Source organism: Myxocyprinus asiaticus, chromosome 24, assembly GCF_019703515.2.
Source record: "Myxocyprinus asiaticus isolate MX2 ecotype Aquarium Trade chromosome 24, UBuf_Myxa_2, whole genome shotgun sequence".
In the NCBI taxonomy this organism is placed as follows: domain Eukaryota; kingdom Metazoa; phylum Chordata; class Actinopteri; order Cypriniformes; family Catostomidae; genus Myxocyprinus; species Myxocyprinus asiaticus.
This window is the reverse complement of record NC_059367.1, coordinates 5,531,999-5,805,228: the sequence shown is the minus strand read 5'-3', so window position 1 is coordinate 5,805,228 and position 273,230 is coordinate 5,531,999. Positions and strand designations below refer to the sequence as shown.

At 37.1% G+C, this 273,230-nt stretch overlaps 10 protein-coding genes and 1 long non-coding RNA gene across 11 annotated transcripts; 4 read left to right on the top strand and 7 right to left on the bottom strand.

Moving 5' to 3' along the window:
* Window positions 1-5,697: 5,697 nt before the first annotated feature.
* LOC127415166 (ankyrin repeat and BTB/POZ domain-containing protein 1-like) lies at window positions 5,698-21,467 on the bottom strand. Its single transcript, XM_051653783.1, has 12 exons — window positions 21,195-21,467; window positions 20,106-20,168; window positions 19,963-20,018; window positions 19,634-19,778; window positions 16,390-16,549; window positions 15,849-15,894; window positions 15,645-15,761; window positions 14,604-14,716; window positions 14,419-14,517; window positions 14,049-14,216; window positions 9,770-9,970; window positions 5,698-7,460 (listed from the first exon to the last, which is right to left on the bottom strand). Exons 1-12 carry the CDS (start codon window positions 21,248-21,250, stop codon window positions 7,254-7,256), a joined length of 1,431 nt encoding a protein of 476 aa, XP_051509743.1. The 5' UTR covers window positions 21,251-21,467; the 3' UTR covers window positions 5,698-7,253.
* A 2,054-nt stretch (window positions 21,468-23,521) lies between these two features.
* Window positions 23,522-29,100, top strand: si:dkey-222n6.2 (keratin, type II cytoskeletal 8). The gene is made up of 8 exons (XM_051652802.1): window positions 23,522-23,859; window positions 24,954-25,162; window positions 26,753-26,813; window positions 26,982-27,077; window positions 27,162-27,326; window positions 27,957-28,082; window positions 28,291-28,511; window positions 28,847-29,100. The coding sequence occupies exons 1-8, from the start codon at window positions 23,596-23,598 to the stop codon at window positions 28,896-28,898; spliced, it is 1,194 nt and encodes a 397-aa protein (XP_051508762.1). The 5' UTR covers window positions 23,522-23,595; the 3' UTR covers window positions 28,899-29,100.
* Window positions 29,101-37,818: 8,718 nt separating this feature from the next.
* gpd1a (glycerol-3-phosphate dehydrogenase 1a) lies at window positions 37,819-53,431 on the bottom strand. Its single transcript, XM_051652803.1, has 8 exons — window positions 53,285-53,431; window positions 51,731-51,908; window positions 49,783-49,923; window positions 48,572-48,710; window positions 48,294-48,406; window positions 46,140-46,376; window positions 39,704-39,810; window positions 37,819-39,600 (listed from the first exon to the last, which is right to left on the bottom strand). The coding sequence occupies exons 1-8, from the start codon at window positions 53,326-53,328 to the stop codon at window positions 39,504-39,506; spliced, it is 1,056 nt and encodes a 351-aa protein (XP_051508763.1). The 5' UTR covers window positions 53,329-53,431; the 3' UTR covers window positions 37,819-39,503.
* A 359-nt stretch (window positions 53,432-53,790) lies between these two features.
* Window positions 53,791-87,908, bottom strand: asic1a (acid-sensing (proton-gated) ion channel 1a). The gene is made up of 11 exons (XM_051652800.1): window positions 87,692-87,908; window positions 84,979-85,413; window positions 79,050-79,245; window positions 66,067-66,214; window positions 62,903-63,030; window positions 62,675-62,825; window positions 59,489-59,545; window positions 59,156-59,309; window positions 57,478-57,569; window positions 57,317-57,396; window positions 53,791-55,481 (listed from the first exon to the last, which is right to left on the bottom strand). The coding sequence occupies exons 2-11, from the start codon at window positions 85,338-85,340 to the stop codon at window positions 55,362-55,364; spliced, it is 1,488 nt and encodes a 495-aa protein (XP_051508760.1). The 5' UTR covers window positions 85,341-85,413; window positions 87,692-87,908; the 3' UTR covers window positions 53,791-55,361.
* A 4,075-nt stretch (window positions 87,909-91,983) lies between these two features.
* LOC127414629 (uncharacterized) lies at window positions 91,984-95,036 on the bottom strand. Its single transcript, XR_007892823.1, has 4 exons — window positions 94,915-95,036; window positions 94,435-94,466; window positions 94,167-94,236; window positions 91,984-92,380 (listed from the first exon to the last, which is right to left on the bottom strand). It is a non-coding gene; the product is annotated as an uncharacterized LOC127414629 (long non-coding RNA).
* A 4,705-nt stretch (window positions 95,037-99,741) lies between these two features.
* On the top strand, window positions 99,742-107,219 carry LOC127414626 (WD repeat-containing protein 13-like). Its single transcript, XM_051652801.1, has 10 exons — window positions 99,742-99,825; window positions 100,358-100,437; window positions 101,254-101,485; window positions 101,847-101,956; window positions 102,144-102,271; window positions 103,116-103,423; window positions 104,570-104,750; window positions 106,137-106,278; window positions 106,384-106,502; window positions 106,575-107,219. The coding sequence occupies exons 2-10, from the start codon at window positions 100,397-100,399 to the stop codon at window positions 106,757-106,759; spliced, it is 1,446 nt and encodes a 481-aa protein (XP_051508761.1). The 5' UTR covers window positions 99,742-99,825; window positions 100,358-100,396; the 3' UTR covers window positions 106,760-107,219.
* Window positions 107,220-135,967: 28,748 nt separating this feature from the next.
* On the top strand, window positions 135,968-140,103 carry LOC127414624 (neurofilament light polypeptide-like). The gene is made up of 4 exons (XM_051652799.1): window positions 135,968-137,149; window positions 137,240-137,364; window positions 138,374-138,696; window positions 138,853-140,103. The coding sequence occupies exons 1-4, from the start codon at window positions 136,124-136,126 to the stop codon at window positions 139,074-139,076; spliced, it is 1,698 nt and encodes a 565-aa protein (XP_051508759.1). The 5' UTR covers window positions 135,968-136,123; the 3' UTR covers window positions 139,077-140,103.
* Window positions 140,104-143,351: 3,248 nt separating this feature from the next.
* Window positions 143,352-146,457, bottom strand: LOC127414623 (neurofilament medium polypeptide-like). Its single transcript, XM_051652797.1, has 3 exons — window positions 145,427-146,457; window positions 144,692-144,816; window positions 143,352-144,586 (listed from the first exon to the last, which is right to left on the bottom strand). The coding sequence occupies exons 1-3, from the start codon at window positions 146,441-146,443 to the stop codon at window positions 143,578-143,580; spliced, it is 2,151 nt and encodes a 716-aa protein (XP_051508757.1). The 5' UTR covers window positions 146,444-146,457; the 3' UTR covers window positions 143,352-143,577.
* A 3,083-nt stretch (window positions 146,458-149,540) lies between these two features.
* Window positions 149,541-153,018, bottom strand: LOC127414622 (neurofilament medium polypeptide-like). The gene is made up of 3 exons (XM_051652796.1): window positions 151,972-153,018; window positions 151,237-151,361; window positions 149,541-151,133 (listed from the first exon to the last, which is right to left on the bottom strand). Exons 1-3 carry the CDS (start codon window positions 152,986-152,988, stop codon window positions 150,098-150,100), a joined length of 2,178 nt encoding a protein of 725 aa, XP_051508756.1. The 5' UTR covers window positions 152,989-153,018; the 3' UTR covers window positions 149,541-150,097.
* Window positions 153,019-156,075: 3,057 nt separating this feature from the next.
* Window positions 156,076-159,565, bottom strand: LOC127414621 (neurofilament medium polypeptide-like). Its single transcript, XM_051652795.1, has 3 exons — window positions 158,508-159,565; window positions 157,776-157,900; window positions 156,076-157,672 (listed from the first exon to the last, which is right to left on the bottom strand). Exons 1-3 carry the CDS (start codon window positions 159,522-159,524, stop codon window positions 156,637-156,639), a joined length of 2,178 nt encoding a protein of 725 aa, XP_051508755.1. The 5' UTR covers window positions 159,525-159,565; the 3' UTR covers window positions 156,076-156,636.
* A 26,094-nt stretch (window positions 159,566-185,659) lies between these two features.
* LOC127415412 (dedicator of cytokinesis protein 5-like) lies at window positions 185,660-273,019 on the top strand. The gene is made up of 51 exons (XM_051654114.1): window positions 185,660-185,797; window positions 199,622-199,705; window positions 203,063-203,103; window positions 203,218-203,273; window positions 203,655-203,751; window positions 203,910-204,058; window positions 205,615-205,750; window positions 206,814-206,971; window positions 208,919-209,000; window positions 209,182-209,311; window positions 213,667-213,739; window positions 213,925-214,067; window positions 215,649-215,774; window positions 215,956-216,080; window positions 217,478-217,576; window positions 217,959-218,031; window positions 219,222-219,325; window positions 224,891-225,071; window positions 225,609-225,706; window positions 225,788-225,877; window positions 226,208-226,308; window positions 226,548-226,682; window positions 229,070-229,181; window positions 229,769-229,839; window positions 230,110-230,216; window positions 230,350-230,486; window positions 233,158-233,253; window positions 233,977-234,075; window positions 236,468-236,638; window positions 241,285-241,385; window positions 241,473-241,531; window positions 241,762-241,916; window positions 242,776-242,861; window positions 243,458-243,614; window positions 244,073-244,113; window positions 244,205-244,295; window positions 245,095-245,214; window positions 245,888-245,977; window positions 247,959-248,063; window positions 249,035-249,176; window positions 250,608-250,689; window positions 251,582-251,666; window positions 252,747-252,833; window positions 253,124-253,300; window positions 253,530-253,613; window positions 257,306-257,443; window positions 258,339-258,505; window positions 262,168-262,312; window positions 262,543-262,693; window positions 271,895-272,016; window positions 272,153-273,019. The coding sequence occupies exons 1-51, from the start codon at window positions 185,755-185,757 to the stop codon at window positions 272,249-272,251; spliced, it is 5,601 nt and encodes a 1,866-aa protein (XP_051510074.1). The 5' UTR covers window positions 185,660-185,754; the 3' UTR covers window positions 272,252-273,019.
* Window positions 273,020-273,230: the final 211 nt, after the last annotated feature.

The window sequence follows — 273,230 nt, the reverse complement described above, 5'->3', positions numbered from 1 at the left end:
GCAGACTTTATCTCTGTTTTTGGAGCTTTTGGAGTTCTGGTCACCATTCACTTGTATTGTGTGGACCTACAGAGCTGAGATATTCTTCTTAAAATCTTTATTTGTGTTCAGGAGAAGAAAGTCATAAACATCTGGGATGACATGAGGGTGAGTAAATTATGAGATAATTTCATTTTCGAGTGAATTATCCCTTTAAAATTGTTTAACTATAATTTTTCTCTGTGTATAGTTAACTCACAGTTAAGCAATTACCAGAATTTTCTGGAGCATTTTTACATTCTTTTTCAAGTATAATTACTAAAAAAAAATGTACCATGTAATTTATGAAAATAAAAACCGTAGTAGAGAATCTGCACGACAGTCATTTTTAATTCAGACATCCATTGTGCCAAGGTCCATCGAAATATGAGCACAGCAAAATGCAGAAGACATTATTTTGATATCAATATTGTTTGGACAATTTCTTTTATTACAAATTGCAAGGGTTTCCACAAAATATCACTTCTAAGTTGATGTCAGCAAGAGTATGGTATATTAATGGTTTCTATGGGCGAGCATGTCTGTATACTTTGTTTCCAGGTTTCCTCTCTGGTCTCTGGAGCCACAGGTTACCCAGGAGGAGATTAAAGAGTCGAGGCAATGGAACAGAATGTTTTGATCCATGGCAAAATAATACCTGTAAATCAGCTCAGCTCTGGCCTGCTGAGTTGCACTATATTTCATGATCTAATGGGTTGTGTAAGACTGAATTTTGATGCAATGAGATCAGTTATACAGAGTTGTAGTAGACGTTTTTGTTAGTTTGCTAACTGAATGTGCGATGAGCTTGTTTTTCATTTGTTTGTTTGTGTCATTCGTTTTGCATTATGCTTTCAGTTTTGTGAGCTTGGATTTGCTTCATTAAGTTTGCTAAAAAGGATTGGTGTAAAGTGTTTTGACAGAAATGTGAAGCAGGTGGGCTATGTGAAGGGCCATGTGCTGCCACAGAAAACCTCTTTCAAAACTTCACATGCACTCTCTTTTTGTGTGTGTACCGTATATTCCAAAGGGTCACAGGGCTCCTACAGGGAATACTGAAATATTTCATTCACAAGCATACACACAAAAATACATGCACGGTGAAAAATGCTGCACTTGATTTAAACCATTAAAACAATGTAGAATGACTTAAATAAGCAAATAAAACAAAAGCACAAAAGAATCCTCTGGTCGCAGCAGAACAGGAAATATATTCTTGTAAATGCTCTATTCTTAGCCTCTGTAGATAAGATATCAGTACTTTAAATTTTTTTTATGATTTGTGAACTGTAAACTTCATATCATATTCTTTAACCCTGGAGATAAGTTATAGGGATGACCGGGGGATTGATGTAAAACCAGTTAGAAATTTGAAACTTTAAAAATTCTTCTTTATACCCCTACTTTCACTGGTTTACTGATACTATGTTCATAATATATTGCATTTGGTAGTTTCAGTAGTTAAAAAAAAGATGAAACAAGCAGGAAGATTCAGACCAAAATAAAGCACACTGTGTACGTAAGCTTACTCTGCAGCTTGTTGGAGAATAAATATACAATAATACAAGGGGCAGTGGTGGCTCAGCGGTTAAGGCTCTGGGTTACTGATCAGAAAGTCAGAGGTTCAAGCCCCAGTACTGCCAAGATGCCACTGTTAGGCCCTTGAGCAAGGCCCTTGACCCTATCTGCTCCAGGGGTGCCATATCATGGCTGACCCTGCACTCTGACCCCAGTTTAGCTGGGATATGTGAAAAAAAGAATTTCACTGTATATGTGTGATAAATAAATACAATTATAAATGATAATTACTTGGGGATTCTGCAATTCTTTCTTATTTGAATAGTATTTGGGAGTTTAGGATATTTGCCTTTGGCCTGTCAGACATCTACCTGCAATTTTCCTTTCTAATGAGCTGATTTAGAGCGACAATAATTCTGTTGTTTTAAATCCTTGGTATAGGCTATTTGTATACTGATCCTTAAGACTTGACTTGACATCTAGTTATGAGAAGCTGTCAAAAAGACAGGCGTAGGTTAACATACACTGTTAAATATTTTCCCATCAAAAAACAGTAAAGAACTGGCAGCAGGGTTGCCAGCAATTTACTGTAAAATTAATGGTGTCTTGCTGTTGCTGAAATTTACAGTTTGCTTCTGTTTTTGCAAATACAGCATAAAGCTGTAGTCGCCAGCATCATACTGTAAAAATACTGTGTTTTACTGTTGATCAAATGAACAGCTAGATACTGTTTTTACAGCTACAGTATACAACTGTAATTTAGCAGCATATAGCTGTCAAATTACATACTATCTACTGTTATTGAAATTAACCAGCATGCACTGCGGCATGAAGAAATTACTTAGATATTTTAATATTTACTGGTTTATTTTGACATTGTTTTTGTTGCAGTCTAAGTTACTTGTATTTTAATGTTCAGCTTTTACTTTTTTACGTAAACGTATGTTTGTTAATTGTCACCATTTTTGCATTTTGTATGCCGAGAGTTCATATCTGTGTGTCTTGTTAACAACTTGTATTATGCAGTAAGTTAATCAAAATCATCAAACATTCAATTTGCTAATATAATTTTGCTGAAATATCTTTTACTGTTTTTGCTTTTATGTGTAATGCATCACTATTGCCACATGTAGTGCCATTTGCAAAGTAGAATCAGATATTCAGTCTGACCTTAGGTTTGTCTTCCAAGTAGCACAGTGCAACAACTTGTTTTTACTTAAACATAAATTGACTGGCTGGAAGAACATAATATAATAATAAAGAAGGTCCAAGGTGCCAGCTCAAGAGAACACTAATCACCATAATGGTGACTCCAAACAAAACAGGACTATTGATAACAAAACAACAACACTAATTAAACTAATACTTCTATTAAGTCTGAATAAAAACTTTTGTACGTGTTTTTTTTGTTTTTTGCATTGCCAAAGCATACGTACTTATGCAAGCACAAAGGCTTATGGGTATTTCACCATTACAACGCACACTGCAGTGCTATACGTTTATTTTACTAAGTACAGGTTTTTTTTTTCTTCATAAAAAATATACTGTTTATACTGTTATAATGTATATTATACTTATTTTCATAAATATAATACACTGATCATGGCAACAATTTACATTTAATATGTAGATTGCTTAAAAGGTTGATTTATACTTTTTTTTTTTTATTTGACTTCTCATTAGACAGACAAGTGAAGGCTGATGTGAGATGATAAGAAAAGATGAGGTGGTCAGAAACATAATTAACACTAACCATGTGCCATAAACTTGAATTTTCATGTGGGGTTTTTAAATATATTTTTCAAAATGTCACTAGCTTTCACCAAGTTGATTTCATAATTTGGAATTTTCATTTTCCCCTAATGCCTTACAAACAACAGATATTTACCGTAAAACTAGTCACTTCACAGTGAGCCTGGTCTTGATCTCCCAGAATGCAACATTTTTAACAGCAAATCAGAAATGTAAAAATCACAGTAGATTGCTGTAAATATACAGCATTATTTCTACAGTGTACATAAAGGTTTGAAAACAGTTATTTCCCTTTATAGCAATGTCAATAACATGATTATTAGAAAGACGGACGGACGGACGGATGGATGGATGGAAAGAGAGAAAGAAACAAAAATGGAAGTAAGGAAAGAAGGGAAAGAAAGAATGGATGATGGATGAAAAGAAAGAAAGAAAGAAGGAAAGAAGGGAACGAAATAAAGAAAGAAGGAAAGAGGGGGGCCTGGGTAGCTCAGCGAGTAAAGATGCTGACTTCCACCCCTGGAGTTGTGAGTTCGAATCCAGGGCGTGCTGAGTGAATCCAGCCAGGTCTCCTAAGCAACCAAATTGCCCCGGTTGCTAGGGAGGGTAGAGTCATGTTGGGGTAACCTCCTCGTGGCCGATATAATGTGGTACTCACTCTCGGTGGGGCGCATGGATGCCACAGAGTATAGGGTGAAGCCCCCACACACGCTATGTCTCCGTGGTAATGTGCTCAACAAGCCACGTGATGAGCGGATTGATGGTCTCAGACGCAGAGGCAACTGAGATTCGTCCTCCACCACCCGGATTGAGGTGCGTCACTATGCCACCACGAGAACTTAGAGCGCACTGGGAATTGGGCATTCCAAATTGGGGAGAAAATCAAAAAAGAAAGAAGGAAAGTGGGGAAAGAAAGATGAATGGATAAATGGATGGATGGAATGGAAGGAAGGGTAGAAAGGACAATAAAAGGAAGGAAAAGAAAGATGGATGGTTGGAAGGAAGGAAGGAAGGAAAGATAAGAGAAAACAAGACAGAGGGAAGGAAAAGATGGACAGAAGGTAAATAAAGGAAGATGGATGGATGAAAAGAAAGAATGAAAGAAAAAAGAAACTAACATTCTTAGAGCCATATCATATTAATTCATTTCGTGTTTACAGTAGTAAAGTTTAACCCTAAACTAGCATGTCATTTTGTCAGAAAAACTGATGACCATATGATGAAATATGATGTTCATTTTCATAAGAAAACTTCACTTTACAAACCACAGATTTCTCTGACTCTACATCTGTGAATCTACTCATAAGTCTAAATGCCATATCAGAACCATTTTTTGTTCCCCAAAGAACCTTTCAGTGAAAGAAGCATTCAAGAAACCTTTCTGAAGAACTTCTTTTCCATACAAACAACCTTTGTGTTAAAGGTTCTTAATGGCACAACATATGCCAATAAAAAAGAACCTTTCCTTTTAAGAGTGGACACCGGTGCTGTAACTGTCTCTCTGTTGAGGGAATGTGTTATTAGATGGTGAGGAACTAACTAATATTCAGCATCTGATAAATGAGTAACGACTATCTTCTTTAACTCCGTTTTAACATAGTGTTTTGCAGACTTAATATTCCTACTTGAGATGACATCATCAGAGCTGGCAATGAGTGAGTGTTGTGAAGTGGGCGTTGTTGGTGTAGTGGTGCTGATGCTGAGGGGTTTGTAGTGTGTAGAGTTGTTTAAACTAGAGAGTAGCATCCTCACATGAGAAAGATCTTCTGCTGCTGTTCCTGGTTCGTTATAGATTCATGGTGTGTCTGTAGCAGTTTGTGACTCAGGGACCTTATTCACACAAAAACGCACAGCTCTGGTGATAGATGTCTGGGGAAACGAAAAGCTGCTCTGACAGGCCCTCATCTCACTCTCTCTCTCTCTCTTTGAGCCAGTTGTCATGGTAATCCTCACTCCTGTTGCCTGGAGAAACAGGAAAACCCAGACAGATCCCCCTTGTCATCCTTCGACAGGTCACCAAAACTCTAGCAAACGTAAGTTCATTTTATAGCAGGGACATTGTTTTTCAGGGGCCTATTAACCATTATAACTGCAATTTTTTGTATACTTAAAATTTCTCAGTTCATCTCCCCCACATTTTGGCAGTGGAAATCCTGGCACACGCAATTACTGGTGGACATTTAGTTATGTCACATATACAGCTGATATGATGTTTTAGTTACTGATATAAAAAAAAATAAAAATAAAAAAACAGTAAACAAAGCTGGAGAGTTTCAGGCTAATACAGAGTGGCCCCCTCAGGCCAATACGAATCAAGCATTTTATAGACATTGATCAAACAGGTCAGATATATAGAAATATCCAAATATAACTGCAAAGGCAAATCAGACACATCCACAACTTTTAGGTTACTAAATATTATTTATTTTTTTCTTCTCTCTCTCTCTTTTTGCTCACTTTTGCACATCCCACATTAATTCATTAGAAATAAAATTACAATGCCAATGCATCTGACAGTAAACAAAGACATTTTATGACTTTATGACATTCATGATGTTCTTACACAAGTCTCATTCGTGGGAATTCTCTTTAGAACAACAGTTCAATAACACAAACATGCGCAAACACAAAGTGCCACTGAGGACATGAGCATAATATAATGTTGTAGATTTAATAAAACAGAATAAATAAAAGGCTATGAATTAAAATAAAACCATTGCTAAATGTTTTGGTGGAACAAGAGAGCAAGATAAGGGACAAACAATTTTAGGCACAATCATGTTAATCAAAAATGAGATGCAATTTAACAGTCTTTGTTAAATTTATGTGGATGCACTGCTGAAAACACAACAGTGCTGGAAGACACATCAGTAAGTGCAAGCTCATTTGTTGGCATAAATAATAAACTGTTCTTTTAGTGAATGTCACCTATGACACCAACACCAGAGAGAACTAATAAATTCTCTTTGGTCAAAATGACTGAGCAAGTCCTATCGTACAACACATATAATTGTAATAAGATTTTGAACAGACAAGTTCAGAATTTATAAATCAAAATACGTAAGCTTTCAAAACATCTTTAAATTCTCCAGACATCACGTATAATATATTTCTGTTCATAAGTGCATGCATCTTTTCGCAAAATAAATCACCTCATCCTAGATTAATTGTTTTAGAAATCACTGACTGCGTCTAAAATGTTATTGTAGATGTTACAGCAGCCTATTTATTTGTGCCCAGTGTTCGCAACGCTTCACAACAAAACAGTTTCTGTAAAGCTCATTAAATAATCTGCTACATTTGTTTACGTGATGCATTTATAAGAACGAATGGTGCAGACCCAAACATCATTATTACAAAGGATGCTGAAACACAACACTCACTACTGGTGATAATCAACATGGATTAAGCACACTGGAGTAAAGAGAAAAAAAAAAAGTACGGGAACGGCAAAAGGCTGGAGAAAGTTTCACACTGAATCACACTGGCACGACTTATAATCGTTTTCTTAAATCAGTATTTTTGTCTGGTTTTCCAGTAAAAATATCTAAACATCTTTAAAACTTTTAAAGCAAAATTGTGTAAGATATTAAGACTTGTGTTTTTTTTAATCCCACTGGCAAATAGTTTTTTTCTTGTTTTAAGCATACATCTAATAAAATTTAATGAGGTTTAAAAGAAAAATAAACTTAATTCATAAGATATATTCTCTTGAATATACTTGTTTCTTACACAATTTTGCTTCTCTAGTAAATCCATATAAACATACGATGTTCAGATACTTTTTATTGGAAAACAAGACAAAGATACCGATTAAAAAAATTCATTTTTTGCAGTTTGATCATATTAGTGCGTTACTGTTAATGTGATGCGAGTTTGCTACAGATTATTTGTTTTATGTGCAAGTAAAGCATTTCATAAATCCCTCACTGTCCCCATCTAATTTCCTCATCTCTTTTTTTTTTTTAGCACTCGAGGCCAATGCTGGCGAGCAGGAGCTCAAGGGCGCCAAGTTTCTGGTCGGCCTCCTCAATGGCACTGTACGTCTGAACATTACTGGCGATGTGAAAACGAATCTCGTCCACCAGTGGGATGGAGTCAGTTTCCTGCCTGGCAGCCACATTGCCAGCATCATCTCTGATCATATCCGCAAACTCTGGTCTCTCCACCAACTGAAACATACATCCAATAATCCCTTAACATCCAACTTCACACCCAAATTCGGAATGATACTATTGGTAAAACAATCCAAGCTAGAAACAGTTTTCAAATCTTGTAAAAAGAGTTGAACAAAGAGAAAGAGAGCTAGAAAAGAGCACTATGCAGACATATTATTACATTCACAAAGTTCCTAGTCCACCCAGAGCTCGTTAACATATGACTGCCCATATCAGTGCCTGTTCTGTATTTCAGTAATTTTGCGGGGGCATGGTTACTCTTTTCTCAAACAAAAAAGTTAGCCAATCTCAATAGAAGTAATTTATATATAGAAGTAATTTATATATAGAAGTCTTGAAGGTACAGTAGTAAAAAAACAGAAATTTTAAGTGTCAGAGATAGGGTGAAAAATGGTCATGTAAAACTAAAAAGTGACTTTTTTTACATAATTTATACATAATTGATGTCGGCCGTAGTAGTAGCGGTAGAAGCGTTTTAAAGTAGCTTATTCAGAGTATTTTGCCTTTACAAAAGACTTTATTCAACCAGTTTAAATATTCTGTCCCATTCCAACATTATTGTTCTAACAAACTCTAGAACACTGACAAACGCAACTCTTCACATGTCCACAAAATGGCGTTTCTATCACACTCGTAGTAAAAACATTCAGTCAGTGAACTGGAAAATTAATGCAGAGCAAACAGGGTTGCAAACATCAGAAATATCCACAGATAGACAGTCGCTACAGTTAATAAATTAATAGAATACAACAGGCATTTTGTTTTACTCACAGACTAAAAGGTGTTCATTTGTATACAGCATAGTGTTACATATGTTATATAAACAGATATGGCTTACATGTCGCGTTTGTTTTCGGTCGGCCGATATTAGCCTTTCGGTATATATCGGTATCGGTGTATATTTTACCGATATGCGCTGAAATGAAAACTTTTTTTTCAGAACATATAATGCCGAAAACAATGCTTTATAATTGGTGTCATAGCATAGTTTGTCCATCAGAGCACGCTCCGACTCCACTGTTTACAGAGCTGAACTGACGGTGGCTCTGCAGACAGGGCGGAGTTCAGCGGTGTCATCACGGTAAGTTGTTAACTATTTTGTTAAATACATACTGGAAACTTAAACAATGACCACATAATATTCACTTTTCAATATAACTAATATAACGTTAACCTTGTCCCTGACAACCATGTCACTAATGTCTGTTTGCTGTTAGCCAGCTATAGTTTGCCAGTGCAGTCAGTAATGTAGCAGATTGAAAGGTAAACATCAGAGCATCTTTTTGCAGCTCAGCAGACAACGGTGGGGTGGTGGATTGTGTCTGTTGAGTGTTAATTTCATGCTATGTTATTACCTAGTTGGTGAGACACAATGCTGGAAAGTAAAATAAACAATGTCCGTCTTTTACTCTCCGTGACAACGAGCTTATAGCTAAATAGCTAATCACGTAGCTACTTTCATTGTTGTCAGCTGAGTGGAAGCTAATGTGTAAACATGTATTCACCAAACTGTTTTTTTCAGGATTCACAGTTTGGTACTCCCTTCAACGGAACAATTCCAGTTGTTGCATTTACAAAATGTAATATTTAAAAGTCTGGTTTTCCACCGCTGAAAGTTTCCCCTGAACTTGTATAACAGAATACGGTGTAACACCACTGCCGCTGTTTATCTTGACTCGGCAGTATTAATATAGTCAGCATTTGACTAATACTAAACAGTAATACTGATGTTTATTTAGCTATTTATTTTATTTTTATTTATTCTTTATTTTAATTTTCAGCATTTGACTGATACTAAACAGTACTGATGTTTATTTAGCTATTTATTTTATTTTTATTTATTCTTTATTTTAATTTTCAGCATTTGACTGATACTAAACAGTACTGATGTTTATTTAGCTATTTATTTTATTTTTATTTATTCTTTATTTTAATGGTCAGCATTTGACTGATACTAAACAGTACTGATGTTTATTTAGCTATTTATTGTATTTTTATTTATTTATTTTCTCAGTGTTCATTTCTAGAATTTGTTGACAATGTATAATAATAATGTCAAATATTCTTTGATAAAAATATTTAAGAAAGAACACTTCTGAGTACCTTTGCATAGTCATATCGGTGCAAAATCGGTGAACAATCCACATAGAAAAGGTCTGTTTTCATTCCACCTCAAAAATTAAATATATCGGCCACCATATCGGTAATCGGTGAAATTTCCCTCTCTAAAATCGGTATCAGTCTCAAAAATCCCATATCGGTCGGGCTCTACTTATAAGCAAGCTACTCTATGTGTGACATACCCGCTCAATGATCTTGGCCATGTACTCTGTGCACTGATCCTCCAAACGCGAGAGACGGAAGAGTTTGGCCGTCTTCCACATGTACAGGACGTTCTCCTCATTTAGCAGCATGGCCAAAGTTCTGCCACACAGACGCTTCAAGCCCGGTAACAGGTACATATCAGCTACACACAGAATCTCATACGCGTTCTCATGTGACAGCTAGAACACAATGAAAGAAACATCATTAAGACACCTGACAGATCAGTGCCTGTTCTGTAGCATTAATGAAGGTGACTGTGAGGGTGTGTTTTAAAGGGGACAAATCATAGCAAACAATATTTTTCTTGCTCTTTTAAAATAAAGATGTTTGATGTACTATTTAGCAGGCACGGCTGGTCTATATGGGCAGGTAGGGCAGAGCCCTATTCATCCACTTGGATAAAAGATCCATCCTATAAACTACCAATAATGTTATTTGTTTACCCATAAATGTGTTCAAGATGCTGGCATATGTATTCAAAAGCAGGCCTAGATTTTATCCTATTTTTAAGTCGTAAAGTAGCTGAAAGCTCCGTTATACAGTGTTTGATATAGATATTCAAGCATGTGGGGCAGAAAGTCTGCTGCCATCCTGAGCTCCACAGCGCCCCTTAGTTTTTCCAATGGAAATCTGTGGTCAAATATGGTACTGCAACGAGCCCTCATTGAGACCCATTTGGGCAGAAATCAATCTGCCCATACGCAGCAGCAAATCAAAGATCATTTTAGTATTAGTGCACGCCAGCAGTGTGTCAGATTACGAACATGGCGAGCACTATCAGTGAATGTGTGTAACAGCGTGTCGTTTCTATTGCAAATTCAAGACAAACTGACCAAACAGTTTGGTCCTGAAGAGCCAGACATAAAAAATAGTTTGCAATCAAAAAATAAGTGTAGTAATAAGACATTGTATGTTTTGTATGATGACAAATTGTATGTCAAAAAGCCTTGGCTCTTGAAACTTTCTGTTTTAAATTTTACTGTGATTTAAAACATTATTATCATTATAAAGCATTTCGTTTTTTAGTACTGTGGAAACGTGTAAATGGCATGTAAATATTTATGTTTCTCTCTGTCTCCTCCCTGGGGTTATTCAACAACATTTAACATTATAAATAACTACAACAACAAGTCAACATTTTAGGATAAAGCGTTCTTATTTAGAATATTAGAAACAACATTATGTAAGGGTGACGCCTTGTGGTGGAATAATGCAACGATACCACATATTGTGTCAGTGTGTTTGTGTTTGACACGAGTTGAACAAGTTGAATAATGTAAAAAAAAATAATTAAAAAAAAAGATCTGCCTCACCCCACCCTATCTGTGGTCACAAGCTGCTACTGCTATGTAGACATTTTAGAAACAAAATTGAAGAAACTGGCCATTTAGAAATCGTTATGGTGATTAAGTGATAACCATGAATTAAATACCATAAAACTGCCCACATTTACATAACAACACCTATTCAGTATTGAAGGAATATTTCACCCAAAAATTTAAATTCTCATCATTTACTCACCCTCATGCCATCCCAGATGTGTATGACTTTCTTTATCAGCAGAACACAAACAAAGATTTTTAGAATATCTCAGCTCTGTAGGTTCGTACAATGCAAGTCAACTTTGAAGCTCAATATTTAAGTCCTTTTTTACTATAAATTATCCACCCTGCCCATGAAGAATGTGAATAGCCAAAAAAATGGAAAAAGACCTCCTCTTAGGAGTGTTTCTCACTCAAAAATGATTTGAATCACTTCAGTATCGCTTCAGAAGACAGAGTTGAAGTCAGAAGTTTACGTACACCTTAGCCAAATACATTTAAACTCAGTTTTTCACAATTCCTGACATTTAATCATAATGTAATAGAAAATGTTCCCTGTCTTAGGTCAGTTAGGATCACTACTTTATTTAAAGAATGTGAAATGTCAGGGCCTGGGTAGCTCAGCGAGTACTGACGCTGACTACCACCCCTGGAATCGCAAGTTCGAATCCAGGGCGTGCTGAGTGACTCCAGTCAGGTCTCCTAAGCAACAAAATTGGCCCGGTTGCTAGGGAGGGTAGAGTCACATGGGGCAACCTCCTCGTGGTTGCTATAATGCGTGGTTCTCGCTCTCGGTGGGGCACGTGGTGAGTTGCACGTGGATGCCGTGGAGAATAGCGTGAAGCCTCCACACGCTCTACGTCTCTGCGGTAATGCGCTTAACAAGTGACATGATTGACGGTCTCAGACGCGGAGGCAACTGAGATTTGTCCTCTGAAATCCATATTGAGGCGAGTCACTACACCACCACGAGGACTTACAGCACATGGGGAATTGGGCATTCCAAATTGGGGAGAAAAGAAAAAAAAAAGAAAAAAAGAATGTGAAATGTCAGAATAATAGTAGAGAGAATGATTTATTTCAGCTTTTATTTCTTTCATCACATTCCCAGTGGGCCAGAAGTTTACATACAATTTGTTCGTATTTGGTGGCATTGCTTTTAAATTGTTTATCTTGGGTCAAACGTTTTGGGTAGCCTTCCACAAGCTTCTCACAATAAGATGCTGGAATTTTGACCCATTCCTCCAGACAGAACTGGTGTCACTGAGTCAGGTTTGTAGGCCTCCTTGCTCGTACATGCTTTTTCAGTTCTGCCCACACATTTTCTTTCAGATTGAGGTCAGGGCTTTGTGATGGCCACCCCAATACCTTGACTTTGTTGTCCTTAAGCCATTTTGCCACAACTTTGGAGGTATGCTTGGGGTCACTGTCCATTTGCGACCAAGGGGGTTTTGGTTTTGGAGCATTGGCTTCTTCCTTGCTGAGCAGCCTTTCAGGTTATGTCGATATAGGACTTGTTTTACTGTGGATATAGATACTTGTCTACCTGTTTCCTCCAGCATCTTCACAAGGTCCTTTGCTGTTGTTCTGGGATTGATTTGCACTTTTCGCACAAAACTACATTCATCTCATGGAGACAGAATGCGTCTCCTTCCTGAGCGGTATGATGGCTGCGTGGTTCCATGGTGTTTATACTTGCGTACTATTGTTTGTACAGATAAACGTGGTACCTTCAGGCATTTGGAAATTGCTCCCAAGGATGAACCAGACTTGTGGAGGTCCACAATTTTTTTTTCTGAGGTCTTGGCTGATTTCATTTGATTTTCCCATGATGTCAAGCAAAGAGACACTGAGTTTGAAGGTAGGCCTTAAAATACATCCACAGGTACACCTCCAACTGACTCCAATTAGCCTATCAGAAGCTAATTGGCTAATTGCCTAAAGGCTTGACATCATTATCTGGAATTTTCCAAGCTGCTTAAAGTCAAAGCTAACTTAGTGAATGTAAATTTCTGACCCACTGGAATTGTGATATAGTCAATTAAAAGTGAAACAATCTGTCTGTAAACAATTGTTGGAAGAATTACTCATGTCATGCACAAAGCAGATTTGCTAAAACTACAGTTTGCTAAAATGAAATCTGTGGAGTGGTTAAAAAATGACTTTTAATGACTTCAACTTAAATGTATGTAAACTTCTGACTTCAACTGCATATTTAACCTCTGGAGTTGTATGGATAATTTTATGCTGCCTTTATGTGTTTTTTGGAGCTTCAAATTTCTGGCCACCATTCACTTGCATTGTATGGACATACAGAGCTGAAATATTCTTCTAAAAATCTTCATTTGTACTCAGCAGAAGAAAGAAACTCATACACATCTGGGATGGCATGAGGGTGAGTAAATGATGAGAGAATTTCCATTTTTGGGTGAACTATCCCTTTAAGCTGCTTGGCCCAACATATTGAATGGCAATGTGAACTACACCAGTACACAGAAGTTTGCCAGTCACAATATTTCCAATGACCTATATGTAAGCAGGCCATTAACATATAGAAGTTTTAAAGATACAGCAGCAAAAACAGCATGATTAATTCTAATGTTCAAAGAGAGGATGGGGAATGTTCATGTAAAGCTAAATTACAACTGTTTCTGTTGCAAGAAATCAGACTTCAGGGGTGAAAAAAAAAAATCAACTACTGGCCCAAGTGTGTTCCAGTCATATTCAATATTGAGTTTTCTGGAAACATAGCAATTTTAGTAAATGTTGGTTTGTTATAAACTATAGCTAAACAAAAACTTGCATTCAGTTTATGGTTGCCACATTTCTTGCCTTTCATTCTCTATTGTTAGAATGTATCTTAATCGGAGAGCTTGAATATAGAGTTTACGTGTCAGTGGATGTGTGAATTACAGCTATATGTGTTGGCGTGTACCTGAGTGTCATCACTGTAGATGTAGTAGAGGATTCTAGTAAACAGCTCATGAGACACATCATGAAGGGTGATCACTGGAATACTGGGATGAGTCTGCAGAGTTTCACCCTCACTGAAATGATCCTCCAATAATGCTTTGAAATAATCACTACGGCCACAGAAAAACGCCTGCACATAAGCACACACACATTTAATCAGCATAAAACACTCTCTCTAATCAAACCTTAAACGACCACAAAAGCATACAGCTGTCACTCTAATAATTGATTCTAAGTAATTAAAAATAAAGTCCAACAGAGGGATATTGTATTTATTCTTGGGCTGCCACTAACTCTGGATTATGCCTTTCACATGAATGACAAATACTGACCTTATGACACAGGAAGTCATAGCCCTCCACCCGGAAGCAGATGTCTGGATAGCTCGGAAAGCTGTCAGTTAGATCGAAAGGAAGCTGGCCATATCCAACCTACAGTAATAAACAGAGTGACAGTTTTCAAGGAATTGTGAAGCACATCACATCATCAAGCAAATAAATGTGTGTGAGTGTCTCACCCTGAGCTCAGCTGGCAGCGCACTGTCTGCGAGGAGAGCCATTTCATCCTGCAGCTGAAAGTCATGAGGATCCAGAGTCAACACCTTCACACATGTCCCGGGCTTACTGGAGACTGAAAGAAAGAGAACGATAATGACAAACAGCAGCAATTAAACTGCTTAAAGCTATTTTTTGGAATACCGCACATAAAATGTGCCAACTACCTGAAAGATATAATTGAAATAGTTAACCTCAGAAATCACACGTCTCTGTGACAGCCCTACCCTCTATACACTGCGGTAAGAGTTGGGGGAACTTTTTTAGCCAGTTAGAAGAATATCTCAGCTCTGTTGGTCCTTACAATGCAAGTCAACAGGGTCCAAAACTTTGAAGCTTTAAAAAGCACATAAAGGCAGCATAAAAGTAATCTATAAGACTCCGGAGGTTTAATCCTTGTCTTCTAAAGCGGTCTAATTGGGTTTGGGTGAGAACAGACCAAAATGTAACACATTTTTTACTATAAATCTTCACATCTGCAGTCTCTATGCATGATTATTTCATTACATTATTCCAAGCTCGATTATAGCGCCATCTAGCACTTTGTGTATGCGGCAAGCACTAGGAAGTGTAATTGAGTTTGAAATCATGATCGAACCAAGAGACTGCAATGGCAAGATGTACAGTGAAAAAGGAGATACATTTTGGTCTGTTCTCACCCAAAACCGATTAGATTACTTCAGAAGACATGGATCAAACCACTGGAGTCATATGGATTACTTTTATGCTGCCTTTATATGGTTTTTGGAGCTTCAAAATTTTGGACCCCATTCACTTGCATTGTATGGACCTGCAGAGATTAAATATTCTTTTAAAAATCTTCATTTGTGTTCTGCAGAAGAAAGAAAGTCTGGGATGGCATGACGGCGAGTAAACGATGAGAGAATCTTAATTTTTGGGTGAACTATCACTTTAAATTGAGCAGCTTGCATTTTGGCAAACTACAGTTTCAAAGTGGCTTCCTCAAGACTGATGTGTATTTGCAGGGTTGACTGTTTCCTCACCAAACTCATAAACCTGTTTGCACTTCACTTCCAGCTCCTCTATCAGCTCACTGATCTTGCACTGTTTGGCCAAACGCTTGCAGTCCTCCACATAATTCACATCTATGTCCAAACGACCTAAGGATAAACCAGCACAAGGTACAGAGTGATGAACAACTGTGTTTGGCTCTGGATGATTAACTCTGGGTCTGGTCTGATGCTCACCGGTGTAGAAATACTGCATGATTGCACCAAATGCTGCAGGGTTGACCTGAAAAGAGAAATTAACAGATTGACAGATTAGAGTCATGAAATTTTGATACATACTGGTGGAGAGAATGGTTAGAAGACAGGAGAGTCTGTTCTTAATTTAACACAGCCCTGGGGACATGATAATTAATCCTGCAGTAGCTAAAAACAGCTTAAGAAATGTGAACACCAAACTAAACACTTTTTGATGACAATATATTATTTGCAAACATACAAATTATATACATAATTCCTACAAACAGTAATATATCTGGTTTGACAAACTGTTTTCACACGTTTTGACAAATAAATGGTCATAAATGTTCATGCATCATCATGAAAACAATGAAGGATTCATAATACATGAGACATTGTAATATATGTCAGTATAAATCACAATTTCTGTCAAACATTTCACAACACTCATTTATGAGAAAGTAGAATGCCACTACAAACAAGGGGTGTGGTTTTGGCTTTGGAAGTGGTGTCATGCTTTGTGTGGTACAACAGTGCCTACCAGTGGATGTTTGAGGGCAATTGCACTCTTGCCCTTCCACTTGGTCTCCAGCATGTGGGCAAAGTATTCTGACCGTGCACTCAGGACACACCGGTGGGCCTTAAACATCTCCCCGTGCACTGCAAACGTAACATCACTGTAATTACCCTGCTCCAGAAGTCTACAACGGGGAAAAGAATCAAAGTGCAAGATTGAGTCTGACTGTGGTTTGTTTATGTGTGAGTGTGTATGTGTAGTTTTGATCTAATAGACGAAATTTCTGATGAAAATGTTTGTTAATTTAGTTAACATTTTTTTTCCCTCGTAAAAATTTGCTACACATAATGCATTATCCTAAACGGTCTAAAACATGATATAGCCTCTAAAGCGTGGAGTATTCACAACACAGTAGCTTCTTAAAGGTAGCTAATACTTCAGTATACCTTTTTTTTTTTACCAGTAATATGATTGATACAACTTTCATACATTTTTCAAAATGTTAGAATTTTTAATTGAAGTTTTCTCTGTTACAGTTTGACACACAATTTTATCATTTTGCACATTATCCTCCACTAAAATATATTATTTTTAAAGCAGTCGATTTAACACGTTAGTTCAGTGCAATTAATTATTTAAGAAATAATGTATTAAAAAATGTATGCAAATAATTGTGTCGCCACCTGGACCGTTATAAGGACTATTCCTATCAACTGAGCAACTCAAGCTTGAAGTACAACCTGTTTTCAACAGGGGGCAGTAAGCGAAACCCCAGCTGTATAGGCAATGCGCAGATGTACAGACTATTGATGGGAAGTCCGATTCTTTTCCACAAACCAGTTCTTTCAGACGGGTCGTTTCAATGAATCAGTTAAAAAAAAAAAAATCAGCATTTCTTCTATGTAATCACGCAATGACGTCACAAGAAATTCTAAAATCCCGGCATCGTGGTATACACACTCAAACACATTCAAATAAAGGCATATGAAAGCATATATTGCGGATTATTACATTTGATTCAATTAAGATATAATAAGGGGGGCCTAGGTAGCTCAGCCAGGGCGTGCTGAGTGACTCCAGTCAGGCTTCCTAAGCAACCAATTGGTCCAGTTGCTAGGGAGGGCAGAGTCACATTGGGTTAACCTCCTCATGGTCGCTATAATGTGGTTCTCGCTCTCAGTGGGGTGCGTGGTGAGTTGTGCATGAATGCCGCAGAGAATAACGTGAAGTCTCCACGCACGGTAGGTCTCCGTGGTAACGTGCTCAACAAGCCACGTGATAAGATGCGTGGATTGACGGTCTCAGAAGCGGAGGCAACTGAGATTCGTCCTCCGCCACCCGGATTGAGGTCCGGGTGGCAGACTATTTGAGTTGCTACGCCATCTATTTGAGTCACTACGCCACCACGAGGACTTAGAGTACATTGGGAATTGGGCATGTCAAATTGAGGAGAAAAGTGGAGGAAAAATAAATATATATTATAAAAACTTAAGGGTGTTTATTTTCATCAGCTTTTTTTTCAGTGATTCTGCATGTCAAATATGACTGACAGTTACTGATAACTTGGATAAGTTATTACATTAAAGTTTGGCACCTAAAGCACCCAATACAGACACTGATGTGCAAACGTGGATGTTCTATGAGTATAAAGCATATAAAGTGAATAAACTAGTCCTAATCAACTCAAACTTTTTACAGAAACCATGATCCAGCTCTTAACAACTTAAAATATAATCTACATGCACAATACTCAATAGTAAAATTCATTTACATCTCTCGACTGAAAGGTTTTTGTAGGTTATAATACAAATTTTATTTAATAAAACTAGTTGTATGAATATTTCCAGCAAGTTTTATTTGTTATTAGAAAAACTTACATTTCACCCCCTCATTCAAGTCCTCATGCATGATCCTAGTATCAGCAGAAAAGAACGATTTGTTCACAAACCAGACATCACTAGTTCAGACAACAAACCACACTCTGGTTTGCTTGACACTAGTGAGAGCACAAGACGAGAACACTTTCTTGTGTTCAAACATAGCTGGACGGAGAGCAATTCTGAATGCAGGGATCTCAAGACAAGTTTCAAACTATGTTTAACTTGACACAGTGACCTTAAAACGCTGTGTTTATAACGTGACACAACCAAAGTGAGACGCTCCAAGCGTTCCGCCTGATGCAGGTGTACATTGAGAAAAGCCCATATAATGAATCTATCTCGGACAGATTGATGAATTAAATTGCAAAATGGATCACAGTGGACTGTAGTGCAATGATAGGCCTATGTTCAATAATATGGAAGTAAGGGGGCCTGGGTAGCTCAGTGGTCAAATACGCTGGCTACCACCCCTGGAGTTCGCTAGTTCGAATCCAAGGGCGTGCTGAGTGACTCCAGCCAGGTCTCCTAAGCAACCAAATTGGCCCGGTTGCTAGGGTGGGTAGAGTCACATGGGGTAACCTCCTCGTGGTTGCTATAATGTGGTTCGTTCGCGGTGGGGCGCGTGGTGAGTCGAGCGTGGTTGCCATGGTGGATAGCGTGAAGCCTCCACAGGCGCTATGTCTCCGTGGCAACGCGCTCAACAAGCCACGTGATAAGATGCGCGGGTTGACGGTCTCAGACGCGGAGGCAACTAGGATTCGACCTCCGCCACCCGGACTGAGGCGAATCACTACGCGACCACGAGGACTTAAAAAAAGCACGTTGGGAATTGGCCATTCCAAATTGGGAGAAAAAGGGAAAAAAAAAAAAAAAAAAAAAAAAATAATAATAATATGGAAATAAACAATATATTGGATTCTGAAGCCAATTATTTATTTATTTTTTGGGGCTTATCAATGCTTTTCTCGTCTGCCACAATAATGTAATGCATTTTTATTATCTCAATTTTTATTTATAATAATATCTATATTTTAATTATAATTATTTAAATATAACTATAATTATTTAATCACTTTATATTGAATCATTGTTATTTGAGGGGCTTTCTCAGTAAATATTTATGCAATCAACTGCGATTAATTCAATTAATAATCTATTAAATAATCTGCATATCATGTCATTCATTTAATTCAAAATTATAATCAATTGACAGCACTAATTACTTTCATTGGCTAAAATATATGACATTTCAGTCAGAATAAAACTGACTCAAATTAATTAATAGGACATGAGGAAATATTGACTAAATTTAAAGGAAATTTAGTCAAAAGACAAACAAAAAACTGTGTAAAAATCAACATTGTGTGCGTGTGTGTAGTGACCCTCACGTCTGCAGGAACTGGTCATAGTAGTCTCTCTGCATGCCTTTCGCCGTGATGCGCTTGTACTCCTTGAGCAGGCGACGAATCGGATCATTCAACGCTCCGTACAGACAACGCTCGCCGTCAAACGTGTTCGCCTCACACTTTGCACCTGTCAGAGGAAAGATGCACTTGTAACATGCTACAAAACACCACAACTCTCTGGACAACAGTATGTGGACACCCAAACACCACACATAATATACTGGTTGAGCGTTTAATTTCAAAACCACTAGCATAAATAATCCTTTTGCCCATATAGTGTATTGACTACGAATGATTGATACAGCACTTACCGTTGGCAAGCAGGTACTGCACCAGCTCTTCGTGTCCACACAGACATGCATAATACCTGAATTAAGACAGAAGACATCAACATCAGTGACTTTATCAGCATTATGGACATCAACAATCAAAGGAAATGACGGCACAGGCTTACAGAGGTGTACTGTCCCACTTATCTCTGATGCTCAGTTCTACATCTCTCTGTTCAACCAGGTATCTAGAAAATGTGGGGGAAATGTCAACAGATAAAGCAAGAGCCAGATACACCAAAATATGCATCAATTCAAAACAAACCGAGAAACTTAAAGGAACAGTTCACGCAAAACTGAAAACTGTGTCATCATTTACTCACCTTCATGTTGTACCAAACCTGCCTAACTTCTTTTTGTGTTCCTCAGAGGAGAACTAATGTAATGCAGGTTGGGAGCAACATTAGGGTGATTCAATGGCAGAATTTTCATTTTTGGGAGAACTATCCCTTTAATATTGAATTGCTGCATAACACACACTATTTAGCATGTTTTAAGAAATCTGCAGTATTTAGGCACTATATACTGTATTTCATGACTAGTTGCTTAGATATGCATACATAGTATCCAAAAATTATACAGGCCATGCACATAGGGTAACGTATGCATATCAGCATCTACAGACAATATAGGGCTTGCAAATTGGTTAGATATGCATTTAAAGTATCCAGAGGCTATATAGTTTGTGCACTGAATGTCAGATGTGCATATATAGTTTATATAAGAGACTATATAAGAAATGCACACTTGTTTTAGATAGTGTCTGGAGACTATATAGAAAATGTACATTTGTTTAGGTTTACATAGGCGGAATTTAGAGACTGTAAAAACGAGGCATGTTTTGCTTGGATATGCATATACAGTATATGCAGACTTCAGTGACAATGCATATTTGTATATGTATATTCTATAGAGAGAGAGAGAGAGATTAGAGGCCATGTATATTTGTTTTGATATGCGTTTACAATTTCTCCAGACTATAGTATAAAGGTCATGTACATTTGCTTCAACATGAGTATAGTACCTATAGATTGTAAGGCTGTGTTTATGTGCCTCTATTTGCATATATAGTATCTATAGACTATATAAGTCGTGTATATTTGCTTTGATATGTATATAAAGCATATAAAGACTAAACAGGCCAGCGCTGATGCAGCAGGCGAAACTTCAACCAAAACAACATCAACAACACCTCCATCAGCTGTATGACCCACCTCACTCTGGCAATGTCGCCCTTTCTGCAGCTTGAAAACAGATCAACGGCGTCCATCTGCGCGGCGGTAAAGCTCCTCTGAAATGCATTGAAACGGCCTGTCTAACAGACAGGATCGGCTGCAAGCACTCGGTTATCGAAGGTTCTGGAAAAACAAACGCTGAGCCTTTTTCCAGGAGCGATTCGTGATATCTGTTGGCTCTTTTCGCCATGAAAGTGCTCACAAAATGTAAACAAGAAGCAGTAAAGTTGTGGTTTGCGTGCGGTACATCAGTGCCCTCTTGTGGACGATTGTGGAATATATGTGTGTGTATTTTTTTTTTTTTTACAATTCAACTTGTACAGACAAAGACTACTGTTGTACTGTTCTATCAGCACCCTCTTGTGGACTATCGTGGTACTGTTCTACCAGCGCCCTCTTGTGGACTACTGTGGTACTGTTCTACCAACACCATCTTGTGGACTACTGTGGTACTGTTCTACCAGCGCCCTCTTGTGGACTACTGTGGTACTGTTCTACCAGCACCCTCTTGTGGACTACTGTTGTACTGTTCTATCAGCGCCCTCTTGTGGACTACTGTAGTACTGTTCTACCAGTGCCCTTTTGTGGACCTCATGTGGTACTGTTCTACCAGCACCCTCTTGTGGACTACTGCAGTACTGTTCTACCAGCGCCCTCTTGTGGACTACTGTTGTACTGTTCTATCAGCGCCCTCTTGTGGACTACTGTTGTACCGTTCTATCAGCGCCCTCTTGTGGACTAATGTGGTACTGTTCTATCAGCGCCCTCTTGTGGACTATTGTTGTACTGTTCAACCAGCACTCTCTTGTGGACCTCATGTGGTACTGTTCTACCAGCACCCTCTTGTGGACTACTGTAGTACTGTTCTATCAGCGCCCTCTTGTGGACTACTGTTGTACTGTTCTATCAGCGCCCTCTTGTGGACTACTGTTGTACCGTTCTATCAGCGCCCTCTTGTGGACTAATGTGGTACTGTTCTATCAGCGCCCTCTTGTGGACTATTGTTGTACTGTTCTATCAGCGCCCTCTTGTGGACTAAAGTGGTACTGTTCTATCAGCGCCCTCTTGTGGACTAAAGTGGTACTGTTCTACCAGCACCCTATTGTGGACTATTGTGGTACTGTTCTACCAGCGCCCTCTTGTGGACTATTGTGGAAATGTGTATTGTTACGCCAGCACCCTCTTATGGATCGTTGTGCAATAAATGAGCTGTTTGACCACCTCTTGTGGACTATTGTGGAATACATATACTGTTCCAGTAATAACGATGTGCTCAATAATATGAAACATACTATTTTAAATGTAAATTAAAGTATATGTTTTGATTGTAAAAATTATACAATTCAAAATGAATTGTAAAATTGTAAACATATACAAACTTAAATGTGGTTAAAGATAATTACTTATAGAATTTAGACTAAAAAATATTTATTTATAAGAATTACATTTTTAAGTCTCATATATGAGAATGGTGAAAAAAATTTTTTGTTGCAAATGTATTAAAAACACTTTAAACATTGAAACAAAAACCTTTTTAAATTAGAGAGTTTAAAAGCAGAACAGATTAAAGGTCAAATATGAGGTGTTAAGACATTATATATACATAATTCTCACAAATGCCTGCAATACTTATGAACTAATTTGCCTGAAATTAACTATACTTGCTGTTAACTGATCATTATGTGTCATTAAAGGTGTCTTAATGACTAACACAAGTGGTCTTCCATCATATACATCAGATAAAGCCATAACACTATTGCAAACGTATATATTTGTATACATGTACAATTGGCAGTAATGCAGTGAGCTGAATCAGCCACAAGAGGGCAGCACTGTGTCATACTATTCTGAACAGCAATGCTCCTCATGACTGAGATTTTGGATGGAGTCAGTGCCAAAAAGCCACTGAAGGAACAAAGCCACCAAATATCACTGAATCTGGAAATGTTTGTAAATACAACTTTACAAAGCATGGATTGCAAGTATTGCTGTCTTACTGTGCATACATCACATTATTTTATACAATCAGAAACCGAGACTTTATCAAAAACTCTCTTAATCAAAGTTGTCTTTTGAAGCATCTGTTATCTCAGAACTGAAATCTCTTCAGACTAAGAACAACAGATCCGTTTGTCATTTCTTTGTGCATGAACATACATGAATGCGGAGTATGTTTGCTCTGGACAGGTGGTGGGCAGAACAGGTTTTTCAAAGTGTGGAATGCTGGTATATCCTCATTTATACACAATGACACACCCACCTGACAGCAAATAAGTAGCCTGATTTGAAAAACAATAATCACAACCAGCCAAACCTAGAGACCATCACCTCTTTCCTCTCATCCCTGTCTCCACACCTTTCCATCTCTGTCGTTCTGACCATGAGTAATCTGGGCTCTGGCTTCAGTAGCCGCTCAATGGGGTCTTACCCTTGTGTTGGACCATCAATACCCCGTCAGGGCAACTCTTACTTCGGGTTTGGGGACATGCCAACAGTTGGGGTGCCTATCAAGGCTGTGTCTGTTAACAGAAGAATTCTAGAGCCAATTGATCTTCAACTGGATCCAAACCTACAGGCTGTGAGAACCCAGGAAAAAGAGCAAATCAAATCTCTCAACAATCGCTTTGCCTCCGTCATCAACAAGGTGAGACATTTCGCTGTCTGCTTGATATCTTCTTTCATTCAGAATACGTTGCTGAGATTCTTAAAGGTCAGCATTTACAATTAAATGTAATTGTGGACATTCAAATTCTGAAAAATTACTGGATTGTTCTAATATCCGTATATATTAATGTGTCCTCTTTGTTATGACTGTGGTTCAGGCTTTTTAAGTTCATTTCAATTGATACACACAGCATAAATCTGCAAATTAGCAAAATCTTATTTTACAGTACATAATAAAAGTTCAAAATAATGCACAAACAAATAGAAAATTTGTTTGTAAGAAAGTATGCCTGTATGCTTTCCTCACCCTGAAAAAAAAAAATCATTATTTCTATGGATGCCTTTAACATCTTCACTGACTCCACATATGACTCATGTGATAGACTTTGTGTTTTCTAAATTCATATGAAAGTTTTGTGTGGGTAACAGACCTACAGACTGAAACTGCACATGTTTTTAGCCACTGACTGTGTTTTGTGAGACACAAAGTTTTATTCCTGTAGAGAGCGCTTGACGCTTGGAAAACCGAAACCTCCATGCATCTGCATTTAAATCTCAGAACATTTTATATCCCTTTGGAGACATTTTACACTCGATAGTTACAGTATTTTTAATACAAAATGATAATTGCAATGATTCATACCTGTAAATGGAAATCCACCTCAGCATTATCTATAAAAGCATTTAAAAAAATCCTCAACTAGTAATACAAACGAATGCCCATCCCGACCAGCGCTGAGAAAAGTAACAGTTACCACGTGACATCGCCGTCTAGCTAGAGGGGGATTGTGCGACACTAGTTGGCCGATACCAACTCGTACAACAGAGCGGGGACTTAATTTTTATTTTTTAAAATTAAAAAAAAAATTGTATGATTATGACAGACTCACAGTCTTGCAATTGCAAGGTATCTGAAATTATGTTCAGCGTTGATAAAAATATATAAACAAGGACAGATGCATTATTTTGGGGGGAGACAAATCACCCCCTTCACAGCAGTATTTAGACAGTATCACAGAGTATTTAAGTATCAATTCTCTCACGTTTTCCCTCTAAAAACAAACACACATACAGGTTCGAATACTGGAGCAAGACAATAAGATGTTGGAGACTAAATGGCAGCTGCTCCAGAGCGAGTCTAAGCCTGAGTCTAAACTTGAGCCCATGCTGAAGTCTTACATCAGTTCCCTTCAGGCACAGCTGGAGCGGAAACAGAAAGACAAAGGTCACCTGGACTCTGAGCTCAAGAATGCCATCTTACAGGTTGAGGAACAAAAACAAAGGTTCATTAATCATTAATCATACACTTCATCTTTAGTCTTGAACCCAGCTCGAGACTAGACTATAATTCTATAATTCAGCTTATACTAACCACAAATTAGAGCACAGAACTTTTAACCATGATCCTTAATGTTAAATTCTGAATATAATGTTAAATTGAATTGTAATGTAAAACCATGTAAACAACAGCATCCCTTAGAATAATTTACCATGGGAACCACAGTTTTAGCCAAAATACCATTGCTACTACATTTTTTTGTACAATAAAACTGTGGTAACATGCTGTTAGCGGTCATAAAAATAGACATAATGACAGATTCAAAAAGTCTCTTACACTATTTCAATGAGATCCCATATTAATTTAGTATTATGATTTTACAGTAGGAAAGGCAAGCCCAGGCAAGTTTATTTATATACTGTAGCTCGTTTCACAAAAAATGTCATTCAAAGTGCCTTACATAGCCATGATAAAGAGAAATAAAAATAAAAGACATGTAAAAGTCCATTTAAAAATAATTCAAGAACAAAAATGAAACAAACTGATAAAAAGAAAAGAAATAAAAGTTCAATACAAAAATTGGATTAAAACAAAGAAATATAGTAAGAAAAAGTGTAAGAGTATTTTTTTTAAATGTTTTTTTTTTTTTTTTTTTTTTATTATTCAAATTTGGGTAACTTCATGAAAGTTATATCAAGTTCACATTAAAACTGACGTGGAAACTTATTACCAGGCCATTTATTTTTGATACTTTTCAAATGCCTTTTTTGTTTATATTCTATTGTTTTAGCCTTGTCCCAAACCCTGACTTTCAATATTAAACTATGAAAAATCCATTCTAAGAATACAACTATGATAATTCAAACAAAGAGTGAAATAAACATAAACCATCACAATATTTACTGTGTGACAACAGTTTCTGTCAAATTTGTAAAAATTACAACTGTTCCACAGTTGTGGCATCATTTCCACCACACCAAATAGTTTTGCCCAGAAATTAGTGTACTTGTTAACTAAGTTGACAAAAGTGTCATTGAAGAGCAAGCTTGAGATTAAATATGAGACACGTAATGTATAAAGAAAACAATCGTTACATATTACTTGTGAGCACAATATTGTTATTGGCCATCATTTCCAAGCTGTCCTTTTGACAAATTATGCAAAAAGTTTGTGAAAGTGAAAATATTATTTTATTTTGGTATTTAGGATACGTAAAATGTTGCCATTTTAATTCAAAAACATTAAAAATGTCATTTTCATTAGCGTAATTTCCAGCACAGAATTCTACTAAACACAATACAGAATTTGAGATGTGCTGGAAATGACACTGTGATGGAAATGTTCATAACTATCAAACAAATTATATAAATCTCCTGTGATGCATGTACACTCACACTGTTAAACACTGTCATTAGACAAAAAAACAAGTCTTTTTAAACAAGTCTTTATTTACTAGTCCACAGTTCTAAAAATTGCCCAAAGTTGAAGAAACCCCAATAAATAAAAGAACATATATTGAGATCAAATTACTTACAATGGTAAATTGTTGAAAGGGATGTGTACTATATGCTTACATTCAGATTCCTTCTGACAGGTATGAAGATGAAATTAACAACAGAAACAAGGCAGAAAATGAGTTTGTTCTACTAAAGAAGGTAAGACAAAATCTATTTAATTTTGAAATGTTGTCTGAGACTTTCCTTTTTACTGAAGTGCATAAATCCAGAAAATGTGTTCCTGGGTCAAAGTGACTCAAAATCACATTAAAGATGGTTAAAAAATCATCTACTAAGCTAATAAGTATAATTGTACGGTTCTGACAGGATGTTGACTCAACTTACTTGCATAAAATTGCCCTGGAAGATAAAATTGCTGGAATCCTGGAGGACCTGACTTTCCTTAAGAGCTTCAATGAACAGGTAGAAACTTACATACCAAAAATATCTCTGTCTAAGCACTGGACATTATTCAGAAGTTCTCACATCATCTGTCTCACTTTGCAGGAGCTGCGTGAACTTCAGGCCGACATGAAGAACATGTCTGTTGTGGTGCAAATGGACAATAGTAGGCAGCTGAACATGGAGCAGATTATCACTGATGTAAAGAACCAGTATGAGGACATTTCTACACACAGCCGACAGGAAGCCGAAACCTGGTATAAGAACAAGGTGAAGATCATTTGTGCAGATGTGTTCAGTCTTTAGATGTGCATACACATATATTATAACCAATAATCACAAACTGAGCACTTTATTAGGAACACCTGTTCACCTACTTATTCATGCGATTATCTAATCAGCCAATCATGTGGCAGCAGTGCAATGTATAAAATCATGCAGATATGGGTCAGGAGCTTCAGTTAATGTTCACATCAACCATCAGAATGGGGACAAAATGTGATCTCAGTGATTTGGACCGTGGCATGATTGTTGGTGCCAGGTGGGCTGGTTTGAGTATTTCTGTAACAGCTGATCTCCTGGGATTTTCATGCACAACAGTCTCTAGAATTTACTCTGAATGGTGCCAAAAACAAAAAACATCCAATGAGTGGCAGTTCTGCGGATGAAAACACCTTGTTATGAGATATATAACTCAGATAACCACTCTGTACAATTGTAGTGAGTAGAATAGCATCTCAGAATGCACAACATGTCGAACCTTGAGGTGGATGGGCTACAACAGCAGAAGACCACGACCATAGTGTTCCTAATAAAGTGCTCAGTGAGTGTATATATTTCTATGTAACGTATTTCTACATAGAAGTGCTCATACTGTATCTGTGTGTTTTGCTTCCACAGTTTGAGTTGATCTCAACACAGGCTGACCGGTACAACTCTGAGCTGAACAATAATAAAAGCACAATAGCTGATTTGAAAAGGCAGATAATGCGGCTGCAAAATGAGATAGCCACAGCTAAATCACAGGTAACAACCCACCAACATATCACTATATATCTGATCACTGTATCAACTATGTTTTTTATCATAGTTTTTATCAGCCGTGAGCATCTTTTACGAATGCACCGATAACTCTCTCTACAAGTATGGGGTTTTAAATGAAGGTAAACAGCTTGTAAATTTAGAATAACAGTGGTTCTGAACACCAGCTGTAATTCTCTGACATAATCTGCAGCGTGCGGGCGTGGAGGGGGAAATCGCAGAGGTGGAGCGTTGCAGTGAGGAGGCGGTGCTTGATGCTAAAGAACGGGTCCAGTCCCTGGAGAACACACTGCAGAAAGCCAAACAAGATATGGCCAAACAGATTCGCAACTACCAGGATCTAATGAATGTCAAACTGGCACTGGATATTGAGATAGCCACCTACAGGAAACTACTGGAAGGAGAAGAGAACAGGTGAAACTGTAAAACTGTAGTCATCTGATTAAATCAAACATTATAAATGATTATTTTTAGTATTTTAGTATTATCCTATTACATGTGACCTTTGCCAAGATGTAATCATTTAAATGTTGAGACTTTCTATTTTACTTTAGTGCAAAAAAATGTGTTTCTGGGTCAAAATAACTCATGATTATAGACCAGGTCACATATATATTATTATTATTATATATTGTATTATATCAGTACATTAATTATGAATTAAATGAAATAAGTGATCAAAAGTCTGTAAATAAAATGTAAGGCCCACAGTACAAGTAACTCCATAAAACTGTCTTGTCTCCTATCAGGCTTGGGCTGGAATCTACTGTAAACATCCATCTAGTCCATAAACGTCTGTGATCAGTAAGAATCTGACAGTCTACACATTACTTCACATAACTGGTGCTCAATACAACAAATTCCACTTATGTTCTCATTGCTGAGAGAAAAAATCATGATTGAGCCAATAACAGAGCACAAAGATGAGGATAATGGAAAAACAGTAGTGAGACCAAAGATGTATAAAAAAAAAAATCAATAAAGTTACGTTCAAGTTTTTCTTTAAAAAGTGTGCCCTTCCTTTAAACACCCACACTTGTATACATAGTGATACAGTGACAAGATTGTTTTCCAGAGTATATCACTGTTATAATCACACAACAGGTTGTGTTATTTCATCTAATGTAAAAACAAAAGTGTACATGAGACACAGTAATCATCATCTGAAGAACACTGTCATTTTACTCTAACTTTAGAGCTTCTTCTTAAAATGTATCATTACAGTTTCCTATTTCAAGAGGTCAAGCCGTGACTAGATGCCATACTGCTTTTGCTAAAGTCACAAACAGTTTCACTTTTAACTTTGAAAACTTTTTTTCTGTTCAGCTGTCTCCAGCTACTTCACTCATATAAATACAAACAGACAGATAGACAGACATACGTTTGAAACCTCTTTGTGTTATTTTCTTCTTTTCTATAAGATAGATATACAGATAGACAGACATTTACAATAGACAGACAGACAGCTAGATAGATAGATACACAGACAGACAGCTAGAATAGACAGACAGACAGCTATAAAAAGATTGATAGACTGACAGACAGCTACAACAGATAGATAGACAGACAGACAGACAGCTACAATAGATAGACAGACAGCTACAATAGACAGGCAGACAGCTACAATAGACAGACAGACAGCTATAAAAAAGATAGAGACAGACAGACAGCTACAATAGATAGATAGACAGACAGACAGCTACAATAGATAGATAGATAGACAGACAGACAGCTATAACAGATAGATAGACAGACAGACAAACAGCCACAACAGATAGGCAGACAGACAGCTACAATAGATAGACAGACAAACAGAGAGACAGCTGCAATAGATAGATAGACAGACAGACAGACAGACAGCTACAATAGTTAGGTAGACAGACAGACAGACAGCTAGAATAGACAGACAGACAGCTATAAAAAGATTGATAGACAGGCAGACAGCTACAATAGACAGACAGACAGCTATAAAAAAGATAGAGACAGACAGACAGCTACAATAGATAGACAGACAGACAGACAGACAAACAGCTACAACAGAGAGGCAGACAGACAGCTACAATAGACAGACAGACAGCTACAATAGATAGGTGGACAGACAGACAGCTATAAAAAGATTGATAGACTGACAGACAGCTACAACAGATAGATAGACAGACAGACAGCTACAATAGACAGGTAGACAGCTACAATAGACAGACAGACAACTATAAAAAAGATAGAGACAGACAGACAGCTACAATAGATAGATAGACAGACAGACAGCTACAATAGACAGGCAGACAGCTACAATAGACAGACAGACAGCTATAAAAAAGATAGAGACAGACAGACAGCTACAATAGATAGACAGACAGACAAACAGCTACAATAGATAGGTGGACAGACAAACAGACAGCTACAATAGATAGACAGACAGACAGACAGACAGCTACAATATAGATAATCACACAACAGGTTGTGTTATTTCATCTAATGTAAAAACAAAAGTGTACATGAGACACAGTAATCATCATCTGAAGAACACTGTCATTTTACTCTAACTTTAGAGCTTCTTCTTAAAATGTATCATTACAGTTTCCTATTTCAAGAGGTCAAGCCGTGACTAGATGCCATACTGCTTTTGCTAGTCATAGTCTGCAAGTAACACACAATTATGCAGCAAAGTGCATGTAATATTTTCCCTCAGGGAGTTAGACAGGCCTGATAAGATTCCAAGAAATGTAGCTAACTAATGTAGCCCCCTTAACACTTTAATATCCTAACACCTTTGCGCACAACCTCGATGAAATATAACTTCATTTTAATTTATCTTGCATCACTGAAACTGTTTCACAAGATTTGACTGACTCTACCGAACAAACAACAAACACAGGACAAAATAAAAATATATAGTTGTTAAGCAACCACCTCCAAACCCTTCCCAACGCAAAATAAATGTAACTAATAATGACTTCAAAATAAATTTAGAAAATAAATGGTACAAATAAAGGAACGAATATGTAAAGGTACCAATAAAGGTACCAATGTGCCGCTAGAGGGCGCTGTTTTGTTATTTACTTTTGTTTGGTTGAGCTTTGCCAACATTGCATTAGTGGAGTCAATAGTTTTGTTCATATAATTTGTTTACAGAGCTTTTTATTGTGTGTGTTCCTGTGAGGTATGGATGGGTTTATTTGCTCTAAGATGACCGCGACATTATGAAGAGTTGCTCTGACAAAGCAGCGCCATTTGAATAGGTAAATATGTGAGTAAAACAAGAGCATGACATTCTGTGCTATAATACTTTTTTATGGCCCAGTCTAATAAGGAGGTTCAAGTAGCCTACATTATGATTCAGTTTATTGCGCACACTGTTGTCCTCGTTCTGCTCAGACAAAAGAGTAACAGCCAGCGCGTTGTAGACATAATTAGACATCCGTCGTTGATAAAGTACCAGGATTTCTCATTTTAGAATCAAGATTTAGATGTCACATGAAGAGAATGTTAAGCCATGCAATAGAGTGCCTCTGACATAACACACGGTAAGCACAAACTTTTAACTTTGAAACAGCTTTGAAAGCTTTTTTCTGTTCAGCTGTCTACAACTACCTCACTCAAATACATAAAAACAGACAGACAGACAGACAGCTACAACAGATAGACAGACAGACAGACAGACAGCTACAATAGATAGACAGACAGACAGACAGCTACAGTAGATAGATAGACAGACAGCTACAATAGATAGACAGACAAACAGCTAAAATAGATAAATAGACAGACAGCTACAATAGACAGACAGACAGACAAACAGACAGCTACAATAGATAGATAGACAGCTATAGTAGATAGATAGACAGCTACAATAGATAGACAGACAAACAGCTAAAATAGATAAATAGACAGGCAGCTACAATAGATAGACAGACAGCTACAACAGACAGACAGACAGCTACAACAGACAGACAGACAGACAGCTACGATAGATAGACAGACAGCTACAATAGATAGATAGACAAACAGCTAAAATAGATAAAAAGACAGGCAGCTACAACAGACAGACAGACAGCTACAACAGATAGACAGACAGACAGACAGCTACGATAGATAGATAGACAGACAGCTACAATAGATAGATAGACAAACAGCTAAAATAGATAAATAGACAGACAGCTACAATAGACAGACAGACAGCTACAATAGACAGACAGACAGCTACAAAAGACAGAGACAGATAAACAGACAGCTACAATAGATAGACAGACAAACAGCTAAAATAGATAAATAGACAGGCAGCTACAATAGATAGGCAGACAGACAGACAGATAGCTACAATAGATAGGCAGACAGACAGACAGATAGCTACAATAGATAGGCAGACAGACAGACGGACAGACAGATACAATAGATAGGCAGACAGACAAACAGATAGCTACAATGGAAAGATAGACAGACAGACAGCTACAATAGATATTTAGACAGATAGACAGACAGACAGATACAATAGATAGGTAGACAGACAAACAGATTGCTACAATGGAAAGATAGACAGACAGACAGCAATAGACAGACAAACAGCTAAAATAGATAGACAGACAGACACAGCTACAACATATTTAGACAGACAAACAGACAGCTACAATAGATAGGTAGACAGACAGACAGACAGCAATAGATAGACAGACAAACAGACAGCTACAATAGATAGATAGACAGACAGCTACAATAGATAGACAGACAGACAGATAGTTACAATAGATAGACAGATAGCTACAATAGATCTGCGCTCGGATCTGTATTACACTCTTCTTGCAGGATTGTCAGACTCTGGCCAACGTAAGCCAATAGAAGACTCCGTGGGCAGCTTTGTTGAAAGCCTCTTTGTCGTTTTGTCTGATTTTCAAATATTTTTTTGTTTCAAATCAAAGTTTGTAATGTGCTAATTCACCTCGGAGCTGGTTGGTTTATATAGCTTATTTCTGAAATCCCTATGGAAAAAATACTTCCAGAACTAAGACAGCTGAACAAGTGGAGAGGCATTGTTGCACTTTATTAGGGGTAGAAGTAGTTCTCATTCTAGAGAGCATTTGATTGGACAAAAAGCTGTATATACCTCTGAATAGGAGATATTTTGGGCCTTTTTTCCAAGAAGAGAAAAAAATGACATTTTAAATGTGTATATCTGCTTAAAGCTTATTTGGTAAATTTTTAGGAGTACACTAGCAGAGAGATGACATCAGAATTATCAAACATTCTTTCTTTCTTCACAAATGAAGATTTTTAGAAAATACTATAATACCAAATACCATAAAAATACCTTTTTTTACTATACATCTTCACTTTCACTTCTACATTTTTTCTTTTTGTCGTTTCACATTCTTCATGCATATCGCCACCTACTAGGCAGGGAGGAGGAGTTATAGTAAAAAATAACATAAATATTGATCTGTTTCTCACCAACAACTATCATATCATTTCTGAGGATATGGATTTAACTACTGGAGTCTTATGGATTATTTTTATGCTGCCTTTATGTGCATTTTGAGCTTCAAAGTTCTGGCCACCATTCACTTGCATTGTATGGACCTACAGAGCTGAGATATTTTTCTTAAAACTGTCATTTGTGTTCTGTAGAAGAAGAAAGTCATACACATCTGGGATTGCATGAGGGTGAGTAAGTGATGAGAGAATTTTCATTTTTGGGTTAACTGTTCCTTTAACCAATATGCCACACCATCCCAGTATAAATAAAGATGGATAAACAGTTTACCATGCGTTATTTATCCTGTCAGTCTGATGCAAAGTCATTTCAATCTGGGCGCCATCACTCACCTGGCAACAGCGCTGGCTGAGGGGCGAGAGACCATGCTGGATTTGTCCTAGGATAGACTGGAACATGGATCAGTCAAGATCATCTGTGATGCACTCACAAACTCCACGCTGCAGTCACTAATGTAAGATCATTTTATATGTTTTGGCTTTTATCTGCCTTTATTAGACTGAACAGTGTCTGACAGGAAAATATTGGGACATTGTTAAATGTAATTTGTAATAAAAAAAATTCCCCTAGTTTTGGACCACATCATTGCATCATTCTTAGTGTGAGAGATTTTCATGTTACGATATGTTGTCACTGGACACGTAGTAGATGTACATGTTCAGGCTGCATGCTGCAATCTAAGTTTTTCTTTGTTGCATGTATTTTGCAGTCTGGATTCTTGCTCTCTGATGGCTGCATCCATGTCTGCATTATCGTAAGATCTGACTAGCAGTTATTCAGAGCTTAGATGACTAAATCTGTCAAGGACATTCAATACAACATCACTAAATTTTGAAGTTAAGGAATTTCATTAAATTCATGATGTGGTCTTTATTACAGCATGTTTGCCTACGAGTTGACTGGCTCCTGCAGCACATCTCTGGCAGCTGCCCTCCAATCAGAACACTGCCATCTGACTGAACTGGAACTGCCTGTCAGTGAGCTCGCCAATCAGGAGCAATGCTAATATGTGAAGCCCTGAAAGCTCCTAATTGTACACTGGAAAAATTGGGGTATGTATGAGTTTATTTATTTTAGCCTTAATAATAATGTATAAAAATCATTAACCATGCTAAAAGACAACAAAAAACAGCATTCACATGCATTGATTTCTATTATGTTATGTATTTGAGAGGGAAATCACACACTATATGGCCAAAAGTTTATGGACACCATATGTGCATGGTGAACTTTTGATTTCAAAACCTTAGGCACCAATTTCCCCCTTTGCTGTAATAACAGCTTCCACTCTTTTGGGAAGGCTTTCCACTATACTGTATGTAGTAACGTGGCTGCAGGGATTTGCTCTCATTCAGACACAATGCTATCAGTGAGGTCAGGAACTGATGTTGGTCGATGGGGCCTGACTTACAGTTGCTGTTCCAGTTCACCCCAAAAGCGATCAGTTCAGGTCCGCGCTTTGTGCAGGCCAGTCAATTTCTTCCACGCCAGACACAGTAAACCATTTCTTTATGGACCTCACTTTGTTCACAGGGGCATTGTCACGCAGGAACAGAAGAGGGCTGCCACAAATTTGGAAGCACACAAAGCCCGAGCCATTACATAAAGAAACATTAAGATTTTTCTTTACTGAATTTAGTGGAGTAACCAAATTCGTTAATTAGAAGGGAGTGTCCACAAACTTTTGGCCATATAGTGTATATTCAGCTGGAAATAATCCAGGGTGGGATTTGAATTTATCCAGTAGGATTTGACTGGACTGTATGGAAAGGGGGAGGGGCTTAAATATGTTAGGTAATGTTGGTATTATTGTTTTTACTATACAGTATTATATCATTTCAGAGTTGGAGAAACTTATAACATTTTCGTAATTAAATTGTCAAGATTATGAAAATAATAGAACTTTTTTCTTTACAGTGCACTGATTAATAACACACAATAAGAAAGCTATTAACGTTTTTAAAGCTAAAGAAATTTTGATTTCATGTAAAAAAAAACACATGACATAGTCATTTGAAAAAGTGATGCATTTTTTTCAGGAGGGTTGTTAATGATGTGAACATGAAGCAATGTGTGCTTTGCTGTAGAATGGCGAGTTGCGAGCTGACAGTGGAGGTGTTTTGAGAGCTGGAGAGTGTTTTGACATCTGGCGTGTCACGGCTTGTCAGTCTCACTGTAGGACTGAACAAAGTGGGTGATCCTGGAGCCAAACACATGTGGGGGGCACTGAGACACAAAAATTGCAAACTACAGCACCTGGAGTGAGTAATCCTCATACACAAACACTAGGAACAAGCAGTGCACAGAGTACACACATACTGTATATACAGCAGCTACAGCGAAAAGTGAAAATTCTGTCATTGTTTACTCATCATCATGTTGTTCTAAACGTGTGACTTTCTTTATTCCATGGAACACAAAGGGACAAATTTTGAAGATATTTGCTTAATGATCCTTTCCATTAGGGCTGAACAATTAACCGAGATAAAACCTAAATCGCGATATGACCCAGTGTGGTTTTCAAACCACGAGGGCTGCGATTTAATTAAATAAATATTCTCAACGCGCTGCCTGCTGTGCTGTGCCTATGTAAATACATGTAAATGGGATCATTGTATTACACATGTGGTTTCAGAGTGGTTCTGTGCTCCATACACTCAAACGCTTATCTTTCTGGTGCCCTGAGTGACAAATGTGCTCTGAGTTCAGTTAGGTGTGCTAACGTGCACTGAGCGCATTATTTAAAGCGCCTCAGATTTACTTTAATTGCACATTTGCGTAATTTCACATACCTCTGTTTGGCCGCTACAATTTACTATACACATTTAAAATAACCCCATGAGAGCGGTTTTTGTTGACAGCAAGGCAGGTGAAAGCATTTTACTGCATTAAAAGGCTGTTGTCAACTCAACTTGAAACAACATAAATGTCCATCCCTTCAGTTTTCAAATAAAAGCTTCCACCGAAATAAAGGCTTGAGGGTTTGCCGGGACTGCATAGTAAGTTATTACTATAATTATTATTATTTAAAATTATTAAATAAATAAATTACTATTAAATAATTATAATAAATTATTAATGAAAATTATTATTATACAGTACAATAATATATTTCTATAACAATGTCTTAACATTATTATTATTGCAATAATATAAAATTCAAGTTGACTGGGTTTCAAAAAAATAATTATGAAAAGTGATTGTGATGCTTCCCAAATACCCCCCCCTACTTGATATGAACTGTCATGAGCGTGCTAAGGAGAGCTAGAGAAGATGTCAAGATAATCAGTGAATAAAGACTTAAATATCAGACTATTTCTTACACAATCAGATAATTTGGCTTCAAAAGATTTGGAATGTAGCACTCGAGTTTTATGGTCGACTTTTATGATACATTAATGGTGCTGCTTTTGTTGTTATATGGAAAAGAGCAAACAGGATATTCTTCAGAAGTTCCCCTTTTGTGTTTCACGGAAGAAAGAATGTCATATGCAAATGGAACGACACGAAGATGAGTAAATGATTACATAACTTTCAATTTAGGTGAACTGTCCCTTTAAACTGCACCTGATGATGTGCCTTATACCTGCGTTTTCTTGTCTTTGCAGTCTGGAGATGATGTCACTGACTGACGCATGCGTTATGGAGTTATGTGAATTTGTTACTGCCAGCAGCACTTTTCTGACACTCAGCCTGAAGATCAACGGCCTGACGGACTCATCTGTACCACAGTTGGTCATATTCATGCAGGACCATCCAATCATAAGCGAGCTAAAGTAAGTTCAGTCCACTCATGTAAATACGCTCTTGTCACACTTCAGTATGATGTACTATCCATAATAACATATTATAGAGTTATTTTTCTCATATTTTTTCCAGTCTGCAGTATAATGACTCCAGTGAGGATGTTTCTGAATTGATGGAAAACTGCCAAAAAATCCATTACTAGAGAAACAAACCCAAAAAGTTGGAAATACCTGGATATTTATTCTGCTAAGTAGTACTGGAACCTTACTTTGTTAAGCATTTGTAAATGGCGTAAACTTTGATGTGTTTCATTAGCTCTGATTCATCGGATGCATTTTTTAAAATAAAACAATATACTTACCATTACCAGCTAGCTATTTCTTTGCAGCAAAGCTTCGCACTCTTGTGGCCTTTTTACAGATTTGTGTATGACCATCATGACTCTTTTGCTTTGCTTAATCATTGGACTGACATTTTTGTGGTTCTTATGCATGCTGTACAACCCTCAAAATGCATTTAATTAAAAAATTGACAAATGGAGCTTACAAATACAATGATATATTTCACAGTACATGTTGAGAACATTATTCTGAGGACTTTTCCACTCTCTGCATGGATGGTAACAGCTTAAGGGGACTGAGGAACATAGTGATGAATAATCAGTTTGATGTTAAACATTTTCAACAGAATAAAGTGTAAATAAACTGTTGCATACAACATTTAAACTGAGAACCAATGACATAACCTCACAGAATTGATCATTCTCAACAGAGCTGGCCCGTGGGTTTGTGGGACCCTAGGCGAAATCATGAAAATGGGCCCCCCGGTGTGAAAATTGTCATAATTCTAAAACATCATAGAACCACTGCAAACGTGATGAGCAGATTTTTCAAATAGAAAGCACTAAAAAAGAAGCACTATACTGTATAGCTCGGTAATAATGTGTCCAATAACATGAAGATGTTTGGATAAAATGTACATGCATGAATAAGGGAATGCGTGTATTTTAGGTGCTGTGACAAGTCACCATTTTATTGCCTTATTTTGATCACCTTTCAACTTTTTTCTAGAAGTACAAATAAACCAGTGTCTCAATTAATATAGTATGAGTCATGGAAGCTGCAAGTATGATAATTACTGGGTAACAGTATTATGTATAAATAAAATGACATATTTTAAATAAGGCCTATAAACACAACACCTCGAAATATATATTTGTTAACAAATGTAAAGAATAAACACATACCTCTTAGAGAGCAGAGATCTTTGTAGATAGGATGGTTTGGTTATTTTCCAGATTAATTGCTCATATGTTCACTCTATTTGAGTTTCTGCATCTTTATACCTGCAGTGCTTTAATTCCTTCCCCAGCAGATTATTCTTGAGAAAACGTGAAAAGCCCTAATGATTTGTCAAGTGCTGTTTCGTCTATCCTTTACACAAAATAAGCCTCAAAGACTCAAATAGCCACAAAGCAATATTTTTCATAACTTATTTCCTGCGTTTATGTCAGGCGTGCACATTATTTAGCAAGGTGCGATCTGTGTCTAATAATAATGTCGTGCTCAGTTCCCAGTAGTGCTCTGCGTTATGAATAACTTATTCAGATTAGTGTGTACTGCTTAGCTTCTTGCCGATTTTAGATACACTGCTGTTATTTTATTTGTTGTAAATTTCAGTTATTTGTCTTTTTGTGATTATTCAGAGCTCATTTTATACATAATATGTTGGTTTTTAGTTTTTACCGTCATTGTGATTTGTGTGTTAAATGATCAGGTCCACGCATGTTGCACGTTGTCCTGTGTGTGTTTGTGCGTGATAGAAACCATTAGACTGCAGAGAATTTAAAAATAAAAGTCATAAATGTTAATCTTATGACTTGTTCATTTACTTTGCATGTGTTCGTGGGACCCCCCAAGGCGGCCCGCCTGTAGGACAGGCCCAGCCCTGATTCTCATTGTAACACACACACACACACACACACACACACACACACACAAACACCCTGCTGAAAAGACATAGCCCAGCTGAATTTCCATGCTGGTTCAGGTTGGTTTAAATGCTGGTTTGGTGTTGGTCTAGCTGGTCGATCAGCATAGTTATGCTTTTCCCACATACAAATACTGCATTTTTGCAACACTCACACACACACTTGTTACTCTAACCCTGCTCTTCTTTCACTGATGTTCCGGATGGTTCTGCAAGCAGCGGATGAACCCAGCAACAGGCTGACCCTCAAAACAGATCTCGTACACTGCATTAAACAGAGGAAACCTGCAGGGAAAAACATGTTCAGATATGTCCCATTTTAAATAGCACTTTGATTTTGTGTAAATGCAGACAATAGCACGCAATTTTTTTTCTTTTTTATACTTACTTGTCAGGTAGGCCTTTGTTTTTAAGTATGGTGTGGACCTCAGCGGCTGTGGCTGGACCCTGCAGTTTCTGACCATTCAACATTTCCTTTTCAAGCTCCTCAAGAGACTGAAACAGAGAACTGAATGATAATTTACACTGAGAGAGATAATTACTGGTGTTACTGGTGCTAAGGCTTTCAGATTTTTTTTGGTTGCTCCTTCAGCATGACACATAACACAACAAAACATTCATGTACAGAGAATCAACCTTTATCCCCCGTAAACCCCATTATTATGAAATTTGTGTTCACAATACGTCACACATAAAACTCTGAACCCTCAACCAAAATTCTTAGATCTTAACACACCACCAAAATACACGGGTTGTGTCCCCATCTTCTGATTGGCATTGCCAGCAGGTGGGTGTGTATTTAAGACCAAGCCTATACAATCTAGTGGGGGTCCAATAGAATCGATGTAAATCTTACATTTCATAAGGTGCACCCTTGCATCTCTAGATGCAGACTTGATGTTTTTTAGAATCCTAGCCCACACTCCCTTATCGAATACCAAGTTTAAATCTTTCTCCCATAATCTCTTGAAAGAAGTTGAAGCTCCGTCCCCCAGACTCTGAATTAGCAGGGAGTAATACACTGATGCCTCATGACCTTTTCCAAAAGCAGTAATCACAACTCCCAGAGTATCTGCCACTTTAGGGGGTGTATGCTACTCCCAAAAATAGTACAAAGCAGGTGGCGCAGCTGTAAATACCTAAAGAATTGAGACCTGGGAATCCCAAAATATTGAACCATATTTTCAAAGGATCTCAACACTCCACTCTCATATCGGTCACCGAGCATATTAACCTCCCTCACAATCCACTCTGTCCAACAGAAAGGGGACTTATTAATACATAAATTTGGGTTCAGCCATATGCTCGAAGCAAAATTTAAATAAATGTCCGAATTAAACACTCTGGACACTTTTGTCCATACGTGTGCAAATGCAAGATAACAGGGTGTAACTTAACTTCTCCGGTTAGTTTGATTGAAAGGCTTTGCAATGGTGAAATAGGGGCAAGAACTTCCTGTTCAATACAAAACCAGGGAGGGGCTCTCTCTCAGGTGGAAGCGACCAATGAGCCAATGTCTGAGACCGAATGCATAATAATAAAACAAAATCTTGGGTAGGCCTAGCCCACCTTTGTCAATCGGCCTATGCAACTTACTGAAATGTAATCTGGGACGTTTACCATTCCAAATGAAGGACTTTGCTATGTTATCAAATTGCTTGAAATAAGAGAGGGGGACATCTACTGGGAGAGATTGTAGCAGGTAGTTGAATTTTGGAATACAATTAATTTTAATAACATTAACCTTCCCAATCATAGATGAATGTAATGAAGCCCACCTGCCCACATCGCTCGAAAAACTTTTTATTAAAGGGTCAAAATGAACACTAACTAAATCACACAAATTTGCTGGGAATAAAATGCCCAAATACTTAATGCCCTGTTTGGGCCACTGGAAGGCACCTGGCTGAAAAGCCATTACTGGGCAGTATGCTATCAGAGCCAAAGCTTCGGATTTAGAACAATTAACTCTGTATCCTGAGAGCTTAGAAAAGGAATGAATAATTCTGTGGAGGCAAGGCACAGATCTAGTAGGGTCGGAAGCAGAAGCTTATGCGCCACACCTCCCGCAACCACCCCTGGAAAATCCTCCTCCTTTCTTATAGCGGCTGCTAATGGTTCCAGGGCAAGACAGAACAATAATGGGGAAAGAGGGCAACCCTGGCGGGTGCCCCTATCCAGAGTAAAATAATCTGAAATTAATCCATTTGTTTGTACCGCCGCTACCGAGATGGCAGCGACTGGAGTCTGATCATCGGACATGATATTGATGAAACGCCTAATGTTATCAGAAGAGCTGCGGCCCCGAATAAACCCCACCTGATCTATATGTATAAGAGATGTCATAACTTAATCGTTTAGCCAAAATTTTGGACCATATTTTAACGTCTAGCTGGATCAGGGTAATTGGACAGTAACTCTTCCACACATTTGGATCTTTGTCCTTTTTAAGAATCAGACTGATCCGGGCTTGTGTCATGGTTGGCGGAAGCTTTCCGTTCTTTAATGATTCCGTATAAACTTTTTAGTATAAGATCTAAAAAATTCAGCGGCAAAGCCATCTGGCCCCAGAGCCTTGCCTGTAGGGCCTTAATTACTTCACCAAGCTCCTCCAAGTTTATCTCAGAATCAAGAGAATTGTTTTGCTTAGTTTTCAGTTTAGGAAGTTCTAATGGTTCCACAAAGTTTATAGAGGAACTATAGAGGTCAAGATAGAATTCTTTAAAAGCATTATTAATATCAATGGCCGAGGTAAATATTTCACCACCAGCAGATTCCAGCAGAGAGAATGGTAACAAAAGACTCTCTCTGTTTTATATACCTAGCCAAAAGCTTCCCTGCTTTGTCCCCCGACTCAAAGTATGACTGTCTTGGCCTGAATAGCCAAAACTCCACCTTTCACGACAAAATAGTATTATATATGTATTTCAGTCGGGTCAATTCTCTGAGGCCATTAGACAACATTCGGCGCTTACAGAATGAGGCATACTGTATAATCCGGCCCCTAAGAAACACCTTAAGTGCCTCCCAAGCCACGCCCACAGAGGATACTGAGGACCAGTTGGTCTCCATATAGACATTGATTTCAGTTTTTAGCATTTGTTGGAATTCAGGATTTTGCAAAAGGGATACATTAAAGTGTCAACTATATGATTTCTTTTTTCTTTTGATTTTCTTTTTTTGTGGCAACACCTCTAAATACACCAGGGCGTGATCTGAGATTAAAATGTTTCCAATTGAGCAATCAACATCAGATGAAATGAGGGACTAAGATATAATTAAAAAATAAATCTATTCTAGAGTAAATCTTATGGACTGACAAAAAGAAAATGTATAGTCTCTACCAAATGGGTTCAAAAGTCTCCAAATATCTGTAAGACCAAGATTTTTACACGTGTAAGCGTCACTGTTGCTCTAGGGGGCTTGCACACTTTTGCTCCACTATGATCAAGGACTGAGTGCATCAAAAGATTAAAATCTCCTCCCAATATTATATCATGAGGGGTGCCAGCAGCTTGCAACATCCCTTCGTTTCTCTCTTGTTGAGTTCGCAAAGACGGGGAACAAGAAAATGCTGTGGTTCTTCCAAGAAAGCCTTGTTTTACTCCTCGCCTCACGTAACACAAGATCTTTATCGGTTGATCTCAGAAATTTGACCAGAATTACTCGGGGCCTGTCTCCCTCAGCGGATCACCAAGCTGGAACCCTGTGAGCTCGCTCAATTTCCAGCTTATGGCCTGCTATGTCGAGCAGACTCGGAAAGAGCCCGTCCAGGAATTCCACCATATTCTGTCTCTACTCCCTCCGGGACTCCCACGATACGGACGTTATTCCGCCGGCAACGGTTTTCCATGTTCTCCAACTTCTCCCAGACATGCTCCAAATCCACTTTGGTCTCTAGCAGATTTGCAGATAACTCCCTCTCCGATGACTCTAGATAATCAATCCGTTTCTCGACATACCCCACTCTTGTGACCACATCAGTATGGCAGTGATCAATTGATGTATCACAGCAAGATCCTCCAAGTCGGCAACGACCTTCGTCAGCATTACCGACATGTTCGGCATATCCCGCCGCATTTCCCGAAACTCTCCGACCAAACTGACTTCCTGGTCCGCGGCCTTCTCAGAGGTGTCAGCCTTAGCACGTAAGTGTCTTTTAATGTCTCCAGAGCCCGGAGGCCTGGGTAGCTCAGCGAGTATTGACACTGACTACCACCCCTGGAGTCGCGAGTTCGAATCCAGGGCGTGCTGAGTGACTCCAGCCAGGTCTCCTAAGCAACCAAATTGGCCTGGTTGCTAGGGAGGGTAGAGTCACATGGGGTAACCTCCTCGTGGTCGCTATAATGTGGTTCTCACTCTCGGTGGGGCACGTGGTGAGTTGTGCGTGGATGCCGTGAAGAATAGCGTGAAGCCTCCACATGTGCTAGGTCTCCGCGCAACGAGCTCAACAAGCCACGTGATTAGGTGCATGGATTGACGGTCTCAGATGCGGAGGCAACTGAGATTCGTCCTCCGCCACCTGGATTGAGGCAAGTCACTAGGCCACCATGAGGACTTGGGAATTGGGCATACCAAATTGGGGAGAAAAAGGGAGAAAAAATAAATAAATGTCTCCAGAGCCAGAGGATTTTTAATTCTTTGACATATTGTCCTCCTAGAACAGTTATGGAACAGAGTGTATCAAATCCCACTGGTTTATATCATAAAAAGTATTAAAACTAGCAAAGTGCGCAGAGCTCACCGTTCACATGTCCGATCCTCGCATGGCGTCATGTGACTCACTGGTGCTAAGGCTTATACATTGGGGTTTGTTTAAATCCCTAAGTTTTAAACTTATGTACATAACTGTTTGTATGGTTTGTGCTACGGAGTACAGACACGTATGATGCAGCTTAAACCATGCAGCTTGTTGAGGAGAGGTGTGCTGTTACTTTCTATGCAGTCGGACTCAAAGGGATAGTTCACCCAAAAATTCTAATTCAATCAGGACCACTTCCGTCAAATGAATACCTGAATGAATACTTTATTCACTTATAGACAAGTGAAGCATCTGTTGGTGTTGGGGGGTATGGTTCTGTTCTGGGCAATTCCTCCGCCCATCCATGAAGTCATGCATGGACAGAGCAGAGTGCAGCATTCACTGCACATTTTTTTACATTCTGACAGTGCTAAATGATACAATTGTTCATTTGCATAACACTTACTAGAACTTCAAATACTGTATATCAAGTTGGCAATCAAGAACAAGGCAGAATAACACAATGAATATGGGAATTCCAAACTGGCAATCAACTGTAGTCTTGGAGCACAAAACAAGATAGTTGTAGAGAAACTAAAGGCAAGCTGCCATACAGAGGTGGAGCTGGGGTTGGAGGAGGGTGTTAAGTGCAGCTAACATCCATGAAATGGAAAGACAGCTAAGCAATGAATGAAGGAATGAATGGAGGACTTAAACAGGACCGCTCTGATAAGCGTCATAATTGTATTGGTAGAAGTCATGATCAGCTGAACGTCAGCTGATTGTGAGCTTGACTCACGTGACCTGACAGAACTAATGCTACGCTTTTTTTCTCATCATTTACTCACCCTTATGTCATCCCAGTAGTGTTTGACTTTCTTTCTTCTGCTGAACACAAATGAAGATTTTTAGAAGAATATCTCAGCTCTGTAGGTTCATACAATGCAAGTCAACAGGGTCCAAAACTTTATAGCTCAAAAATCACATAAAGGCAACATAAAAGTAATCCATAAGACTCCAGTGGTTAAATCAATGTCTTCAGAAGTGATATGACTGATGTGGGTGAGAAACAGATCAATATTTAAGTATTTTGTTTTACTATAAATCTCCAATTTCAAACAGCCCTCTTCTCTCCCAGAATATCATTGAAGCTCTTTTCACTTGGGCCAGTAAGCAAACACCAAGCAACCACCCAAAACACCCTATCGACTGCATAACAACGTGCTAAAAACACTTATAAAACCTTAGCAACTGCATGGCAACTCCCTGGTAATCTCCTCTCAACACCCTAGCACAATTGTTTCAGCTACTTTTTTTCTACTCGCTGTTTCTTCAGGAAATGTACAAATCAAGCATGTACGCTTTTCACAGTACACATCGTTTCAAAGAAGCTTTTCAGAAAATTATGCTGTTATGTCTGTAATGTCTTAAAGTCATGTCTTCATTGAGCAGTTTTTTGAAAATCATGCTCTAAAAATTATTTGTCATTAGGCCACCTACTTTGTTTACTCCATTTCCACTATTTATATTTTACTTTTTAGTACGTTACTTTATAGCACTGTTCTCATTTTACGCAACTAAGATAAAAACACTTTGGCAATACAAATGTGTAATACTTTTTTGACATCAATAAAGCACACTACATTGAAAACTGAACTGAAATTGAGATGTGGTAAGAGACAAATTGGTCCCTGTTTGCCTGTCCTTAATAAAACTACAGCAACACACAACACATTTCCAGCTGATAACATCTTATTCACAGTTTCCAATTAAAGCTGAAGTGTGAACAGAATTGCAAAAATAAACATTGTTTCAAACAGCTTTCTGAATACACTCCCGTCTACTGTTGATCAAACAAACAGATAGTCCCGCCCACAACTCATGCCGTTGGTTGAGTCAATGTTGTTATGTCAATATGGACTGGTCACTCAAAACAAACATAGGAATTTTTATAGCGCCACAAAGACAGTGATTATAGTTCAAGAGAAAATTAACCAAAGAATGTCTTATGTATATTTGTCTCTGCATATTAAGATGGGATAGGAAAAATTATTTTAACATCGAAAAACTTCTGGTGTCTCACCTTGCCAGTCTTGGCGAAGGCTTCTGCGACTTTGCGATTGCGACCTCCGTAGCATGTTGTAATGAGGTCAGCGACGCCGCAGCTCTCCAGGAAGGTTGCAGGGGAGACGGAGCCAGTGGTGCAGAACAAACGAGCAAAGCTAATCATCTCCATCAGACCCAATCTGATCACCGCAGCCTTGGTATTGTCACCAAACCCTAGTCCATCACAGAAACCTGCTCCTACTGCCACTATATTCTGTAAGAATACAAAGATTGAGGTATTGTGTGAGATGCTGTATACTCTCCGAGTATTCAGTATGTTTACCACATAATATATGGTGCTATGGTATGGCCTGCAGGTGTTTGGCTCTGCCACGTGTGCAGTTATTTTGGAAGAAAAATAAAGCTCTAGAATAATTTGTTTGCTGATGCCACTTGGTTTGATGCTCTGTACATTATTAAGTGTGGCATAAATGTCTAAATATTTTTTGGTTTGCATATCGGCCTACTGGTTTGATTTTTTTATGTTCATGATGCTTCAAACACCTTTTTTCAGCAAAACTGTACAGCTGACAACTAACCTACAATTTCATGACATACTACTATTATTGTTGTCTGTACAAATAACATTACTGTTGATAAAATAACTTCTTGAGTTATTGTAAGTGAACCCACTTTAAAGGGATAGTTCACCCAAAAATGAAAATTCTCTCATCATCTACTCACTCTCATGCCACCCAAGATGTGTATGACTTTCTTTCTTCTCCTGAACACAAACAAAGATTTTTAGAAGAATATCTCTGCTCTGTAGGTCCATACAATGCAAATGAATGGTGGACAGAACTTTGAAGCTCAAAAAAACACATAATGGCAGCATAAAAGTAATCCATACTACTCCAGTGGTTAAATTCATATCTTCAGAAGCGATATGATAGGTGTGAGTGAGAAACAGATCCATTTTAAGTCTTTTTTTTTTACTATAAATCTCCAATTTCAAACAGTCCTCCTAAGCGTTCTACTGTCCTAAGAGTTCTTCTTCTTTTGTTTTTGGTGATTCACATTCTTTGTGCATATCGCCAACTAAAGGACTTAACAATTGATCTGTTTCTCATCCAGACCAATCATATCACTTCTGAAGGCATGGATTTAACCACTGGAGTCATATGGATTACTTTTATGCTGCCTTTATATGCTTCTTTGAGCTTTAAAGTTCTGGCCACTATTCACATGCCTTGTACGGACATACAGAGCTGAGATATTCATCTAAAAATCTTTGTTTGTGTTCTGCAGAAGAAAGAAACTCATACACATCTGGGATGGCATGCAATGCCAACTTAAAAACAGTGTTAGTGGGGGCCTGGGTAGCTCAGTGAGTAAAGACGCTGACTACCACCTCTGGAGTTTGCGAGTTTGAATCCAGGGCGTGCTGAGTGACTCCAGCCAGGTCTCCTAAGCAACCAAATTGGCCGGTTGCTAGGGAGGGTAGAGTTACATGTAGTAACCTCCTCGTGGTCGCTATAATGCGGCTCTTGCTCTCAGTGGGGTGCGAGTTGTGTGTGAAGCCTCCACATGTGCTATGTCTCCGCGGTAACGCGCTCAACAAGCCATGTGATAAGATGCACGGACTGACGGTCTCAGACGCGGAGGCAACTGAGATTCATCCTCCGCCACCCAGATTGAGGCGAGTCACTACGCCACCACGAGGACTTAGAGCGCATTGGGAATTGGGCATTCCGAAAAGGGGAGAAAAGAAAACAAACAGTTTTAGCAGTCCAAGAAAAGAATTTAAAGACAACATGAAACAGCGTTCGCAAGCCATTTTAATTCTGAGTGGGGGGGGCAAGACTAGATTTCATTCACTGGGAATTGATTGGATCGTGAAAAGCGGTCTCTATATGATAGGTGGATGGAGTTGATGTCATCCTGAAACGACAGTTGTTTCAGAGGCATTTCAAGTTACAATTGGATTTTTTTCTTAGGATCGATATTGTGCATATATTGTGAAAGTATATCATTTTGATTTCATGTTGACTTAAACATTGAATATTACAAATATAACAGATCATGTATGGAATTAGCATTCTGAGCAACAATTCTCCTTGTAATGCAATTCCTTTAGCAATTTATTTCAGTCCCAAGGTATAAAATGGAGAAGTGCAGATAAGCAGCAAACCTTCAGAGCGCCACAAATCTCCACCACATCTGCTTCCTGTACAACTGTGACCCGGAATTGATTTGTCTGCATGAGTTCTTTAAGCAACGCCCCCTGAATTTGATCCCTGCAGCCTTACAAACATAAAAACAGACACACACATACATGTACACAGAAACAAAAAAAGAACTTATCGAATGGCTTATTTTGCCATTTAAAATGAAACTGTCAGCAGAAATTTAATTTGATTCATTTATTAGTTTTTGATATTTTCATTTATAAGTGTGATTTGGGCTCACCAATGGTGGTCTCACAGAATTTCTCGTCTGCCACCTCATTGGCAATATTTGCTCCCATCAGCACACTCATCTTGATGCCGAGCTTCTCATGAATAACTTCAGAGATAAGCTTCAGTCCATCAGGTCCTTCATCTACCCCCTAAACACACACACATGCTGAGTCATTGTTTCTGCCATCTGTGTCAAATGCAAGCTTCGGTCTTGTGATCTTGGAACGCAGTTTTTTATTTACGCAAGACTGCTGAGTAACTAAATAATTTGCACATACAAAAAACACTTCTGTTATTCAGTATTTTTGTCTTGTTTTCCAGCAAAATATTTAAACATCCTTAAAGGAATATTCTGGGTTCAGTACAAGTTAAGCTCAATCGAGAGCATTTGTGGCATAATGTTGATTACCTCAAAAATATATTTGGACTCATCCGTCCTTTTCTTTAAACAAATAAAAAATCATTGTTTCAGTGAGGCACTTACAATAGAAGTGAATGGGGCCAATTTTTGGAGGGTTTAAACAGAAATGTGAAGCTTATAATTTTATAAAAGCACTTAAATTAATTCTTCTCTTAAAACTCACATATTTGAGCTGTCACGCTGTTTAAATCATAATTTTTACAGTCGTTTTAGGGTTTGTTGATTACATCATTATGGCAATGAAGTTGTAAAATTGGCTATAACATTACACAGAAATGGTTTGTAAGTGATTTTATCTCACTAAAATCATGTTTACACACATTTTTTTTTTTTTTTTTTTTACACCTTGTGGTTATACCTTTGAAACAGTGAGTAATTTAATGTTTACTGATTGGCCCCATTCATTTCCATTGTAAGCAATTCACTGTAACCCATATTTTTTATTTTGTAAAGAAAAGGAGGGACGAAATAATTTTTTAAGCTTATCAACATTATGCCACAAACGCTGTTGACTGAGCTTAACTTTCAGAACCTGTAATATTCCTTTCCCAATATAAAACTAAAATGTGCAAGATAATTAGACATGTTTTCAGAGAATATACTGTATCTTTAATTACTGTAAGCTTACCCTATTGTCAAATCAACTGTTCTTGTTTTAAGCATAAACCTCTAAAAATGTTTTTGCTTTATTTAAGATATTATCTCTGAAAACAAGTCTTATTATCTTACACTTGTTTAGATATTTTTACAGGAAAACAAGATTTTGTTTTTTACTATTTGTATTCATGAGTGTACGGGACCTTGATAAGTGACATTCCAAGCGCATCCTGTTTGATTTTGCCCTTCATGGTGTCACAAACGCGACCGATAAACTGGTGTGGAATCACAAATAGCAGAATGTCGGCACTCTTGGCAGCTTCAACCAGATCTGGCACGGCCACCTTTGAGCGAGAGAGGAGGCCAAAGGGAAAAGAAGTGGACGCAAGTGGAATAGAGAGAAGGAAAAGCACAAGGAAGAGAATCTGACACTGAAAAAATAACCCCCTGTAACAATGGAAAACAGTATAGTCACCAATGCTTTAAATGGTCCTATATTATTGTGTCCAGTATAGCTATTAGCTGTGTAGCTGTTTGACTAAAATTGGCTCGTTTCTTTTTTTTTTTTTTGGGCAGGATAGAGCTCCATGTCAAGCCAAATATCACGTTGTTCATGGCAAAATCTTCCTTTGGTTTGGTTACTGTCATTGTGTCTCTATTTGACCTGCCAACAGTTTTACAGGCCTCTAGTCCAGTCATGGGATTGTGCCTTGATTGCTGAACCTAGTTCTAACCTAATCATTTGGCTGACTCTAGACCATTTGGTCTGCTGGTATAATCAGGTCATCATTATCGTGTAGTTGCCACAGACAGCTTTGTCAGCGTCTTACTATTGCTTGAGAGTGCAAATGGATGGTTTTCTTTGTAGTACACAAAGTACCTTGCAGAGGTTTATGGAGAAAAGTTTCTTGCTCAGCATTCTCTTTTCCAACTTCTGTATTAACTTCCCCTATAGTGGAGCAGTTGAATGCATAAATGTTTTTGTAAAAACGCATAATTGTGGCTGATTCTCATATTAGGACATTATGTCCATTTGGTTAAAGGCAATGTGTGTATTTTCTGCACCACTAGCAGCACCAAACAGAATTTCAAAATAATGACTAATTTCAAACAGGTTTCCTGTGCAATGCGATTGGACAGAGAGAAACAGTCCAGCCCTAAACTGATTGAACCAGTGTTGCTGTTTTGGACCATTCAAAATACAGAGCAATGTTTTGATATGGCTTACTAATAACTGTCTCTTTATATTAACACATATTAATAATAACATTATTATATTAGGGGGGCCTGGGTAGCTCAGTGGTAAAAGACGCTGGCTACCACCCCTGGAGTTCGCTAGTTCACTATCCCTTCAAATCCCAGGGAATGCTGAGTGACTCCAGCCAGGTCTCCTAAGCAACCAAATTGTCTCGGTTGCTAGGGAGGGTAGAGTCACATGGGGTAACCTCCTCGTGGTCGCCATAATGTGGTTCGTTCTCGGTGGGGCATGTGGTGAGTTGAGCACGGATGCCACGATGGATGGCGCGAAGCCTCCACACGCACTATTTCTCCGTGGCAACACGCTCAACAAGCCACGTGATAAGATGCGTGGGTTGATGGTCTCAGATGCGGAGGCAACTGGGATTCATCCTCCGCCACCCGGATTGAGGCGAATCACTATGCGACCACAAGGACTTAAAAGCACATTGGGAATTGGGCATTCCAAATTGGGTGAAAAGGGGAAACCCCCCCCCCCCCCAAAGAAAAACAACATTATTATATTATTTATGTATTTATTTTTATTCAAATTAATTTGACTGAAAAATTTAATAATTTTATTGAAATATTGTTTTCCTAATTTTTCTATTATTTTATTGATTTGTTTTTTCTTTCTATAGGTGAAACTGAAAGCTTTTGAATGGGGGATGATTGTTAAAATTATTATTTATTATTAATTCATCATTTTAATTAACTAATAATATTATATAATCTTATTAATAAACATTTTATTAATGTTTTAAATTGGTACTAATACAATTATTTGTCATACTTTCTCACAGTGGGATGGTTCAGAGCTCTACTGGTAAAAACATCACCTCTCATCTTATATTGACAATGTGAAGGATAATGATTTCAGACATTATATATCTGAAACAATACAAAGTTTCTTACGACATTCTCCGGAAGCTTGTGTCCAGGCAAGTACTTGACGTTCTCATGGTCTGTGTTAATGATCTCTGTGAGTTTGCGTCCATTTACTGTCTCTTCAAACACCCACATGTTAACCGTAGAGTCAAACTTTGGGTTATTCTTTGCATTTGAGCCAACTATCTTCGCAATAGCAGAACCCCTGGGGACATTAGAGAAAGAGAGAGAGAGAGTTAATAATGTAAAAGTTTTCATGTAATATTTAATATTGTTAGTGCACATCAATATTGTCAAGGTGTTTGGGGAAACTGATTATTCTGTGCTGGCCACATGTGTAAACACTAAGTTAAGATGAAACTAATTATGATTTTTAATAACTGGATATGTGAACTCCATAACAAACATGCACTCTTGGATTGTTATGCAAACACCTATTTTTGGAGTCTTGTTTATAAGCCACACAGCATGATCTGAATATATTGTTTATTTATAGACAGAGGACTAATAATAACTTGAGAATAAAAGGCGTTTTGTTTATTTTAGGTCACATTTTACCCCTGAAATCAACCATCAGTATTACAGCCTCTGTAAATGCAAAATAGTGTGTGACTCCATTCAGGGCCTTAGGTAGTGGGGTGAAAGGTGGTAACAATTCTAGCGGCCCAAAGATCAAAGGGGCCCCACAACAAATTCTAAACTGTATTTTTTAATAGGAAAGTGGCCCAGAGCAATATACAGTCAGGGGGCCCAGATGACCTTGCTACGGGCCTGACCCCATTAACTGGGGCTGACTAATAAAGATAATGGCTGGGCCAGACAGTTGGTGAGGTTGTTGCCAGAGTGGGCCAACCTCATGATAGGGTTGGCCTGGCCCACCCAGGCCCCACTGTGGAGCCGGGACTGTACAAAAGTATTAAATATGTGGTTTTAACAGTGGCTTTTGCAAAGGGTTTACATTTATGAAAACTTTATAAACATGGCTATGACCAAGCATATAGAATGCATTAACCATAACACAGATTAAATGCACTGTGTTGTATAATACACCATTGTAGCAGATGTCAGTATATCATCCTCATTAAAAATGTTGATGATATTGAACCTCAGATGTGACCAGAGGGCAGTAAGTTAGTTTTTTGATTCTCCAACCTGCCATAAACCTATGGAACATAAATACTGAACCTAACCAGTGTGAGTGACTGGCACATGTGTTCCACTTGTTTTGCACATTTGCAATGCTTAAAATGGCTTATGCAAACAGTGATAAATAGTGTTAAGTTAGCCCAAAAGCTGACACCACATGTACACCTGTTGAGCATATTTAAAGTCTGTGAAAGAAAATATATAGCTATTACACAACTTTATATAGGCATTATATAGTTGACATTAACAGTAACTTCATACTACCCAAATATATGTCTTCAGTTATGTCCTTCTTACATCTCATAGAATTGAACTCTTTAGGGCTTTTGTTTAATGTTTAAACTGAACACTTCATGCTGTCATATGATCCTAAACCCCTGCAGCTACAATCAAAGCAGTCAGTTTTTCAAAAGAAATATCCAAATATCTTTTTACCAGTTCCCAGAGCCGACGATGCAAACTTTCTTTGGACTTGACATTGCGCTGATATTCTCCGCCGAACCTTTCGGTGACTTGTTCTTTCTCTGATCTGTCAATAAAACCGCAGCGCAAACTTTGGAGTGTTATCCTTGAGGCCACGCCCCCAGCTGCGATTGGCCACTCAGAGGGCGAAAACAGACCCGACGACTCCGCCCACTGCAAACTGGTGGGTGCTCTTACAAAATTTCAAAACAAATTATTCATTTTGTGAGTTGCCATGTACGATACAATAGGATGTAGTGTTGTCCTCCAGCTTTACAAAAATGTACCATGGTGTCCAGTTTTAACCAAAAGGAAATTTTAACAAAGGAGTAGTGTGGCCTAAGAAGGCAGAAATGCCCTTCGAACAATATAATCCCCTGTTTGAAATACCAGAAGAGTTTTTAGGGGTGAAAGGTTGATCCCATGTCCCAAAGTCCCATGGCAGAAATTGTGCAGGCTCAGGGAAGGAATTCCTTTATTCAATTATATTTTATTTTTATTTATTTATTTTTTTGCAGGAAAAGGTTTGATCTTTACATAATTATACCATTACAACTGATGGATGCACAAAGGACAGTTAAGAGTAAGTAAGCATGTTTATACATATAAAAATAATATTTTATTACAGCCACATGATAAACATCAAAAGAATACAGAAATGTACCAATTGAACAATGTTATTAGTACATTTAATACTCTTGCTCTTTGACAAACATTTAACTTAAATATAGAATATTGGTTCTTAATGAAAACAAATCAGACAGTAGTCTGCTGTATATGAGATTAGTATAGTATAGTGTAGTGTATCTCATAAATTTAAATCAGAAATTGAAAAATTGCCATAAACACTACAGCAAAATTAAGAAAACTATACATTCTATCAGCTGGCATTCGACACATTTCATGTGCATCACAGACTTACAAAATACATAATTTCCCATTTTAAAACTACCAAACATCCTGTCACTATAACTTTTCCTCATCCATTCTAGTGATTATCACGTGTAATATATACATGCACAAAGACATTTACAAACAGACATACACATCCATGCATGCGCAAGTCAAGCTCACACACACACACACACACACACACACACACACACACACACACACACACACACACGTTGGTTTAGCTATCCTTATGAGGACCCTCCATAGACATAATGATTTTTATACTGTAGAAACTATAGATTATATCCCCTAAACCTAACCCTCACAGAAAACTTTTTGCATTTTTACATTTTCAAAAAAACATAATTTAATGTGCCATTTCCCTTGTGAGGACCACTGGCAGGTCCTCACAACGTAGGTGATCTCAGGTTTTACTATCCTTGTGGGGACCATAGTAAAACCTGTACACACAAACACACACACATACACACACAGAGCCAATAGAAACAATGACACACAACATTAACAGACACATCTACGGACATGCACAGGACACATACACGCACATGCATACGCCTGCAACAAACATGGCATTGCGTACAAAAGTCTTGCCGAGCTCACACGCACCCCCTGGGAATATCTGTGGGTGGTTGCTCTGAACTGACACTGGCCGATTATATTATGCTCATATCATAGATCCTGTAGCTCTAAGCACTTACAGGCCTTTGCAAAGTGCCGTTCCCTCTTAGACGTGGCCCGTGCAATTAATTTTCTGTCACAATGCATTTACAGCCATATCATAGCCATTAAAATGCACTGAATTAATAAAATATGACATACAGTAACCCCTCAAGCTGGCAGACACATTTCTATTGTAAAGGCCTGACACACAGAAGATTTAAACCATTTAATGAATATTTTATGTTACTTACATTCCTGCCTTAGCGATAACTGCATATACAGTTGTTTGGAAAACCACAAAACATTTCAAAAATTCTTACAGCCTAAAAGAGAGTATGACCAGAAGATGCAAGTACAGTCTGTAGAACAGACAAACTGTGCTGGTGTTGTGATGTCATAAAATATATGACCTGCTAAACGTAGAATGTAATCTGAAAATGAGTGGCAGGCGAATAGCTGGAATATTGCAGGAATGTTAATGAAATTTACTGACATGACATTTAACATCATCCAGGCTAAGTACAGTGCCATGATCGCTGTTGTTGTTGTTGTGATGTTTCTTGTCAGAACAGCGGCATAATCGGTATTTCATTACCTTGATTGATGAAAGAAAGAAAAAAGTGAAAGAGAAAGACAAAGAGAACTGGGTCGTTTTCTTTAAAGGGATAGTTCTAGAAATAGTCATGTACTCACCCCCTTGTCGCTACTGTTTGACTTTCTTTGTATCTTGGAACACTAACACGTTAAATTTTTTCGAGTCACAACTGATCATGATATACGCAAGAACCAATGGAGCTCAGCATCACTGAGCACGTTAACATGCACAGGAATGCGTTGATTACCATAAAAATCAGCTTATTAAAAAACGACAATGCAAGAAATTTGGCTTCATGATTGCTATAACAAAGCGGATAGCCACAGTCTACCGGCTGATTAATATTGTGGAGGATGAGAATTTAAGAGATTTAATGCCCATTGCAATGAAAATGCAACCGATCAGGAGACTAGTTCTTTTAGTTAATCAAACTCCCACTTAGACTTTGGGAAATATTTGATGTTACTTGAATTGGAGCTATTTTAGTACATTTCTATATTTATACTGTGGAAGGCTTTGTTTGGAATATGTTAATAAAGCATTATATTGGGGGCCTGGGTAGCTCAGTGGTAAAATACACTGGCTACCACCCCTGGAGTTCGCTAGTTTGCCAGTTCGAATCCCAGGGCGTGCTGAGTGACTCCAGCCAGGTCTCCTAAGCAACCAAATTGGCCCAGTTGCTAGGGAGGGTAGAGTCACATGGGGTAACCTCCTCGTGGTCGCTATAATGTGGTTCGTTCTCAGTGGGGCACGTGGTGAGTTGAGCATGGTTGCTGCGGTGGATGGCATGAAGCCTCCACACGTGTTATGTCTCCGTGGCAACGCACTCAACAAGCCACATGATAAGATGCACAGGTTGACGGTCTCAGACACGGAGGCAACTGGGATTTGTCCTCCACCACCTGGACTGAGGCAAATCACTACACGACCACAAGGTCTTAAAAAAAGCACATTGGGAATTGGGCATTCCAAATTGGGAGAAAAAGGGGAAAAATCAAAAAATGAATTAAATAAAGCATTATATTGATACATATTGTTTTGTTTTCTTTCATAAGAAGGAAATAAATGCATTTTGACAGGAAAATAAATATATTTAGAGTCAAACTTCAACACTTTCAAAATCTGTGATTAATCGTTATTTACTACAGAAAATTATGTGATTAATCGCAATTAATTTTTTTAATCGACTTTAAAAAACGATGTTTGCCAATCAGTTTTTGCTCAAACTGTTTATGAAACTTACCCCGAAAAAAGAACACTGTTTAAGCTGTATACATGACCTTACAGTACACATTGTCAACATAATTGTCAATAATCGGCATAGGCATAATCGCATAAGAACGTGAATGTAAATGTGCTCCTTGACGTCAAACCCATCGCTCTCACCCAAGTGTCTTAACACGGCATATTTGAATATATACGCAAACGTGAATGAGATTTCAGAGCTACAACAGAAAGGAAGATTTTCAGTAGATAACAGCTTAAATTTTGATCAATTCCTCGCACAAATCTATTGCATGGCTTCAGAAGACTTGGTATAAAGTGCATGAGCCACATGGACTACTTTTTTTTTTTTTTTTTGTCTGTTTTGGAGCTTGACAATCACTGGTCACTATATGCTTTTATTGTTTAAAAAAAGAGCAGCACTGAGATTAAACTTCTTTTGTGCTCCATGGAAGAAAGAAAGTCATACAGGTTTGGGACATTATAAGGTGAGTAAATTGTTTATTTTTGGAAGAACTACTCCTTTAGTAAACTATAAAAATTTCATCACTGAAATAAAACCAAGCTTTATGGCAGGACAGAAAACTGATACATTACTGTAAGGACCGTACCTCATAAAGGTAGTCAAAAAGCTCCAAAATCGTAAGAACACTAGCGCCAATGAAAAGCCCCATCTGTCCTCCAATATCACCTACAAACAAAGACTGAGCTGAAGCACTGTAGATGCAAAAAGATCAACAGTACATTATCAAGGAAGTAACATCTGACTTACCCAACAGACCAGCCACCTCATAAGCTTTTCTTTGCTCGATGGTTTCATAGTTTAAAGCTTCAAAGAACACGTCCAGCACCAAAACATTCTCACTGCAGAGCATACAACACAGTTCAACATGTCAAGTCACTTTCCAGTTTTTCCATGAGCACTTAACCAGACTACAACCATAAAAGCACTTTCTATTTGAAGAAAATCCTGAAAAAAAAAAACTATTTTTGTCTGCTAATTTGCATTTCTTCTGATGTAGCTTCTGTACTACTCTTTACTCTTGAATCTTGTTAGAATGCAGATATTATACAGATACAGAAACTGTTGGCTCTTGCAAACTGCTTGTGATGTTCCTAATTTTTATTTATAATATAACAGTGAATTGAACTGTTACTGAGAAACTAAGGTCACATCCACACTAATAGGTTTCCAGTTGATAACTCTGTTTTCCGTTTACTAATTTTGGCCTTTTTCCAAAGTACCTGGTGCTAAAGAGCATTTTCAAAAGTCGCAGTTTTCAGTGAAGGACAATGCTGTTCCTGTGGTTGAGAGCATTGTTAATCTCGTAAACGAAATTACTGATGAAAATGTTCATTGACGAAGGGTTTTTTGATTTTGTCAGCAATAACAAAGTCAAGACGAAAAAGACGCAACATGGCGATAATTAGTTTTTTGGGGGGGGGGAATTTCCCCCCGTTTTCACCCAATTTTGGAATGCCCAATTCCCAGTGCGCTTTTAAGTCCTCGTGGTCGCGCAATGATTCGCCTCAATCCGGGTGGCGGAGGATGAATCCCAGTTGCCTCCGCGTCTGAGACCATCAACCCGTGCATCTTATCATGTGGCTTGTTGAGCGCGTTGCCATGGAGACATAGCGCGTATGGAGGCTTCACGCCATCCACCACGGCATCCGCGCTCAACTCACCACGCGCCCCACCGAGAACGAACCACATTATAGCAACCACGAGGAGGTTACCCCATGTGACTCTACCCTCCCTAGCAACCGGGCCAATTTGGTTGCTTAGGAGACCTGGCTGGAGTCACTAACCTGGCGATAATTAAACTATTTTAATAATAACCCACTGTTGACGAAAATGGGACGAGAAAAAAACAATACTGAAAGATATTAACAGTTTGCAATCAGTGCACAAACAATGTGAGGAGCACAGGTTTTCACAACGAGGAGAGTTGTAGTAGCCTATTTTGTTGTCTTTTATGTTTGATACATGTTTAATGTTTATATATTCTTCTAAATTTTTGAATATTTGATTGAAGTTTGCTCTGTTAAAGTTTGACCTTTTAAAGTTTGACACACGATTTTGCCATTTTGCACATTATCATCAACTAAAAATATTTTCATAGTTTTATATTTTATATTGTCAGCTATTTTCATGGACTAAAATCATATATGCAATTTTAGTCAAAGTAAAACTGACTAAAATGAATAATTATGACATTACAAAATATTGATTACATTTAAAGGAAATTTTTGTCAAAAGACTGTGACTAAAACAAAAAACTATGTAAAAATTTAGTCTGGATGTAAAGGTGTAAACAAATATAGCAAATTCATGCGTTTTCAACCGAAAACGTATAAGTGTGGACGTGGCCTAGCTTCACCTCCCAGCTGTGACAGAAAACATGCACTGTGTCACTACGGCAACAAATAAATGTGTGTGCAACACTCACGCTATGTAGTTCTCCGATTTGCTGTACTTCTTTGCTAGGTATTTGACTGACGCTTTGCTGGGGATCTTGACGAAGGAGAGCTCTTTACTGTAGCGAGTGATGTTGCACGGAGTCTCGCATGAGCAGTAGTCATTGTCCACTTCAAAGAGGAAATCTGTGCAACCGTAACAACAAGATACACAAATCATTGCATTGCAGACATTAAAATGATGGTGAAACTGAAAGGCACATTAAAGCTGTGAGCGCAGAGCTTCATTGTAGAATTTAATGCAGTAAAGTAATGGGTAACATAACGTAAGAGTAACATAAAGCTTAATAATAAAAGTTTCATACCAAGCGCTGGATGTGCACATTCCTTATATAGCACAGGGGTGCAGTATGGTGCATCACCTGTGAGGACAGTAAATATCTTCAATACCGGAATAGTTCACCAAAATGTACAATTCTGTTGTCATTTACTCACTCTTTCTGAACATGTAGGACTTTCCATCTTCCGTGTAATACAAAATGAGATATTTAGTAGAATGCCCAGGCTAATCTTTTCCATAAAATGAAAAGGAAAAGGGAGCTCCGACAAGGACAAAAAAGCACCATAAAAATGGCCAATACAACACGTGCGCTGTAATTTAAACATGAAGGCAGGTTTGACATAAAAGATTTGTCCTGTATCGTATCACTGCAGATGACTTCACATGGACTACTTTTATAATACCTTTATGGTGCATTTTTTTTTTTTTTGGTCATTTTTAAAGCTTGACAGCCCCTGTTCTAATGAACTTTTATCGTACAAAAAAGATCAGCATACACATTCTTTTAAATATCTCCATTTGTACCCCACAGAAGAAAGAAAGTGATGCATGTTTGGTTGGAACAACATCATGGTGAGTAAATGATGACAGAATTTTCATTTTTGGCTGCTCTGTCCCTTTAAGAATAATAACTTGTAATTAACAAGTGCACAATGCCTTATAAGAAACAGAAGGTCATAGACAGTGGATGGAGCAATTTGAGGTTTCATTTCGCAACACAACAATATGTGTCAAATGAAACCTCAAATTGCTTCATCCATCCACTTTATCAAAATTGGCCTGACGGTTCCTTATGAACTGTAAAATTAGTATAACTAGCATTAGAGTATCTGTGGCATTAAATAAGCTACTTTAAGTGTTGTCATTGAAAAATTGCCTATGATTGCCAAGTGCATGTTAAGTGTTCTTTGTGAATTTATCAAACTAAGTACTGTTTGAAAAATGATGTGTGTAATTTTTCTGTTACAATACGTTTTCATATACCAGTTTAAAGGAATAGTTCACCAAAACTTTTATATTCTCTCATCATTTACTTATCCTCATGCCATCCTAGATGTGTATAACTTTTTTTCTTCTGCTGAACACAAACAAAGATTTTAGAAGAATATCTCAGCTCTGTAGGCCCGTACAATGCAAGTGAATGGTGACCAAAACTTTGAAGCTCCAAAATGACTCTTTAATCCAGGTCTTCCGAAGAGATGTAATCAGTTTTGGGTGAGAACAGACCAAAACTCCTTTTTCTCCATATATTTCACCATAGAGCTTTTGTACTCATGTACTCATGTACTCATGACATCTGCAGTCTCTAGGCACGATCATGATTTCAAGCTTTATCACACTTCCAAGTGCTTGAAGCATGCACAGAGCGCTAGATGGCATTAGGAAGTGTAATCGAACTTGAAATCATAATTGTGCCTACAGACTTTAGATGTCAAGATTTATAGTGAAAAAGGAGTTACATTTTGGTCTGTTCTCACCCCAAACCGATTAGATCACCGCATAAGACATGGATTAAACCACTGAAATTAAACCACTGATTTTATGCAGCCTTTATGCGCTTTTTGGAGCTTCAAATTTCTGGTCACCATTCACTTGCACTGAATGGACCAACACAGCAGGGATATTCTTCTAAAAATCTTTGTTTGTGTTCTGCAGAAGAAAGAAAGTAATTTACATCTGGGATGGCATGGGGGTGAGTAAATGATGAGAGATTTTTAATTTTTGGGTGAACTACTCCTACAGGTAGTAGTAGTGAACTACACTACCTGGCCAAAAAAAAAAAAAAAAAAAGAAAGGCGCCGTTTGGATTTAAATAAGCATATAATTAAGAGCCTATGATTTGATCATTAAAGCAGTGATTAATATGTTTCAGCTGGCAACAGTTCTTTTAACCCTAACTGATGCAGTGTGTAGCTTCTCACATCCATGTTGGAAGACGTATCCCGTGGTCGTGGAAAAGATGTTACTGTGTTTCAGTAGGGGCGAAGTATTGGCCTGCATCAAGCAAAGAAAACAACTAAGGAGATTGCTGAAATCACTGGAATTGGGTTAAGAACTGTCCAGCGCATTAATAAAACCTGGAAGGAAAGTGGTGAACCATAAGCTTCGTGGAAAAAATGTGGTCATGATCGGAGATCACTAAAACTCTTGGTGAAGTCACATCGTAAAAAATCGACAGCAGAACTCACAGAAATGTTTAATAGTGAAAGTAGGAGCATTTCCACATGCACAATGCGACAAGAACTTACAGTATTGGGACTAAACTACTGTGTCCACAAGAAAGCCACTTGTTAGTGATTGTAATCGGAAAAAAACGACTTAAATTTGCTAGGGAGCATAAAGATTGGACTGTGGAGCAATGGATAAGGGTCATATGGTCTGATGAGTCCAGATTTACCCTATTCCAAAGCGATGGGCGCGTCAGGGTAAGAAGGGAAGCGCATGAAGCGATGCACCCGTCATGCATAGTGCCCACTGTATGAGCCTCTGGAGGCAGTGTTATGATCTGGGGTTGCTTCAACTGGTCAGGTCTAGGCTCAGCAACATTATGCAGCAATAAAATGAAGTTAGCTGACTACCTGAATGTACTGAATGACCAGGTTATCCCATCAATGGATTTTTTCTTCCCTGACGGCACGGGCAAATTCCAGGATGACAATGCCAAGATTAATCGGGCTAAAATTGTGAAAGAGTGGTTCAGGGAGCATGAAGAATCATTTTCACACATGAATTGGCCACCACAGAGTCCTGACCTTAACCCCCATTGAAAGTCTTTGGGATGTGCTGGAGAAGACTTTACAGAGTGGTTCGACTCTCCCGTCATCAATACAAGATCTCGGCCAAAAATGTATGCAACTCTGGATGGAAATAAATGTTGTGACATTGCATAAGGTTGTCGAAACAATGCCATGATGAATGCGCGGTAATCAAAGCTAAAGGCGGTCCAATGAAATATTAGAGTATGCTACTTTATTTTGGCCAGGCAGTGTATGCAGAGATATAGTAACTATAAGTAACCCATTTGTAGATTGTCATCCCTTAAAAATTTAAACAGAGTGAAGCTCTGTGGTGCTTTCAAACATTGCTTTGTTAGTTTGATCAACCAATGGTGTGAGTTCGACCAATAGCATATGGAGGGAGCATTCAGGAAAGCTGTTTGAAAACAACCTTTATTTTTCCAATTTTTTCAGTTTGTGGTGCAGGAACTCACCAGGCATGTGCACCATACGACAGTTGCAGTTTTCCACCAGGTAACGCGTCTCGCAGTCTGTACGACAGGCACTGATGCTGTATGCTTTAAAGTAATCTGAGCTCGGTGAACTTGACTTGCAGCTCCCCCATGGAGCAGGAAGATATATCAGCTAAAAAAAATATCACCAGTGATGAAACAACAGTGAAAAAATTATCCAAGTGAATCACATATTAACACAACACCTACTCGCTGCTCTTGACAGGAAACAAACGTTTGGAATCCTGGTGCGACTCCGAAGCCTAGCTGATCTATAAACGGAGGCTCATCTTGACTGTGGATCTGAACTTTGATTCCTGCCTCAAATGACGACTCATCTGTAGGAGAGAGAGAGAGAGAGAGAGAGAGAGAGAGAGAGAGTGAAGATAGGGTTCTTACAGTGTGACAGATTTGGGGAGTAACTAACTAAAAGTAGATGCTACTAACTTAATGTAATCTTTTAGCTGTTTTCAAAACAGTATAGCTTTTTAAGTAACAAGGTACTTTTTCCAACAAGCAGTGTTATATGTCAAATTTCAGCACATTTTAAATGTGCGATTAATCACGATTAACTACAAAAAAAATTATGCGATTAATCGTGATTAAAAATTTTAATCGACTGACAGCACTAAAATATAGTTCATATATTATACATACTGTATAGTATATATACATATATATATATATATATATATATATATATATATATATATATATATATATATATATATATATATATAAAAGATACAATTGATATCCTAATTGTTTTTGTGCCATATACAGTAAATACTGTTATTTTTACTGATCTACAGAAAATAGTCTGGTGCAGTAGTTCTCTGTTTGTTTTTACGATTATATAATGATTTTTATTTTTGAAACTTTGAAAATTTCGTAAACTTTTATTTGAAAGTGTATTGGGCACAGTGCAATCTGCTTGACGAGGGCATTCGCTAAGACGAGCGGTAGACATCAATGTTACTGTTTGAACCAGGATTTCCAGTTTCGGTCGTGACGAGTGGCAGGTTCGGGTCTGCGACCTGGAGTTGTCTGAGACCTGACTGCTGGTTTTTCACTACTAGCCTGACCGGCTGTTTGTTTTTGCTCAGAATCTATGCAGTGTGTGGATGCTGTTTTTGGGGCGCAGCACAATGTGGCATGAACAATTACAACTGTCTAGATGAACGATAGACATTGACGTTGTTGTCTGAATCAGGATTTTTTAGCTTCGATCAGGGATGCGTGGCTGACTGGGCCGTGGCCTGCAGCTGTTTGGAACCTGACTTCAGGTTTTTCATTATTGGCCTGGCCGGCTGGATCAAGTTTAGTGGATTGCAGGCTGCAGACCTTGTGGTTTCTAAAAACAATGCAGCAAGGATGAGTTGTGCAAACAATTTTGTTAACTTTATTATTCGTCCTGTCCAACGATCAAACAAAATCCAATCCTGGTGTGTCGAACTCTGTTTCCCCATCATGATCTGTTTTCCCCCAGCAGATCTTTATGGGGGGAACAGTATCTGATGGTAACATTCTCCGCTGTCAGAATGTGTTGCCCCATGCACAAACCTAAGCCTAACCCTTCCCTACCCTACCCTACTGTACCCTACCTACCCTAACCCTAGCCTTACACTACCCTACCTACCCTAACCATAACCATAACCCCATACCCTATCGGGGCTAGGGGAAAACAGATTTTGACAGGGAACACAATTCGATACAACACCAGCAAGTATCCTTCTACATCTCCGGATAATTATATATCGGTAATTGTGCGTTGGAACAATCGGACATCAAACGGGATGTTCATTCATGTTTTCTTGATTGAGTTTGCATATGCTGAATTATGTGTTTGTGGACCTTCCGAAGTACATTATAATTAAGGCTGACAATGAATGTGTATTAGGATTCATCTGTTAAATCAGTAATGCGAAGAAGCATGATAATATTTCTGTTATTGATATCTGGGAACGTATCACCAAATCCCGGTCCCAATAACATTACCAATTCTTTCCCTACTCCTGCAGATTTTAAGTCTAGATCTGGTTTAGGTTTTATTAATCTCAAAGTATGAAGCTTGCTTCCTAAAATGGATATGGTGCATATATGGGCAAACAATTCTGATACAGATGTTTTGGTAATTTCTGAGTCTTGGCTTAATAATTCGGTTTTAGAGAAAGACATTTGACATATTATAATGTACAGTATTTAGAACTGACCGCCCAAAAAGAAGAGGTGGGATAGCAATTTATATAAAAAAAATAGATATGATGTTACTTTGCTGTTATCCAAATCGATCTCTAAACATCTTGCGCTTAATTTAGTTTTCTCAAAGAATTTAAAACTTACTATTGTAGGATGTTATAGACCTCCGTCACCAACTAACGATGCTTTTTCATCTTTAATGCGTCTTTTGTCATCACTAAACTTTAAGGAACTCGTTTTAATTGGTGATTTTAACTAGAACTGTCTGAATCCATTGTCTGTTGAAATTAATTATTCTGTGACGCCTTTAATATTTTGCAATTAGTAGATACACCTACCAGACTAATGAACAACCTCACCAAAATTTCAGATAAGGCTCAAATGCTTGATTGTTTTAATAAGCACTTTGTTGATACTGAATCTCTATTTCAGGCACTTAAAATCACTGATTTGAAATCAGATATTGACTACAGAGAGCGATGTCTAAAGAGTCTTAATTTTAGTTTTCGACAGCTTACCAGCCATGAGGTTCAAACAGCTCTCAAATTACTAGATACAAATAAGTCCGCTGGTCCAGATCAATTAGAACCTTTATTTTTTAAAAGATCCACTAACTCCATTAGCGTAGATCTTTAATCTTTCCTTATACTCAAATGAAATCCCAAAGATGTGGATGCCTTTGCTATTATTTGTTAAAAGGTGGTGATCCTACTAAATTGGATAACTTTAGACCAGTTTCTAAACTCTGCGTTCTTTCAAAGGTTTTAGAAACTCTTATCAGTGAACAATTGTCTTTGTATTTATCTGAAAATAATATTTTATCTGTTAACCAGTCAGACTTTAGGTAAAAACACAGTACCACTACAGCTGCTATGAAGGTCGTGAATGACATCATCGAGGCCCTTGATAAAGGACATAATTGTGCATCCCCTTTTATTGATTTATCTAAAGCCTTCGATACTGTAGATCATGATATATTGAAACTTAGACTTAAAAATATAGTGTAGTGTAGTTCGCTACTTTAAGTTAGTAGCTTAGAGTGTAGCAAATACGTTTTTTTTTTATCTTGACTGTAGTTTAAGTACTTTAAATTATGAGTAGCTTGTAGCTTGACACAAACAGCTTCCCCAATACTGCCGTGTGATAGCCTGATGTTTACTCATGTGTTCTCTCACCTGTCTCTCCCCACACAGGTAAATATTCATCCTGCTGAATGTCCATCATTATCTCCAGACCGTTCCCCATTCCTCCTTTAACACTGACCAGCGGCGGCCCGCTGTTACCAGAGTTAAAGGTGTAACACTTCCCGTAACGTGTGAATACCTGAAAACACAAACACACAAAAAAAACAAAACACAAGGTCTCACACATAGCCATACAGACACTGAGTGAGAGAAAACTAAAGTACGGTATAACCACTCCACCCAAAAAAACAAAAAAACAAAACAAAAGAAAAAATATATTTTGCTAATATTTATGCTAATTGTGCCAGGGTGATAGTTAATTAATAATTCCAAGTTATCTGTAAAATCTAAATGGAAAATGAGATCATGCATTACTATTACTGCCATGTCTTGTTAAGATAACTTTAATTTCAATATCACAAGAAAAATAAGTAAAATATAAAGATAATAATATAGACAAATAATAATGGGGAGTTTATTTTTGTGATTTCACTTGGTGCTGCTTTGACATAAAATCGTGCAGACTGACTGACTTATTGAAGTTTAAAAGCATATTTTAAGACATGTACCATGGTAATACCATGGTATTCTTTAAAGTACCTTGGAATACTGTCTAAATAATGTTTTAACAGACATAAATAACAGTTTTGCATGCATAAACCGCTGGATTTGTGAATCCATATACAGTACACTAACAAAAAGCAAAACATAATACTATAGTATGTTACCTTGGAATCCCATGTAAATACCAGAGTACATGAATATGGTAATCATTCAGTCCCATGGTACATATCAAAGTACCATGGTATCACCATTTGATACCATTGCTATACCACAAAACAATACTGTTTTGGAAGGGTCAACATAAATTAATTTGGACCATGTAAGTGAAATGATAAGAACTAAATAATTTGAAATTACAAGAAAAACATGTTGATTCTGTATTCCAACTGAAATGTATTAACCCTATAAAGCCGTTTGTAACAAATATGATACACAACATTTGATGGCCCCTGTTTCACTCTCTGTTCAAGCTGACGAGCCAAACAAACTATGTTATTTAAGTTTCACATGTTTATGGCACACTCTAGTGGTTATTTGTGAAAAAAGTGGTTTCAATGTTTATATCGATCTATTTAAAATGGCGGCGGACTTGCGTGAAAAGTGACTGTTGGGATAAATGACAGAGGATAATGGCCTTTAAAGCCTAATGTATCAATTATGATATATATATATCATAATTGATATTTTGAATATATATATATATATATATATATATATATATATCAAAAAAACAAAAAAAGAAGTTTGCACGTTTTTTATTTTATTTTATATATATATATATATATATATATATATATATATATATATATATATATATATATATATATATATATATATATATAAAATAAAAAAACGTGCAAACTTTTTATTTTTATTTTGTTTGTCTAATGCTACTAAAACTGTTTAATGTCAAATTAGAATTTTATGACAACACTTTCGTATGTCAGGCTTTACAGGGTTAAAATTAAGGAGACATAAACAATTATGGAGAGAATGAAAATAAGAGAGCAAGACAAGGAAAAAACTAAAAAGTTAATTTTAGACCTGCTGAGAGTTATTAAAAGGAGCTTGTTCCTATGGAAACAGAGCACCCACTGAGAGAAACAAGAAACACACACACACGGACACACAACCAGGGCTCAGTGCCGCTTCTGTGTTCTCTTTGTTAATTAAACATTTAAAGCATTTCGAAACATTCCCCTTTAAACACAGCTCCATCATCTGATCATGTGCTTGTGTGTAAATACCTGAGAGGTTTAGTATCTGTGTTCTGTTTCCTGTGATCCATCAGGCCTGAGTCAAAGTGACCTCCCCTGTTGTCCCTATCAGCATCCATTAGTGTTACTGTGAGCAGTACACAAACATTCTGCATCAATACTGCAAATCCTACCATAAAAACAACACTATGCTGTGTCCACTGAGCTTGTGACCATGCAGAAGTGTTTGTATTGACACTGACCGAGTAATATGGTGGATGCGTTCAAGTCATAAATACGATGTGATGTGCGTTCACGTGATTTTAGTCGGAAAGAACAAACCCGTTTTGTAATTTCTGCATTTCTGAATATTTCTTTCTCTCTTTTTAACTTACTAGCGAAGGCAGGAAGCGTTTTTTAGCACCAATGCAACAAAATGAAGTGCAAAGCCACACATTAGGTATGTAATTAATGCTTTATCTATATATTTTAGTATTCTAGTCCAAATGCTTGTTACTGCATAAACCAGCTAAATGAGTCTAATTTTCTGGCAAGTTTCATTGTTATTCTACGTTAACAGAACACAAATGCATACAAACTAAACTGTGCAGTCAAAACCCTCAAGTAAAACTTAATTATTACCAGTAACAATTTGCTTCTGCCATGATTCTTAAATCAACACGCCCCCAACTCGTAAAGTTGGGCTCATGGAAATTCCAGTGTTTTCCACTCTTGATTTTGATATTGTGGTGCCATTTGTGTGCTTAATTCGTAAATATAATAATAATGCAATGACTTGAATGCACTAAGATACACTGTAAAAATATTAAACTAAAAAACTTGCTACCTGTGTTAACATCTAAAGAAACCATTGTTAGGTGGGGTTGGGGGCGCTGGGGGAGTCCCCGACCCCCCATAAAAGTTAAGGGACCCCCATAAGACCAAACAAATTTAACTTGGGGGGTACCCTATTGTTTCATCGAAACTAGAATACTACAAACATTAAACTAGATTTTATTTTAATTATTGCGGTGACACAACGCAACATTATCCATTGCAACATTGTCCCAGTTTTCGCCAGAACATTCTATTTTAATCAGCAATGACATCAACACTTTACATTAAGGTTCCATTCGTTAACATTAGTTAATGCATTAATTATCATGAACTAACAATGAACAATATATTTTTTATAGAATTTATAAATCTTTGTTAATATTTGTCAATATATTAAAATTTTCTGTGAATTTGTGGTACTATACCGTATCGATTCTTGGGAAATCTTAATCTGTGCAAACTTCCATTGTAAGTGCCTCACTTAACCCTTTTCTACTGACATGGTTCGAGTGCGGGTTCCCAAAAGCTTGCTGGTCTCTACGCAGGAACCGATTATGTCAGGGGGTGGAGGGCGTGAAAATGTTTCCTCACCAGGTAAAGTTTTCCAAAACAACAACAGTAGCTACCATCTGCAGCAAGGAGTACTGTATTACTCTATAAAAACAATAGAAAATAAAAAATACAAAATACAAAAATGTCAGACATCAAAAGCTTTGGGGAAACATGCACAAAACGAGCACTCTAATGAGAAATCGTCTTCTATGGAGATCCGAGATAAACTAAAGAGGTCGCAAAGAAAAAAAATCTTCGAGGAGATACAGCAAGAAATGATGCATGCCGGTGTTTGGTGTCCAGCTGATCTCAGTAAGTTATTCAATTTGCCAACTTTGTTAGCTTCCCTTACACTCTTCTCATCTTATTGTTTTGTTCAGTAAGGGGATTTTTAACCAGCTACTCACTAAATTAGGAAGAGTGCGGCCATCTGTTAAGTAAACCAGTGGGATTCTCAATCAAAAGGTAAATATAATATGATATGCTATGGCAAAAATCCAAATATAACCATCTGCTACACCAATGTTAACAACAGTTCCTCTGTTACAGTTTATAGTACTTAGCAAGTTAAGCCCCAATTAAAAGTTCATATAAAATAACGTAATTTTGTTACCTGTCGTCTTGAGCGTAGATGTCATCTTTGGTAATCTTGTTGAGCAATGTATTAACGATGGATTGCATTTATCATTATGTTTAAATATGTCCTCAAAAACAGAAGTAAAAGTTGTACACAAACACTATGACACACTATGTTTGTTTATGTATGAGGTAGTTACATAAAACTACCACATAGCCACCTAACCTGTGACGTCACCGTTCGGATTTCAAGTCAGTGGAAAAGCGCAGCCGATTTACGATAGGCTCCAGATTGCCCCGGACGTGAACAAACCGAGAACCATCGCAATTTCGGTGGAAAAGGGCTAACTGTGACTTCAATTTGTGCTTTTTTTTTTTTTTTTTTTTTCAATAAAGAAAAGGAGTGTAGAGTCAAAATTATGGCACAAATGCTTTCGATTGAGCTTAAGTTATATTGAACCCAGAATATTCCTTTAACAGTGTTACAATGTTTCACAGTCCATCCAGTGATTCCCAACGACTGTTTTGGGATTTGGAACCCCCCTCAATGCAGAGGCCCTAGGCAATTGCCTTCTCTGCCTATGACTACATTGATACATTTCAATGTGTTCAAATATCAGTGACGTGTTGGTTCTACAAAGCAAATGCAATCCTTATTCGGCTCTAATTCAGCATTCATAACCTTTTATGCTCAAATGTTTAGCAACATCTCACAATGGTATAACTATCAACAATCTACAGACATGCATTTCCAGTTTAACTCAGTCTTGTTCAGGCATCAGATTTACTATTTCTAGCAACAAACCCTGTAGCATCTCACTCTCTCTGAAATCTGTCTAATCTGTCTAACTGACCAGCTGACCTGAATCATGACTATCCGTGGGCTGTGGGTCCCCATGAGGGCACGTCTGTCTGACAGAGCTGCCTGATTTAAGTTCCTGTTAGGTGAGAGAGGTTTGTGCAACAGGGGCTGTAAGAAATAATGATTACACCAATCCAACAGGAGTCAGAAAGAGATAGATGAAGGACTTTGTGATGCATGTCATAAATAAAATGCTGTATCTAATTAATAAAATTGGCAAGGATATTTTTAACCATAGAGATCAGAGCATGTTAGAACGTTTTGATGATTCACTATTGAAAACTAGATTTTTTTTTTTACATGAACGAGTGGTGCATGTCTATGCAAAATTCACCAACACAGTGCTAAGGTGTTGTGAGTGGTTTCCAGCGTGTTGCTATGCAGTTGCTAGGGTGTTCTGGCTGGTTGCTAGGTGGTTTCCTACTTACCCAAGTCAAAGAGCCCAACCCCTATACTCTATGATATTTTAGTCTCTAAATAAGGCTCAAGTCCCTCCAATAATTTAAGAAAATGGGATTTATTTAGCCTGTTTTATCACCCACCAGATCTTAACAACCTAAAACACCCTAGCAACTGCATAGCAACACCCTGGCAACCATCCACAACCCCCCAGCACTATGGTCATGACTTACACAGGCAAGCACCACTCACATTTTCTCCAGAAAAATGTAAAAATCTATTTTTAAAAATTGTAATTGTAATTTTAAATTCAGACTAACATGCCAAAATGTTTCCAAATATATCATTTTTGTGATGCTGTCACTTCCCGTATTACACTTACTTCTTTGGCATTAACAACATTATAATGAAGTCTGAAAAGCATTTTAATAGAGTAACTGTGTTAAAGATTCAGAGATTAGTCTTTTAGTATTTAATAGTCTGTGAGTGTTTTCTCATTGGTCCTCATTCCTCATGCAACACCCCCCCACCCCCCCAAATCATCCGGTGTCTCCTCAGGAACACTCCAGAGCCCAATTAGCTGTCATGATTAGCTGTAAACATCATTTAGGAGGGGTGGGAGTACAGACTGCATGCAAAGGCACTTTAATCACTGTCTAATTACCATGTGCGATTATTCATTGCACAATAATTCAGCGAGCAACTGAAGATCTGAAACATTGTCTTTAGTTATTAAAGAAGAAATCTCTGTACAGAAAAGTGAATTGTGTGTGTGTGTGTGTGTGTGTGTGTGTGTGTTTTATCTCTTCTTTCTTTCTCAATCTCTCTGTCTCTCTATTTTGGTACACTTGAACCTTGTGCTTTCAAAATAAAATTTCAATTAAATGGTAAAGTAGATAAAAGGCACTTTCCATGATTAGGGCCTGAAACTCATAAAAAAAAAAAAATATTTTTTTCTTTTTAACCAGTGGTCATTGAAAAGAGGTGCTTAGAACCTTAAAAAATTTTGATTATCAAACTAATTTTTATATGAGCTGTTTCACTTTCAGTTCATTTTATATGGTTTACAACCCCATTTTTGCAACCCTGTAACCCAAATTTGGGTGTCAAATGTCTAAATACAATTTAAAACCCTGATTTGTGTAATGTTTTGTTATTTTCTAGCATATATAAATAGTAATACTAGTAAAAGTAATCATATTTTTGCCTGTAATAAATGGACAAAATTGATAGATTAAAAAAAATTAATTATAAAAAACCGATGATAGAATTGCAAATTTAGCCTTAATAAAGATATATATCAGACTAGATAGTTCTGGGTTTGTAGTTATTAATAAACGTAGATTTCCCATAAAATTTAAGAAAAGTATTTGTTTGATAATTTTTTTATTTTATTTTTTATCTTACAAAATAACAGATAACAGGGTTGATTCGTTGACCTGAATGCAGTCAAAGCTAAAATTTGTATAAAAATTCTTGGATTTCACAATTTTAAGGAATGTAAAAAATTTTGTCATGGGGCAAAATCATGCAGTTAGACAAGCTATTTTTAAATCACCATTTTAAGGGGCGGGATGCAGATTTTGATGTGTTTAAAACGACCTACTTTTCATACCAGGTTAATTTTATGCTAGATAATACACTGTAAAAATGTTCTTAATTTTAACGGGAAGAAAAAAATGTAAAAGTGCTACAATAAAAATAAGTTAATTGGTTAACTGGTAGTTTTCTTAACGTTTACAGTGAAAAATTTTGCAAGAATGTTATTTTATATTATTTACAAAATGTACATTTACATTTAGTCATTGAGCAGATGCTTTTATTCAAATCGACTTACAAAGGAGGAACATAGCAAGCATTTTGTCATACAAAGTTCAACAACATCTAGTGTTGTACTGCCAAGCTCTCAAGGTGGCTGGAATCGTATAGATGCTAGCACAGAAGATGGAGTAAGAGAAGGATTTTATTTTTTGTGTGTGTGTACAGTAAGTGCAAGTTAAGTTCAATAGTATGTACAATTAGTGTGGATTGGTTAAGTGCTCACAGAACAGATTTGTTTTCAGCTGGTTCTTGAATGTTGAGATGGTATCAGCAGATCGTGTGAAGGCTGGAAGCTCATTCCACCCCCGCAATAGTTTGCGGCATTCCCCCGCAATAAGTTTTGTGTGCACTCGCAATATTTTTGCATTCTCTTGCAATTAATTTACCATGGTTTTACTACAGTAACCATATTTTAACCATGATATTCATAGCGAAACCTACAGAACCCCTTAGAGGACATTTTTTCTGAAATAGTTTTGCGTTTCCTTGCAATAGTTCTGCGTTCCCTCGCAATAGTTTTACCATGGTTTACCAGGGTTTTACTTAAGTAACCATACTTTAATATGATATTGGTAGTAAAACGATTGTGATAATACAGGAAAACAAAAACTATGGCAATAAAAATAAACATTTTGAGGTTATAATGATTTTACTATAGAAATATTGTAGACTGTTGTAACCACAGTTTTTGGTAGAAATCATGGTTTTACTATAGTAATATTGTAGTAACTATGAAAAGTAAGTTAAGTAACCATGTTTTTTTGGTGGAAATACACTACATCAATATAGTAACCATGGTTTTACAATAGATTAACCATGCTTAATCTTGTAGTTACAAATAACCACAAATTAATTATTTTTATTTACATATTTTTTGTTTACCTGTATTATCTCTATGGTTTTACTACAAATGTCAAGGTTAAAATATGGTTACTGTAGTAATACCATGGTAAATTTATTGCGAGAGAACATAAAACTATTGCGAGGGAACGCAAACTATTACTAGGGCAAGCAAAACTAACATTTATCTAAAAAAACATTTGCGCCATGTCCTCTAAGGGGCTCCGTACTGTACCATTTACTGTACCTTTTAGTTAACAGTGTATTTCTTAAGACAATACAAACAAAGTCACTGCGTGACCCTTCACATTTGATTGTATTTTGTTTAAATCTTTATGTTTCTTTCTATTTTGTATATCAGTTACATACATTAAGGTGTTTACTATTACTTTTTATGTCGTTTAGTGTATTTTAGTGTCACATGTGTTACCTGTTACTGTAATTTTTACAGTGAATTTCTGGCAACCATAGCTGCCAGTTTTATACCGTAAATTTAATAGGATTTGTGCCATTAATGCATTTTTTTTATTTTTATTACAAGGATACTAAAGCGTACACTATTCATAGAAAGTGCCAAATAAAAACAGCTTGGAGCGTATATAAATTGCAGTCATGCCAAATGACTTCAGTCATCAAGGCCAATGGAGCAAGCAAGCCTCCTTCTAGAACTAAACCCATCAAGCATTTAATTGTCACTATAGTGTCTTATAGAGTGCTGGGAACCATAAAACTCATAGAAGTCTGAAAAAAGAGAGCTGGCTGTGAACCTAAACGGAAGAGAGCCACAGAAGAGAGCCATTAAAAATTACGCAAAGTCTGGTGCACTTCTCTGAGCTATTTTTCTCCCAAAAGACTGAGTCAGTAAAGTCAGAAGATAAAGAATAGAATGTCCTAGACTCTCTCACGCCCCTCACACCAAACATCTAATATTTAACACTGACCTATTTTAAAGGCTGCCGGGTATTTCTGACCTGCTGTGGGAGTTTAAAATAGCCTAGTGCAAATGTGATTCGAAGCACTTTTTCAAAAATCATCGAGGAGAAGAAACCTGCTTTATCTGCCAGCAGTTTGGCTCTTTGGAGACTCTTTCCTCATCAGGGAACCACTAATGCTGTTATACAAGCATTTATATTTAGATAAAGAAAAATCCCTGTACAATATACTCATTTTGGCATTTGAGCAAGTAGAGCATTATTACCAGCAAACAATCACACAAATACACAAAGGACTTCAGATGTTTTAGACAGGCATGGGGGAATCAGATCCACATGTCGCCATGGAAACTCGGAGAGAAACACAGTTACATCATCAAAGCAACCTCTTCAGCATCATAATCTTTATAGTGTCACTGTGAACTCTTGCACCAGTGCTCATTTTCAGTAATGAGCTGCTACTCAGATCTGCACTAAGAGCTTATAGGGTTGAAACTTTAAGGCTGAGTCAGTGTCAGATTTCACATGGTACTTTTATATATACCATAGTAATGAACAGGGGTGTAAAAAGTACTCGAAAATTATACTTAAGTGAAAGTATGGATAATTTTACTCAATTAAATGGCCAAGTATCTAGCCAGAAACATACTTCAGTGAAAGTGAAAAAGTACCACATTAAATTGTACTTAAGTATTAAAAAGTAAAAGTAACTTAGCAAGAATGAAAACAGATTTGATGGCAGATTTTTGAAAATTTCCTTGGTGAGTGGAAGACAAAGGAGACATTTTACCATGTATGAATCCTTACTAACTCCACTTAAGGAAAATAATTCACTACATTAGGGCCTAGGGCTGGGTATTAATACAGATTTCCTGATTCGATTCCAATTCACAATCTCTCGATTTGATTCGATTTTGATTAAATATCGATTCATATGGGTATTTTTCAGTTACAATGTCCCTTTTGCTTACATATGAAATAAATTCTCTCTCAACTAATGCTGTGAATTATACAGGGGACCTTCTAACTAGGTGCATTACAAAAATATATATATTTTTATAATAATATTTCATGAGTTTTTCATCATTTGTCACATTTTAGCTTTTTAAAAATGAACAAATCAATGTATTTAATCAATAAATATGATACTATATTGCATATATTATATTTTGTTACGTTTATAGTTTAATTGCATAATTTGTACTATTCACAGGTATTTACATTGATTTGTTGAACTCGTGCAAAAACCGGTACTGTCTCTTTAAGGAAACCCGCATTTCTGTAAAGAGCGTCTGTAAATGAGCTAAAGTTAACAAGAGACACAAATGGCTTTATCTGTGCTATGTTATTGCAGTACATGTTTATTTTTTGTTGTTTTTGATCAACAACTGACTGCAAAGAACAGAAAGAGTATTAAAAGAGACATTATTTATGGACAAATGGGTATCTCGTCTTTGGACACACATACAACTTTTACGTACAACACACAGTGAAAATCTTGCTGCTGAATACTCCATCACTGTACTACACAATTAATTCACTGGTGAGTGAAATCTAAACATTTACCAGCCAGTTGCTCTTGCTCTGGTGACAGATTAGACCGTGCTAGCAGCTGAGTCATGTTCATCCATCTGCCAGTAATCGTTATAATTTGTCTCAGGCACAGGTCAAGGTGCTGTGCATTGTGGTGAGATGTGATGTGGCTTCTCAATGACCAATGACCATGTTGTGGCCAATTACATTTTATGTTAGAACAGAACTAATTGGCAGACTAAATAACATTTAACTTAATACTAACAAACCAATCAAAGTGCACTGATGCCCAGTTTAAGACGGAACAAAATGATCTGCAAAAATGGAACGAGTACTTTTCAAGTGTAAATAAAATTGTAATGAGTGAAAATTACTTTTTCCTTGAAAATGTAATTAAGTAAAAGTACAAGTATTCAGTTTAAATTGCACTCAAGTACAAATCCCCAAACATAATACTTAAGTATAGTAATGAAGTATAATTACTCAAGTGCTTTACTTTTACTAGGTACTTTTACTATAGTTACTCAACAATAAGGATTATAATAATAACACAAATAACAATAAATACCCAGATTTGTATGTATTAGTACAGATATTTTCTGTACTTAATTTTAACTTGTGTTCCTGTAGCTCAACTGGAGCATGGCGTTAGCCATGTCAAAAGTTCACTTCCCAGGGAAGATAATATGTACAGGAGACCGGGGATAGTTGTCACAAGGGGTATATTTCAGTTACAATATCATTTGGAGTCACAAGTCATTTTTTAATGTTGGTTTCATACACCTAGTTAAAAGAAAATCTCAGTTTTTTTGTGAATTCTGTCCTCCCAAGTACCTTTTCGTTATTATCATCATCTCTGTTTTGGATCTTAAGTAAACATGTGAACATAATCAAACCCCACTGGCATAATATTAAATAAAAATGTCGGGTCATGTTGTCACATTTTTATCGATGCAGCTTTTCACATGTGGTTTCCATATAATACATTTATACAATTTATTATTTGCAATATTTGTTGGCTATAGGTGTCATTTATGGGTGGGACCGGTGGGACATATATCCCTACCACTTTTTGCCTTGGCCAAATTTGTCCCTACCACTTTTTGAAATAGCTTTCGTCAGGTAAGTGTCTAATGCAGAAGAAACGCTGCCAGTTTTTGAGCAGGAGTTTCCATTTCGTTTGTGTATTATAAGTGGCAACCCCTCCCTCCCCCACCACCACAACTTTTTAAACAAAGTGACGCCCATGACTATAACAGTGGTTTGATATTTTTGTACATTACCTTTTCCATTTTTGTTGTTTCATGAATTGTTTTGTACATTATAAATCTTTCATTTTGCTGAAAAGCTAATAATAGGCTGTTTAATGCTGCCGTAGATTTAAAAGTAAGCATTGATTTTGTTTGTTGGGGGTTATGGTGGTGGGGTGTCATAGGAACGTGTCCCCCACAATGTTCACATGAAACCCATGCCACTGGTTTAATAGCAGGTTCCATTTTTACAACTTTCCCCTAATGCATGTACTCACTGTCATAGTACAATTATTAATTTGCAATTATATCTGTTATAAATTTACAATTATATAATTTAAAATAGTATCATTACAATTTTGCACCTCATTAGGCTCAGTTGTTGTCTACTTGCTCAACACCAACTCTACATGCGCACACAGTCTAAATTGAAGTATCGGTTCCGTCAACTGGCTTGAACTATTACACCAGCTAATGTGCTATCCTTATTGTCCAGCCCTGACTGTGTCCAAAATATTGTTAATGTTGTGAAACAACACATTACAATAAAGGTCAACTGATATGGGTTTACTAATAACCGATGCTGATATCCAGAGATCAGGGTGGCCGATAGACCGATATAATGCCAATATATCACAATTTAATATAATAGTAAATTACACATACATACAATGGCTAAAAAATGAATTTACTTTTATTTAGCATTATATTTACTCAAACTCTCACACAAAATGTTAACTTTGTAAAAAAAAAATCTACTGACCGCTTCCAGTTTACTCGGCCCGGATTGCCTGCTTGGAGTGTCATGAACTGACCGTCGTGCAACATTCGTGAGTCAAAAGGACACAGTTTTTATCCAAGATATTATAAAACGCACTTAAGAGGAATATATATAAGCGCTACAGGTACAAAACTACGTTTCATGAGGTTTGTGAATTACATCAGTTTAAAAAAGATATATGCATATTTGCAGATGATATATGACATATTTGCCTTTTTTATCAATATGCAAGACAGTTAACAGTTTCAGGGAACTGTTGAAAAGAGACAAAGGATAAAATGAAACACCCGAGCACTTCAAACATGAGCTCATACGCGTCTGTCGTGACTCTGATATGTGGAACCATTTAAATGGTCTATTATTTTGGTAACACCACAAATAAAATAAACAACAATACAAACTGTGATTGGTAATTTACATTTCTCAGACGGCTCCTTCACATGCAAGTAGGCAATTCTTGGCGCCGTCGCTTGAAAAACGAATAATCCAAATGGGAAAATGTATTGGCTGATAATTAAAAATTCGGAACATCGGCTGATTTATCGACCTCTGTGATATATCGGTCGACCACTACAACACAATGTGATCCCTGGGGAATTCTGAAAGCTGTAAATTTCATTCTGGTGGCATGAAAGATAGGACTGTCAAATAACACAGCCCAACACAGCCATTTGGCTAAAACCTTAAAAAATGCCTCTGGCTCTTTCAGAACTTTTGAACTTTTCAGTACCATGGAGAGCTCTGTATCAAATCAGCACTCTAGGGGAAGCAGTACTTCAAATTAAACGAGCTCAAAGAAATCTGCTGTTGTGAATCTCTAGAGTATCTCACCACGCTGAAGTCTTCCGGTCGGCAAGGACAGCCTCTGAACTGGCAGGAGAGAAGCATGTCTTTGATGTCATGTCCTGTTCTATTATAGAACTCCCACATGTTGAAGGGTCGCGGCTTGAATTGGCGGAAGTCGGCTTTGCTCTTGAGGACCTCCATTACACTCTCTTCAACCAGGTGAGCATCCCGAATCTCATTTCTACAGAGAAAGAAAGAAAGAGACAGAGAATGATCAGTGACTGAGAGAATTTGACTGTTGACATGCTTTTATAATAAATCCCAAAGCACATTTGTTTAATATTGATAAATATGTTTATTATTGTTTTATTTGTTTACTATTGCTTTATTTGTTTACTATTGATTAATTTGTTTACTATTGCTTTTTTGTTTATTATTGCTTTATTTGTTTACTATTGCTTTGTTTATTATTGCTTTATTTGCTTTCTTTTGCTTGTTTTGTTTATTATTGCTTTATCTGTTTAATATTGCTTTTGTATTATTGCTTTATTTGATTAGTATTGCTTTATTTGTTTACTATTGCTTTGTTTATTATTGCTTTATTTGTTTAGTATTTCTTTGTTTGTTTATTATTGCTTTATTTGTTTGCTATTGATTTATTTGTTTGTTATTGCTTTGTTTATTATTGCTTTATTTGTTTACTACTGCTTTATTTGTTTATTATTGCTTTATTTGTTTAATATTGCTTTATTTGTTTACTATTACTTTGTTATTGCTTTATTTGTTTACTATTCATATTTTTTTATTTATTGCTTTGTTTATTATTGCTTTATTTTTGTACTATTATTTTATTTGTTTAATATTGCTTTGTTTGTTTACTATTTATTTATTAATTAATGCTTTATTTGTTAACTATTGCTTTATTGGTTTATTATTGGTTTATTTGTTTACTATTGCTTTGTTTTCTATTGATTTATTTTTTAATTATTGCTTTGTTTATGATTGCTTTATTTGTTTATTTTATTAGTTTATTTTTCATTGTTAGTTCATGTTAGTTCATAATGCATTAACTAATGTTTACATACAGTGGCAAGAAAAAGTATGTGAACCCTTTGGAATTAGCTGGTTTTCTGCATTAATTGGTCATAAAATGTTATCTCAACTTCATCAAAGTCACAAGTTTAGACAAACACAATGTGGTTAAGCTAACATCACACAAACAATTATAATCTTTTGTGTCTTTATTGAACACATTTTTTTTTTTTAAACCATTCTGTAGTGGATTTACTTCTATGTTTATGCTCATTGTCCTGATGCATCATCCAGCTTCTACTGAGCTTCAGCTGGCGCACCCTGACATAATCCTCTAGGACATCTTGATAAACTTGTCAATTTTTCCCTCGATGATGGCAAGTGGTCCAGGCCCTGAAGCAGCAAAGCAGCCCCAAATCATGATGCTCCCTCCCCCGTACTTCACTGTTGGGATGATGTTTTTCAAGTTTGTATGTTTGTATGTCCTTTTTATGCCATACATAGTGCTGAGTTTTTCCCAAAAAATTCAACCTTAGTTTTATCAGTCCACAAAACATTTTCCCAGTAGCATTATGAGGTATCAAGGTGGTCTTTAGCAAACTTCAGGCATGCAGCAATGTTTTTGTTGGAAAGCAGCAGCTTCCTTCATGGTGTCCTGCCATAGACACCATGCCTGTTTACTGTTTTCTGTATAGTAGACTCATGAACAGAGATGTTAACCAGGTCCAATGATATCTTCAAGTCTTTAGCTGTCACTTGAGGGTTCATTTTTATTCACTGAGCATTCTGCTGTGTGCCCTTTGAGTCATCTTGGCTGAACGGCCATTTCTAGGGAGAGTAGCCATAGTACTATATCATCTCCAAATATCTCCATTGTCTCCAACAGATGACTATCTAAGATCTTCAAGATAACTTTGTAACTAGGGATGTAGACGGTTAACCGGTTAACCGATTAACCGGCATTAACAATTTGCTCGACTAAATATTTCGGTTAAAAATTAACAGTGAGCTTATTTCAAGAAATAACAGAGACGTGATTTCATCGGTTTTACATGTAAAGCATGTTATGTACACATGAGGGTGCTGTTAACACATAAACCACGGCCTTCCTCTCAGTCTGAATGTCAAGTACCGTTTAATCCGAGAAGACATGTTCCGAATCAAATTGTAAATAGGACGTTAGTGTTTAGTAGTAGCACAAGTACAATGTGGTACCATATAAAAAACAAACATCTGCAAGCCTCAACATCTAAGAGCATATGTTTATAGCCCCCGCTTATGTTTGACGTGTCAGGAGTATGCGCAGCGGGACTTCAGTGCCTTCGGAGCGGGTTTCAGTCTCCGGGCTTTCCGTCAACATACTGTATGTGTATGTCGAAGACAAACAAAAATTATTAGGATTGCCAGCAGCACAATTTGTGGGTAGGTTGACTGTTTTTATTAATCCATTGTTAAACTGTCAAGTTTTCACCTCCTAGGTTAATTTGGCGTGCAAGCGATCCATTCAAAAACTTTGTTATGAAATATAAGAGGGAAATATATGGTTGTTCATTCAAATGTTGAAAATGATGTAATAACTATCGCTAAATATGCACAACTGTCATGTGAGCCTGTTTTGTTTCAGTCGGTATAGACTTGTTGACAAAACATATTGTCATGACTCATGCCTGTTCGGCCACTTATTTGATTCATGGCTCATTGATTAACCGATTAATAACCGGTTAATACTGGCAGTTACTTGGTTAAAAGAATTTGCCAAAATTGGCATCCCTTTTTGTAACCCTTTAAAATATTTTAATTTAACTTAAAATATTGCTGAGAAAAAGATTGACAGTGTGTGTGTGTGTGTGTGTGTGTGTGTGTGTGTATGTCCACTGTGCAGGGACAGAGACACTTGGAACGCAGCAGCAGGCATGACTAAAGTCCAATTCAAACCCACATCACATCACAGCTGCTGGGTGTTACAGCACTGCAGTAACTAAATCACGACTTCCCATTTGGTCAATTGGCAGCAAATACTGAAGCCAAAAACCACATTTCATAAGATTTTTCATTTCACAAGGAATTGCACCTAAGCAGCCCAACAAGACACGTGCCATCTGCCATTTCTCTGTCGATTGGTCACTTTTCTATATTCAAAAAAGAGACAATAATCAGAGCGCAACTTTCAGTTTGCCAGGTAAGCACTTAGCGACTGAGCGATAAGACCGACTGATCTGTATACAGTAAAATCACAACTTCAGGGCTGTTCACACAGGAAGCGTTCTTGCATTACAAACAGCTAGATGGAGTGCAACATATGCAATGATTTTCTGTCTTCCATTGAACACAAAAGGAGATTTTTAGTCGTTATTAATGCTGCTCTTTTCCGGACAATGAAAGTGAAAAGTGACTAGAGACTGTCAGGCTCAAAAAAAAAAGCACCATAGAAGTAGTCCACTTGTACGACTTCTGAAAATCTTCTTCTCTGCCAAGGCTCTCAAACCTTTGTGTGATTTAAATAAGCATCGCGATCGGTAATGAGACACATGACAACTGATAATGTTTGGCATCATTGACGTCAGACCTGATTTGACATATTTTGAATATATTATTACATTCAAATTTCTAAACATAATTTTTAGTGTTGGGTGTAATCTGATTACAAATTAATTCGTTACTATAAACTAATTCATTTTTTTAGTCAAAAGTAGTGTAACGCATTACATTTTAAATTCTTGTAATGAGATAAGCAATTAAGTTAATTAATTTTTAGTATGTTACTTGGTTAACAAACATATTTTTATGAAGAATTTAACAATTCATTATAAGGGAGAAGAAACATGTGGTGCTAAGTGTATGACTTGTGAACATGAACAATGAACAAGAAAGAAATACAGACATTATTTTTTATAGGTATGCACCGATCCGATACATGGAACGGTATCGGCTCCGATACTGAAGCTTTTAAACTGATCGGGTCTCGGTCCAATGAGCCTGATCCAAATCCGATACTGTGTGTTAGTCACAAAAAATGACATAAAAGAACCATAAAAACACCATTAAAGCAGATCATATGACTCGTACATTTTATTCAAAGCCATCTGAAGACGTGCGATAGCTCTGTGAATCACAAAAGGCTGTGTTTAATAAGTAAATATATAGTATGCGCAGCGCCAGCGTGTTAGTGAATGGTGCTGCTCTGTTGACACAAACTCACACACAGGCTGGTGATGCACTCGTGGCTGTTTTTAGCCTTCACAGCGGTGCGCAATATTTGAGCGCTACTCAAGAACAGCATCTCAGATGTAGATGCTCAATAGTTCGGTTCACTTATAATATCCATTTAGAATGGCACCGGAGGTGCATTTTACCAGAATTTGAATAAGAAGCGAATTAAACTACTGTGAACTTGCCTACAAACAGACACATACAGGACTTCCTGGAGAGTTTAGAATGTCAAAATAAAAGTGTGAGGATTTAAAAAGTGCACAATTTAAATATGTTACTGTTGTATTTAAAATTAAAATGAAAAGTCAATAATAATAATATTAATAACAATTTATTATTATTATTGTCATCATTAGTATTTGTTTACAATTTATAACAATATTTAAGTTGAATGGGTTCCAAAAAATAATTGTGTGAATGAAAAGTGTACAATTGAACAAAAAAGAGATCTGAATCCTTTAAAGTCCAGATGCAAGTTGAAAAGAAAAAAAAGGCAAAAATAAAACACTGGTTTCTTTTCTACTGAAGACTTGAAGACTGGAATTACTGTTAATTTTGCTGCTACATTAACCAGTATACTAGTTAATAATAAAGTGTTTCTTAATAAGTGATACATTTATATTGAAATAATGTGTAGTTAGAGGTTTGTGTTTCTTTACATATTAAAGTGTACTCCCAGTTAGTTCCACACAATAATGTAAAGATATTCTAAACTGATTATGCAAAAAAACAACACTGGTATCAGCTTGGGATCGGTATCGGCCGATACTGAGATTTCCGATATCAGAATCGGATCGGAAGAGAAAAGGTGGTATCAGTGCATCCCTAATTTTTTATTCGTTTTTTTATTCATTGAGCGGAAAACAAAAATGTTCAGTGTTTTAAAAAGTAACTTAAAAGTAAAATAATTTGTTATGTGATTACTTTTCCAATGAAGTAATCAGTAATGTATTTTAATTACAATTTACTTACTTGTAATTAATTGCAGTGACTTATTTTTAAACTCACCCAACACAGACTATTATATTTTGTTGTATTGTATTTGAACGTAAATTAGAATATAGATATATAAGAACATACGTAAATATGAATGAGATTTTAAAGCTGCAGCGGAGGAGAAGATTTTATCAGTTAATAATGACTTAAATTTGGGTCTGTTTTTCACGACTTCAGAAGACTGAGTCATATGGAATACTTTAATGGGCTTTTTGTCATTTTTTGGAGCTTAAAATCCCTAAGTCACCATTAGCTTTTGTTGTATGGAAAAAAAACAACATGAACATTCTGCTTAACATCTCCTTTTGAGTTCATACAGGTTTGGAACAATGTGAGGGTGAGTAAATGATAACAGAATTAAAAATTTGGGGTGAACTATTCCTCTACAGGAGTCTTTGAAACCACATTAGTCTAGCACGTTTACACAGACCAACTATTAAAAATCAGCACAAATGGAAAGTAAGAACGTGTCCTGTGTGAACGGCCCCTTCGAGAACCAGGGACTCCCCAGAGAACTCTGAGGAATACCACAGGTGCATTTTAATTTCCGCTTTTCAAGTCCAAAAAAATCATGCTAATCATCCACACTTCAATGTGCTTGTGTATTCAAGTGGGAAATACAGAGGTCGAGAGCACACAGTCTACGAAGTGAATCACACCACAATGACTCATCCTCATTATTAATAAAACTTTACCGCAGCGGCTTTTGCGTGCAGGCTGATTTGTGTTCCCTCACCTTGAGTTTAACAGTGCCAGCAGCTCCCCTGCGTGGTACAGGTCATTACGTGTGATTCTGCTGAAGCGGATGGAGTTGAGATTGCAAATCGTTACCGCAGGGAAGACCATCACGGGTGTCGTGATCTCGTCAAGCTTGGTGACGTGGGGGTATTCCAGGTAGAACTGAATCCGATCGATGCACACGTACAGGAGGAAGGTCAAAGAACTTAGAAAAAATACCACCCATAGGCAGCATTTGGCTGTGATCTTCTCATACGAGAAAATATGAGAGATGCCATGCAGAGTCGAGGTATGAGCGAACACTTGGAGGGGAGGGGGTTGGTCATAGTCAATATCCAAAGGTTCCACTTTAAGATCCATCACTGTTGTCTTCACTGGTTGTCTTCAAGTTTGTCTTGTCTTGTGGCACAGGTGGGAAGCTATGAAACACTCCCTAGAGATGTTAAAACACAGAAATACATACATTTTAGTTTCTGTGTCAACGTGGTTAAATATTAGGTATGTTGATTGAATCTTATAACCATAAATGAATCAGTGGCTACTCAAAATACTCAAGAAGGTGTAATTTTGGGGTGCAACATTTTGGTTTCACTCAATCAAGATAGAATGTTGTGATCTGGAGTGGTTATTGAAAAGTTGCAGGTTCAAACCCCACAAGTGTTGATCCATGATCTATCGCCATTTGTGCATAATGTTGATCACCACATAAATAATTTAGACTTGTCCCAAAAATAGAGGTTACAGGAGACACTTACAATGGAAGTGAATGGGGCCAATTTTTGTAGGGTTTGAAAGCAGAAATGTGAAGCTTTTAATTTTATAAAAGCATTTACATTCTTCTATGTTAAAACTCATTTATTATTTGAGCTGTAAAGTTGTTTAAATCATAATTTACCGGGATTACAGGGTTTAAGGTAAGTCGTCATAGCAAAAAATTTGTAAATTGGATATAACTTTACACAGACAAGGTTAGTAAGCGATTTTATCACACTAAAATCATGTTTTTGCTGACTAAAACCAAGATTTGAGCTTTTTTTTTAAAGAAAAGGAGGGACGAGTCAAAATAAATGTTTGTGGTAATCAACATTATGCCACAAATGCTGTCGATTGAGCTTAACTTGTATTGAACCCAGAATTTATATTCATTTATATACACCGATCAGCCACAACATTAAAACCATCTGGCTAATATTGTGTAGGTCCCCCTCATGTCACCAAAACAGCGCCAACCCACATCTCAGAATAGCATTCTGAGATTATATTCTTTTCACCACAGTTGTGCAGAGTGGTTATCTGAGTTACCGTAGACTTTGTCAGTTTTAACCATTCTGGCCATTCTCTGTTGACCTCTCTCATCAACAAGGCATTTCCGTCCACAGAACTGCCACGCACTGGATGTTTTTTGTTTTTGGCACCATTCGGAGTAAACACTAGACACTGTTGTGCGTGAAAATCCCAGGAGATCAGCAGTTACAGAAATACTCATACCAGCCCATCTGGCACAAATAATCATGCCACGGTCCAAATCACTGAGATCACATTTTTCCCCATTCTGATGGTTGATGTGAACATTAACTGAAGCTCTTGACCCATATGTGCATGATTTTATGCACTGCACTGCTGCCACATGATTGGCTGATTTGCATGGATGATAGCTGGTGCCAGAAGGGCTGGTTTGAGTATTAGTATTATTTGAGTATTGATAACCGCTCTGTACAATTGTGGTGAGAAGAATAATATCTCAGAATGCTATTCTGAGATGTGGGTTGGCACTGTTTTGGCGGCACGAGGGGGACCTACACAATATTAGGCAGGTGGTTTTAATGTTGTGGTTGATCAGTGAATATGTACATATATACAAATCTATAGCCTATACATCTTGTTCAAACACCTACAGACAGCGTGAAGAGGGTAAGTCACTGCACACACCAAGTTCCCTATAGGGCTTAATTATAGTCTGTCAAAACAAGCCACAAAATAAATAAATAAATAAAATCACAATAAAAACATGAACATGCACATACAGTAAATATATTTATATTAATAAACTTCTGTAAAGCATTACAGATCAATCACCAATAGTCAGCTGAATCTCACAAAGCCTCACGTTCACAAATGTCTTATTTCACCACAAATTTATAAATAAAAATAAGAAATTATCTTTAGTCAAAAGAAAATAAAACCTATTTATGGACCATTAAGATTCATTGGCATTATAATATTATTTTCATGGCAATTAAGCACATTCCTCAATTTAAAAAAAACAAAAACAATCCTGTTCAAAACAAACACATAATTTAAATAGTAAAATACACAGTATTTTATATAGGGTATGGTAGTATATTATGCAGGCTACTGCTGCCTTTAATTCCCGCTGACTTAGTAAAAAACATTGTGTTTAATTGTCAAGAAAATATTGTAACAATGCAAAAAAAAAAAAAAAAAAAAAAAATCTTTGTTACAAAATAGGATTCATTTTTATTATTATTATTATTATTTTACAAAATCCAATTTATTTGTATTAATTAATTAAAGATTTTCTGGTAAACAAACAAAATCCCAGGTGAATCGCGTTAGCATAAATACGTTTTACATTCATATCGCATCGACATGAAAAGTCACAATAGGCTACTTGTAACACTGTATTACACACATAATAATAGAATTGTGCAGATCAAAGCAATTGAAACAAAGTAGCGTGGATCTCTCACTTGTAGAACGCGACAATTAACTGAAGCACTTCAGAAAGATGAGCATGAAAACAGACCCCGGTTATCCAAACATCTCTCCAGCATTCATGCAGAAATCAGCCGAGCCTGCGATCCATCCGACAGACAGCTGAAAATCCATATCAGCAATGAAACGATTAAAGCAAAGCGATACAGTCAGAGTGAAGAGCCTGCATCGTGCGTTCTCACAATCTCTCTTCTCGTGGGTGCGCGCGCGCGCGAGTGTTTGTGTGTGTGTCGATATTCAGCTTTCCTGGCTGAAGATAGAGAGAGAGAGAGAGAGAGAGAGAGAGAGAGAGAGAGAGAGAGAGAGAGAGAGTTGTGAGGGCGTGCCATGAACCCCTGACATTGTGAATTAATTGTACACTTAACAAAAATTACCACAAAATACCATGCTATTACGGTTACCATGTTTTGGGTATGTAGCCTACTATGGTAATACCATGTTTTTGGATATTTATCATGGTATTTTTATGTTTTTTTATATGTACCAAAGTAAAACCATGTCTTTAGATACTGTATGTACCATGGTAATGCTATGTTTTTGGATATTTACCTAATTAATACCATATTTTTTTGCATATGTACCATGGAAATACCATATTTTTGGATATGTACCTTGGTAATACCTTGTTTTTAGATATGTGCTATGATAATACCATGTATTTTTTAAAAGTACCATGATATTACCATGTTTTTGGATACTGTATATACCATGGTAATACCATGTTTTTAGATATGTCCCATGGTAATACTATGCTGTTTTTTCTTGTGGATTTGTGCCTTGGTAGTACCATGTTTTTGGATATGTACCATGATAATACCTTATTTATGGATATGTACCATAGTAATACCATAATTGTAGATATGTACCATGATAATACCATGTTTTTTTTATTTCTTTTTTTATGTGCCATGGTATTACCATGTATTTGGATATGTATCATGGTAATGCCATGTTTTTGGCTATGTACCATGGCATTACCTTGTTTTTGAATATATATCATGGTATTACCATGTTTTTAGATACAGTATGTAACATGGTAATACCATGTTTTTAGATATTTGCCATGGTAATACTGTTTTTTTTTTTTTTTTTTTTTTTTTTGGATATGTACCATGGTAATACCATATTTTTGGATATGTTGTATGTTAATACTATGTTTTTTAGATATGTACCATTTTTGTTTGGATGTGTACCATGGTAATACTATGTTTTTGGATACACACCAAGGTAATACCATGTTTTTGGATATTTACCATAGTAATACTGTGGTTTTGGACATGCACAATGGCAATACCATGTTTTATTTATTTTTTCTTCTTTTTTTGGCATTTACAAGGTTTTTAGGATATGCATCTACCATGATAATACCATGTTTTTTTTGGGGGGGGGGGGGGGGGTGTTGCAGCATGAAGCGTCTACATGTTTCCATTGATCATGGTATAAATATTGTACTTGCTTGTTTTGATTATTGGGGGCTTACCAGGAAACTATGCCCCTGACTACCATGGTGTTTTCTGAATTACTTTGGAGTACCGTGTAAAAATCATAATACATTCATAAAATTATTCAATACCATGGTATATATCAAATTACCTTGGAATTACCATTTGATACCTTCACTGTACCATGGTATTGCCCAGTAATTTTTGTAAGGGTAGGACAAATCACTCATCTTTTCAAAAGATCAATTCCTGTAGCTGAACTGCAAGAACAAATCGCTAGTAATGGCAATGTCCTGGGGTTAAATCCCAGGGAACACATAAATTAATAAAATGTAAACTGTACTATCTTCTGTTATGCCTATCCAACTAAAAATATTTGATCCTGATGCTGAGATTAACCCACAACAAACCATTTTACCACACAGACCAGTATAGTGGTTTATGCACTTCAAGTCCATTTAACATCACATGGCATCTTTTGTTAAATGGCCTCTCACTGAGGCTTTGCTTTAGCGTAAATATTAATTTCTTTTGATTAAATATGAATAGCACATTTTTTAAATGCATCAGGGAAGAAATGACCACATCAGTGTGACAGGTTTATGGCTCTGCATATGTGGCTCTGCATATGTGATCACACACAGTCTCTTTCACTCTCACACATGCCCACATCCTGTCTGATACGTTTAAGTCAAGAGAAAGAAATTATTTTTCTGACATTCTAGTAAGAGTCCCATAAAACAGAAGCACTATGTGGTAAAATATTGCTGCAGTGTGTGTGTGTGTGTGTGTGTGTGTGTGTAGGTGTGTGTGTGTGTGTGTGTGTAATATACTTAATTTACAGGGCCGACCCCATTTCTGCTTAGCGGACCATATGCACCTCATATAAACATGTGTTCCTTGGCACAAATGCATCCAAAGTAATGCTGCCTCAGCTGAATATTACATACATGCTTTTATTCGAAGCGGTCTCTAGACACTGTCTCTAATGCATGGTTACACTATACCTACTTTGGGTTGCCTTAATGGTTGAATGCGCAGACATTAGTTCACATGGGGCTGCTCTTAATATTTTTTATTTTTTTAATTTTTTTTATACAAATGTTATAGTAGGTCAGAAAAGAAGCAGTGAGGCTGCTGTAGCTGTACTTCCTGGACAACATCTCTTCTAATTATAGAATAATGTATGAAATAAATTGCATGAGGAATTGGGATTTTGTGACTAAGGGGGTTTCAATTCTTAGGGGTTCACTAAGAAGTGTGCTAGTAGCGTTGTTTAGTTGCACATGCTGTCAGCGTTGTTTTAGCACTTTATTCACAAATTATGCAAATGTTCCACTGTTATGTTCAGTCGACAGAATTTTGGACTTAATATTGATTAGCAAAAAAATTAATATCGACTCGCCCCTCTTTTACTTAAAAAAAAAAAAGAAGAAGAAGCAGAAAACATCTGGGTTACAGTGAGGCACTTACAATGGAAGTAAATGGGGCCAATCTGTAAATGTTAAAATACTCACTGTTTCAAAAGTATAGCCACAAGACGTAAACAAGATGTGTGTTAACATGATTTTAGTGTGATAAAATCGCTTACTAACATGTTCTGTGTAAAGTTATATCCAATTTATAACTTCATTGCAATGACGACTTAAAGCCATAAACCCTGTAATCTCGCAAAAACTATAATTTAAACAACTTTACAGCTCAAATAATACACAAGTTTAAACAGAAGAATTAATGCAAGTGCTTTTATATTATTAGCTTCACATTTCTGCCTTTAAACTCTCCAAAAGTTTGCCCCATTCACTTCCATTTAAAGTGCCTCACTGTAACCTCAACTTTTGCTTTTTATGAAGTAAAGGAGGGACGAGCTGAAATACATTTTTGTGGTAATCAGCATTATGCCACAAATGCCATCGATTGAGTCAACGTGTATCTAAACCTTTTTTCATAGTGTGTAGTCATGGAGTGCATTTTCAAAAGTTTTCAATGCCATTCCAGTGTGAATGAGAGGTTTAAAAATGTAGCAAAATAAATGCATCTTTAAACGAAAACTAATTAGGGTTAGGGTTCCAACGGTCATGGAAAACCTGGAAATAGGGAATTTAAAAATTGTGATTTCTTGGCCTGAAAAAATCTCAAAAGTCATAGTCATGGAAAATTTCTCTAGTGAATGTACATTTTTCCAGTTTTCCTCAGCTCTAAAAATATCTCTTCAGCTCGATATTGCTTGTCTGTAGAAAGGGGCTAAATCTGAAAAAAGAAAGAAAAAAAAAGCATGCTGTCTAAGGACGTTTTTAAAAATGGCCGTTCTTTTTAACCTGAAACAGCATCTAAAAAACATATTGTCTGTGTGAGATGCTGACATCTGTCTAGCATGTTTACATGATTGAAAAACAGCACAGACGGATGGAAAAACTGTTTGGTGTAAACGGCCCCTAAAACAGGTATGCCAGGTATCTTTTGGGTCAATGATGTGTGAAAACGGCTCCCAAATCAGACTGAATAATTCATTAGCAAATTAGTCTGAATCAAAATGATTTTTAAACTTCTGTATACAAACACCTGGTAAACTCACGGAATTTCATTGGCAAAAAGGGTTGGTAGTGTGAACGTGGTCTAAGATGCGGATATTTGCACAACTGTTGTGCAACAAAAATGGCGCAATTGTTTAGTAAATTTGCTCCTACCTTAAGTCAAGTTTCACTCTGAAATACATGACGAATATTATGTAAATAATATGGGTTGCGAACACTGGTTCATGTTGACTTTAATAGTAACTATATAAAGGAAGAATATAACAGAAATGATACAATAAAATTTCCAAATTACGTCAATGTATGAAATCATGTTTATTAGTAACTCAGTTCATTTATGTACAGCACAGTCAAGAACTATGACATGGGCGGAGTCAAATGTAAGCAGATGATGGTGGGGTCACAGAGTCTCTAGAGTCTTTGAATTTTGGCCCAACATCCAATGAGCACATCAGCAGGGTTATTCAAATGTGAGACCCATGGGAGAAGGTACAGAAGGGGCTGACAGATTGCAAGCTCTGTCTAATGATGGTCAGATGGATGCTGTTTGTTGGCTGGATGGGAGGAGCAACTGTCAGCCCTCCCTACCCTGGGGGCCCCCATGCTTGCGTCGACAAGAACCCAAGAGAGTCTCCAGAGCCAGCTTCACGAAGGCCTGGAAATTATTGCTTCTCTCCCTTCGGCTGTCCTGCGAGGGGAAGACACACATACAGATACCTTGACTGGAAACATACAGCAAGTGAAATAAAATTGAATTGTCCCCCAGTGTCAGAAAACAAATGTGCAATTTTCTCTGTCATTTGCGCCAGGACATTTTATAGTTTTTCTGCATCTCTCCCACACACAGAATACTGACACTCTATAATAAAATTCTGTTGTAATAAATGTGTCAAAATAACTGAAATTATCATGATTTATTATAGAGGTTCTCCAGTGGCTTTGCGCTCTCTCTTGGCTCGTACTTTTCTAATACAATTGAAACTTTTTATTGAAGCACTTTTCATTTTACTGTCTCCTTAAGATGAATTGCGGTTACACTTTATTTTAATGTGTCCTTGTTACTGTGTAATTACATAAGTAAATACTGATTATTACTAATTAACAACATGTACTTACTATAGGTTTAGGGTTAGGGTAAGGTTTAAGGATTAGTTGCTTTTAATTATGCATAATTGACTGTTATTACTGTAGTTAATACATGTAATATGTGTAACAAGGTCACATTAAAATAAAGTGTTACCTGAATCACTTATGTTGTATCCTTCCTTTGAATAAAAGCATCTGCTAAATATAAAATTGTAAATAAAACTGTTTTAGATTTTACTACACAGATTTTACATTGGACATCAAGTGGCGACCCAGCCTACCCAGTCATATGAAAAGTCGTAATAATATTAAGCGATTTCGAAATCATATGAGTTAGCTCGTACAAAAACTGACTTTTACAACCATAAAATAAAACAAAAAACAAACACCAAACAATGTTATTATAATTTTTCCTAAGTTGAACCCCTAACTCTAAAGTCTAACCCCTTACCAAACCCTAGACCTAAACCGAGAATGTAACCACATATTCAGGATTGGGGGGGACCAAATGCATGTATTTCATAATCAACCTTGGAAAAAAAAAAACATATCAGTAGAGCACTATTATGAATATTGTGGGGAGGGTGACATGTCTCCCTCAACGCCTATGGTGGTTACGGCCCTGAGCTAAACCATGATTCTAATAGGAAAATCAGTTTGTGTTGTATCAGTTTGAAGTTCTGTTTGTTCATTGGCTGGTTTCTATAAGGGAATAAAAGTCGTACCTTATGTCGTACCATATCTTATGTCATACCGAATAAAATTTGTACTGTATCGTATGAGCCAAGTCATACCATATCTTACAATTTCGCCATGTTGTATGAGATTTTACGAATTGTCTTGCAACGACCAAACACAGTTACAACATTTTTAATTGTACAAAAATATCTTTAAAAGCAAATATTGAACTTAATCAATATTACGATTTGAGGACGAAGACATGTCATGGCATTTGCCTAACTCTGCTTTTTTAAGACACAGCAAATTGTTTTGTACCAAAATTCTGAAAAGTTTGTTTGGACGCACAGTCTTTGAGGTCAGCATTTTCTCCTCCCTTTTAAAAGTTGATAAGCCTATTTATTTTGCTATCCTACACTGCATGATTACATTTTACTATTTCCATTTAGCATTGTTTCTTCCCTTCTCTCCACTACCCTATCAGAACAGACCTGTGACTCACTTTTGGGTTTATTACATGGAACAAATTGAAGGTTTTATTTGTCAGTCAAACTTGTACTTTAATTAACCATAAAAATGTATATGTAAAATGTTATGCATATTGTCATGTATCATGTCTAGCTGCTTCTACATCTGAAAGGTATAGATTCAGATATTTTAAAAGTCCTTTCTTGCTCACACATTTCTGCAGTACTGTTGTTAATATTTACCTCCTTGCTTTTTGGTGTCATCTGCTTTTTGATCACCTTTCTTCGGCTGCTCCTTAGGACTCTGAGGTTGCTGAATGGAAAAAAAGAAATCATAGTCAAGTTCAAATTAAAGCATTTAAAGGGCTTAAGGCATCTGAGTTATACTGACAGCAGCTGTTGTCTTGCACATCTTAAAACTAGACTGGTTGTGAGTAGGACTTCTAAATTGTCAGTACTGTTTAAATATGTTTAAATATCAAGCATGCCATGCAGTGATGAGGGTTGTTACCTTGGTGGTGGATTTCTTGTCGGTCTTGTTACCTGTCAAAAGATAAAACATTCAGATGATTACTTTTTCCATTGTTGGTTTAATTTGCTAAGCTTTTGTGCTTAGTCATAGGTATACACTGTAATTTGTTTTGTGAACTAAAATTTTTTCTTCATTTGGTAAAAAAAACAAAAAAATAAAAATAAAAATATAAATCTGGATTAATTCAAGACCAAATATATTATTTTATTTCACTGAATCAACCTCTACCCAACCATAAGGTTACATAATATATATATATATATATATATATAAATAAATTTGAGGGTCACATCAGATAGAAATTGTTCCAAAAATAACAACTGCACATTTTCACTTTTTACAGTAGTAGTTTTCAAAAGTCAAAATAAAATTCCAAGAAAGAATTTAGAATGCTTTTTAATACATAATATTTCTGAAAGCATTTGATCAATATTGCTGGACCTTTGCTTTAATTTCTACCTTTTGTTCCAGGCATGTTGGCTGCGCTCAAAGGTCCTTGTGTCCTTTTAGAATAAGTAGTGCTAAGATGCGGGCGCGGCCCTCATTTATGGCTCCGGCCGCTGAAATGCTCCATGTACGGGGCCCCTTCGGGAAAGAGCGGCAGAAACAAGTAAAGAGCCCTGTCAGCTGTGCCTCTGCACTGTCCTGCACTGGGCCTCTGCTGAGCTCAGGTGAAACCCTGGTTGCATATGTGTCTTTTGTACAGTTAATCCTTTTATTTTGCTGAACACAGATAAATAGTGCGCTCCCATACCCTTTCCCTCAATAGAGATACATTTTCAGCAAACTATATGTGAATATTTTTTTATTCAAGTTTGAAATTTAGTTTGCAAACTACTGGTCGCAGTGAGATCCAGGGACAGAATATGAAGTACTGCATTTTGTTGTACACTCATCTGTTTTTTTTTTTAGTTTTTTTTTTTAATGATTTTACTTTGGATTGAAACTATAATAACTAATAATGAAATTATATGACATATTATAGAGAGGTATTAGTGCATTTCATAAATAAATGAATATTAATTTATTTTATAATTGTATAATAATATAATATATATATATATATATATACATCTAATTTTTATAATTTTATCATATATAAATTTAAATATAAAAAAATCTGGGTTACAATGAGGAACCTACAATGGAAGTGAATGGTGCCAATTTTTGGAAGGTTAAAAGGCAGATATGTGAAGCTTATAATTTTATAAAAGCACTTTCGTTAATTCTTCTGTTAAAAGTTGTGTATTATTTGAGCTGTAAAGTTGTTTAAATCATCATTTTTGCTGTTGTTTTCAAGTTTTAGGGCTTACGTCATTACATCGTAATGGCAACAAAGTTTTAAAATTGGATATAACTTTACACAGAAAAGGTTAGTAAGTGATTTTATCACACAAAAATTATTTTAACACACATATTAACACACATATTGTTTACTTCTTGTGGCTTTTTCTTTTGAAACAGTGAGCATTTTAATGTTTACAGATTGGTCCCATTCACTTCCATTGTAACACTTACAATAGAAGGGAATGGGGCCAAAACCCAGATTTTTGCTTTTTTAACAGAAAAGAAGGGACGAGTCAAAACTAATTTTTATGGTAGTCAACATTATGCCACAAATGCTGTCGATTGACCTTAACTTGTATTGAACCCAGAATATTCCTTTAAAAAAATTATTTGGTTAAAGCTTTGCCTACACAAACATTTCGAATAAACCCTATTCTGGCACCTAATTAAAGGAAAATAAATAAATGAAATAATATTAAATAAGTTAATCAAATAAATTTTTTTTATAAATAATCATTAAATAATGGAATATATGTGCTCAATTTATTTTTAGATAAATATTCAATATATATATATATATATGGGGTTTGTAGGCTTTTCTGTTCGGACATCGGTCATGCTGTTGAACAAGAACACTAAAGATTGAGTTTTCTGATGAACTTGTGCAGTTGTCTGATCCTATGTAAATGTAAAAAGTAAATCTAAAGAAAGCACTAGGCCCAGTTGCAAGACATAAATCTAAACAAAGCTGGGCCTAGTTGCAAGAAAACTCTTAACCCTTGTGCGTCAATTTAAAAAAGATTACTCAGAGGTCCTTAGAGGACAAAAATGTCTGCGTCAAAATACTGCCATAATAATGTTATATATTAATATTATTTTCCACTTTTAATGAGTTAATTTTTTTAACCAACATCAGTCCTGATCATAACTACCAAATATTCATTCATTTTCAGGATTTTAACCCTTTAAATGCCAGTTTATTTATATAATGCCACTGTTGTTTTTACACACACACACACACACACACACACACACACACACACACACACATACATACACACACACACGCACACACACACACACACGCACACACACACACACACACACACACACACACACACATATCATTGTGGGGACTCTCCATAGACTTATACAGATCTAATGATCATTTCTATCCCCTAACCCTAACCCTAAACCAAACCCTCACAGAAACCTTTTTGCATTTTTACATTTTCAAAAAAACATATTTTAGTATGTTTAATAAGCCATTTCCCGCTTGAGGACCACTGGCTGGATCAAATGTTCCCACAAGGATAGTAAAACCTGAGATCACCTACCTTGTGGAGACATTTGGTCTCCACAATGCAGTATAAAAATTTGCTCACATACACACACACACACACACACACGCACACACGCACACACACACACTCAAATTTATCAATAGACACATACAAAACACACTCTGACATCCATACCAACACACCCACACAATTTTAGCTGCATCATTTATTCACTTTGCCTGCAGTGCTCTATAATACAGCAAACAGACAATAGGAAAAAAGCTTGTATTTGCTCCATAGGCTAAACATCTGGTGGAAAATATAAAAATGTACATTTTGAAGCCAGGGCTCCGGAATGAAAGCAGAATATCACAGAATTCAGGATTTTATGATTTAATGGCATTGGGATCAAATATTGCAGTTTTAAAGGGTTTCAGTGGGGACATATTTGTCCTTAAGTTCCTGAGTGTAACTATGTTGTTTACACAGTGTATTATTGATGTATTTTAGGAACTGAGGTTGAAATATCAAAATATCCCCAAAAACACACACCTTTGGCTAAATTTATGCCGTTGGCATTAACACAGCCAAATTGATCGAAAAAACAAAAATGAAAAAGACAAAAATGTCCCGAAGGTCGCACAAGGGTTAAGTTATATGAAAACCCTTAGTTATAATTGCACGTGTGTTGTCATTCAGGGGTTCCTTACCTTAAGTGGTTTCTTGCAACTTTTTGACTGTATATAATTTCATGTAATGTAATGCAATGTAAACATAAGCTCTCAGTTCTCGTTGCAAAGTGACACTGACACAGCATGGCCTGTCCATCATTAGTAACATATAAATCAAATGATAGTCCTCATTACATGTGCTGACGATAGCTTTATGCTGATGATGGGGCAGTGTGGAAGAGAGGACGGACTATCCTGTACACTGCAAAAAAGGTCCAGTTAGCGATACACCAGGCTGAGGAGTGGGCAATGAAATGGGGATTTCATCTGTCAACAGCTAAAACCCAAATAATGTGTTTTTCTAAAAAGAAAAATGCAGCAGTAAAATTCACATTATATGGTCATCCACTTGAGCAGGTAGATGTGGTGAAATTTTTGGGAGTGTGGCTAGACAAACAGTTACATATTGAAAAACTGATTTCAAAGTGTAAAAGAGTACTAATTGTTAAGAGATGCCTGGTAGGATGTGAGTGGGGAGCAAGCCGCAATTCACTCAAAAACGTTTATTGTGCACTCATAAGATCAACTATTGAAGAAAATAGATGTGGTGCAGACGCAGGCTCTTAGAATATGTTGTGGGACTTTTAGTACATCTCCTGTAAATGCCCTGCAAGTGGAGATGGGTGAAATGCCACTGACAGTGATGCGTCAGCAAGTATCAATGGCTTATTGGGTATCAATAAAAGGACACAATTATGTGCATCCCACAAAATCTGTGTTTAATGAGTGCTGGGAACACACACAAGGCAGCATCAAGAGCTAAGGATAGACAGAAAATAGAATCGCCCAATCAATGGGTCTTGATCAAAGAAAATATAGTCAAAGTGTGCCATTACATGTAGTTCCACTGTGGTTATTTCCTATGCCCTGCATTGATACACATCTACAAGAACAAATAAAAGAAAATAAGGACTTGACAGAGGATATCAATATATTAAACAAAAATATAATAGTATGGTAGACATCTTTACAGATGGATCAAAAGACCCAGCATCTGGAAAAGCAGGAGCAGCTGTATATGTACCAAAATATCAGATAGCTATTAAAAAGAGAGCACCAGACAATTTAATGTTGTTTACAGTTGAGTTGGTGGCAATATATTTGGCTCTCCAGTGGGTGGAAGAAGTAAGACTTGACAAAGTAGTCATTTGCACAGACTCTCTAGCAGCCCTGAAAAGTCTGCAATTTCCACATTCTGACTGCAGACAAGACATAGTATATGAAATTATACAACTCTTGTACACATTGCATAATCAAGGAAACATCATTAGTTTTCTCTGGGTTCCTGCACATGTGGGAGTAGAAGGAAATGAGATTGTGGACAAACTAGAAAAAAACTCATTAAAACGTGATAATGTCGGACTCATAATTCACATGAGCAAATCAGAAGCCAAGGCACTTATTCGTACAGCTGTAAATAATATCTGCCAGAAACTTTGGTATGGAGAAATAAAAGAGAGACACTTATATAAGATACAGGAAAATGTGGGTACAGGAGGAGGAACCACAGCTTTATTAAGAAGAAGAGAAGAATCAATAATAACAAGAATATGCATAGGCCACACTGGATTAAAAGGAAATTTGTATAAAATAAAAAAGCACCATAATGGGTTATGCAGTCATTGTGATGAAGTAGAGACAGTTGAACATGCTATTCTACATTGCACAGCCTACAACAATGAAAGACGAAAATTACACTCAAAATTGCAGGCAAAGGGATGTCATTAAAAGTCTCTTAGCGAAAAAACAAGGGAAATTAGATATGACATATGATGTTTTGAGGTATATGAAAGCAACATATATTCGAGAATATACGTTTTTGTGCGTATGTATTTATCCAAGTTTATCCACACTCCAGTTCAGTTGGTGGCGGTAATGCACCAAAAGCTGGTTTGCCAACCGCAAAAAAAACAAAAAACAAAAAAAAACAAAAAAAACAAGAGAAGAAGAAGAAGATGAATTTCACGCGCTGTAGTGACGTCGATGATATGCAGATCAGCTGTTGGCGGGGCGGTCACGTGATTACGTCACTCCCCTCAGACAGAATGAACCGGTGAAAACCTCGCTCGGTGAGTGGCCTTTAAATATAAAATGATACATTGATATTGCGTTTTAGTAAGTTAAATGTGTTACGAAATCGTATCTAGTCAAATACTCAAAAACTGTCACACAGTTTCTGACGGAGGTTGTTAGCTTCACTGCTAGCGGTGGCTAATGTGTCAAAACATCGACCTGTTTATTTGTTATTCTTACATAGTTATGATTTTATAATATTTGATTTGAATGCGTTGGCTGCTTTAGATATGTTCGATTGTGACAGTGTGACGGGGAAACAATATTAGCAGGCTAATTAATACATGACACTAAACTAGATACATTGGATTGTCAGGTTTTAAAATGATATGTTTCGGGTATTTTAGGTTTGTGTTTAGGTCATTTTAATCCTTTTTATTATTTTTTATCAGCCGTCATACAGAGACACTGATGACTTAAGTGAACTGAATGATATAATTAATGCTCTGACATCAATTATTATTATTATTATTATTATTCATTTTCAGTTGTATAATTATAATAAATAGTGTATTGTGTGTTCTGCAGCTCTTGTGTTTCCTGCATCTCTCTGTGTTGGTGGATCTCATGGCTGCTGTTTGGCAGCAGGTGTTGGCAGTGGACGCAAGGTATGTAGAAGAAAATCATTGTCATTGCAGCAAGGCAATATCTGAAATATTCCGAAAAGCCTCTTTTGGGTGTGTCATACAATACAATACAACGTTATATAACAGAAAATAAAATATATACAATACAATGTACGAAAGGAATATTGAACAGTCAGTCAGCTGGTCATTAATTTGACCTGGTCCGTGATCTTCCTGATGGGATTTATTTTGCAAGGACCAGCTGAGTGTACATTATCCCAGTTATTACAAGCCTACTTACCAAACTAATAAATAAATGACCATGGAAATACTGATTTGAGAAATTATTTTATTATGTGAGAAGAAAGAGACTGCACAGAGTGTTATGTGAGACATGAAACAAGTACACTTAAGTGGGAAATTGCCTGGCTTAATGTTCAGTTAAACAGTTTAGTAGTCATATTTCACCACAGTATATTGCAACTGACCAATCAGAATCAAAATTTGACAGAGAACAATGTAATGAATGTAATACAAAATTAAGAGAGAAAGTTGGAACACAGCCAACAGTGTGCGCAGTTCCCGCACCACATTAAGATATCTAAATATAGAATAATATATACAAATCTAAAAATGGTTAAGTGCTAATCTCTCGGCTTGACTAGTGCTATCATCCTTGATTGCTCTGTTGCTCTGTTCGGAAGTCGGATGGCCCTTGGAGCACCTTAGTGTCATTATGTGATTAAATGGTTGCTCAGATAAAGCAGTGTTCCTATGGTTATGATTAAAGATTGTGTTTTACAGATGAAGGGCTTCTCTAAATTTACTGCTCTATTTTCTCTCTGCCTCTCTCTTTAGGTACAATGCTTATCGCACACCTACGTTCCCCCAGTTCCGCACGCAGTACATCCGCCGGCGCAGCCAGCTGCTCAGCGAGAATGCCAAGTGTGGCTTTGAGCCGGGGCTGCGCAGGCAGTATCTGCGTCTGCGCAGTCAGTTTCTCGCACTGCGTTATGGGCCTCTGTCAGAGCAGAGCAGCTTCAGAGCCAGCAGTGTGCGCAGTTCCCGCACCACACTGGATCGCATGGAGGTTAGGTGCACTCAGAAACAGGGCAAAGGGTTTCGACAAACACGGATTAGGAGTTCCGGGCTGAAAAAGGCCCCACAAAGAAAAACACAAACAAAACAGACAGACAGCGAGCTAGAACATCTATATATTCCTAGATATAAATAGAAACCAGATCCAGGTCATTGTGTTGTGTGTGAGCTGCAGTGCATGTAGATTTTGAGCTATTTGTGCATGATAGACTTTATGTCGTTGTTGTAGTGGTGAAACTCTTAAATCACCTTGCTAGACCCTTTTAAGTTCTCTACCTCCTTCCATTGCACCCTATTCTCCTCTCTACACACCACTGGTCTTTTTTTATCTTTTTTCTCCGTCTTTCCAACAGGACTTTGAGGAGGATCCCAGGGCTCAGGGCGCCAGAGGTCACCGAAGGTCAGTAAGCCGAGGTTCTTACCAGCTACAAGCCCAGATGAACAGGGCAGTGTACGATGAGAGGTAAACCCCACCCACCCTCTTTGTTTTTAACATTTAACTTCTAATAACATTGTAAAACTGTAAATGCTGTGTAAAATGCTGTGTAAAAGGAATCTATTTGTACAGCATGTGTTTTTTGGTCTTGCAGCTATCCATAAAATGCTTATTAATATTAAAAATAGGTCTCTTTTGATAACTTTTGTGCCAGGCCTCCAGGTAGCCTGGTGCCCACCTCGGTGGCAGAAGCCAGTCGTGCCATGGCAGGGGACACCACCCTCAGTGAGAACTACGCTTTTGCCGGCATGCACCACATCTTCGACCAGCATGTCGACTCTGGTGAGGGAGCTTGTAATGACACCAATGAGTGTTGTCATAATACCAAAATGTCAATACCAGTTATACTATATAAGAATACTATTGATACTACAGCAAAAACAAATATGCACATATTCCAAAAAATGACACATATAAATTTTTTTTGTCTTGCGTGTTTACCTTCACTTAAGACATAACCATCAACATTTAGATAAATATCTCGCTATGAAAGGCATTTTGACCAAGAAGTGCATAAGGGGCCGTTCACACTGAACTTGCGCTAATAAAATCTAGATGCAGTGCAGCAAACGCATGTGTCTTGAGACACGGTGTCTAATAAACACAGCACTCCTGTGTTAGAAGGTGAAAAAAAAATAGTGAGACACTGTGCTACAAAGACATCCATAGCCCATGTTTACATTGGAATACAGTTGAAAAAAGTACGAATGGATGCAAAAATGCCCTTGGTGTAAGTGGTCTCTTAGACTGTTCACACATGCAAACGCAACATTGCAAGCACTCTTATGCATGCATGTGAGTGTTTGAAACAGCTAAATGTCAGTCAGTCAGCACTTTGGTATGAAATTAAGTCTGGGATCAATACTTTTTTTTTTTTTAAGTGTAGTATCAACAGCACCAGTAGTTTTGACATCATTAGACAACTAAATTCTGTACAGTCACAAATATCTAGATCCCTCACAATTGTGAGGCAATTGGAAACAGTCTAGGAGCAAAAAGATTTATAAGGCACCATGCCTTTTTTTTTTAAGTGTTAAGATCTCAACAATTAACCTAGGGTTTATTTCCTAGGTCTAGACAGTGGTTTTACTTTTTCATTATTGCCCTTACTATTTTATCTCCTCAGTTCCACGATTGCAGTTCGCCAATGATGATAAGCACCTCCTTGCTTGCTGCTCATTGGATGGGACGTTGTCAATTATGACACTGTCCCCGTCTCCTCCAACTGTAAAGGTGACACTGAAGGGCCACGCTGGGCCTGTGACTGACTTTGCCTGGTCACTCAGCAATGACATCATTGTGTCCACATCAAAAGATGGCACTCTGCGGATCTGGAACACAGAAGATGGGAGGTGTATCCGCGAGGTGTTTGACCCAGAGGGCAGTGAGCTGTTGTGCTGCACTTTTCAGCCCATGAACAACAATCTGACTGTGGTGAGCCCAAATTGCAGCCATTATTGTTAAGTTGTTTTAAAGAGATAGTTCACCCACAAATGAAAATTCTCTCATCATTTACTCCCTTCATGCCATCCCAGATTTGTGTGACTTTCTTTCTTATGCAGAACACAAATTATATTTTTTAGAAGAATATCTCGGCTCTGTAGGTCCATACAATGTAAGTGAATGGGGTCCAACATTTTGTCACTCCAAAAAGCACATAAAGGCAGCATAAAAGTAATCCGTAAGACTCCAGTGGTTAAATCCATATCTTCAGAAGTGATAGGTGTGAGTGAGAAACAGATCAATATTTAAGTCCATGTTTGCTAGAAATTCTTCTCCCTGCCCAGTACGCATTAAGAATGTGAATCGCCAAAAACACAAGAAGAATAATGTGAAAGTTAAAGTGGAGATGGACTGAGCAGGGTAGAGAATTTATAGTAAAAATGTATTTAAATATTGATCTGTTTCTCACCCACACCTATCAGATCGCTTCTGAAGACATTGATTTAACCACTGGAGTCATATGGATTAATTTTATGTTGACATATGTGATTTTTGGAGCTTCAAAATTTTGGCACCCATTCACTTGCATTGTATGGATGGACCTACAGAGCTGAGATATTCTTCTAAAAATCTTAATTTGTGTTCTGCTTAAGAAAGTAAGTCATACACATACAGAATGGCATAAGGGTGAGTAAATGAGATAATTTTCATTTTTTGGTGAACTATTCCTTTTACTGATGATTAGGGCTGGGCGATATGCAAAAAATATTTTTTTTTCTAAAAAAATATTGTGGAATCCGATTACATCAATAACCTCACTGCCAAGGGATCTGAGAATATTTTTGCTTAATTGATTTGATAAATTGGAATGGTGGTGGCGTAGTGGACTAAAGCACTGAACTGGTAAGCAGAAGGTTGTTGGTTCAATCCCCACAGCCACTGCCATTGTGTCCTTGAGCAAGGCACTTAACTCCAGGTTGCTCCAGGGGGATTGTCCCTGTAATAATGGCACTGTATGTCACTTTGGATAAAAGCATCTGCCAAATGCATAAATGTTAATTCAAATTGCATTGCAATTAAAACAATTGCATTGATGAAAATTTTGATAAAACATTTTTTCGTCTTGCTTGTTCACAGGTTGGCAACAGTAAACACCACCTCCAGGTGGTGAACATATCCACTGGGAAGAAAGTGAAGGGTGGCTCCAGTAAACTCACCGGTGGAGTGCTGTCTCTCTCCTTTGATGCTCCAGGGAGAATCCTGTGGGCTGGTGATGACAGGGGCAGCATTTTCTCTTTCCTCTTTGACATGGCCACAGGTACAGAGATATTTTCTTATATCTGATATACAGGCCCTAACGGAATCTTGTTTTGCATTTTCTGTGTTGATGTTGGAAGATTTTTAGAATTCAGCAAAATAGATGTAAACATAGAGTAATAAAATGTGTTAAACATTGCTGACAGTACTACACTTTTATTCTTAGCTGAAAACATTACCAAATTAGCCAGCATATGTAATAAACGAACATGCAAGGTGCAGAACATTTTGATAGACAGGCTTTTGAAATCTATTGGAAATCTGCAGACTTTCTGCTGAGTTCTGTAGGTGCAAATTCAGTGTACACAAAGTCTCTTCCCTTAATCCCACATTCAGGTGTTGTTGAAAGGACTAGATTTAGTACCAGACCTGGGTCATTGACAAATAAGGTTGTCCTAATTGGTAAAAACGAGAAATTGTTTAAATCTAGTTTAAAACACGTGTGAAGTTCGTAGAAATAAAATTTGTGTCCAGTTTGGTTTCATACATTTTTGATAAAACAATTATTGCATTTTCTACAAAACAACATTTTCAGTGACTGTAAAAATGTCATGTGGTGTAACCATTAAGTAAAAGGTATTAAAATACTTTCCTTGCACCTTGAATACATGAGTGTACACAACTTAATAGTTAATTTCAAAAACATTTTCAAACATGTTTTTTGAGGTAAATCTTTTTCTTTTTTATGAATCTTAATTTTTTTAGTCAAGAATATCAAGATGTTTTTTGAACAAAATGTGCATTTTCATAAAGATTTCAAATTATTAGATATTTTCAAAACTTTACAGTCTTGGGGGTCTAAAGTGGTCCTATGGTTTTATGATTTATTTATTTATTTTGTCACATGACAGCAAATTGGTTACACCAAATGACTCTGATTTGGTGGACAAAAACTTTTCAAATATTATTTAAAAAAACAAACAAAAACAACAACAATTCACTGCTTTTTTAAATAAAAAATATTAATAAAAGAATATACTGCACTATTCATGGCAACATTTATATCTGAGAATTTTAGCTTTTTATGATTGTTTACTGTCTCCAGACGGTTACACCACATGACATTTTTTACTTTAAACCCCAGAAAAAATATCAAAGTGTCTTTGAACTCAGTAATTATAAACATGTTCATCATTGTATTCAAGTATGTATTTCTGAATAACTTAATAGATCCGGACAAAAAATGAGCGACACGTCACTAAACCACCAGCAGCATAATTCTATGATACCCAGTTGTCATTCAGTAGATCTCCAGAAATGTAAAGCATCTCTGCCAGAATCTATTGCATTGTATGATATAGTCTGACTCTGCACTGTTTTGCTGAAAGGAGTAGGGTTACAATTGATGTATTAGTTTTGATTTAAAGCTGAGGCTTTTATGTCATAGGAAAACTGACCAAAGCTAAAAGACTGGTGGTGGATGAGGGCAGTTCTATCTCCAGTATTTCAGCACGCTCATGGATCAGTCGAGAGGCACGGGACCCTTCTCTGCTCGTCAACGCCTGTGTGAACAAACTACTGCTATACAGGTCAGAATGCACTTCCAGTAATCAAGGTTCTATCTGTTGATGAGAGTGTCCCTTTCACTGGACATTGCTGATTATTATTAATAAATGTGGAACTGGTATTGGCAGGGTGGTGGATAATGAAGGGACTCTGCAGCTTAAGAGAAGTTTCCCTATCCAGCATGGATCCCAACCACTACACAGCATCTTCTGTCCTCTCATGTCCTTCAGACAAGGAGCTTGTGTTGGTAAGACCAATCATAGAATCGTTTGAGGGTGCAGTTTACTTTTACCATCTATTTTGTTCTTCTTTTATGTAGTCACTGGCAGCGAGGACGCATGCGTCTACTTTTTCGATGTTGAACGCAACACTAAGGCCATTGTTAACAAGCTGCAGGGTCACAGCGGGCCCGTGCTGGATGTCAGCTTCAACTGCGATGAAAGCCTGCTGGCCTCCTCCGATGCCTCTGGAATGGTGATCATCTGGAGACGTGAGCAGAAGTAACCATGACAACTCTAAAGATTCCGCTACCTTGGCAACAGCATCTTCCATGCTGGCCACCTCAAATCATGTGCAATGCAACTCCTGAAGCCTACTGTAAATGACTGTTGTTATGGTGTGATATTTTGAATGAGTCTGAGCTAACTCATGTAGACCATGAAAGAATCACATGTTCTGTTGTCTTTGTTTTAAGACATTCCTTTTTTGTTGGTCTGGAATGTGATGCTAGTGTATGACTATGTGGACTTCATCAGTGCTTTGCTGTCTAGATGTTTAAATTAAATGATAAGAGATGTTAATATAATACTTTGTTTACTGTGTGCATTTTGCGTCTATGTAAGTGTGTAAGAATGAGAGCACTGGAGGCAATGAAGAATATGTCATTGATGATGTGGGCTTGCACAATAACACTACTGTATTTATGCCTTGTTGAAATTCAATAAATTAGATCACATTAGCTTAATTAAGCTACATTTGGTCTTTACGTTTTGCTTGGAGTTATTTAAGTGTTCTCACGTTTTTATGAAGACATCTCATATTGAAGGAGGACTTGCTGTTCTAACACATCTGCCTGGAATTTTCATGTGGATTTTGTAAATATTGAGATTGAAGCTAAACTGGTATAAGCTTCTTTCACACATACAGTATTTTCCAGAAAATCTACTGCAATTTTCAGGTTAGAGGTCACATGTGAACACCAGCCTTTTGAAAATACTGGTAAAATTTAGGCTCTGGCAATTTCCCTTAATGAGAAGTTGCATCACTACCTATAAATGTCTATTTTTATGGTATGTGTGAACAACACTTGGTACATTTACCAGTAAATGCAACTCAATGATTTTCCTGTAATTTACCTGGTTGCATGTGTGAAAGGGGGCTATAGTGTGTAATTTACCAGATAACCAATATCTGTTTATTATTATAATGGGCTCTTTTCCGAAAGGAACTATTTCCGGTTCTACAGTGGGCAAGCTAACAAAAAATAAAACCATTAAAACAATACGCATATGTTTACAAGTGTGAAATCAGAGCCTACTTAGGGCCTACTTTCTTAAAATTATACATTTTATTTCAGCAACTTTGTTAAAAAAAACATTATTTTTTAGTAGGCAGCTAACATGCATGCAAAGAAGGTTACCCACTACATATAACAGCTCAGACTGGGTAAATCTGCGTTCTGTGTTTATTTTCTCACAGAAGTTATTATTTTAAAGACATAAAGAGTTTAAGCAATTTGAATTGTCATGCATTTCAAATAGTTGGTCCCGGTGTTATGGATCAACTGAGGATCATGTTAACTGGGGATGTGCACGTGCATGTGAATAATTTTACTTGCCTTTCAGCAGATTCGTTCAATGTGAATTGTCAATGAGTAAAGAAAAGATGTTTTGCACATTATAAAAAAATTGTTGGTATCATTATTAACCCACTTTATTTAATCAATGTCTGTTTCAGTAAATTTGACACGCGCTTCCTGACTCCTCCTCCACGTGACGCATGACCTTACCAACAAGCTTACGTCATCCCATCATGAGCGCACGTCACAGAGATGTACGGAAGTGAACATCTGTAGTTAAAATGTATATAAGTATTGTTTTGTTTCTAAAAATGATCAATCGTTTGTGTTCAAAAGAACTTTATTTGTCGACTGGAGTCGTGTGGATTATTTTGATGCACCCTAAATATGCATTTTGGACCGTCAAAAAATGGAGGACATTCACTTGCATTGTTTAGAGAAGGAGGCCTGAAATGAAATCCTAAAAGTCTTAAATTCTGTTTTGATGAAGAAAGAAACTCAGATACATCTTGGATGGCCTGAGGGTGAGTAAATTATCAGCAAATTTTCATTTTTGTGTGAACTATTCCTTTAACTCTTGAAGAGAAATAGCCCAGAGTCTCATTGCAGTCATAGCCCACATGTGCCAATCGCCAATGTATGCTCATCCAGACGAAGTATACTTTGAAAGGCTAGCGTTTGACTGTACACAGACGCTAAGTGTTCTATTAAAACAGAAGTATACTCAGATAAAAAGTCCACTCTATGTAAAGTATAGTGTGAGTTCATCAGAACAATTATACTTGATTGCTTCCACAGTGTAGACAGCTTTATTTAATTCGCGTTGCATCGCTTTTAGTGTAGATAGTGATTCAATAGGTCTTTCGTAAAATACTGTAATAAACTGAAGGAGCTGTCTGATTCAGCCAAAACTGAATCATGTTTAACCCTCAGGGGTTGACGGACGCGCCGGCGTGTCCTGCTGGATTTTTTCCTCATAACAGCGGAAACAACTTAAAATACTAAAATACAGATAAGTGTAAGACATCATTAGAGACTATAAAGGGTCTACTTTTATTTGTGTACACTTGCAATAACAACAAAACCTTGTGCATTTGTAAAATAAAGAAAATAATCAGGGTGTGCTTTCAGCTGTCTCTGTCTCCGCGAGCATCTTTCTGAAACACGTCACAAAAATGAACTGAAACTCAGCGAATACTTATTAGACAAACATGAAACATATGTCTACTTTAAATAAAACAATTCAAATTTAAAACAAATATTCTCCTGCAATGTAATCTGTATGAAACTAAAGAGATGTACAGTTTCTCCTGGCTCAGCTAATTATCCCTAATGAGATCACACCCACCAGCAGAGCGCGCTATTCATACGCTAATGTGCAGAGGCGATCAATGCAAATGGTAAACGCCCCCGACAATGCCTTAAAAAGCATCAAGTTCATCATCAAATTCATTCACTTTCCTGCACGATTGGAAGATGGCATGCTACACAGGTGAGGAAGCTCTGCAGATGGACCTGGACAGTTTCCTCAGAAGAAGAGTGGGACTCCGACGTTGAACGTTTGCATTTTGAAGAGCGACTTGATCCAGCCGAGGATACAATTTCGGATGTGTAAGGGACGTTTACACGACAACGATTTACTAAAAACAGAAAAGTTTTTGAAAAGTTTTGCGTACAGACGACAATTATATAATCTAGATTGTATTTTAACTAGTGTTTATGCTGCCTCATTATCATCAACGAATTTTGTGCTCGCAAATATCTGTTCGGGTGTAAATGTGAAAAATGTGCTGTAAATATGCCCGGTCGATGAAGTGTGTAAATGTTCGCGGTGTGCTATCTCCGTTAATGGCCCATTGACAGACATATACAGCATATACAAGTATATGTGTCTGTATGGCTTTACAAAAATATATATTTTTTTTTTGCTATGCCTGGGCAATATTACTTTTAGTGATTGATAATGCTAATAATATAGTTATTTGTGTAATAAACATGCTCACAGTTGTTTGTTTGTTTTACAGCTATAAGAATGATAGTGATCAGACACCTGTTGCAAAGAGGGCCAAGACAAACATTCAGGCAAGCAACAGGCAGTCCACTCTGTCATGGAAAACAGAGACTGATATTGACATGGTTCCAAAGACTCCTAGATTCCTGCCTGCACAGGAACCTGGACCACTGCTGAGTCCTGCTGACGCACACTCCCCAGAGTCTCTTCAAAATGTTTTTTTCTGAGAATGCAGTGTCATCTCTGTGCCACAACACCAATGCTCAGGCTGCCGGGGTGATTGCAAAGGGCCGCAAATATAAATGGATAGATGTCAGCATCAGTGAGATGTACCGCTACATTGGCCTGCTGTTTTACATGGCCATGGTGAAGGTGAGCTCCATCAGAGACTACTGGCGGCAAGACAGTCCTTTCTCTGTGCCTTTTCCTGCCACAATCATGTCAAGAGAGAGATACCGCACCATTTCATGGAATGTGCACATGAGTCACCCAGATGCAGATAAGAAAAATGACAGAAAAAGGGGCACAGCTGAACATGACCATCTTTTCAGGGTCAAACCTCTCATGGACACTATCTGTCATGCTTGTAAAGCCATCTATCATCCTAAAAGAAACTTAGCTGTGGATGAAAGAATGGTGGCATGTAAAGCAAACAAAGGAATGACAGAGTTCATGAAAGCCAAGCCAACCAGGTGGGGTTTCAAGTTGATGTCCTTGCTGATTCATCAAATGGATACACTGTGGACTTTTCTGTGTACACAGGAAAAAACAACTTTCCCACAGGCCATGGACTATCATATGATGCTGTGACATCTCTTTTGGACTGTAAAGTTTTAGGCTCTGGGTACCATGTGTAGATGGACAATTGGTATTGACCTGTCTGATCATCAGTTACAGTACTACACTGCACAACACAAAACAATGAAGTGGTACAGAAAGAGCTTTCTACACTTATTGAACACTGCTTCCAGCAACGCTTTCATTATGCAGAAAGAGCTAGGTGGTAACATGACCCACAAAGAGTTCATGGAACAGCTTATTGCAGAGCTCTGTGGTGTGTCACAGAAAGTAGCACCAAAACAGACCAGTAGTGACCATGTACCGGTCCCAGGAGTTGAGCTGACATCAGATGCAAAGAATATTGCCACTGTTGGTCGCCGGAAGTGCATGCTTTGCAAATTACAGCACGGGAAAAGGCAGGTCACACCTTGGAAATGCCAGCCATGTGATATTCACTTGTGTCTTCAGTTGAACAGGAACTGTTTTCAAAAATGGCACAAAGGCATGCAACTGTATTCTCAAATCTGTGTGCTGTGAACTGTTCACTTCAAAGTTTACAATGCTTATGTGCAATACTATGTGAGTGAGTAGGCTACGCATAGGTGGATGAGTGGGCTCATACAAACCATCCACCTTCGGTAATACTCTCGTCTCTCCCTATGTGCACTGGACACTTTTTCTTTCATCTTGCACTGTCCCTGTTTGCACTTTTGCCCTGAATGTCTCTTTTGCACTGTCTTTTGCACCACTGCTCTATGTGTTGTTTCATGTGTAAATCCGTTCATCAAAGAATCCTGAAAAATAAAATTGTCACAACTGTATTCAACATTGATAATAATAATAAATGTTTCTTGAGCAGCAAATCAGCATATTAGAATGATTTCTGAAGAATCACGTGACACTGAAGACTGCAGTAATGATGCTGAAAATTCAGCTTTGATCACAGGAATAAATTGCATTTTACAATATATTCAAATAAAAACAGTTATTTTAAATTGTAAAAATATTTCACAATATCACTGTTTTTGTTGTATTTTGGATCAAATAAATGCAGCCTTGGTGAGCAGAAGAGACTTCTTTTAAAAACATTAAATCTAAAACTTTTAAACGGTAGTGGTGTAGGTCTAACGGTGTAGGTCTAAAATTAAAGTAAAGTCTTTATGTAAAGAAAATGTATAGTCAGATTAATTCTAATAACTTAAACTTGATTTTGTGAATAAGCTACAAACATTCATTCTCTCTCAGGGGAGGGGTCTTTGTCTCCTCAGGTGTGAATCACATCAATATTCATGATCATCCACGCCTCCTCACATGACCTTTCAAACACTAAAAGTGTCTTACAAAAGTTAAATGACTATATTGTTTTTATGAATGAGTGATCAGGATGGTTTTCACATCATTTTGTAGCAAAAACTCTAGACTACAAGATCCAGTTCTCAAAAGTCTTGTGAACAAATGTTTAGTATGTGTTATATGGCCTTATTTCAGTGACTTTTTTGTTTTTTCCAAAACCACGCATAAACGTTATTTTCTCAAAAATAAAAACATATACATACATGTTGCTCACATATTATTGTAGCCCAGTTTGTGCTGAATACAGTGTTATCAGACTTTAGCCATTAATATGTTTTTAAGCAACTGAAAAAGCGCAAATGTCAAGGCATGTCAAAACTTCTCCAGGGCCCAACACACCTCCAGACCCCAGAGGGTTTTACTAATCACTTGGAAAAAGTACCATAGAATTACTATTTTTGGACAGGTAGGCTAGCATGGCAACCTTTTTCATTAACTGTCCAACGCATTATAAAAACCTGAAAGGATACTGGTGAACTGTTAGCTTCGCGGAAGAAATTACTAGTCGGAAAAAATTGTTGAATGATCGTGATCGGAGATCACTAAAACTCTTGGTAAAGTCACATTATAAAAAATTGACAGACGAACTCACAGCTATGTTTAATAGTGAAAGTAAGAGCATTTCCACACGCACAATGCGACGAGAACTTACAGGATTGATTAAACAGTTGTGTGGCTACAAGAAAGCCACTTGTTAGTGAGACTAATAGGAAAAACAACTTCAGTTGCTAGGGAGCATAAAGATTGGACTGTGGAGCAATGGAAAAAGGTCATGCTATCCCAAAGCAATGGGTGCGTCAGGGTAAGAAGGGAAGCGCATGAAGCGATGCACCCATCATGCATAGTGCCCACTGTACAAGCCTCTGGAGGCAGTGTTATGACCTGTGGTTGCTTCAGCTGGTCAGGTCTAGGCTCAGCAATGTTATGCAGTAATAAAATGTAGTCAGCTGACTACCTGAATGTACTGAATGACCAGGTTATCCCATCAATGGATTTTATCTTCCCTGATGGCACAGGCATATTCCAGGATGACAATGCAAAGATTCATCGGGCTCAAATTGTGAAAGAGTGGTGTAAAGTATTTGAGTAAAAGTAGTTCGTTACTGTACTTAAGTATATTTTTGGCAACTTTATGCTTTGACTGAGTATCAATGATATTAGCAACGTTCACTATCTAGTCGACTACATACAAATTTTTGACATGTTACATCTTGCATGGCACCCTGACTTTTGCAAGCAGTGGCTTGTTTCTGCTACAGATACAGGCGATCATCATCTGCAGGGTACTGAAGATGCAAGATCTTGTGAGTTCTTGCCCTAACGCACATAGACTTGTCAACGAGGCCACTTTTTGCGAATGTGAGTGCAGTAGTAGCTAGTTGGCGAATCTCTCAGCCAGTCCAGCAGCAGGTGTTTCATATGGCAGATGAGGACATGGACATGGCATTTTAGGTGGTGTGAAGTGCATGTTTTGGATAACTAGTGCATCTTTGCACCTACATTCAGTACGAGCTAAATACTTAAGTACTGTTAAAATAAGATACTTTAAGACTTTTACTATTGGAATTGGTATTGGAATGGGTGACTTGTAACAGAGTCATTTTCTCGCCTGAAACTGTGAGTGACACAGCATCATCCCCATCATCATTGCCAAATGCAATGAGGCCGTGCGCTCCAATAGAGGGCCGGAGCTCATCATGCACATATTGCACAGGCGAGGAAGTTAGATCAGAAATTCGGGGACTTTCAGGGTTCGCATGAGATCCTCCTCTAATTCTTCCAGCTCAACCTCACTGCCCCGCTGTGCCTCCTCATGTGGTCTCTCGGGACTTAACACAGAAGAGGTGGGTGGGAGGGCATTAGAGGCTGGATCTTCCCTCAGAATGAGGTTGATCCTAGAGTGCAATGTCTGGAGATTCATGCCCTCACAGTGAGGGCAATCTGTCTCCATGAGAGCTGCTTGTGCGTGTTCATCAGGCAGCGGGATGTGCCATTCGCATAGGGAACACTTGCGGAACAACATCTTTAAAAAGAAGCGTATCACACAAGTGATTCTTTAGTTAATATTGTATGTATGTGTGTCTGTCTGTCTGTCTGTCTCCCTACCGACCGACCGACTGACCTACCTACCTACCTACAGTAACTCCAGCAACTCCAGCCGGAGCACTGTGGGAAGCAGGTAGGAGTTTTGCTGAAGCGCTGCATTGATCAACGACAAGCGTCTGAAGCAAAAAACCTGTTCACCGAGAGCGTCTTAGACAGCAATGTGGAGAATTCTTCACTGGAACACACAGGGGAGCGGAAAGCCTCTCAGTGCAGGTGCTGAGCACAGGTGACGAGTCGTCCTGTTCACGTCTTGCTGAGAAGTTCCGTCCGCTGTAAATGTATATCGATGGTGAAGCAAAAAGGGTTCCAAGACAAAGTTTGCAGTCTTGAAGGAAGAAAATTCTGAAGAAATGGTGACTGAGCGCCGCTTATATAGGCCAACTTCGCGCCTACAGGGGTGGGGCTCAGACACCATTGCAAACCAGAGGATTGGCGTGATTGTATAAGGGTTTCAACAAGGTCGTGTAGAAGGACACTCCCCTTAGTGCTTACAGCAATGTCGAGTGGACTGAATCAAAAGGGAACTAATTTCAATCGAAGCGATATTTATATAAAACACCCTGTTTACCTGTGAAAAACCCTGTTTACAATTGCGCAACACAGCTCGCTCAGTCATGATTCTTTAATGCGATCCCTAAAGTTTCATTTTAAACTTGACAAACCATTGTTTAACTTTTATGATTTTCTAGTGTAGTGTTACTTGTACTTTGTTTTTCACGATGTATTACACAGTATAATAATACATTTCATTTTTAAAACAAGTGTTGTTTCCGAATAAAACAAAAACAAATATTTTATTTGTTTTTAAAATAATTTTAAAACAGTAATAATAAAAACACAATTTATAAATGAACTACATATTCTGCAAAGATTCAGATCTGTTTATACCAGGATATTGTAGATTACCATGAAAAATATACGACAAATACAGGGCAGTAAATAGTTTCCAATCTATTGTTTCATTGTAGCTGCTTTTTTTTACATGCCTGTGACCATCAGATGTCCTCAGCGTGCGGTGTTTGGAAACTTCTTTTCTGCCATGACTACCATAGATGTGAAAGTGAAATTAAAAAGGCGCCACATGTGACTTTCAGATGTGAAAGTAAAAGTGGAGATTTATAGTAAAAAAGGGCTTAAATATTGATCTGTTTCACACCCACACTTATCATATGGCTTTTGAAGATATGGTTTTAACCACTGGAGTCTTATAGATTATGTTTATGCTGCTTTTGTCTGCGTTTTGGACCTTCAGATTTCTGGCAACAATTCACCTCCATTAAAAGGACCAACTGAGCTGAGATATTCTTCTAAAATCTTCATTTGTGTTTGCAGAAGAAAGAAAGTCACACACAACTGGGATGGCATGAGGGTGAGTAAATGAGGAGAGAATTTTCATTTTTGGATAAATAGTATAGCTACACCCGAAACCGCGCACTGTCACAGTATGTACTGTAAGCTGTTTGATGAAGGATGCACTTATCTGCCGGCAAAACAGTAGGCTATGTTATTTTAGGTATGCATGCGAGTAGTATGAATAGAACTCGGACATAGGCTACTTCTTGACCGAATATATGACATAATAACAACAACCGCGAAAACTAGCCCATCTGTTTTGGTTTTGTTAAACAAGCCCCATTCAAGCACAAAGAACAATTATCTTGGTACAGTATATATAGCACTTATATAGCACTATTAAACATAGTCACATTATTTACAACATTAATGCTATCAGACAAAAATTCTTATAGCCTACAAAATTCAGTTATTTTAAAACATGACATGTTTTCAGTGCTTTTTTTTGTTTTGTTCCAAAAGGTTTATGTATAATTCAAAGTCATTTATAAAATGTAAAAAAACTGGGTTTATAAAGAGCCCATTTCTTCTTGTTTATATGGTATTTTCCTAATAAAATAAATAACTGCACAATGTATTGTTGTTTACATTCCAAGATGTAATTTTGAAAATAAAAAAGCACATCAAAAACCTAAATTTCTATCACACATCCCAGTTTTCTATTAATATGGGTTTCTAAATCCTTCCAAAATAATCTTGAGTAAATACAATGCTAAAACAAATGCAGGATTGTTTCTTTTTCTAATCCACAAAATTCACAGGTATATGAAATGTGCAGCTTAAATCTTTCCAAATCATGCTTAGCTGGATAAATTCTATGCAGTATTTTGTAAGACTTATTTAATTTTGTTATTGATACAAAATTTATTTTGTATTTTACACGCTTTGTCCCAATATATATTACCAAATAAAGAAGGCCAAAAAAATAAATACAAAAATCTTGCTGCAGGAAATGAAACGGAACAAAGAGCATTTCTTATTACCTTATTGCTAAATTAATGTTTTAAAACATCAACAGTATCAATATAAATATGCTCACAAAAAGCATCAATGTTGATTTCCACTGAACTAGAGTTCCTTGAAAGTAACATGGAATTGTGTCGAATACAATAGCGAAATCTCTTGGTTTAACTGGTAATTGAAATTTGTGAAGAAATTCAGTATAAGACAGACTACAAATAGCCATTCTAATTAATCAACTGCCTTACTGAATTAATCCGTTCATTGAACCAAGTATGATAGAACAGTGATTTATCTTTGTTGTTCCATATTAAATAACTGTGTTGTGAGAAATTGTGCTTGTAGATCAAATTCCATGCTAGCAGGGCTTGTTTGTGAAAACTGGCCAATTAGATGGGAATTTTGTCAACAGAAAAATTACACTTCAACAAAAAGTGTATACCCCCAAGACTATTAAAAATTTAATTAGGAAATACGTTCCAAATACATTTCTTATTCTTCATAAACTCTATCAACCATTTAATTTTGAAAGTGTCATTAAAATCTAAGACCTCAAGTCCCCCTTGCTCTTTAGTGTTATAAATTACCTCCTTTTTTAAATAATGTGGCTTTTTCCTACAAATGAAGTCATGAAGTATCTTGTCTAAATCCTTAATCACCTTAGGAGGCACATCTAATGATAAAGAAATATACACAGATCTAGATATTCCTTCCGCCTTTGACAATAATACCTTCCCAAATATTTATATCCCTCATTAACCACAAATTACATTTCTTTTTTTTTTTTTCAATAATTGGATAAAAAGTTAATTGGCTCCTTTGTTTTTAATTTGTACAAATTACTACACCAAAATATGTAAATATTTGTTTAACTGGAATACTTTCTATTTCTGTAAAATTACATTCTTTTTTTTTATACCCTTTTCTCCCAATTTGGAATGCCCAATTCCCATTACTTAGTAGGTCCTCATGGTGGCGTGGTTACTCACCTCAATCCAGGTGGCAGAGGAAAAGTCTCAGTTGCCTCCGCTTCTGAGACAGTCAGTCCATGCATCTTAACACGTGGCTCATTGTGCATGACACCACAGAGTCTCACAGCATGTGGAGGCTCATGCTATTCTCCACGATCCACGCACAACTTACCACGCGCCCCATTGAGAGCGAGAACCACTAATCGCAACCACGAGAAGGTTACCTCATGTGACTCTACCCTCCCTAGCAACCGGGCCAATTTGGTTGCTTAGGAGACCTGGCTGGATTCACTCAGCACACCCTGGATTCAAACTTGCGACTCCAGGTGCGGTAGTCAGCGTCAATACTCGCTGAGCTACCCAGGCCCTCCTGTAAAAGAACATTTTTTTAAGAGGAAACAGCACAGATTTATTTAAATTCATTTTAGGCCTGAAACAGCAGTGAATACCTTAATATATCTAATTACATTTGGTACCTCAATTTTATTTTTTCAAAATATTGCAGTGTCATCCGCAAACTGGCTGAGTTTAAATTCTGTACCTAAAGCTGTGATAACATTAAACTGATTTTTCTTTATATGCATTGCCAAAACCTTAGTGACTAACAAAAATAAAAAAGGAGAGAGAGGGCATCCTTGTCTAATACCTCGAGTAATATCAAACCTTTGAGAAGTACCATGAGCAAGACTGACCGAACTATTACATCCACTGTATAATGTTTTAACTGCTTTCAAAAACATATTTCCAAAACCTAACAACTTGATAACTTTGAAAAGAAAATTGTGATTCACCATATCAAAAGATTTATAAAAATCAATAATTTAAATAAAACTATCGTCTTCAATTAAATGATTATAATCAATAAGACCAGTCTAATATTATTCCTAATATGACGACCTCACATAAAACCAGACTGTTCTTCATCTATTATTTTATCTTGTTTCATTCTTCTAGCAAAAGTCATTGCAAACTGTCTTTATTAAGCAAACTAAGGGGCCTCCAATTTTCAATAAATAATTTGTCCTTTTTGGGTTTGGGAATCAATGTTATAACCACTTGTTTTAATGAAGTAGGCAATTCACCCTTTTGTATTGCTTCTATAAATACTAATAATAGAAAGGGTGAAAGTTCTTTGGAAAAAGCCTTATAAAATTCCCGTTAGCCCATCATTACATAGAGATGTATTGCTTTTGAGCATATTAATACAACTCCTTAATGTACATTTCTTGATCACACAGATTCTGAAATTTCTGGTGGAATTTTTTGGTATCACTCACAAAGCTGTTTAAAAACTATCAATGTTGGAAGTAGCCAATGTTGAAGAATACAAATTACTAAAAAACTGGGCAACATATTTTGAAATAACTGAAGAGTTATCCACTATTTTGTTGGTAATGGCAAAAAAATATTTTGTATTTTTCTCCCCTTTTTCTAACCATTTAAGTCTGGATCATATAAATGCTCCTCTTGCTTTATCCTCATAGATATTATCTAATTCTTTTAGCAATAAATCTAATTCTTATACCTCACAATCAGTCCAGGCTTCCCTATTCTTTTTACTTAAATTTAAAATTGCTTCAATAATTGATTTTTCTTTCACTCTTTTGTATTTTGCTTGGTTAATGGCTGCCGATTTTATATCAAACTTTTCTAAACACACAATTGTCCTATATTTTTCAATAATTTGTTTGACTTTTATCCCTAGAGTGACACTCTTGTTTTACCCGCTCTGTACAGGAATCAAACCAGCATCTCCAGCATGGGAGGTGGGTGCACTAACAAGGAGGCTGAAGGTTACAGCCTCTAACATCGGTTGCTAGTGCACCTCTTGAGGTGAGGAGACTGAGGTTTATACACATTGCACAGATATCTATCAGCTGGCCACCGTTACACTAGGCATTCATTTTCTAGCAATTTATTATTTAGTTTCCTGTAACTACTAACTTTTTTGACTGATTTTCCTTGTACCATATTTATTAATATAAAGATTCCTTTATGATCTATCATTATGGAGGGGTCTATCAGAACAGAATCCACATTATTAATTATGTCACTAGACACTAACCAATAGTCAATACGAGAATGAAGAGAAAAGTCCATATTACTCCATACGTATATTCCTAACTGTCTGGATTCTTATATATCCACACATCAATAAGGCCTAATCTTAAACACACATTATTCAGTTCACTAGAAGGGCCAGGCCTACTTTTAGGAGGCCATCTATTGATGGTCTCATCAAACACAGTATTGAATTCTCCTCCACAAATATCTTTGGCAAAAGGATATAAGAAAATGAAACGCTGAATTCTAGATTCAGTAAGTGAAAAAAAGTATTTAATTATTCACTTTGTTATTGGTGGCATAACAGTTGACTAATACAAATTGTTCATTATCTTAAGTAGGATCCATCTACCACAACCATCTTTTTCATAATTTAGTATCTGCCCAGTAAATTTATCTTGCAAATTAGTGACCCCTGCTGAGTGATTACTGCCAAATGATAACCAAATCTCTTTTCCCCAGTGATTTTTCTAAAATGTAGCATCTGAAGAACATGCATGCCAGTGGTGGATTTAGGCATGGGCGAAATGGGCTGCTGCCCAGGGCGGCATCTTGCGGGGGGGGCGGCACGAGGCACCCACACAGACCCCCCCCCCCTCGGTCAACAACTTTGGGGGTGTGTTGAAGCGGGTTTCACCATACAAGCTGGAACCGCTACTGATGCATGCGTTTCCTGAATTAAACAAAAATCCACTCTTTTCCCTTTGCAATATAAAAACAAAGCTTTTCTCTTTAGGATACCACAAATTCCTCTGGCATTGATAGAAAATAAAGAAAAAGACAAAGTACAAAAATAATTACTAAAAGATTAAATGCAATAGTGGCTAAATAGCCTAAACTTTAAACTTTAACACAATGGATTTCTCACAAATGAACACAAAGACAACTTGTAACAGTTGCAAACATTTAAATAAGACTTAAAGCACATCAAATTATTATAGACCAAGAGATCTAATACTTAGAGACACTCACTCCTTTTCTCTAACAGAGGATATCAGCATTGTCTTTCAAGATACCACCAACTTCAGACTACAACGAGACGACCATCAGTCCATATAGTTCCACTGCCTTCTTCATGATGAATCTCTTTACCGTCAATGAAAGCCCTCGCTCCGCAAAGTATGCACTTTTGCCTTCCTTCCTTGCTCTCTCCACAGCCGGCCATGAAGTTCCTGGTCATGAATTTTCGTGTTCATTTCCTTTTTTTCCAGGAGAGCATTTGCATTTTTTAAGATTTTGTTTTCTTTCTGCAGATCCATTACATCATTATGAATTGAAGTAAGAGACTGGCCCAAAGCTTCTATGTTGGAGGAATTCTCTCTTACCATTCTTTCAATTTGATCCGATCTCTCGTTAATCTTCTCAGAAAGAATTCGAATGATATTCTCCTGCACGTCACTCAAAGAAAGTTCACTTTCTTTAGCAGAGGAGGCAGCAGCATTTTTGCGTTTTGGAAGGTTGATTTTTACTTGGTGTGTTCTGGCAAGATTCACAACTTCATCCAACTTTGGCTTTACAAGTATATGAGTGAGTGTCGCTGAAGTTTCTTTTCTCATTTACAGTCTCGATATCCATCTCTGCACCGAGATTAGCATCCTCCGACATTTTGCTATGATCTATAGCAAACAGAACTGCTGATGATTTGACTTTGTAATTTAATACTGTTTGTACCGCACCAAAGTCAATATTTGGTCAAGATTGGCTAACCAGTATCAGACTTATATATGTGAGTTTGCAACTTTACGAAAAATGTATTTTCATTTGTGAGAAATACCCAATTTTGTTCCTCAGTTTAGAGAACCATGACCATTCACAGCGCCATCTTGAGCCCCTGATTCACCGCCGTTCCTTTAAATCAAGTGTTTTGAATGTGACGTCGCCTCAGCTCCTGAGTGATTATGGGACTGTTAAGTGTCCAGTCAATCTGCACTTAAAAATTTAAAATTAGTCCTACCCTACGGTCTCGTGGACTTCACGGGGACACGCAAATGACGGCCTCAAGATCGCAAGTCCACATCAAGTGTGCCATTTGGGACAGGGCAAATAAGAGTGGCCTGCATCTGTAATGCTTTGCATTAATCAGGCTAAATAGAGGCTGACTGAACCATTTAACATTTCCTATGTTTTTCAGAAAGTATATCACAACAGCATCTCCACCCAGCTGTGTGTCTTTGAAGAGTACTGACTCCATGTATCAACCCCCTGAATTCAGTGATGGATCAGTGACCTCTGACCCCAGGTAAGAGGGGTTACTGCATTTGTAAAACTTACCCACATAGCTCACGTAAGCAGTGTGTAATCGAAGCAGCAGCATACAGTAGGAGGGCATAGATCTTTCACTCTGACAGTGTTGCTGTTAACAGAACTGTTGCTCTTCATACACAGTATTTTCTTTTATAGCAGCCATAATAATAAAACTGTTAGTCATGGGCCATTGAGAACTATTACAAAAATGATAATTATTGTACACAGAATGGAACCTAAACACTAAGTGTAGCTATAAACTAAATCATCTGTATTCAGTCACTCTCTTACTGAATAGAAAGTTCTGTTTGTGTGGCTGTCTGCCTCTGTAACTTGCATCGAGCCCAGCATCTTTTTCTTTTTTCAAACAATGGGTGAGTAGTTTCATGCCATTATTGTATGTACCTTTATAAAAGCCTATATTGCAAAATATTGTGTTGATAAATATATATAGCACTTCACCACACAAAAATAGGCTCAGCACCGAAACTTAATAAATCCTTAACAATTTACTATGTTGCTTTTTATATTTCCAGAAAGCAGATTACAGAAGCATCTTCAGAACCAAGCTGTATATCTATGAAGAGTACCAATTTCATGTATCAACCTCCTGAATTCAGTGATGGAACGTTGACCTCTGACCCCAGGTAAGATGGGACACTGCGTTGGCTCCGAACAAGAAACTAATTGAATGATTTATCATTTCCTATGCTGATTTTTATATTTTCAGAAAGCAGATTACAGCAACATTTCCTGAACCCAGCTTTGTGTCTTTGGAGAGTACAGACTCCATGTATCAACCCCCTGAATTCAGTGATGGAGCAGTGAACTCTGACCCTGGGTAGGATAGTACCCTTAGAATGTACACACTAACAGGCCTGGTTGATATGGCTAAAAATGTCTTCAATATTTTGACCCTTTTATTGATATTTGATATGTATATACTGTATACACAGATAAGCCAAAACATTATGACCACCTGCCTAATATGCTGTTGGTCCTCCGCATGCCACTAAAACAGCACTGACCCGCCAAGGCATGGACTCTACAAGACCCCTGAAGGTGTCCAGTGGTATCTGGCACCAAGACATTAGCAGCAGATCCTTCAAGTCCTGTAAGTTGGGAAGAGGCCACTTCCATCAGGGAATAGCATTGCCATGAAGAGGTGTACCTGGTCTGCAATGATGTTTAAGTAGGTGGCACATGTCCAATTGAATGACCAGACCCAGGGTTTCCCAGCAGAACATTGCCCAGCGCATCACACTCCCTCCACCAGCTTGTCGTCTTCCCACAGTGCATCCTGGTGCCATCACTTCCCCAGGTAAACAGCACACACATACACGGCCGTTCATGTGATGTAAAAGAAAATGGAACTCATTGGACCAAGCGAACTTCTTCCACTGCTGAAAGGTCCAGTTCCAATGTACCCACTGTAGGTGCATTCGACGGTGTACAGGGGTCATCATGGGCACTCTGCCCATACGCAGCAGGGTGCAATGCACTGTGTGTTGTAACACTTTGCTCCTGCAACCATCATTCAAATTTGGGCACCCAACATCCTGTGGCCAGTTTGTGGTTTGTCCCTCCTCTGACCACTGTCAGTAGGTAGTCACCACTGCTGACCTGGAGCACCCCACAAGCCATGCCATTTCAGAGATGCTCTGACCCAGTCATCTGACCATAACAATTTGTCCCTTGTCAAAGTCGCTCAGGTCTTTACTCCTGCCAATTTCTCCTGCATTCAAGACGTTGACAATGAGAACTGATTGTTTATCTACCCAGACCTTGACATGTGGCCTTGTTAGGAGATGATCAACGAGCTTCACATGTGAGTGGTCATAATGTTTTGGCTCATCAGTGTATAAACAGCCATTGTAGCCAAGTAGATTTTAAATGTTTAAAGGAAAAGTTCCCCCAAAAGCTGTATTTCTTTCATCATTTACTTACCCTCATGCAGTCTTAAACTCATATGACTCTCACCAATTTCATAAACAAACCTGCAAAATCAACGACACTTTGTTCATTCTTGAAGAAGTACAAAAACTTTCGTAACTCTGGACTGACATCTCATGACCCGCTTCAGCTCGTTGTGTGTGTATGTGTGTGGGATACATGTTATATCACCCTATTGTGGTCTCCCAATGCTATTATGCCAGACTGTTGAACAGAGGAAGCACGCAAAGTGGGCTTCTAATTTAAATTTTTACTAATTTTTATATATCGATGTTTCAAAATTATAGATAAAATAACATGCCGATCAATAATTGATATATCAATATTTTTTGACATCCCTAAAATCTGGCCATCTACAGTCTCCTTGGCATGATCATAATTTGAAGCTCGATTACACTTCCTTGCGTGTGCACAATGCATGTAGAATGGGCAGTGGTGGCTCAGCGGTTAAGGCTCTGGGTTACTGATCAGAAGATCAGGGGTTCAAGCCCCAGTACCACCAAGATGCTGCTGTTGGGCCCTTGAGCAAGGCCCTTGACCCTATCTGCTCCAGGGGTGCTGTTTCATGGCTGACCCTGCACTCTGACCCCAGCTTAGCTGGGATATGTGAAAAAAAGGAGTTTCACTGTATATATGTGATATAAATTAATTATTATTATAATTATAAAGAGTGCATGTACAGCATTTTTGTGTTAACTATTCCTTTAATATTATGCTTAAAATTTTTATTAAATGTGTATTTACACTGACCGAGCACTTTATTAGGATTACCATGGTCCTAATACAGTTCCTGGCGTGGTCTTCTGCTGTTCCTACACAAGGTGCAATGTTTTGTGCATTCTAAGATGCTATTCTGCTCACTACAATTGTAGTGGTTATCTGAGTCACTGTAGCCTTTCTGTCAGCTTGAACCAGTCTTACCATTCTTTCTTCAACAAGGCATTTCTGTCCACAGAACTGCTGCTCACTGGATGTTTTTGGCACCATTCTGAGGAAACTCTAGAGACTGTTGTGCATGAAAATCCCAGGAGATCAGCAGTTACAGAAATACTCAAACCAGTCTGTCTGGCACCGACAATCATGCCATGGCCGAAATCACTGAGATACATTTTTTCCCCATTCTGATGACTGATGTGAACATTAACTGAAGCTCCTGACCCATATCTGCAGATTTTATGCATTGCACTGCTGCTACACAATTGTCTGATTAGATAATCGTATGAATAAGTAGGTGAACAAGTGTTCCTATTAAAGTTTTCAGTGAGTGTATACAGGTGCATCTCAATAAATTAGAATGTTGTGGAAAAGTTCATTTATTTCAGTAATTCAACTCAAATTGTGAAACTCGTGTATTAAATAAATTCAATGCACACAGACTGAAGTAGTTTAAGTCTTTGGTTCTTTTAATTGTGATGATTTTGGCTCACATTTAACAAAAACCCACCAATTCACTATCTCAAAAAATTAGAATATGGTGACATGCCAATCAGCTAATCAACTCAAAACACCTGCAAAGGTTTCCTGAGCCTTCAAAATGGTCTCTCAGTTTGGTTCACTAGGCTACACAATCATGGGGAAGACTGATGGTCTGACAGTTGTCCAGAAGACAATCATTGACACCCTTCACAAGGAGGGTAAGCCACAAACATTCATTGCCAAAGAAGCTGGCTGTTCACAGAGTGCTGTATCCAAGCATGTTAACAGAAAGTTGAGTGGAAGGAAAAAGTGTGAAGAAAAAGATGCACAACCAACCGAGAGAACCGCAGCCTTATGATTGTCAAGCAAAATCAATTCAAGAATTTGGGTGAACTTCACAAGAAATGGACTGAGGCTGGGGTCAAGGCATCAAGAGCCACCACTCACAGACATGTCAAGGAATTTGGCTACAGTTGTCGTATTCCTCTTGTTAAGCCACTCCTGAACCACAGACAACGTCAGAGGTGTCTTACCTGGGCTAAGGAGAAGAAGAACTGGACTGTTGCCCAGTGTTCCAAAGTCCTCTTTTCAGATGAGAGCAAGTTTTGTATTTCATTTGGAAACCAAGGTCCTAGAGTCTGGAGGAAGGGTGGAGAAGCTCATAGCCCAAGTTGCTTGAAGTCCAGTGTTAAGTTTCCACAGGCTGTGATGATTTGGGGTGCAATGTCATCTGCTGGTGTTGGTCCATTGTGTTTTTTGAAAACCAAAGTCACTGCACCCGTTTACCAATAAATTTTGGAGCACTTCAGGCTTCCTTCTGCTGACCAGCTTTTTAAAGATGCTGATTTCATTTTCCAGCAGGATTTGGCACCTGCCCACACTGCCAAAAGCACCAAAAGTTGGTTAAATGACCATGGTGTTGGTGTGCTTGACTGGCCAGCAAACTCACCAGACCTGAACCCCATAGAGAATCTATGGGGTATTGTCAAGAGGAAAATGAGAAACAAGAGACCAAAAAATGCAGATGAGCTGAAGGCCACTGTCAAAGAAACCTGGGCTTCCATACCACCTCAGCAGTGCCACAAACTGATCACCTCCATGCCACGCCAAACTGAGGCAGTAATTAAAGCAAAAGGAGCCCCTACCAAGTATTGAGTACATATACAGTAATTGAACATACTTTCCAGAAGGCCAACAATTCACTAAAAATGTTTTTTTTATTGGTCTTATGATGTATTCTAATTTTTTGAGATAGTGAATTGGTGGGTTTTTGTTAAATGTGAGCCAAAATCATCACAATTAAAAGAACCAAAGACTTAAACTACTTCAGTCTGTGTGCGTTGAATTTATTTAATACACGAGTTTCACAATTTGAGTTGAATTACTGAAATAAATGAACTTTTCCACGACATTCTAATTTATTGAGATGCACCTGTATATATGAATATACTGTATATATTTAAAGATTATCAAAGAATGTTTTCCACCCTGTTTTTCACTAAATGAGCTCAAGGAAGAATTTACAACACTTTGCAACAATTCAACAATATATTGTATTAAACAGCAATATTTATTACCTTTATATAGTTTTACTAAAACATTTTCAAACAATTAAAACATTAATGACAAAACTGCAACATTAACAATTAACGAGTTTTCGTTAAGATTTGAACAAAGAAGGTAAAAATGTTTTTTTAGTTTTTAATTGATCTATTGAAACTAGACTAATTTATTAATTTAATGAATTCTTTTTTTAATCAAATTTCTCCTGTGTTATCCCTTTGTAATTATTAAATGAGTGATTACATTTTTTTCTTTTGCTGTCTCGTCAGTGTGAAGACAGATGATCAGTCCAAATGTGGAGTATGTGTGCATGTTCTGAGAGATCCGGTCTCGATCACCTGTGGACACAATTTCTGCAGACAGTTCATTAGCTTCTACTGGGACAGATCGGAATACTTCAACTGTCCTCAATGCAGAAAGAGTTCTTGAACCTGTCTTGTTCACACACACATATAGTTAGGCAGCACAACACAGAAGCAGCCCTGCAGACACACTCAGTGGTGGAGGAGACTACAGACGTGCTGCAGGATGTCCTGCAGAGTGTCAAAGACCAGCACAAAACCAGCATGAAGTACAAGTATGAAAGCTTATTTGAAGGAATCAAACTACAAGAGAACCAAGCCCTCCTGAACAGGATTTACACACAGCTCAACATCATAGAGAGAGAGAGTGAAGGAGTGAATGAAAAGCATGAGGTTTTACAGATGGAGAAAACACCCAGAACACAATGCTCAAAAGACACTACAAGCAACTGTAACAACATCTTTAATTCCTTAACTGAACCAGGATGTGAGGAGAGAAAAGAAAAAATAAAGACAGTTCTTACTAAAGGCATTGCTGTTATCTGCAAAACACCCTCTGTGCAGAATGTCATTGTGGACTGGGCTGACAGAAAAGCCAATCAGGATGTAGATTTCATATTTATGCTTCCATTTCGAGAGTTGAACTTGATTAAAGATGATCAGTACAGTCTTCATGGGCTTCTGCTTGACTTCCATCCTGAACTTCAAGATCTGTACTCAAAGATTTATGATGAGTGTAAAGTTGTGTTGAAAGCAGAATTACACTTAAGTTTTCAGACAGTTGGAAAGCTTCTAATGTGACTGAGACTTCATCAGTGGGTGTGTTGATGTCAGACCTCATCAGAGGAGATCTGCTTCCCTCTGCTCTCATCTGGATCACCTCCAGACCAGCAGCAGCCAGTCAGATCCCCTCGAAATACATAAACCGTTTGACAGAAATTCAGGGATTCAGTGACCCTCAGAAAGATGAATATTTCAGGAAGAGAATCAGTGATGAGCATCGAGCCAGCAGAATCATCTCACACATTAAGAGAGCAAGAAGCCTCCACATCATGTGCCACATACCAGTGTTCTGTTGGATCTCGTCCACTGTGCTTCAAAACATCCTGACACAAGATCACAGTGAAGAAATCCCTAAAACTCTGACTGAAATGTACATACACTTCCTGCTCATTTAGATAAACAGAAGGAACCAGAAATATGATGAGAGATCCAGATAAACTCCTGCAGTTCAGCAGAGAAGTGCTTGTGAAACTTGCAGAACTGGCTTTCAAACAGCTGTTGAAAATAAATGTCATGATCTGTGAGGAGAACCTGAGAGAGAGCAGCATAGACGTCAGTGTATTCTGGGGTTTGCACTGAGATCTTTAAGGAGGAATCTGTGATTCACCAGAGGAAGGTCTACTGCTTCATACATCTGAGCTTTCAGGAGTTTATCACTAGTTTTTATGTCTCTTACTGCTATGTGAACAAAACTTCAGAGGCTCTGAAGGTTTTTAATTTACTTCCTAATTTGCATAAAGGTGCGATAGATAGAGCCCTTCAGAGTGAGAATGGACACCTGGATCTTTTCCTTCGATTCTTGCTGGGCATCTCAATGGAGTCCAATCTGAGAATCTTACAGGGTCTGCTGGCCCACACAGAGAACAGCACAGAGAGCATCAGTTAAACAACACAGTACAGAAAGACAAAATCAAAAGTGAACATGTTCTCTCTGCTCACAGATCCATCATTATGTTCCTCTATTTGCTTGAAATGAAAGATCAGACTCTGTTCAGAGAGATTCAGAACTTTCTGAAATCAGAGAAAAATTCAGAGAATAAACTCTCTTCTACTCACTGCTCTGCAATAGCCTACATGCTTCAGATGTCAGAGGAGGTGCTGGATGAGATTGATCTCATGAAATACGACACATCAGAGGGGGGCAGAAGGAGACTACTACCAGCTGTGATGTTTACGTAGTAAAGAGGCTTGATGATGTTTTTTTTGTTTTTTTATAAAATAGATGTAAAACGTCGTAAACTGTGGAAAATTCATGTCTAGCAGTTTCATGATGGCTAACTCATCATGGGTTCCCTCAGAATTTTAAATGGTTATTAAAATACCTTTATTGTTCCAAAATGTTTTGCTATTAACAACTTTAGCTGCTCTCTGATGCTCTGGAGAGTCCATACTGTCAACTGGAGATACTGAGGTGTAACAGAGGAAAAAATAGTAACAAAAGATAGAATTTTGATATTCTGAATGGTTTTTTTCAGAAATTTTCATTGTTATTTTATCTCAATTTTTAGTTTCTGATTTAAATTGTTTATGTAAAAAGTCATGGTTACTGCCAAAATAAGTTTGCAGTGACATTTCCTGCAATTTTAGAGGAAATAAGGAAGCACATACAATTCTAATGCAACCAGAATTTCCAATCTCACTTTGAATTACTCTCTATGTAGATTATCTGGCTGCATGGTGACAAAGAAAGGTTGTGCTGCTCTGGCTTTAGCTCTGAATTCAAACCCCTCACACCTGATAGAGCTGGATCTGTGCTACAATCACCCAGGAGACTCAGGAGTGAAGCTGCTCTCTGATATGATCCAAACTGCAAACTGGAGAAACTCAAGTATGTTGAGGGTGACACATTTATTTGTCATAAGTGTAGTAAATCAAGACTGCCCATTGCATTTTATTTTAAAAGTAAATTTTATCTCCATTTTGCTATGATAAATGTTTACATTTTTGATGAAGCACCTCTTTGTTTTTAATTATCTGATTTGGGCTTAATAAAGACTGCTTATACTGATTATTTCATACACACATTTGTCTATCTCTTTTCAGTTTAGATCATTTGGGAGATTTTAGAATCACACCAGGACTGCGAAAATTTAGGTTACCCTCAAGACCCCAACAGATTCTTGTATCACCCAGAAGGGGTTTATTTTATTTTATTTTTAACAATGACCTGACTGTATTGATATGAGTTTAAAATATTTTATGATGTGAGAAGAAAGATAGAATGATGAGAGATATAAAACTAGCACAGCTATGCAGGAATTTGGTTACCTTGGACAGCTGTCAATTATGCAGATTAGTGGTTATTATACAAAAGTATATGACTGCAGAATTGTTCCACTGACCAATTAAAATAATATAATATATAAAGTAGTTTTATAGTTCTAATTTCTTTTCTCATGTTTAGATGCCTGTGTTCTCACACTGGATCCAAACACAGCGAACAATTGTCTCTTATTGTCTGAGGGGAACAGAAAGGTGACATGTGTTGAAGAGGAACAGCCATATCATGGTCATCTAGAGAGATATGAGGGCCAGGAGCAGGTCCTGTGTATAGAGAGTCTGTCTGGATGCTGTTACTGGGAGGTTGAATGGAGCGGGGGGCTTATGTTGCAATGACATATAAAGAGATCAGAAGGAAAAGTGACAGTAGATTTGGACAGAATGGAAAATCTTGGACCCTTTTCTCTACTAATGATAGATTCAATTCCTGGCACAATAATAAGAACATAGATATACATGTTCAATCAGTCCTCTGTAACAGAGTAGCAGTGTATCTGGACTGGCTGGCCAGCACTCTGTCCTTCTACTCTACAGCATCTCTGACACACACACACACACACACACACACACACACACACACACACACACACACACACACACACATGTTGGTGCAGCTATCATTATGAGGACTCTCCATAGACATAATGATTTTTATACTGTACGAACTATTTATTCTATCCCCTAACCCTACCCCTAAACCTAACCCTCACAAAAAATTTTCTGCATTTTTACATTTTCAATAAAACATTGTTTAGAATGTTTTTTAAGTGATTTAAATTATGGAGACACTAGAAATGTCCTCATAAACCACATTTATAGATAATACCCTCGTAATTACCAGTTTGTAACCTAAAAAAAGTCCTCATAAACCACTTAAACCTGCCCACACACACACACACACACACACACACACACACACACACACTCACCCACATACACACATTTCACACCACATTCACTGAGCCCCTCTATGCAGGGTTTTCAGTTTATGGTTCAGTGTCCCTGATAGGATGAATATACTCCTATGAATGACAATAGAGACATCACAGACAGCCATCTATTTTCATATAGACAAAGAACTTGTGCTACTTTAGTGTGCGGTATTTCAGAGCAAAATCTTGTGCTATATGCACGGTTTAGCTCATAGTTACTCTTTTAATAGCAAACACGCCTCCTTTCTATGCAGATCTGAGGCTTATTATCAGGGTTGCCAACTTTGGATACCAGGCTGGAGTGAGATTTTGATGTCATGGCCAGGGCCACATTAATGAACAGGCAAATCGTCATTCAAGCCCAGGGGCCCCATGCCTGTGGCACCTTAATGTGTCCCTGGACATATAGTGCACGTACTTGATACTAGTAGGCCTTCTATTTTTACATTTTCTACCACCAAAACAAGACCTCATCCAACCCTAAAAGGCAATTTTTGTTTTTTGTTTTTTTTTGGCTCACGCCAATTTACTTACCATTCACAATTTCACCCATACACTATGGCACAACCAGGGTTATTCTTGGGTCCAAAAATGGTCTTCGGTGGTGGCTGAGGTACCAAGCTCACCCACAAGCTCAAAGTTGGTTGGTTACATAATTGCAATTAATTACTAATTAACATAATTACTAAACTGCATTTCACGTTTACATTGGAAATCTGGAACTTTTTGAATTTTGCAATTGTTTTACTTCAAAATGTTATGAGAAATCAAATTAAATGAACTTAATTTAAATAAAAACGTATTTTTATAGGGCTAGTTATAATATTCGGATGTTACCTACAGTATGAGTGGGCCAGTTTACTGTGCTGGGACTGTGTTTCCAGTAAAAAAAATTGTGTCTTTTCGAAATATTGTTTTCCTTTCTTCAAGTTCTTAATAATTTATAGTAAGTCATATCTTGAAATATCTGAAGGTAAATAGGGACAGTTTGATAGAACAGGAGGAAAACTTGGTCTATAATTTGTCCAAAATTCATGGAGGTCCAGATTTTAAAACCTTTTATTCTACAATTTGTACTTGCCCTTATGAATGTTAAGCCTGTCATAGTTCTTCCACTGTTTAATTGGCATTGGTATCCTAATAATTGGGCCATAACCACAATGGATGGCTCCTAATCATTACCTCAGTTAGGTCAATGTAGCTTGTCTTTCTAACAAAAAGAAACTAGTATTTGTTATGGAAAAAACTAATAGCCTAAACACATGTACATAAAGTACTTAAAATAAAATAGTATAAAAATGAAGTTAAACGGATTCCATAAAAATGATACATTTTAGTAAGTGTGATGATGTGCATTTTAAAAATCCTTATAATTGATGTTGATGCATGGTGCTGTTTATAATGTCGGGGCTTGTCTAGCAGTTTGAGAGGTTTTACTTCTTCCCCAGTGATTTAAATAATATGATTCTCTGTAGAATTCATTTTGTGGTGTCCGTGCGTCGAGATATCGAATGTGTGTTGAGATGCGCACTCTGCGCTACCTCAGAGCTCTGGTTATCCTGTCTCTGGGATGGGCATGGCGATGTGTGTTGCGGTGGTAAATTTGTTTCGAACAACAGAAATTAATCAAATGATGGAGAAGAGCATTCTAACCAGGCATATATCCAAACACAGTATGTAGACAAGCACATTTTCGGTCTCAGCAGAGTATGGCAGATCGTGGTCATCTTTTGCATCCTCCACAACATAGCATTCAGAACTGACCGGCCTGTATGATGGGGAATTATGGTGTACAAATTGTGCACAAATTTTCTCATAAAAAAACAGTAAAGAACTGGCAGCAGGGTTGCCAGCATGTTACTGTAAAATTAACGGTGTCTTGCTGTTGCTGAAATTAACAGCTAGATACTGTTTTTACAGCTACAGTATACAACTGTAATTTAGCAGCATATAGCTGTCAAATTACATACTATGTACTGTTGTTGAAATTAACAGCTATGTTCCCAGCATGCACTGCGGCATGAAGAAATTACTTTGATTTTTTACTATTTACTGGTTTATTTTGATGTTGTTTTTGTTGTAGTCTAAGTTACTTGTATTTTAATGTTCAGTTTTTACTTTTTTACATAAAAGTATGTTTGTTAATTGTCAACATTGTTGCGTTTTGTATACCAAGAGTTGATATCTGTGTGTCTTGGTAAAAAACTCGAGTTATGCTATAAGTTCATCAGAAACATCAAACATTAATTTTGCTAATATAATTTTGCTGAAATATAATTGACTGTTTTTGCTTTTATGTGTAATGCATCACTATTGCCACATGTAGTGCCATTTGCAAAGTAGAATCAGATATTCAGTCTGACCTTAGGTTTGTCTTCCAAGTAGCACAGTGCAACAACTTGTGTTTTACTTAAACATAAATTGACTGGCTGGAAGAACATAATATAATAATAAAGAAGGTCCAAGGTGCCAGCTCAAGAGAACACTAATCACCGTAATAGTGACTCCAAACAAAACACGACTATTGATAACAAAACAACAACACTAATTAAACTAATACTTCTATTAAGTCAGGATAAAAACTTTTGTATGTGTTTTTTTTTTGTAGCTCCAATGCATTGCCAAAGCATACATACTTATTCAAGCGCAAAGGCTTATGGGTATGTCACCATTATAACCCACAATGCAGTGCTATATTGTTAACTTTTTTACTGTGTACAGGTTGTTGTTGTTTTTTTTCTTCATAAAAATACACTGTTCAATCCTGGCAAAATTGTACTTTTAATATGTACATTGCTTCAAATTGGTTGATTTTTTTTTATTTTATTTGACTTCTCATTAGACAGAGCAGTGAAGGCTGCTGTGAGATGATAAAGAACAGAGGAGTTGGTCAGAAACATCATGAACACTAACCATGTGGGTGGGTGGGGGTGTTAAAATATAAGTTTCAAAATGTCACTACAGCTTTCATTTAAAGAATCACAGTAGATTCCTGTAGGAATTTGGCCGTAAATTTACAGCAATTTTTTACAGTGTGCTCAGCACAGATCTTTGGGGTATGTCTGCAGTGTTACCTGATTTGCATAATTCCTGAAGTAAATGGAGTGCTTAAACAACGTAAACAGTATATGCATATAAACAATGCTAATGGCATTAACATCTTTTTGACCTGAAGAGAAAGTATTAAATTCAGAATTTTACAGTATGCTTACATTTTTTCAATTATTTACAATGACACTATAGATTTGAGTGTATGTGTTTCCTTGTTTTTTTTCCATACTTTTTAGCTTACTTTAGCTAGTTAGATCAAGGCTCCTATTCATGGTAGAAAACATGATGTATCGTTGTAAGGGGAAAATGGACTTGCCTCAGAGTAGTTTTTTGCAGTGTAATATTTATTTCATTATTTTATTTTATTTATATAGTCATATTTTGATTCATTTACTTGTGTTTATATCGGTGTGTGTGTGTGTGTGTGTGTGTGTATATATATATATATATATATATATATATATATATATATATATATATATATATATATATATTTATTTATTACACGGCTCTCTGGAATATTCGAATCTGATTAAGCTGTTTCCGGAGACTCTGCGGTCTGATTTTTCTCATGTAATAACATAATTTCAATGCAAGTCAATATGTCATGTCCAGTTATTTACTTATGTGGCAAGTAGCCGTGTAACGTACAGTCAGATGGTCATTATCACAAAATAAACCCCTTCAGGATGATACAAGACTGTATCGCGTCAGGGTCCTGATCACCCTGTCGGGGTTTATTTTGCAAGAATTGACTAACTGTACATTATTCCTTAATGTTTAATAATTTTATTTTTTTTACTTTATATTTATTCAGATTTTACATTGATTTTGTCTTGTATTCTGTCATCATTTACCTATCCTCATGTTGTCCCAAACCTGTATGACTTTCTTCTCTTCCATGGAACACAAAACGCCAAACGGCATTTAAGGCAAAATGACAGCCTCAGTCACCATTCACTTTTATTGTATGGAACAATTAAGCATGGAAAGTGAACTAAATTAGAGCATAACATCCCTTTTTGTGTTCAACTGAAAAAAGAAAGTTATACAGAGCTTTTTTTTTTTCCTATACTGAGAAATGCTTGTAACCAATTGTAAAAATAAAACCCAGTTTGTAAATAAAATTTAAAGCACATATTAAGTTGCCTAAGATCTACAAGAATCTAAATGTCAGATTTACTGTATGACAGACCTATAGTTTAATATTCTTAAATTACTCTGCATGGGTAATAATACGGGTTATTACTCTAAAGGGATAAGAATGTGGCTTATTTAACAATACCTTTTATTACCACTAGAGAGAAGCATTTACTTCTGTTTTTGTCCAGTATTTGTTAGATTTGCCATCAGGGCAGTGACTGGGTTCATTATAAAAATACATAGCTCTACAGGCTATTGCAAAGATTTTCCAGGACCATTTTAAGATAAGTAATATATAGGCTCAGTATCATTTATCCTTTGACTTTTGCATGTTATCTGAGACTGTTCACTCTAAGAGACAACAGAGTGCTCTGATGTTAAAAGCTAAAGACAACTGCTATTTAGAAAAAGATTCAGTTGATTACAAAAATGTTTTAACGGCTCCCCTGTTAGACATGTAAGAAAAAAAAAAAAAAAAAAAAGAACCCATGCGTGATCAGTAATGTTTTTTTCATCACAAGCTCTTAAAATCTCTGTCCTCACTGCCCTTTTTCTTTGCTCTCCTCTTTAACTCGCATCATGTTGCCAATCCATTTCTTTTATTCCCCCTCCACCACACCCAAGAGCCCATCCCAGCCTGGACGGGAATGTAATCGATTTTTGCTGTCAGAAAAAAGCCCTGCGTCAGAGTCTTGCCTGCTGCTATAAAAAGCCCTGCCAGTGCTGCTACATCCTCGCAGAACACCCTTCACAGCAGCATCAGCACTGTGGCATCCTTCTCTGCTCTCTTCTCTCCTCATCGACCATGAGCTCCATCAGTTACAACCCCTATTTCCCATCTGTGCAGCGCAGACGGGTGGCAGTGCGCAGTGGGACTAGTTTTGGGGGAGGAAGCAGTCGCTCCCGTCCCGTCTACACGACTTATGCATCCCCATCCCGCTCCTCGGCTCTCTCCTCCACTGCAGCTCTGCAGCGTTCTGCTGCCTCAGCAGACCTGGAATTGAGCCAGGCATCTCAGCTGAGCTCGGAGTTTAAGACTGTGCGGACTCAGGAGAGGGCCCAGCTTCAGGACCTCAATGATCGCTTTGTGAGCTTCATTGAGCGTGTGCACGGTCTCGAGCTCCAGAACCGGGCCCTGGAGGGTGAGCTGCTCCTGTTGCGTCAAAGGCACTGTGAGCCCACCAATCTGAGGGCGCTATATGAGCAGGAGGTGAGGGAACTCAGCGCAGCAGTTGACGAGGCACGTTGGCAGCGCCAAGCTGCTCAAGACAGGCGGGACCATCTCGAAGATGCACTCAAAGAGTTGCAGAGTCACTATGAAGACGAAGTTCTAGCCCGTGAGGAGGCAGAAGGCCGGTTGGTGGATGCCAGGAAGGGAGCGGATGAGGCAGCGCTTGCCCGCTCTGAGCTCGAGAAAAGGGCAGACACTCTGTTAGATGAGCTGGCCTTCTTGAAGAGGCTCCATGAAGGTGAGATTGCCGAGCTGCAAGCTCAGGTGCAGTACAGCGCCCAGGTGTCGGTGGAGATGGAGGTGGCCAAACCGGATCTTTCTGTGGCTCTCAGAGACATCCGAGCCCAGTATGAGCGCCTGGCCCAGCAGAACATCCAAGCGGCCGAGGAATGGTTCCTTGGGAAAGTTAACACCATGACAAAAGACACGGCTAAACATACCGAGAACATCCGCACCGCAAAGGATGAGGCTGGAGAGTATCGTCACCTACTAAAAACCCGAGACCTGGAGATTGAGGCCTGCCAGGGCCAGAATCAAGCTCTGGAGAGACAGCTGCAAGAGGTGGAGGAGAAACAGAGTGCAGAGATCGCCGCCCTACAGGTCAGATTGTTAACTATACATCCTCTATAAAAGTCCATTTGCAGTATTGCATTCGTATAGTTGCCTCTTAATAATTTTCTGTTTGGGCAGGATACCATCGGTGACCTGGAGAATGAGCTAAGGTCCATGAAGAATGAAATGGCTCATTACCTCAAAGAATATCAAGACCTCCTCAATGTGAAAATGGCCTTGGAGATTGAGATTGCTGCTTACAGGTTTGTGATGTCAATCATTTTAGAGAAGAAAGATTGTGCTTCATTTCAATAGTATTCATTCAAAAATTAAATTGAATGGGGTGGGTCAAAGTGGGTCTCTCAAAACAAGCACAGGAATTTTTATAGCACCAAAGAGACAGTGTTTACAGTTTTCGAGAAAATTAACCTATATATAACCTATATAGTTGTCTCTGCATATTAAGTTGTGATAGAAGCAAGGAGGTATTGCTGCAGGCCGGAGACCTTCAAATGAGGTGTAATCTCCAAAAGAGGGCGGGGTTACTCCAGAAGGGGGCGCAGTTACTCCAAAAGGGGGTTGCGCCAACTTCGGTTAATGTAAGGGAAAGGGTTAGGTTAGGGGCTGCCTATATCTTTGCTGGTGGTTTGGGGGCTCCTGTCACTTTTTGGAGCTATGCATGCAGCTATATCTTTCTCAACAGAAGAAAGTGTTTTAACACTGAAAAAGTTACATACTTCAGCTTTAACAAATTGAAACTTGCAGTGCAAAAATATTTTAGTAAACTAAAATATAAATAAAAACAACACTGAAACTATAAATGTGCACTAAAATACGAACTCAATATAATTACAGAAATAATGGTTTAAGTTTTTGTATTTGCAGTGTTAGATGGTCTCACCTCCCAAACCTGACAAAAGACTGTTGGTGATTCTGGCAAATGGGACCACCCAATTAGAATTAAGCTAACTGCCTGACTGACTTAAGCCATTGGCTGGTACAATGTTTCTGTGTTGGGCTGTATTGGCTGCTCAAAATAACAGAGGAATGTTATAATAATGCCTCAAAGCCGCAGTGTTACACTTTTAGATGAAATCAACCTACAAATAATTTACTTAAAGCTTACTCTAAGATGGGATACGAGAATGAATTTTATAATCAAACAAATTACACACATAAGCTTTAACTAAAACAAGACTGAAATTCAGAATCAAATTTCAAAATATAAACTCAGAACCTTGATATACACCTGTTGTCATTCCTCCCCTACAGGAAGCTTCTAGAAGGAGAAGAAACCCGCTTCAACGTAGGGGGTATTGGTGGCATGTCAAGTGTGTTTTCTCCCTCCATCGCCGCCACTCCTTCTTTCGGCCGTCCTGTGTTCTCTGTGCAGGCCAGCCGGACATCTGGTGCCCCCTATCTTTTGGGGACCAGACTGATGAGCTACTCTGCCATGACAAATGAGATTGTAGAAGCCAGCCAGGCACAAGAGGCAGGAGCGAGTCCAGAGAAAGAAGAGGAGGAGGAAGAGGGTGAGAAGGAGGAGGAGGAAGAGGTAGAAGAAAAAGGTGAAGAGGAAGGAGAAAAAGAGGAGGGTAAGGATAATTTATTTGAGGCTCACGGCACGTAGAAAGAGTGATTTTGAAAATCTGTCAAGTATTTTAATTGAAAGTGTTTCCTTTATCGACATTCTACAGTTGGGTGACTAGACATTCCAATAAAATTGCACTCTGTTGTTTTCTCTTTTACAGGTGAAGAAGGAGAAGAAGAGGGAGGAGAGGAGGAAGGAGAACAGGATAAGGAAGAAGGAAAAGAGGAGGAGGAAGAATTAGGAGATGGTGAAGAGGGTGATAAAGAAGAAGAAGAGGATGCAGAAGAGGCAGAGAAGGATGACAATGGAAAAGGAAAAGAGGAGAAAAAGAAAGGAGATGAAAAAGAGAGCAAAGCCGAGAAAAGCAAGCCAAAAGAAAAGTAATCAGATGCAGCCAAAATCCCTGGTGCTAGCTAGAGGTGATCAAACCTCGTACATACAGTATACAGTATACTACACATGCAGACATCACAGCAAGTCCTTTAACGCTGAAACCCATAGTATGCATGGACACATGCCTTTTATATGCGCTTGGCAGGAAGATGTGATTGCAGGTCACTTATGTTGGTTGGTTGGTTTGTTTGTTTATCTAGTTAGTAAGATGCCAAAAAATGTGTTTAATTATTTTAGCATTGTGTTAGTATGCCAACAGCATTTATCAGTTGGAAACTATGAACTGCCTTCAGTAAGTGTGCTTAGTATTCAAAATGCCTTAGACCAGACCCTCAAAGACAGGCTTGTTGCCAACCAATAAAAACTTGTCAACACTCATTATCCTGGTGTGATACTCAATGTCTTATGTTTTTATGTGTAGAATGGAATATTGCTTACTGCAAATTACACTGTGTGCTGCCTACTATTTTTTAAAAGTAGTATGTAAAACAGTTGCTAGCTGCAACATTTGCTAAAATGTTAGAATGTGGAATAGCATGCTAACTTACTGAACTTACTATTTCTGCAGTATATAGTATGAATATTGGGCACAATATGCTAATTTTCACATGCAGTACAACCAGAGCACACTGCATCAGATGCTGTATCCTTGACTCAATTTTGCATTTCAAGTGTGACGAATGAACCAGAAGTTATATCTGCCCAATTTATAACATGTATTTTGATGTTTTACACAAAATTGATTTAAAAATGCAAAATAACACCTTTTTAATTCCCAACATGATAACTGGACACCACTCACATGAAACATAATGAGGTCATGTGACAACAATGCAGCATTCTACTATTAAAAACCTTTGATTTAAAAAATAGTATGCTTTGAGTATTGCTCAGTATTTAGTTCCAAACATTTTCTGAGTTCAAATTTGACTATTTCTGCTGTATATGTCAGAAATAGTAAGAGCAGTATAGTAGTATGCCATTCTGAATCCAGCCATAGTCATTACTGGAAAATAAATGTTTCAAACAGTAGTTTGCTTAAAGGTGTAGTTCATCCAAAAATGAAAATTCTCTCATTTACTCACCCTCATGCCATCCCAGATGTGTATGACTTTCTTTCTTCTGCAGGACACAAACAAAGATTTTTAGAAGAATATCTCAGCTTTGTAGGTGCTTTCAATGCAAGTTAATGGTGGCCAGAACTTTGAAGCTCCAAAAATCACATAAATGCAGCATAAAAGTAATCTATACAATATTTAATATATATCTTCAAAAGCGATGCAATAGATTTGAGTGAGAAACAGATCAATATTTCAATCCTTTTTTTTTTTTACTATAAATCTCTTTTACATACAAGTGAATGTGGAGATTTATAGTAAAAAAGGATTTCAATATTGCTCTGTTTCTCAACAAACAGTTGCTTGGTTGGTGCATGAATATATGGCATCTTTGCTCATAGGCAGTAGCGGTTCTAGCTTGTATGGCGCCCTGGGTGAAACCCGTTTCAACATGCCCCCAATGTTGTTGACCGGGGGGTGGGGGTGGGGGGAGGGTGGGGGGGTGATTGTATGGAGCCTTAGGCGAAACCCGCTTCAACACGCCACCAAAGTTGTTGGGGGGGGGGGGGGGCTGTGTGGGTGCCTCGTGCTGGCCCCCCACAAGATTTAGTCAGTTTCACCCTTCTAAGAGTCCCCTAAATAATCAGGCACTAGTACAACATCTACTATACTGAAGTGAAATTTTTTCAAAAAAACATTTTTTTTTACTTAATCAGAATATATGGCTATTAATGGAGAAAGATGCTACAACTAGATGGTGTAGTAATGGCATTTAGCAGCAGGGGCTAACTGGGCCATGCTAACCAGCCAAACCTTGTTAAACGATTACCTACTAAGCTAAATGACTGCCTAATTATTAAATTATGCTAATTATTCCATTGCACTGTTGCAGTCTTCCCAGAATTTCTCCTAAACAAGATGCAGCTAACATGAGTGATGCTCAGCACAAATCTGCATTGATTTGTCATTTGAGATCTTGAATAGCCGAATTGGTGTTTTCAGGGATGAACATCTAATTACCGTCTCCACTGCAACATCCTTTTGCACAAATGCAGTTATGTCATGAGCCAGAGGTTCTTGCTCAAGCTCTAATCAGCCGAGTGCAGCACATGTTCTCCATTATCCTGACTGAGAGCTACACACTGCCGTCTAGACATGCTAACAGGCAGTCATGTCTGAAATAAATGTGATTAATGTGCACCGAGGGATGAAACAGTTGTTTCTTTATCTATGTCACTTTTATAACCCATTTGTCATTCTTTGCATTTGGCCAGGTGAAAGAAAGGCAAGTGTCCTTGCTCAAAGGGGCGGAGTTAGCAGGCGTGATGCTAGCATGACAAAATAATTGTCATAATGGCAAATTTGGCAACTACCAATCCTTCTGTAAAGACTAGCACCTTATGAATGTGAGTTGTATGTTTTACCATCACCCCACGTTGTTTGAATATGTAATTTTTTTTAGATATAAAGGTTGGCTAATGCACTAAAACTAGCGACAACTTATTGTATGCGTTTGAAACGTTACTTTCTTCAACTAAAAAATGGCAAATGCTTTCATGTAGCTAAAAACAAGATTAGTGTTACATTTGATATGATACTATCTTGATATATGTCACTGCGCACTACCTTTAGAGGTCAGCTTTTAAGGCCAAAACATACCCAAGTATGTACACGCAGACAAAAGCTCGATTTCGTGCCTTGTTGCGTTCCAAAATCTGTCAGAATGCAATTCATAACACAACACAAGTGTGTTTAATTCTTAACTTTGCCACAAGGGGCGCTATAGTGGATATTAATGTGAACAGTTAAATAAAATATTACTGAGCAAGTAAGTTTAAGTCAATATAGGCTATTTATAGCAACTTACCTGAATAATAGCAAATCCAGTTTAATGGAATAGACTTTCGAAGGTAACTCTATCGCCCATTTAAGTACTGAGTACTGTTACCACCACAGTAACGCAAGAAGGCATGTTCAATGTTCATCCGGGTAATGGGTTGGCCAAGTGCTCGAATCTGTGTACGTGTACTTGTGTAAAGTATATTTCTTACCCTCAGTTTACATGTCAGGGACTAAGTCTCATAGCGAAAGAATGGCACTTTATGAATTCGCAAATAACGTTTTAATAAAATTAGTGGCCTTAAAAAATTTTGTTTTGTAAAAGCATGAGTCTCAAGGACATGCTATATATACTCTGCTGCTAATATACCATACTCAGTGTTGTATAAAGTACCAAATTGTCATACTTAAGTAAAAGTAAAGATACCTTTATGAAAACTGACTAAAAATTAAAGTAGCTAATGAGAAAAATACTGAAGTAAAAGTATTAAAATAACAGATATTTAGTGTACTTAAGTATCAAAAGTACAAGTAAATGGCATAAATAATGTCACAGCTGGTCATTGTTGATTCATAAACATGGTATCTTGGGTAAATGTAAATGGTAACCACATTTTATTCACTTACGAACTGTTAAATATTACACGTATGAACAGTTCTCCAGGAAAGGCAGGAGACTTGAAGAAATGTTAAGGCACGTAACTTAATAATTCACAAAGTTATTAATGTTTAAACCCAAAAAATCATCAAATTAATTTCTAGTCAAAAAAAAAAACTGATTCAAACTTACAAGAATGGCACATGCTGTTCGGGGTTTTGAGAATTTAGGCTCAGATTCGTGAATCGATTCTCAAAATGAATGGTTCAGAATGATATTGCAGAATATCCCAGGATAAGTAAAAAAAAAGACAAACTGTACATATATTTTTTTTTTACTATTTGTTCCTTTAAATATTTGCTGTAAATATATATCTTAGACACAAGCTAAAGCAATGCATAATGTATGTACAGTAGCATAAAATTAAAACATCTACAAACACAGAAGCAACTCTGTCAGGACTTTAAGAATGTTTTTATTGATTGAGGTGATATTGATATTGCAAATTGAAAGAGCAGCACCTTTAGTGTTCACAGTATCATTGTTCTTGTGTTTTACGTTAACAAACCGAACATTAACAAACCGACTCTTATCATTGATTTAGTGCATTATGTCTTAAGGCAAGAAGTATACTAGAAAGATATTATTCTGCTTGAAATGCGCTTGCAAATGTCGATGTTGTAGTAGCACCATTATTGCTGGACAACTGCTGAAGAATTTCAAATCACTGTAAAATCTTTCATTAACAGACTACACATCAATCAAGCAGCATAATGTACTTGCATTTTAATTCAAACGCACTATAATTTCTGACAAAACAGCTCAGCATGGCTCAGCACGTCCTCCCAGACATGCAAGTCAATCGTACAACACGCATGCATTTATTTTTGTAGCTGCATCAAACGGCGTTCAAGTTGGTTTTCACATTTTGCATCAAATAGAATAATTTCTAACAATTGGATAGAACTAGTTTCCTTCTGTTGAGGTAATTTAAGGATCAGTCTTTCCCTTTGATGTCCTCCTTTGCTTGTGGGGTCACTTTCTCCACCTTTTTGGTAACTTTCTTTTTCTCCTGTGGCTTTTCCTCTGCTTTTTTCTCTTTCTCCGTGTCTGGTTTGGTTGTTTCCTTGTCTCCATTGGTAATGGTCTCCACTGTACTGATTTGAACCTCTTCTTTTGGGCTGGCTTTGTCTTTGGCAGAGCTTGTCTGGTCACCATTGGTAACAACCTCTTCTTTTCCCTTTTCCTGCTTCTCATCTGCTGGGCTTTTTGGTTCCTGCTTCTCTCCACTCACTTCTTTGTCACTTTTTTCTGATTCAGCTTTTGTTTCTTCTCCAGAGTCGTCTTTCTTCTGTTCGTCTCCTTCAGATTTTGTTTCCTCTTCCTCATTGTCTTTTTCTTCGGCTTCTTCCTTTTCCTCATCATCTTTGGCTTGTTCTTTACCCTCTGCCTCTCCTTCTTTATCCCCCTCTTCTTCTTCTTTTCCTCCATCGTCTTTGTCACTGCTTTCTTTCTCTTCCTTATCTGATGTTGGCGATTTGTCGCCACACAGCTCGGTCTCTGCAATCACTTCAACTTCCTGTCCTTCTTCCTCTTCCCCCTCCTCTGTTTCCTCTTCCCCTCCTTCCTCTTCCTCCTCATCTGCTGCACCCTCTACCTCCTCAGCAGCATCTTCCTCTTCTGCTGTTTCTTCCTCATCCCCACCTTTCTCTTCCTCTTCACACTCAGGAGTGCTAGAACTCACTTTGGCTTGACTGGCGACAACGATCTCCTCTTTCTCCCCCTCTTTCTCTTCCTCCTTTTCCTCACCAGCTTCTTTTGCCACCTCTCTTGCGACTTCTGCAAGGTCATCATCGATGTCACTCTCTCCTTTGGTCTCCTCAATGATCTCCTCCACTATTTTATGCTTGACTTTAGAGGTTTTGTGCTGGCTGTACACGAAGGAAGCACTAGAAATACTTCCAGAAGTGCTGCGGAAGCGCGTCTCCTCGCCTTCCAGCAGTTTCCTACATTTGAAAGAGGAAATAATGGATGTGTCATAAATCAAACAAATTACATTCCAAAGAACAGTGAAAGGCATTAAAAATGATCATTTTTGTATGCAACAGTACCTATAAGCTGCTATTTCAGCATCCAGTGCCATCTTGACGTTGAGCAGGTCTTGATATTCCCGGAGATGACGAGCCATTTCCCATTTTGTTCCCTTCAAGTCATTTTCCAGTTGGAGGATCATCTCCTGATAAAGAATTAATTTACAATACCATCAATTTCCACTTAAAAATTACAATCCAACTTCAAACATAACAATTATACAATAAGGAAATACTTTACACTTAATAAGTATTGCGTAAAATTGTAAATGTAAAATGTATTTAAAATGTAAATGTAAAAACGTAAAAAATGTTCACATAGGACCCAATCTAGTACCCTAGATTGACCTTTACGCAACCAAATATCATTTTGTAGCAGATTTGGCATAGATAAACTAACTCAACAAACTGAAAAAAGAAAATTCTGCAGCACCAGTAGCCTACAACATAAAAGTTCAGACTGCACCATAGCGCAAAATTACGCAGGTAGTGCGTCAACCATTTGTAAAATAAAGATTGTGTTTTAAAACCGAGTGAGCAGCATTTTTGCCACAAGGTTCTGAAACACAGCCAACATGCGCATTTCTTACCATCTAAGACACCAATATTATACAAATGATAATACAAAATATTTTTAAAATATGAACACATTTATATCGTTTATATATAAATATTATTGTTGCATTTTCACTTATTAATTACATTTATTAACAATTTTACTTTGCACACTTCCGAATCAAATTTCCATAAACAAACCTGATAACTTGCAACGTCGGTGTTGTGGCGGTCCTCGATATCATCCAGTTGCCTCTCCAGAGAATCTTTGGTGCCACGAAGCGCTTCCAGTTCAATGTTCTTGGCTTGAATCTGACGGCGGTAATCTGCGACCTCATCCCGTACGGACTTTATAGCATCCTTGTTCTGTTCTGCGGCGTCCGACAGCATGGCGTAGCGGCACTTGAACACCTCCTCCGCCTGCTGCAGGTTCTTGGAGGAAAACCCGTCCAGCTGCGCGCGGATCTCCCGGAGAGCAGAGGTGATATCGGTCTTCTGGAGATCCCTCATCTCCACCACCGGCACCTGCGCGGCTTGAAGCTGAGCCAGAAGCTCGTTGATCTCCTCCTCATGGTTCTGGCGCAAGAAGTCCATCTCGTCCACAAGAGCCTGGACTTTCCTCTCCAACTCCAGTTTCATCAGAACCGAGTCGTCCTTGTCTTTCTTCATGCTTCGAACGGCGGCTTCCATGTGCTCCCTGAGCCGGGCTTCATCTTCGAATCGCTCTCGGAGTCGCTGGAGATCCTCGTCAATGTGGTCGGTGTCCAGCATGATTTGCGCTCTCTCTTTGTGTAGTTGCTCCAGGGCGCTGCGCAGGTCTTGGAGCTCTCGGTCGTACGCATCGCTCTGCAAGGACTGGGACACCTTCTGTTGCTTCAGCGCCTGGATTTCGGCTTCCAGCTGCTTGTTTTGCCCCTCTAAGAAGCGCACTTTGTCGATGTAACTCGCGAAGCGGTCGTTTAACCCTTGGAGTTGCTCCTTTTCGTTACTGCGCACCGGGTCTCCATTCAGCGCCGCGCTCAGCTCGAAACCCTCAGGAGGCGCGAGCAGCGCGGGGTTGTATGACCTGGCAACGGGGACATTTGTGGCTCTTTTGAATGAGAGGGAAGAACCAGGACTGCTTTTAGTCCAGGAGTGCGAGCGCATTGCGGAAGATGGAGGACGGATAGTCCGATTCTCCAGAGCCCTTCTGCGCGAAGAGGTCATTCTCATGTCCATGGTGAAAGGTGCTTGTGAGTTGGTGGTGTAGTGAAGGCATAGCTGCTTACTGTCCCGTTGTATTTATATGCAGGATTACTTTGTCAACGAGGCAAGAGCACCCCTCCCCTTTTAAAATCGATGACGTGAGGAACTCGGGTCGTTGTTGGGATGTTCAGCAGTTCTCCTCAATGCCTCACAATGGTCGAAGTCTTTTAAAATTAAATGTAAGGTCCTTGGAAAAGTTCAATATAAACATCTTATTTTGCATGCAGTTTATAGCACTTGCAATTTAAATGCAACTTTTCACAGGCTGTACAATATACATTACAACAAATTACAAATAATAAATGCAATATATTTGGATAATTAACAAAGAATATAAACACAAACTTTTTTCAACTTTTAAATCTTAGATTCAAATTTACATAGTCAGTGTATGCTGCAAGGAATATTTTTTTCACCATTTGTAATCAACTTTTAACTTTTTGTTCACTTAAATTGTCTTGCAGTGTGGCAAAAGATTTTTTACAAATATTAAATTTAGTCCTCCAATTAATATTAACACAAAAAACTATACATGTATTATAAACAGTGTTTAATCTATTATTTAATTTAATTATTTATTATATTTAATTAAATATACTTATTTTAAATCTAGTATGTAATTTAATATGTATTTATTAATTACATGTATGTTTAATCGGTAACACTTTACAATAAGGTTCAATTTGTTAACATTAGTTAACAACATTAGTTAACATGTACTAACAATGAACAATACTTATTAAGCATTTATTAATCTTGGTTAATGTTAATTTCAACATTTAATAATTCATTTTTAAAATCAAAAGTTGTATTAGTTAATATTAGTTAATACACTATGAACTAACATGAACTAACAGTGAACAATTGTATTTTTTTAACTAACATTAACAACGATTAATAAACGATGTAACAAATATATTATTAATTGTTTGTTCATGATACCAAATGCATTTACTAATGTTAACAAATGGAACCTTATTGTAAAGTGTTACAGTTTAATATTTAATATTTATACATCATTATTGTCATCATCATCATTGGCCTATTATTGGATTAACCATTCATTTATTAATTCATAATCATGTACTAATAATTTTATTGGGGTTTTAGCTATTTTCTACACTTCTTTGTGAATTTAGACTTTCCAAGAATATGCAGTTACACCCTTAGTCAAATGTATGTAATAATTAGTATCAAGCTGAAAAAAGTGAGCTTGCTGATGACATAACACAATTTAGTAATAATAGTTTGCTAACCTATGTAAATGTTTTCTTTCTTTTTTTTTCTTTTTTTTTTGAACATTGACCTTTTAATTGAGTTCTTTCTACAATGAATTGCTTGTGAACTAGATATGAAAGATCTTATTTAACTAGAGACTGACACTCGTCTATTCATTGATATGCCAAGAAGAACAAGACAGTTACCAGCTGCAGTTGATGCATTGGAGATTATGCCCCTTTTGTCAGGATGGCTCAATAATGCTGCAAAATATCAAGATTAAAAATCCAGTAAATTTTCAGAATACTCTGTGAGATCATATAGGATTTATTTTAATTTACAACATGACAAAAGACAAAGAGTCTTGTTTTTAAAAGCATTAATAAGAATAATTCAATCTGTTTCTTTTCTCCATGGAATACAAAAGACATTCTGTTAGCCAAGTATGTTTTTGTATACAATTAAAGTGAATGGTGACTGCAGGTTGTCATTCTGCCAAACATCTCCTTTTGTGTTCCACTGAAGAAAAAAGTCATATGGGTTTGGAACAACATGACACAATGAAACAATTTGGGTTGTCTGCAATTCTCTTGATATGATGCTATGATATTGATATGATACCAATCCAATGAGACTGCAGTTTAATAATTTAACTAGATAATGGCAATGGCACGTAAAGACCAACAGAAATATAATGGCCATGTTGGGAAATACTCTGAGATGTCAAATGTTAAGAAAGGCTCTTACATGAGGACAAAATCAATGGAAAATAAAAATGAAAAACCTAGAGAGGAAACACCTGTGATGCTCTTAGTGATGGAGGATTTTGTAGATCCATCCATCCATCCATCCTATTCACCTAAAAGGGACAATTCTGTAATTTGCTCACCCTCATGTGGTTCAAAATCTGTATGACTTTCTTTCTTTTGTAGAACACAAAAAGAGATGTTAGGCTGTTAATTACTGACTGTCGGCGCCTGAAATCTGTCTTTTTTTCTGCTCCACGGAAAAGAGATCATATGTGTTTGAAACAACATGATGACGTCATATTTTATTTTTGGGTGAACTATCTCTTTAAGCTTATATATTTATAGTATGTGGAGCCAGTTATCTATATAGTATATCAGCACTTGTAATTCATCCATCTCATATATCCTTGTTGATTTTCGTGATTTAGGGAATCGCCTGCTGCAGTGGAACACTATACGTTCAAATGTAATTGTGAGGCCTAAACAAAGTTGCTTTTGCCGCCGATAAAATTGCACAGTCATGCTTTTGGGTGCTTATACAGTGTGCTGGTTGATGTTTCAACCCAGGCTGTGAGCCAATAGCGAGGTACAGAGATGCTGACTCAGGTGCAGGGAGATAGTATCAACTGATACAAGGCCATGCAGAGGAATACAACAGAACTCAATTACTGCACTAAACAAATGGGAATAGAAGACTAGGAAACACAGATAGGATGTGATATATGGATGTAAGGGCAAATATTGTCCAGATTAGCAATGGTGTTATGTAAACAGATAGATGGATGGATGGATGGATGGATGAATAGATGAAATGTATTATTAATTTAATTTCTCCCCACAGTTGTCTTTGTCTTGCTAGTTGGGGGTCAGTAAAGTTCTATTATGTTCTTTAAACAGCTGCTTTGTATTGTTAAAATTCCATTTGAATTGACTGGAATTGCATTGAGTTGAGTTAAATTGAATTATTACATTTATTGAACCAACCAGCTGTGTGATCTTTTATAGTCAGTTACAAAGACACAGCAGGACAATTTAAGAAGAACTAGTCAAAACTTGAAAGAAATGGTGACCAATTACAAGAGCTAAGACACGCAACTCTGTCAGGACTTTAGGAAAGTTTTTATTGATTGAGGTGATATTGATATTGCAAATTGAAAAAGCAGCACCTTTAGCGTTCACAGTATCATTGTTAACAGTTCTTGTGTTTTACGTTAACAAACCGAACATTAACAAACCGACTCTTATCACTGATTTAGTGCATTATGTCTTAAGGCAAGAAGTATACTAGAAATATTTTTTTTTTTCTGCTTGAAATGCGCTTGCAAATGTCGATGTTGTAGTAGCACCATTATTGCTGGACAACTGCTGAGGAATTTCAAATCACTGTAAAATCTTTCATTAACAGACTACACATCATTCAAGTCATTAGCAGCATAATGTACTTGCATTTTAATTCAAACGCACTATAATTTCTGACAAAACAGCTCAGCATGGCTCAGCACGTCCTCCCAGACATGCAAGTCAATCGTATAACACGCATGCATTTATTTTAGTAGCTGCATCAAACGGCGTTCAAGTTGGTTTTCACATTTTGCATCAAATAGAATAATTTCTAACAACTGGATAGAACTAGTTTCCTTCTGTTGAGGTAATTTAAGGATCAGTCTTTCCCTTTGATGTCCTCCTTTGCTTGTGGGGTCACTTTCTCCACCTTTTTGGTAACTTTCTTTTTCTCCTGTGGCTTTTCCTCTGCTTTTTTCTCTTTCTCCGTGTCTGGTTTGGTTGTTTCCTTGTCTCCATTGGTAATGGTCTCCACTGTACTGATTTGAACCTCTTCTTTTGGGCTGGCTTTGTCTTTGGCAGAGCTTGTCTGATCACCATTGGTAACAACCTCTTCTTTTCCCTTTTCCTGCTTCTCATCTGCTGGGCTTTTTGGTTCTTGCTTCTCTCCACTCACTTCTTTGTCACTTTTTTCTGATTCAGCTTTTGTTTCTTCTCCAGAGTCGTCTTTCTTCTGTTCGTCTCCTTCAGATTTTGTTTCCTCTTCCTCATTGTCTTTTTCTTCGGCTTCTTCCTTTTCCTCATCATCTTTGGCTTGTTCTTTACCCTCTGTCTCTCCTTCTTTATCCCCCTCTTCTTCTTCTTTTCCTCCATCATCTTTGTCACTGCTTTCTTTCTCTTCTTTATCTGATGTTGGAGATTTATCGCCAGACAGCTCGGTCTCTGCAATCACTTCAACTTCCTGTCCCTCTTCCTCTTTCCCCTCCTCTGCTTCCTCTTCCCCCTCCTCTGTTTCCTCTTCCCCTCCTTCCTCTTCCTCCTCCTCATCTGCTGCACCCTCTAGCTCCTCAGCAGCTTCTCCCTCTTCTGCTGTTTCTTCCTCGTCACCTCCTTTCTCTTCCTCTTCACCCTCAGGAGCACTAGAACTCACTTTGGCTTGACTGGCGGCAACAATCTCCTCCACTTCCTTCCCCTCTTCCTCTTCCTCCTTTTCCTCACCAGCTTCTTTTGCCACCTCTCTTGCGACTTCTGCAAGGTCATCATCGATGTCACTCTCTCCTTTGGTCTCCTCAATGATCTCCTCCACTATTTTATGCTTGACTTTAGAGGTTTTGTGCTGGCTGTACACGAAGGAAGCACTAGAAATACTTCCAGAAGTGCTGCGGAAGCGCGTCTCCTCGCCTTCCAGCAGTTTCCTACATTTGAAAGAGGAAATAATGGATGTCATAAATCAAACAAATTACATTCCAAAGAACAGTGAAAGGCATTAAAAATGATCATTTTTGTATGCAACACTACCTATAAGCTGCTATTTCAGCATCCAGCGCCATCTTGACGTTGAGCAGGTCTTGATATTCCCGGAGATGACGAGCCATTTCCCACTTTGTTCCCTTCAAGTCATTTTCCAGTTGGAGGATCATCTCCTGATAAAGAATTAATTTACAATACCATCAATTTCCACTTAAAAATTACAATCCAACTTCAAACATAACAATTATACAATAAGGAAATACTTTACACTTAATAAGTATTGCGTAAAATTGTAAATGTAAAATGTATTTAAAATGTAAATGTAAAAACGTAAAAAATGTTCACATAGGACCCAATCTAGTACCCTAGATTGACCTTTACGCAACCAAATATCATTTTGTAGCAGATTTGGCATAGATAAACTAACTCAACAAACTGAAAAAAGAAAATTCTGCAGCACCAGTAGCCTACAACATAAAAGTTCAGACTGCACCATAGCGCAAAATTACGCAGGTAGTGCGTCAACCATTTGTAAAATAAAGATTGTGTTTTAAAACCGAGTGAGCAGCATTTTTGCCACAAGGTTCTGAAACACAGCCAACATGCGCATTTCTTACCATCTAAGACACCAATATTATACAAATGATAATACAAAATATTTTTAAAATATGAACACATTTATATCGTTTATATATAAATATTATTGTTGCATTTTCACTTATTAATTACATTTATTAACAATTTTACTTTGCACACTTCCGAATCAAATTTCCATAAACAAACCTGATAACTTGCAACGTCGGTGTTGTGGCGGTCCTCGATATCATCCAGTTGCCTCTCCAGAGAATCTTTGGTGCCACGAAGCGCTTCCAGTTCAATGTTCTTGGCTTGAATCTGACGGCGGTAATCTGCGACCTCATCCCGTACGGACTTTATAGCATCCTTGTTCTGTTCTGCGGCGTCCGACAGCATGGCGTAGCGGCACTTGAACACCTCCTCCGCCTGCTGCAGGTTCTTGGAGGAAAACCCGTCCAGCTGCGCGCGGATCTCCCGGAGAGCAGAGGTGATATCGGTCTTCTGGAGATCCCTCATCTCCACCACCGGCACCTGCGCGGCTTGAAGCTGAGCCAGAAGCTCGTTGATCTCCTCCTCATGGTTCTGGCGCAAGAAGTCCATCTCGTCCACAAGAGCCTGGACTTTCCTCTCCAACTCCAGTTTCATCAGAACCGAGTCGTCCTTGTCTTTCTTCATGCTTCGAACGGCGGCTTCCATGTGCTCCCTGAGCCGGGCTTCATCTTCGAATCGCTCTCGGAGTCGCTGGAGATCCTCGTCAATGTGGTCGGTGTCCAGCATGATTTGCGCTCTCTCTTTGTGTAGTTGCTCCAGGGCGCTGCGCAGGTCTTGGAGCTCTCGGTCGTACGCATCGCTCTGCAAGGACTGGGACACCTTCTGTTGCTTCAGCGCCTGGATTTCGGCTTCCAGCTGCTTGTTTTGCCCCTCTAAGAAGCGCACTTTGTCGATGTAACTCGCGAAGCGGTCGTTTAACCCTTGGAGTTGCTCCTTTTCGTTACTGCGCACCGGGTCTCCATTCAGCGCCGCGCTCAGCTCGAAACCCTCAGGAGGCGCGAGCAGCGCGGGGTTGTACGACCTGGCAACGGGGACATTTGTGGCTCTTTTGAATGAGAGGGAAGAACCAGGACTGCTTTTAGTCCAGGAGTGCGAGCGCATTGCGGAAGATGGAGGACGGATAGTCCGATTCTCCAGAGCCCTTCTGCGCGAAGAGGTCATTCTCATGTCCATGGTGAAAGGTGCTTGTGAGTTGGTGGTGTAGTGAAGGCATAGCTGCTTACTGTCCCGTTGTATTTATATGCAGGATTACTTTGTCAACGAGGCAAGAGCACCCCTCCCCTTTTAAAATCGATGACGTGAGGAACTCGGGTCGTTGTTGGGATGTTCAGCAGTTCTCCTCAATGCCTCACAATGGTCGAAGTCTTTTAAAATTAAATGTAAGGTCCTTGGAAAAGTTCAATATAAACATCTTATTTTGCATGCAGTTTATAGCACTTGCAATTTAAATGCAACTTTTCACAGGCTGTACAATATACATTACAACAAATTACAAATAATAAATGCAATATATTTGGATAATTAACAAAGAATATAAACACAAACTTTTTTCAACTTTTAAATCTTAGATTCAAATTTACATAGTCAGTGTATGCTGCAAGGAATATTTTTTTCACCATTTGTAATCAACTTTTAACTTTTTGTTCACTTAAATTGTCTTGCAGTGTGGCAAAAGATTTTTTACAAATATTAAATTTAGTCCTCCAATTAATATTAACACAAAAAACTATACATGTATTATAAACAGTGTTTAATCTATTATTTAATTTAATTATTTATTATATTTAATTAAATATACTTATTTTAAATCTAGTATGTAATTTAATATGTATTTATTAATTACATGTATGTTTAATCGGTAACACTTTACAATAAGGTTCAATTTGTTAACATTAGTTAACAACATTAGTTAACATGTACTAACAATGAACAATACTTATTAAGCATTTATTAATCTTGGTTAATGTTAATTTCAACATTTAATAATTCATTTTTAAAATCAAAAGTTGTATTAGTTAATATTAGTTAATACACTATGAACTAACATGAACTAACAGTGAACAATTGTATTTTTTTTAACTAACATTAACAACGATTAATAAACGATGTAACAAATATATTATTAATTGTTTGTTCATGATACCAAATGCATTTACTAATGTTAACAAATGGAACCTTATTGTAAAGTGTTACAGTTTAATATTTAATATTTATACATCATTATTGTCATCATCATCATTGGCCTATTATTGGATTAACCATTCATTTATTAATTCATAATCATGTACTAATAATTTTATTGGGGTTTTAGCTATTTTCTACACTTCTTTGTGAATTTAGACTTTCCAAGAATATGCAGTTACACCCTTAGTCAAATGTATGTAATAATTAGTATCAAGCTGAAAAAAGTGAGCTTGCTGATGACATAACACAATTTAGTAATAATAGTTTGCTAACCTATGTAAATGTTTTCTTTCTTTTTTTTCTTTTTTTTTTTGAACATTGACCTTTTAATTGAGTTCTTTCTACAATGAATTGCTTGTGAACTAGATATGAAAGATCTTATTTAACTAGAGACTGACACTCGTCTATTCATTGATATGCCAAGAAGAACAAGACAGTTACCAGCTGCAGTTGATGCATTGGAGATTATGCCCCTTTTGTCAGGATGGCTCAATAATGCTGCAAAATATCAAGATTAAAAATCCAGTAAATTTTCAGAATACTCTGTGAGATCATATAGGATTTATTTTAATTTACAACATGACAAAAGACAAAGAGTCTTGTTTTTAAAAGCATTAATAAGAATAATTCAATCTGTTTCTTTTCTCCATGGAATACAAAAGACATTCTGTTAGCCAAGTATGTTTTTGTATACAATTAAAGTGAATGGTGACTGCAGGTTGTCATTCTGCCAAACATCTCCTTTTGTGTTCCACTGAAGAAAAAAGTCATATGGGTTTGGAACAACATGACACAATGAAACAATTTGGGTTGTCTGCAATTCTCTTGATATGATGCTATGATATTGATATGATACCAATCCAATGAGACTGCAGTTTAATAATTTAACTAGATAATGGCAATGGCACGTAAAGACCAACAGAAATATAATGGCCATGTTGGGAAATACTCTGAGATGTCAAATGTTAAGAAAGGCTCTTACATGAGGACAAAATCAATGGAAAATAAAAATGAAAAACCTAGAGAGGAAACACCTGTGATGCTCTTAGTGATGGAGGATTTTGTAGATCCATCCATCCATCCATCCTATTCACCTAAAAGGGACAATTCTGTAATTTGCTCACCCTCATGTGGTTCAAAATCTGTATGACTTTCTTTCTTTTGTAGAACACAAAAAGAGATGTTAGGCTGTTAATTACTGACTGTCGGCGCCTGAAATCTGTCTTTTTTTCTGCTCCACGGAAAAGAGATCATATGTGTTTGAAACAACATGATGACGTCATATTTTATTTTTGGGTGAACTATCTCTTTAAGCTTATATATTTATAGTATGTGGAGCCAGTTATCTATATAGTATATCAGCACTTGTAATTCATCCATCTCATATATCCTTGTTGATTTTCGTGATTTAGGGAATCGCCTGCTGCAGTGGAACACTATACGTTCAAATGTAATTGTGAGGCCTAAACAAAGTTGCTTTTGCCGCCGATAAAATTGCACAGTCATGCTTTTGGGTGCTTATACAGTGTGCTGGTTGATGTTTCAACCCAGGCTGTGAGCCAATAGCGAGGTACAGAGATGCTGACTCAGGTGCAGGGAGATAGTATCAACTGATACAAGGCCATGCAGAGGAATACAACAGAGCTCAATTACTGCACTAAACAAATGGGAATAGAAGACTAGGAAACACAGATAGGATGTGATATATGGATGTAAGGGCAAATATTGTCCAGATTAGCAATGGTGTTATGTAAACAGATGGATGGATGGTTGGATGAATAGATGAAATGTATTATTAATTTAATTTCTCCCCACAGTTGTATTTGTCTTGCTAGTTGGGGGTCAGTAAAGTTCTATTATGTTCTTTAAACAGTTGCTTTGTATTGTTAAAATTCCATTTGAATTGACTGGAACTGCATTGAGTTGAGTTAAATTGAATTATTACATTTATTGAACCAACCAGCTGTGTGGTCTTTTGTAGTCAGTTACAAAGACACAGCAGGACAATTTAAGAAGAACTAGTCAAAACTTGAAAGAAATGGTGACCAATTACAAGAGCTAAGACACGCAACTCTGTCAGGACTTTAGGAAAGTTTTTATTGATTGAGGTGATATTGATATTGCAAATTGAAAAAGCAGCACCTTTAGCGTTCACAGTATCATTGTTAACAGTTCTTGTGTTTTACGTTAACAAACCGAACATTAACAAACCGACTCTTATCACTGATTTAGTGCATTATGTCTTAAGGCAAGAAGTATACTAGAAAGATATTTTTTTTTTTCTGCTTGAAATGCGCTTGCAAATGTCGATGTTGTAGTAGCACCATTATTGCTGGACAACTGCTGAAGAATTTCAAATCACTGTAAAATCTTTCATTAACAGACTACACATCATTCAAGTCATTAGCAGCATAATGTACTTGCATTTTAATTCAAACGCACTATAATTTCTGACAAAACAGCTCAGCATGGCTCAGCACGTCCTCCCAGACATGCAAGTCAATCGTATAACACGCATGCATTTATTTTAGTGCTGCATCAAACGGCGTTCAAGTTGGTTTTCACATTTTGCATCAAATAGAATAATTTCTAACAATTGGATAGAACTAGTTTCCTTGTGTTGAGGTAATTTAAGGATCAGTCTTTCCCTTTGATGTCCTCCTTTGCTTGTGGGGTCACTTTCTCCACCTTTTTGGTAACTTTCTTTTTCTCCTGTGGCTTTTCCTCTGCTTTTTTCTCTTTCTCCGTGTCTGGTTTGGTTGTTTCCTTGTCTCCATTGGTAATGGTCTCCACTGTACTGATTTGAACCTCTTCTTTTGGGCTGGCTTTGTCTTTGGCAGAGCTTGTCTGGTCACCATTGGTAACAACCTCTTCTTTTCCCTTTTCCTGCTTCTCATCTGCTGGGCTTTTTGGTTCCTGCTTCTCTCCACTCACTTCTTTGTCACTTTTTTCTGATTCAGCTTTTGTTTCTTCTCCAGAGTCGTCTTTCTTCTGTTCGTCTCCTTCAGATTTTGTTTCCTCTTCTTCTTTGTCTTTTTCTTCGGCTTCTTCCTTTTCCTCATCATCTTTGGCTTGTTCTTTACCCTCTGCCTCTCCTTCTTTATCCCCCTCTTCTTCTTCTTTTCCTCCATCGTCTTTGTCACTGCTTTCTTTCTCTTCTTTATCTGATGTTGGAGATTTATCGCCAGACAGCTCGGTCTCTGCAATCACTTCAACTTCCTGTCCCTCTTCCTCTTTCCCCTCCTCTGCTTCCTCTTCCCCCTCCTCTGTTTCCTCTTCCCCTCCTTCCTCTTCCTCCTCCTCATCTGCTGCACCCTCTACCTCCTCAGCAGCTTCTCCCTCTTCTGCTGTTTCTTCCTCGTCACCTCCTTTCTCTTCCTCTTCACCCTCAGGAGCACTAGAACTCACTTTGGCTTGACTGGCGGCAACAATCTCCTCCTCTTCCTTCCCCTCTTCCTCATCCTCCTTTTCCTCACCAGCTTCTTTTGCCACCTCTCTTGTGACTTCTGCAAGGTCATCATCGATGTCACTCTCTCCTTTAGTCTCCTCAATGATCTCCTCCACTATTTTATGCTTGACTTTAGAGGTTTTGTGCTGGCTGTACACGAAGGAAGCACTAGAAATACTTCCAGAAGTGCTGCGGAAGCGCGTCTCCTCGCCTTCCAGCAGTTTCCTACATTTGAAAGAGGAAATAATGGATGTCATAAATCAAACAAATTACATTCCAAAGAACAGTGAAAGGCATTAAAAATGATCATTTTTGTATGCAACACTACCTATAAGCTGCTATTTCAGCATCCAGCGCCATCTTGACGTTGAGCAGGTCTTGATATTCCCGGAGATGATGAGCCATTTCCCACTTTGTTCCCTTCAAGTCATTTTCCAGTTGGAGGATCATCTCCTGATAAAGAATTAATTTACAATACCATCAATTTCCACTTAAAAATTACAATCCAACTTCAAACATAACAATTATACAATAAGGAACTTTACATTTAATAAGTATTGCGTAAAACTGTAAATGTAAAATGTATTTAAAATGTAAATGTAAAAACGTAAAAAATGTTCACATAGGACCCAATCTAGTACCCTGGATTGACCTTTATGCAACCAAATATCATTTTGTAGCAGATTTGGCATAGATAAATTAACTCAACAAACTGAAAAAAGAAAATTCTGCAGCACCAGTAGCCTACAACATAAAAGTTCAGACTGCACCATAGCGCAAAATTACGCAGGTAGTGCGTCAACCATTTGTAAAATAAAGATTGTGTTTTAAAACCGAGTGAGCAGCATTTTTGCCACAAGGTTCTGAAACACAGCCAACATGCGCATTTCTTACCATCTAAGACACCAATATTATACAAATGATAATACAAAATATTTTTAAAATATGAACACATTTATATCGTTTATATATAAATATTATTGTTGCATTTTCACTTATTAATTACATTTATTAACAATTTTACTTTGCACACTTCCGAATCAAATTTCCATAAACAAACCTGATAACTTGCAACGTCGGTGTTGTGGCGGTCCTCGATATCATCCAGTTGCCTCTCCAGAGAATCTTTGGTGCCACGAAGCGCTTCCAGTTCAATGTTCTTGGCTTGAATCTGACGGCGGTAATCTGCAACCTCATCCCGTACGGACTTTATAGCATCCTTGTTCTGTTCTGCGGCGTCCGACAGCATGGCGTAGCGGCACTTGAACACCTCCTCCGCCTGCTGCAGGTTCTTGGAGGAAAACCCGTCCAGCTGCGCGCGGATCTCCCGGAGAGCAGAGGTGATATCGGTCTTCTGGAGATCCCTCATCTCCACCACCGGCACCTGCGCGGCTTGAAGCTGAGCCAGAAGCTCGTTGATCTCCTCCTCATGGTTCTGGCGCAAGAAGTCCATCTCGTCCACAAGAGCCTGGACTTTCCTCTCCAACTCCAGTTTCATCAGAACCGAGTCGTCCTTGTCTTTCTTCATGCTTCGAACGGCGGCTTCCATGTGCTCCCTGAGCCGGGCTTCATCTTCGAATCGCTCTCGGAGTCGCTGGAGATCCTCGTCAATGTGGTCGGTGTCCAGCATGATTTGCGCTCTCTCTTTGTGTAGTTGCTCCAGGGCGCTGCGCAGGTCTTGGAGCTCTCGGTCGTACGCATCGCTCTGCAAGGACTGGGACACCTTCTGTTGCTTCAGCGCCTGGATTTCGGCTTCCAGCTGCTTGTTTTGCCCCTCTAAGAAGCGCACTTTGTCGATGTAACTCGCGAAGCGGTCGTTTAACCCTTGGAGTTGCTCCTTTTCGTTACTGCGCACCGGGTCTCCATTCAGCGCCGCGCTCAGCTCGAAACCCTCAGGAGGCGCGAGCAGCGCGGGGTTGTACGACCTGGCAACGGGGACATTTGTGGCTCTTTTGAATGAGAGGGAAGAACCAGGACTGCTTTTAGTCCAGGAGTGCGAGCGCATTGCGGAAGATGGAGGACGGATAGTCCGATTCTCCAGAGCCCTTCTGCGCGAAGAGGTCATTCTCATGTCCATGGTGAAAGGTGCTTGTGAGTTGGTGGTGTAGTGAAGGCATAGCTGCTTACTGTCCCGTTGTATTTATATGCAGGATTACTTTGTCAACGAGGCAAGAGCACCCCTCCCCTTTTAAAATCGATGACGTGAGGAACTCGGGTCGTTGTTGGGATGTTCAGCAGTTCTCCTCAATGCCTCACAATGGTCGAAGTCTTTTAAAATTAAATGTAAGGTCCTTGGAAAAGTTCAATATAAACATCTTATTTTGCATGCAGTTTATAGCACTTGCAATTTAAATGCAACTTTTCACAGGCTGTACAATATACATTACAACAAATTACAAATAATAAATGCAATATATTTGGATAATTAACAAAGAATATAAACACAAACTTTTTTCAACTTTTAAATCTTAGATTCAAATTTACATAGTCAGTGTATGCTGCAAGGAATATTTTTTTTTCACCATTTGTAATCAACTTTTAACTTTTTGTTCACTTAAATTGTCTTGCAGTGTGGCAAAAGATTTTTTACAAATATTAAATTTAGTCCTCCAATTAATATTAACACAAAAAACTATACATGTATTATAAACAGTGTTTAATCTATTATTTAATTTAATTATTTATTATATTTAATTAAATATACTTATTTTAAATCTAGTATGTAATTTAATATGTATTTATTAATTACATGTATGTTTAATCGGTAACACTTTACAATAAGGTTCAATTTGTTAACATTAGTTAACAACATTAGTTAACATGAACTAACAATGAACAATACTTATTAAGCATTTATTAATCTTGGTTAATGTTAATTTCAACATTTAATAATTCATTTTTAAAATCAAAAGTTGTATTAGTTAATATTAGTTAATACACTATGAACTAACATGAACTAACAGTGAACAATTGTATATTTTTTTTAACTAACATTAACAACGATTAATAAACGATGTAACAAATATATTATTAATTGTTTGTTCATGATACCAAATGCATTTACTAATGTTAACAAATGGAACCTTATTGTAAAGTGTTACAGTTTAATATTTAATATTTATACATCATTATCATCATCATCATCATTGGCCTATTATTGGATTAACCATTCATTTATTAATTCATAATCATGTATTAATAATTTTATTGGGGTTTTAGCTATTTTCTACACTTCTTTGTGAATTTAGACTTTCCAAGAATATGCAGTTACACCCTTAGTCAAATGTATGTAATAATTAGTATCAAGTTGAAAAAAGTGAGCTTGCTGATGACATAACACAATTTAGTAGTACTAGTTTGCTAACCTATGTTTTCTTTTTTCTTTCTTTTTTTAACATTTACCTTTTAATTGAGTTCTTTCTACAATGAATTGCTTGTGAACTAGGTATGAAAGATCTCATTTAACTAGAGATTGACACTCGTCTATTCATTGATATGCCAAGAAGAACAAGACAGTTACCAGCTGCAGTTGATGCATTGGAGATTATGCCCCTTTTGTCAGGATGGCTCAATAATGCTGCAAAATATCAAGATTAAAAATCCAGTAAATTTTCAGAATACTCTGTCAGATCATATAGGATTTATTTTAATTTACAACATGACAAAAGACAAAGAGTCTTGTTTTTAAAAGCATTAATAAGAATAATTCAATCTGTTTCTTTTCTCCATGGAATACAAAAGACATTCTGTTAGCCAAGTATGTTTTTGTATACAATTAAAGTGAATGGTGACTGCAGGTTGTCATTCTGCCAAACATCTCCTTTTGTGTTCCACTGAAGAAAAAAGTCATATGGGTTTGGAACAACATGACACAATGAAACAATTTGGGTTGTCTGCAATTCTCTTGATATGATGCTATGATATTGATATGATACCAATCCAATGAGACTGCAGTTTAATAATTTAACTAGAAAATGGCAATGGCACGTAAAGACCAACAGATATATAATGGCCATGTTGGGAAATACTCAGAGATGTCAAATGTTAAGAAAGGCTCTTACATGAGGACAAAATCAATGGAAAATAAAAATGAAAAACCTAGAGAGGAAACACCTGTGATGCTCTTAGTGATGGAGGATTTTGTAGATCCATCCATCCATCCATCCTATTCACCTAAAAGGGACAATTCTGTAATTTGCTCACCCTCATGTGGTTCAAAATCTGTATGACTTTCTTTCTTTTGTAGAACACAAAAAGAGATGTTAGGCTGTTAATTACTGACTGTCGGCGCCTAAAATCTGTCTTTTTTTCTGCTCCACGGAAAAGAGATCATATGTGTTTGAAACAACATGATGACGTCATATTTTATTTTTGGGTGAACTATCTCTTTAAGCTTATATATTTATAGTATGTGGAGCCAGTTATCTATATAGTATATCAGCACTTGTAATTCATCCATCTCATATATCCTTGTTGATTTTCGTGATTTAGGGAATCGCCTGCTGCAGTGGAACACTATACGTTCAAATGTAATTGTGAGGCCTAAACAAAGTTGCTTTTGCCGCCGATAAAATTGCACAGTCATGCTTTTGGGTGCTTATACAGTGTGCTGGTTGATGTTTCAACCCAGGCTGTGAGCCAATAGCGAGGTACAGAGATGCTGACTCAGGTGCAGGGAGATAGTATCAACCGATACAAGGCCATGCAGAGGAATACAACAGAGCTCAATTACTGCACTAAACAAATGGGAATAGAAGACTAGGAAACACAGATAGGATGTGATATATGGATGTAAGGGCAAATATAATCCAGATTAGCAATGGTGTTATGTAAACAGATAGATGGATGGATGGATGAATAGATGAAATGTATTATTAATTTAATTTCTCCCCACAGTTGTCTTTGTCTTGCATGTTGGGTGTTTGTAAATTTCTATTATGCTCTTTAAACAGTTGCTTTGTATTGTTAAAATTCCATTTGAATTGATTTGAAATTAATTACATTTATCATTAATCCAACCAGCTGTGTGATCTTTTATAGTCAGTTACAAAGACACAGCAGGACAATTTAAGAAGAACTAGTAAAGTCAAAACACTAATTAGGAATGGTGACCAATTACAAGAGCTAAGACACACACTCTCCCTTATATATTCAGATAGATTTTAGTTTAAATCATGATGTTCATAAATTACTATGCCTCAACTTTCCAACAACAGCCTGGACACTACTAGGAGGAACAAAATTGAGCATAACATAATAATAAAATGCATTAACATATATGCACAGTTGGGAGGGTTACTTTTGAAATGTATTCCACTACAGATTACAGAATACATGCTCTTAAATGTAATTGTTAACGCATTCCGTTAGATTACTCAAGGTAAGTAATGTAATCTAAATACTCTGTATTACTTCTTCAGCACTGGTAGATTTCTTCACTTGTTTTGACTATAAACAGGTTAATAACAAGTGAAAAAAAAATGTGCCAGTACAATAAGACAAAATACTTATCTGCAGAGTTGCTTCTAAAACAAGATAAAGTAAACGTATCTTGTAAATGTATGTAGGCTTTTTAGATATTTTGTACAGGAGAACAATAAAAAAATTCTCTACAAGAATAAGACTTTTGCTGTACAACTTTCCCTAATATCAAAGATCTAACTAGAGGGGGAAAATGATATCAAGTGGATTTTCTTGATAGACAAATATAATTGTGTCTGGTAACAGGTGTACAGAAGCCTTGAAGCACACTGTGAAAAAAAAAAAAAATCACTATTTTTTTTTTGTTTTTTTTTTTTTGTGCCTTCCTGAGCCTATGTCCTACAAATTTATATATATATAAAATTCTGTGGTAATCAACATTATGATACCATTGCTGTCAAATCAGCTTAACTTAAGTATTGAACCCAGAATATTCATTTAGCATTTGTTAATGCATTATTAAGATATAGTCAATTAGCAGATGCTTTTTCCAATAAGCGACTTACAAATAAGGAACATAAGCAATTTGTCATACAAAAGCCATCATTACATTTTAAAAAGATGTATAAATCAACATGAACCAAGATTAATAAATGATGTAGACTCATTACATGCCTACCTAAGCATTTTTTTAATGATTATGAATAGGACCTGATTGTAAATGACCTTTATTTTTATTAACACCTTATTAAAAAAAAAAAAAAAAGAAAAAAGAAAGACAAAAAAACATTTGTATTGTTTACTGATCCTTTTGCAATGTTAAATGCAAAACATTCATGACAATAAAGTACTTTGAAATTTGAGCTTAGTGTTTTGCTCACATTGTATTGCTTGTCTCGTTCAAACCCAACAGCACCGAACATAACCTTACTCTGGCTGTCAGCATCTCTCGCCACTTGTCAGCACCTCTCTGGTACTGTGAGCATTAGCGCTGGCTGACATCATTGTTTTTTCCTGCAGACTCATATCCCTCCTCCTTTATGCATTCAGCCCTTCAGTCCTCTACACATTACTGGGTGTAAATCAAGGGCTCCACCCCTCTGCAGCACACAGCGGCCCTCGGCTAAATGCTCCATCACAGAAGAGGCAGATGTCTTATTTACAGGGTCCAACAGGGTGGAAAAACTGTATGTGTTACTTTGCTTCAGTGCAGCCCAGAGTCTGTGTTTAGTAGATAAAGCTGAAGTGATCAGTATGGGAGGGAAAGTACAATGCAATAACACATCATTCTCTCTTGTTGTGCACACGAACAGTGGTCTGAGACCACTTTGAAAATCTAAGATTTCTTTTTTATTATTATTATTTAAACTAAGAAATAAACAGAACATTTGGAGTATTTTAAAACAAAGAAGTTAGAAGTTATGATGTGTACTGGAGAGCACTATTTCTAGGTCACAAATGTAAGCAAATTTGTGACACTGATCATGTTAAAGGAATGTTCTGGGTTCAATAAAAGTTAAGCTCAATCGACAGCATTTGTGGCATAATGTTGATTACCACAAAAAATCATTTTGACTCGTCCTTCCTTTTCTTTTTTCTTTAAAAAATAAAAATAAAAAAGCAAAAATCGAGGCACTTACAATGAAAGGCAATGGGGCCAATTTTTTACATTTTTAAATGCAGAGATGTGAAGCTTATTATTTTATAAAAGCACACATGAATTCTTCTTTTAAAACTCATTTAGTTTTTTTTTAGTTTTTTCTTTAGCTGTTTTAGGTCATTTTAGGTTTTAGTGTTGTTACGTCGCAATGGCAACTAAGTTGTAAAATTGGATATAACTTTACACTGATTAAGTTAGTACACAATTTTTATCACACTAAAATCATGTTAAAACACGTATTGTTTATGGCTATACTTTTAAAACAGTGAGTATTTTAATGTGTACGAATTGGCTCCATTCACTTCCATTGTACAGTAAGTGTACAGTCACTGGAACCCAGATTTTTCCTTTTATTTTTATTTTTTAAGAAAAGGAGGGACAAGTCAAAATTATTTTTCGTGGTAATGGACATTATGCTAAAAATGCTGTCAGTTTAACCCGGAATATTCCTTTTTACTCCTTTGTACAGACAGTCGTATTTCTTTACTTTTATTGAAGCGTGTAGGATGCACTTTGGAACTTTCTCAAATCATGTTGGGATAATTGAAATTCATGTTAATTTTTCAATTTAACATTTCAAACAATTTGTTATGCTGATAATTTGTAATGGAATTTTTTTTTATTAAATGTAAGAAATGCAAAATAGAAGCATTTTCAGTAGCTGTTTAAGCTGCATAAAACAAAAATTCTTATTAAAGGAAAGCCATGCATGCATTTAAATGTTTATAAATGTCCCTAAAATGTCACTGCAATAGTTCATTTGTATACTAGTTAATATAAATTAATAATTAATAATTAATAATTAATATTGATCAGTTTCTGCTCTAACTACATGCAAATGGAACTACAGCAACAACCCAATGAAGAACATTAACATTGGCACTAACAATACGTATATCACTAACAAGATAACAAAATCAATAGCATTGGGATAATCTGATCAACTTCCTTTGCTGTAGGTGTTTCCTAGCACAGTTCAAAGAGTCTTGTGTCAAAATGTTTATGAAGTTCAGATTCAGGACTTATCTGAAATCCTTTGATCTCTTCAAAGGAGCTATCTCATTATTTTTGTAAAATATGGTAGAATGGAATACAGAATACTGAACATACAATATACAGCCTACTATTTTTCAAAAATATTATGTGAAGCAGTATGCAGTATGCATACTGTACAAAAATATTATGTGAAACATTATGCAATGACACACATTTCAAACAGTAGTATGGAACTGCTTACTGTTACTGCATACTGCACACTGTGCACTGCCTACTATTTTTGAAAATGCTATGTAAAGCAGTATGCAACGATAAACATTTCAAACAGTAGTATGCTACTGCTTACTGTTACTATATACTATACACTGTACACTGCCTACTATTTTTGAAAATGGTATGTAAAGCAGTATGCAACAATAAACATTTCAAACAGTAGTATGCTACTGCTTACTGTTCCTGCATACTGCTCACTGTACACTGCCTACTATTTCTGAAAATAGTATGTAAAGCAGATTGCAATGATAAACATTTCAAACAGTAGTATGCTACTGCTTACTGTTCCTACATACCGCACACTGTACACTGCCTACTACTTTCAAAAATGCTATGTAAAGCAGTATGCAACGATAAACATTTCAAACAGTAGTATGCAACTGCTTACTGTTACTGCATACTGCACACTGTACACTGCCTACTATTTTCGAAAATATTATGTAAAGCAGTATGCAACGATAAACATTTCAAACAGTAGTATGCAACTCCTTCTTGTTACTGCATACTGTACACTGTACACTGCCTACTATTTTTGAAAATGGTATGTAAAGCAGTATGCAACGATAAACGTTTCAAACAGTATGCTACTGCTACTGTTACTGAACACTATACTTTGCCTACTATTTTAAAAATATTATGTAAACCAGTATGCAGTATGCAACGATAGACTTTTCTAATAGTAGTATGCTACTGCTTACTGTTACTCCACTCCATGCACACTATAAACTACCTTTTATTTTTAAAAATGGTATGGAAAGTAGTATGCAACGATAAACGTTGTAAAAAGTAGTATGGTACTGCTTACAGTTGCTGCATACTGCACACTGTACACTGTCTACTACTTTCGAAAATGCTATGTAAAGCAGTATGCAACGATAAACATTTCAAACAGTAGTATGCAACTGCTTACTGTTACTGCATACTGCACACTGTACACTGCCTACTATTTTCGAAAATGCTATGTAAAGCAGTATGCAACGATAAACATTTCAAACAGTAGTATGCAACTGCTTACTGTTATTGCATACTGCACACTGTACACTGCCTACTATTTTCGAAAATATTATGTAAAGCAGTATGCAACGATAAACATTTCAAACAGTAGTATGCAACTCCTTCTTGTTACTGCATACTGTACACTGTACACTGCCTACTATTTTTGAAAATGCTATGTAAAGCAGTATGCAACGATAAACATTTCAAACAGTATGCTACTGCTGCTGTTACTGAACACTATACTTTGCCTACTATTTTTAAAAATATGATGTAAACCAGTATGCAGTATGCAACGATAGACATTTCTAATAGTAGTATGCTACTGCTTACTGTTACTCCACTCCATGCACACTATAAACTACCTTTTATTTTTAAAAATGGTATGGAAAGTAGTATGCAATGATAAACGTTGTAAAAAGTAGTATGGAACTGCTTACTGTTGCTGCATACTGCACACTGTACACTGTCTAGTACATTCGAAAATGCTATGTAAAGCAGTATGCAACAATAAACATTTCAAACAGTAGTATGGAACTGCTTACTGTTACTGCATACTGCACACTGTACACTGCCTACTATTTTCGAAAATATTATGTAAAGCAGTATGCAACGATAAACATTTCAAACAGTAGTATGCAACTCCTTCTTGTTACTGCATACTGTACACTGTACACTGCCTACTATTTTTGAAAATGGTATGTAAAGCAGTATGCAACAACAAATGTTTCAAACAGTATGCTACTGCTACTGTTACTGAACACTATACTTTGCCTACTATTTTTAAAAATAGTATGTAAACCAGTATGCAGTATGCACGTTAGACATTTCAAATAGTAGTATGCTACTGGTTACTGTTACTCCACTCCATGCACACTATAAACTGCCTTCTATTTTTAAAAATGGTATGGAAAGTAGTATGCAACGAAAGACATTTCAAATAGTAGTATGCTACTGCTTACTGTTACTGTATACTGCACCCTATACACTGCATACTATACTCATATCCCTCCTCCTTTATGCATTCAGCCCTTCAGTCCTCTACACATTACTGGGTGTAAATCAAGGGCTCCACCCCTTTGCAGCACACAGCGGCCCTCGGCTAAATGCTCCATCACAGAGGAGGCAGATGTCTTATTTAAAATAAATAAAACTTTAAAATAGCATGTTAACCATTATTGCAGTATGCAAGGATAAGCGTTTCAAACAGCACATTGTATTTATCCCAGAGTTTCCGCTAAGAAATTTTGGTGCCGGCCAACATGTACGGGAATGAAAAATGTATCTAATTTCTGTGTTTATTTTATAATGTAAATGCGATCGATATGCATAATGCGATACAGGCTAATTTATGACACATTCAAGTCAACTGAACGATAAACGTTTATTCATTAGGCTATAACTGCTTTTTCATAAAAAAATAAAATTAAATAAAATTAAAAAAAAAACAGCCGTCATGGAATTAGCGTCTAATTAAAAAAAAAAACATTCAACAATGGGGCAAAATTTAACTAAACAGCAATTTACCTTAATACACTGCCTACTATTTTTAAAAATAGTATGTCAACCAGTATTGCCGTATGCAAGGATAGACATTTCAAACAGTAGTATGCGACTGCTTTCTGTTACTGCATACTGCACAGTATATACTGCCTACTATTTTTTTTTAAATAGCATGTAAAACAGTTTGCAGTATGCAACCATAGACGTTTCAAACAGTAGTATGCTACTGCTTATTGTTATTGCATATACTGTACCCTTTACACTGCCTACTATTTTTTAAAATGGTGTGTAAAGCAAGATGCAACAATAAACATATCAAACTGTAGTATATAACTGCTTACTCTTATTGCATACTGCACAGTATATACTGCAAATTATTATTTTTTAAATAGTATGAAAACCAGTATGCAGTATGCAACAATAGACGTTTCAAACAGTAGTATGCTACTGCTTTCTGTTACTGCATACTGCACAGTATATACTGCCTATTTTTAAAAATAGCATTTAAAGCATACAACGATAAACTTTTAAAACTGTAGTATGCAACTGCTTACTCTTTCTGCATACTGCACAGTATATACTGTGTACTGTCTAATATATATATATATATATATATATATATATATATATATATATATATATATATATATATAAATAGTATTTAAAACAGTTTGCCATATGCAATGCTAAACGTCTCAAACAGTATTAACCTATATTATTGTCACATGTAAATAAATGCTATTATGCAGTTTTCATCCAATATTGTGTAAAAATACAGTATGATTAAACAATAAGCCAATAAAGGGATGCTGAAAATCATGGTTGATATTTGTCACACTGGAAATGGAAGTTTAGATAAAGCCTATTTCGTTGTGGGATACAGTATCTCATGCAAAACGCATCATACTATTGCTATAAGTATATAGTGTGTACTCTATGCATAGTATGTACATTTCCTTTATGCACGGAATACCCATATGATACTACATTTGGACAAAATGTGATGTACCCACAACAGAGCACACCGATATGCAGCATACTACTGCTTGAAGCGTTTATTGGTGCATAATCTGTTTAGTTTCACATTCTATTTGTAAAGAAATTGTAGGCAGCATACAATAAAGTGTACACTTAAAAAAAGTCTCCATTAAGTAGTAAGCTAGTACTCCATTCACTACATACAGTAGCCTATATCTGTCTTCTTTATACCACTGTCCATCTATCATGTGCACATGCAGAGCGCCTCCTACTGGTTCATTGCACATCACATTTATGAATGTGCACACCATTAAACGAGGTGTAATGGGTTATGGGAGATTACGCAGAATATTTCCATATGTCCATAGTTGCCACTGAAATGATGCCAGAATTACCCATAAAATTATAACAATTAGAAAATCTTGCAATATACTTATGTATGCACACAAACTCAATGCTCAGTGAACATTCAGTGAGCTCAATAAATATACTATTACATTTGGGAATACAAATATTGGGAAAACAAGGAATAATGAGTAGCTGTTCTTTGTACAGACAAAATGTAACAGGGGCAACAGTGGTATATGAGGCAAGATTGTAGTATGAATCCCCACTGCAGAGCTCTGCTTAGGTGTTTGCCTAATGTTTCTGCCAAAGAACGCACTGACTGTAACTTCATTACTGCAGTGGACATAAATCTGGCAAGAATCTGTGTGTGGCCGGAATACACACACACACATCTTAGGCTGTTGAGCTAAATTGATTACCAACCTCTACATCTGTGCCAGATTTTATTGTCTCTCTGTGGCAGAGTCATCTGTCTCTCTCTGCCATAATATGATGTTTCGGTGTCCCCATTAAAACAGGAATCTTGGTGCATGTGGATTATTAAAGGGACAGTTCACACAAAAATTAAAGTTCTGTCATGCACTCACCCTCTAGTTGTTCCAACCCTGTATAACTTTCTTTTTTCTCTGGAAGACAAAAGGAGAGTTTAAGGTTGGTTAAGGCCAAAGTATACTTTGGTTTCTGCGTTCTGGATCGGATTGCACGCAGTATGCGTTACAAAAAGTTAGTCATCGGCACAGTCTTCGCAGATTTTCTTGACACACGGACAGTCCTCATCTGTGCGCATCATCATGCATGTGCCTGCCATTTACTGTACTAAAGAGTATCACAAAGCAGTCGTAGTGCACGTGTCGAACACATTCATATTCGCTCACAGTCAAAAGAGAATACTTTGAAAGGCTCAGCGCTTGACCGTATGTACGTGAATGCAGAATGACAGCCTCAGTCACCATTCACTTTCACTGTGTGAAAGAAGATTTTCTTTTGAATCTACACCGTGAATTATACAGCATGACTACTGTAGTCCGATTCCTGAAGAATGATTCTTATGAGCCGGGTCTTTTCAATCTACGCCGTGAAACATACAGCTTGACCAGTGTAGTCCGATTCCCAAATGAATGACTCTTTTGTGCTGGTTCTTTTAATCTACAGCGCAAAATGTACAGCATGACCATTGTAGTCCAATTCCTGAACAAATGACTCTTATGAGCCAGTTCTTTTGAATCTACAGCGTGAAACATATAGCGTGACCACTGTAGTCCGATTCCTGAAGGCATAACTCTTTTGAGCCGGTTCTTTTGAATCTACAGTGCGAAACATAAAGTGTGACCAGTAATGTCTGATTCATGAACGAATGACTCTTTTTAGCCAGTTCTTATGAATCTACAGCACAAAACATTATGTAACAGAATGCTGAGGGAAGTAACATTTCTTCCTCAAAAGTATTAAAAGAATAATTAATGGAACCGTAAAGGAACTGGAATAATTAAGAAGAATCGGAACTGGAATCGTTAAATTCCTAATGATTCCCATTCCTTATGGTGACAGAGACAAACATACTACCTAACATCTTCTTTTGTGTTACACAGAGGAAGGAAAGTGATACAGGTTAAAAACAAGAGGGTGAGTTATTGATTAAATAATTTTCATTTTTGGGTTGACTGTCCCTTTAAAGCAATGCATTTGGTGCAATAGATGCTGCATTATGTCTATACACAGTCTAGCTCCATCGCTGTCACCTGACCTTTACCCTCTCTCCAGGACCTGAAAGGCAACACCCAGAATCTGCAGTGTTTAACTCCCTGTTATTAATCTCTCTCTCTCTCTCTCTCTCTCTCTCTCTCTCTCTCTCTCTCTCTCTCTCTCTCTCTCTCTCTCTCTCTCCCCCTCCCTCTCAGATAATGGCAGACGCAGTTACAGTGCAGATGAGGAGAGGTGGTCCCACATATGACGTGGGTCAGTCCAGCACTGCATTGCACCCAGACCACACCCCACCCCACAACAGCGCTCACATCCAAACCATAGACAGATTACAATGCACCTCAGAGCACCGACTGACGCTGATGAACTGCATCCTAATTGTGCTGCAGTGGTTCACTCTATGGCAGCACAGCATCTGTAGTTTTGGAGTGGATTGGCACTGGCTTCTATTCTAAAGTTCATTAAGTTCATTTGCTTTATTCTGCCAAGCTCTTGTATCATATTATCTCTCTGCTGAAGTACTCAGTAATGCACTGCAGGAAAGCATATGCCAGTTTTTGCAGCTGAAGCAATTTATAGTGTGGCGTTAATAGCAGTGAAACGCATTAAAGTAACAATGACCCATTTCAATGAATATGAGTTGGACATGGTGAAAAATAATTGAAATATTTAGCATGGAATGAGCTGATGCACAAATATTAGTAGGAGTAGTTATTTTATATACATTATATATATATATATATTATTTTTTTAATCAAAATTATTGATTAGGTTTGGGGATTATTCTAAACTTCTTACAATAAACTTTGTCAAATAAGTCGTTCTGGATGCTTTGGACATAAATAATACCTTAAATTTGTGGCTAGTACTTTTCTAAGTGATCTGACTTATCATTTTCACCATGATTAAACAGATGAAAACTCCCATAGATTTACATCGAATGAGGGACCTGAGTCACATCTAGAAACCAAAATATTAGAGAGTTGCAGTGAACTCTTTTCACTTAGGCCATTACCCTAGCAACCACAAGAACACCTATACAACGACATAGCAATGCCCTAGCAACCACTCATAATACCCTAGCAATCACATACTAACACCCCATAACATTCTAGCATTGTGACGGCAACTTTTGCATGACTTTAGCACCACTAATATATTCTTCAGAAAATATATTTAAGATATTTATACAGTAGTAGTGGATTGTGAGGAATTTGCCCTTCACTAAGTGGACAGAAAGCACTAGACTCAGCCATAGACAAAAGGGACAGGTGAATCAATATTTAACATTATTTAGCATTCAGCAAATCGAACATCGCCTTAAATAAATGGATGGAATTTGAAATTCTAATCAATTCCAGTTTGGGATTCCAAAAGCAGATGGTTGGCATAATTTTGGAGGAATGAGACAAAGCGGTCACTTCTATGGAGCCGTATCAATGCCATCAGCACTTCCAAAGCCCAGAAACGCTGCATTTCCTTGACAAGATTTAAGGTCGAATTGCTGAGCCTTTGACTTTACCAGAGATGTTTTAGCAGAAAGATGCTGCTCTGGCCAAAAGAGCTGGCCTCAGTCACTCAAACACTTACGGATTGGATGTGCCCTGCAATGCTGATCAATCCAGTTTAATGGCAGGAAAAGAGGGAGGGTAGGGGTGGGGGGGATCAGCCTTTGAGGAGAGGAGAATTTCATCTAGAAACTATGTCTATCCTTTACTTTCAATAAAGCATTCAACTACAATATTTGACTTGTCTTTCATTCTCTTTTTTTGCTCTTTTACACAGATATAAGCTCTGTTCTCAAACCTACATATGCAGGTCTTTAAGAACAAATTTATCTTTGTTCTATTCGTTTCTCGCAATTACCAAAACAACATTAGACACCATGTAGGCGATTTTATAAAAACCTTCTTTGTGCAGATTAAGAAAAACAATTCAAAGGCAATGTATTTGCTCTGGCAGCGGTTCGAATCAAAGCTTTTCATAGTACTCTGACAGAACACTTGATCAGACATGATGTTCTAAGACTCAAGTCTCTCTCTTCATCTTTGAGTGCCTGCCATGTGAGAAACCATATTTTTGCTTTAATGACCAAAGTGATCCATATTGCCATTGCTCTACGTTTTTTCTTCCATTAGAAAGGAAAAATCACAAATATTTTATTCTCCTAGACTGCCATTAAACAGAGAGCAAATGGAAACTTTTGCTCGAGTCTCCTGCTTCTCAGATGCATCCCCTGAGAAAAAGACACTAGGAATTCCACATGTCTCCTCTAGAGTTTCAGAAGAGATCTCAGTGTTCACACACAATGATTAGATTTGCCAAAGTACCAAAGTCTGCCATTAAAGTCAAATATCAATATATAATATTTGTCTTTAGATTCTTCAGAAAGACCAAATTATATGAGCTACGCTATGTACATTTTGCACAAGCTTACAGCTCTATACTTTTAATGTATGTCAACAATTGACTCATTTCTGTTTTTTATTTATTTATAATTTTAGGAGTCACATCTGAAACACATTTGATACTCAGAACTCCATTTAGTCTCATGAGTAATGAAAAAGCAACCCCTGAGCAATAAAAAACCCCTTGGTTCCCATAACCTAAATTATCGGTGAAAGAAAACATTGACATTTCACTGAAAATCTGTGCAAAAATGCTAAAAACATGATTATATAGAGGGAACAAAACTGATGACCTTGATAGAAAAATGAGGACCAAGCATTTGAGTCTGCTGAGAAAACACTAAGCATGGATTGTTGAAAAAAACACTTAGATTTTTCAACAGAAATGCTAAAATCCTGTTGCACAAGCCTGTAAAGACATTGATATGGAAGAGTTGGACATGAAGGAAAACTATGCATGAGATCCTCGCTGAAAAGAAACAAGCACAGGTGGTCAACAAGATTTGCTGTGTTTTGGATGCTGATTCTGAGCATGTGATGTTGATTTGCTGGTGTCCCCAACAGGCTTCCTAAAGGTGAAGTGTGTCATTTCTGAACACAGGTAATGAATTGCACATTACCTTTGGTTGGACAAACAAACCAGTCCAGCATAAACCAGCATGGATGAGCATGGAAATTCATGCCGGTCTAAGCTATTCTTTTCAGCAGGGATGAGATATCTAACAGGGCAATAAAGGAGGTGAAGACAGAAGACAGATGGGAGCCAGCTACAGCACAAAATGTGTCTGTGTCTGAAAAGATGAGAGTGGATGAAAGCTGATAATTAAATCTGTGATGATCAGACGGCCAGAGATTCAGAGGACAGAGAATCAGAAAAATAAATGGGAAATAATTTTGAAAAAATACAGAGAAATAATTTTGTTAAAAATTAAACAATTACATTTAATGGAACTGTGTTATAAAACTGAAATGTGTAAATCTTAAAAAAATAGGCTAAAATATTTTTCTGAGTGTGGATGGTGAAATAATGTTTGTGGGTGTTCGGATGAGATCAAACCACATTGCAGAAATTTTACAGTCGAATTAATTTCAAAATGTTATGGTGTAACAATTCACTTACATTGATGGAATGTTCAGACTATTCAAACTCCAACTGTAAAAATTCAAAAGTATACAGATGCACAGAAGGCCTTTAATATGCCTTTAGCTGCTCTATCTAATTTACCACTCATACTTTCTATCTATCACTCCATCACTTTCTTTTCTATCTTTACATCACTCCATTCTTTTTATTCTTTCACCTCATCACTATAACACCCTAGCAACTGCATACAACCTAGCAAACATTTAGTGCACCCTAGCAACCAAAACCCATTGACTTCCATTCAAAATGGCTTAGATGGATATCTCCTGATCAGAATGTTATAGAGTCTTCAGGTTTGACTCATTACACTCAGTCCAGCAAGCAGCCTTTTTAGGATCACCCTGGTAACTGCCTAGCAACCAGATGGACTTACCCTAGCAACCGTATAGCAAAAAACATATCTCTGCAGCAGAACACTGTATAGACTTCCGGGCTGGCTCATTTGACTCAGGAGCATTGTTAGTATTACCCTGATAACTGCCTAGCAACCAAATGGGATCACCCTAGCAACCAAGTAGTCTGTCTGTCTGTTTATCTATCTACACTACAATATATTATATATTTATATACTATATTATCATATCAGTCTTGATACCCATGATGTACGACAGTCTTCGACAGTCATTGCTAAATCTTCTGTTCTGCAATTGATGCTATATTCAGAGAAGTGTGTATTTTTTATTTACAAAACAGTTTGTTTTGATGGCTTATGGGCTGCTCTTTTCTGAATGGAAAGTGCAATGTTTTTGTTTATGTTAATCAAATGAAAATTCTTTCATCATTTACTCACCCTCATGCCATCCCAAATGTGTATGACTTTCTATTTTTTGCAGAACACAAAGATTGTTAGAAGAATGTTTCAGCTCTGTTGGTCCATACAATGCAAGGGAATGGTGGCCAGAACTTTAAAGCTCAAAAAGCACATCAAGGCATCATAACAGTAATCCATGACGCCAGTGGTTTAATCCATGTCTTCTGAAGTGATATGATAGGTGTGGGTGAGAAACAGATCAGTATTTAAGTCCTTTTTTTATTTTATTTAAATGTCCACTTTCACTTCCACTTTCAAATTCTTCTTCTTTTGTTTTTGCCGATTTGCATTCTTTGTGCATATCACCACCTACTGGGCAGGGAGGAGAATTTATAGTAAAAAAGGACTTAAATATTGATCTTTTTCTCACCTACACCAATCATATTGTTTCTGAAGACTTGGATTAAACCACTGTGTGTATTACTTTTATGCTGCCTTTATGTGCTTTTTTAGAGCTTTAAAGTTCTGGCCACCATTCATTTGCATTGTATGGACCTACAGAGCAGAGATATTCTTCGAAAAATCTTTGCTTGTGTTCAGCAGAAGAAAGAAAGTCATACACATCTGGGATGGCATAAGGATGAGTAAATGATGAGAGATTGTCATTTATGGGTGAACTATTCCTTTAAGCATAATTTCAAAAGTTGACTTTGTAGCTTTGTGAACCCATCACAAAAAAAAGCACATAAAAAAAAAAGCACATAATTTCAAATATATCTGACTCACACAATTAAATACTGCAGGCCAAATAAATCTCCTGTAGTGATTTTGATTTTAAAAACTGTCATCCAGGCTGTATTGATATTAGAGGGTAAACAATAAATACAACACTGTCTCCACCTACTGGACAATTAGGAGCCCAACTCTGGATCAGGATTGCCACATCCACAATTTACTGTAAAAAAAAAAAAAAAAAAAGTAAACACCTTTTTCCCTCCCCAGGGGTCTGCTTTACAATTCATTTTTTTCAGACCATACCAATCCAAATGCAAAAACAGAAAAACGGTTTTCATATTTTCCAGTTACTTAAAGAATTGATAAGTTATCTTTGCACTCATTTACTTCAATTTTACTTTTTATAAACGGTGACTTTAGAAATTATTTTTGGAATAACTGACTCATCATCAGTTTTCTTTTTTTCCATTTTTTGTGTCTTGCAATTTGCACTGTGGGCTGTACCATTAGCACTGTGGTGTGGGTTAGGGAACGGACTGCTTATTACTGCATGGACCTTGAGGAGTTTAAAAGGCTAGCAGGGGTTGCAACCTAATTACTATTATTATTATTATTATTATTATTATTATTAATGATAATATTTTTTGAATGTATTAAGGCCTTTATACAGAGCAAATACTTGAGCATATAGACAGATAATAAATAAATAAATAAATAATAAAAAAAACATAAGCTTTGAAGAAAGTTAATAATGTTGTTGGTTTTGTAAATAGTTTTCTGAGATTTGCTAACAAACCTTGCTGTTGAGCAGATGGATGAATTCAATAAAATTCATAATTAATATTTACTCTGATCCATTATTTTTATTAGCATTATTATCCTTGTTATCGTTGCTGGTTTTATAGATATTATTATAATTAATAGTTGCCTAACAACAACAACAACAACAATAATTCAGCAAATAGGGAGTAGAAATTCATATGTTTTAAATATGAAGGCAAGTGTAGAAATAAATGACATGTACACATTTAGATAAAACATTTAATTTGTTATATATATATATTTGCAACATGAATGATCATTTAATAACTGTCCAATCTGTAGAAGTAGCAGGCGTTTAGGACAAAAACCGTCAGTGTTTCTCACTTTGTGCTCATAGTTTTGAATGAATACATCACATTCAGTCGGGCGTTCACATATGGTCTAGTCATACAAATATTTTAACGTATCTGAAGCTCAAATCAGATCCGAAATTCCACCTCTGCAGATGGTCGGAACTCCACACAGCCACCGCGTGACACCCTGCCATTTGTCAATATGTCATTTCGTCCTTTAAGATGAAAGAAAATGATCTGCAAAAATATACTGAGTACTTTTCAAGTTTAAATAACATTGTAAGGAGCAAAAAGTAATTATTTTTCTTTGGAAAGTAATGAAGTAAAAGTATTCTGTTTAAATTGCACTCGAGTAAAGTACAAATCCCCAAAAATAATACTTAAGTATTTTTACTCAATTACTTTACACCCCTGCATATATAGCCTATATCATGAAAATTGCATTTTGTTTTTTATGTAGTACTGCCCTGAAGAAGCTTTTTGACAACAGACACTCACATATATTCCACAAGACAAAATAGTAACTGAATTTACACAACTTATCCTGTTCAACAGTTTACTTTCCCTTGGTTCTTAATATGATGTATCATGTGTTACTTTCTCGATGATCAATGACTGTTTGTGTAATAATTGTTCAAGAGTCCCTGCTTTGTCCTGAGCAGTGAAGCTGTCCACTTTTCTTAAGAAAAATCCCCAAACTTCTGTACGTTCTTTGGTTTCATAGCATCTTCTGCACATTTGGAGTTCTTCAGTGGCTATATGATGAGATCTAGCTTTTCACACTTAGGAAAATTGAGGGACTCATACACAATTATACCAAAAGGTGCAAACTTTCATTGATGCTCAAGAAGGCAACACAAGGAGAATTAAGGTGTGCAAACTTTTGAGCAGGATTATTTGTGTAAATTAGAGTAAATGTTGTGTAGCTTCTGAAGGGATATTTTATCCCTTATATTTGCATACATTCTGAAAGGGGTGTGAAAACTTATAAAACAAAAGGGGAAGGCAAACTTCAGCACTTAACTGTATACAGTCATGGGGAAAAATGACACCCTCCCTGAATTCTATGGTTTTATGTATCAGGACATAATAAAAATCATCTGGTCCTTAGCAGGTTTTACAATTAGGTAAATACAACCTCAGATGAACAACAACACATGACATATTACACCGTGTCATGATTTATTTAACAAAAATAAAGCCAAAATGGAGAAGCCATATGTGAAAAACTATGTACACCTTATGATTCAATAGCTTGCAGAATGACCTTTAGCAGCAATAACTTCAAGTAATCGTTTTCTGTATGACTTTCAGTCTCTCGCATCATTTGAGGAATTTTAGCCCACTCTTCTTTACAACGTTGCTACAGTTCATTGAGGTTCGCGGGCATTTGTTTATGCACAGCTTTCTTAAGGTCCCACCACAGCATTTCAATCGGGTTGAGGTCTTGACTTTGACTGGGCCATTGCAACACCTTGATTCTTTTCTTTTTCAGCCATTCTGTTGTAGATTTGCTGGTGTGCTTGGGATCGTTTTCCTGTTGCATGACCCAATTTCGGCCAAGCTTTAGCTGTCAGACAGATGGCCTCTCATTTGTCTCTAGAATACTTTGGTATACAGAAGAGTTCATGATTAACTCAATGACTGCAAGGTGCCCAGGTCCTGTGGCTGCAAAACAAGCCCAAATCACCACACCTCCACCACCTTGCTTGGCAGTTGGTATGAGGTGTTTGTGCTGATATGTTGTGTTTGGTTTTTGCCAAAAGTGGCGCTGTGCATTACGGCCAAACATCTCCACTTTGGTCTCGTCTGTCCAAAAGGACATTGTTCCAGAAGTCTTGTGGTTTGTTCAGACGCAACTTTGCAAACCTAAGCCGTGCTGCCATGTTCTTTTTAGAGAGAAAAGCTTTTCACCTGGCAACCCTTCCAAACAAACCATACTTGTTCAGTCTTTTTCTAATTGTACTGTCATGAACTTTAACATTTAATACGCTAACTGAGGCCTGTGGAGTCGGAGATGTTTTTGCAACTTCTCTGAGCATTGCACGGTCTGACCTTGGGGTGAATTTGCTGGGACGTCCACTCCTGGGAAGATTGGCAGCTGTCTTGAATGTTTTGGACTTTAAATTAATTGGAAATGGCCTTATAAACCTTCCCAGATTGATGGGCAGCAACAATTACTTCTCTAAGATCATTGCCGATGTCTTTCTTCCTTGGCCTTGTGTTAACACACACCTGAATGCTCCAGACCAGCAAACTGCTAAAACTTCGGCTTTTATAGAGGTGGTCACACTCGCTGATGATCAATTAATCAAGGGCATTTGATTAGCAGCACCTGGATACTACTTAACCTCTTAATTCCTATGGAAGCATTAATGGTGTTCTTAGTTTTTCACACATGGATTCTCCATTTTGGCTTTATTTTTGTTAAATAAATCATGAGGTTGTATTTACCTAATTTTAAGACCTGCCAAAGACCAGATGATTTTTATTATGTCCTGATATGTAAAACCATAGAATTCAAGGAGGATGTACGTTATTTTTCCCATGACTATATATATAGTTTGTGAAAATTTATATTTTATTTTATAATTTGTTTTTTCAAGATTTATCCACATTAGCTTTTTTTTTTTTTTTTTTAAATGTACAAATTCCATGTAGCCTATTCTAAGGGGCAGTTCTAGACAGTTTTGTCTGGGGAGGCCAGTGTGGGGCCAGGTGATCTTGTGGGGGGGGGGGTGGGGGTGGGGGTGGGGGCAACTGTATAATTACTTAAATGTACCCTGTATGCATATAAAACATAATTTGCTGTTTTAATATTTGTGGACATACAGTGAGTCAGTGAGGCTCATGACACACTAACATTCTGGTTTTACCCACAAACTGTAAGCCATGTTGCCATGCTGTTCTTTAGAAAGACTAATGCCGTAAAACTCTTGGGTAAAATGAATGATAGGCTACACATCAAGATTTTAGGTTAGAATTTAAGCTGTAGGCTATAATCAGCATGTACAGGTCTTGTAAATGAAAAATAAAGAATTTTCATGCACATTTAAAAATTCAATAGTTCATTTTAATTGGACCAGTGTAACAAGTGAATTTTTAAATGTATCTCAATTACTATGAAATTAAAAAAGTTGCATTCATAGTAATTATATGTGGCCAATAAGATGGCTTTAATGTGTTTTTTATCATTATTATGTCTGTCAGTGTCTATGCGCATTCCTTACTGAGTGCGCCTCTTATTAGAGAATGCGGTTGCTAATATTAAGCTACATTTTTTGTTATTGAGCACATTTGTGCCTCTCCCTTGTAAATGGTGCGCTGCATGTTAAGTATTTGATTGATGAATGGTGTTCATAAAGAGGACGTTGTGTTTGTTATCTTCCCTGTAAACTGTTTAATGCTTTTCTTGCATTTAGTTTGCAAAAGAAGCAGCAGGATCAACTCTGCAGCTTTGTTCTCTCTCTCCCGGTGAGTTGCGTGTTTGCTTTTTATTCCTGTGCCTGAATCCAACAGCACCAATATTAATCTGTACATATTATTAGGTTGAAGTGCGTTGATGTGGTAATCATAGTGTATGGTAAGAGCCTTTCTCACTGAAGGGAAGTTATTTATTTGGGCTTTAGTGGGGTGGTTTATAAGGGTTCCAAATTCATGTTTTAAGTGTATTCATAAGAAATTTGCCATTGCAGGTGTGGTGTGGCTCTGAATAAGGTTAGCTGCTGTTTCTTCATACCTGTTTCTTTACATCTGTTCCAGCATGCCGTTTCATCAGATTCATTTGTTTGTTTTGCCAAACTTGTTGCACTACATTTGTCTTGTTTCTGCATTGTACAGTGCAAAACATTTAATTAAAGACAGTGAAAAATAAACAACATAAGTGTGTACTGTCTGTTATTCCAGATGTATACATATAAAAACATTTTATAATGAATGCTTGCCAAATAAGAGCAATCTCTAATGAGTTGGGCTCAAGTACATTCAATAAGGCAGAAAATCTGATCCAGTTCGTGTTTCGTGATAATAAAGTGGAAAGTTGCACTGTAAAAGTAACTTAATTCACACTTCCATTTACACAAGCACGTATAATCCACATTAAGTAGAACTGAAACTGGAGCTGGCAGGTCCAAAGATGAGAAATTAATGCTTAACTTCTACCTTATCTCCAGAAGTTATGGTTATTCGTTTGACATTTGGTTTCTCCTACCCACGCTCTCTGGAGCCGACAATTACACAACGATATCATTAGCACAATTAGGTTAAAAAATATATGAATATTTATATCTTACAAGGATAAAACATTGAACATAAATGGTCAACGCTAATTGTAGCTGGAGAACTATGCCTAAAAATGCTCCTATAGGCTTTCATTAACCAGTGTTGTAAGGGACGTCTGGAAACTCCAGCCACAGCACTATAATGTCGAAGGTGTCCAAGTATTAATTTATTAATTCATTCAATTAAAGTGTAAGTTATACATACATTTTACAATCTTTAGAATGTGTTAATGTTTTTTTTTTTTAAATAAAAGTGTTTAAGACAGAACATGCAAAGCAGTTGCATTGAACACTTGGATAACAGTGACGTTTTAGCACAGTGTGTGGAGTTTTCAGGCTGTCTATTTTGCACCATGAGCGAATAATGAATAAATATTGAACTAAAATTAAACTTTACCCTGCTAATTATTATTATGCAGTCATAACGCATTTATTTTTTATTTAAATATAATTTGTTTGGTCTATTTACTATGATGTGGGGTCACTGAACTCTCAGTGGGATGGAAAATGAGAACACCACTCTTACAACCACTCCAATTTATGGGGGCCACTGGAGGGCCAGGCCTATTGACATGGGGGCACCGAAATTGCTTCTCTTCTCTGCAAACGATACCAGAGACAACAGCGAGAAGGACAATGATGATATTTAATTTAAGAAGAAGAAAATCAGTGAGTCTACCAGCTGAAACCGGGACTTAAATAAATGTTTTAGCGAATTGTCGGGACACACCTCTTAAAACCGGGACTGTCTTGGGTAAACCCGGACGTCTGATCTCGCTAGATAAGTAAATTATTCAAAAAATAATTTCTAAATTCACAATTTAGATAAAGTAAAATTGAAATTAATGAGAGAAAAAGACAACTATCCACTCTTGAAGTAACCGAAAAAAAAAAAAAAAAATCAAAGTTTCAAAACGTTTTCCTATTTTTGGATTTGGATTGGTATGGTCTGAAAAATGAATTGTAAAGCGTTACACGGACACCAAAGCCTTGGCAAAGTTGCACTGTGTTTGGGGTCCTGATTAGCAACAGGACCAGCAAGGAACCAAATCTTGTACATTCATAAAATTGTATCTCCTTTTGCTAAATGTTATATGACACAGTTAAATATTGACTCAATTCCCTCTGCTAATGCTGTTTCATGTTAAATACTCACATAGTGAATATTTTAGCTTTGACATTGTGGGTGAGTCTGAAACTTTTGTGCGCTAGCTAAAGGGCACATTCCTCATAGATTAGGTGCTTAGAACGTAACTGTAAAAAGAAAACAGCAAAGTAATGGCATACAAAATAGACAACAAACTAATGAAATCTGTAGCCAAGTGCAGTTAACTTTAATCTCATTTAAGATTGATGGTGCCTGACTGCTGCCTGACTGCTGCCTGACTGTCATGGTAGCATACTGTAATGTTGACCGGACATGACCTTTAGATTCCATTCATTTCACACAAAACCATAAGTCGAGACTTTCAGTAGATTACAGTTCAACTCCAAAATGAAGATGTTGAAGTGATAAAATACATAAATAAAATCTAATTAAATGTTCAATCTTGAGCACAGTATTAAAGTAGAAGTGTACCACTTCAAGGTCAAAATGAAAATAAAAATAAAGCATAAAACCCTGAGAAGAATGTACTGACTCAGACTCAACACTTGATGGCTCTCTATTTCTTCTCAAAACAAAGACAATCAAGCCTTGGGCCCTTTTGAAGATCCTGTGAGACATGTCTCTTCATCTGACATTCTGTTTTTGGTCTAATGCATTGTCTATATCAATTCTCTTGTTTACATCCGGACTTCTGTGCTGTGGGAACATTATTTTCTCAGGAATCTGTTGTTAGTTGACTTATCTGTAGCAATGTGGCCTTGAAGTCAAAAAGACCAAAAATTCAGAGCATTTTATGTGATTGAATACTCTAAAAACATTGTGTCCATTTTTTGTAATTAATCAGCAAATATAGCATATGCATCTCTGATTAACACAATTGTATTAACTCTGTCTGGTAAGCTGAATTATTAAGGTGGTGTAGTTTATTAGATTCCACTAAAGATGGGAGAGCCAAATGTTAAATGTCAAATAAACACTGATAATAACAACATTAAAATGAATTACACCGACTTATAATGCTTCACTGACAACCAGATTGTCAAATCATTCAACCCCTGCATTGGTACAAGACCGAATTCTCACCAAAAAAACCAAAAAACAAAAACAAACAAACAAACAAACAAACAACCCCCCCCCCCCCCCCCCCCCCCCCCAAAAAAAAAAAAAAAAGAACATAAAAATGAGCCAGAAGAACCGAATGGCTTTCTCTCAAAACATTTTGTTAGCAGCAGAAGGGATCTGTGATTGAAGAGGCATCATGGAACTTGTTTTGTCCAAATATGGTGGAGAGGGCTATTTAGTTAAATCCACACTTAAGCAGCTGGGGTCCTGCAGAAATCAGAGGGGTGGGAAAGATATACCACTCTGCCCCAACATGAATGCAGTTACTGTAATTGTTTTTTTTTTTTTTTTTGTCTCTTTTTTGTGGTACTGCAGATAAAGTGTTACAAAACATGCCCACAACACATTACAGATGGACTATCTTGTGATAAATCCTTCATACTACCACAGCCTCCAAAAAAACCTACACACTACTATACAAACACACACGCTGAGAGAGAGAGAGAACAGTTGTTGTAACAATAGCAGATTCCAAACATTCCTTCTCTCCATGGCTCAGTTCACTGTCCATGCAATATCAACACAAGCAATGAATAAGGCCACGTGCTTAAAAAAAAAAGAAGAAGAAGAAGAAGAAGAAGAAAAAAAAAGAGATGGTAATTTTTTTCTCTCCCAAATAAATTAGGAAATGTCTGGGGTATTGTAAAAAAAGTTAGTTATTATTTTACTGTTTATAAAATCATGGCAAATTATGTTTGGGATATTAAAAAAGGTTGTTGTTTTACTCACTATTAAAAGGTCAATGAAGTGACACTCATTGTTTATGTCCGGACCCATTTATTTATTAAAAAAAAAAAAAAAGAAAAAAAAAAAAGAAATATATATATATATATATAAACCATTTTATAAGTTTGGCTTGAAAACTCTTCAGTGATGGGCATGTTTTAAAATGAATTAACATAAGTATGACATTTTTTTTAGGTCAAAAATGTCAAGGTGGTGTAACTGTCCGGAAATCTTATTGAAGGAAAAAGGTTTAATTTAATGGCTGAAATTATTGGAAGAAAAAAATTATTAAGCAGTTTGACATTTCCGTTTTTAAATGTTTAAATTTTTTACCATTGATCAAAAGCAGTAAAGACGGTCATTGTCATTTTTATTGTCTTTTCTTTCTTTAGCAGGGCAGATAGAAAAAAACAAGATGTGGTTTCCCATTTAGAGACACACTGTTGACGATAATACAGTGGCACATAGTGAAAAACAAGAAATGTACGAGGAACAAAAGTAGTGTACAAAGAATAAACAAAAGCAACCATAAACTGCCATTGCAACATCTTATAAAACTTATTTTTATATTAGAATGGTCTATAAAATTACTTTTTACCTCAAAAAATTATAAATAGATAATTATAAATACACATATAAAAACTAGTAAACAAATACATATTATTAGAATTGAATAAAAATAAATATAAATAAACAGATATATATATATATATATATATATATATATATATATATATATATATATATATATATATATATATATGAAAAAGAATATTATTAGAATTACAAACTTTAAATTTTACAATCATCAGTTTTTACATCCAAAAAATGGATAATCACAAGTTTTGCACTCAGTTTGTATGTGTGTATGTGCGTCTCTGTCTCTCTCTCTCTCTCTCTCTCTCTCTCTCTCTCTCTCAACCCCCCCCCCCCCCCCCTCCGCGTAACACACCGGAACTGTGATGTGCAGCCAGCAGAGTTCTCACTCCACACACGACTACAATTATTCATATGATTTACTTCATTTCACATTATTTTTCCTGTCATGACGCGCTGGATTCCCAGTAAGAGAGAGAAATATGGAGTGGGTGAGTGACTTTAAACGTGCTTGTGGGTCTTTTAGTTTAATAGTTAATGTTTCACTGAGGGGAAACTTGCGTTGAGAGTTTCTGCGGAGTTTAGCCGCACCTTTACCTGAAAACACACACACACACACACACACACACACACACACACACCCCTGAGAGTACTGTATGAATGTATTCAGTCATTATAAATAAACTATTCAGATTCCATTTAATGAGCAGCAAAGATTTTGTAACAGAACTTTGGTGCCGCAGACTAATATTTGCTTTACTTCAGTGTAGTTTGGTTTATTGTCATTCCAGTCATATACATATACAATGGAGCGAAATGTCTCTTCAGGCCAAACATTGTAAACGATAGACATTATAACAATACTTAGCCTGTATGTAATAGACTAACAGAGCTGCAAACGTTGCATTTGAAGTAATCACTGTCATAAAAACCATTTGCCTTGCAGGAACATTTATCTGTGCACATGGAAGCACACACCCATAAAATCAAACAGACCTAACTGTTTTTTTCTTCTTCTTCTTCTTTTTTTAAACTTTTTTTATTTTTTTATTATCTCTGTTGATGTTGAATGGCGCATAGTTTTGCAAATGCCCTTAACAACTCACAAACAACAGTAAAATACCTTTATACTGAATTGGTAGTTCCCTGTCACTCCTGGTAGATTAAGGACTTGCCCTAAATGCAAGTTGTGGTTTGTTAATGAATTGATGTTGTAACTGAGGACAGCAAGTATGTTTAATATTCAAACATATATTTTGAAAATGCATAGATTGTGACACTTTTGAATTAATACCTATTTGTTCTAGGGCCTCTGCGAATTACTGTACTTAGTGTTTCTACCCAGAGAGGTCAGCTGGCTAGTTTAACACACACCGATTGTTGTGGTAAAAGGTTCTTAAGGGATATGCAGTCTTTTGGTAAGACATCAAACAGTCTGGCTCACACTTTTGTTTGTTTTCCTGGCACCGAGGATATTGCATAGCCTACATTTGAGGAATTTGTGTTAGTGTGGTGATTCTTACGAAACTTGCCAAAAAATGCCCTAGTCATATTATACCCCAGTTCAATAAAAAATAAAATATAATGGAATTATATTTTGCATAAAGAAAATGAAACCTACATTGAAGATTCAGGACACTTAAAAGGAAAGTTCACCCAAAAATTACAATTCTCTCATCATTTACTCACCCTCATGCCATCTCAGATGTGTATGACTTTTTTCTTCTGCAGAACACAAACAAAGATTTTTAGAAGAATATCTGAGCTCTGTAGGTCCATACAATGCAAGTGAATGGTGACCAAAATGTTGATGTTCCAAAAAGCACATAAAGTCAGCATAAAAGTAATCCACATGACTCCTGTGGTTTAATCCATGTCTTCTGAAGCGATCCAGTTGGTTTTACAGACCAAAATGTAACTCCTTTTTAACTTTAAATCATGACATCTGCAGTCTCTTTGGCAATCATGATTTCAAGCTCGATTCAGCTTCCTCATGCCATCTGGTGCTCTGCGCATGCATCAGCACTAGGAAGTGTAATCAAGTTTGATATCATGATTGTGCCTAGAGACTGCAATGGCAAGATTTACAGTAAAAAATGAGTTAAATTTTGGTCTGTTCTGACCCAAAACCATTTCGAACTCTTCAGAAGACATGGATTAAGCCACTGGAGTTTTATGGATTACTTTTATGCTGCCTTTATGTGCTTTTTTGAGCTTCAAAGTTCTGGTCACCATTCGCTTGCATTGTATGGATCTACAGAGCTGAGATATTCTTCTAAAAATCTTCATTTGTCTATAAATAGAATCTCATGAAAAGTACTTTCCTTCTGGTAAGGGATTGTTAAAAAATGACCCTCTTTTACTTCAAATTATAATAGGTGTGTTGTTGATGGAAAATGTCTCCATGGACTCAACACCAAGATTTTAGGATAAAGTTTATACTAATGTATTAGGGAAAGTGTATATATGATGTATATACTGTACAGTATATCCTGTAACTGATCACCATTATTAAAGTTTTTCACTATTTACACTATTCCAGTTCATTTTTAAAAGGTACAAATATTCCATGCAGTCATAAATATGAAGTCATTAAAGCTTTATTTGTTATAATTGCATGCAAAATGCTGTTTAAAATAGTTTTAGATGGAGTATAGCATGTTACACCGCAGAAACGTTTTTCATGTCAACTACATGCGTCTTACTGATGGCAAAAAATATGTTGACCCTAATCATATAGATGGGTGTTATTTTTCGCCACCATGACATCAGCACAATTTCTGCCTGACACCATAACCACAAGGCGCTTTGTCCTAGAAAATTATGACTGCACAACTACTCTCTGAAATGGCCTGGTTGCTCAACAGGTCAACAATGTTAAAGAGATATCTTAAAGGTCTCTACTTAATGGAAAGGAGGAAGTGGAAGATGGTGAGATCCAACTCAAAAAGGTAATTTATTTTCACAAATAGAAACTCACTTTTCAGTGCAATTTTAATAACAGCACAGAATGTGCGTGGCAGCTCTCTCACTGGCGTCCGGCTCGCTTTTAAAGACCGTCTCCACTCTCAAAGCCCGTCTCCACTCTCATTGCAATGACAAACAGCTGTTAGAGACAATCATTGCCATTGATGATCCTTACCGTTCTCATCTCCTGATCTCGCTGTCAATTCACAAGCTGGCGCTCAACCACTTCTGCACCACCACAGGATAATATTTAGACATAACTACTCACCCTTATGTCATTCCAAACACTTATGACATTTTCTCTCCCATGGAACATAAAAGGACATGTTATGCAGAATGACATCCTCAAGACCCCGATATACTTCCGGAGAATTTCTTCGTTCAGGTGTAAAAAGAAGTTCTAAACAGCTGAGGAAAGGTAGGCTCGTTGCGAACATTCAGACACCGGCCACACCGCTGTGGGAGGCGTGGAGCATTTAAATATGAGGATGCTACATGTAAAATGATGTGTTGATCCTCTGAGTAGAATTCACATGAGGTCAGTAAAAGAAGCTGTTTTAACCACTCAGTGATGATTTAAAGTAATATATATGCAGTAGAAAATGTTTAATATGTCTTGTTTACATTCTGAATTTATGAGGTTAACGTGCTAACACGTGGCCATAATATGCAACGATTACACTCTGTTATTGTAATTTATGATGACACTGATACTACTGCAAAGATGGATGTATAAAAGAGTGTTAATGTTCAGAATACAGACGAAACAATGGTGTAAGAGGCATACAGTCTTACTTTATACAGATGTGTGAAAGAGTAGATTTAATTCCTTTTGTAGACTAATTAAACGAGAAAAAAAATCCCTTGCATTAATAACATGAACTGTGTTCATGTTGACTGATTTTGACTGACTGAACAACATAAACATAGTAGTAGGTGGAGCTTCAGGTCACACCTACTGATGATGTGGACCAATGGCAGCAAGGTGTTTAGCAGCCAGTTAGAAGTTTTCTTAAAGGTTCGCCCAGATGAGCTGTTACGAACCACCGAAACAAATGCAAAAACACCTTTTTGGCCAGTTTTTGTTTTAAATGACATCATACCCATTCCTTCACCATTCACTTTCATTGGTAAGTAGTGACTGCGGCTAACATTCTGCCTAACATCTCCTTTCGTGTTTCAAAGGAGAAGGAAATCCAGGGTTTGGAACAACATGAGGGTGAGTAAATGATGGCAGAAATTTCATTTTTGGCTGAACTATTCCATTAAATCCTATGCCGGATGCAGTTGCAGTCTAAGGAAAGAGTATAAAAAGGCTCATGGCAAAATGTCAAGTACCAGTGTGCTAGTGTATGCTCTGTCTGTCAGTGATGTCATAGTACACAAAGGCCGGTCAGAGTGGAGCTTGTTGGCACAGCTCACATACCAGCATGCACTGGCTTTCATCACTGTGACACCTCTGACACCATTTGGCCCAGACAACAAATCACACCCTTAAATAGTGCCTAGTGTGTGAAGTGGAGCATTGTGTGTGAAGCCTGGACTTTGCATCGACTGGCCAGACAGTTTTTGTAAAGCTCAAGTGTGTAATTTCTGCGACATTAGCGTCACCAAACGGGATTGCAAAAATAATGATTGTTTTCATTCAAACAAGCTTTCCGAACACCCCACCCCCATCTGCCATTGGTTGGCAATAGGGCTAAAATGATAAGTCGCGTTATCGACAACGGCGACAATGAAAAATTGTCAACAAAATTTTTTGTTGTAAAATAGTCGTTTAGTCTCATTTGACTGAGTCTACACTAATTATGATGCAGGAGAGCAGTACTGCAGCTCGCGCCTGATGAGAAGAGGAAGAAAACACAGCTCACAGTCCAGATGCACTGCAAACTTTCCAAACAGCCTAAAGGTGATGTAGATTGCAAAGTATGAGGGAATTATAATGCAAAAATACAAAATAAGTAAATACAGAAGCAGTGTCATCGTGAAATAAAGCGAAGCCGGATCTGGCATTGCACTTAAGCAAAACGTGCAAATCAGGGCGTCTGAAAAGGAAACACCCCAGCGTTATATCTTTAATGGATCTTTTATTAAAGTTCAATAAACAAACTCCAAAACTGGCATTTCTCTGTGCAGTCAGTGCTGCTTCTATGTGTCACGTGAAGTGACCCAGTCTAAGGGGGAGAGATTGAAACTGCACCCAGTTGATGCACACTCTGGCGTGAGGACACTCGTCCCTCACGTGCGTTTGCTGCAGCTAGATTATAACGTGATGGCTCATGACGTATTGAATCATAATATACTGTATGTGGCACGGTGTGTATCTTATCGTGAAAAAATTGGCGAAACACAGCTCTATTAAGAAGAGAGAGTTTGTTTTGTCAGTTAAAGTTGGACCGAAGTGAACAAAAAGGTGAGCAAGTGTAGTCTTCGCCCATTATACACTGCAGCAAAATACGTTTTGTTTAGTCCTTATCGGCTTGTTTTCCAAAATAATATAAAACTCTAAATATAAAATGTTTAAAATATCAAATAGACACAACAGAAAATGCATAATCAAACCACATGAAATCAAAACTTTTCCCCCGGAACATTAACCCCCCCACCCGTCACAAACAAGCACCTCAGTGGTCAAAAGCCAACTGACAAAGACACACAAATAGACAATAAAACAGCAGAAAATACTTAGGGGAAAAAAGAACATAAGCATACTTTCAAAAGCAAAAAACAAAAAGGTCGCAACACACACATTCAAAGCCACTAGTCTCTCTCTGCTGCCCCTCCCTGAGAGCCTTCCAAAAAGGCTAAACAGCTGCCCCATTTCCTGTTGTGCAAATCCCAGTTGCCTAGCCTTCTACATGCCATCTCCTCAAATGCTGCTACCCTGCCCATCTCTGTGTACCACTCCTGAAATGAGGGCGCTCCAGCCGACTTCCATCCCCTAAGGATGGCCTGTCTACCAATCATGACACTGGCTAGAACCCAATTTGTTTTTAACTTATCCCCTATATTAATGACCGCTCCATAGTCTAAGAAACAGAGTCTGGGGTAAAATAAAATTTGAGTGCCCACTATGTCACACATAAAACTCTGAACCCTCAACCAAAATTCTTGGATCTTAACACACCACCAAAAAAACACGGGTTGTGACCCCATCTTCTGATTGGTATCCCCAGCAGGTTGGTGTGTCTTTAAGACCAAGCCTATACAATCTAGAGGGGATCCAATAGAATCGATGTAGAATCTTAAATTGCATAAGATGCACCCTTGTATCTCTAGATGTAGACTTGAGGTTTTTTAGAATCCTTGCCCACACTCCCTCCTCCAATACCAAGTTTAAATCTTTCTCCCATAATCTCTTGAGAGAAGTTGAAGCTCCATCCCCCACAATCTGAATTAACAGGGAGTAATACACTGATGCCTCATGACCTTTTGCAAAAGCAGTAATCACCACTCCCAGAGTATCTGCCGCTTTAGGGGGTGTATGCTACTCCCAAAAATAGTACAGAGCAGGTGGCGCAGCTGTAAATACCTAAAGAATTGAGACCTGGGGATCCCAAAATGCTGAACCATATTTTCAAAGGATCTCAACACTCCACTTTCTTATAGGTCACCAAGCATCTCCCTCACAATCCACTCTGTCCAGCAGAAAGGGGACTTATTAAGAGATAACTTTGGATTCAGCCATATGCTCGAAGCAACATTTAAATAAATTCAGAATTAAACACTCTGGACACTTTTCTGGACACCGCGTTCAAATGCGAGATAATGGGTTGTAACTTAACTTCTCCGGTTAGTTCGATAGAAAGGCTTTGCAATAACAAAATAGGGGCAAGAACTTCCTGTTCAATACAAAACCAGGGAGGGGCTCCATGAGCCAAAAGCGAGCAATGAGCGAGCAATGAGCCAAATGTCTGAGACCGAATGCATAATAACAAAACAAAATCTTGGGTAGGCCTAGCCCACCTCTGTTAATCAGCCTATGCAACTTACTGAAATGTAATCTGGGACATTTACCATTCCAAATGAAGGACTTCGCTATGCTATCAAATTGCTTGAAATAAGAGAGGGGGACATCTATAGGGAGAGATTGTAGCAGGTAGTTGAATTTTGGAATACAATTCATTTTAATATTAACCTTCCCAATCATAGATAAATGTAATGAAGTCCACCTGCCCACATTGCTCGAAAACTTTTTATTAAAGGGTCAAAATGAACTCAAACTAAATCACACAAATTTGCTGGGAATAAAATACCCAAATACTTAATGCCCTGTTTGGGCCACTGGAAGGCGCCTGGCTGAAAAGCCGTTACTGGGCAGAGACAAAGCTTCAGATTTAGGCCAATTAACCCTGTATTCTGAGAACTTAGATAAGGAATGAATAATTCTGTGGAGGCAAGGCATAGATCTAGTAGGGTCAGAGACGAATAATAAAATATAATCTGCATAAAGCAGAAGTTTATGCGCCACACCTCCCGCCATCACCCCTGGAATATCATCCTCCTTTCTTACTGCGGCTGCTAATTTTTCCAGGGCAAGACAGAACAATAATGGGGAAAGAGGGCAACCCTGCCAAGTGCCCCTATCCAGAGTAAAATAATCTGAAATTAATCCATTCATTTGTACCACCGCTACCGGGTGTCTATAAAGTAACTTAATCCAACCAATAAAAGTATTCCCGAACCTGTACTTTTCCAAAATCTTAAAGATAATCCCATTCTACCATATCAAACGCCTTTTCGGCATCAAGTGAGTTGGCAGCAACCGGAGTCTGATAATTCACCACTGACCACGTGATATTGATGAAACGAATAATGTTATCAGAAGAGCTATGGCCCTGAATAAACCCCACCTGATCTATATGTATAAGAGATGTCATAACTTTACTTAATTGGTTAGCCAACATTTTTGACAATATTTTTATGCCTAGCTGGATCAGGGAATTTGGCCGGTAACTCTTACACTTGCTTGGATCTTTGTCCTTTTTAAGAATCAGACTGATCCGGGCTTGTGTCATGGTTGGCGGAAGCTTTCCATTCTTTAATGATTCCGTATAAACTTCTAACAAATGTGGAGCCAATTCTGTAGCATAAGATCTAAAAAACTCAGCAGCAAAGCCATCTGGGTTTAGAGATCAAGATGGCATTATTAATATCAGTGGCTGAGGTAAATATTTCACCACCAGCAGATTTCACTGAGGGAATGGTAGAAAAAGACTCTCTCTGTTTTATATATCTAGCCAGAATATTTCGCGCCTTGTCCCCCGACTCAAAGTATGACTGTCTTGCCCTGAATAGCCAAAACTCCAGCTTCCGCAACAAATTAGTATTATATCTGTATTTCAATCTGGTCAATTCTCTGAGGCCATTAGACGACATTCGGTGCTTCAGCTCTGCCTCGGCACTTTTAATATTCCCTTCCAATTCCACGAGTTCTTGTGCTTTGGATTTTTTGGTGAATGAGGCATACTGTATGATCCAGCCCCTAAGAACCGCCTTAAGTGCCTCCCAAGCCATGCCCACAGAGGATACTGAGGACCAGTTGGTCTTCATAGAAACACTGATTTCAGCATTTAACATTTGTCCTCCATATAAAACTCCTTTAAACAATGTACATTTACTTGCAGTACTGCAGAAAAATAATTGTTATCGGAGACTGTTGAATACATTATTTATTATTCAAATATTTTAAAGTATCTAAACATCCTTAAAACAAGATGCATTTACCTGAGAAGCAACATGTAAGATATTTAGACTTCCTTTCAGAGAATGTATCTTGAACAAGTATATTTTGTCTTTACTGCACTGGCAGAAGTATAAACGTGAAAAAATACATTTATATTCAAGATACATTCTCTGAAAGCAAGTCTATGTATCTTATATGTTGCTTCTCAAGTAAATGTAACTTTTTAGATAATTTTATGGAAAACAAGACAGAAACTCTTGGTAACAAAAGGTTTTTGTTGCTGTGAGTTTTTTAGTCTAAATTATTCTAAATAAAAATCCAAGTTTTTTCCCTTGTAATTCAGTGAATGTCATTATTAGGTATTTTTAAAAGATGATTTTGTTCTCTTTATTGTTAGCAAGCAAGTTTAATACAGCCTTTTAACTCTAGGCGCGAGCTGAATAGTCGGTTAAGAGCTAATGATTAATCGTTGCAATAATCACCCAAATAGTCGAATAATCATTCTAAATAATCATTAGATGAGTCGATTATCAAAATAATCATTAATTGCAGCCCTAGTTGGCAAACAGATAGTCCCGCCCCAAACTCAGCCATTGGTTGAGCCAATGTTGCTGTGTCAGGCTACAATGTTTACACTTTTCAGGGAAGTCAACCCACAAATCTCTGTATATTGAGCTGGGATAGAAGAATTAATTTTTTTATGACAAATTGTTTCCAACTGAGCGTAATAAATGTAGCCAGGGGTGATGAAATTCCTCTTTGCGTTTGACACTCCTTTGCTAGGTCTATATTTGTTTAGGTGTAGACAGGAAATGTCTTATACCTGTATTGTAAATGATTAATTTGACCAAACCAGATCAACGTTTATGAGAGAAGCGAATTACTCCTAAGCTGATTTTACATGTTGTGGAAGTTATGAATTATGGTGGTGTGTTTATTTTCTTCATTGTGCGCAGAATATGTCTTGTAATGAGCTAGTACCGCACAAACACAATTGTAGATAACAGAAAGGAGTTGCCTTACTTTGGTGTGAAAAAGAAGTGGACAGACTTATCAGTTGTGTGCGGAAGAGATCTGCAGTGCTCCAGTAAAAGCAAGTCATGAAACGTAGCCTCAAGCTTTTCGGGTTATCTGCGAGTATTTATTTGAACTGAACAATGTGCATGCCTGAACAAGGCCTGAGCCATTTTCTCCCTTGGGCTGAGAGTCAGTGTGGTGCAGATTTTGTGGTGTTGTGCTCTTACACAATGCAGGATATTACAGTGCCTGGTACAAACGATATATATATATACACACACACAGTTGTGCTCAAAAGTTTGCATACCCTTGGAGAATTGGAAATATATGTACCATTTTTAAAGAAAACATGAGTGAGCAGGCAAAACACATTTCTTTTATTTCTTATGGGATTCATATTCAACTGTAGGTTATAACAGAATGGCACAATCATAAAACAAAACATGGCAACAAAGAAAAAAATGACATGACCCCTGTTCAAAAGTCTGCATACCCTTAGTTCTTAATACTGTGTATTGCCCCCTTTAGCACCAATGACAGCGTGCAGTCTTTTGTAATAGTTGTCTATGAGGCCCAAATTCTTGCAGATGGTATAGCTGCCCATTTGTCTTGGCAAAATGCCTCCAGGTCATGCAAAGTCTTTGGTCGTCTTGCATGAACTGCACGTTTGAGATCTCCCCAGAGTGGCTCGATGATATTAAGGTCAAGAGACTGTGATGGCCACTCCAGAACCTTCACCTTTTTCTGCTGTAACCACTGGAGGGTCAACTTGGCCTTGTGCTTAGGGTCATTGTCGTGCTGGAAAGTCCAAGAGCGTCCCATGCACAGCTTTGGTGCAGAAGAATGTAAATTGTCTGCCAGTATTTTCTGATAACATGCTGCATTCATCTTGCCATCATTTTTCACAAGATTCCCCGTGCCTTTAGAGCTCACACACCCCCAAAACATCGGTGAGCCACCACCATGCTTCACAGTGGGGATGGTATTCTTTTTACTATAGGCCTTGTTGACCCTTCTTCAAACATAGCACTTATGGTTGTGACCATAAAGCTCTATTTTGGTCTCATCACCCCAAATTACAGTGTGCCAGAAGCTGTGAGGCGTGTCGAGGTGCTGTCAGGCATATTGTAACTGGGCTTTTTTGTGGCATTGGTGCAGTAAAGGCTTCTTTCTGGCAACTCTACCATGCAGCTCATTTTTGTTCAAGTATCGTCGTATTGTACTCCTTGAAACAACCACACTGTCTTTTTCCAGAGCAGCCTGTATTTCTCCTGAGGTTACCTGTGGGTTTTTCTTTGTATCCTGAACAATTCTTCTGGCAGTTGTGGCTGAAATCTTTCTTGGTCTACCTGACCTTGGCTTGGTATCAAGAGATCCCTGAATTTTCCCCTTCTTAATAAGTGATTGAACAATACTGACTGGCATTTTCAAGGCTTTGGATATCATTTTATATCCTTTTCCATCTTTATATCGTTCCATTACCTTGTTACACAGGTCTTTTGACAGTTCTTTTCTGCTCCCCATGGCCCAGTATCTAGCCTGCTCAGTGCATCCACATGAGAGCTAACAAACTCATCGACTATTTATACACAGACACTAATTGCAATTTAAAAAGCCTCAGGTGTGGGAAATTAACCTTTAATTGCCATTTAAACCTGTGTGTGTCATCTTGTGTGTCTGTAACAAGGCCAAACATTCAAGGGTATGTAAACTTTTGATCAGGGCCATTTGGGTGATTTCTGTTATCATTATGATTTAAAAAGGAGCCAAACAACTATGTGAAAATAAATGGCTTCATATGATCACTATCCTTAAATAAAAGACAGTTTTATTGCATGATCAGTCATATTTTCAAAATCAATGCCAAAATTTCACAATTTGTGCCAGGTTATGCAAACTTTTGAGCACAACTGTGTATATATATATATATATAAACATCACAACATACACATTTTTATGGAAAAATAGTTCAACGGCCACTGATAAAAAACAAAGAATTATCATTTTAACTTAAAACGATGTCCAAAGTAAAGGTAGTATTATCATCCTTTTTTTTTTTTTTTTTTTTTTTTATTAATTTTTTATTATTATTTAAACCGTCATGCAAATTACAATGAAACTGGTTTTATCAAAAATAAATAAATAGTAATGGCATTATTTTACAAATATAAGGGTGTTTCTTCAATTTTGGGCACTTTTAGCACTGTGGACTTAGAAAGTAAAGTCTCGTTAAAAAATAGTTTTAAACATTCACTTAAAGCTGCACAATTAATCGAAAAAATAATAGAGATTACAATTACAGCTGTCGTAATCCTATAATTGTAAAAAATATCAATTACAGCATTCCATTTAGGTGTAACATTTTTTGGTCGTTGTTTACATGAATGCAAAGGTAAATCTGCCACGTTTAAATGAGTCTAAAGGCATATCAATGATGCTAACTATCTAAATTACACGGTGTACAATTGATTGAAAATGTGAATAACACTTGTTTTTCATGCAGTTAAAATATTAAAGCAATTCAGGAACACAGTTCTCAAGTTGTTTTGATGCAAAGCCTACATAAAGAATATGACACACAGCTGTCCCACACAAAATAAGTATTTTAATGTAAATTATATTAATCAAAAAGAGTTATCGAAATTAAAATATCAAAGGAAATAATCTACAGTTATGATTTTCGTAATAATCTTGCAGCCTTACACTCACTAGTTTTTTAAATTTGTCTACTAACAATGTCCAACAGGAGATTTATGTAATTTATTATTTTTTTTTTTTTCTGGAAGTCATGAAAATTCTCGACCACAATTTTATTTCCAGCACATCTCAAACTCTGTATAGTGGTGGAAATGACGGAATTTTGTTTAATTTATAATGTTTTTTTTAATTTTTTTTTTTATGTTTTTAAATTTAATAACCAACTTTTGTCTTGCTAACATTTTACGTATTCTAAATAAAAACAATGTAAAAAATATTTTCACACTTTGCAAAATTGCAGCTTGATTGGAAATTGATTGGCAAAATATTTACCTTGATTTTTCTTTGTTTCTTAAAGCATCTCTTGTCTCATATTCATCTCAAGCATCCTCTTCAGTAGGGCTGGGTATTGCCTGGCACCTCATTATACGATACTATATTTTGCGATACATCACGCTATCATAATTTGATTCAATTATTAATTGAATTCCAATTCATTTGCATATATTTCAGCAATATACTGATGTCTGATGAAGAATACGTAGCTCGAAACATCACGTTTTTGTCTTTTGGTGAGCCATTAAATTGATTTGGAATTAACAGTGTACCAACTGTGTTTACATGAAATGAATACTCAAATAGTTGAATATAAATATCAATACATGGATCTAAAGTATTGATGCAATATCATGAGAAAAAGTATCATGATGTAACGATATTTTATTGTATCGACAAAGCTCTCCTTTTCAGTGACACTTTTGCTGACTTGGTAAACAAGTACTCCTAACTTCTGAAAAGAATAGCAGCAAAATTGTTTGGTGTGGTGGAAATGACACCACAACTCTGGGACAGTCGATATTTTTGAAAAATGGACAGAAATCATTTTCACGCATAACATATTAGATTTTTTTTTTGTTGTTGTTCATTTCACTCTTGGCTTAGATTATCATGGTTTTAAACATCTAATAATTCATAATGGATTTTTATAAAGTACGAATCCATTGTAATCCATTATAAAGTTTTATAATCCATTATAATGGATCAGTTAATCATGATTCAGAGATGATTTGGTATCTTTAATGTAATCTAATATGTCTAGAAGGAATGAGGATCAGTGAAACTCATGCCTTTACTCTTGTAGTGTAGACATGGTCTCTTTTAGGTTCAGCTGCAGTTCAGCAGTCCAAAAATATTTCTACTAGGATATGAGGCAAGCACCCCGTGCCTGTCAGAATGTTCACATTCCAGGAAATAGCTATTTTTCTGTTGCTTTTTGTGCCAGATCATATTGTGTCCAAGTGTATTTCAAACTCAACTATTATCTCTAACAGCATGGTGTGGACTCAGATATGCACTATTAGTGATGTTTGCTAAGGCAAGTATCAGTATTATAATTGCTCATTTTTGGGTGAGGTATTTGAACAATCTATGGTGTTGATTTCATACCAGATGAATTTTCTTGTTGAGGTGTGCTATTACTTTTTGTAAGTTATCAGACTTACAATTTTCACCTGGCGAATGATAAAACAGGCAGAAAAATCCATTAGACTTATATTTAAGAAGGAACCCATCACCCGAGTCATATCTAGAGACCAGCAAATCAAAGATGATGAGAGGTGGGCTCATTTGACTTGGTCCAGTAAGAAGCTTTCCAGACCAGAACACCCTTGAAACTCCCTATCAACCATCTAGAACATACTAGCTACTCCTTAGCAGGCCAGCACCCCTCATTTTCAAGTTTTGCTATTATGAACTCATTGTAAGTTTGGGTTTTTGGAATATTTGGCTATTAGTTTGCAGATCTGAGTCATACTGGTAGACGTCAGACGAGACAAGTGGCTGTTTTCTTGCAGAACTTAAGAACTCTCCACTTAAGAACTTGTGAGAACAGATGGCAGTGTTGTTACTTTTTTGGTTTACCTCTGCAACCCTCTTTTTTTCATTTTAGCCATCTATAACTATGACTCCAAACAAGAGCCGGAGTTGAGTCTTCAGGTGGGAGACACAGTACACATACTTGAGACATTTGAAGGTGAGTGCGCCACAACGTGTCGTGACACATCCGCCTGTGCTTTTTTATAGCATGTTCCCACTTGCACTGAACACCTTAATCTGGGATACCCTAGAGTTCTTCTGAAGCTTTGATAGATGTAGGAATGCAAACATTTCACACATGTCCTGCATAATACAAATGAAGAACCATATTTGATTAGATGATTAAAAGGGGTCAGATTCTAAGTTTTTCATGACCAATCCCCTCTCTCTGACCTTTACCCCTGCTTACAACTGAGATTAACATAGCTACATTTTTGGGCGATCAAAAGCAAACTTAGCTAAATATAGGTGTAAATCGGGTCCAAAACGTTTTATAATCCAATCACTCAAACCTCCAGGGTTTCCACGGTAATAGTAATCGGGGAATTTTAAAGCTTTTCCAAGCCTGAGGAAATTAATGAAATCTTAAAAATCACAGAAAAGTCTTTGAAATCTCTAAAAGGAATTGGTTATTCCATATCAAGGGTCTCTGTTTCATGACGTCATACATCAATCACTCTCTCAGAGTTACTGCATGATATTAAAGTGCAACAAATTCAGTAAAGATAAAGAAAGCGCGAAAAAATGGCGCACCGTTTCTCCCAGATGCGGTTGAAATTTAATCTAAGCACAAATGCAATATGTCAAGCAGATTTAACAATTATTTTAGTGGATTACCTCTATTATAGGAGCTTCAGGTGTTCGTGCTTCTCATCGGTGTTGATATCAGACACACTAAAGGAGATCAGTGAAGCTCTCGTGATTGTATCCGCTTTTTAAAATTTTCCGATCGGATGGTTATTTTCTTTTAAAGCCGCTCGTAAATGCCAAAGTTTAAACTCTTGTTTTAGTGCAGCAGTTGATTGACAGGTGAGGGGTGATGCTTCACTGGTGCCGGGACGCATACAGGACGGATTAGCGTTTACACCTCAAATGCTTCGATTGTGGTTTTTGTGATCCGATCACAAAACGTTTTAGGGCTTACCACATGTGATCGGATCACCCAAAACACATCTTAATACCAGGTGGAAACTGGGTGAAAATGACAATTTCGCCTAAAACTACAGGTAAATAAATAAATAACCTTAGAAAGGTGGCAGTGTCATTATTTTATTTATACACAGATTTAGGTCTTTTATTAAAATCAGTTGACTACAGCACCACTTGTTGCATTATATGCCAGTTGTGTGTGTCCAAAAATGTTTTTCTAAAGGTGGAGTGCCTATAACTCCAGAAGTATTAACGATATCTTAATATCCTTTTAGATTTTGATTCAGAACAAACTTTACTTTGGTATATTCACATTTAAGGCCCTATATGGAAAGTCATGAAAATGACTGAAGTCATGGAAATGTAATTGAAATTATTACAATAGAGCTGTTCAGCAGTGACGTCAATTTGTAGGTGAACCCAGAAGTCTAATTTGCCATGGGTTGCCTTGGGATTTTTATTTATTTATTTATTTTTTACTTATGAGTAAAATAAGGTTAGTGGTAAACATTACTTAATAATGTGTGGATGTTTTGTTCTTCAACATTAATTACACACTTTCATACCTCAAACGTGAATTTTGAAGCCGCCGTGTTAAAAAAAAAAAGCAAAAATGCAATTCAATATGGCTTCAGAATTCACATTTGAGGTATGAATGTGTGTAATTTATGTTTAAGAAAAACGTCCACGTATTGTCAAGTAATGTTTATCACAGACCTTATTTTTCTCATAAGTTCAAAAACCTCATTATAAAAACCCATAGGAAAATCCAGAGGGAACCCATGACGAATTCTCTTCCGGGTTTATGGACTCTGATCTGAATAGCTATGTAACATTCATTTTTCTAGTTGTGCCCTAAACTTTATTCATCAGCTAAATATTGCTCTTGTGTAGACTAAACTTAATTATAAATAAGGCTGGGTATTTACATTTATTTACCTTGACATTTATTCATTTAGCAGAAGCGTTTTTTCCAAAGCGATTTACAAAATGAACTAAAACAGATATTAATACATGGTATTAATGCAGATTTCACAATTTGATTTTGATTCCAATTTAAGGGCTCAATTTGATTTGATTTGATATCGATTCATTTGGGTAAATTGCAGTTGTAATGTCCATTTTGCTTACATACAAAAGAAAGTTTCTCCAGCTAATGCTGTTAATTATACATGGGACCTTCTAACTAGGTCCATTACAAAATAATGATTTTAAAAATTATATTTTATCATTAGCTTTTCATCATAATGGTCACATTTTAGCTTTAGATTTATACAAATCAATGATCAAAAAATATGATGTCTTGAAATTGCAAAAGTTATATTGAATATATATGTATATAGTTACTTGTTTATTGTTTACATGCATAAATTGTACTATTTCTTAAGTATTTAAATTGATTTGTAGAACATGTGCTAAAAACCGTTACTGTCTCTTTAAGAATAGTGGCAGTTCAGTATAGAGCTTCTCCTTTCGTCGAATGACTTCTTGACAGCATCCGTGCTATGCGTGATTAGAATTAATTGCTTATTTTTTTATGTTTTTGATCAACAACTTACTGTAAAGAACAGGAAGGGTATTAAAAAAGACATTCAATGACAAACTGGTTGCGTTGACCTCTTCTTTGGACACACATTACACGGAACGAGTCAGACCAAAATGATCTTGGTGCTGAACTTCTTCACCACTATACTACTCATTCACTGGTGAGTGATATCAGAACATCTACAAGCCAGTGGCTTATCACAGACATATGTTAGTTGCATGGCGGAAAATTTGGTTGCGTATGCAAGTGTTTTACTTGTGATGTGGAGGGTTGCACGTAGAGTAAAATATCAATCATGAGATTTAAGAATCGATATCGAGTATGTTCAAATGAAGATTGCGATGCATCGGAAAATCTATATTTTTCCCAGTCCTACCTAACTACATTAACTGTAGTAACAGGGTGGAATTAAACAGGTTATTTTTGCTACTATATCTTTAAGACATCTGTATGTGAATGACCTCTGATATGGTTGACTGACAGTTTAGTTTCATTAAATGCAGTTTCGATCCAAAATAAATGATCTGGGTAGACTTTGCATTGTGAATTTCAGAGTATGTCAAAGTTCAGAAAAGCATGAACCGTCCTGTTTTCCATTATGTTTTAAGAATATAAAACCTGGTTATGTTTTTTACACAAGAACCCTAGTTTTATGTATATACATCCTGGCATTGATATATGATATACGTTACATCTCTAGAATGACAGAACATCTCCGTTATTCTTTTTTATAAATAATATCGATAAAACATTTGCCATGTGCTTTCATCTGTCTCAAAGATCTCTCTCTCTCTCTCTCTCTCTCTCTCCTTCTTCCAGGGTGGTACCGAGGATACACACTACGACAGAAATCACAAAAGGTGTTGGGATAATTATCATTCTACTGATAAACTGACAATGTAATCATTACATGACATTCTGCATGAATTGTGTGGGTTCTTACAAGTGCTGCTTTTCGTTGTCTTATTTCAAAGGGCATTTTCCCTGCCAACTATATTCATCTGAAAGAAGCTAAAGTTGAGGGAATCGGGTAAGAGGCAGATCATATGTTAATTTTGCATTGTAATTCATTTGTGGCAAATTGTCTGTCACTCAGCAGTTATTTAACTTGTAGTGGACTGTCAAAGGAATATACAACGCCAATCATCTGCCATTGGCGTTAGCTGTTTAGAGGTGAAAGACCCCATGAAATAAACATTTTGTGGCTTTTAGTCCATGTCTGTGACATAAATTAATAGCTATTGACTGTTTATATAAAGGCACGAAGCCATTCGATACAGTATGTCCTGCCCCAACTTTCTGTTTTAATTGTGTAATAAAGAACTGCATAAAGCTATTTTTATTTGAAACTGAAATTCTGACAACACTACTGAATCATGTTTTTTTCTAATTTCCTTCTTTTGATGTGTAGCAAACAAGAGACTGTAGTACCTACAGATTTGCCCTTGGTACAAGAGCTTGGCACCACACTGCGAGAATGGACACAGATATGGCACAAACTTTATGTGGTAAGTGAACCCGGGTGTGTCCTCTTTGCAATTTGTTTGAGTTCATCTTACTGGCCAACACACAACTTCCTACATGTTTGTACAACAAAGGCAAACCCATTGCGACTGTTTTGTAAGTAATGTTATAATTTTTAATCACCTATTCGTCTCTATAACAGAGCAACAAGACCACGCTGTTCCGGAGCGTTCAGCAGATGGCCTACAGCCTGATGGAGTACCATTTGCAGATCGTGTCAGGCACACTTCCAAACGATGACCTTGTGGAGCTCAAGAAGAAAGTCACAGCCAAAATCGATTATGGGAACAGGTGCGATACAGCTTCACATAATCTTATCTAGTCGTTTCACAAAGCAGACGTCAAGAGAAACTTTTCAGAATATCTGATTTACATACATTCACAATTGTAAATTTTGGATTTAACTTATTTATAGTAATTTTTCACCCATAAATAAAAATACATTATTTAATCACCCTCATGTGATTCTAAACCTTAAAAAGCAATATTGGGTTTGTTTAGGGAGCTGCAGTGAAGGGAAGGGCTGCATGATTTAGACAAAGTCATATTGCGATTATATTGAAAAATCGTGCGATTTGAACTGAAGTATGATAATAAAAAACTAGTAAGTGATTCCTTTTGCCCATATTCTACTGCAAATAATAAGGCTACTCTTCGAGGGTTCACACTTGAGCCCTCTTAAAAAGAACTAAACTTGGACCTTTTTTCGATTCAGCCACAAACAAACAAACAAATAAATAAATAAACACTCTTATTCATATTCACACTGTACCTGTTCACTGTGTACCTGTTTTTGTCCACTTTGTAATAGTATTCCACTATTCATTAATTTTGAAACCCAGTCAATATGAATAATTAATTATTTTAATGTTAAAGTTTGAAACAGATTATTATTATTATTAATAATTTTATTACAATAGTAATTCTGTAATATTATGTAGTATTATTGTAATAAAATGTAAACTTGTACGTGGCATTTCTATGTTAATTTATTGTGGTGACATGCATGAAGTGTGTGTGTACAGAAGCTGAGTTCACATTTACAACAGCTGTATAATGTGCTCCTCATTTTAACATCATCTCTGTCCACAAATACCCGGTGCCATGGGGTGTATCATTTTTATATTAACTTGTAGCAGCCAGACATAATTGGAATTAAGCAAAAATGAAATTAAAGTGAATCTGGAGCGTTTTAAATATAACGCACTCAGTGCACGTAAGCAAACAAAACCGAACTCGGAACACATCTGTTACTCTGAGAACGAGATGGAGTTGTGGAGCACAGAACTGCTCTGAAAACAGTGTAAAAATGCACTAAACACAATACAGATGAGACAGAGCACCGCACATAAACTTTAAAGCCAGAAGCGCTAGCAGACTATTTATTTAATTAAATCGCAGACCTTTGTGGTTTAATAATTGCACATGGTCATATCGTGATGTCGTTTTTACTTGGATTAATTGTGCAGCCCTAGTTGAGGGCAAGCTTTTCAGTGAATAATGACTTAATTTTCGGTCTGTTTGTGACCCAAAGCTATCATATAGCTTCAGAAGACTTAGAAAATAGAACAAAAGTTGTACAGACCCCTTTTGTGGTGTTTTTCATTTCGAGCTTGACAGCCCAAATTCCCTTTCAATTTCATAACATGGAAAATAGCTGCCTGGATATTTTACAGAAATTCTCCTATTGTGTTTCATGGCAGAATGTCATACAGGTTTATAACTAAACTTAAATAAAACTGTATAGAATACAGTTAACATATACGGCATAACTCCATATGTTGAGGACGATAACACACAAGGTTGTGTCAGTATGGTGGTGAGATCTGACTGCTGCTGTTTCACAGGATACTAGGTCTTGATTTGGTGGTTCGTGATGAAGCAGGAAACACATTAGACCCGGAGCGCACCAGCACGGTCAGCCTGTTCAGAGCACATGAGTCAGCATCCCGCAGTATTGACGAGAGGATACAGGAGGAGAAGGTAAAGCAGTTCATAGTTGATAGCTGAAGGGGTCATATTCTGTACTTTTGTAGCCTTTATTTTCCCCCCTGAAGTCCACTTCTTTTTAATGTTCGTTAAGGTTTTTGCACCCAAACCAGCCATAATTTAGTTTTACATAACCGCTTCCACTCTGTCTCTGATCCTTAAAATTAAACGGGCTGTAAATGATCTCTGTTATGATTTGCTAACCTCCATGTACCGGAGATGTTGTTCATCAGGGCAAGCCAAGCTGCTGAATACTAAATAGGTGTATATATGTCAATGTGGGCGCCATAACCTCATAAACACGAGGATTTCTCAAAAGCCCATTTTTGCAGCTTAGTTTTAGTAAATGGTCTTGGTGTGAGAACATTAAGTTTTTTGACCCAGCAGCCATCATTCTGATAGAAAGTGAAAACTAGACTTTCTACATACATATTTTGACAACAAATAATACTCAAATCACAGACCCATAAATACTTATATATATATATATATAATTTTATCCCCTTTTTCTCCCAATTTGGAATGCCCAATGCCCACTACTTAGTAGGTCCTTGTGGTGGCGTGGTTACTCACCTCAATCCGGGTGGCAGAGGACAAGTCTCAGTTGCCTCCGCTTCTGAGACAGTCAGTCTAAGCATCTTATCCCGTGGCTCGCTGTGCATGACACCGTGGAGACTCACAGCATGTGGAGACGCGTGCTACTCTCCGCGATCCACGCACAACTTACCACGCACCCCACTGAGAGCAAGAACCACTAATTGCGACCACAAGGAGGTTACCCCATGTGACTCTACCCTCCCTAGCAACCGGGCCAATTTGGTTGCTTAGGAGACCTGGCTGGAGTCACTCAGCACGCCCTGGATTCGAACTCACAACTCCAGGGGTGGTAGTCAGCATCAGTACTCAGAGCTACCCAGGCCCCATATAGTTATAACGTTTTAATGATTTTTGAACAACATTCATTGACTTTCCACTCTAGTTTCAGAACTTCAGTCAAACTGTCCACGCTTTGTGTTTAATATCCTGAATGCTGTCTCTGTGTTCTCTGTTTTGGTAGATGCGTCTTCAAAACCTGGAGAAACGGCATCTGACCCTCTCCAGCTGCGTGCACACGTACAGTCTCCTAATGAATCTCAAAAACTTTGTATGCAACATCGGCGAGGACGCAGAGCTCTTCATGTCATTATACGATCCTGACAAGTCTGAATTTATTAGGTGAGTTTCCTTCTTTTGGTTTTTCTAAAAAGCAGAACTGAATGCTTTAAGTTTTTTTTTTTATTTTTTTTTATCTAGTTTGCATCTGGCAGTTGCATTGGTGATAATATTTTTACAGAACAGAGAGGACTATGAATAATGTGTTCATTTCTTTTGTTAACCATTGGAGAGTTGCTTTATGTGTGAAACAGTGTTGAAGACAAATCTTGTGCTGAAATTCATTGACTCTTTCCTGCAAAAGACTTTAAACTAATCCAAGTTTTTTGCATATCAGCTAAAGAGCTTTTCAAAAGAAATATAAAAGCACATAGTAAATGAACTTCATTGTATTCAGTGGTATAGCTTCTTTTCTGAGGCCCAAAAGCCTTTACCTTTTTAAACGGTTCATATGATGAGGAATCTTAGAAATAAAAGATCATTGTTATAAAAGCATATTGTAGCTTTTAGAACTCAACACTTTCTCCCAAGTAAAAAAATACCATTTATTTAAGCTTTTATCAGCTAGAATGGTTCTAAATGTTCGAAGAATACTGTACATCAACACATGACCATCCGTCCACGTTTAAACACCAATGATGCCAAATCGGAGTTCAGAAATGTGGCCTTCTAAACAAACCTTGTGCACTTTCTGGCTGTGTGTAGGACCTACGGCTCTGAACATCCATCAAGAGTTTCAACATTAGGAAGAGCAGCTGACATTTATTTTTAACAAGCTCCCTGATCTTTTCAGTCTGATTTAAAAGTTTTGAGTGGCACATTATTGCACAGATTTGTATGTGCTCCTGTTACAATGTAATACAGACATTGAAAACTTTCACATTTATGCATATTGCAGACACTTTTATCCAAAGTGACTTACAGTGCACTTATTACAGGGACAATCCCCCTGGAGCAACCTGGAGTTAAGTGCCTTGCAAGGACACAGTGCTGGTGGCTGTGGGGATCGAACCGGCAACCTTCTGCTTACCAGTTCTGTGCTTTAGCCCACTATGCCACCACCACTCTGAAAAGAGACTGTTATTGATTATGGGACAGTGTGAACTAGATTTGACCCGATTGCAAATGTGCAGTTTGTTACTCATTTCGCATGTGAGGAGGGCGTTTACATAGAAGTCTTAGGGGCCGTTCACACTGAATGTGTTTTTGTGTCAGTTTGCGCTGTTTTTCAATTGTTTTTCTGTGTAAAGATGCACTAGACAGACATTTCTGTGCTGTTTTTAGACACTGTGACCCCCGTTTCCACATGGTATTAAGATGTTTCGGGTGATCCGATCACATGATTTAAGTACAGGTCTAAATGGGGTCTAAAACTATTTGTGATCAGATCACAAAAACACATACAAATATGGTCAAAAACGCATGTGACCACATTGCATTTGAGGTGTAAATGCTAATCCTTCCTGATTTTTTTTTTTTTTTAGCTTTCTTTGTCTTTTCTGACTTTGTTGCACTTTAATATCATGCAGTAACACACTGACATAGTGACTGATGCATGTCATCATGAAACAGAGACCCTCCCCTCTAAATCCGAACACAAGTGGTCACAGGAGACGCGTTTAAGTGACTAAGTGTAAACAGCAATGTGTCTCACCTGACCACATGTAATTGGATCACCCGAGACACATATTAATACCAGGTGTAAACGAGGTGTGTGTCAAGTAAAAAAGAACTGCAGCTTTTAACGTATCTCGAGACACCTGGGAGGGTGAAATATGGTCATGAAAACTGAAGTTATAAATGTTTTTGGGGCAAGAAAAACTGAGGTAACAAGTGGACCTCAGGGAAAATACAAATATATATGATACATTTGTGTTTTTTTTTTAATGGTTTGTCTTTAATGAAATTTGTCACATCCTTGTCGTATAAACGTAGTCTGTTTTACAATTAGTAAATGTTGTGTGAACTTTCTGGAAAGTAGTTTGTGACATTTTTTTGTTGTGCTCCCAGCGAAAACTTCCTGGTACGGTGGGACAGCACAGGAATGCCGAAAGAGATTGAAAAACTCAACAACCTACCAGCGCTTTTCACGGTAACGGAGATGAGAATATTTATCTTCATATTTCTTGTATTTTTCTCCTAGATTTTTAAAAAATAGACTCCTACATCTAAAACAAACAAAAAACTTGATTTTGTTCTAACTCAATGATCTGCCCATGTAACACTTTTAAGTGCTTCCTGCTGTTCTTTCACTATGACCTCACTGTGTCCAGGACCTGAGTAGCAGTGACCTCATTAGACAGCGCCTGTTCCTGGTGTGTCAGATTATCCGTGTGGGTTGCATGGAGCTGAAGGAGGGGAAAAAACACACAGGAGGACTAAGAAGGCCATTTGGAGTAGCAGGTTCTGAGCTCACAGCATGGACACTAGATTTTTTTTATCATTCATAGTTGATGTAGTCTGGATTACACACTTAACAAATCTGACAAGTGTGAATGGCTGTTTAAAGTTTCTATATCTGGAATGTATTTAAAATATATATCAGAATTAGAACTTTTAAAGAGTTGAATTTCATAAACAAGTCATCACAATCTGTTAGCATTGCAAAAATAATCACAGGCTTTTCTGAACACTCCCCTCCATCTGCTATTGGTTAGAAAAACAGATAGTCCTGCCCCAAACTCACACAGTTGGTTGAGGTAATGTATAAAGGGTTGGTTGGGGTGCTCAAACAAACAGAGCAATGTTTTGATAGAGCCTCAAAGCCACAGTGTTTACACTTTTCAGGAGAATCAAACTACCAACGGCTTACTTACTGCATTGTTGTCACTGTAGTTTAACATAACATTACAAATTACATACATCACCTTTAAAGCAATGATCTGTGTCGTTAGTTTCGCTGGCTAAGGCAAGCATCGCTATTGTTATTGCTCATAATTAGGGTAAGGATTTGAACAAACACCTAACACAAAATCTTAAAGAGATAGTTCACCCAAAAATTTAAATTCCTTCATCATTTACTCACTCTCATGCCATTCCAGATGTAACTTATTTTCTTCTGCTGAACACAAAGATTTTTAGAAGAATATTTTAGCTCTGTAGGTCCATACAATGCAAGTAAATGGGTGCCAAAATTTTGCAGCTCAAAAAAGCACATAATGGCACCATAAAAGATATCTATATTACTCCAGTGGTTAAATCCATGTCTTCAGAAGGTGTGGGTGAGAAACAGATCAATATGTAAAGGAATAGTTCATCCAAAAATGAAAATTCTCTCATTATTCACTTACCCTGATGTCATCCCAGATGTGTTTGACTGTCTTCATCAGCAGAACAAAACTGAAGATTTTTAGAAGAAGATAGAGCTTTGTCAGGTCCTTAAAATAGAAGTACACGGGTGCCAGCACTTTGACCATTCAAAAGTCATATTTAGGCAGCATAAAAGTAATCCATGTGACTCCAGTCAATCAATGAATGTCTTCTGAAGCAATAGGTTTATGTAAGAAACAAGTCGATAATGAAAATTTGTTTGTTTTTTTTTGGGGGGGGGGGGGGGGGGGATTTTTCCCCTTTTTCACCCAATTTGGAATGCCCAATTCCCAGTACGCTTTTTAAGTCCTTTGGGTCGTGTAGTGATTTGCCTCAATCCGGGTGGCAGAGGACGAATCTCAGTTGCCTCCGTGTCTGAGACCATCAACCCGCGCATCTTATTACGTGGCTTGTTGAGCGTGTTGCCATGGAGACATAGCGCGTGTGGAGGCTTCACGCCATCCACTGTGGCATCTGCGCTCAACTCACCACGCGCCCCACCGAGAACGAACCAGATTATAGCGACCACGAGGAGGTTACCCCATGTGACTCTACCCTCCCTAGCAACCGGGCCAATTTGGTTGCTCAGGAGACCTGGCTGGAGTCACTCAGCACTTCCTGGGATTCGAACTAGCGAACTCCAGGGGTGGTAGCCAGCGTATTTTACCGCTGAGCTACCCAGGCCCCCTAATTAAAACATTTTTAACTTTAAATCGGTGCTTCCATCCAGGGCTCTGATGCTGTTTGAAATTGCCAAACTCTCGCGTGACGTTCATTCTTCTGTTGTAAATAAGCGCCGCTTCCGAATTCTCGCAAGAACTCTCCGATGCGCTTATGTCATGCTTCGCGTCAGCAACCAGCAGGATGCGCTTTTTAAAAGTTAATAACGTTTTAATTATAGATTTATTTTTTACACAAACATATCGATTTGCTTCAGAAGACATTCATTGATCGACTGGAGTCATATGGATTACTTTATTGCTGCCTAAATATGACTTTTGGACCGTCAAAGTACTGACACCCATATACTTCTATTATAAGGACCTGACAGAGCTCTGTCTTCTTCTAAAAATCTTCATTTGTGTTCTGCTAAAGACAGACAGTCATATACATCCGGGATGGCATCAGGGTAAGTGAATAATGAGAGAATTGACATTTTTTGGTGAACTATTCCTTTAAGTCCTTTTTTATTATCAATCTCCCCTTTAACTTTCACTTCCAGATTTTTCTTCTTTTGTTTTTGGCGATTCACGTTCTTGCATATCGCCACCTATTGGGCAGGAAGGAGAATTTATAGGGAAAAAGGACTTAAATATTGATCTTTCTCACCCACACCTATAATATTTCTTATGAAGATATAGATTTAACCACTGGAGGATTACTTTATGCTGCCTTTATGTGCTTTTTGGGACCAATCCACTTGCATTGTATGGACCTACTGAATCTGATCTGAAATAATCTTCTAAAAATCTTTGTGTTCAAGAGAAGAAAAGAAATCATGCATATCTGGGATGGCATGAGGTTGAGTAAATGAGTTCATCTACCTAGACAAATAGTCCCACTGCAGATGGATGATTTAGACAACATTACAGCTCAAAAAACATTTTGTACAGATGAATGCTTGTAAGTGCTTTCACAACAAAGCAAGTTTTACATTTCTGCTTTTAAGCTCTCTTTGGCTAGCTCGCCTGCTAGGCCGTACATTATGAGTGCATTATTGTTAGTGCACATTTTGTTCATTTTTACAAACTGAGGGATGGGTCGGCACTATTTTCTTTGGTCGAACTTTAACCATGCAGATGGCCAACATTATCCTTAGTATTTTGAGTAAACAGCACTTTTGCTAATTTGTTTGTCACTTTTATTTCTGCCTCATATTGTTGTGTCCCAAAATAAAGTATTTTTTAGGCATTGCCTTGTTGCTTTTGATAAGCATTACTTTTGCACAGTCGGGTGCACACAATATTTCAAACCTTACAGCTTGTATCTCACATATCTTGCATGCTGTAGTCGAATTTCTGTTTCCTGCTTCAGTTGAAATCACTTTGTATTACATTTCAGTTTTCTTTCATTCAAGTAGCTGAAAGGCACAGCAGTACATATTGTTATATTTTCTTAGAAAAGGGCTTGTGTGTGAACTCTTCAATGTCCTATGACCCATTCTTTCACTCTCCTCTGTTCACATAAAAATGAATAGATGTTCATATCAAGCTATTGTAATCTGTAAAGGTGACCCAAGGGCAAACATAGATTTGCAGAATTTGATATCTCTTTTTGTTTCAAGTGTTTTTACCTTTTTGATGCTGTATCGTTGTAGAAAACAGCATCATTTTGAATACCTGCATTGGAGCTTAGTAAACTACAAAGACATACATTTCATCACTGGCCTAACAGGATCAGGTCATGGGTTTCATAAAGCTAGGCGGAGACGGCACAGTTGTACCTTGTCATAAGCATGTTCGGCCTTTTCATGGTTTAAGTGCTTCTCTCCGTAAGAGCTGGAAGAAGTGCTTTTTTTCCCTTGGTGACTCATCCAAGACATGGCGCTTATTTTCGAACATGTCAAAAAAATATTTCAGGAACTCTCAATTGTGACAACTGACAGCAAGAAAGACGGTTGTCAGTAGCCTGCATGTTTACAAAAAAGATGCTGTTTTCTAGATTTATATCATCTGATCTCAAAAATGCAAGATTTAGAGTATTTTTAGGACCTTTTTTTGTCATTGAGAGTCCTATTTGTTAAAAAAACCTCTGATCAACATTGAAACACATGCATGATGAAGGCCAAATGGACATTTGTGGCACATATTTGATCTCTGCATACTTCTGAATATCAAATACTTTTAAAATGCTACTTATTGGGGCCTGGGTAGCTCAGTGGTAAAATACGCTGGCTACCACCCCTGGAGTTCGCTAGTTCGATAGTTGGTATCCCAGGGTGTGCTGAGTGACTCCAGCCAGGTCTCCTAAGCAACCAAATTGGCCCGGTTGCTAGGGAGGGTAGAGTCACGTGGGGTAACCTCCTCGTGGGCGCTATAATGTGGTTTGTTCTCGGTGGGGCGCGTGGTGAATTGAGCGTGGTTGCCGCGGTGGATGGCGTGAAGTCTCCACATGCGCTATGTCTCCGTGGCAACGTGCTCAACAAGCCACGTGATAAGATGCACGGGTTGACTGTCTCAGACGCGGAGGCAACTGGGATTCGTCCTCCGCCACCCGGACTGAAGCGAATCACTATGCGACCACAAGGACTTAGAGCGCATTGGGAATTGGGCATTCCAAATTGGGAGAAAAAGGGGAAAAATCCCCCCCCCCCCAAAAAAAAAAATAAAAAAAATAAAATGCTACTTATTTGCTCTAAGAGAATGAGACTGGTTTCATAATAAAATAACTATATTAAATGAATCTATATTTCAGATCAGTGCTTACATCCTGTTTCTTTGTGTCCACAGTCATGGATATCACTGATATTGCCCACGGGAAAATTGATGATGACGATAAACAGTATTTCATCCCTTTTCAACAGTGAGTGTTTTATGAGATTAGAAGATGCTATATTTGCATGCTTATAGTATTTCTATTCATGTTATATTCCATACATTGTTGTTCATTTTCGGCATCATACATTTTAATGGTTTTGTTTCCCCTAGGCTGTTATTTCGTTTTTTTTCAATTTTGTCCTTCTTTCTTTTCTCTCTCTCTTTTCTTAGGATTGCCATGGAAATGTACATCCGTCAGAGGCAGCTAATCATGTCTCCTCTAATACCTTCTCGAGTCATCGGCGAGAATGAGCCACTTGTTGCTGTCTTCAACAAGGTCATTGCTACACGAGAGGTCAACCACAAAGGACAGGGTAAAGCCAGATGCTAAGGCCCAAAAATTTATCTTTGGTCTGGTGTTTATATACCTCTGGGAGTAATGTGACCTTATTGAAGTTGTTTGGGAAGTTTGAAAGTATAAAATAAGGAACACTATTTCACATGGAGACAGAATGTCTCACAATGTTTCAGTTGTGAATTTGAATGTTCACAAAATGTAAAAGGCCTGTCTCTTTTCAAAGCACGTTTCACATAGGATTAAAATGACTGGGGTTGGTTGTAACTTACTGACTGTTATAACTCTCTGGGATTTCAGTTACATGTAAATGGGTTGTGTTTTATTCATTTATTTATAATTATTTTTAATACAGATCCGTAGAAAAACCCATTCCTTATTCAACCACGGTGATGCATTTTTGCATTAATGTTTTACACTAAATTTTAAACTTAAAACTAGATTTGCATATCCTGAAGAAAATACCAATGCTTGCAAGGCAGCAAAAGAAGAGTGTTAAAGTCTGAAGTAAGTTTAGGGGTAACATTTTGGTTCTGTTTAAATGAAACGCAGCATGATGTCTTGATTTCTTTCAGTTGTATACGGGAATCAACGCAACGCGACACCATCTTTGCAGTATAGAGATGACTATAGAGCGCAACAGTATGGTTCTGGAAGTAAAAATCCCATTCATTTTTTACATAGTGGAATAGATTTTTAATGATAACATATAAACCTTTAAAGACAGAGGTTAGTAATCGCACTATATGCTTTTGCTGCAGCCATCAGTCCATGTTATTTCATCTTCATTTTTGAAGAATTACATTTAATAGCGATTTAGTAGTTTAATACACTCTCAATTTACTTATATATTTGCATATATCTGAATATTTAGCAAAAAAAAAAAATGAAAACATTTTCCATTGTTTTTAAGTACATCATCCACATGCTTAATGAGATTGTAGTTCATTCCCTTATAAAAGACAGTAAGTACACAGTCTTGCACCTTTGTCTTTTTGTCTGATTTTCAAATACTATTTTGCATCTAATTAATGTTTGTAATGTTGTGATTCACCTCGGAGCTGGTTGGTTTTGGTTCGTGGCTCAGAACTTTTTTTATGAAGGATTTTATGAAATCCTTATGGAAAAAATGAATGGGAAAGATACCTCCGGAACCAGGACAGCTGAAAAATTGGACGGGCACTGTTGTGCTCTTTTGGTGGTTAAACGCAAGAAAGAAAAGATTAATTACAGTTCAGTATGCAAATATTACAATGATTGTTGATGTTACATTTCTTACATCACTGTAACTACATGGGCGATTTTCAAACTTTATTCTCTAATTTCTTTAAAAGTGTAAAGTTTACAAAGACCCAAAATAAATGGCACGCGTAAGACTGAAATTATTTACAAATTAAAAGTCAATGAGTGGTGCGAGCTGAAGTAAATGCTAAAGTTTAGTATTTAGGGTTAGTGGCTTAGATAAAACTCGTAATCAGAATGATTTGGCATTATTAACACAGTACTGCCTTATAAGCACTGTAATTCACTTTTTATTGGTTGTTTGAAACAATTCTTATAATGCAGTGTGTAGGTTCTAACAGCATGTTTTTGTTTTCAGGTCTGTTTGTGACCCTAAAGCTGCTCCCAGGTGATGTCTTTCAGGTTCAAAAGGATTACCCTCATTTTGTGAATCGCACAACAGCTATAGTCAGGAAAATGGGCTTTCCTGAAATTATCCTTCCAGGTTGGTCTACACATCTCTCAGATGTCCTCGTAATAGCAGTGCTATTAGAATCCCCCAGATGAACTTTAGTAAATCCATTTGAAGTCTTCTCTTCACCCAGGTCATTTAATGGCCATTATTAGTTATATACAGTTGTGGAGCAGAAGTGCGGTTAATACAACTATTATGTCCATCCGCACAGGTTACGTGAGGAACGACATATATGTGACGCTGCTACAAGGAGAGTTTGATCGCGGCAAGAAGAAGACACCCAAAAACGTTGAAGTTATAATGAGTGTGTTGGATGAAGAAGGAAATCCAATGGAGGTAAAGAAATCCCATAATGTTAAATGTTTAATTTATACTAACATATAGGCAGCATTCAGGTCTGGCTACATTCTGCTATATAACGCCCACTTTTCATGATCCTATCAATTCCCAATGGTTAAAATCAAGTCCTGTACCAATGTCCTGTTTTACTCAGAATACGTCACAATACGGATGTAAAATGGATTGAAAATGCCATTTCATGTTGAGTTTGGATTGTCAGCTTAATGTGGGTCTTCATCATTACCAAATAGTACTGTTGAGGTACCATGATTCAGTGATGGTATCAGATTGTTATACCATAATAATATGATGCATATCACGTTACAGAATGATTACCATATTCCAGTACCATGGCATTTACATCGTACTGCCATGTACAAGAGAAACATGGAGCATGTCCAAAAATCATGCTATAACCATGGTACCATTTCCTGAAAAACATGCTAGTGCCACAGTACTTTTTGATACTTCTTTGTTAGTGTATCAAGTTACTTTACATGATACTAAACCTGAACTTTTTTAGGAAATACCACATAGAAGTCATTTAAATAAAAACTCAGTGCCTCAGTGGTGCCCCACTGTTGCTGGCATACAAACAGCTCACAGATCTTTTTCTCTTATAAAACGGCTGCTGTTTTTAAATGTCCAAACACATGGCACAGAAAGCGTTTTGCAGCATTATTTTTGCCAAATTATATTTTAACCTGTAATGTGCATATCTGATCTGTGTTTACAGTTTAGATGATGTCTACAACCTACTGTAAATGTTTGGCATTTTTCCTACTTAAGTTTACTCTTGTGTTGGAACTGTTTCTTAAAAGATTTACGCTTTCCTACCTTCGTCTTGTCATCATATTATATACTACACATTATGCTGCACTGTTTTTCAACTTTGAAATGTGTATTGCCAGCTTTTATGACCTATTTTCATATGTGCTATTTATGTAATGCCACTTGCGTCTTGTTTAAGGTGATGTGTATTTCTTCAGTTTACTGTAAATACATCTATTCCAACTTAGTATAAACACTGTGCCTTGTGATGCCACCAAAACTGCTCTGTTTGTTTGAGCATACCATCTTGCCCGACACAGCAGCATTGGCTCAACTAATGGCGTGAGTTTGGGATGGGACTATCTGTTTTTTCGATCAGTGTCAGAATGAGGGATTGTTCAGGAAACCTGTTTGAAAACAGTCATTGTTTTTGCAATTCCGTTTGAGGACGCAAGTGGTGCAGAAATTACACACTTCACCTTTAACATTGAACTGTTTTTCACTTGCAGACAGCACTTATTGTTGATGAAATGCAAAAAAAAAGTAAAAAGAAAAGAAAAAGAAAAATCTATTTCTTAAAGATAGATGTTGTTTAATCTTACTCTTTCTCTATCTCTCTTCAGAATGCTATATTTCCTGGAGCTGGCTATGAAGGGATCACTGAGTATAAGTCTGTCATCTACTATCAGGTCAAGCAGCCCTGCTGGAATGAGACGGTTAAGGTACAAATACCAGCACAAAAACAAAGCAAAAACTCTGTGCTAAGGACATGAAGCAATAATGTCTTGGCTTTAAACTGCCATTTATTAAGTTTTGCACAGTTGATGAGACATCCATGTGTCAAGTATTGAGGCAATAGTTGGAAATAGTGGCTGTTTTGACAGCTTACTTTTGTGGCGACTTGTCTGTCTAACAGTTTGCAATTTTGCTTGCCTTTTTGTTGTGTAAAAAATATAAAATCTTAATTTCTTTACAGACTGTTGTGCCTGATCATTTGTCTTCTGTTCTGTGAAGTTTGTCTAGAAGGATTTTAAATCCTAAATGTACCTCCAGCTAACATCTTCACCAGCACTTTTAATACCTTCATTCTCTTCTGACTGTCAGGTGGCCATTCCCATTGAGGATGTGTGTCGGTGTCACTTAAGGCTGACCTTTAGGCACAGGTCATCTCAGGATTGTGAGTTCATAGATAAGTTCACTATTTTGTTTTCAAAAGTACCTTAAAGTTAATATGAAATCAAAATGTATTTCTAAAAGGAATATTTTGTGTTCAATACAAGTTAAGCTCAGTCGAAACCATTTGTGACAATGTTGATTACTACAAAAATGTATGTCGACTTGCCCCTCCTGTTCTTTAAAACAAAAAAAAATCTGTGTTGCAGTGAGGCACTTACAATAAAAGTGAATTGGGCCAATCCATAAACTTTAAAATACTCACTGTTTCAAAAGTATAGACACACGACTTAAAAAATATGCGTGAAAACATGATTTTAGTGTGATAAAGTCACTTAACTAATCTGTGTTAAGTTATATCCAGTTTTACAACTTCATTGTCATGACGACGTAACTGCGCAAACCCTGTAATCCTGAAAACAATGATTTAAACAAACAAATTTAAAGCTAAAATAATGCACAAGTTTAACAGAAGAATTAGTGTAAGGGCTTTTGTTAAATTATAAGCATCACATTTCTGCCTTAAAACCCTCAAAAAATTGGCCCCATTCACTTCCATTGTAAGTGCCTCACTGTAACCTCGATTTTTGCTTTTTTTCAAGTAAAGGAGGGATGAATTGAAATTAATTTTTGTCTTAATATTATGCCACAAATTCTTTTGACTGAGCTTTACTTTTATTGAACCCAGAATATTCCTCTTACATACATTCCTAGTCTTAGGGGTAGTTCACACACTTGCAGCGACAAAGTGACAAGAAGCACATCAATTGCACATAAGTCCAAAGAAAGAAATGTTTGTCCTCATAATCTTTCATCAAAATGTAATAACTTGCTCCGCCTTTTTGGTTGACGTCACCTAGCACTTTGGTTTTTCTGTATTTTATTTTTCAAACCGTTTTTTTTTTTTTTTTCATATAGACTTTTCCCTTTTCAACATACAATCAATTCTTGATGACTTGTATCAGGTCCCACCTAATTTTATTTTTCTTGTTGAATATCCTGTAATGTGACATTTCTGTGTGAAACAAGTGGGTTTGACTCTAAAGTACCCTTCCATTTACATAGCTTGAACCGTTTTGAGAACTTAAGAGCTGTGATTTCTCTTTTGTCTCTCATTCATGCAGTAGTGTATTTTTAGGTCATTACCTACAAAATGTTTTCATCATTGAAAATTTGTCTGTTACATTTCTTCAGCTAGAGATAAGTCAGAGAAGCCATTTGGCATGGCGCTTGTACATCTGATGAAGTTAGATGGCACCACTCTTCCAGATGGAAAACATGATCTCATCGTCTACAAGGTGGGCATGCCAAAAGTGCAATTTTTTTGTTTATTTTGCATTCGCCGATGTGACAGTTGTCTTGGACTGTATACTGATGCCTGCAGTGGGTGTAGAAAGTCACCACCCCCTTTCAAAATATTTGCCTTTTGTTGCCTTTCAGCCTAAAATGTAAAAACATACAATTAGACTTTTTTCCAGCTTTATTTACACAATAACTCCCCCCCCCCCAAAAAAAATAAATGTATTAAAAGTATAAGTATTAAAGGTACTTGCTGAGGTATAACCATCCACCTTCTAGATCAAAAATTGAGCTAATTGGCTTTCAACTGTGATCAATTGATGTGAATTTAAATGGTTCAGAATAAAAGCAGTTGTCCATAAAGGACTCCACTGCTTTGTAGTGCAATTCAAAGCAAAGAATCCACAGTTGGCGGAAAGGTCTTTTCTAAAGATCTATGAGATAAAATTTTACAAAAGCACAAGTTAGGGGATGAATTTGAAAATAATTCAAAGGCTTTGACTATCCCTCTGAGCACATTATAGGCCATTACTAGAAAGAGGAAAGTGTATGGCACCACCCTGCATAGATCAGCCATCCCTCCAAACCGGATGAACGGGTAAAAAAAAGACTGATCAGAAAGGCTACCAAGAGGCTGCTGGCAACTTTGAAGGAGCTTCAGGCCTTTATAGCAAAAACTGGTCAGTGTGTGCATGTGACCACAATATCATAAGCGCTCCACAAATCGGGTCTTTATGGGAAAAAAAGCACTCCTCAAAAAAGTTACATTGACAAAAGGTGCTGTGGTCAGATGAGACCAAAATGTACCTTTTTGGCCTGAATGCAAAACGAAATGTCTGGCAAAACCCAGTACATCTTTCCACCCAAATAACACCATGCCTGCAATAAAGCATGGTGGTGGCAGTATCATGTTGTAGGGGTGTTTCTCTTCAGCAGGGACTGGAGCACTTGTCAAGATAGAAGGGAATATGGATAAGGCAACATACAGACAGATTCTTGAGAAGAACCTGCAGCCCTCTGCTAGGAGGTTGAAAATGGGAAGATGGTTCACGTTTTAGCATGAAAACGACTCAAAGCACAAGGCCACAGCAACAATACAGTGGCTAAAGGACAAGGAGGTGAATGTGCTTGGGAGGCCTAGCCAGAGCCTTGACCTAAATCCTATGGAGAATCTATGGAATGACTTGAAGAGTGCAGTCCATAGACATTCACCAGGCAGTTAGACTAAGATTGAACAATTCTGCAAGGAAGAATGTGCGAATATTGCAGTCTAGGTGTGCAAAGTTAGTAAAGACATATTCAAAAAGACTCTGCTGTAATTTAAGCAAAAGGTGGTTCAACAAAGTATTAGCTCAGGGGGGTGTTTACTTAACCAAATGGAGTATTTTCCTGTTTGATTTTTAATAAATATTCAGAGTTATTAACATGTATATCTTGTATATCTTTTGTTTAACGATCAGTTGAATTTCACATACCACATCGCAAAGAACGATCATGCATATTTGCACTGTACAACATTAGCAAGATCCGACCTTTCCTATCTGAGCATGCATCACAACTTCTTGTCCAAGCTCTTGTCATATCTAGACTGGACTACTGCAATGCTTTTCTGGAAGGACTCCCTGCATGCACAGTCTAACCTCTGTAATTGATCCAGAATGCAGCTGTGCATTTGGTTTTGTCAATAGTCGCCTTCACACATACAGCCTTTTCCAGAAAATTACCTACAATTGCCAGTTTAGAGGTCATGTGTGAACACAACCTTTTTGAAAATGCTGGCAAATTTTGCTTTGGCAATTTTCCTTAATGCGAAGTTGTATCATTACCTATAAATTTCCATATTGATGGTATGTGTGAACAGAGCCATAAGATTACTGGTTCGGATCATATGAGGTCAGGGTGCGCTGACGTAAGAAAGATCTGACAGAGATGTTGCAATTACTCTGCGCCGTTTAACACCGGTGACTCGGAAGTAAGAAAAATGTCATCTGGTCAGATAGCGAAACTAGTGGGCTTCTCTTCATTTGAGCGGATTAATTCATTTCCCAACAGCTGAAAGGAACAGTTAGCGATTTCCTATGTATTCTCTGATGAACCCGCGTTCTTCGCGTAGACCTCTGTGTAGCAAAATAGGTATACACCGATCAGCCACAACATTAAAACCACCTGCCTAATATTGTGTAGGTCCCCCTCGTGCCGCCAAAACAGCACCAACCCACTCTCAGAATAGCATGCTGAGATGCTATTCTTCTCACCACAGTTGTACAGAGCAGTTATCTGAGTTACCGTAGACTGTAGACTTATTGCATATCTCTGTTATGCATGAAAATCCCAGGAGATCAGCAGTTACAGTAATTTGGACCATGTCATGATTGTTTGTGCCAGATGGGCTGGTTTGAGTATTTCTGTAACTGCTGATCTCCTGGGATTTTCATGCATAACAGTCTCTAGAATTTACTCCGAATGGTGCCAAAAACAAAAAACATCCAGTGAGCGGCAGTTCTGTGGATGGAAACGACTTGTTGATGAGAGAGGTCAACGAAGAATGTCCAGACTGGTTCAAACTGGCAAAATCTACTGTAACTCAGATAACCGCTCTGTACAATTGTGGTGAGAAGAATATCATCTCAGAATGTTATTCTGAGATGTGGGTTGGTGCTGTTTTGGTGGCACGAGGGGGACCTACACAATATTAGGCAGGTGGTTTTTATGCTGTGACTGATTGATGTACATTACTGTGCTTTTCAGCCACAGATAGCAACTCCGCCTTCGGATGCTAACAACAGTCTCATTTGAAGTCGTCAGATATGGTGTCGTTGAGTCTTGAGCAGGCGCAAAATGAAAACATTAGCCAAAAAAAAAACAACATTACCGACCACATACGTTCAGCTACAAAATCATACCCCGGCATGTTTTCAAACTACACAGCCGTGTTGAGGTCATTTCCGGCAAACAACGTCACATACAGGTGCATCTCAATAAATTAGAATGTCGTGGAAAAGTTCATTTATTTCAGTAATTCAACTCAAATTGTGAAACTCGTGTATTAAATAAATTCAGTGCACACAGACTGAAGTAGTTTAAGTCTTTGGTTCTTTTAATTGTGATGATTTTGGCTCACATTTAACAAAAACACACCAATTCACTATCTCAAAAAATTAGAATATGGTGACATGCCAATCAGCTAATCAACTCAAAACACCTGCAAAGGTTTCCTGAGCCTTCAAAATGGTCTCTCAGTTTGGTTCACTAGGCTACACAATCATGGGGAAGACTGCTGATCTGACAGTTGTCCAGAAGACAATCACTGACACCCTACAAGGAGGGTAAGCCACAAACATTCATTGCCAAAGAAGCTGGCTGTTCACAGAGTGCTGTATCCAAGCATGTTAACAGAAAGTTGAGTGGAAGGAAAAAGTGTGGAAGAAAAAGATGCACAACCAACCGAGAGAACCGCAGCCTTATGAGGATTGTCAAGCAAAATCAATTCAAGAATTTGGGTGAACTTCACAAGGAATGGACTGAGGCTGGGGTCAAGGCATCAAGAGCCACCACACACACACGTGTCAAGAAATTTGGCTACAGTTGTCGTATTCCTCTTGTTAAGCCACTCCTGAACCACAGACAATGTCAGAGGCATCTTACCTGGGCTAAGGAGAAGAAGAACTGGACTGTTGCCCAGTGGTCCAAAGTCCTCTTTTCAGATGAGAGCAAGTTTTGTATTTCATTTGGAAACCAAGGTCCTAGAGTCTGGAGGAAGGGTGGAGAAGCTCATAGCCCAAGTTGCTTGAAGTCCAGTGTTAAGTTTCCACAGTCTGTGATGATTTGGGGTGCAATGTCATCTGCTGGTGTTGGTCCATTGTGTTTTTTGAAAACCAAAGTCACTGCACCCGTTTACCAAGAAATTTTGGAGCACTTCATGCTTCCTTCTGCTGACCAGCTTTTTAAAGATGCTGATTTCATTTTCCAGCAGGGTTTGGCACCTGCCCACACTGCCAAAAGCACCAAAAGTTGGTTAAATGACCATGGTGTTGGTGTGCTTGACTGGCCAGCAAACTCACCAGACCTGAACCCCATAGAGAATCTATGGGGTATTGTCAAGAGGAAAATGAGAAACAAGAGACCAAAAAATGCAGATGAGCTGAAGGCCACTGTCAAAGAAACCTGGGCTTCCATACCACCTCAGCAGTGCCACAAACTGATCACCTCCATGCCACGCCGAATTGAGGCAGTAATTAAAGCAAAAAAGGAGCCCCTACCAAGTATTGAGTACATATACAGTAAATGAACATACTTTCCAGAAGGCCAACAATTCACTAAAAATGTTTTTTTTTTATTGGTCTTGTGATGTATTCTAATTTTTTGAGATAGTGAATTGGTGGGTTTTTGTTAATGTGAGCCAAAATCATCACAATTAAAAGAACCAAAGACTTAAACTACTTCAGTCTGTGTGCATTGAATTTATTTAATACACGAGTTTCACAATTTGAGTTGAATTACTGAAATAAATGAACTTTTCCACGACATTCTAATTTATTTAGATGCACCTGTAATTTAAAGGCATTTGGTGCTGATGTGTGAATGGTAGCAAAACAGAAAAAAAACAGGAGTATTGTGAACAGCACATTATATTTACCAGTAAAGGCAACCCAACGATTTTCCTGTAATTTACCTGGTTGCATGTGTGAAAGGGGCTAATATCTCTTTTCATCGAACTGCAATGGCTACCAGTGGTTGCTCTCGTCAAATTCAAGGCACTGGTTCCGCGCCCCCTTTTTACACTCACTATGTTCCCTTTTTGCACAGTCTGTGTTCCCTCCAGAGGCTTGCGATTGGCGGGTGAGCACCAACTCATGATGCCATCTCACAGAGGCACAAAATCACTTTCACAGACTTTCACTTCCCCCTTCCAAACTCCACCCGAGCAGCTCTATTTTCAAGAAACATCTAAAGACCCATCTCTTTCTTGAGCACTTGACCCGATCCTTCTAATGCTAAACTAAAATCTCAATCCATTTTTTTTTTAGCACTGTCTCTCAACTTCCTCAACTTGCACTACTATGAGCAATTTGAAACTTTGTATTGCAGAACTTCACATTATATTTCCTCCTTAGCACGAATCGCATTTGCTGTATTCCTTATTTGTAAATCATTTTGGATAAAAGCGTCTGCTAAATGAATAAATGTACATTTTAAACTTTAAGGCAACAATAGTTGAATATTTTGAAGGGAGCCAAAGTTCTGAGTTACCAGTGCCAAGTTTTCATTTAATTTCTAAAGTGTTTGATTTTAAACTGTTTTTTTGTAAAGTTTTTTTTTTCCCTTGTGAAGTGAAGAGACTTTTTGTACCTTCAGGGTAGAAGGTAAACAAAGACACCTTGGTCTTTCAGTCATTTTGTTTTTGAAAGGGCTTTTCAGTTATTGAAGCTCAGCTTGGCATGTGACCTTGAGATAAAAGCCCTTGTGTACTCCCTTTTACACCTGAAATTTATTGTTGTTCCATGCGATGTGGCCACACTCCTCCTCCACCGAAAAATTATTCTTCTGTTCCTCGTGTCCTTCAGGTGGACATGAAGAAAACTGAAGATCCAAAGACATATTTGAGTCTGCCTGGCTCATATGCTGAGGTAGAAGAGAAAGAGAGACAGACAGGAAAACCTTTTCATCATGCAAGTGTAATTCCTATCACCAAAGACAGCTTTCAGATTGTCACACTTACCTGCTCAACAAAGCTTACACAAAATGGTAAGACCTGCCAGGGTTGTATTCCTTCAGAAATTTAATAACACTGACATAGACTAAAATATTTTCAGAATGTTGTTTGAAACCCGTATGACTTTTTCTGCTGTGGAACACAAACGGAGAAGTTTAGCAGAATGTCCATGCTCCTCTTTTCATTGAATGAAAGTAGGCTGTCAAGCTCCAAAAATTCCTTAAAAACACCATAAAAGTAGTCCATATGACTTATAGATTCGTAATCTTCCAAAGCCACACAAAAGTTTTGTGTGCAAAACAGACCAAAATTGAAGCATCATAACAAAAACTACATTGGTACTCCAATTGTGCAGAAAGCAAGATTTCAGTGAATAGCAACTTAAATATCGGTCAGTTTCTGACACAAAGCTATCATATGGCTTGGGAAAACTTCCAAAAAAAATAGAACAAAAGGGTGAGTAGAATTTTTGGTTAACTATTCCTTACAGAGAAATACCTAACAATACAAGACAGTGAAGTTCTTGTAGTATGTGAACTGCTTAACTTTTTACATTTCCTGTGACCCAGTTGACCTTCTGGGCCTTCTCAACTGGAGATCGAATACTGGGAGACTTGGAGAAATTCTTCAGAAACTCATGGATGTGGACGGAGGGGAGATTATTAAAGTAAGACAATGAGAATACACAAAGTCGGCCCCCTGAAAATGCTGCCCTACGAGCTGATGTTTTTTTTTTATGTGTCTCTAGTTCCTGCAGGACACACTGGATGCTCTGTTTAATATCATGATGGAAACCTCAGATGAGGAAACCTATGACACTCTAGTTTTTAATGCCCTGGCAAGTATTGATTATGTAATTAAATCTGAGAGAATATTAGTCAGCATCTCCCAGTTCTCAACCTGTGCTTCAAAGCAGATCACTAAATTATTTCATAATATATTAAAGAAATGTCCTCTTTAAAGACAATATGAAACAGTATTCAATCAAAGATTATGAAAACAAACATTACGCTGTTGAATCATGCACAATAAGACCAAGAACATTTATTAGGGAAGTAAATGGATCAGTTTTGATTACCTGCTGTCTTTAAATGTTAGAAGTATTATATGAGTAGCTAGTCAAGTAAACAGCTAAACCTATATAAAATTCTGTGTTTTATTCGTCTAGGTCTTCATCATCTCACTGATCGGCGATATAAAATTTCAGCACTTTAATCCAGTTTTAGAGACCTACGTAAGCAAACACTTCAGCGCAACTCTGGCATACCAGTAAGAATTCCTCTCTTGTTTTGCTTTCTCATGCCTGTGTCACAGTTCATGCATTTTATTTTAACTCAGCCATTTTTGTCCACATGTAATTATCACCTTGCCATCTCACACACTCTTCATCTCTCACCTTTTCTCCATACACACCTGTCCTGTTCAACTCTCAAATGTCACCTGTATTGATTTCGAAAGCTTGTAGTAATTGCCTCGTAGTGCTATCTCTTCTTTTTTTCCTTTCACAGAAAGTTGACCAAAGTGTTGAATTATTTTGTGGGCCATGCTGAGGACCCAGCTAATACAGAGCGACTCTACGCTGCCTTAAAAGCCTTCAAGTACCTTTTTCGTTTCATTGTACAGTCTCGGGTTCTCTATCTGAGGTGGGTTCAGGTCTTAGCATTTGCTCTCAAAAATGGCCTCCAAGTGGGCTTTGAAATCTTTATTGAACTTGTCCTTGATTTGACTTGTCCTAACAATGAAGATTTTCACTCCTGTATTTGGGTAAATTAATTTCCAAGGACATTTCTAAACATGCCAAATTATGGCAATTAAAGCTATAACATATGAGATTTTAATCAGGAAACTTTTTCAGAACACACCCTGCTTTACTGTGTAATAAACTGCCTGGCCAAAAATAAAGTTGCAGTTTGGATTTAAATAAGCAGATACTTAAGAGCCTATGATTGGATCATTATTGCAGTGATTAATATGTTTCAGCTGGCAACAATTCTTTTAAACCTAACTGATGCAGTGGGTAGCTTCTCATTTCTTTTTTTCTTTTTTTTTTTTTTTTTTGTGGGATTTTTCCCCTTTTTCTCCCAATTTGGAATGCCCAATTCCCAATGCGCTCTAAGTCCTCATGGTTGCATAGTGATTTGCCTCAGTCCGGGTGGCGGAGGACGAATCCCAGTTGCCTCTGCATCTGAGACAGTCAACCCGTGCATCTTATCACATGGCTTGTTGAGCACGTTGCCACAGAGACATAGCGCGTGTGGAGGCTTCACGCCATCCACCGCGGCAACCACGCTCAATTCACCATGCGCCCCACCGAGAACAAACCACATTATAACAACCACGAGGAGGTTACCCCATGTGACTCTACCCTCCCTAGCAACCGGGCCAATTTGGTTGCTTAGGAGACCTGGCTGGAGTCACTCAGCACGCCCTGGGATTCGAACTAGCGAACTCCAGGGGTGGTAGCCAGCGTATTTTACCACTGAGCTACCCAGGCCCCTCTAGCTTCTCATTTCTTAAACAACCATGTCGGAAGACGTATCCTGTGTTCGTGGAGAAGATGTTACTGTGTTTCAGAAGGGGCAAATTATTGGCCTACATCAAGCAAAGGAAACAACTATGGAGATTGCTGAAATAATTGGAATTGGGTTAAGAACTATCCAGCTTATTAATAAAACCTGAAAGGGTAGTGGTGAACCGTCAGCTTTGCGGAAGCAATGTGGACGGAAGAGAATCTTGAATGATCGTGATCGGTGATCACTAAAATTCTTGAAGTCACATCGTAAAAAATCATAGAACTCACGGCTATGTTTAATAGTGAAACAAAGAGCATTTCCACATGCACAATGTGACAAGAGCTTACAGGATTGACTAAACAGCTGTGTGGCCACAAGAAAGCCACTTGTTAGTGAGGCTAACTGGAAAAAATGACTTCAATTTGCTAGGGAGCATAAAGATTGGACTGTGGAGCAATGGATAAGGGTCATGTGGTCGGATTAGTCCAGATTGACCCTATTCCAATACGATGGGCGCATCAGAGTAAGAAGGGAAGCGCATGAAGCGATGCACCCGTCATGCATAGTGCCCACTGTACAAGCCTCTGGAGGCAGTGTTATGATCTGGGGTTGCTTCAATTGGTCAGGTCTAGGCTCAGCAATGTTATGCGGCAATAAATTGAAGCTGACTACCTGAATGTACTGAATTACCAGGTTATCCCAACAATGGACTTTATCTTCCCTGACGGCATGGGCATATTCCAGGATGGCAATGCCAAGATTAATTGGGCTCAAATTGTGAAAGAGTGGTTCAGGGAGCATGAGGAGTCCTGACCTTAACCCCCATTGAAAGTGTTTGGGATGTGCTGGAGAAGACTTTACGGAGCGGTTCGACTCATGTCATCAATACAAGATCTCGGCCAAAAATCAATGCAACTCTGGACAGAAATAAATGTGACGTTGCATAAGGTTGTTAATGAATGCACGCCGTAATCAAAGTTAAAGGCGGTCCAACGAAATATTAGAGTATGTGTCTTTTTTTTGGCCAGGCAGTGTATGATTAGGAGCATTGCATGTTTCTTTAATTTCATTATGTCCCTACTGTGTGTATCCACCTGAGACCTGAGCGTGACTGCTGTGTGCATTTTCCATTTTCCTTTTTGATTTGTAAGTAGTAGCACATATCAAACCAAACTAGAGATGCTAATTTTTACACCCAAACAGGTTTCAGTGAAACAACTTAAATAGGTTTCTTACCAGAGGCACTTTTGTTGGCTCTGCACCTTTAGAATTACTTCACGGAAATTGACGGCATGCTGTTGTGTCATGTGACTGTGTGTCAGAAGTTGAACCCTTAAATGACAATCTAAAATGCTGTGAACAGTATTTAGTCGGTTTAAATTCATTTAAATTCTGCATTGCATATAGCGATGCCAAAACACAATGTGTGCGCATGTGTACGCGGGGTCACATGAAGATATATGAGAAGTGTTAAAGATTTGTACATTGTTGATTGTTTTGTCTTTGTCATTTGACAGGTTTTATGGAAAAAGTGAAGATGGAGAGCAGTTTCTTGACTCCATTCGCACCCTCTTTCTGTCTATCAGCAATCTGATGGACAGACCTCTGGATGAAGGTGTTAAGATAAAGGCAGGTTGCTAGAGAAATAGTCAATAAAGGAATTATGGGTGTTTTTTTTTTTTTTTTTTTAAGTTGCTCGGATAAACTGTCCATCCAAAAAATGAATAATTGTCAATGTACATGTAAAAAGGAATAAACATATTTGTATGTATTTGTATGTATACTAGGTAGTAGGTCCAGATTTGTGTGATTTCATTATTTTCTAGCAATAAAAAACATCAAAAAGTAATAAGATTTATACAAATAACAAATAATAAAAAAGCAAAAAAGAAAACATCCAAAATGGTTAACGGTTGCAAGTTAGATTTACAGATTTAGCCTAAATTAAACTAGCATACAGTAGCAGTTGACAAATTTTCTAGATTTGTAGTTACTGTATGTTAGTTTATCTAAAATATCTGATAGCTCTCTCTCTCTAATGAACATGGGATTAGTGCATTTATAGTTTTTAAAATAATGGGACAACTATTTGTACCTTATTCGTGGAAAGTGCCACCTACCTAATATTGACAAGCTGAAGCCAAGTAAATGAAATCTTGTTTATATGTAGACAGTTCTGTGGTCTTAGTTGGTCTCTTTTGTTTTTTTTCTCACAGGGTGCAATCTTGAAATATCTTCCTACCATCATTGATGACTTACAGAAGGTGTTTGATGCTGTAGAGCTTAGGTAAAGGGGACAACCACTCTCACATTTCCTCATAAATGTCTACTATTTGAAGTTAGACTAGTGTAGGAAATAGAAGGTAGTATATCTCAGAAGTTTACACTTCAGTAAGTTAAATACTGTGTCAGTTCTTATTTTTTTTTTTGAGAGAGAGACTTCAGAAACAGAAGGATGTAAGAGGAGATTATATGTATTTCCCCCAGACTTAGTTTAAAAAAAAAAAAAAAAAAACTTTTTTCTTTTTTCTCTTTACTTTCTCTCTCTTTCTAAAAGTGTTCAGCTGGCAAAGTTTATCGAGAGTATCCCAGATTTTCAGATGGTCCGACAGAAGCTTGGCTGTCTGGTGAAAATTGTCGAAAGCAGCCTTTTCAAACAGCCAGGTGAGACTTCAATTGACACTCTCGTTCAGGCCAACATATCATTTTCCTCATTGATTTCACTCACAGCGAGCAGCATGGAGCTCAAGACAGCTGTGCCATTCCTAACTGCTTATAGTCTCTCTTGTGCTTCTAGACTGTCGAGATGTTTTGTTGCCCCTGATCACAGACCAGCTGAGTGGGCAGCTGGACGATCACTCCAATAAACCTGATCTTGAGGCCTGTGTACAGTTGCTGAGCACTGTACTGGACATGCTGGACCGTAAAAATGTGGTAAAACATCCCTAACAAGAGCTGAACTTAAACCTAGTCTCAGCCTCAGCGCATGGACCATTTACAAATTGTCTGGTTTCTTTTAGAGTGCAACAGTCGGGTTTCAGAAGTAAAAATCCCATTCATTTTTTTTTTCCATAGGCGAATTGATTTTTAATGGTAACTCGTAAACCTTTAAATTCAGCCCTACCATGAGCTGTTTAATCGATTTTATTACACAGCTCTCTGGAGTACTTTATTCTGATTGGTCAATTGTGCCATCTTGCAGTCAGATATTTCTGAATAACAACCGCACGTCTGGGGACCTCAAAATGTGATAAAACAGTCCTAAAAAGAGCTGAAGTTACGAGTCTCAGCCTCATTTAAAAAAATAATAATTTGTTAAAATTTTTACAATTTTTTTGCAAATAAAAATTTGTAATGTTGTGATTCACCTCAGAGCTGGTTGGTTTGATTTATGGCTTACAACTCTTTTAAAAAGGATTTTATGAAATCCCTATGGAAGAAATGAATGGGAAAAATACTTCTTGCAAAGATTCAATGCTACAAACCGTGCAAACTTTGGCAAAATACTAGTTCTTCCTTTGAAGCACTCATTGTAACAGACTGGTAAACGCAGTAGACATGGATGCATATTGCACACAAATTGGCAAGAGCTTTCTCAAAATGGCAAGCTTCAATCTGTTGTGCATTGCTCTCATCATTGTATGCGATTTCAGACTTACCCACCTCTAAACCTGACTATGTGAGACTATGAGTGATCTGCTTTTCTGTATGGATACAGTGGCAAGAAAAGTATGTGAACCCTTTGAATTTATCTGCATTTATGAATAAATTTGTCTTAAAATCTGTTTTCATCTTCATATAAGTTACAATAATGAACAAACACAATCTGTTTTAACTAATAACACACAAATTATTGTATTGTTCTTGCACATATTGAATATGTTATTCAAACATTCAGAGTGTAGGTTGGATAAAGTATGTGAACCCCTAGGCTAATGATGTCAACAAAGGCTAATTAGAGTCAGGAGTTGGAAAACCTTGCATCCCGTTAATGAAACGAGATTGGAGGTGTGGGTTAGAGCTACTTTGACTTATAAACATCACTCAAACATTAAGTTTGCTATTCACCAGAAGCATCTGCTGACATGGACATGCCTCGCAAAAAAAGAGATCTCAGAAGACCTATGATCAAGAATGTTTGCTTTGCATAAAGCTGGAAAGAATTACAATGTTATCTCAAAGAGCTTAGATATTCATCTGTCCACATTTAGACAAATTGTCTATAAATGGAGGCAATTTAGGACTGTCGCTACTCTCCCTAGAAGTGGCTGTCAAGCCAAGATGACTAAAAGGGCACACTGCAGAATGCTCAGTGAGGTAAAAAAGAACCCTAGAGAGAAAGCTAAAACTTGAATGAATCATTGCAACTGGTTAACATCTCTGTTCTATATGATAAACATTAAACAGGCATGGTGTCCATGGCAGGACACCACGAAGGAAGCCGCAGCTTTCCAACAAAAAAATTGTTGCGCACCTGAAGACCTCCTTGACACTCCACAATGCTACTGGGAAAATGTTTAGTGGGCTGATGAAACTAAGGTTGGATTGTTTGGGAAGAACACACAGCACTTGAAAACATCATTCCAAAGGTGAAGTGGAGGGAGCATCATAATTTGGGTCTGCTTTGCTGCTTCGGTGCCTGGACTGCTTGCCTGGAAAAAATTAATTCCAAAGTTTATCAAGATATCCTACAGGATAATGTCAGGGTGGCTGAATGCCAGCTGAAGCTCAGTAGAAGTTGGGTGATGCAGCAGGACAATGACCCTAAACATCAAAGTAGATCCACTACAGAATGGCTTCAAAAAAAGAAAATACACCTTTTGGAGTGGCCCAGTCAGAGCCCAGACCTTAGCTCAACAGAGATGCTGTGGAATGACCTCAAGAGAGCCGTTCACACCAGACATCCTAAGAACCAGTTCTGTAAGGAAGAATGGTCCAAAATTCCTTCTGAATGTTGTGCGGGTCTAATCCACAGCTACCGGAAACGCTTGGTTGAGGTTATTGCTGCCAAAGGAGGATCAACCATTTATTAAATACAAGGGTTCACTTACTTTTTCCACTGAACTGTGAATGTTTAATGGATGTGTTCAATAAAGATATGAAAGAATATAACTGTTTGTGTGTTTTTAGCTTAAGCACATTGTGTTTGTCTATATTTGTGACTTTGATGAAGATGAGATCACATTTTATGACCAATTAATGCAGAAAACTAGCTAATTCCAAAGGGTTCACATACTTTTTTTTGCCACTGTATAAACAACCCCATCTGTCAACCATGATGTATTTCACTGGCTTGTTGATATGAGAGGACATTCAAGAGCTACAGTACCTGCTGACATTTCAGTTGAAAGCAGATTAAGTATTCAGACAAGCAGTCATTTCAGGTCAATCGTTTGAAACTTGTAAGTAGCTCAATGCTGCAGCAGTTACCATATGTTACAAACTTGCAAAATAAGGTAATTTTAAGCCACAACACTGTTTCTGCCTGAATAGTTTATTTGAAGGAGTAATTTCTGGGTTCAATCAGCAATTATTCATCCATTCTTTTATGTATCCCTTTATCCTATTCTCTCTGTTCCAAGTTTTGTTTTAATTATAATTTCAGGGTCCCACGTGTGGTCATGTGAAGTTAATTGTGGACCGTCTCTTGCGGAGGGTCAACCGCACTGTCATCAACCTGAGTTTAGATTCGCCATTCATAGTAAGATACCAGCATGCCACAAATTAAAAGTTCTAAAATGACTTGGCAGAGCTAAATCAGCTTACCTTCTTGTCAGTGTTGGTTTTATTTCTACAGCACAGCACTAAAGGCTGAATCTCACCAAAACATAACAAATTTTGTTTATCATCAAAAATGACCATTAAGATTTTTTGTCAATGTTCGTTTAGCACATTTCCCTTGCAACTTCTCATTACTGTAATGTGTGCGGACATTTTTCTTTTGAGTACGTTTATAATATGTATACTGTTATTCTCAGTGATGATTCTCGTTAGATTCTCATTACTGTAATACCATTTTTTATTTATTTAAATCAGCATGCATTAAAGGCAGTATAACATATATTACATTGATGTATAAAATTTAAATCATTATTTTTAAATTACAGTAATGAGAATTAGATTTTTCTCTTAATACAGCAATTTCACCTGTTTGAAATTTAGTTTTGCGATTCTGTTGGATGAAAAAAAAAGTTGCACTTTAGCTTGAAGCAAAATATAATTCTTATATTATTCTTTTGGTTTGGGGTGATATATGACAGGTTTTGTGAGATTCACCCTTAAAACCCGTAGCAAAATTCTGGACCACTGAACTTGTTGTTTATTTCTTTGCCCAGGCCTGTGGCAATATGTTTTTTTTTTTTTTCTCAAGCATAGGCAACACAAGTGAAATTATTGATCATTCTTTCTCTTCCTCTGAACACAGAGCCACTACCTAGCTTGCATGACTGCTATTCTGAAACAAATGGAAGACGCACACTATGCGCAATACATCAGCACCTTCAAAACCAGACAGGACATTATCGTGAGTCTTCTACCATTTCCGTGTGGCCCATTCATCATCACAGATGCAGAAAGAGCCATCCACGCTTGAAGATTTAAGATTTAAGTTATAAATAATCCACCTTTTAAATAGCTAACTGATGCCACATGTGTGGCTCTGTTCTTTGTCGCCTGTTGAAATGAGTCAGTGTTTAATAGTGGAACGAGATAAGCGTATTCAAAGCACTGGTTCAAATTAGCATCTGTAATCAGTGTGTAGCACAAATGCTATTTGCTGGTTCTGTATCTTATCATAGAATTACTCAGCACACATGTATATAGACTTAAAGGGATGGTTCACCCAAAAATTAAAATTCTGTCATCATTTACTCACCCTCATATCAGTTCCAAATATGTATGATATTACAACCCCAATTCCGAAAAAGTTTGGACAGTATGAAAAATGCTAATAAAAAAAAAAAGGAGTGATTTGTAAATGATATTCACCCTTTGCTATATTATATACAACTAAACATTATATGATGTTTTACCTTGATGTACAATCATTTAAAATCGGATGCAACACGCTCCAAAAAAGTTGGGACAGTTGAGTGTTTACCACTGTGAAACATCACCATTTCTTCTAATAACACTTGTTAAGCATTTAGGCACTGAAGACACAAGTTTAAGTTTAAAAAGTGGAATTTCCCCCCATTCATCCATTATGTAGGTCTTCAGCTGCACAATTGTACGGGGTCTTTGTTGCCGTATTGTGCACTTCATAATGCACCACACATTCTCAATTGGAGATGGTCAGGACTGCAGGCAGGCCAACCTAGCACCCGTACTCTGTTTATTCGACCAGTATGTGGTTTGAAGGGACGTCCCAGGAAAAGACGGTGCTGGATGGCAGTATATGCTGCTCCAAAATTTTTACATATCTGTCTGCATTAATAGTGCCCTCACAGATGTGCGTGTTACCCATGCCATGGGTACTGACACACCCTTGGACCATACAGACACTGGCTTTTGGACCTGACGCTAATAACAGCTTGGATGGTCCTTTTTCACTTTGGCCCAAAGAACATGACGGCTGTGTTTTATTTGAAATGTGGACTCTTCGGACCAAAAAACACAGTTCCACTGTTCTACTTTCCATCTAAGATGAGACCGAGCCTAGAGAAGTCGACAGCGCTTCTGGACAGTGTTGATGTATGGCTTCTGCTTTGCATAGTAAAATCTTATCTTGCATCTGTGGATTCAGCGGCGAATGGTGTTGACTAACAAAGGTTTACTAAAGTTATCCCAAGCCCATGTTCATGATATCCATTACAGATGAATGACGTTTTTTAAGACAGTGATGTCTGAGGGATCAGAGATAACGCGCATTCAGAAATGGTTTTCGTCTTGCCCTTTACGCACCAAATTTGACCAGATTCCTTGAATCTTTTAACTATATTGTGCACTGTAGAGGGTAAAATGCCCAAAATCCTTCCAATTTGTCTTTGGGGAACATTGTTCTCAAAGTGCTGGATTATTTGCTGAAGCATCTGTTGGCAAATTGACAAGTCTTGAATGATCCTTGCTCTTGAAGGACTAGGCTGTTTTTGGAGGCTGTTCTTGAAGGACTAGGCCTCACCTGTTTAACATCTCCTATTTCATATTGCCTTGTTATTTTAACTCATCAAATTGTTACTAGTCTTAAATTGCCCCTGTCTCAACTTTTTTGGAGCGTGTTGCAATCATCTGATTTTAAATTACTGTACATAAAAAAAATTAAAAAAAAAAGAATTTCACAAGGTAAAACGTATAATGTTTAGTTGTAGTGTTTTCAATTTAACAAAGGGTGAATATAATTTACAAATTGTTCCATTTTGTTTTTATTAGCATTTTTCATACTGTCCCAACTTTTTTGGAATTGGGGTTGTAAAAGGGGCTGGAGATTTCAAGCCTCAAAAAGGATGCAAAAGAACATTAAAAGTAACATAAACGTGGTCCATACCACTTGTGTGCTATATTTTAAGTTTTTTCATTTATTCACTGAAAATCTTCTCCACTTAATATTATTGTAATATAATAAAATAATATTAGACATGCAAAGAAACATGTGAGAATCAGTGGCATTAGGCATTATTGGCATCAAATGGCATGGACACACCAATTTTGTAGTCCATACATCTTTTGTAGTACATTTCAGAGCTTTGGCAAAGGTAAAAAGAATATCTGGGAATAATGACAGATTTCAGTCTTCAGTCAGCTTTTTGTTCATTGTGGAGCTTAACAGACCCTGTCCACTTTCACTTTTATTAAATGGAAAAAGAGTCCATACGGTTTGGAAGAACATAAGGGTGAGTATTGTAAATGAGGACAGAATTAGTTTTTTGGTGTACTTTTCCTTATAAAAGTTGGTTCAGTTTTTTCTTGTCTCACACTAGGACTTTCTAATGGAGACTTTCATCATGTTCAAGAACTTGATGGGGAACGTGTTTCCTTCCGACTGGATGATCATGAATCTTCTCCAAATGAAGGTCTTTCTGCGGGCGATAGACCAGTACTCTGATGTTCTCAATAAGTACTTTTTGGACGCCACTCACTTCCACTTTCAGGTCAGTTTGATGAGGCCTTGTAAAGGAGGTTTCAAGTACACAATCATGCTTAAGGCAAGGCCAAGTTTATATCGCCAGAAACCCTGCTAACACCTTAAACTACAGTTTTACAATGTTGCTCATGGGCACCTTCCAGCATTGCAGATATTAGGCATCTCACAACTATGACTCATCCAGATCAGGTCATGGTATAATCTACCAATGAATGGATGAGTTGAATCTGGTGTGTTACTATAATGGAGGGCTAGGGGCAAGATTAATATCTATTGCTAGGGTTGTCATGATTATAATGTTGCTTAATATTGTCATACAAAAAAAATGGCTATTAATGATTTAAGTCTCTGTTTTAGGGCTTTTTGACGATTAATTGTCATACAATTTGTCATACTTCTTATAGTGTGCTTAATACACGTACATCTTGAGAAATCATTTATCTGTATTTAACATGGAAACACAGTAAAATAGGAATATGATTTCCTTTAAGGCTTTATAAACTATGCACTCCCGTGCATAATTTTCAAAATTTTGAAATGAAATGTTCAAATATTTTCACATACTTGAAAACTATGTGTCTCTTTTTGGTCAATGTTACATTTACATTGAAACCCAGCCAACCTGAATATTATATGTAAGGGATAATGTACAGTCAGCTGGTTGTAAAATAAACCCCAACAGGGTGATCAGGACCCCGAAGCGAAGTGGATTACCCCGCTTAATACATGGCTACTTACCAAATAAAAAATGGACATGAAATATTGATTTGCGTTGAAATTATGTTATTGTGTGAGAAGAAAGAAATCGCTGAACAGCTGATTTGCACCTCTGATTTGCGTCGGAGTCCTTGTGGTGTTTATTTTGTGAAAATGTCTGACTGCTCATTATCCAGCTTATTACAAGACTACTTGCCAAAGAAATAAATTAATGGACATGAAAAATTCATTTGAGTTTAAATAATTTTATTAGCTTACTTGTAGAGCTAAGTGATACGAGAAGTAGGAAAGATGACTTGCAATACCCAGATGTCCAGTCTGATATGTCTTAAACCCCGTATATGCAGTTGATATTCTCAGACTGCTATATTGTGCCATTGATCAATTCAAATTGAATATTCCAGAGACTGTGTAATAATATATTATATTATATACATTTATATATTATTATATTATATTATATTATATTATGCAATAGTAATATATTTCTTATTACTTTTACACATTGTTTTGCATGAACCCGAAACTACAAAAAAATATTTGTCATTACGCAAATGTAAAAGTGAAACTGGAGCGCTTTGCATTCACTATGAAAAGCCTGCTGTTGCCTTTAAATACAGTACTGTGCAAAACTTTTAGGCACTTGTGAAAAATGTTGCATAGTGAGGATTTCTTCAAAAATAATGTCATAAATCGTTTTCATTTATCACTTAATGTCATACAAAGTCCAGTAAACATAAAAAAGCTAAATCAATATTCGGTGTGACCACCTTTGCCTTTAACAGCCCCAATTCTCCTAGGTACACCTGGACACAGTTTTTCTTGGTTGTTGGCAGATGGGATGTTCCAAGCTTCTTGAAGAATTCATCACAGTTCTTCTATCTATTTAGACTGTCTCAATTGCTTCTGTCTATTTATGTAATCTCAGACAGACACGATGTTCAGTGGGGGGCTCTGTGGGGGCCATGACATCTATTGCAGGGCTCCCTGTTCTTCTATTCTAATCTTTTCTATTTGCAAAAGTAATGTTTGGGAGTCTAACATTTATATTTCCTATTGACACATTAAAGCTGAAGATATAAATAACCATCTGAAGACAAATGTTTTTGTGAAACATCTTATGTGAAACAAGACTTTTGCACAGTACTGTATATTAATGGTGAAGTGTATAATTTTTGCGGCACTAGCTTCACCAAAGGAAATTGCAAAAATAGAGATGACTAAAAGGCCCCTAATTACAACAAAGTGTTTTTCTGTGTGTTTACTTGTAAGTCTTAACGATAAAGTAACAAAAAAGGGTCTGTTTCATGCTAAGGTTCAAAGAGAGTTCAGATAATTGCTAAAAAATGCTATTATGAAAAACTAAATTGGTGCAAAAAAAATAAAAAAATAGAAAAAAAGGCTAAAACATACAAATTAGCACTGTGAATCGATTTTTTTATATATGCTAATTAATCGCACATTTTTCTGTGATTAATCTCTATTAAATTTGGTACATGGCACATTAAAACATACATTAAAATATAATAAAAAATATATTTGCTTTATACTTCGTCTCCAAGAACTTGCAAGAAATTGGTTAGTCATGATTTATTTTAATTATTTTAATATATATGTTAAAATGTTCAGCTTTTTTTCTTTTTTTCAGAGACATTTTTACAGATATAAATCTTTAAAACAAGTGTCATAAAATCAGTGGAAAAGCTGTAATTAAAAGTTACAAATTACAAGTTTTCCAATGGACTTTTTTAGTAATAGGATCAAATGGGCTGATTCAATTTATATCAAGCTTTATTGACATGATAAATTTAAAGGTGCACTCAGTAACTTTTGTCTTGGTCATTTTGGACTTACACTGACACCTAGTGGCTTGGATGCAGCACCATTTAAAATCAATAGTTTTCAGTTTCAGATGCCATTGTAGAAATGTAGTATTCACAGTCAGCCATGATTACTTTAATCATTGAGTGAAAGTGTCAAATAACAGGACGGTTACTGAGATTAAGCGAGTAGTATTCAGCTGGTCATGTGATTCTAACATGGCAGCCCCCATGTGTGGACCCTCTCCATGTAGAATAAAACAGCTTTTATAAAGTTACTGATATGACTGGAGTCTTCATTTTAATGTGAGTGCTCATGATTTCCTACATATATTGCAAAATTACAATTCATGTCTTTAGGAGTTAAACATTTTTAAGGAGGAAAAAATTACTGAGTGCACCTTTAAGTGTACATTGCCAATGCATTATTAGACACTATACATACAGATTGAATTCTAAAGTTTAATTTGCTGAAGTTTAAAATCTCAAAACTGTTATTTTCTCTGGATGCCGTTCAGTCTCTGTGGCGCACCTGCTGGAACTCTCGCACAGATTCGCTTATGACACTGGTACAGATGACAATGTGTGAGTGTTTTCAGGCGATGCGAAGAGATGCTGTAGCTTGCCTAAATCTCTCCCACACCTGGCTCACCGCTTGCGGCTGAAGTCTCCATTTTCCATACAGTAAATCATCTCCTGTGTTTATTATGCCTGGTACATGCGTTGCGCGTAATGAATAAGCACGCACTGCTCCACACAATCAGTTTCTTTGCTAGGATGTGCAGTCAAGTCGAATGTGTACCACATGGAAATCTGCACTACCGGTCAAAAGTTTTGAAACGCTTGACTGAAATGTTTCACATGATCTTAAAAATCTTTTGATCTGAAGGCGTATGCTTAAATGTTTGAAATTAGTTTTGTAGACAAAAATATAATTGTGCCACAATATTAATTTATTTCATTATAAAACTAAAATTTTATTAAAAAAAAAAAGTTTTTGAAATTGATGACTTGGACCAAATAATAAAGAAAAGCAGCCAATAAGTGCCCAACATAGATGGGAACTCCTTCAATACAGTTTAAAAAGCATCCCAGGGTGATACCTCAAGAAGTTGGTTGAGAAAATGTCAAGAGTACATGTCTGCAAATTCTAGGCAAAGGGTGACTACTTTGAAGATGCTAAAATATAACACAGTTTTGATTTATTTTGGATTTTATTTAGTCACAATTTAATTCCCATAGTTCCATTTATGTTATTCCATAGTTTTGATGACTTTACTATTATTGTAAAATGTGAAAAAAAAAAAAAAAAGTCAACTATTAATTGCAGAAATGAATGCGTAACTTTACCAGCCTAAATAAAAATGTATGATATGACCCCTTTTCTGTTTTTTCTGTTTGGTTGTGCATGATCACAACTTTAATAATCTGTTTGGTTGTGTTTGATCACAACGTTAATAATGTCTATGCAAGAAAGCCATGAAATGTGTTTTTGCCATAAATATTTAACCATATGTTACAATAGGATAAACGTTAGGGAACTTTTAGTGTATGAACAGATTTCCTATTGATGTTGTATGCTCTTATGTAAGACGCTGTTATGATACTCATCTGTACTCTCATTTTGTACTCACTGGAAACTTCTAGCAACAGTGTTATAGATATTTCCCAATCACCTTAACTTTCTGTTGCTTGGTTACCATTCGTCCAATGCCTATGCATGCAGAGAGAATATTTCACCCGTTAGACTTCAGTCAATTTAAAAAGCAAACACATTGTTGTATATTGATACAAACTTATTGCCTAAATAATCAAAGCATGGCTGTGCCTTTCTCAGCTGTGGTCTGTGGCCAAAACACAACAAAGGTTTTAAAGCAGGATCCATTATTTTAGGCAGAAAATCCAAGTTGTCTACTTGCACTGTGTTAGTAGAATGAAGAACGGCTCTTGAAAAGAGTTAATCGTTAAATAGTTATTTTTCTAAATCCCTAACCCTAAGTATCAAATTTAAGCACATAACTTGTCCTGCAACATTTTGCATGTTGTTTTCAAGTCCATTTACCACTCAAGAAATAATTTTGTTGTGATGTTTTTGCTGTTTTTTTTTCCCCATTAGCTTTGGAACAACTACTTTCACTTGATTGTTGCTTTCCTTACCCACAAGTCATTGCAGCTGGAGTCATTCTCTCTCGAGAAACGAAACAAAATTCTCAACAAGTGAGTAAAAAATCTGCAGTCCTAAAGTCACAATATTTGAGGTTGAAGTGTCTTAATTTAATTGTGTTTCTAAATTTTTGTATACAGGTACGGGGACATGCGGAAAAGCATCGGCTTTAAGCTTGGAGATATGTGGTTCAATCTTGGTAAAAGCTTTTTCCTTTACCTTTTAGAGACAAGTATGAACGTGGACGAGTGTAGAAAGTTATTTTACAGAATATACTAAGAAGCCACATGTTGTTAAAATTGGTTTTATACAGAATAACGTAACTACAGTCCTGTTTTTCTTTAATGGCTGAGGTGAAGTGCTTGAGGAAATGTTTTAATCATCAAAGAAGAGTTTTTGAACATCATTGGATGTTTTTATGACTTCCAGGTCCACATAAGATGAAGTTTATCCCTGCGATGGTGGGACCAATCCTGGAGGCAACGTTAGTCCCTGAGCCTGACCTGAGGAAAGCCACCATCCCCATTTTCTTCGACATGATGCAGTGTGAACACCATTGTAGTGCCAACCACACCTTTCAGAAGGTGAGGGATTTATCTGTGCCAGTTGTATTACGATTATAGATTCATTAACTTAAAGCATAACACTTAGCTGGAACTGGGCTTTAGGGGGATGGGAAAGTACAAACTATGTTTAAAAACCTACTTTGCTGTCTACCTAGGCAACACATGTAGGCATCATAGGTGTCCTCCTGACGCAAAGACTGTAGGCAGCCAAATCATGCTGCCTGATAATATACTCTGTTTTGGTCAAAATTAAATGCAGCACCGAAATTGACAGAGTAGTTAAAATATGTGTGTGCACTAGAGCTGGAAGTTGTGGAAAATTACACTTAATAAAAGCTGCTCTGACCACATAAACAATGCTGGTTTTATATTTTGCACTTAATGACCTGCTTTTTAATAAACTCTTTATTTTTTAATGTACTGTTGGAAATTATATGTATTCTCACACAAATAAATATAAAATGGATTCAAATCTAAATGCATCTGAAGTATTGTAAAGAATATAAAGTATGCAGTGTTGTGAAAAAACCCAATTGCGATATAAACTGATATATGATTGTACTGGCGTAGCCTTGGTGTGTGTGCTATGTATTTAGTATCATCAAGCTCTGATAATTATCACCTGGTGTTTCAGTTGTAAACAAACCAAAAATCTGGGCTGATGAGGTTGTATGTTGAACCTAGCTATCATTGATCCATTTGTTTATCACCATTGTGCCGAATACTCCTGGATGAATTATCCTTGTAAAAAGTGCACTGTTAGTTTTTTGGATAAACCTAGAGCTAAAGAGCGAATTAAATGCAATACTTCTGTGATGAAATGTAGGCCCCCGATGATACTTCCGAAAGTTTGATTAAGTATTTATGTATGTTGCAGTTTGAGAATGAGCTAATCACAAAACTAGACCAGGAGGTCGAAGGAGGCCGCGGCGATGAACAATACAAAATTCTTCTGGAGAAAACGTAAGATCTTGTGCTGCCTCTGTCTCTTATGAAACAGCATATTCATTCCCAATGCATTTGATTCCAGATTCACTTTTCACTATGGTCAGAATCGACCATCAGTGACACTTAAAAGGCGGTTCTGTATCAATGTGTTGTGTTTGGAACAGCATACTACACTCCTTTCTACTAATTATTTGATTGCACTGCCAAAAGTTAAAATATTTTTACACAAAATTGAATTTAAAAAGGCACAATAATTGTTTATTTCCAAAATGAGATCTGAACGTGGTGAGGTCATGTGACAACGTTTATAATTGAATAATGCTTATTGTTTCACTTAGTAGTTTGAAAGTATAGTAGGTTATAGCTATGGTTGTAATACAGTATAGCTGTTAAGAATTCTGCCTTAGTCATCCATAGTTTTTTTGAAAGATAAAACACCTTCTTCAATCATGGGATGATTCATGAACCATTGAAATATGCCAATATGTGTCGATCATTGAATGAGCTTGTTTGGTTGTATTCCGGTATTTTTATGTTAGATACTGTGTGTGTGTGTGTGAGTGTGTGTGTGTGTTTATTTTTATCTCTGTGTGTGTGTGTGTTGTGTTCAGGCTGTTGGAGCACTGTCGGAGGCACATGTACCTGTCTCAGCCCGGTGAAGCATTGGCTCTGCTCTTGAGCAGTCTACTGGAGAACTTGCTGGCCTACCGCACCATCAACCATGATGAAAGCCCTGAACTCCGCATGAGCTGCACTGTCAATGTCTTGGTGAGAATTAGAACTCAAAGTCACTGTTAAAAAAATCCTTCATATAATTTTCTCATCCTGCTGAAAAGACCAGCATAATGCCCAAGCTGGTTTATGCTGGTTTGGTGCTGGTGTTGCTGATGGACCAGCATAGCCATGAGGTTTACCAGCAAAACTTGGCATGGTACAGTATTTGCTTTGAAGCTGATTGTCCAACGAAGTCGAACTAGTTAAGTAGTTAAGAACCAAAAACACAACATATTCTGATCATAAACTGAAAAACACAACATATACTGTTCTTATACATCCAAAACACAATATACTAAATACTGGTCTTATACATTCAAAACACATTATATACTGGTCTTATACATCCGAAACACTATATATACTGGTCGTATACCTAATAAAACAAGCGAATTTTTTTTTAAATACTTTAATAATATCAAATCTCTGTATCTTCTCTTCCATATCCACAGAACTTTTACAAAGAAAAGAAAAGGGAGGATATTTATATCCGGTAAGTGTGCCAAATGATTGAAGGTTAATGACTAGTAGCACACAAACCCACATATGAATTGTTGTCCATATGTTTTGTGACCTGTCATTAGGTATTTGTACAAGCTGCGTGACCTACATCTGGATTGTGAGAACTACACAGAAGCTGCCTACACCCTGCTGTTGCACGCAGAACTGTTGGAGGTCTGGTCTTAAAATTATTAGCCTGAGCTGCACATTCCATAAAATAAGGGCCACTTTTGCCAGAGATTTGTGCAGAAAGATTAAATTTGTATAATATACAATACATCAGTGTTAATGCTGCTTTGGTCTTATACATTTCTTATTTCCCTATATATAGTGGTGGACTGATAGGGTTTTTTTAATGGCTGATACCAATATTTATGGAACAGGGTGGCTGATGGCTAATATTATGCCAGTATATATAATATAATTGAAATATTCTCAAATATGCTAAAATTAAATAAACACCTATTTTACACATTTATTTTACACATTTACTCAAAATATACTAAATATATATTTTTTGTCAATCGCGTGATGTCAGTCGCGTGATGCTCGTTATTTTGTCTGGATCATTATTTAAGTTATTTAAAAAAATAAAAAAAAAACATTTACAATGCAGTTCACACAAAACAATTTGTTGACTATGATGAAGTCATTTTTATATTTTTTTCTTGGGGTTACAGTCAAAATGTAGTGTAGTGTAACCGTCCGGAGACAGTAAACAAGAAAAATAAAAGTTTCATTAAAAGCTGAAATTCTTGTTAAAAATAAATAAAATAAAAATAAGCAGTTTGGAATGATTTTTTATTGTTATTTCTTTTGTTCTTTTTTTTTTATTGTTATTGTTATTTCTTCTCTTTTTCAGTATGCAGCTAAAAGTTGCATCATAGTTTGGTGATTAGCAGTGCCATGCTAATGCATTAGTGTAATCAGAATGACAGAATTTTGCAATCTATCTATCTCTTTCTCTCTCTAGTGGTCAGACAAGCCATGTGCACCCCACCTGATCCCACGGGATGGAGCTCAGGGTTGGACCCAACAGGAGCTGAAGGAAAGACTTTTTCATGACATCATGTGCTATTTGGACAAGGGCAAAGTATGTATTTAGTATAGAAATGAATCAGCTTGAATTTAAAGGCTCTTATATGCTATGCTATATCACACACTGTTGCTTTAGAATACTACAGCTGTAAAGAGCAAAAAAGAGCTATAGAATGCATTTCAAAGTGCTTTCATGCCAATGTTTAACCACTTTAAGGTGAAGTGTGTTTTTCTGGTGTTAAAATAATTTATTTTATCACAGCTTAATGGGCAAAGACTTCTCATAGACTTGCATTGAAAGAGAGACACAAGCCATATATAGGGACAAGAATATCATAGAGATTTTAAATTATTTTTTAAATTCCATGTGGTGCCACTAGTGGAGCAAAAATTGTACTTAACCTTCGAAATTGCAGTTTTCAGTAGAGTTGCACCAGTGTATCGCCGGTAACATCTGTGTAAGTTAAGAACATTCAAAAAATTTATATATTTACCAATTTAATTAATAATTAATTTTACAGCGATTTGAAACAAGGTAGCATAAAAAAGCAGAACCACCAAACTATTGTTATCGGTATCAGAATATGTTGTTCTAAATAGTCAGATATTGGTATTTGCACATATATTTTGTATCAGAAAACGAGAAACAACAAAAATAGCATATGTGTTACCATTAACATACCTTTTCATTTATTACCCAGACCTTGAGGCTGTTTGTTTGTTCACAGATGTGGGAGAAGGCCATCGAGATGGCCAAGCAGCTTGTTAAACTGCACGAGGACCAAATGTTTGATTTCTTGGAGCTCGGTCAGCTACTGGTAAGACGGACATGACAGAATTCCCTCCTGTTTCTTTGTTAATGTGATCTGAAGGTAACACATTGACAAGCCACAGAGCAACCTCCCATGTGCTTCTGCCAAGACATGAGACGCTCTGTGATGTGCCAACATTTTAGTGACACAAACATCAGTCTCGTCTCAATTCACACGCTGCATATTTATTCATGTTCTCGGCTGGTAATCCATAACCTTGTCTAGTGTCTACTGGGTAGTGGCCATCACTCTGCAAGGAAATAAACATGGCAATTTGCAGGCTAGAGGAGGAAGGAAATAGTGGTGAGATAACAGCTACTGTAGAAGTTATACACTCTCCTCTCTGTTCTCCCTTTGGCTCTGTGAAGTTTGCACTCTAGCAGCTGACTTCAGTTACACCGGAGGACTTTGCTGTTAGTGCCGCTGAATTGGGAGGACAACAACGGCAAACTATTCCATATCCTGCAGTGTATGAAATGTGCCCTTTGTTAGTTTTCTGTTAGTTTTTTCCTTCATTGCCTCAACTGATTGAAAATTATTGTGCAATTACATATGGTACACTATCAAATAGCATTGCTTGTGTGTTTCTGTGTGCTTGTGTATTGCTTGTAGGTAAAATTCAAATACCTACCCACATGACTTTCTTTCGTCCATGGAACACAAAAATAAGATGTTTTAAGAATGCTTACGTTGCTTTTTTCTTATTGAACTTATTGCACTATATTCCAAGTCTTTAGAAGACATACTATAACTTTTTGTGAGGAGCCGACAAAGATTTTAGTAATTATTAACTAAAAACCCTCCGTTGTAGGTCTCAAATCATTCTCTATATTTATTAAAACTAGGGCTGTCGATTTAACGCATTAATTCAGTGCAATTAATTATATAAAAAATAACGCATTAAAAAATGTAATGCAATTAATCATGTCCATGGACCGTAATTCAAGCGTGGAGTACCACCTGTTTTCTCCAGGGGGCAGTAAGCGAAACTCACTGTAAAACAGACAAAGAACAAACCACACATACCGAGAGCAGACAACACAAGATGAGAACACATTTTTGTGTACAAACACAGCTTGATCGAGCACAAATCCGAAGGCAGGGATCTCAAGACGGGGTTTTCTGAGTTTCAAACTTCGTTTAACTTGACACAGTGACCTAAAAACGGTATGTTTATGATGCGACGCAACCGAGACGCCCCAAAAGCATCCGTCTGACGGAAGTATACATTAATTGGTCCTTAGACAAGCCCTATAATAAATTTTGGACTGATTGACAAATTCAGTTGCAAAATGGATTGCTGTGAACTGTAGGCCAATGACAGGCTTGTGTTCAGTAATATGGAAATAAACAATATATTGCATTCTGAAGCCACTTTTTGTGTTGTCTTTTTTAATGCCTGTGTGCCTAAATAATGTAATGCATTTTAATTTTCTGTATTATTATTTTATTTACAGTTATTTAATAATTATGTATTGAATTATTTTTATTTGAGGGGATTTCACAGCAAATATTTATGTATGCGATTAATTCGATTAATTAATCGGCATACCATGTATTTAATTAGATTAAAAATTGTAATCGATTGACAGCCCTCATTAAAATATGTAACGTGAAGTTTGAATAAATCCGGATTCAGGAATGAGATTTAACTGTTAAGGCACAGGGGAAGATTATCAGCAAATAACAATGTACATTTCTGTGAAAGCTGTCACATGGCTTCAGGAAAGTTGGAATATAGCGCACAAGTTTTATGGTCTTTTTTTTTTTTTGTCCTTTTGGGAGCTTGACGGCCCCAGTCGTCATTCACTTTCATTGCGTTCCTTTGGTGTTCTATGGAAGAAGGAAAGTCATACAGGTCTGCAACATCATGAGTGTGAGTAAATGATGATAGAATTTTAATTTTTTTGGGGGGGGTGGGGGGGTTCCTTTTAATGCTTGACTTTTTAATGCCTTATGTAAATGTCATATCTGATTTTCTACACAGAAACAGCAGGCACAGTATTATGAGAACATCATGCATGCTATGAGACCTCAGCCTGAATATTTCGCAGTGGGATATTACGGTCAGGGTTTCCCTTCCTTCCTCAGGGTGAGTAAATTGGGCCACTGTTGCCCAATTTTGCCTTTTTAATGGCTTTAATGGAACCGGATACAATATTCAAATGGCAAGTTTGAGAATTATTTCCCCACTTGGTGCACTAATATAAAATTTTCTATTGTTTATGTGGTGTAAAATTGCTAAACTATGGATAAATCAGTGATACAAACATGCAGGCAGGGCCAGTTTTTGGCATTTCAACAGCAACACTAAACTAAAACAGATATTCTGATTAGTAATATAAAACTCTCCCCAAAGAGCTCTCAGAGTAATTGGGTTTTTAACAAGAAAGGGTTTTCACAGTCAGGGGTTTGGTGCCACACTCTTAGAGATACAAGTGCATTTTAGAAATTTAAAGAATATAAAAGCCCTCTTCAGTTATTATTAATTATTTGTACCTGATTTTAAGCCATGAAAATTGCTTGAATAAGGAAATAACTTTTATTAGCTATGAGATGTATATGACATATATAAGATATGAATGACCTTTAGAGCGCAAGAGTAGGATTCCTAAGTAAAATTCCTATTTATTTTCTCAGTAGCAAAATAGATTTTTTTTGAAACAATAACACATAAACCTTTAAATGCATACCTAACATGAACTTTGAGGTTAAGTGAAGATATACATTTCTGTAGATGCCGTAAATCATTGTGATTTCAACTTAGTTTTTGATTGACAAATTCCCGTTAAGAACTACACTGTCCATAATCCCGAAGGAAGAGCCATCAGTTAGACAAGTCACTGTTAGCATGGAAATTGGTTGGTTTGGTTCAAGATTTTGAAATCTCCATGAAGAAAACAAATGGGTAAAATACTTCAGAACCAAAGCTGATCTGTTTCTGCACTTTGGTGTTATCAAGTTTTATGTAGCATATAATATAATCAGTCTTACTATGCTTCTTATTTCATATGATGCTAAAAATAATCCATCCTCCAACTGAACACCATCTGTCCAAAACAGAACAAAATGTTCATTTACCGTGGTAAAGAGTACGAGTGGCTGGAGGACTTTAGCTTAAAACTGATGTCACAGTTTCCCAATGCTGTGAAGATGACCAGCACATCGCCCCCTGGTGACAACATCTGTAACTCACCCGGACAGCGTATCCTTGACTCTTAATTTAATAAACAGGCTACTGTTGTTTATAGGCTGGAAGAAGACAAGCACAAAGTTTTGCAAAAGCTCTTGGTGGGCTGAATTCAGTTGAAGATGTAGAGCTAAGGTTTTTATGTGGTTTAGTCTATAAAATGTAAGGTTAAAAGAAATGTGTTGGGTTTTTCCTGGGTCAGAAATGCTCTTCGGTTGGAGATTAACTACACTGTCATCCACATGTGCAAAGTTGTTTTGTTTATACAATTGCAACTAAATATTTCAGCAATGCAAAATACGCAACTTTCAGCTAAAGTCACCTTTCTTTAAGCTAATTTGCCCAAATTGTTTGGTTAAATTTTCCTTATTAAAATCCCCTGAAAGGGTTACTTTAAGCTTAAAAAAAAAAAAAAAAAAAAAAAACTTTAGATACAACAAACAAATCAACTATAAATATATATCTAGTCATGCTATGACTTTCTCACCTTTTTCACCTCATTAGTTTGCACACTTGCAAAGGATGTTCTCTTGTAATGCTCTCTTATTGTTTGCCTTCAAATATTTGTAATTCCATTTCAGTTAGAATATTTAATTTAGCCCTTTATCCATTGTTTGTACATTAAGTTCAAATGTATCTAATTGGTAATAAATGTAGGGCATGATCTACTGTGTACAGTACAGTATAACTGCTGAGACTGTCATTTTGCTCGCTTTAAAAGAATGTTCTGGGTTAAAGTCAAGCTCAATCAACAGTATTTGTAGCATAATGTTTACCATAATTACCACTAAGAATAATTCTGACTCGCCCCTTGTTTATTATAAATTAAACAGTTAGGCGCTCACAATGGAAGTGAACTGGGCCAGTCCATAAATGTTAAAATACACAAAAGTATAGCCACAAGACAGAAGCATTTTACAACATAAACATGATGTTAATGTGATGACATTTCTTACTACCTTATCTGTGTAAACTTACAGTATATCCAATATTACAACTTTGTTGTCATGACAGTGACACCATGTAATCCCAGTATTGGATAAAACTTTACACAAATAAGGTCAGTAAGCGATTTTATAACACCAAAATCATGTTAACATGTATAATGTTTATGTTTTGTGGCTATATGTTTGAAACAGTGTGTATGTATGTTTGAATGTTTATGGACTGGCCCCATTCACTTCTATTGTCAGAGCCTTATGCTAATCGCAATTTTTGTGTATATATATATATATTTTTTTTTTTTTTTTTTTTAATTATTTTTTTTAGCTGTCTTTATACATCCACTAAAAATCACCTTGACCACAGTCATTGAAACATTGCTCAGAAAAGTGAAATTAATTTTGAGAAAAGCTGCATTATCATTTGTTTGCAGATGACACCTGGTCAAATATTTCATGGGTCCAGAATGTGTTCGGTATTCTAGCCTTAACTGATTCTCCACAGATATTCAGTGTTTCACAGTGAAGCCGGTGCTCAACTTACCTCTGCAGTTCAAGGACAAGGGGCTTCCTGAACAAATCCTCAAGTATGTGTCAACACAGCTGTCGTGATTGAAATGTCTAAAAAATAATGTGCACGTAGATCTTATTACAGTGCTTACAAGGCAGCGGTCTGGTTTAACCAACATTGTAGTTAAGAGTTTGTTCTAAGCGCTTAACCCTAAGTATTAAATAGCGAGCATGCCAAAAATGAAAATTCTGTCATCATATAGTGTATTTTCACACTGAACTGTATTTGCATACTGAATTGTAATTGATAATTGATAATCTATAGCAGCCCTTATGCGGCATGTCATTTACGTAGGACTAAAACCTAAACTTACCTACAACTTTAACCCAATTCTTTTATTGCTTTGCAAGTACTGGTATTCCCTTTAGAAAATACATATCTAGTTTACCTGCTGTCTAGTCATTTTATTTGTATAGCGCTATTCACAACACACATCGTTTTAAAGCAGCTTTACAGAAAATCATGCATTAACAGTCAATGAAACTGTAATATTTATAAAGTCTTAGAGTCATCATTGTGTATGGTATAAAAATGAACCTAGTGAGGAAGCCGAAGGCGACTGTGGCAAGGAACACAAAACTCCAAAAGATGTTGATTAACTGAGAAAAATAACCTTGGGAGAAACCAGGCTCACTGTGGGGGCCAGTTCCCCTCTGGCTAACAGCATGAATATAATGACAATATTACTTACATATGTGCAGTGCAAGTCATGGCTTAAAATGAGTAAACTAAGTAAATGTTAAGGGTCAGTGTTTAAACAAAGATTTTGTATGAACTTTAAGATTAATGACTTTGAAGTCCATCCTGGATTAACTGCAGAAGTTCACATAGATGCATTGTCCTTTGTTAGTTGGCTGATGAAGGCTTCTGTTGGCAATTCATTGATAGTCTATGCTGTCTTTTCTCAGTTACTATCGGACGAACGAGGTGGACAAGTTCCAGTATTCAAGACCATTTAGGAAAGGAGAAAAAGATCCTGACAACGAGTTTGCCGTGAGTTTTGTATTTATTGTATGGTTTGATTTATTTACAATATAGGGTGTGGGAAAAAGCTGATTAATCCTCTGATGTTTTTCTTGGATGGATGGATGGCTGGATGTACATTTTGTCACATTGTTGACACCATTTACACATATTGAGCATAGCTTCTCTCGGCTGAAGCTATTCTGCATTTTGAACAAATAACATATTACAACAAAGCACTTGATGGAGTCATTGATGGTTTTCATTATGATCATTTGTGAAAATATCAGGAAAGGAAAAAACTGCTAAAAACATGAACAATAATATTTTCATAAATTTACATTAACCAGGATTAATAAATGCAATAGAAAATATTGTTCATTGTTGATTCATGTTAACAAATATAACCTTATTGTAAAGTGTTGCGAATTAATTTGAAATGCTTTATCACAGTTGGTAAAAAGAGGGTTTTATTGTATAGAAGGGTGAATATAACAATTTATACGAAAATTGTCCTATTAGAATATGTATTTTTATTAAGTTCATTATCTTTTAATGTAGCCTTGTTATACATCCAATAATTGACCAAATCCATTAATGTTCAATAAAAATGATATTCTGGGAGTGATCTGATGGCAAACGTTCAAACAGGCAAGTTTGTATCGGCCTATAGGTTTTTGTTAAAATTGGTGTCAGCCAAGATCAGATTTCCAGATCAGAGCATCCCTTTTAAAAATACTTATCCAGTAATAATAATTCAATGAAAATAGTACAAATGTTTTTTTTTTTTTTCTAGGATGGAACGTTAATTGGTCAAAAGGTGTCAAATAAAATATCAGCCTTTATCCCCGTATTCATCAATTCCTGACAGTTCTGATAATAATCTCCCTGATAATAATACATTTGATAACTATTAACACTTTTAATATAAAGTGGTTGCCTAGTGGCCGCTAGCTAGCTCTGTAGAATGGCCATTGTTGGCAATGATTTGGATCATTATTGTGAAACTGTAATTCAATTCGGTATAATTATTCTTAAATGAAGATGATTAACCTGCGAGATCTTGGAACCCCTCTCTGTAAATGTGTCTCTCTGCTTTTGACCTCACAGACCATGTGGATTGAAAGGACCACCTACATCACGGCGTACCGATTCCCAGGAATCCTCAAATGGTTTGAAGTGAAATCTATGTCTGTGGTAAGTCTATCTGTTACTTATGTTCACCCTCATTGTCTTACCATAAACTCACAGTTGTTTAGTGTTAAATGTGAATGTTGGCATTTCTTATCTATAAAAAAATATACATGTACAGTATTTTAAAGTCAACATGAAATCAAAATGTACCTTATTTACTACTTAGTAAATCTCCTTGGTCTTTCGTGCTGCTGTTTCTTGTTGGAAAAGTTTTATGTGCTTCAGTGCTCTCATAAAAGTATGATCCTAATTAGCTTTTACCGACTGTTGCGTTGACTCGATCTCTTTTGTAGGAAGAAATCAGCCCTTTGGACAATGCTATAGAAACCATGGAGCTGGCCAATGAGAAGCTGAGTAATCTGGTACAGCAGCAGGCGTGTGACCGTTCTCTCTCGGTGCACCCCCTCTCCATGATGCTCAACGGGATTGTCGACCCGGCTGTCATGGGTGGCTTTTCCAACTATGAGAAGGTTTGTATTCATCCTGCTTGTCTTTTTCCTCTATTTCTCCTTCCACTTCTTTTATCAATTTGTAACTGCAGAAATCAAGTGCAAATCAAGCCATCCACCTGATAACACACTCCAGTTGCTTTGTACCTTTTTCTCCTAGTCAGTAATGAAAAATTGATGCACACCTTCTGGCATCAAGTCTGCTGGAGCACCGGCTGATCTTAATTGAAATTTTTGTTCTGCCCCTCAGGCGTTTTTCACCGAGGCCTACATGAAGAAGAACCCCGACCACCTGGAGCGCATTGAAGTCTTAAAACACCTTATCGCACTGCAGGTGACACTCATTTTTCAGATCTACATTGTGTTAAACTGTTCACACAATGCTTATACTGTGTCTAGCAAAATATCTACATTTAGGGGTGGGCAATATAAATAAAATCTTATTCCATCCATCCATCCATCCATGAAACACTATAAAATGTTTATGTTTGTGAAAGAAATAGATCCTTTTATTCATCAAGGATGCTTATTTTCCAACCAAGTTTTTCTAACAACAGCTCAACACCTCAAACTTTGATTCGTCCATCCGTAATACTCATTTCTAAACATTTACCACATATATTTTAAGTTATTTTGCACATTCTACCCTTTTCTTCAATTTGCCAGTTTCAGATGTGGCTTTTTTTGGGACCTGTAAAGGGATCTATTTCTCAAATGTGAGACTCTGATGTACTTGTCTTGTAGTTGTTGAGTATCTGGCCCATCCACTTTCCTCTCTATCTTGGTTAGATCTTGTTTGAATTTTTCTTTCAAGACAGTAGTGAATGGAATAGCCTTCATATCTCAAAAGAATAATAGATGGATGAATTTCTAAATACATTTGTTTCTTTTTGGTCATTTCTAAAACCAAAATTTGACTTGAAGAAATGCAAGAATGCTCAATACCTCAGCAACCAAAAAAAAAAAAGACACTGTATTGCAAAGTCCATGCTTTATTAAGTAGAACAAGCATTTTCAACTGTTCTAACAAAAAGAAATGTTTCTTGAGTACCACATTTGCATATTAGAATAATTTCTTAAAAGAATAGTTCACCCCAAAAATGAAAATTCTCTCAACATTTACTCACCCTCATACCACACCAGTTGTGTATGAATTTCTTCTTCTGCTGAAAACAAACAAATATTTTTAGAAAAATATCTCTGCTCTTTTGGTCCATTCAGTGCAAGTGAAAGGTGGCCAGAACTTTGAAGCTCAAAAAAGCACATTAAAGCAGCAAAAAGGTAATCCATACGACTCCAGTGCTTAAATCCATGTCTTCAGAAACTATACAATAGGTGTGGCTGAGAAACAGATCAATATTTAAGTCCTTCTTTACTATAAATTCTCTTCCCTGCCCAGTGGGTGGTGATATGTACGCAGAATGCGAATCGGCAAAATAAAAATGAAATAAAAGTTAAAGTGGCCATTTATAGTAAAAAAGAACATAAATATTGATCTGTTTCTCATACAGACCTATCATATCGCTTCAGAAGACATGGATTTAACCACTGGAGTCGTATGGATTATTTTACATTGCCTTTATGTGCTTTTATTTGAGCTTCCAAGTTCTGGCCACCATTCACTTGCATAGCATTTTCTAAAAATCTTTATTTGGGTTCAGCAGAAGAAAGAAAGTCATACACATCTGGTATGGCAGGAGGGTAATGTAAATGATGAGAGAATTTTCACTTTGGGTGAACTATTCCTTTATGGGAATAGTTGGGGCTTTCACATAGGGCTGTTTGCTTATGGCAAAAATCATAATTACAATTATTTTTGGTGAATATTGAATCACGATTATTTAACACGATTACTTATTGACTTTGGAAACATCAAGCATTTTATTGAATTAAAAAAAAAACTAACTAATATGTTAATTATGGAAGAATGGTTTCAAGTTCTTAAGTAATTATTCAAGACTAGTAAACAGTCAGTAATAAAATAACATTAAAAAACAGCAATGAATAGAAATAGATAAAAAATAATAGAACAAAAAATACAAATTAAGAAAAATTCTGTGCTTTTTTTTAACAGCTTTAAAGTTTTTAACAGCAGTTTCAAGTATTCAAGGAAACATTCAGAATGAAACGCAACATAAAACTACTACTGGTCTTCACTGTATGATTATAATACATTCATACTTTTTAAAGCTACTAAAGTTACCCAATCAAGAGCAGTGAGTGTTTTCTGGTTTTCTTATTTTCTTATTATGGTTGTTTGTCATTATAGACACACTAGACTTGACGGCAGCAGGTCTATTAGCTTAAATTTACATTTACAAATCCAACATTTTAATACAAATCTGCTTTTTTCTCCACTGTTTACGTTCACTTTAGACATCACTCTCTGTGTTTACATGAATACCTCACCAAGACAGGCATTTTGGCGGAATTTTGAAATGTATTCGACCGTTCAGGTGCGCACTAACGGGAGCATTCTCGGAACACACGCATGTTCAGCACACACACATATGCCGCCTGTCAATCAAACTGGACGCAGCTTACGTGCTCTGGATTACTTTCAACAGCAGAATAAGAATATTAACTTTCTAATAAGTGACACAGGCCTAGGCTATCACAAATATAGCCAGTTAATTTTTCGTAATTGATGTTTTAATCAGTCTGTTTGTCTGGTCAGGCAAGTAGAATACTCTTTCACTTGACCCTTCAAAAATCCACTTGTCCCGGACAAGCGTTAATATCGAGCCCTGATTAAATATTTTATTCAACATTCTCTGGTAACAATTTTTTCTTCTGCAGTATAGCTCCTAAAGTAAATGTACATTGTTTTAAGGGAGTTTTAGATATTATTTTGGAAAACAAGCCAAATATGTATGTTGTTCCAGTGTATAATGGGCTAAGACTACACTCTCTCACCTTTAAGTTCACTTCGATCCATATTTAACTCACAAAAAAAAAAAAACTTTCTCTTCTTAATAGAGCTGGGTATCGCCGATTTTCTTCATGATAAGATGCACACAGTGAACGTGACACATATATTTTGATTCACTATGTCGCGAGCCATCACGTTATAATCTAGCTGCAGCAAACACGCGCGAGTGAGGGGCGTCAGCCGGGAGAACATTCAATCTCTTCCCCGGTCACTTCACGCAACTATAGACATGGCTCTGACCGCACAGAGAAATGCCAGTTTCAGAGTCTATTTTCATAACCCGCTTCCTTATTATTTGAACTTTAATAAAGGATGCTGTAAAGATATAACTCCGTGGCGTTTCATTGCGAAATGGAATGCGGCACAATAATCGTTTTATCTCGATTATCTTATTTTCATAATCGTTGGAAGCCAAAATAGTAATTGAAAATAAAATTTGATTAATCGCCCAGTCCTACTTTGACATCATGGGTAAAAATGTATTTAAAAAAATAGATTTTTAAAACAAACAAAAAAAAAAAAATTCAAATTATAATAATAATTTGCAACATTGCACGTTTTTTTTCTTTTTGTTCTTTATCAATTTAATGCATCTGAGGTGAAGAGAAGCATCAATAGTGTGTGTGTGTGTGTGTGTGTGTATATATATATATATATATATATATATATATATATATATATATACATATATATACACACACACACACTGTGTAGTAGTGCCCATTTTTTGGATAGAATAGTGAATTAAATACTTTATAAATAAAAGTTACTTCCTCTCATTTTATTTATTTTGCTTTTTGATTTTTGATTTGGACACAAACTAAAATATTATTTACAACAAATGAATGATAATCATTACATTAAGTAACAAGTTAAAAACAAAATACTCAAGACAATAAAACTTAAATGTATAGTTTGACATTGAATTCTGTTGGATGATTGTAAAATAGCAGATACACACACACACGTGACCACACATCAGTTTAATCCTTCATTAATGTGGCTCTTTGCACTGCTGTACATTGGTGCTGTCATTCTACAAGTGTATAATTATTTAATGTCAGAAACGCTTTAATGTCTGCTACATGTGTTAGATCCCACTGCTTGATGAGGGGATACGGATCCATGGGGAGAAATCGACGGAGCAGCTCAAACCCCTGCACAACAGACTCGTGGCCTGCTTCCAGGATCTGCGTGCTAAAGTGGAGAAGCTCTATGGTGTCATTACCCTAGTGAGTCTGGAACTGAATGTGTCTGACAGATACGACTCTACGAAGGGTTTTGTAAGAACAGGGATGAGGCTTAGACACTTCTGGGGGTAAATATTCCAGAATAATTAGTTCTGATCATTATCTAACAGTAACATTGGAGGAGTTTTCAAAGGTTTCTTTTTTGGAGGATTTAGACCACATTGGGAAAAAGGAATGGCTTTATATGTGTGCTTTATGGATTTAATTTGGTCTGTGTGTCAGGTTTCTGCTATTCTTCTCACCACAATTGTACAGAGCTGTTATCTGAGTTACCGTAGACTTTGTCAGTTCGAACCAGTCTGGCCATTCTTTGTTGACCTCTCTCATCAATAAGATGTTCACAGATCTGCCGCTCACTGGATGTTTTTTTGTTTTTGACACCCTTTGGTGTAAGCTCTAGAGACTGTTGTGTGTGAAAATCATAGCAGATCAGCAATTACAAAAAATACTCAAACCAGCCCATCTGGCACCAACAATCATCCATGTGATTATCTAGTCAGCCAATCGTGTGGCAGCAGTGCAGAGCAGAATAGTATCTCAGAATGCTATTCTGAGATGCGGGTTTGTGATGTTTTGGCGGCACAAGGTGGACCTACACAGTATTAGGCAGGCGGTTTTAATGTTGTGGCTGATCGGTGTATATGTGAGCTTATGTGGCTGACGAATTGGACAACCGTTGTAGTCCTTATGCAGCAACTTTAACGTACATTTTTAAAATCGCTTTTCTAAAAACCCATTTGAAATTTCCAAGGCAACCCATGGCAAATTTGCCTCCCAAGTTGACCTACAAATTGACATCATGACTAAACAGCTCAATGGTCTATGGCAGGTCCTCATCATGATATAAAAATAAATGTGTTTCTGTTTGTACCTTCAGCCCTGCTCCCTGACAGAAAAGAAGAAGAGTCGTGTGGGGTCAGTGGTGATGCCGTACATCATGTCCTCCACGCTCAGACGGATGTCCACCATCTCAAACGCCTCCTCTGGACACTCCAGCGGATCGGGCTCCTCCGACGGGAACTCCTCCAGACCGGTCTCCCAGTCGTCAGTACTCACACAATCATGTTCTCTTATTCTTAAAACTAATCTCACTCTTTTCCGCAGCCCTCTGAATGCTAATTTGTCACAAGACACAGTTCCTGTGGTCATGGAAAGGTCACAGAATTATTCCTTTTCCAATTTAATTCTGTTTTCTGCTGGCAGACAAAATTTGACTTTAATGCTGTTTCACCCCCATATGTGGTTCTTATAGCTACTTGTTTAGTGGATTCTTGTTAAGTCTTGTCAAGTGATTGATTACCAAATTGGTCAAAATAAAAATTATTTTAAAAATACAGCTTTAAATCCAAAAAAATAAAATGAATTAAGATCAGGCATGGGTCATTTCCTGACAATTCTTTACTGCCTTCTAAATAAAAAAAGTGGCATAAGCTCGAAAGGAAAATTAAAAAAAAGAAAATTACCTTTAAGTATAGGGAATATAATATTTAACCCTTAAATGAATGGGAATTTTCCCAAACACTCTTACATATTCGGGTCTTTAGAGACTCTGCACTTGCATCTATCAAAAATTGATGTACAAAATGCCCAGATAGTGTCAAATTTTACAAATATTTTCAAGACAATTAGGAAACAATAAAATAAAATATATTTTGATATATTTTGATGTTTTATATTTTTATAAATTAAAGAGATAATGCAACAAATCTAGAACAGGATTCATTATTTTCACACTGAAATTTCATGAGATGCTACTGGCTGCCAAAAACATATTGAGCTACACATTACACATAACCTACACATGTGTAATTATGTGTAATTATGTGTATCTTATGTGTATTTTCTCAAGCACTTGTTGAGTCTAAATAGATGCACAACTTATATTATTTCACTAGTACACCTAAATGACAATAGTCATATCATACTGCTCATGTGTTGTACTTGCTATAGTTTACTTCGATGTTGTTTCTTTGTCAAATAGCAATATCAAATGTAAATCAAATCAATCACTGAAACATCAGTGCCACCTTGAGTAAGAAATAATATGTATAACATGTATGTGTATACGCATATAGTACTGATAATTCACCATTGTTGATAGTTCATTGTTGCACAGAATGTCAATGTGAAATAGTATTTATTTGTATAAATACAGGTCTCAGGTCTCTAAAGACCCGAGGTATGCATTTAAGGGTTAAACTAGATTTCTACATTTTCAGAAGAAATTGTAATTTGAGTGGTGCTTGCCATTGCCATCCATGGTATCAATTCCATGATGCTGGGGGCGTTCTGGGTTGTTGCTATGGAGTTTCTAGGTGGTTGCTAGGGTGTTCTGGGTGGCTACGTAATACTAATTACTAAGTTCAGACTATTAGAGTACCTAATAAGCCAATTCTTCAGCCAATTTGATTCAAAATGAGTCATTTACCGCCCAGGATTATATCATTCTTTCTGTGCTATTGTTTATTCTTGTTCTCTTAAACACTTGCTTCGAAGCTTTTCTTTTTGTGAAATCATTATTATGATGAAATGATGCTGAGTTAGAAAGCACAAGACAAGTACAGTTTCCATTTTTCTTGTCTTCTCAGCCTGTGTTTGATGTCATTCGAGTGTGTGCTTTGATTACTGTGAAAATGTTCTCAGTAAGATGCCTGTGTCAAGCTCTCAAATAGACCCTTTTCATACATCAAAAATACTTAACCCAAAAAAACTCCAAATGTCTGTCTTTCTTTCTGGACACTCTTTTCCATGCAATTACAATAAATAGGGACTGGGCCTTTCAAGCTGTGAAAAGGACACAACACAATGTAAAATGACCATTAAAGGTGTTCATAAGACTTGTGCACTATATTTCAAGTCTTTTGAAGCTATACGATAGCTTTGTGCGAGAATCAGACTGAATTTTAAGTCGTTGTTCACTGATAATCTTCCCATCTTCTGCGCTCAAATCAATGGGTCACTGACCTCGAGAGCCAAATCTGTCTGATTCATGAACAAATTATTCAGATTCTTTGAAAAGATCAGACTAAAAAAAGAGTGTTTCATTTGTGAATCAGACATCTCAACTTCTCTCATGAATGTGCCAAGAAGATCTAGGGCGGATGTCAAGATTTTCAGTGAATAGCAACTTCAATTTTAGTCTGTTCCTCACACAAAGATATTGTATGACTTTAGAAGACACAGGGGCCTAATAACACTCCTTTCTATACTGGATTTTTTTCCATCACATATTTACTTTTTTATCTCATAAAAGTGTCGTTTGAAAGTGTTTCTTTCATTGTGCAACAAAACGTTGAAATGAAAATGATGGTTGATGACAGTCCAGAATAACAGATGTAGAATTTGTAGGTGTTTATGTTAAACCTTCTACATTATGGACTTTTTCTATGTTATTCTGTCTTCAAGAAGTTGTGTACTACTTAAAGTACTTGTAATTTAAATTTAATGTTGCAAATTAATTTTGAAAAATCGTCTTGGGCTCACTGACCTTCCTTTTATATTTGTATCTTAACATTTACATTTCTGCTCTTATTAGAAGTTTTAACGCTGAAAAGACAATAAAGTGCATACTGTATATCACATAATTAGGGCAGCCGAGAGTATAAGATACATTTTAATACGTATGCCTTAAAATAATTGTATATACATTGAAATGTAAGATTAGGTTGATATTTCTGCAGCACTAGCCGTACTAAACAGAAAAAAAATAAAAAAATAATTGGTTTTTAGATATAGCTCATGTCTATGGAGGACAAAAATAATGAATATATAAATAAATAAATCCATATATGTGTGCATAAATGAATATATAAATAATTAAATGTGTGAGGAGATATACAAATGAATTAATAAATTAATACAAAAATAATATGACATAAAATGGTTGGGGAAATGCAACATTGAATGTTGATTTTTCTTTTTTTTTTATTCTTTAATCATTCATTTATTTCTGTATATAGTTCCGTATTTATTTTTCCTTCATGCAACATGCATGATTAAAGAAATGTAGAAATGTAGAATTAAAAAGCTTTTCCTTTAACATTTTTGCATTTCCCCAACCATTTATTTGTTTTTTTTATTGTATTATTTTTACATTGATCAGTGCATTTATTTTATTGTTTTATTTATGTATTTAATTATTTGTATATCTCTGCACACATTTAATTATTTAGATATTTATGTATGCATTAATATGCAGATTTATGTATTTGTGTATTTATTTATTTATTATTATTTATTTATTACTTCATAAAGTTCCTTCATACAATTCGAGTTGTTTAATACAATTGGACTTTTTTTTGCCTGTTTTATCATCCACCAGGTGAAAATTATATGTCTAAATGCTTAGAAAAGTAATAGCACGCCTCTCCTCAACAAGCCGCACTTATCCCTCTAATTTTTCCAATTTCGACCGCACTATTCTGTGTGCTAATACATTTTAATTTGAGCTAATGACTTTTTTAGTTCACTTTCACCAGTGCTAACACCTAAAAAAGTAAGCATACAACCCTGTCTCTGCACAATAAACTGGGATAGAAGAAAACATAACACGAATCTCCTTCAAGAATAACGACAAGATATTGAAATCTAGATTATGAATCTAATATATAACCAGAAAGCCATTGTACAAATACATAATACATACATAGAGAATTTGCTTCGCAGGTGTGCAGGAGATGATAGGTCTCTCTTTCTCTCTCTTTCAGTTCGCTGTTCTCCCGTGTGAATGACAGCAGGGTGTCGGTTCTGTCTCGCTCAGAGGAAGATAATCGGATCAGTAAGAAAAACAGGAAGGAGTGGAGCATGAGCAGGTCGCAGGTCTTACCGGAGCGAGCTGCTGACAGAGACGAGGTGCCGAGAGCTTTTATACTTTTAAGCTGAGTGTTTTTCTGCATGGTTGTCAGTTAAAGGGATAGTCGTTCCAAACCCGAAAGACTTTCATTTATTATTAAATGTCAAAATGAATGCAGTTTCTTTTTGTTGATTTCTAAATTTTTAAACATGGATTAATGTAATATTATTTTGATATTATGATAAGTTGTAATGGTTGTGTGTGTGTGTGTGTATTTGTATATGTGCAGATTCCTCCAGAGAAGCAGCCGAGGCCTAAGAGTCTGAATATAGGAGACCGGAGACTCACACTGTCACTGTTTCATGGAGAATCATCAATTCTAAGTTTACACAACCAACTCAGCCCTCTGCCCGCCTCACCACACACACCACGCAGCTCCAGTGAGTAAACACACAACTAAAGATCTGTTTTTTTTTATTTTTTTTTTTTATTATATATATATATATATATATATACACACATATATATATGTTGAAGTCAGATGTTTTCATACACTTAGGTTGAAGTCATTAAAACACATTTTTTAACGACTCCACAGATGTAATATTAGCAAACTATAGTTTTGGCAAGTTGTTTAGGACATCTACTCTGTGCATAACACAATAAATTTTTCCAACAATTTTTTAAAGACAGATTATTTCACTTTAATTGACTATATCACAATTCCAGTGGGTCAGAAGTTTACATACACTAAGTTAAGTGTGCCTTTAAGCAGCTTGGAAAATTCCAGAAAATGATGTCAAGCCTTTAGACAATTAGCCAATTAGCTTCTGATAGGAGGTGCACTGAATTGGAGGTGTACCTGTGGATGTATTTTAAGGCCTACCTTCAAACTCAGTGCCTCTTTGCTTGACATCATGGGAAAATCAAAAGAAATCAGCCAAGACCTCAGAAAAAAAATTGTGGACCTCCACAAGTCTGGTTCATCCTTGGGAGCAATTTCCAAACACCTTAAGGTATCACGTTCATCTGTACAAACAATAGTACGTAAGTATAAACACCATGGGACCATGCAGCCATCCTACCGCTCGGGAAGGAGGCACATTCTGTCTCCTAGAGATGAATGTAGCTTGGTGCGAAAAGTGCAAATCAATCCCAGAACAACAGCAAAGGACCCTGTGAAGATGCTGGAGGAAACAGGTAGACAAGTATCTATATCCACAGTAAAACAAGTCCTATATTGACATAACCTGAAAGGCTGCTCAGCAAGGAAGAAGCCAATGCTCCAAAACCCCCATAAAAAAGCCAGACTACAGTTTGCAAGTGCACATAGGGACAAATATCTTACTTTTTGGAAAAATGTCCTCTGGTCTAATGAAACAAAAATGTAACTGTTTGGCCATAATGACCATTGTTATGTTTGGAGGAAAAAGGGTGAGGCTTGCAAGCTGAAGAACACCACCCCAACCGTGAAGCATGGGGGTGGCAGCATCATGTTGTGGGGGTGCTTTGCTGCAGGAGGGACTGGTGCACTTCACAAAATAGATGACATCATGAGGAAAGAAAATGATGTGGATATATTGAAGCAACATCTCAAGACATCAGCTAGGAAGTTAAAGCTCAGTCAAAAATGGGTCTTCCAAATGGACAATGACTCAAAATGGCTTAAGGACAACAAAATTAAGGTATTGGAGTGGCCTTCACAAAGCCCTGACCTCAATCTGATAGAAAATGTGTGGACAGAACTGAAAAATGTGTGCGAGCAAGGAGGCCTACAAATCTGACTCAGTTCTGTCTAGATGAATGGGCCAAAATTCCAGTAAATTATTGTGAGAAGCTTGTGGAAGGCTACCCAAAATGTTTGTCCCAAGTTAAGCAATTTAAAGGTAATGCTACCAAATACTAACAAAGTGTATGTAAACATCTGACCCACTGGGAATGTGATGAAAGAAATAAAAGCTGAAATAAATAATTCTCTCGCTATTATTCTGGCATTTCACAATCTTAAAATAAAGTAGTGATCCTAACTGACCAAAGACAGGGAATGTTTTCTACGATTAAATGTCAGGAATTGTAGTATATACAGTATATGAAAATCCCAGGAGATCAGCAGTTACAGAAATACTCAAACCAGCCCATCTGGCACCAACAATCATCCATGTGATTATCTAATTAGCCAATCGTGTGGCAGCAATGCAGTGCATAAAATCATGCAGATATGGGTCAGGAGCTTCAGTTAATGTTCACATCAACCATCAGAATGGGGAAAAAATTTGATCTCAGTGATTTGGACCATGGCATGATTGTTGGTGCCAGACGGGCTGGTTTGAGTATTTCTGTAACTGCTGATCTCCTGGGATTTTCACGCACAGCCGTCTCTAGAGTTTACTCCTGCCAAAAACAAAAAACATCCAGTGAGCGGCAGTTCTGCAGACAGAAACGCCTTGTTGATGAGAGAGGTCAACAGAGAATGGCCAGACTGGTTCGAACCGACAAAGTCTACGGTACCTCAGATAACTGCTCTGTACAATTGTGGTGAGAAGAATATCATCTCAGAATGCTATTCTGAGATGCGGGTTGGCGCTGTTTTGGCGGCACGGGGGACCTACTCAATATTATGCAGGTGGTTTTAATGTTGTGGCCAGTGCTTGAAGTGGGGCGGTACGCAGTGCCTGCACTTCTGTAATTTACTCTACAGAGTACCGGCAGTTTTTCTTGTGTACCACCACTTATAAGAGTCTCCCGGTACGATGTAATGTCTTTATTTAATGTAAGTCAGTGATTTGATGCGGCCCGCCAGTCACTTTTATCTGACCTTCCAAATGATTTTGAAAAAATTGCGGTAAATTTCCGCTCTTTGAGAAAAACTCAGCGGTGAGTTTAACAACGCTCAACATGTGCAACAGCATCGGTGCTTGTCAAGCAGGGTGCTCCCTCTTGTTTGAACGAGCGTTGTTACGGCGCAAGCGCTTGTCTGCTTGTGTCTTTCAGCATGCATGTTTAGATGAGCGAAAGAAGAAATTGTTCCCATCCTGCATAAATATTTGCTAATATAGCCTAATTCTTCTTATTTCACTTTTAAAATTATGATATATGTTCATGGTAACCAAATAATAATTAGTGGTCGACCGATATATCACAGAGGCCGATATTCTAATTTTCTTTAATTATCGATACATTTTCTTTCTTTTTTTTTTTTTTTTGAGGGTGCGAAAATCACCTGCTTGCATGTGAAGGGACTGAGACATGTAAACGACCAGTCACGGTTCATTTTGTTGTTACGTGCTATCGTTTTACAACAATAATAGGCTGGTGTGCAGCACAGTGTCATTTATCACATACAGTCTGCATATCAGAGCCGTGGCAGACGCGTTTGAGTTCATAATGTTAAAGTGCTCGCCTGATTCATTCTCCCTCTCTCTCCTCAACAGTTCCCTGTAACATTGAACTGTCTTGTCTAATGATTAAAAGGCAAATATCTATAAAACTAATATCATATACCATCTGCAAATATGCACATATCTCGTTAAAACAGATTTAAAAAACCTCACACAACTTCAGCAGATCCAGCATCCTGTGGAGTGCTCATAAATCTTCCTCTGAATCACGTATCACGTAATTTTATCAGTCTCTCCTCAGCAATTCCCTGTCACCTTTAACTTTATTTTCGAATCAATAAAAAATCAATAAATCTAATCTTAAAAAAATACATCTAATCTTATCGTTTCCTCACTTACCCGGTGAGACAGGGAGGCGAGCCACCGGCGGTCGGTGTCCAACTTCTTAGAGGGACAAGTGCTGTCCAGCCACGCGAGATGGAGCAGTAACAGGTCTGTGATGCCCTTAGATGTCCGGGGCTGCACACGCACTACAATGGGTGGATCAGCGTGTATCTACCCTGCGCCGAGAGGTGCGGGTAACCCACTGAACCCCACTCGTGATCGAGACTGGGGATTGCAACTATTTCCCATCAATGAGGAATTCCCAGTAAGCACGGGTCATAAGCTCGCGTTAAGTCCCTGCCCTTTGTACACACCGCCTGTCGCTACTTCCGATTGGATGGTTTAGTGAGGTCCTTGGATCAGCCCCGCTGGGGCTCCTCACGGGCCTTGGCGGAGCACCGAGAAGATGATCAAACTTGACTATCTAGAGGAAGTAAAAGTCATAACATTTTAGTTGTAATTCTAAATCCATAAAACTTGTATTATCAAATCAAATCAAAATCAAATCACTTTTATTGTCACACAACCATATACACAAGTGCAATAGTGTGTGAAATTCTTGGGTGCAGTTCCGAGCAACACAGCAGTCGTGACAGTGATGAGACATATACCAATCTACAATAAACATCAAATTTATACATCACAATTTAAAATCTAATATACACATAATTACACACAACACAGTATACAAATAATAACATACAATGTACATTATTCAATACACACACTATAGAATACACATTATACAATAAAAAAATGGTGTATATATATATATATATATATATATATATATATATATATATATATATATAATGTACAGTAGGTTGTATTGTACTGTATTGACATTCAGGCTGTCGGTTGTTAGTCAGTTGCCAGTGTGTTGTTAAGAGAATATAATTATGACAGTCCAGTGTGAGATAATAAGATTAATAAAGTGCATTGCTGATATATATTGATCGTGAAGGATCAAGAGTTCAAAAGTCTGATTGCTTGGAGGAAGAAGCTGTCATGAAGTCGGCTGGTGCGGGTCCTGATGCTGCGATACCGCCTGCCTGATGGTAGCAGTGAAAACAGCCCATGGCTCGGGTGGCTGGAGCCTCTGATGATCCTCCGAGCTTTTTTCACACACCGCCTGTTGTATATGTCCTGGAGGGAGGGAAGCTCACCTCCGATGATGTGTCTGGCAGTTCGCACCACCCTTTGCAGGGCTTTGCGGTTGTGGGCGGTGCTATTGCCGTACCAGGCGGAGATGCAGCCAGTCAGGATGCTCTCTACAGTGCAGGTGTAGAACCGTGTGAGGATGTGGCGGTTCATTCCAAACTTCCTCAGCCATCTCAGGAAGAAGAGGCGCTGATGAGCCTTCTTCACAACGGCCTCAGTGTGGACGGACCATGCGAGTTCCTCAGTGATGTGGACACCCAGGTACTTGAAGACTCTCTCCACTGGTGCTCCATTGATGGTGATGGGGCTGTGTTCTCTTTCTCTTCTCCTGAAGTCCTCCACAAGCTCCTTTGTCTTACTGACGTTGAGGGAGAGGTTGTGCTCCTGACACCAGCGTGTCAGAGTGTGCACCTCCTCTCTGTAGGCTCTGTTTCATCATTGTCAGTGATCAGACCTACCGCAGACGTATCATCAGCAAACTTAATGATAGCATTTGAGCTATGTGTTGCCACACTGTCATGTGTGTACAGGGAATACAGGAGTGGGCTAAGAACACAGCCCTGCGGGGCTCCAGTGATGAGGAGATGTTACTGCCCATTCTAACCACCTGGCATCTGCTTGACAGGAAGTCCAGGATCCAGCTGCACAGCGAGCTGTTTAATCCCAGAGCCCGGAGTTTCTCATCAAGCTTGGAGGGAACTATGGTGTTGAATGCTGAGCTGTAGTCTACAAATAGCATTCTCACATAAGTGTTCCTTTTTTCCAGTTGGGAGAGAGCAGTGTGTATTGTAGATGCAATGGCATAATCAGTGGAGTGGTTGTTGCGGTAAGCAAACTGCAATGGGTCCAGTGATGGAGGCAGCACAGAGCAGATGTAATCTCTGATTAGTCTCAAAGCATTTTCTGATGATGGGGGTCAGAGCAACAGGACACCAGTCATTTAAGCAAGTGATTTTGGATTGCTTTGGTACAGGCACAATGGTGGACATTTTAAAGCATGTGGGTACTAGAGACAAAGAGAGGGAAAGGTTGAAAATGTCCGTTAAAAACACCAGCCAGTTGGTTCGCGCACGAAACTATTACATACCGTTTGCAAATATGCAGATACCTTGTTTAAACAGATGTAATTCACGAACCTCCAGAGTTTCCTTCCCGTTGAGCGCTCATCTAATATCTTCCCCTGAAGTGTATATTCTATCAGCCAGAATAAAAAACATCAGGATCAAAAGTTCCTCTCATTCACAAATCGTGACAGTCTGGCCTGTGACAATCCAAACAGGCGATCCAGGCCATTTAAACTGTCAGGAGACTGTTGCTCAAACTGGATGCACACGATGGATGAGTGCAACTTCAAGGCTGAAATCAGGAAAATGCTGTATACGGAGGCTGTATACAGAGGTGCCAGTTTCCTTAAGAGTTCCATTCATTCAAAACAGCTGTCAGTTAAGCCATTAACTGATTAGGCAGCAAGCTAGCAAGTCAGCTGCCTACGTCTTCGGATGTGGCCCAAGGTAAAAGCACGTCACGTGTGCTTTAAGTAAATATCTTATTCACTATGCAATGTATGTACAATTGGTTTGATTCTGTATTTTTTGAGTAAATGCGATTGCTAACATGGACATGCCATCCATGGTTGCTGGACTACTGTCTGTACTGTTATTTCCTTCTTTCTTATATAGTAACAATTTCTTCGTGTGCAAATAGATTACTAAAATTTGATGACTAAACAGAAATCTGAAGAAACTACTATCTACCATTTAAAATACAATATTAGTTTTTTGTTTTGTGTGAAATTGAGTAAATATATTGCTAAATAAGTTTAAAATTTTTTTTGCAATTTTATGTTTAATTACTATATTAAATTGTGTAATATATCGGCATTGTATCGGCTTATCGGTCATCCCCGCTTTCTGGATTTCGGCATCGGCCATTAAAAAACCCACTAATAATATAGCCGATCACTAATAATAATATCCCTAGTTTAAAAACCCCTATTACACTCTTCTCCAAAACATGAACCAGCAACTTTTGGGTGAGTACATTTTATCACGTCTTATTCGCTCAAATGTATTTATGCAAATTGCTTAGCTACTGGGTGCAGTCAAAACTACAGACTTAAAAAAAAAAGCTGTTACAGAAGTGATGTCAGCTCATATGCACAGCCTTCACAAGAGGCAAAAGGATGATGAAAACCGAACCTTCAAAGAAAATACATAGGAAAATGTGCTTTTATTCTCCTTTTTTTCTGTAGTTCTTGTAAAATGATTATGTAAATTGCCATTGAACTTGCCTATGCATATATCCTGACAGTGTTTAGTTCTACATACAGATGTGTGTCAGCGTTCACAATCCTGAACATCATCAAATCTGTTTGTTCACTGTTTCTAATGATTATTATCTGCACAAGTATCTGGCTCCTGTATGCAAATTAATGTGTGCAGGATAATGAAGGCAAATTTTGCCCTCATTGAATGGGAGGATAATAAAAATGTAAAAGGAAAAACAGACATAATACTCTTTTCAGTTTTAGGCTTCATTTATTTTGTGTAAAAAGACAGTTCTACATTAGATTGCCATTGTTCTCTTATATGTGTTGATATTGACAAAGATACAGGCTTTAGCAGATCTAAATATTCTTTCTCAGTTTTAATAAACAATAACCCTGCTTTGTATGTTTTTATTTTCAAAGTAAAGCTAATCAAAACCTATTTGTTAGTTGAGGATGTAAGGTCATATTTGTTCTTCAACCAGATCTTAAGAAGGAATTTTCAGCCAGACCTTGAAAATGTTATTTAAATACCTCTTTTAACGTAATTAAATACTTTTTTAATGTAAATAAACACATTATTAACCGTTTTTTTGTTACATGTTAACAGGTTAGTTACAATAAAAGTGTTAGGTAAGATAAATATGGATAAAAAAGTTTGGCCCCAGTTCAGTTTATAAATCCCCAAGATTATTTACTTATTTTTAAATAAAAATATGTTGTGAACAAAAACAGTCTCGAGTATATTTTACAGAATCAAGTTTAATACTAAGGAGGAGAGTACCTGCACTTTTTTTTTCTTCCACTTCAAGCACTGGTTGTGGCTGATCGTTGTATATAGTATATGGGTGTTTCTTCAACTTCTGCCATTTTCATGACCCAAGGGTTGACCTTTTCCTCTTTGTCACATAAAAAAAAATTTAAAAACTTTTTACCAGGTCTTAATTTTTTTTGTGTGGTACTTTTCAAATGCCTTTTACGTGCAGATTTTACTTTTTTTTTAGCCTTGTCCCAAACCCAGACTTTCAATATTAATCTATGAAAATCCATTATAAAATACAAATTATTACATGTTTAAAACTATGATAATCTAAAAAAAGAGTGCAATAAACATAAACATTTTTAATATTTATTGTGTGAATAATTTCTGTAAATAAAAAACAAAAAATAATAATTACAACTGTCCCACACTTTTGGCTACTCCAAACAATTTTGCCCCCAATAAAGTTTTTTTTGAAAGTTAGTGTGCTTGTTAACCAAGTCGACAAAAGTGTCAGTGAAGAGCATGCTTGAGATTCAACATTAGACAAGGGATGTTTGAGCAAGTTTTATTCTGTGTAATTTCCATTCAAGTTGTAATTTTGCCAAATTATGCAAAAAGTGTGAATGTTATTTAATTGTGCGTATTTAGGGTACATAAAATGTAAGCAATGAAATAAACCTTAGCAAGACAATGGAGTTGGCCATTTTATTCCAAAAAACATTAAAAAAAATGTCATTTCAATCAGCGTCATTTCCACCACAGAATTACATTAAACAAAATACTGGAAATGATGGAAATGACACTGTGGTGACATATGAAGGACAAAAATAATAAATACAATAAATAAATAAATACACAAATACATAAATCTGCATATTCATGCATAAATATCTAAATTAAATGTCCGAAGAGATATATATTTATTAAATTATTTGTATAATTACTCTGATCGGTGCAAAAATAATACAATATAAAACAAATAAATGGTTGGGAAAATGCAAAAATATCAAAGGAAATGCAAAATTGAAAGTTGAATTTTAATTCTATATTTCTTTAATCATGCATATTAAATGAAGGAAAAATAAATACAGAATACAGAAATAGAAGAATGATGATAAAAGAATAAAAGAAAAGATAAAACTCAATATTCAATTTTGCATTTCCTTTAACATTTTTGCATTTCATAAAATAGTATTCCGATGACATCACGACAAGCTCCAAAAATTACTCGAAAGCACCATAAAGGATCATAAAAACAATAAAAAAATGGCAAATTCCAATTTTTCAAAGCCTTACATCACTTTTGTGTGAGGAACATACAAAAATTTCAGTTGTAAACGCTATTATTTTTGCATTATTTGGTGCATTTATTTAATTTTTTGTATATCTCCTCGCACATTTAATTATTTATATAGTTAATTATGCACAAATATATTTATTTATGTTTTCCTTTATTTATTATTTTTGCAGTTTTTTGTCCTCCATAGTGGGAGTCTTCATGACTCTCAGAAAAAAATTACAAAAGATGACATAAATCTTTTGTGATACATGTTCATTCACTCACTGTAAATTTTATCAAGACATTAATTTCTAGAAATCCACAAAAAGCTAAAAGTGCCCAAAGTTTAAGAAACACCCATATATAACCTATATATAATATAAAGAAATGAATAAAACTCAAAATGATAAAGAAATATAAAATAAAGAAATTTTGATTATCCTCCCTTAGGTTATACGTGTCTTCCAAACGAGAGTGACTACAGCACGCCTGACATCAGAAGCACCCCTCCTCCCAGGCCCCCCAAGAAACACCCCCACGATAGCGAGAACATGTACAACTCTACCTCCGAGGTAAGGGGGAATTTGTATGCTTTAGTCGACCTGTATGTCCACATAATGCCAATATCGAGGGTTAATCATTTAATATTCTAAAACAAGAGTAAAATATGGTAAGACAAATATAATTTTCCTCTTATTTAATCTATAGTTCACACCTCCGTTACCAGTGAAAGTTGAAAAGCCACCGCCTCCCCCACCCAAAACACGCAAGTCCATGTTTTCCAACTATGAGAGCAATCCACAATAAAGACACTCTGATTCTCTTCCGGTCCAGAAGCAGATTCTGGTTCTGCTACTTGTTCCTCATTTTGAAAAGTTCTGAGCTGGGAGTTTATTGTTCTCATCATGTATATCTGGGTGTAATGATTAAATATGATAATTCATTTTTGTAGCAAAACTGCTGTCTCACCATGATATGACATCATTTCTCTTCATGTGTGGAAATAAACCTCTAGTGGGTATTTATTCTTCTCTGCTGGACAGAAATGTGACCAAAGGTTTGTTTGTTGAATGTTAACATTGGCCTCACTTCCATTGGACGGCATTAGTTTATCCAAATCTGTATTTGTGACTTATAAATAGAGATATTTAAAGTTATTGTGGCTACTGAAGCAAGGATTTTAATGCTTTTGCTTCCATGCACATATTCACTTTGCACATCACTCATAATTGAGTTGTCAACACTCAAGCACCTTAAATATTATCTAGGTACAGCATGGTTGAGTTCTGCTTTCTGCAAGGGTACATTTCAGTTGGGAACTACATATACTTTGAAACAGTCTAGACGATCTTAGCTCCAATTAGTCTTACTTAAAGTTTGCTTTTTCAATTACCTCAAGTCTAAATGTCACATTTCATAGTGCGAGCACTGTATGGAAAGCGTATACTGTATTATTATTTTTTTTCCCTTTATTTGATGTTTTTTCTCGTGTGGCTCTTCATTTTTTGTGCTAGAACAACAACTGCACATTCAGATATGTTAAATTACTGTTTGTATTGTTTTTGAATGCAACACTCCAGTTGTGAATTTGTTGGTTTGAACATGACAGGATCTGCACAGTTACAGTTCACATGTTAACAACTACTGTACATTGGGTTTGTCAGTTTTGTACATAGTTCTGTATTAAACCATGAAATTATCAGAACAAATGTGATACGTAGAAGGTTCGCAAAATTCTAGGAAAAAGCAGAACAATGTTTTTTAAAAGGGATTGCAGGTGTAAATA

What these genes read in the sequence shown, in the direction of transcription:
- LOC127415166 (XM_051653783.1), bottom strand. Translation starts at nt 21,250, where the DNA reads ATGGACGCCGTTGATCTGTTTTCAAGCTGCAGAAAGGGCGACATTGCC. An exon ending in GGCGACATTGCCAGAGTGAG is followed by an intron (nt 20,169 to 21,194) that starts GTGGGTCATACA and finishes CACATTTTCTAG; the next exon opens with ATACCTGGTTGAACAGAGAG. An exon ending in CATGCAGTATTTCTACACCG is followed by an intron (nt 15,762 to 15,848) that starts GTGAGCATCAGA and finishes GTTTATCCTTAG; the next exon opens with GTCGTTTGGACATAGATGTG.
- si:dkey-222n6.2 (XM_051652802.1), top strand. Translation starts at nt 23,596, where the DNA reads ATGAGTAATCTGGGCTCTGGCTTCAGTAGCCGCTCAATGGGGTCTTAC. An exon ending in TTAAGAGCTTCAATGAACAG is followed by an intron (nt 27,078 to 27,161) that starts GTAGAAACTTAC and finishes CTCACTTTGCAG; the next exon opens with GAGCTGCGTGAACTTCAGGC. An exon ending in CTGGAAGGAGAAGAGAACAG is followed by an intron (nt 28,512 to 28,846) that starts GTGAAACTGTAA and finishes GTCTCCTATCAG; the next exon opens with GCTTGGGCTGGAATCTACTG.
- gpd1a (XM_051652803.1), bottom strand. Translation starts at nt 53,328, where the DNA reads ATGTCAAGTCCAAAGAAAGTTTGCATCGTCGGCTCTGGGAACTG. An exon ending in ATCGTCGGCTCTGGGAACTG is followed by an intron (nt 51,909 to 53,284) that starts GTAAAAAGATAT and finishes TAATGTCCCCAG; the next exon opens with GGGTTCTGCTATTGCGAAGA. An exon ending in AACAAAGGCCTACCTGACAA is followed by an intron (nt 39,601 to 39,703) that starts GTAAGTATAAAA and finishes TTTTCCCTGCAG; the next exon opens with GTTTCCTCTGTTTAATGCAG.
- asic1a (XM_051652800.1), bottom strand. Translation starts at nt 85,340, where the DNA reads ATGGATCTTAAAGTGGAACCTTTGGATATTGACTATGACCAACCCCCT. An exon ending in ATGTGCACATCCAGCGCTTG is followed by an intron (nt 59,310 to 59,488) that starts GTATGAAACTTT and finishes ACGGTTGCACAG; the next exon opens with ATTTCCTCTTTGAAGTGGAC. An exon ending in TTTTTGACTACCTTTATGAG is followed by an intron (nt 55,482 to 57,316) that starts GTACGGTCCTTA and finishes TCATCAATCAAG; the next exon opens with GTAATGAAATACCGATTATG.
- LOC127414626 (XM_051652801.1), top strand. Translation starts at nt 100,397, where the DNA reads ATGGCTGCTGTTTGGCAGCAGGTGTTGGCAGTGGACGCAAG. An exon ending in CCACACTGGATCGCATGGAG is followed by an intron (nt 101,486 to 101,846) that starts GTTAGGTGCACT and finishes TCTTTCCAACAG; the next exon opens with GACTTTGAGGAGGATCCCAG. An exon ending in AACAAACTACTGCTATACAG is followed by an intron (nt 106,279 to 106,383) that starts GTCAGAATGCAC and finishes TGGTATTGGCAG; the next exon opens with GGTGGTGGATAATGAAGGGA.
- LOC127414624 (XM_051652799.1), top strand. Translation starts at nt 136,124, where the DNA reads ATGAGCTCCATCAGTTACAACCCCTATTTCCCATCTGTGCAGCGCAGA. An exon ending in CAGAGATCGCCGCCCTACAG is followed by an intron (nt 137,150 to 137,239) that starts GTCAGATTGTTA and finishes CTGTTTGGGCAG; the next exon opens with GATACCATCGGTGACCTGGA. An exon ending in ATTGAGATTGCTGCTTACAG is followed by an intron (nt 137,365 to 138,373) that starts GTTTGTGATGTC and finishes CCTCCCCTACAG; the next exon opens with GAAGCTTCTAGAAGGAGAAG.
- LOC127414623 (XM_051652797.1), bottom strand. Translation starts at nt 146,443, where the DNA reads ATGGACATGAGAATGACCTCTTCGCGCAGAAGGGCTCTGGAGAATCGG. An exon ending in CCGACGTTGCAAGTTATCAG is followed by an intron (nt 144,817 to 145,426) that starts GTTTGTTTATGG and finishes ATTCTTTATCAG; the next exon opens with GAGATGATCCTCCAACTGGA. An exon ending in GCTGAAATAGCAGCTTATAG is followed by an intron (nt 144,587 to 144,691) that starts GTACTGTTGCAT and finishes TTTCAAATGTAG; the next exon opens with GAAACTGCTGGAAGGCGAGG.
- LOC127414622 (XM_051652796.1), bottom strand. Translation starts at nt 152,988, where the DNA reads ATGGACATGAGAATGACCTCTTCGCGCAGAAGGGCTCTGGAGAATCGG. An exon ending in CCGACGTTGCAAGTTATCAG is followed by an intron (nt 151,362 to 151,971) that starts GTTTGTTTATGG and finishes ATTCTTTATCAG; the next exon opens with GAGATGATCCTCCAACTGGA. An exon ending in GCTGAAATAGCAGCTTATAG is followed by an intron (nt 151,134 to 151,236) that starts GTAGTGTTGCAT and finishes TTTCAAATGTAG; the next exon opens with GAAACTGCTGGAAGGCGAGG.
- LOC127414621 (XM_051652795.1), bottom strand. Translation starts at nt 159,524, where the DNA reads ATGGACATGAGAATGACCTCTTCGCGCAGAAGGGCTCTGGAGAATCGG. An exon ending in CCGACGTTGCAAGTTATCAG is followed by an intron (nt 157,901 to 158,507) that starts GTTTGTTTATGG and finishes ATTCTTTATCAG; the next exon opens with GAGATGATCCTCCAACTGGA. An exon ending in GCTGAAATAGCAGCTTATAG is followed by an intron (nt 157,673 to 157,775) that starts GTAGTGTTGCAT and finishes TTTCAAATGTAG; the next exon opens with GAAACTGCTGGAAGGCGAGG.
- LOC127415412 (XM_051654114.1), top strand. Translation starts at nt 185,755, where the DNA reads ATGACGCGCTGGATTCCCAGTAAGAGAGAGAAATATGGAGTGG. An exon ending in CTCTAGTTTTTAATGCCCTG is followed by an intron (nt 225,878 to 226,207) that starts GCAAGTATTGAT and finishes TTATTCGTCTAG; the next exon opens with GTCTTCATCATCTCACTGAT. An exon ending in TGCACGCAGAACTGTTGGAG is followed by an intron (nt 244,296 to 245,094) that starts GTCTGGTCTTAA and finishes TTCTCTCTCTAG; the next exon opens with TGGTCAGACAAGCCATGTGC.